General features: G+C 35.4%; 1 protein-coding gene and 1 long non-coding RNA gene across 3 annotated transcripts; one reads left to right on the forward strand and one right to left on the reverse strand.

The window, feature by feature from the left end:
- Positions 1-11,145: 11,145 nt before the first annotated feature.
- Positions 11,146-185,702, forward strand: CDH10 (cadherin 10). Of its 2 annotated transcripts, none has more exons than XM_026005718.2 (12): positions 11,146-11,569; positions 74,637-74,992; positions 131,361-131,655; positions 133,169-133,288; positions 133,720-133,887; positions 157,563-157,750; positions 159,316-159,569; positions 164,048-164,184; positions 169,804-169,925; positions 175,942-176,050; positions 181,921-182,172; positions 184,623-185,702. In XM_026005718.2, the coding sequence occupies exons 2-12, from the start codon at positions 74,762-74,764 to the stop codon at positions 185,111-185,113; spliced, it is 2,367 nt and encodes a 788-aa protein (XP_025861503.1). In that variant the 5' UTR covers positions 11,146-11,569; positions 74,637-74,761; the 3' UTR covers positions 185,114-185,702. The 2 variants fall into 2 exon arrangements, with proteins under 2 accessions (XP_025861503.1, XP_025861505.1); XM_026005720.2 differs by having other exon boundaries at positions 184,629-185,702.
- Positions 185,703-246,056: 60,354 nt separating this feature from the next.
- On the reverse strand, positions 246,057-249,180 carry LOC140598476 (uncharacterized). Its single transcript, XR_012000901.1, has 3 exons — positions 249,015-249,180; positions 248,313-248,363; positions 246,057-246,323 (listed from the first exon to the last, which is right to left on the reverse strand). It is a non-coding gene; the product is annotated as an uncharacterized lncRNA (long non-coding RNA).
- Between the last annotated feature and the right edge of the window lie 39,178 nt (positions 249,181-288,358).

Consider the following 288,358-nt stretch of genomic DNA (forward strand, 5'->3'; position numbering starts at 1 on the left):
AAGAATCATTAACTAGAAATTACAAGTGAAAAATGGATAGTTTTCAGGCTGGTGAGGAAGACAGGTAAGAAAATGCTGAAGATAGGTACTTCTAGGTGAGCAGCACAGAATGTGGCTTCAAGCATGAAAATGGTCTCTTCTAAACTACGGTTCTGAAATTTTTCAATCAATGAAAACATGAATAGTCACAAATGATGGGGAAGGCAGGGTAAAAGAGAGATAAGTTCAACATATGTGAAGTGTGGAAATGTAAGAAATGCTTAAAAATCACAAATGGAATCCATTCCTTTGTATCTTTTACAGACTAACTGCATCCTCAGCGCATCAATCCTCAAAGTCAGTAACAGTGGGTTGGGACCTTCTCATGCCACCATCTCACTGTTTCTTTTCTGTTTCTATCTCTTTTTGAGGTGAAAAGTGTCCTCTAGTTTTAAAGACTCATATGATTATATTGAGTTTGCCAGAATAGTGAAGGATGAACTCTTCATCTCAAGATCTTTAACTTAAATGCATTTGCAAAATCCCTCTTATTATATTCACAAGTTTCAAGGACTGGGGTGTGGCTCTCTTTGGGGGCCATTCCTCTACCTACAACATATATCTCCTGCCCTGTTTTATTTTATCATATAGCACTTACCACCATCTGTGGTATTATATGTTTCTTTCTTTATTTTTTTTCTCTTGGCTGGGCTCAGCTTCTTGAGAACAAAGACTTTGTAGATTTTCTTTATTGATGTATCCCCAAGGCCTGCAGCACTCCTTGGGATGTGAGAGGCATTAAAGAAATATTGTTAAATAAATTAATAAGTCAGAAGTATTTAAGAACTAGAATAAATATTTATGACCAGGAATAGTAGAGTTAAGGTTGAAATTAAGAAATATTGCTAAAGGGGCACCTGGGTGGCTCAGTTGGATAAGTGGCAGACTCTTGATTTCGGCTCAGGTCACGATCTCAGGATTGTGAGATTGAATCCTGTGTCAGGCTCCATGCTGAGCGTGGACCCTGATTAAGACTCTTTCTCAGTCTCCTTTGGGCCCTCCCTCCCTCTCTCTCTCTAACAAAAAAGAAAGAAAATAAATATTGCTCAAGAAATTTGTGACTTCGGTTAAACATAAGAATAGAATTTGCACATGTAATGAAATATGTCATATGTTTTTATTATAGCAATCTGCGGCAAACTAACACATCCCCCATGCCCAACCAAGGAATTGTAGGTTAAGTAAATAAAAATGAACAAATCCTAGGTTGAAAGTTTATAACCAGATGACACTTTTATTCTTTAAGAAATACAAAGCACACAATAGTACATTGGCTATTAAGCTAGATCACCTCCCAAAACTTAAAAGTATATGTGACAAAGAGGGTGGCTGGAGAAAACAAATGAAGTCCAAATATTTGATACTGAGTATTGCACATCAATGTCCTTTAATGAAAAGTGTTAAAACTCATTGATATAATTGTTGTCTGAATTTAATTCCCTTAGGCTATGGTCACAAATCTATGCTGAGTGTTTATCATTTAATTTTTAAGTATACTTTATTTTTGAGAGGTTGCATATAAACATTATATTTTTGTTTGCAAACAAAGATCTACATATTCATTTTTATTGGCTTCAAAAGTGGGCACATGCAATGTCGCCTGCATTATGGACTATAATCTACCAAAGAGAACGGAAAGGCTAAAAGATCATAATATCATAATAAGGATTTTCAAGGTTCTGATAATTAATATCTGCAGTGTACTTCCTTTGATAATATCACATAAGCTATTTGTGTGTGATTGTATATTATGCTAAATTTAAATACATCCACCTATTGTATACGGTTCACACAACTGTGTCAATACTGCTAATACACTAAAGATTTGTATTTTCTCATCTGTACCTACTTATCAGTTTTCATAAATTTTTCGGTGACTTCTATTTGTATATAACTTTTAAATATATTTAATTTAACTTAATTATATTTAATTATTATACATTTTAATTAAGTGACAGATTATACTGATCAGAAAGACAGAGACTCTTATAACCCTGAGATCACAATATGAGCCAAAATCGAGAGTCAGAAGCTTGTGCGACTGAGCCACCTAGGTGCCCAAATTTAATATTTTAAACTAGGCAAAATTGAACTGTTAAAAATTTTAACAAATCAAAATTTGCACTTGATTGTGTATTTTTTACAAAAACTTTTGGTCCATTTGGATTAAATGAGTTAGGATAAGAAATTCACAATGTTAAGCATTATACTCCACTTTCTCTGAGATCTTGTATGTTGTTGAATATTTACTGTATCAAACAAATGATGAAGTTTATAAAATGTAAATCTTTATCTAAAAATAAGTCTCCTTTAATCAAAGTGATTTTATTTTAGCTCTTGGTTTAACCAAAGGCAGAATGAGATTGTGTTAAAGAAAACCTAAATATTAAAAAAAAAATCTAAATATTTGATAAATCTCACTAATTTTTCTGCAAAGGGTATGTTGATGCAGAGACCACAGTATAATAAATATAATAAATCTTTACATATGAATTAAATAATGTCATAGTTTACTATGTAAATGAATTGTTCCAGAACAGATTATTTTTTTTTTACCCCATGATTTCTCTAAAATATGGTCTGATACCAAAGAATTTACAAATGAATTGATAGATGTTATTGTTATGCTTTCCCTGGTGCTGAAATGTGACTGAAAAGTTGGCAAAGTACTTTTCCAGGGTCTAGATAGATGTGACTTTTGGAACATTGTAGTAGCTGAAGTATGTTTTGCTCTATCCCAATGACAGCATGAGCAAGATGATGTTCTTAGGGCAACACAAGAGATACATAAATGCATAACATGTCTGATAAATCAGGAGTCTATTGTGGCAGGGGTTTTGGTAATAGAACTGCTTGGCCAATTAAGTGCTAGGAGGACATGATTTAAGTGCAACCAGACAAAACAGGAAATGATTCCTTCTCAAAGACACTGGAATAAAGGACATTCCATCATGTTTCTAATTTCATCTCAAGCCTCATTTCATCTAGGAAATTTCTGTGACCCCCTTACCAGCCTCTCATCCTATTTGCTCCCCAAGTTAGGTCAAGGCCTTTATAAGCTGCAGTAGACTCAAGTGCCATCCTTCAGAGCACTTACCACAGTGAATAATAATATAATAACTTGTGAGATTACATAATTATTCCTTTCTCCTGCTAGAGAGTGAGCTCTATGCAGTTAAGAGCTTTTCGAGTTATTAATTGCCATAACATCCTCAGTGCCAAACAAAATGTATGCATATTGTAGCGGCTCAATCAGTAGCTGGTGAATGCATAGCTGAATATATGAATGAATGGAATTTTACCTACTGGTTTCATTGAGGCCTTATGCCAACGCCTTGACACTGGAGATCAAATGTTATAGAGTCAAGCCCAGCTCAACATGAGTCAAGTATACTTTATTGTCCTTGTTTACTAATGACCGATTTATCGATGTGTTGGTCTGTTAAATGTCAACATTGATTACTGTTCAAACATTCATCTATGACAGGACCTTTTTAGTCCACAGGTGACATCATTCTGCATCAGCACTGTCAGCTGGTTACAAACCAGATCAGCTACAAAATCGTTTGCATTGTGCCCCAATGGAGCACAATGTTCAGAAATTGTTAAGAAATTCAAGAATGTCCCTGCAATGCATTAATCCGAGAGGGGCCCCTTCTTAAGCACAGAACTGTGTGTGACTATGCGGGTTGTGCACTCATAAAGGGAGTCCTGCCCATAAGAAAAAAAAAAAAAAATATATATATATATATATATATATATTTGGGTTTTTTTGGTTTTCCTTATTTTTGGAATCTGATTTTATGAAACTCTCCCCTTCCTGTTTCTTCTCATTATTTCATTCCCACTTCCTCATCACTTCCAAGAATGCCATCCCATGAAGGATTACACAGGAGTTAATGTAATCACAAGAGGGGTAAGGACAGACATTTGTATGCAAAGCAAGCTACCAACACCACTAGAGATTACAAGAAAAGAGTTCAGAACTCCTCCTTCTGGTCTGTTCTCCTGGCAACTGTGGCAAGACTTTGTTTAATCAACATGCTGCTAGGACGAAGCATCACGGCCCCGGAGTTTTCACTGCCATTCTTCTCCTAGGTTGTTGACTGCCGGCATGAGAACCAAAACTGACATTCATCAGAGTTATAATATTGTATTTGGGAATCTTGAGAGTAACTGCTTCTACATTCGTGACACACTTGGCGAAATTCCCTTTCTTCCCCTTCATTTACTTTCGTGTATCACTTGTCTTCATTTCTGTCTCTCATTAGATGGTTAAATCCTTATTTAGCCAGGACCATGGTTATAGCTCTCCCCCATAATTTCATAAACAGCATATGTTTTGCGGTGATTCTGGATATATATCCATATATATCTGTATGTGTGTGTGTGTGTTAAAAATAATAAGTGATTGCATAAACAAATCTCTTATTTGTAAACCATGAGTTTTAAGTCAGGGTTTCTTTCTTTTCTAGATTGCTTTAAAAGCGACTGCAGCCCAGGGGCTTCTCAAATTTTACCTCTCAGATTCACCATGAAGACATCTGAAAACCCAGAATGCTGACCACTCCCATAGTTTAGAACGGATCTTCTGATTCAGTAGGTCTGAGAATCTTCATTTGGAACAAAGTCCCAGGTGATGCTATCATTGGTCCACAGACTGCACTTTGATAACTACTGTCCCAGACATTAAAGAAAAAATTATTCAGGGGCACTGCCTAGTAAGGAAGGCTTTGTTGAGGGAATTCATTGTGATTGGTGTAGGGACCACTGCCATGGGGTCTCACAGTGGGAAGGCGAGATTCAACTGTGAACACAGCATGGAGAATGGGAATTCATAGCCGAGGAGCATGACGGGGGTCAGTGGATGCAAAACTAAGAGGTAACATCAGGCATGAGGAGGGCGCTAGAGGGGATTTCTGGCTAAAAGGACCTAAGAGGATTCTTGCTGAAGGCAGAACACAGTAATTGGACATCATTTCAGTGGGGGGTGGAACCTGAACATCATTTGGACATCATTTGGTGGTGGATCAAAAATTGATGGGTGATCAGGATATTGTTCACAGCCCATGTAAAAAAAGTGGGGTTCCCTAAGCTTGGTGTCCTTTAGTTACAATGCAGAGTCACCACATGTGCAGCATTCACCTGAGCCCACATCAGCCGTCGTTCAAATGAAACGCGAGAGACAAAGGAAATAGACACAAATAGGACAGCCATGCTGCTTCCCATGCCTTCTGTCTCTGACTTAGAATCCCATATGTTTTGCGGAGTATCCATGAAGCTGGCAAGCTAATCTGATAGCTTCTAAGGAGGTTGAAATACCTCCAACTTAAGTTATTGACAAATAATATGGGAAAGAAAGCAGGAGGAGGAATGAAACGATATTTTAGGGAAAAAAATAAATAAAACAATAGTGATGACTTGTCTAATCTTTTCATAATAACTTATTTGAAATATTGCCTTTTCTTAAAAAGATTCTAAGAGTTATTGGAATTTTTTCAGGGATCTTATTAATTTAAATGATGCTTGTACCACTCAAACCTATTCTTAGCATTAACAATACAATTCAAATATAAAATTAAAGGTTATATTTTTAGGGGCACATGGGTGGCTGTCACTTATGCATCCAATGATTTTTGGCTCAGGTCATGATCGCAGGGTTGTGAGATCAGGTTCTGCACTGGGCACGCTCTCTCCCTCTCTTGTCTGCCCCACCCCCTGCTCAGACTCTTTCTCACTTTTTGTCAAAAAAAAATTTATATTATTGTTCATTAAATGCAACTGAAGACATATTACCCTTAAGATTTATTGTTTGACACTATTTTTTTTATTTGAAGGATTTTTTTCTTTCATTCACTTTTTTAGGCATAAAGTGAAATCATAACCAGACAATGGAAAATTCATTCCTGATTAGTTTTAGTTCACCAATATTTCAAAATTTAAAATAGGCCACTAACCTTATTCTAGGATGGATGCAAGCAATCAGATTGAGTAAGAATTTACTTTTCAATCAACATGAGAAATATCCAATCTATTTTTTTCTGTCTTGGTAAGAAGATGGGATTCAATTTACTTGTAAATCTTTTCATATGCAGCCAAAAATTTTTACATTAAAAATAGAAGGGAAAAAAAATCAAGCAGTGTGATTCAGGTGTGAGCTAAGAAAATTAGGAGAAAACCAGCTCTGACTTTTATCCCTAAAGTACACGGAACACATGGCGTATGTGGGGGGGAGAGTGGGAGGACCATAAAACATTTAGGATCAAATGTCCTTTCATTACCTCTTGATTGTTTTTACAAAATAATTATAGTTTAGAAAACATAACTGGCTAATTGATACTTTAATGTTTCCCTGGCTCAACCCTCCCTCTTCCCACTTCCAAGTAACATGATCTAAGAAATGTTGAAATATGGTTAAATAGTGACAGTAACAGAAGTTACTGTTAGAAACAGGGGTTTCAGTAACAGTTTACTTGCAGAGAACAGAAACCACTCCAGGCACTTTAGGTGAGAATAAAAATTGTGATAATAATAATAATCGCATTTTTTTAATGTGGATGGTCATTTACAACATGACCAGCAAGAGAAGGACTAGATGGTTAGCAAGTGTACTTCCAGCCCCAGAATCACACATCCCTTCCCGTGATGCAAGCAGCTGCCCAGCAGTGCCTCAGGTAAGGGTGGCTGCAAAACCATGCTTCCTCCGTGCTGTCCAAATCAATGCCTTCCACCTTCTCTTTCTCCTTATTTGACTCAATTTCTAATTTAAGGATCATGAGGACATCTGAAAAACAGCATATGAATCACTCCCCACCCCCACCCTGAACACTCACTGCCAGGGGAATGTAATTTTTAGTTTTCCAGACTCTACAGTCCATAAGGCAGACTGGAAGGAAATTAGAAAAAAAAAAGTGTCAAAAAGCTACGCAAAATTATTTTTCCTCCAATGTATTTGTGGAGAAGGAAGCAGTGTAGACATTCTTTACATTCATCTCATAGCCATACAGAGACAACTAGGTTGGGTTAATTTCCTGTTATAGTGGAAATTGATATTATCTCTAATACCATTAGAAGGAACCCAGGAAAGGGTGGCTGAGAAGTTATTGATTTTAACAGGAACGTAGCTCTTTAGTAAGCGACCCCTTAAGGACTGGCATTTATTGTTTAACGACAACGTGACAACTTTTAGGCAGATAATTCCACATGAAATACAAGGTTGTTTTATTTAATTGGTTTTAACAAAATTGAGTATTTTCCGTTTGCTGAAGGGGGTCAGCCTTCAGAGAGTCCTATTATTATAATGACAGGACGCTCTTCAACTTCTTGAGTGTTTTATGATTACAGTCAGGCATCTTCTGTGCAATTTCTCATTTAGTTTTAATAGTATAGAAATGCGGGCACCTGGGTGGCTCGGTTGGTTAAGCATCCGACTCTTGATTTCGGCTCAGGTCATGATCCCAGGGCCGTGAGATTGGGCCCCACATGGAGCTCTGCACCGGGCGTGGAGCCTAAGATTCTCTCTCTCTCTCCCCCCCTTTGCCCTCCCACCCCAGGAAAATCCTTAAAAAAAAAAAAAGTATAGAAATACATTTTTTCAAGTTTTCAACAGCTTTTATTTTCCTATAATGGACATGTGACCTCTCCTTACAATGAGGGACACTTATGAGCCACTGAGTCATTCATCTCATTCATGCAGACCTTACTGTCTGTCTTTATGACTCTTCATGGGCCACTATTTCTTTTTTTTTTCTTTTTTTTTTTTTTTTGAAAATTTTCTTTTTTTTTTTTTTTTAATTAATTTTTATTGGTGTTCAATTTACCAACATACAAAAAAACACCCAGTGCTCATCCCGTCAAGTGTCCACCTCAGGTGTTGGAGGGGAATGGGTGACGAGCACTGAGATGGGCCACTATTTCTTAACAGTGGTGACTACGGAGAAGTTTTCTCTAATTCACAGGACTAGTTTACATAATATTTCTGGAGATAACTCAAAAGAAATAGAGAAGTAGCAGAATCCCAAGTGAACCCATTTACAGAGTGAAAACAAAGAAAGAAGGAACTGAATAAATGATATTGGTTTAATAAAACAGAACTCATCAGAGGTTTAATTTTAAGGTGACATTCTATTTGTTCTGTATTTTAATTTTTGTTACTAAAGCTTATATTCGACAATATAGCATATGAGTCTCCCTTTTAGAAGGAGGGCATTGAGGGAAACAGGATACGTTTTAATAGAATTCCTGATTTGAATGCTCTCTCTTTCTCGTATCTATCGCTCCTGAACTTGGAATACATGGATGTTTTGTTTATCATTTACTGAATATATTAGCTGATCATAAACCAAAAATGCAGTAACAGGCAAAACCACTGTTTCACATTTTAAAGTTTAAAAACATTATTATAGTCATTTTGTATGGATATCATTCTTCAACATCATGACAAATTTGAATTTTAGACAAAAACAACATTTTTTTTTCCTAAACAGCCGGAAAATATACTACTCTATGATACACTGTTATGACAGCACGACTACTATTTGTATGCAATTCTGTTATCTGTTTCTCTAATAGTATCGATGACCTTACTTGGGCGAATAGCTTTCCAGAATAAATACTACATTACCAAGTCTCTTACAACTAATTTGTGGCCAAGTATCTCATTTCCGGCCAATGAAATCAAATGTAAGGGAACATCCTTTGCTTCTTCACTTTATTTCTCTTTCTAGAAAGCAGAGGTAGGGGTGACCTCTCTTGGATCACACATATGAGTTCAACTCTTTCAGAATATTTGAGCACGAAGACGGAAGAAGCCTGAGTTTCTGGTAACTACACAGACCCCACCGCAATGATACCAACTCAGAAATCTCTATAAGAGAAAAAACTTCTATCTTGTTAGGATGCTGTTGTTTAGGAACACATCATCACATCATGCATTTTTGGGAATAAAACAGCATTTCACATCTGATCTCAGCCTTTGGTTATTTTTTAAATCGGACCCATTTAAATGAAATCCAAACAAGTCCTCACATCATGCAGCCTTTCAGTCTGAAACTAGCAACAATGTGCAAAATATTCAATCTAATAAGAGGCCATCATGTGTGTGCACACCAGCCTTCCTGCACTTAATTAAACACTGTGTAGCATATAGAGGGTATGAGATTCTATACGTTCTCTTGACAACCAACCTTAATATGTCAATGGCAGTAGTATATTGAACACACAAGCATATTAATGTATATTAACAAGTGTGTTGCAGGAAAAAAACTGGAATGTTTGCTTGTTTATGTATTTTACTGACTCTAAAGGCACTCTGTTAAAAGACCAAACAAACAAACAAACAAAGAACAACAAAAAAACCCCAAAAAACCTACGGGTAAGCAATCCGGAAATGAGTTTAAGAATTCTAGCTCTAGTATCACATACATTACAATTTTCCAGATTTTCAAGCCCTCATCTGTGAAGTCAAGAGTTTCAAAAAGTCTCTTTCCACTCTATCATTTTGTTGAGCCAAAATATTTGGCATTGTGAAATATAAAAGTAGTTAGGAACATGGGTCATATAATAACATTTGGTATGGTAAAACTGTTTTGAAATCTAATTTAACATCTCCCTCCCCCGCCTTCCTCCCCGTACTGAGTTTCTTTCCTTCCTCCTTCTGCTGACTGTAGAAAGGAGCTACTGGTGTTGCAATGATCAACTCTGTACCTAGGAGGTGGCACGACATCTAGAAACAGGAGGAAAGTGGAATTCTAAAGATGCGTAAATACATGTTCTCTGTTGATATAAACATGTTTTTATCAATATGAAATATCAACTCACTGTCGTTTTAACCCTATCACTGGTTAGCCCTGTCGCCTTAGGCAAGTCATTTAACATTTCTGAGCAGTATTATCCATCCTTAGAAAAGTCATTGCTAGACAAGATCACCTTCATCCTCCCTCCTCCGGGTTTAAAACTATTTTGTAGTATCTTGCTATTTCAGAGCACATATTAAAATTTTATTTACTTTAAAGATGATCCTACACGTAGCCAGAGAAATATAAAGGTGTGCATTATTTTGTGGAGCTTTACTGACATCCTTTGGTAAGGTCTTGATCGAATAGAACTCCATGCAGAGATAGATAAATAGAGAGATGGACAGTTAGATGGTTGAGAAAGAAACAGAAGCACCCAGATGGATCTACCTCTGCCCCCACACCCACTGGGCATGAGACTCAAATTTCTGAGAAACAAACCAACCCAAAAAGATAAAAGAAAGAAAAAAAAAGAAAAAAAAAAAAAAAGAAGGAGATGGTGGCCAGTCCGAAGTCTGACTACCTTAACAGCACTAATTAATCGCATAGTTAAATCAGGAATAAAATACTCGATCTATAGACTATCAGAAGGCACAGCACGTAAGATTGAGGAGCAAGACTGGCTCAGGGGCATTGCAGAAACCATCCGGAGGGTATGTCCCCCCTAGGACAAGAAGTCAGAAAACTAAGCTATTCGGACAACCGAAGGGGGAAAAAAAAAAAAAAGGAAGTTCACGGAAAGCAAAAAAAATTAAAAAAAAAAAAAATCATGAACGTCCCAGTGACATCGCTGTGGCAAGGCATCGTCAGCTCGGGTGGCAAGGCGACCTGGCCCTGGGGGGGGGGGGGGGGGGGACGGGGGTAGGGCTTGGGTTCAGCAGCCTGGGCGGGGGGAGGGGGGAGAGGGGAGGTAGACGCTGCAGAAGCCTGGACGGTCAGAAGAGGTGCATCGGGCGAGAAGGGCCAGCAGCAGGCGGGCGCCGGGCTTGCGTTAGGGACCGGCTGGGCACCTGAGCCCGGGGCACCGAGCCTGCCACCTGGGCGGGGAGGCCCGTCGGCGGCGCGGGGCTGCCGGGCTGCGGGGCGCCCCCGGGGCTGCAGGGCGCCCCCGCTGCTCCCCGGCCCCGCCCCCTGCGCCTCGGCCCCGCCCCCCGCGCTCCGGCCACGCCCCCGCTGCCCCTGGCCACGCCCCCTGCGCCCGCGACCCCGGCCCCGCTGCTTCCACGGCCCCGCCCCCTGCGGCCCGGCCCCGCCCCCTGCGGCCCGGCCCCGCCCCCGCTGCTCGCCCCGCCCCGCCCCCTGCCCCTCCCCCGCCCCCCGCCCGCGCTCTCCGGGTCTCTAACCTCCCGGGCGAGTGCGGCCGCCGGGCTCCCGCCGCAGAACCTCTCTCCGCGGGAGGAAGGGCTCCTTCCCCTCCCCTCCCCTCCCCCTCCTCTCCTCTCCTCTCCTCTCTCCTCTCCTCTCCTCTCTCCTCTCCTCTCCTCTCTCTTTTTTCCTCCCCTTATCAGAAAGCCCTGAATGAAAGCCAATCAGCGAGAGCTCGCCCCCGTTCTCCTCGGCTCCCTGCCGTCCAGAGTTGAAAGTGATGCTGAGCGAGAGCTGGAGTTAGATTGAAGTAGCCTCGGCGACAGGGAAATAGCAGCAGAAAACAAACAAAAAAAGGGGACACGGTGACAATCTCTCCGGGGTGATTTTGGCTGCAGCCAACTTCCGTCATCCAGAAGCTGATAAAAAAGGTAGGAAGACTCATGCTCTCCTCCTCCTCCTCCTCCTCTTTTTTTTTTTTTTTTTTTTTTTTTTACCCCCCAAGCCCCCTTAAGGCTTTCATTTTCTTTCCCTGGGGAGATGGGAGGGGAGGGAATGTTTGTTGTTAAGTTGCATTGAGCAATTATTTCCAAATAATTATCTTTAACACCTGAGATTAATAAGCATGAAACTCCGCACATCAGATTCTAGAAACCACCTCTTCGAATTTCTATAGGAGAAAATGGAAAACTAGATCAGTTATGTACTAGGCTCAACAGCGGGTCGTGATAGGAGAGTTTGCAAATCCGTGCACCCTGGACAAATGCTAAAAATATGTCGTGGAGTGCGGTCTGTCATGCTCCTACTTGTTCGTCTGTGTCTTAAAAATCAGTTGCGGAGATAACCTTGTTGCTGTGAACTCTAACATCATCTAACATTACTTTGCATTCCGTGTGAATGGATCCACTCTGCACTTGTTCCCAGTCATAGTTCATTGTACGTCCAATATAAAGAGAAATGACAAGCAGACGACAGGTTCCTTGAAACTGTCAATGGTCACTAAGCATCTACATAAATAAAACAGATTGACATTCATCCGAAATAGAAGAGGCATCCTTCCTGCCTTCACATTTCGTATCTGAGCCAGAAGTGAGGGGAGAGAGGAAGAAGGGAGACTAAATGCATGTAGTCAGCAGTTGCAGCATTTATTGTCTCTGCTGCAATAAAATCCATATTTTATGTGGTGTTAAATTAATGCAGCACATTGCAAGTCTAAATGCATGCCCCCAACAAGTAACTACTGATAGCACCGTAAGTGTGGGCAAAAGCAGTAGTCCGAAAGTGTTTTTATGTCACCACAATAGAAACCTACCATCTCCTTATCATTTAAAAAAAAGGGGAGGGGGGGGTCTACAGGTGCAATCAAAGACAAACATCATTTTAAAACTGCCCTATCATCTTTTGCTTAAAAAAAAAGAAAAGAAAAAAACAAGCACAGAAATCTCTTTCCTATAATATGGTTCTTCATTCCAGCAAAAGCTTCTCTTATCCAAAACTGCACATCCATTACTCTCAGCTGTTCGGGGATGCATGATTTCTCCTTTTCTCTTAAAGGATCTATATTAAAAATCTTCTGTCCCTCCGATGCTGACAACTGTTCTACTTCAATGCATATGTTAGTAGACTTTCTCCCTCCACACCATCCCCCTCCCTCTATCCTTCTTTAAAATGTAGCTACAAGAGCTTCTCTGTGGTGAATAACACTTGGCAAGAGTGTGCTCATTTTTTAGGTCTGGTATGGTGAGGATTTTTAATTAGTAGAACTTTCATGAAAACATTATGTCATTGACAAGAGCTCGAGGTTCAGTTTTAGTTAAAGTGAGGGAGAAGAAAGGCAGAGGCTGTGTCATAGAGAAATTGGGAGATAAGTTGCAGAGACCATCTACCTTGTCCCCATTCCCTGCGGTGTAGGGAAGGTGGCACGTATGTGTTCAGTGTGTAATGCATAAGGAAAGACTAGTTAATGGGGTGTGTGGGGGGGTGGGAGTACACAAATATAAGCACAATATATCTGTGTCTTAGGGACCCGTCAGATACAAATCCATTCTGACGATAAAAATATAAAGAAATGCTTCTTTCATTTGCCTTCACTTTTTTTTCAGCTGTTATGAAAGTAGGAGTCAATGTCTGTTTTCATGAAATCAGATACTTTCTTGGTTTCAGATACTTGCTGCTTAACAAACTGACTTCCCCGGTGAATGCATATACCTTCCCTGACTCCAATCAAATAATAGAATTCCATACACTTATATGGCTTGGGTTGGGGTGGGGGGAGCCAGGGAAACAGGAAAGCAGCGTATAATGTGTGTGGCATCCACATACATATGCATGTATGTGAGGTGACTGGCTAAATTCCTGGTACCTGTTCAGTGCTTCAGGTGATATTCCTAGATGTTGATAAACACTAGCTATTTGGTGATACCAGTACGAGACAGGTATGCAATTTAACATCACAGTGTCAGATTTTTACTACACTGAGATTTTCTTTTAAAAGGAAAAAAAAAGAAAAGAGGGGTAGAAAATTGATTTTCTATCTGGGGTGATATACATTTCTGGCACGTTATTAAGAAAGTAGTGTAATCTAAAAGAGGTGTGATTTTATTTTATTTTTTTTTCTGGTTGAAAAGAGTATATTTGAAATGGAAAGGTTAATTCCAAAATATGTGAACCCTGTTTCGACTCGAGGATTCATATCACGATCTTCACTTAATTTCCCATATCAACAAATAACTGAGACACAACACACATTATCTAAGGGATTTCTGGACATATGACTTATTTCCTATGTTTCTTAACCTACTTTGCAGTGAGTGTTAACACTGTGTCCTCCTGGAATATGTCATTTTTATACCAAATCATTCCGCTAGGCTGCAGCACAGCCTAATGTGCTCCAATGCTGCTGATTCAGCAGCAAAGTGAACCATATTTTTGTTAAGTGTTATTATCAGGAAGAGTGTTGCATAGTAAGCAATTAATACAAATCATGGGTATAAACCCAACTGTCTCTGGTCTAGCCCTTGGGTTTTAAAAAAGTATGAGCCATAATATATTGTTATTTCTACTACGCAAAATGCATTCTAATGCTGTTGCCACATTAGAAGTGCTTGTAAAATAGTGAAATAAAGTGACAAAATATAAGCAGAGAAATAGAAACATATTTTATGCCAACCATAAGTAGTTCCATGCAGGTATTTGACCTCCAAATTTCAAGGCTATGCTTGAAAACTCTACTTTTGATTAACCTGAAGGGTCTCAGAAAAGTCACTTTATTAAGCATATTAAATTTAGCAGTCTTGTCTCAAATAGGCTGAAGTTAAAAACCAAGTGGCAGGAATAGTGCCCTCATTCTTGTTAGGCTTATACTGAGCAATGGTGAGACCGATGAAGCATTATGCTAAGTATATATGGTCCCTATTATGAATATTTTGAAGAAAAAAAAAAAGCAGAGCCCAAGGAATGTCATCATGAACACATATTTGAGGAATGAAAGCAAACATAGGAAAAATATATTTTCCCTTTCTTGCCACTTCATTCAGACCAGTGAGTTCACTGAGAAAATTGTATTTTGTCATAATTAAACTAATTCGGAATATGCAGGTAGAAAGAAATGTCCTAAAAATAAACATTTTAGAATCTGCCTTCTTTTTCTTTTCTTTTTTTCTTTTCCCTAGCTAAAGCATTTGGATTATGTCCACAGAGCCCTAGTATAGCATTCCCTGCTTTTATCTCTAATAAGTTCAACACTCAAAATTACAGATTTTTTCCACGCAGAAGAACGAGAGAAAATTTCAATCAACAAGGAGTGCCTGTTTTCTAAGATAACAATATCAGCTCAGGGTCACCTCTCTTCTTCCTTTCTTGCTCTACAGCAGCCTCACTTCACTTGACATTTTAGTATGAGACTTGGAGCCCTTTCAGACACAGTTGTGTTGTCTTTCGCAAGGAGAGCTAAAACATGAGGCCATTTTTGCCTTTGCTGTATCTCCTTTGTCACTGCTCAGTTCAACTAACTCAAGAGGCAAACGTTGTAAGAAAGCATCCATCCCATTAAAGTTGTAGGTTGCTGGGAATGCATTATCCTTAATGTCATGCTAACATTGATCAGTTAAATAATCTGGCAGTTTCCTAAAAATTGTTTCAACATAACTTTCACTTAACTCTTTATTACCAGTGCAACTTCTTGCCCCCCCCCCCCAAAAAGTAACTTGATTTTTTTTTTTTTTTTAAGGAATAAAGGGGCTTTGTTTTCACAAATATCTTTACAGTTTTATCCAGATTCTCTCTTTGGCAGTGTATGTGATGGTCTCTCCTCTCTATTATGAAGAGGCATTTGTTAAACATCACCACGCTGGTGGGGGATTTAAAGAAAGGGAAAACTGGAAATTGAATAAGAATGAATACAGTGAAATTTCCTTTTACCTCATTTTAAGGAATCAAATGTAGCATTCCTTGGAAATAATGACTGCCTCTGGGAGTTGAAATGCCTTCATATAACAATCCCTTGTAGTAGAGGGTTGTCGTAGAGAGTTTGACAGTGACATTATAAAGCACTTTATCAAACCATGTGATCTCTATATGCTCCCACCTCCTTTTAGAAAGCAGCCTTGATTCTCCATACTCTACACGATGCACAAATAAATAAAGTTAAGTAACACTTTGATTTCAGGACAGAATTAGGCAATAGGCTGTAAGGTGTAGCCTTGCTTCACCACAAGGAATTCAGCATTAAATGACAGGTCTAAACACTTCAGAGCCCTGCTGATACTCAGAAATTTTGCAGTGCACATTCTCTCTCTCTCATCCTCCCTCCTCCCTTTGTTCCCCTCGCTGTCCCTCTCCCCCCTTCCCTCATCCCCTCCTTCATTTATGGCAATTACAAAGGTCCTTGGTTGAGCATTCCATGTGCCTTTTAAAAATATTACTCTAGGTGAAATAATATTTCTGTAAATCCTGTGAATCTTATAGCCAGTGTTCTACCATCTGCCACATTATACATTTGACTTATCACATTATTCTTTGCATCATAGCATAAGGTGTATGACAGTTCAGTTGGCTGGTTCACGTCCTTTAAAATGAAAGCAATTCTTTTAGGTAGTGTAACACCTAGGCTTTTAAGGAATTGGAATTGGCACCAATGTAGTTTACTGCACTAGCAAGCAAAGTATGGGAAACGCTGCATTTATTAATGAAATGACTTCTCCAAAGTATCAGAATGTAGAATGCATAGACATGAGTTATTATCCTCAGTACATCGGTTTATTGATTGGGAATCTTTGTTGATTTACTGTAACAGAGGATATTGAAGTAGTTTGACAGTCCTGGTTTTAAAAATAAATTAAACATAAATTGCACTTTCCAGGAAGCAGCCTTTCATTAGACATGTTGATTCTTCTTTGTTGCATGATACAGATATTACCAGTTTCTGAGATAAGAATGTAAACTGACAAATCATGAGCAAACGTCCATTGTAGCCACTGTGAAGAACTATCGTTGCTCCTTCTCATTTTCAGTGGAGAATTTGGGAAACATAAACTGTCACCATAATCAAGTTAAGCAGAATGTATGGGAAATTAATCAATAAATTGAATAAAGTAAATGTTTAACTTGGGTTATTCTGATAATTCTCTGCAATGTTCACGCAGGACTTACAAGAATCAAAGCTGAAAATTGGCATAATTATATGAGTAGAGGAAAGGCAATCAATTTATTTGCCTAGGTTATTGAGTACTTTTTTTGCATAATGCTAATATAAATTTTAAAAATGTGACGGATTTTTCCTTTTGTATGTAACTCTACTCCCAATAAAATCAAGTTAAATCAACTCCACTTGAAAACCATGGCAACTTCTGGGATATCTAAAAGTAATGAATGTTTCCATAATTCTTGAATCAGACTTCAAATTTAGATGAAGCACATAATATTTCTAGATAATTTGACTTACAAGCATTGATTTTAAATAATAGTCTTTTATTTAGGTTGACTTGAGAAAATTTGTACTTTCTGAGGGGCTGATTTTGGTGTTTAACATGCACATCTTCTAAATGTAGACTCTATTATTTTATTTAAAAACTTTGCTTTAAAGAAACCAAACTATTAAAAATTTGCTACCTCTAACTCATTGGTTTAAATCTATTGCTGATAAAATAGATGATATGGATTACATAAACTTTTATCTATACCAACAGTACAGTATTTATTTGCTTTAGCAATTACATAAAGCAAAGACACCATTGGAGTAAAATGACAAAGGTCGACTCCTTTAATCAAATAAGCAAAAACTGGGCACACAGTGATTACTAATTAGCCTCGTCAAGTATAACATTTTCTTCTTTTCTTTCTTTCTTTGTTTCTTTTGGGGCTTCTTCCCAAATCATGGTAAGTGCTCAGTCATCCTAAGCAGTCACAAGAGTGACTTTTTGATGGTTAGTCTCTAGAGAGTGAAAACCACCAAGATGCTTTCCGCAGCTTCAGTTACCCAGAGTCAACTGTCATCTGAGGGCAGAAGAACCTGCTTCTGACGTATCCTCACAAGGTCAATAGCAGCCTAATGCTATGTCGCAGTGTCCGCATCCTTCACTTCATTTCATCGCATCACATAGGCATTTTATCACCTCACAGTATCCTAAGAAGAAGGTATGAGTACAGATATTTTGAGAGTGAGAGAGAGATCACATTCTTGCAGCTTTTGTTATAGTCTATTGTTATAATTGTCCTATTTAATTATTTAGTGTTAATCTCTTAAAGTGCCTATATAAATTGAACCAATCACAAATATGTATGTGTTGGGGGAAACGCTTAGTGTTATATCGGGTTTGGTACTGTCTGTAGTTTCAGGCATCCACTAGGGGTCTTAGATAAAGGGTGAGTGCTCCAAAAGCCTTTGCCTATAAGTAAAAACCTATGGAGAAAATCTTTATTTCCTGATCAATTCCTTCACCAAGTTTCAGCTATTCTTTTGGAGATGTGTTCAACATTGCATCCTACACACAGGCATGTACCTAGAGGCACTCTTCCCTCTTTCTCCTCAACTTTTTCTTCCTGTGTGTATGTAATATATATATATATATATATATATATATATATATATATATATATATATTTTTTTTTTTTAATGGTTTTGATGTTCCTGAATCTTGGCATCCCCAGGCCAGTAAGACCACAGCTTTTTCCACAATTTTATTAGAAGAGAGAATAAGCTTTCCTTTTGTTTAAGTTAGCTCAAGATGGATTTCTGTCATTTATAACCCAAAATCCCTGATCTATACAAGGGACACAAGACTTCATACATACCAAGAATAAAGAATGTTACCCATTCCCCTAGACAGCTCTGGGAAGCCTCAGAATGAAGGGCACTCCTCCTCGGGTATATGGCTGTCACCGCACAGATTGGCGCTTCTACCTGACTGTGGCCACCAGTGGAATGGGCCGTGAGGCTGTGTCACCCAGCAAGACTGCTCCAGTGGATGCCTGCAGGCTGACCCAACCATTCTCCGTTTTAGAGCATTTGAGCCCAAGAGCTGCAGAGAGGAGGTGTCAGTAGACAGTGGCTGGGAGAGTGGCAACAGAGACATAATCCCAATAACATGAGGGTACTGGTGTTGAGGAGAAGACATATATTCCTGCTGAAGTGAAGAAGTGAAGAGTGGAGATTTTATATAGAATTTATCTGTGAAACAAAAGTGGATATATATATATATATATATATATACACATATATATATATATATAATTTTTTTTTTACTGATACAGGAAATCTCCATCCACCTTTTTGGATGGATGAAAGTAAGAAAATGAGAATTCTCCACACTAAGAATCTCTTCTGTCCTAGCTATTATGTCTTTTTAAATATATGTCATATATGCCCAAATTTTCCACATTTATCACCTAGGTAATTCTACATTTTGAAAATTAATTTGTAAAACTTCACTATCTTGTGAATAGACACAAATATTCTTTTCAATACAAAAAAAAATAAATGCTGGAAATGAAGTGGTCCTCAAATCTAAGTTACAATAAATCATTTCTTCATTAAACTCCTTTTTCTTAGAATTGGATTAGTGTCCAACATAATATGACATCTGAACTATATGGGGGGGGGACGAAAACGTTTTCTTTTTTAGGACAAAGCCATGTGATTGTTAGGTGTACAACTTCTACTGGGCATCCAGCCCAGTGGAGATGTGAAGTTAGAGAAATAACAACTATTATCTTGATTTCAGAGCAAAGACTATGCACTTCATTTTATAGGTGAGGTTTGGATCAAACCCATTTTGGGTTAGACCAAGGTTAAAAAAAAAAAAAAAAAAAAAAAACAGTGGATGAGAAGAGCCTTGTCCTTTGTAGCAGCAAACTAAGATGTTCCATATAAACCATTGTCCTTAAAAAAATCCTTATGGACATCATTAATTTTTCATAGTGGCATCAGGTTAAGAACTATGATGATGTGAAATTCACAATCATTAATTTAACTGTCTTGGGTTATAGGCTATCATGTTCTTGGGATGTTATATTTTAATTTACTTTATACATTTAAATAATTTCTTGGAATCTAAACAATAAGAATTTTCCCTCAGCTTCTAATTGATTTTATTCATTTTGGAGGAAGTTTCTATGAGCCAATCCCTTAATGCCACATTTAGAGAAATAAAGATGAATCAATCCAATGTAAATTTTGGTTTTAATGTAAGATATTCACAATAAATATGTTTGCAGTAAATCTTACATGAATGATAATAGAAAGTTAGGCAGTTATGTTTTAAATGTTTCAATTTTCATAGAATAGCGGTAAGCTAGGTACCAGAATGTCATTTAGACAGCCACCCGTTTCTCCACCTAACACAAAATCTTCAGTTTTGATTTTCTATTTTTTTTAAAGGACACAATAATCCTCTCAGTATCTTGTTTTAATTCATTCATTCTTTCATTGCTCATTCTTATGTGCCTACCATACACCAGACACTGAAAAAGCATATATACATGTAACCAAACCTCTGGAACAGTGAGGCATGAAATGAGTAATGACACGATTTATTATTCTTCCCCAGTTTTAATAAGAAGGTCGAATACTGCATACTTATAAAATGAATGATATGGGGCTCTGATTCACCTCTTTTTTAACAATTGTATTCAAAACCGCATGACATCTTCCAAGAAAATGTCAGAATGCATTAGATTAGTTCCAGATACATTTTTGTGTGCCCTCAGATTCATTCCGTGGACTCCTGCAAGTGGATCCTGAATCAGTGCTTCAATTAGGAGCCACCATCTTGATTGGTTGTCTGCATGTCACGTTTCTAGTAGCCAATTGTCCTCTTGCGGCAAGGATTCAAATTTGAGACTAATATGCCCATTCCAGACAAGAAGCCTAAACAAAACGTATGTTTCTGAAGACCAAGTAGATCCCCAAACTCTATTGCTAAAAATTGTTAACAGAAGCTCTCACATTCCTACAAGTAATTAAAATACTCACTGACATAGAAGCTGTTGAGTTTGAAACTTGGCCACTCTTTGAACAAGTTGATATGATAATGATACCCTGTTTTTATGAGGATACCTGATGAAGGTCATATTTAATAGGAAGACTACACACTGATAAGGCTATATGCCAGAAGCACTGAGATTGCCTTTCTTGGAATGGTAAGATTGGCAAGAATGCCTGTCCTAGAATTTCTTTGATGGATAAAAGCATGGACCATGGCACCAAGCTGTCTGGCTTCAAATCCTATGTCACTTACTCTATATTTAATATTTAATATTCCTGATAGTTTTTCATCTGTAGAATGAGATGAATAATTGTCCTTACACAATAGTAGAATTTTTAATGAGTTCTTAAAATCATAAATGTAAAATACAATACCTGACAATAGGTGTTCTAGTGTTACATATTATTGTTACCTATTTTTTTGGTATTATTATTACTATATATAAATCCATGTGATCTATGCCTTTTTTGGAGAAAAAATATTTATTTATTTATTTATTTATTTGAGAGAGAGGAGGGAGAGAGAGAGAGCACAATTTGGGAAGAGGAGGGGCAGAAGGAGAGGGAGAAGCAGACACCTCCACTGAGCAGGGAGCCCAACTCAGAGCTCAATCCCAGGACCCTGGGATCATGACCTGAGCTGAAAGCAGACGCTTCTCTACCTGATTGAACCACCCAAGCTCCCCTGATCTATGCGTTTTAAAATTAATATTGGATGTACTTTATTTTAAAGCGCTCAGGCTGCCACTTTTTCAAAATTTTTGAAAATTTTAACTTCCATAATAATAATTTTGTGCTTGAGTTGAAATGAAAATCCTTGGTGTTTTAAGTCAGATTCTATCACTAATTCTACTGATAGCATCATAAATTCTTTATTCCAATTTTTTTTTTTGTTTGTGAAATGGAAGTTTAAATCATATAGTTTCCAAAGACACAGCTTACCTATTGTTATAATTAGAAAGGGCCCATGCGATCTATCTACTATGGTAACTGGCAAGGGCTCAGTATATAACTGCTATGTTCATTCCCTAATGATTGTGAAAATGTCTGTTGCCTAAAGAGAGAATGTAGCCTGAAAACTTAAATTGCATTCTCAGAATCACATTTGGTAATTGCATGAACTAGGGAATTAATGGATATGAATTTTGAAAACGACGTAAAGGACCCAGAAAGGGGACAGAGGAGGGAGGAAGCATTAGAAAGATAGAGACTTACAGTTGTGAGTTCCATAAGCCACATAAACTCATTCAGGTGAAACATGAACCATTTCTGAATACACTGCAGTAATGGTTCTTTTCACAGATTCTCCTTCTTGAGGTCAGAGTAATGAGAATTAGAACAAGAATGATGAACAGAGGCAGTGCATTACAGAAATAATCCCATTAAAGTTTGGATACCCATAAATCTCAAGAATAATTCTGCAGTCTATATTACATGCTGAAAGGTCAGTGGACTACTGCTTTCTTAGACTAGTTTCCAGAAACTGTCTGATGAAGACTGATTCTGCTACAAAACGTGAAAATTTTAACAGATTTTATTTAGATAATTCTTTCTTTTCATCCTTCGCATTTAAGGTGATATGAAGATCAATTTAAAATCACATCTCTTCTTCCTGCCTTGGGGCTCAATATGGTGATTTTAAAAGCACCTGAAATGAATTCCGTGGGTGACAAAAACAAATCAGAACATTAGGGTCATAAAATATACATTTTCGTGAGTCCATAAATATCTTTCACTTCAAAATTTCGTTTTTAAAATCCAGAATTATATCACAGTTTTCATTTTCTTTTAGTTTTATTTATAACCTGGGACTAATTAATATACTTATTTTAGAAGTTCACATATTGAAAGAATATACTTAGTACCTTATTATCCATCCACATATGAAGGAGAGGTGAGTCATCATAGACACTACTAAAACCTAGCCAACAGATGTAATTTTTTGAACATAATAAAGATAATCTTCATTTTTTTCTCATAGCTATATATTTATATTTATTATATATATTTTATTATTCATTTCATCAAATTCGCTGTCTTCTTATGCCCTCTTTATTAAATATTGCGATTATTTTATAACACTCATTTTTTCCCCTGACTTCATTATAATATTTGGCCAAGTGATTTAATTTTATGGCTGATTGGGGTGTCTAATTTAAAGTATGTTAATACTATATATTTTAGTTTACCAGATTTTCTCAAAGTATGTGCTTTTAGAATTAACCCTTCCAAAGATTAAAAATTAGACAAGCTTTCTCTTGAGTTTTAAAGTTTATGCGAGAGAAAAAGTTCATTAAGTTGCAGTTATTTTCATTTTTTTGGTAATCAAGGGAGAATCAAATTGTGCAAAATTAGAAGAGAAATTAATGATAAAAAACCTAAACAAAGGAGATGTTGGTGAATAATTAATTATGCAAGCTAAATAATCATTTCCCTTCAAAATCCTTCAAATTCTTCAAAGTTTTCAATCATTTGATATGTTGTCTTGAATAATTGCATTTTTAAAAATACTATAAATTACACCTCAAAACTTAATTAGAAGGTTGAAATGACTTTATATTTCTGAAGTATTGTCCCATTTATAGGGTAAATTATCGCTAGTATTTCTGGTAAAAAATCTATTCCCCTCTTAAGAAGTAAAATAATATATTTAGGTCTTTGGAGCCACCTTGTGGCCATATCATAGTATATTAGAGAATGTTCTGGTTTCAGATTCTTTCCCAACTAAACCTTGCACTTGGAAGCATTGAAACTAATGTGAACTGAAGGGTTATATAATAGCATTGAACAGGAACCATTTTTAGATTAATTGTGTTTAATTTTTGCATGTCCATGTGAGGTTATAAAACATTGTTTTTCAAGAATCTAAGCAAAATATCTTAAACATCACTTTTGAAGCAAGATACCATTTTTAACCTAAAATATATTTTGTGGTATAGTTGCAAGTCAACTCGAATTTCTCCTTAAATATTTAACTTTCTCAAGCAAAATTTCTTCCAACATCTTCTGGTGTGCAGCACGAAGAGAGCAGGGGCTGCGTTATGGTAGACGTCAGGTGTAAACACATAGCCTGCCTGAGAAGCACACGAATACTGTTGCTGAATGTGCTTTTCAGTTGAGCTCATTGGAAGTTTAGGAAGATAAATTTGTTTGCTCTCATTTTTCCATAAATACTAGAATAATTTGTACTGTGGGTGGCCTAACATAGCCTCCAAATAGCCACCTTTTTACGGTTTCTCTTTCTAATAACCTAATAAAACACTTGCATGAGAACAGGACCCATAATTACTAATCTTCATATTTACAAGGAAAAACAAAACCACAGAGTTATTTTCCAGAGACTAGAAATAAGCACTACTAGATTTTAAACTCTGGAGCAGTCATTGCTTATATGGTCTTACTCCTCATTGTTTATACACTACAGATAAAAATAAGGAAATTTGATCAGATAAGTTTTCTTCACACATTGCCTATAGGAAGCAAAAGATAAGAAAAACTTTTTCCTGTTTTCCTTTGATTTATTTCCATATCTAGAGCTATATCTAGAGCTATCTCTGTCTATTTGTCTGTCTCTCTGGGCACATTTATGTTACCATCCTACATCCTAAAGTAACACTGTTGTTGTTGTTGTTGTTGTTGTTGTTGTTGTTCTTCTTCTTCTTCTTCTTCATCATCATCATCATCATCACCACCACCATCAACACCTGACTAAGATTTCAGTTCCAATATTGGACCTTGGATAGCTTAGTCACAAGTACAGCCCACAATGTGAACAGCTCCAGAATCTCTTTGGGTCACTGGGGTGCTTAACTTTAATTAAGTGAATAGAGCTCAATGGGAACTGAAGACAAACTCACAAAATTACACACAAAGAAAATCTTATGAAGGTTATCTCTGTGTTACATGTTAAAGCCATAAGGTGTCTGTCTTTATAAAGCAAATAATTTTCTGTCTCTATTTTGAACATGCCAGGTTGCCTTTTAATGTAAAACAAGTGGTCAGAGCATGGCATTTCTCATGCACAGCCCAATAGTCTGATTGAAAACAAAGATTACTCTGCTTCCCATTAAGCTATGTTCCCTCTGTCAACAAAAGTGCTTCTATTCTAAGAGATATTACTATTGATTTGTTTTTATTCTCAAAAGACTGCTAGGGTTTTTTTTTTTTCCTGTGCAATGCTGCACACTGTATTATTTCAAGTAAACATATAAAGTGTTTATTCGAACTCCAAAAGGGAACATAAATTGAAATGTTGCTTTAAGAGTTTAGAAATGTTTGAAATTTAGATGAAATCCTATGATGATGTCATATTCACATTTAGTGCTATTGCTTTGGGCAAAGTTTTTTTTTGCAGAGTGGCTAGCAAACGAAAATCGTAAGTATGGAGAGAAACTTATAAAAAACACCTGTCCTGGTGAGTAGACACCAAGAAACAGCCCCAAACACTTTTAGTTTAAAAGTTCTAGTTTTGGGGCACCTGAGTGGCTCAGCAGTTGAGTGTCTGCCTTTGGCTCAGGTTGTGATCCCGGGGTCCTGAGATCGAGTCCTGCGTCAGGCTCCCTGCGCCTGCTTCTCCCTCTGCCTGTGTCTTTGCCAGTTTCTGTGTGTCTTTCATGAATAAATAAAATCTTTATTTATTTTTTTTAATTCTAGTTCCTGGTCAATTTTAGTCTAGACCATAACATACCTACATACTCCCGATAATGTAGCCTCAAGTGATAAGAGAGATGGTCCATCATTAACTATCACTCCAAAGACCATTCTTGAACAATTTATCATTTTTACTTAGGACTAAAATTCATTGTCAATCTTAACCCTCCCCCTTATAAGATTATTTGATGAACCATTTTAAACTCTAATTTATAAAAATTGTAAAATTAGCTCTTTTTCTGATTCCAATTCAATACTACAGAAGAGGTTCAGATTACATCTTTCCTTCTCAACCATTTCCTTTTTAGAGTTTTTAATATGTTTTATGGAGTTTGCCAGGAACCTGGGAAAGTTATAATTTCGTCCTTTCCTCAATGAGATGAAAATATAGTAGGAAAAAACAACTTTTAAAGGTAAATACAGGGGTGCCTGGGTGGCATGGCTGGTTAAGCATCTGACTCTTGGTTTCAGCTCAGGTTATAATTTCAGGGTCATGAGATTCAGCTCGGTGTTGGGCTCCTCACTCAACACAAAGTCGGCTTAAGATTCTCTCTCTGTCCAGCTCCCTCCCCTCCTCTCTAAAATAAATAAATAAATAAATAAATAAATAAATAAATAAATAAATAAATCTTTAAAAATTAAGGTAAATACAATTGTAATTATTTAGTAATTTGCTTGTAAGATAAATGAGGTTTTAGGGGAATGAAGATGAGGGGACATGGCAATTTAATTATAGAGGAGATGAAGGGAAATTTGAAAGGTGTTATTTCATTATACTTTTCATTATTTAATTGGTTATTAAAGGTGAAACTAATGAAACAAGAGACATGAGTATGTGCAAAGCCGAAGCCTCCTAGGAGATTTCTCACTCCCTGCTGTAATCATTCCTAAAATATATTTTCCTTAATTCATTTTCATATAATTACTCAGTTACTATTACTTATTTATTTTTCTTTATGAACAAGTCAATATATTAAGTACCAAAGTATGATGGAAAATATGCAATATTCAAGCTTTCTAACCTCAAATGCCTTCCGATATTTTCCTGGATGCAATCAAAATAGAAATTACCATATAGTCTGATAATTGCAAGGATCGGTACAAGCACAGGGTACCATGAAGTTAAAGAGGAGGGCATATGCTAACCTAAGATTCTTTTTTCTTTTCTTTTTAAAGATTTTATTTATTTACTCTTGAGAGATACAGAGAGAGAGGAAGAGGGAAAAGCAGGCTCCATGCAGGGAGCCCTATGTGGGACTCGATCCCAGGACCCCAGGATCACGCCCTGGGCCGAAGGCAGGCACCCAACTGCTGAGCCACCCAGGCGTCCCACCAACATGAGAGTCTAAGAAAGGCTCCTTCAGAGAGGAGATTAAAGCTAACCCTGTTGCTTTAGTTGCAACACAGTTGCATTAGTTCAAAAATTTTCCTGCACGTCCCCTTTTTGACAGATACCCCTACAGAGTGGTAAGTTATTCTCACTCCAGAGTTGAAGGATATCACTCCATAGTTTGACCTCTGCCCTCAAGGACATGGGAATGTTTGCCAAGCTAGTTATTTATTTATTTATTTATTTATTTATTTATTTACTTACTTATTTATTTATTATTTCTTATAACTGTATTTTTTATTGGTGTTCAATTTGCCAACATATAGAAAACCACCCAGGGCTCATCCCATCAAGTGCCCCCCTCAGTGCCCGTCACTCATTCACCCCCAACCCCCGCCCTCCTCCCCTTCCACCACCCCTAGTTTCTTTCCGAGTTAGGAGTCTTTATGTTCTGTCTCCCTCTCTGATTTTTCCACTCATTTTCTCTCCTTTCCCATTTATTCCCTTTCACTATTTTTAATATTCCCCAAAAGAATGAGAGCATGTAATGTTTGTCCTTCCCCGATTGACTTACTTCACTCAGCATCATACCCTCCAGTTCCAGCCACGTCGAAGCAAATGGCGGGTATTTGTCGTTTCTAATGGCTGAGGAATATTCCATTGTATACACAGACCACATCTTCTTTATCCATCATCTTTCGATGGACACCGAGGCTCCTTCCACAGTTTGGCTATTGTGGACATTGCTGCTGTGAACATCGGGGTGCAGGTGTCTCAGCGTTTCACTGCATCTGCATCTTTGGGGTAAATCCCCAGCAGTGCAATTGCTGGGTCGTAGGGCAGGTCTATTTTTAACTCTTTGAGGAACCTCCACACAGTTTTCCAGAGTGGCTGCACCAGGTCACATTCCCACCAACAGTGCAAGAGGGTTCCCCTGCCTTTAAGCTCTTTAATCCAGATACAGCTCAGTTTCCTTGTCTGGAAGATGGGGTAATGGTGGCTACTTCTTCGGCCTACTGAAGGGATTACATGACGCTGTACGTGTAAAGCCCTGAGAGTTTCATTTGACAATTATGAATGTCTAATAAATATTACAGCATTATTAATGCTCGCAGGGTAAAATCAAATTTTTTTAACCTAATCTGATCTATTTCTTTCTTCTTCTTTTAAATCTTTGTAGGTCCTTCTGCATGCCCTCACCTAAAAATTTGTCCCATTAATACAGACAAATCAACCAGCTCTCAGTTCTAGAATTCTCCTTATCCTGTATGTTATTTAGTTATTATTTTTCATCACTCTAGCTTTGTTTGTATTGGTCACTCTCCCCCAAGATTCTGCTTACTTAAACTCTTACCATTCAGATAGGCTTCAAATGTTACTTTTTCCTTGAGATGCTCCTTGAGTTCTCCTGCTAGAAAGGCTCTAGGTTTAGAAAAGTTTTAACTCTTCATTTACACTTCTCTTTTACCCATGAGTCATCTGCCTTGATTTATTTTTTTTTTTTGTATATACCTTCTTTCTTTCTTTCTTTTTTTTAATCTAATTACTTTCTTAAAACCAGGATCATTTTGATTTTGACATATAACACCAGCACTTAACTCAATAACTCCCACAGAGTAGCAAATGTATGGTAAGGAAATTCATGCATCAGATAAGTAGGACATATAGTATGTATCATAATTTAAACATAAATATGCTACCATAGAGTACCTAAAACACTAACTCATTGAAGACACAAAAGACGTTTTCTTTTCCAGTGGGCAGTATTTATTATATTCACTTTTTAAACCAAAGGCAATTTTCGCTTTAGAAGCACAAACTATAAAGCAGTTTTCTCAAACTGATTAATTATTCACTTACTATGCACAATTGACCCCATCCTAGACCTACAGCATCAGAATTTTTGGACTTATGGTATGACCTTTCATATTTTAAAATTCTTACCGGATGATTTGAATGTGCATACCAGATAAATAATTGCAGCTAGAAGATACGGTGATGTTTTTATGTCTGAGCCCATAAGCTGATTACAAAATCAGTTTTAAAATGGAAAGTTTCATAAATATGTTGAAAATAACACGTATTTTTTCTTGAAAGCAACTCCATTGAAGGAGACATTACTCATTTAGAAATATACAAAATTTTATTTGATTCTTTTTTAATTGATTCTTTATAGCCATTTCTTGTTTTAAGCACCCATTATGTACAGAGCCTTGTGTTGTACACTGAGATAAATATAACAGGAAAAATAAGAGACATGGTATATTATTAAGAAACAAAGTGGCACGGTCACTTACCACCTGGGTAGCTCCGTTGGTTAGGCCTCTGCCTTTGGCTCAGGTCATGATGTCAGGGTCCTGGGATCAAGTCCCATGTCCCAAGTCCTGAGCAGGGAGCCTGCTTCTCTCTTTCTACTTCTCTTCTCTCTCTCTTCTGCCCCTCCTCCTGCTCGCTCTCTCTCTTTCTCAAATAAATAAGTAAAATCTATTAAAAAAAAAAATCAAAGTGGCACAGGCAATACTTGGTGGTATATAATTATACGCTAAAATGACTCTAAACCACAAAGTATTAGGAACATTAGTATAATTTTGAAAGATGAAGTAATGAGGGAGATGGACTTGTTATTTGACCTTTGCCTGGAGGATGTATAGAATGTATGCAAAGGGCAGTCATTTCACGGTTTTTATCACTAGGAGCAAAAACAGGAATGAATATGGAAGATTGGTTGGTTGCTAAGGAACAAAGCTGGGTTTATGCTGAGAATACTGTATGTATGAAGAAACTTGCAAACAAGTTCAGAAATGATTTTAAAAGTTCACGAAAGATGCCCTATTTTCAATCTCTTTTTTTAAAAGGGTGTTATTTTATCCTGAATTATTAAGACAAATAAGGTTTAAAAAATAATCAAGTATTATTCTTGGCTTTTTGAATGCCTCCATTGGTAGCGTTAATAGAAATCAAGTGCTTCAGAGTCACCCAGAAAGTGTTTCCCTGAGGTAAGCCAACCAGAGAGCGCCAATGGGATCACGCTAGTAAATAGGATGTCTGAATCCACTGCCCATTCTCCACCGCGAGCAATTTTCTTGCAGGTGCTCCCAAGCACATGCATACCCTGAGTTACCACACGATGTCTGCAATTTTCCTCTACTCCGAACATAGCTCTTATGGCTTGATCACTGTTTAGCATCTTCTATTGCTAATGGAAGTCCAAGTTTCTCTAGTCTGGGTTTGCTGATGGGATCTGGAGTTCCAGAGCTATTAAAACCACTGATGGTGACGGTAATGAGTTAGCATCTTTGAGGTGTCAGGTGGCTTTTTAAAAACCATCAGTTGAGGCCCATTTGTGTGTTACGGGTACCTGCTTTTCTTAAGAAAACTTCTTCTTAATCTCATAGCCAAATACAAAATGGCAAAATACAAGGTAGAGCTTACGTCTTAAAATCCCCATCCCTGTGTGCTTTCTGCCATGCTATAAAAGTATATAAGGATTTCCCTCACTATAAAATGGAAACTCAGACACTAAAAATATCACATGCTTATTTATTTTTTATGGTTAACTGAGGTAATCCATGTAATATGCTAGAATTACGTGGCACACACTAATATTCTTTATGGAATAATTAAAGCTATCATTGTGCTTTCACTAACACTGATTATTTGTAGTAATGTTTAGTAACATTAGATCTGTTATTAAAAAGTTTTAAAGTGAAGGACTGAATCTGTATAATAATAACAGTCCTTTATTTGAACATTTTCTAAGTGCCAGACATTGTTCACAGTGATTTACATCTAGGATGTTTCTTAATCATCATTAAAGAGGTGAACAATATTTCATTTTTCAAATTAGAAAACCAAGGCATAGAGAGGTTAGATGACTTTCACAAATCCCAAAGCTAGTATGTGAGAGCCAGAATGCAGACTCTAGGATGGTCTTTGGCCCTCTATTCATACCATCTACCCCATGTTCACATGTATGCATTGCTGAGAAAGAAAATATATAATTCTTTTCTGCTCCTATCTTCTTTTTTGTAAAATTTCTATTTGTCCATGACCGTTTTTACTTACTTACTTACTTGCTTGCTTATTTATTTATTTATTTATTTATTTATTTATTTATTTATTTTCAGTGAGAGAAAATTGGCCTAAAGATAAGTGGAGTTTGGGATGTCTGGGTGGCTCAGTGGTTGGGCATCTGCCTTCGACTCAGGGTGTGATCCCAGGGTCAGGGATCGAGTCCCACCTCAGGCTCCTTGCAGGGATCCTGCTTCTCCCTCTGCCTGTGTCTTTGTATCTCTCTGTGTGTCTCTCATGAATAAATAAATAAGATCTTTAAAATATTAAAGAAATAGTGGGGTTTAGCATGTAAAAGGACAACAAATGTGCCATATTTTCAGTGCTGCTTTATTAGTATATACAACTGAATGATCAAAATTTATAAATGATGAAGAGAAGGAAAAGTAGATAAGGAAAGTTTTGCTAAAACATCTAACCTAAAAGTAGCTATAAATTCCTCATGGATGTCATGTCACTCTCTTAATATACTATCATGGTTGATTCTTTTTAGTGCCTCCAACTGTAGAAATAAGGTCTATGCTAATGTTTTTTAACATACGTAAAATATTTTTGAAGTAGAAAAATCGCCACAATGATTACCTCTAGATATGGGGTAAGGGATCCATGTGTCTACAGTTAGAGAACCATCTTCATTGTACACTAATTAATACCTGGTACTTCATTTTATTAGAAAGTGTTATGAGGGGCGCCTGGGTGGCTCCGCAGTTGAGTGTCTGCCTTGGCTCAAGTCATGATCCTGGGGTCTGGGATCAAGTCCTGCATCAGGTTCCCTGCAGGGAGCCTGCTTCTCCCTCTGCCTGTGTCTCTGCCTCTCTCTCTGTATCTCTCAGGAATAAATAAATAAAATCTTAAAAAAAGGAAAGTGTTATGAATATAAGTTAATTTTTCAAAACAATATTTAAAAAGCCTGTCAATCATCATGAAGCTTTCTGAGTTTAAGTGAATTGAAAGATTCCATCCATACTCTGAAACTCATCTTTATAACATAAATTGACTCACTGTCTATTTATATAAGGAAAACAGAACCTAATAAGCGAATGTACATACAAACACTACTTACTGTGCTTTTAGTAAACTGAATAGTTGTCACCAGGAAAATACTCAATAACATTGTGTTTTCCCATGTGGCTCTTACCATAAGAGGAATTTTATATTTTTAGTGAAATTAATCATTAGAAAACCATCTTGAGATTGTGACATAAACCAGTGTTTGTTTCTCAAGCCTGATTCAGGTTATGTGAATTTTGAAAACTATGATTTTTCGTGTGATAGTGTGGATTTATTTAAGTTAATCATATTTAAGGTGAATAACTATCTTTTAACAAATTACCCTTAGGTTATTCCAGGACCCACTACTCCACTGTGATCATTGTCATTTTCATACTTCTTTTAAGTTTCTCAAAATAATAAAAAAACTGGAAGTATTATATATGTTATGGGTGTCACCAAGTGAGCTTTATATGCTATTGTGATGAATAACATGAATTATTTGAAAGTTTTGCAACGCAGAGAAAAGTGAACCAAGAGTTTGCTTGTCCCATATGTATTACTCTCTAAACAATTTCCATTTTAATTCTCAGTGCCATACTCATACTCAACCAATTAGTTTTTGTGAACCGAAATAATTTGTAACGTAAAATTAGTATTAATTTGAATGCTATTAATTTTGTCATTTTGGCTTGCAATTGCTGCTTTTTGTGTTGTATTATAAGTACAAGTGTTTGTCATTTCACACACACACAAAAAAACAGCTCTTATGCTTAGATTATACATGTTTCAGTAACATTATTCTACAAGTCATTCACATCAATGTAGCAGCAGGAATTATGAATTATGATAAGAGAACACAGTTCAACGTAAAAGCCCATGATAAATCCAGATTTATCTCTCCATATTTAGTAGTTGTAAATCATAATTGCTGAGAGTAATGCATAATGGTGATTTTTTTTTTATTCTGCAGCTAAGATTAACATTTTAAAATGGGATAGACCTCATGACACTAGAGAAATGTATAGATGTCTAACACCAAGGGACTAAGATGTTTCAAAATAGAGCTTCCTGTGTACCAAAATCTAGAGTGCATTTTGGTAGAAAGATAGCCTTTGATACGTGTTAATGTTTGTGAATTTGTGAATATATGTGTATATATATTCCAGACCAGGGAGATCTTCCTCCCACATGTAGAGATTTAATTCAAACGTTCAGAGAGAATGCACCCTCAGAGAGAGTTCAGGATATCTAATCACGTTTTTATAACGGTCATTTGGAAACTTTATCTTGACCACAGGAAATTAATTCAGTCAACAGTTAGCTATTGAGTCGTTACGTGTAGAGCACCGCACCACACCGACTCTTGCTATCTAGCCCTGGTTACCAAGACACCTGATTCCTTAATTTCAGTGTGAAAATGTTCAAGCTTGATCACTTCCAATATAACTAAAGAGCAAGAAGAGCCCTGTACTTTGACGAAGATAAAAGCGGTTTTAATGGTATATTGGGCCACTTCCCTTAAATAGTCTACGATTGATTTATTGTATGTTTTTAATCTAAACCTTTTATGAACCTATTATATTTTCAGCCTGTGTTACTTCCATAAGCACTCTATCTAATAAATAAAGTAGTATGGCACTTCCCATTATTTGCCCTAAATTTATCTCTTTTAAACTTCAAAGGATGCCCTTAGACCTTGTATAATTGAAGTTTGTGGATAGCTTGGCTTTCACACTATCAACCTCTTCCATGATTTAATAGATGTCAGAGTATCCAGATTGAAGATTCTAATCTTTAAGCTCTTCCTATACAAAGCTGCTCCGTTTCTTTAATAATAGCTTAGTTGTCTTTCTGTGAGAATCTTCTGGCTTGACTATATTTCTTGGAGGCAATGCAGTCAGTATTGCGTGAGAATATTCAGGCAAGTGGGCCGTAGAAGTTCGTAAAAAAAGACTGAGCATTTCAGAATATGAGTTCCTATCTTGCCCTTTCCACCGACTAAGAGATTTTTAACACATGCCTTTATACCTGTTGGGTTTAGTTTGCTTTCACCCAAAATTGGGCATTGAGAAGAGTTGACCTCTAATTTCTTTTCTGAATTTAGAATCTCAGAAATGAAATTACAAAATTAGTTTTAAAAAAGAAAAAAAAATAATCTTGGATGTGGTTAATGAGGCAAGGAATACCAGGAAAGGATTTAGATTTCACCTTTGTGTGGTGATTAATATGGAATTAGCCACATCGTTGTATATACTTACGTAGAAACTTTCTCATTCCGCCAAAACCACCATTCCTGGTCTCATGTCACCTCGTTATAGCTTTCTTTAAATGTCTCAGAAAGAATGTTTTCCTCCCTCTTTGCTTACATTATTTCCCCACAATTTGATTAAATAATTTTCAGTACTATTTGGTAACTTTGTATTGATTCATTTATATATTGGTTGAAGCAGTGGGACAAAAGTCGACATATACAAATCTATGACCTCGTGGAATTTACATTCCAGGATGGAGATCAAACCTTAAAAACCTAAAATCAAAAAATAATTAATATGCGACCGTAGTAAGTGTGGAGGAAACTGTGCAGAGGAGGGGGTGTTTTGGGTCTAAAAGTGGTTCCTTCCTCACTCCAGGATACTGCTGCATTGATGGCTGGATTTTTGTCACTACCGTACCTTGGAGCACCTAGCGAGCTCTCTGAAAAACAGTTGCTGTCTGGGTATCTGGCTATGTCCTGTTTTCCTCTTCAACCTGCTGTTACACTGTGATCGTGAAGAAATGTTATAGAACTGTATTTCACAGGGAAAAAAAAAAAAGAGAACTTTCATTTCTCACTAGATAAGGTACAGTTCCGAAAATGCAAAAAGTAGTTTTGAGTGATACATTTTTCATTTTCATCACTGATATAGTTGACAGTTATGTGAAGGGAAACACACACACACACACATGCTGTGAGACAAATCCCTAAAAACATATATGCGGTTGCTTAAAAGTACAGCTCACCCTGCAATTGCATTTGGAATTCAGCATTGCCTTCTGCTTGCCTTGTTCTTGATGGTTTCCCTTTTCTGCAAGGTAAGAGATACTCTGGCCGGAGGGTTGTTTGATTTCATAAATATTTTTGTTCACATGATGCTTAAATGCTATTGAAAAACTCCTGCTGGACCTGCAAATCTCTCTGTTTGGGGTTTTCTTATTTCCCTATTGCTATCTTTGCATCATTTTCCTTTCACGTCGCCTCCAGGTATTTGAAAGGAGAAATTCTCTGATTGTTTAAATTATTTCTGATTTGAAAGAAATACTCTACCATAAGAATGCACACTGCAGTGACATTCTCTTTTAAAATTTGTTATGCGATCTACATGTTGTGGGCTGTCACTGCACGTTTGTTCTCTTATATATTGTTATTACCTTTTATCCTCATCACATGTCACATTTTATATGCAGTCATCAGACACTTTCATGCTCAAGTGGTCATTAGCTGTGTGCTCTCCAGCTGTTCAAGACTGTTAAATAAAACTAGTCCCCCCATCAGGAGGGTGCCTGACTGGCTTCCCTGCATCTGCAGGAACCGCTGGCGTGGCATTGGCTGTGAATGAACACAACGGGGCTGCCCTGATCCAGTGGCTTCATTTCCCCCAATCCTGTATCTTCTTCCTGGGTGACACAAAGGAAAAGTGAAATAGTTCTCGTTTCTGGCAGAGCCATCCCATTTTTCTTCTTTTCCACATACTTGACGTTATAAGCACAGCACTCTTTGAAGCTGCCTCATATTTTTATTTGTACTAGAAAGTGCCAGAACTAAGGTCAAATATGCAAGTTGCAAAGCTTGGTTTGGTCTCCTCAGAATCCTGAAATGAAAGAATTGAATTAGATGATTTCTATCTTTTTAAATTTTGAGTTTTATAAGATGGAAGGATTCTTTTAAAAATATATTATTTATTTATTTACTCAAGAGAGACACACACAGAGAGGGAGGCGGAGACCTAGGAAGAGGGAGAAGCAGGCTCCCCGTGGGGAGCCTGATGCAGGCCTCAATCCCTGGACTCTGGGGTCACGCCCTGAGCCGAAGGCACTCAACCATTGAGTCACCCATGCATCCCCAAAGGGAATGATTCTAAATAAAGATTTTTAAAAATATGTGGATGTGGGTAAAATATGAATGTGACATTAGAAGATTTCCCCCCTCTTGCTCCCTGTATTTTTCCTTGTAATTAAAATACATGAAGTAATGGTTGGTGTCTCATAAATACCGAGACCCACCATACTACCACCACCCATAAATGCCTCCTCTATCCTAGAAATTGTAAGTACTGGGGACCTGAAGAAGAGTAAGGCACCCTGTGTACCCGAAAGTTTGTATTAACAGACCTCAAATGCATCATGATCATCACTGTCACAACTACAGGGATTAAGAATGGGGATCCATTTTCTCAGTAGAAGTAAGAGTGATTTGGCTAAAACCCAGGATCTGACTCTGCGCGTTGCCTCCCATCCTAATGCATTCCACATTTTGCAGCCTACCAGAACAGAGCTTTCCATATCAGCAGAGCTCGTGAACCTGAGAGGGCTGGCTAGGAGATGCCCCTTCTTCCCTCGTGCTCTCCTCCTCTTCCCCCTTGCAAATTCCCACAGCCCACGTGTGAGGAATAAATTCTTTCTCCACCGTGTGCATTCTTGCCCACAACTTTCAAGAGCTGAAAAAGATTTTGCCACATTAAATGAATATGTTTTGTCAAGAGTCAGCTGTTTCTTGTGAATTTGTTTATACTGACATTTTTCTGGAATCTTCACTCTAACTGAAGTGAGTAGCCTTCAGAAGGGTCTCCTTGGTTCCAGGCTTGCCCCATCTCCAACCTATTCTCAGCCCCAGGGGGCGAGTTCATGTCCCTCCTCTGTGCCAATGCCTCATTTGGCCTAAAAGCCAAAGACTTTGCAGGAACTGGAGAGGCACCTCTAGTGGTCTAGTCCCCAATCTCTTTCCAAGCACCTCTCCTGCTTCCCCAGGGCTGATGACCACCTCTGCCATTTGGGTTTCTGGCTGAGCATGTAACGTTCTATTATGCCCAGGCATTGAGTGGAGCTTTTGTATTTTTATGGCCCTTCTGCATGGAAAGATTTTCATATATATGTACATATGCACACACAACCTCTCTATTTACACGTATATTTTTTACACATTTATATATATTATATGTATGTATGTATCTGTGCATATACCAAGCCAGGCTCACTCGCCCTCCTTTCCTTCCTTTGGGTCTTTACTCAAACATGACCCCTTCGGAAAGGCTTTCCCTGATATCCCTACTTTAAGTAGAAATCCTTCAACACTGCCTATGCCCTTTATCCAATTTCAGAGTTTCCTAAGCATTTCTTATACCTAACATCCTATATATTTACTTATTCCGTTTGTTTTTTGTTGGTATCCTCCCAATGAAATCAAGCTTCTTTGATGACAGTGAATTCACTTGTTTTGTTTCTGCTGTATTATTTATTGTGGGGTTTGCTTGTTTGTTTGTTTGAATCCTTCCCATAAAAATGTAAGCTCACTGCTGGCTGAGGATGTTGTTTGATTTGTTCAGCTCTGTGTCTTCTCAGTTCACATGCATGGGTGAATGTTGAAATAATGAATGGATCTGGGGAATCTGTAGGGTCTCTGGGTGGTGACTAATCCTGGAGATTGCAAGGATTCTGGATCACTTCTCTGGTTTTCGTTCTCTGCTCTCCGCACTGATGCTGTGACATCCCTCAGGATTGTGGGCAAGGAGTGAGAGGCAAAGGCACTTCTAGCCTCCCCTGACCCTGTAGTTCTGACTGCCCTTGGGGGGACAGCTGATGGAGGAGGTTCCTTCTGGATTAAACCACATCAGAGCTACCAGTACTTGCTCATGTTAGCAGATATATACCGGCTTCAGCTTCAAAATATGAAGTCAGATGCTGATAGGCCCAAATGTCTGGTATATTATGCTGACAGCTAGACCTTGACAATAAGATGAAACTAAAAAGAATTTTCCATAAACCTTCAAAAGTTAAAACAAACTGTCCAGAACTCGTCAGTCAGCTAAATTGATTGCTGTTTTCTGGAATTTGTATATTTTGTCTGCGCCTCTTCTGTCAACATTCTTTATGTCTAATATGAATACTGACTGGTACATGCACCACTTACAAAACTGGCAATGAGAGGGGAAAAAAACCGCTTTGTCCCGAAACTGTGGTCATATATAACTGGCATATCCAGAGTTGACTGCCTAGGGTAATTCTAAACAATATATAAAGGTCAGAAAAGTACAACTTTGACAGGTATATGTCCTGTCCTCACCACCCGCCTAGAAAAATAGTTGGATTTATATGATTTTAAATCAAATGCAGTATTAATGTGCTGCTTCATTTTTAGAGGCCTTCCTTTATTCACAGGCCAGATTCTTGAGAACAAAGAGCACTCAATCACACTGTATATGTCTTATACAAGCTTTTTTTTTTTTCTTATCTTATTGATTCCTGATGAAAGTTTGTTAATTCTACACAAAATGAAGAACTTTGCTTCTAATACTACTCTTTCTTAGTGTATTTGGAGGCCTAAATACGGGAGGAAGGTTATGTACATCTTAAAGACAACATGGAATCTTAATGTATATAATTTTGTCAAAATGTAGTGAATGTAAATAAATTGACTATTTTTGAGCCGTCCGACAAAAGGACAATAGGGTGACATCTAAGTTCAGGAATATTTAAAAAACTATTGTTATGGTCGCTGTGATAAGAAAAATCGAATGTGTTAACATCTGTGGGACATTATAGCTTTATGTCTGAGTTCAGTAAGGTAAATTGGAAAAGGAAAGAACTTATAGGTTTTTCAGAGAAGTGTCTAGGCCAATATATGCGAATATACCACATTCATTTTAGTTATTTTTGGATACATAAATTTTGGCAAAAGTAGAAAAAATATGCCTCAAAAGATACACACTAATTTATATGACAGTGTTACATTTGTAGAGCCAGGATGATACTTATTCTTATTTTATTTTATTTATTTATTTTTTAAAGATTTTATTTATTTTTTCATGAGAGATACACAGAGAGAGAGAGGCAGAGACACAAGCAGAGGGAGAAGCAGGCTCCATGCACGGAGGCCGGTGTGGGACTTGATCCCGGGAGCCTGGGATCATGACCTGAGCCAAAGGCAGACGTTCAACCACCTGAGCGACCCAGGCCTCTCTTATTTTCATTTTTAAAAGAGAGACATCTGAAGCATTTGTTGATCCTTATTGGCATGTCCAGAATCTGATGTTTTGTTATTTGAATTTCTCTTGCAATAAGTGTTACATTTTAAAATACAGTCATTAATGAAAACATATTAAAATGCATGGAGATAATAGTATCAAATTGCATTTGTAGAACTTATTTAAAATTTTTGAACTATTTTCAAACATTTTGGCTTGCACTTAATTTTCTCTTCATGCATACTATTGAGAAGAAAAAAAATGATAACTTCACCTCTTCCCAAAGTACTTATGGTTCCATATTAAATATAAAATTTTTATCAACATGAAACGTGATATAATTTTCTTTCTAGATACCAATGCAAATCCCATATTTCAATATACATTTTTATCAGTATGTACATCGATATTCTGATACTTTATAATAATATCACTTTTTTTCCTATTAAAGACATAAAGGGAGAAATATTTCCAATTTTTAACGCTCTAGAAAATTTTTGTTTAGGAAGAATTACTGATCCTTAGAACTATCAATCATTTTGGTGAATACTTTTTTGGGGGGGTTAAGGGTTAAAATGATTGATAATGGAAGATTATACCCTTTGTATTTAGTGAAATTTAAAATGCTCAGTGTTTTCTCTTTGGATGTGGGAGGAAGTAAAAACATCATTTGCTGTGAGTATGTGTGAAAACTTCTCCAAGATGCTGTATACTACACTCTTTTTTGTTTTTGTTTCCTTCGTTAGTTGTGGTGAGGAGTAGGATGGAGGTGGATAAAAAGATAAATAAGAAACTACAATGAATTTATAAATAAGAGAAATATTTAAAAACATATGCATATAAAATTATCTATAAAAGTGTAATTGATTGGGTACCAAAGTGTAACTCAGACCACAGGTAGACTCTGGACTTTTTGAGGAGATACATTAGGACATGACATTATTTCATCACCATCAATATACCTACAAAACTAATTAGTCATCTTTAGATGGATTTTTGGTCATAGATCCATACAGTTTTAGAATTATAGGGATCTGCTATAGGACACCTGGATGGCTCAGTTGGTTAAGCATCTGCCTTTGGCTCAGGTCATGATCTAGGGTCTTGGGATCTAGCCTTGGTTCTTGCTCCCAGCTCAGTGGGGAGCCTGCTTCTCCTCTCTCCCACTCCCCCTGTTTGTGTTCTCTCTCTCTCTGTCAAGTAAAGAAATAAAATTTTAAGTAAATAAATAAGAGATCTGCTATAGACTGAGGTTTGTATCCTATCAGAATTTTTGATGAAACCTAATCCTCAACATGAGGGTATTTGCAGGTGGGCCTTTGAGAGGTGATTAGAAGAGGAAGGCATAGCCCTATGAATGGGATTTGTGACCTTATGAGAGAGACCCCAGAGACCTCCCTTACCCCTCCCACCATGTGAGAACACAGCAAGAAAATGGTGGCCTATGGAACAGGAGGTGGATTCCAGCAGACATGGAATCTCCTGGCACCTTGGTCTTGGACTTCCCAGTGTCCACAACTATGAAAAATAAATGTTTGCTATTTAAGTCATCAAGTCAATGGTATTTTTATGCCATAGCAGTCCAAAGAGACTAAGACAGGATCTTAGCAATCAATCTGTCTCCAGCCCCATTTTATAATACCATTGTCAAACATGTTCTGTGCTTCTTCTGTGTCTCCTGCAACTCCTAAAAGTGTAGATTACACCCTCCAATTACCTGGGTCCAACCCCAATGTGTGTTGGTAAGAGGGCATGCCCCTCCTCATCCATTTATATGTAGACGACGAGGTGATTTATCATCTGTTCATTCAGGAGCCCATCTCAGAGAAAATGAACTCTTAGTAAAAGCATACATCTGGATGATATTGGATTACAATATTTTGACGCGGGCATGATGGCTGTAATCTTTTGGTCTGTGGAGATGACATGCTTTGGAATATTCCTGAAGGCTGATTAGTTATGAAGCATAAGTCCAAACCAGTTAAGGAGACAACTGTGGTTGAACATGCAGATTCTGTAAAGTTGGTAACTGGGTGCATTATTACCAATTATGTTTTACGTATTTTCATTTAACATAATATTTACTTAATTTAAATGTCACTATTAAGATTCATACAATCATACTACTTTTATGCACAAACATTAAGTGGGCAAGCATGAAGCCCTTTTTTCTTTTTTGAACTTTATATTTTTATTAAAGTTCTAAATTTGAACTAGCTACATCTTTTAAGCTCTGGCCTTCATTTTATTCTGACGTAGTGTTTCAAGGAAGTGCTGGTTCTATCTGAGAATCATTTAACTGTTTAAATAGGTGGTCCATTAATTGATGTTGACCACTTTACAGAATGATAGACGGAAAGAAAGTTATATTGTATAATTATCTAAGTAATGATTGAATATTATAACAGTTTAATCAAATGTTTATTCATGATCATGAAATTCAGTATCTACAGGAACATCTTATTTTCTTTAATTAGACTTCTCTTTCCTTTGTAGAGGTTATCTTATACTGAAATTAAATGTTATATTAAGCATCCAGAGACGTTGTATAGTGTCGCTAATAAATTTCCTATGTTCTTAATCATCCTCAATATGTATTTAAAACTTTTTCTTGATTTTTAAATTTTCAATTATTTGCAAGTTTCAAGAGCCTCTGTCAAATTTTTAACTCTTATAAGTGTTTTTCTTTATTGTTTTAGTGTGTTCTGTAGAATTGTTCAGTAATCTACTAAAACAGTCAAGCTTAAAAATAAGTCAAAATATGAGTTTATTTTTGAATCGGTAAGAGTATATATGCAATAGTGATGTGAATCTCCTAATCCTTATTAATTTATACAAGTGTCAACTTTTATCTGTAAATTGAGAGGGCAAGAACACCAAAAGAGTGACTCTAAGCACCCATCTACACGTTTCCAGAAGATGTAAATTAGATTTTTTTCTATAGAATTGAACATAAATGATATGTGAGCATCTCAATTTTAGGAAGAAAATGTAGGCATAAATTATTTAACTTAAAACACCTGACATGGTATACTAGATTTATGAATTATATTAATGAAGTTATAGGTTTTAAACTATTCACTGGTTAAATTTGTGGTTTAGACTTAAGATTCAAGTATTCAAAGTTTGAAATGCTTACCTATGTCTTTTTAAAAACTATTTTTAAAACCTCATAATAACATAAAATCTATGATACGATATTAATAAGTAAGTTCACTGATAAATTTTAAATCCCTTATGAAATGTCTTAGTGGCTCTAATGACTAAGATGTTACCTGTAACAAAACACACCCTTAGGGAGTCAAATGGCAGATTCTCAGGAAGTATAAATTCTCCTGAAGTGATCATTAAACGTCTTAACTGGAAATTTATCTAGAAATAGCTCACATTTGCCAAGTGAGTAATGGTATCATGATTTTTTTTCACATTTAATGTTAACAATGGCTATAATTCTTCTTGTTCAAGAAAAAATTGCTTTCTCATCAAGAAAAATTAAACACCTGGGCTAGAAAAAAATTTCATAAATAGTGTAACTATAATATGTTGTCCTGTATATAGAGTCAAAACAACAAATACCATTTTATTTCCAGTTATGCATCCACAACTGGTCTCAGGAAGTTAGGATGATTTTGTTTGCAAATTTTAGTGAACTTCCAGTTAGTGAATCTAGTTCCATCTCTAAAATAATTTATTGGTTCAGTTAACTAGAAGGCCACAGATGGATCAACCTTGCAGTTGTCCAGTATGGGGAGTCTATGCTGTTTGAGAACCAGGTTTCTTCCGGCTGTATTCTCTTTCATTCACAGTTTTGAATTATTCCAGTGATAAGGCCCCTATGGTTGTAAAAAGTCGCCAATGGCAACCTAGGTTACCTGCTTTCTTCTTAATGACTAGCAGGCAGGAAAAAGAGAAAGAGAATGAGACAGATCTAGCATAAGAATAACTGAAGAAATCCTCTCAGAATTCTCTCCTTGAAGCAGTCTAGAACAAGGGGCCTGGGATTGCTGGAATTATAAAATTGGATGTGGTTAGATCTTTCCTTTAGGAATATGAGCTGACGAACTATGAGTAGAGTATAAACATCTGAATATGAAATTAAATATTTAAGAAAGAGGAAAAAGGAATGGATGCTAGTTAGCTATTGGGGATTCTCTTCCAGTTTCTGAGCATGTTCATTTCAATAATATGCCTAGAAGCTGTACATTGATATTGAATGGGTTTGAGGCTTCACTGAGCTGATCATGAGATGAAACTAGATCTAAAATCCGTTTTAACACTCATTTGTCCTCGTTCTGGGTAGTGGATCAGAAAATCTTTTAGGTCCCTAAGTATTTTCATAAGCTTGAGAATTTTATCAAAGTTCTCAAGATGTCTAGCTACTTTTGTGCTCCTAGTTCACAGTTAACCCAGAAAACCTCATCTGGAAAAGCTAGGTAGATGATATTCCTGCTGTAATCGTAGTTATTACCCGGGTAAGGTCAAATACTTAATCATTCACTGGTCTCCGAGTCTCTTAAGTGAGGCAGTTCTGGAGTTTGGCTGAAGAGACAAATCTCTGTTGTAGTTGGAGCATCATTTTTCCACCTGACCAATCTAAAGGATTTTCAGTTATATAATTCTTGCAGACCTTAGAGTGCTATACATCTGTTTAAGTCTTAGAGACTATATCAGTTAGTCACTGAAAAATGTTCTTTTGAACCACTGTTAATTACAGAAATTTCATCTTGCATCTGATGGTCCACTGGTATTGTTTGCTATCAAATACTCTCAAATTTGCTCTCAAATACCAATGGTCAAGGGTTTCATCGTGCCCATGGAAATAGGGAGGCGTTTTTGACTGCATAATCTCCTAGCAGCATAGCATCCTAGCTAAAAGGGAAAATCCTATTCAATACTTTTTGAAGGGGATCCCTGGGTGGCGCAGCAGTTTGGCGCCTGCCTTTGGCCCAGGGCGCGATCCTGGAGACCCGGGATCGAATCCCACGTCGGGCTCCCGGTGCATGGAGCCTGCTTCTCCCTCTGCCTGTGTCTCTGCTTCTCTCTCTCTCTCTCTCTCTCTCTGTGTGACTATCATAAATAAATAAAAATTAAAAAAAATACTTTTTGAAGATGCTGATATGCCATCATATATGCATTTCTTTTTTAAGATTTTTAAAATTTATTTGATAGAGAAAGTGCAAGCAAGGGGAGTGGCAGGCAGAAGGAGAGGGAGAAGTAGGCTCCCTGTGGAGCAGGGAGCCTGATGTGGGACTCGACACCAGGACCCTGGGATTAGGACCCCAGCTGAAGGCAGACATTTAACCCACTGAGCCACCCAGGCACCCTATGCATTTCTTAATATGCAGCTTATAAGTCATTTTTATCCTGTTTTAAGATATATAAGGAATAAATTGAGTGAATTACATATGATGAAACTAATCTGCATTCTCATTTCTTTAATTAAATGAATCCTTTTTATACACAAAATAGCAAAGAGTATTGGGCATCTCAGAGTCTTCATTAAGTCCATATTTCAATTAGCTAATAAAGCAACAAAGCAAACCTTATTATCATGTGCTGAGGTTAGCACAATAATTCTAAAGTTTACAGGAAGGACAACCATATTAATACATGCTGCATTATAAAATTATGTTCTGCATTCGTGGATTTATTACTTTCAAAATGTAATACTATATGTATTTTCTAGATTTTTGCTGATACAGATCCAAAACATCTCGCAGTGTTTTTATGCTTAATCATGTCTTCTGGAATCTGAATTTGTAATTGTTTCCCTTGAGCACATTGGTTTCTGATTCTAATTTAGATCAGGAGGTAATTAGAAATGGTGGAAGATGGACATAATAAGAATAGTTTTCCCTTGTCATGTAACTCTCTCAAATGAGATCCTTATGGGATTCTAAGCGAAAGCAAAAAGGGCCTTATTGCACTTGGAAGGAAGGGTTACTTTTGCTAACAGTGAAGAATCAGAGATATTTGGGATTTGGGGGGACACTGAGCCATCTGGTTCCTACCATATTTCCCTACTCCGATATTCAGAATCTTACTTGTTCTAAAATAGCTCACTAGTTTTCATGCTGTGGTAGTAATGAGACTGTGTATGCAACCAACTTAACATTTCATAATTGGCAGGATCAGATTCTTGAGTTTAGTGCTCTGACTTAGGTTTACAGTTGTAGATGATACAAGATTATTTTATTAGTCACAAAATTCCTATGGTTTCTCTCTGTACCCGGAGCCAAGATTTAGGCTTTGAGCTTGTTATTCTTCTTTAAGCTGTCAGTACAATTTGAAACAACCAACTCTTTCACATTTCACACATTCCTCACGCCTTTTACATTGTTCTCTCGGAACAGCCACCTGATTCCTCAAAGCCCTCTGCTCAGTGAGCATTTTACTCTAGGTGACCATAGGTCATAATTTAATTAGCTCTTTTGCTACTGCAGACCATGAGATGATAACATTTCATTTTTAATTTCAGCTGGCTTTTTTTTTTGAGCCATCGGCTATACCAGGCCTGATAATAAAGCCAACATGTCTTTTATAGCCCTGAGGTTCTGTTGCCTGCAAACACTTTTACCAATTTATGTATCATTCCAATTTGTCATGCATCAAGTTTGTGCAGCCAAATTCTCATGTGATTTTCCTAATTGCAAAGGAGGCTGAGAAATCTATTCTTTGTAATTCTTTCTTGGGATTCAGGAATTAAAAGGCAGGTCTTTTAATCAATACTGAAAAAGTATTTGAAATGGACTTGTCAGCAAAAATAATGACACATATATAGTATAATGAAAAAATTCTTATATTTTTTAAGGCATTGCCTATTCATCTTTTTACTCATTTTTTTATTGTGGTTCTCATTTTTTATTAACTCATTCAAGTACTTTGTACCTTAGAGGTATTGAATCTTCTTTCATACATGTTGCATATTTTTTCCAATTATGAATGCTGTCCTTAAAAATGAGTACGTTTGTATTATTACAGCTTTTACATTGACTGTATTTCTACCTTATAGAAAGATATAATGTATTCTATTTTTTTCCTTAAAAGGTCATATCTATAATGGTGGTATTATGGTTTTATAATTAACTTTCTATTCATTTTGATTTAGATTCCATCAGAATCCTAAATTGTGGGTTTTTCCCCTCCAATTGTTTCTCAAAAAGTATTCAAATTATCTTTTTCCTAAGGATATGAAATTAATGCATATTTAGAAATATTGTCAAAGGTTATATTTGTCAGCTATTTCTTTGATGTTCTTGTGTAAACAACAACAACAAAAAAAGTCTTAGTAGTCCTCTTGCTCCTGGGGCTTCTAGTCATTAGCCTAACCAAGTTACATGGCCAACATGAAAGGGAGTGGAGTAGGGATACAGGGGTCATTAACTCAACAAGGAGACTCTTCTCTTTGGAGATAAGTGGCAAAATGTACAGATATATAAACCTAACAGAAAGAGCAAGTGAAGACTTAGAAGTGGTTGTTTAATTATTCCTTTGCAGCATCTTCTGTTAATTTGTGGCCGGATATTTCTCTAGTCTTCTGCTTTTCCCTCTGATCTGAAAAATATTAAATGATAACTTTACTTTTACATTTCCTCTGTAAGTCAATTTGAGTTTACGTTGACATGCCTAGGCTATGAGAATTCAGTTGTATTTCAAATAATCAATACTTTCATCAGTAAATTATGGCTGAATATGTTTTTTTTCCCCTATATTTTAAGTTAGTGCAACTGTAAACATCTGCCCAATGCTTTACCTCTTTTCAGGACTTTAATCCTGAAGCCTCTAACTTCAGCCCTTAGTCTTCCCTTCTCTCTAAACTTCCCTTCCCTTTCCTTTAATCTTACACAATTTATTTAGGGTTTGCTAATAATAATAGTGCTTAATTAAGTTATCCATCTAAATGTGAATATTATAGGTGATGTTTCAAATGTGTGGTTCTTAGTTGGGGACAGTCTTGCTTCTACTTCCCCAGAGAACATTTGGGAATATCTGGAAACATTTTTCTCTGTCACAGTTGAGCAGGGTGTCACCGCTCCTGGTAGGGGGTGAATAAAGGCCAGGGATGCTGCTAAACACCCTACCTTGCACAAGATAGTCTATCGCCACCACAATGAAGACTTTTCTCATCCAAAATATCAATAGTGCCACTGTCAGAAAACTGACATAAATTCACTAGGAATGCAACTTGCTGCATTCGCAAGAGGCTGGATTTGCCATTCCTTTGCAGTGATAACCATGCAAAGATTTTTGAACAAAAGGATACATGTGTTAAAATGATGAGATATTAAAACCAATGGAATCAAAATAATGAGAAATTTGTATTTTTCTAAAATAACTATCTTGCTTAGATCTTCTTGAAAAAGAAGGCGACACATTTATAAAATAGGTACTAGAGGAAAAATAACACATGCACTCTGAAGACCAGTGTAATCTATGGTCATGCCACAGAGCGGATTTAGTGGACATGCAAATTGATAAACACAAGACTTCGGCCTTAGTGCAGTGGTTTAAGAGATATGCATTTGATACTCCTGCTTTTCTAGAATCAATGAAAACATCTGAATGCCTACTAAACCCTATTGGGGAATAAATGTCATTTTGTTCCTCATCTAAATTTTCTCAAAACGGGAACAATTGATTCCATAATACTTTTTTACATATAGAGAGAATTAGTTATGTTCATTAGTTATGTTCAGGGTTTCCAAAATAATTGCAATCTAGTAATAGCTCCTACTTTGTACTAACTCGATTCACATTTATCAATGTCATCATTTTTTTTACACCTATCTATTTTCTGCTCTCTTCTCTTTTTCTGTCTTTTGGCTTTAAGAAATCCCCAAGTATAGAATCCTTGTCATTGTTCTTCCCTAAAAATGCAAGAAAACTTGAAAACCGTAATGCTAATTACAATCTGAATTTATTGTTTAAAAAAATTCCTAATTCTCATTAGCTTTCAGAAACACACACACAAAAATCATTCTCTCTTCATGACTAACGTAGTGAACATTTAAATATCACACGGTTTTTGCAGCTGAAAAACAAAGTAACTGAAGTCTGTTGCTGTTATTTTCTTAACAAATCTGGATACCTCTAGAAAATTATTACATGTAGGCCCTCTTCTTTTTAACCTGCCTAAAAGAACTAAACCCATGCAATGTGATAAAATATATATATTTTCTTTCAAAAATGCATAAGATAAAATAATTATAGGTAACATTGCATGCATAGAGTAATTTAAAGTAACAGAAGGCATGCTGGCTTGACAATGTGGAAAGATAAATTACAAATGCCAGAGTCAAAATCATAACCTCTAATTGCCAAGAGATTTGGATAATGAACATCTGCTATGGCTAATCACAGTAAGGACCACTTCATACCTCAAGGCACAATTTCCAACAGACATGCCTTGATCACTTTGTGGAATCACATATATGAATTAATTTATGGCATCATCAGTATAATAAAAGCCAGTCTGATGGATAGGCTTGAAGATGAGAACCTAAATTGTACCTGGAAGTAAAGTGAAAGTTAGAGAGGTATGTCTATATTATTTGGAGCTTTATATTCACCAGAAGAAGCACAATCCATCATAGATAATAGGCTTTAGAGAAGTTCCCTAGTCTTAGAAAGGACTTAAGTTATTCATTCTTTGTTTCGTTTGATTTGTTACCAACAGAATATTGTTCTACAATGTGCTCAGCACTGTTCTGTGTTTGTGGATGCAACAAAAAACTATAAATATTAGGTCCCTGTATTCATGTAGAATGTATTTTAAGAATAGATGACTATTAAGCAATAGATTAAAATAGCACTAATTGGGTCACCTGGGTGGCTCAGTCGGTTGAGCATATACCTTCGGCTCAGGTTATGATTCCAGGAGTCCTGTGTTCGACTCCCTGCTCAGCAGGGAGTCTGCTTCTCCCTCTGCTGCTCCCCTTGCCTGTGTGCTCTCTCTCTCTCATAAATAAATAAATAAATAAATAAATAAATAAATAAATAAATAAATAAATATTTAAGAAAAATAGCACTAATATCAGTGTGTGATACAATCTACAAAAGAAATGAATGTGGTGAAGTGAGCAAGAATGTCTTTGAGGCCTACCTTCAAGTAAGATAGTCAGAAATTTCTGAGGAGGTGATATTTGAGTTGAGCCTTGAAAAATATGAACTATGCAAATGTGAGCAAAGAGCTCCTGTGTGGACAGGAGGAGCGGCAGGTGTAAAGATGCTGATGCAGAAATATTCTTGATGTATTGGTGAATATAAATGGAGATAGATGAAAACCAACCGAGAGAAAAGATGAGAGATGGCATTAGAAAAGCAGACAGAGACAGGGTATGATGCATTATGAGTTACTTGGACGATTGAGAAGATGTGGGAAACAGGGAATGGGGAGTTGGCATTCAATGGATAGGAGGTTGCAGTTACAGGAGATGAATAAGTTCTGTACAACTTGGAACCTATAGTTAAGAACACCATGCTGTGCATTTAAAAATTTAAAAGGATAGATCTCATGCTCAGTGTTTTTAACACACACACACACACACGCACGCACACACAAAGGCAAGGGATGCACAAAACCTTTTGGAGGTGATGGACATGTTTATTACCTTGTTTGTGTTGTTGATGTCACAGGTGTATGCATATATCCGAACTCATCAAATTGCATAGATCACATAGGTGATTTTTGTATATAAAGTATACCTAAATTTAATTTAAAAAGAAGCAAAAGCATAGTTAAGAATGTATGTAAATGGACTGGGGTGGTGGCCACACTCGCTGGAGACATCAGAATGTGTGAGCGCCTCCAGGTGCCAAACTCCTGCAGTGGAAGATGGCATTTTGGTTGAAGCCAAAGCCTGCACATCTTCATCACCTACTATTCTAGGCAAAAGAAAAGCACCGGGGTGGGGGGGTGGGGACTATATTTAAAAATAAGTCCTGTTCTCTTGGATGCAGCTGGTAAACAATGAGCAAGCAGGTGGCAGAACGGAGAATGAAAGCCGAGATAAATATGGATCTTGTGCTCTGCCTCAATTTAAAAAGTGCCCGGGTTCATTCTCAAATATCAGTCTGGTTGGCAGAGAGAGAATTACTGCAGGCCTCAGTAGCCCCCTAAATTGTGCCTGGACCTCCACTTACCTTGTCTGAAAAAACACAACAAAACTGGCTTCAGCAGATGGTGGCCCCAGCAACGAGAAGGTTGTCAAAGGCAATGACAGAAAAAACCTCCTGTGACTGAATCCTCACCCATTTCACTGGCTTCTGCGATGCCATGCTGGCTCCTCTGCCAAATACTTACCAGCCCTCTGTTATTTCGAGTTTTAAAAATTAGTGTGCCCCTCCTTGATTACAGTGAGGTCAGCAAATACAGTTCCATGATTCTTACTCTTTCTGTTCCACGTTTATATTGTCTAAGTTCTCTGTCTTCCCATCAGGAGGAAGGGTGGCTGTCGTTGGAGGGAGCAAGCTTGCATTAATTTCATGACAGTAAAAGATATTTTTCTATTTCTTTCTGGTTTTGGAAAGGGAATACATTGCATGTTGTGTTGTGCCAGGCCTCAGTATTCGAACATGCCTTCCTCCATACTTTACATTTTCCTACTTCATGAGTTATCAGGGCAATGATATGGTGTGTCCTTAGATCTCACAGTATTTGCCCTATCAAGAGTGAGTACTTTTTCTTTTTTTCAACACTTTCAGATCCACTGTGTTTGTACTAGAGCCATATACTAACATCAATCATACAAAGAACCAGAAAACACCCTATCAAAATAGCAAGACTATGTTCTTTAGCTGTCTGATCTGACTTTAGTCATACTCTTCTAGAACGCGTTTTGTTTTCTTTTGTTTTTTTTTTCTCAAGACTATCTGTTAGTTTTGGTGTTTAGGGATTTCTACAAATAGATAATTCCTCAAATTTCAGGTTGCATTTATAATTTTTTCATTAAATACTTCATTCAACATACCTCTACTTATCTAATCATTGAGTCAAGGTGTTTTCAGTAGGGATGGGAGAGCAGGAGAAGCCCAGCTCAAAAAGGCCTTTCTGTTAAAAGTCTTTCTACTCAAACAATAATGAAAAAATTTCATCTGTACTATGTATTGTATCTTTGCAAGAGACCAGTTCTTTAATGACCAATAAATTATGTCCCCCCAGATTAGTTCATGTATAGCTGCAGACAATTGCCAGAATGTTCTGTGTTGCAACACGGTCCCAATTCCTCCTTACTGAGAATGTCTTCACAAGCTGCCTCATATACTTCCAAGGACTTCTTTTCATTTTTATAATAAATGAAAGCTATATTTCTTTTTTTTTTCCAGTAAGAAGAGGCTTGCAAGCCAAAGAATAGGGCAAAGAATGCAATGAAAACAATGAACAAAATTTTGAAAACTGCTATACAGGAAAGTAAGAGGATATGTAGAAAATAAAGATGATTTAATCTCTTTTTTGGCTAGGAAGACTATAAAAGTGAATCATACTGCTGTAAAAATGAGTCTTATCAACCAGCCAGTTATTTGTACTTGCTCATAGATATATTTACAGCAGAAAGCATGAATGCATTGTTTTTCCAGAGTTTTTATTTTTAAGGTACTTTTGCTCACCAGAGCTATAGTCATATATGAAATAATAACAGTTCAATGCTGATATCTAGGCCACTTTTCACACATTGCTTACTGCTGATGTGCTTCTCAATTATCCATTTTTGATTTTAAGAAGCAGACACCTCTAGTAAAGGTAGAATGAAAACTATTGCATTGCACTCTTTTACTTTTTTTTCCATATGAAAGTGTGCAAGGATCATCCTAGATGACATTGCTATTCCTGAAGTTTGTCTCAAAAACAGGAGATGGGACTTATATCTCTGAGATTGTGTCTTCATGCTATACAAATAAGGTGCTGCACAATCCAGATTCAAAAATTCAGTCATCCTTTTAAAAAAGACTAAAAAATATAATAGTAATAGTCAATCAGAGGCTGTCATAACCACGTACACTTTGATGAGTTAAAAAAAACACCCTGCATTTCCAAAGTTCAATTAATGTCATACCAATTTCACTATACCAATTAAAAGGAACCACAGCAAAAAAATGTAAACAAATGAAAAAAATTACTCTTTAAACTACCATAAGAAATATGTGTATAAATTTGAGGGCTGTGTATTTTTTTAGGTGACCTCTGGATTTCTAGAACCTTGATTTTTATTCCAATATTACAGAACAAACAAAAAAAAGAATATCAAAGTTTTATATCATTAACACATTTATAGATTATTGTGGTTTATCAGTTGTATGAGCATTATTGTTTTATGTCAATAAGAGAACAAACTACTTTTAATTCAACTATGCCATTAATTGAATGATGTTTTCTACATTCTACATATGTGGTAAAATATGAAAAAAAAAAAAAAACAATGTATCTTTGAATTGATGAGTTCAGGCCATAAAGGAATGGGGTACATCCAAAACATTTTTTAGCTTTTAAAAAATTTTATTTTTGATGTACCTTATTGTGGTTGGAATCACATAAAGTGTGGCATTTTTTGTAGTTCAAGTAACTGTTCTTAACTTCCAATGGGCCTTTAGGATACTTTGTCCTTTTACTACCTATATTGCATGGTTATAAGCAACTGATGCTTTTTTCTAGAATATACGATCCTTTTAAAAAATTAATTTCTTAAAATGTTATCATATTAGTGTTGTATTAATATGTAACAAATTATCAGAAAATGTAGCTGCTTAAAACAACTTACTTATATTCTATTACAGCGGCAGTGGGTCATGAATATGGGCGTAACTTGGCTGGGTCTGCTGCTTTAGGATCTCTTTCACATGTTGTAGTCAAAGGGGCCAAGAGAGGGACTGAATAGATGGTTGTTGGCCGAATTCAATTCCTCACAGGGTGTTGGACAGAGGGCCTCAGTTCTTTGATGGCTCTTGGCCTCAGGCCAGTCATCCCTTGTCACATGATCCTCTCTAACACGGCAGCTTGTCAGGCAAGCATGAACCAAAGACAACAATAGAGAGAGTCTGCTAGCAAGATTTAAGTCACAATTTTTGGAGTTAATATCTCTTCACATTTCCAGAATTCTGTTGGTTAGAAGCAAGTCGCTAGGCCAGCCCAACATTCAAGAGGAAGGCATTACACATGATTGTGAACACCAGGAGGAAGGGATCACTGGGGACCATGTTAGAAATATACCTATCAGAATTAATAAAAAATCTATGCTGAAAAATAGGAGACAGGAATTTTTAAACATTTTTAGTGATCCTGTTTATTGCTGTTTTACATGTTATGAACGTCTATAGGTAGAAGATGATATAATAAAGACAAATGAAAGGGACTGTTGTAAAATCTTAGTTTAGCCACTTACTAGCTATGTCCATGAACCATGTTACACAATTCCTCAGACTTGCATGATTTATCAAGTAAGTGGTATTAATATTTTCTGTGATCTAGTTGTGGGTATCCTGTCAAGGAAAAATTATATGTTACTTTCCAATAATTTATTGAGTGACTATATATACCAGGATCTATACTAGGTCCTAGGGACAAAAAAACAAAGTAATAAATAGTCCTATCCCAAGGCACCTGGTGGCTCAGTTGGTCGAGCGACCAACTCTTGATTTCAGCTCAGGTCACGACCTCTGGGTTGTGAGATCAAGCCTCCAGGCTGGGCTCCACACTCCGCGGGGAGTCAGCTGGAGATACTCTCCTTCTCCCACTGCTCCTCATCCTGCACACACACACACACACACACACACACACACACAATCTCTCTCTCTCTCAAATAAATAAAATTTAAAAAATTCTTTCCCAGAGCAATAAATAATCTAAAAAGGGAAACAGTATTTATACTATATAGAAATATGTTTAGCTTATGTTACTGAACCAATGTTAACCCTTCAGAGGCTTTTTGTTCTTTTTTTTTGTTCTTTTTTTTAATTGTCTTTTAATAGGTATTGATTGTTGATCCTTCAGGAACAGCCAAGGGAGAAGTTATCCTCTTAAGGGGCTCAGTAAAAGGGACAACATCCCTATTTTGTTCAGCACTTTCACCTGTTTACGCTTTTTTACCCCTTTATCATGTCCCATATTTTTTGTGCCCCCAAATGCACATAAGTACAAACACTTAAAATGCTTTGAGAATTTGGACTAAGGAAAATAAAATTAAGGATGAGAATGTGGCTAGGAAGTATTTATTGATGTTAGTATGAAGATTTCACCAGAAATAAATTAAATCAATATAGAATCTCTATATTCAGGGATCATAATTCCATTTGGTAGAGGTATTTAGCATTGCCATTCAGAGAAAATTTAATGTTTTATTCATAAGTGTTTTTTTTAAATGGAGGCCAAACATTCATATTTATAACATGAAAAAATATTAATATTTAAATATCTGTCTTTAAATTTAATCAACTACAATTAGCATAGTGGAAATAAAAAAAAATATATGACCTTAGTCAATGCAACTTTTAAATGGACTATAAAACTACTGCTATTGAAATTAAGATTAAAGAATTCAATTTATATTTAAGAAGTTATTTAATATGATGTTATTTTCTATATCCCAACACATGCATCTGAAGTATTTTTGCCTTATTTTTCTCAATTATTTAATTAGAGATCCAATTCACAGTATTTTGAGAATTAACAGCATTTGAAAGAGTACTTTGTTCAGTGGTTGGAATATAATAATTGGACATATATAAAAGATGATTTTCTAGAACTGTTTCAAGCTAGACTTAGACTCTACAAAAAAAAAAAAAAAAAAGGATCAGCTAGCTAAAAATGTCCGGTATATATGTACCAATGTGGAATATTTCCAAGTCCAGGACCCCCTTAAAATATGCCAGTAACTTTTAATAGATTTTCGCTTCTGCTGTACATCACTGTGTCGCCTTACAGTGCTTATCAGGGTTATCGCCTGAATTCTGGACTGGCAGGGGAAGAGATGGACGGACATCTGACAGCTGGCAGCATGATTGGTAACTCTGATGGGTGTCTGATTATGGAGGCAAAGCCAGATGACCAGGGGAATTAGGGGATGGCCAGCAGAGGTGACGACGACTCCAGCCAGGCTGAGAAATGTGTATGTGAGGAGAAGCCTAATAGGGAAGAGCGGAAAGCAGAGCATTGCAGGGAAGCTCTCATAGTCTTGTGCTGGTGGTAGTGCCTGTCTCTTGGATATCTGTTGGTCTCTCTTGCCAAGTAGCTCGCCCTTGAAAACTACACTGTAATCATTTCAGGGGTGATCTTTTGGGTAGATAACCCCAGAGTCGTACAGGCCTCTGATGTGGTACGGTTGGCTTCATGTTTTCTGGTAGTGTCCTGCTGTGTGGCCTGAAGTCTGTGGTCTCACCTCCTTGTCTATTCCTCTCTCCCTTCTTATGTTGGCTCTGGTTCACGAGTTGATTCTTCAGAACACGAGTGATTGTATGGCCTCTGTCAGGCTGCCCTCCCAGTCACCACCTGGACACATTCATCAGCCATTTCTATCTACTCCCCAGGTTGTGCTTCTAACTCTTCCTTCCCACCCACCCCCCCACCCCCCGCAGCCAAGCCTTGAGGAAGCTGACTGGAGGCCCAGAAGACGAAGACTTTGTCAGGAGCCAGGAGATTCACCCTCTTTGACCACTTGCCATTCCGTTTGTTTTCCTGAAAGCCCTTCTTTCAGAATTGAAAGTGGTTTCCTCCTTTCCAGTGGAATGAGAATTCTTTGGTTTTTTTCCTTAATTGTTTCCATACTGAGGTTTTTTTTTTTCTTTAAAGATTTTATTTATTTATTCATGAGAGACACCGAGAGAGAGGGAGAGAGAGAGAGACAGGCAGAGGGAGAAGCAGGCTCCATGCAGGGAGCCCCATGTGGGACTCGATCCCAGGTCTCCAGGATCACACCCTGGGCCAAAGGCAGGCACTAAACCACTGAGCCACCCAGGGATCCCAATACTGAGGTTCTTAGGAAAGCTTTACAAAATCAACAATTACTGCCTTTCTACAGATATACTTAAAGAAAATACAATTTGAAACTCAGTGCTAAATAATCACCATTTCCGTCTATCCAAACCCTTGGAGCCAAACCCCCAAAATCTCCAGCCCGAAGAATGGTGTTAAATTAATCAGGGTATAGCAATTAGCAACATGTGTCATGAGAAGTTTTTTTAAATGTACAAATCTAATGCTGTTCATTCAGTTTATACTGTTAATACCTCTTTTTCCCTGTTGAATACTAACTTTGTTTAAAAGAGTCTTGTTGTACTTTTAAATCTGGTACCTGGTTCATACAAAGTATTGAATAATTGTTCATTGAATGGATTGATCAAGTGACGGGATAATAAAACTTTTAATTTTTTTCATAAATATTGAAACACTGCAATTTGTGTTAATGCTCTATGTTTTGAAAGCTTTTGGTAAAATATTCAGAACACAAGTAAGTCAGACCATTCAAGAACAACACATATTGTGTTGATAGGTAAGTAAAGTAAGAGAAGTCAAGAAAAATGGCTCATTTTGCTAACAGAATCCATTACTATTCCATATCTTTTTTCATCGTTGCTGGGTTAAAATGGGATATTTCTATTTGCAATATCTTTATTTTGTAAGAATATGTCTATGTTATTACTAAAAATACAAAATACTGTGTCACATACACTGTTCAGTGTACTTCTTCCTAATACTAACATTTCTTGTCAAGAATATTTCAGTAGCAAACTAAGGATTCAGTTTGTCAGACAGCTAAGATGTCCAGGTTGATGTTATCAAATTAAAAAAGCAGAGGGGGGAGGGCTTGCTTTATATGAAATTACCTTTACAATAACACTGAGTCGATAATTTTTTATCACAAGATAATCTTTAATACTTAGGCCAGACTAAGAGATAAAATATTTAAAGTATTAAATAAAACACTTTTATGAAAATCATCACGAGATATTTGCTTCTGCTTCAATATTAACAAAACTTCCATTTGTATGATCTCAGATGAAAAATCCTTCCTAGCTCTGTGAATGATACATTATTCAACTCCTTTTGAGAAATCATTAATTTGACTTTTTCAGAAACAATTTGAGAGGTATAGCTAATAGGCATCCCCAGACAGTAAGGTGTAAAATACAACATATGGAATTCTAACTCACGGATCTCCAATTTCTCTGGGATTTACAAAAGATTGTTAGAAATTTTAGCATGTAAGTCATAAAAATATTATTCCTTATTTATAATTCATGTTAGAAATTTGTGTGTGAATAAAGTGGGAATAGGGGAAGCTTGGCGGTGTCTTTCATAACTTTTGTTCTCATTTATAATGCATTTCTGTTGAGTCTGTTTCCCTAGCTGGCTTTCCCTAAAGGGTGCCCTTCCCTATTTTTGTTCTGTTCCATCAGATACTTGTAAATCTAAACCCCTTTGGGAATAACTTTCCCACCTTTTGCATCTGATTCCAAGGGAAAATGTAATCTTAACTTCAGTCATCTAATTAGCAGCAGGAGTCTCTGTGCTGTAGGCTTGACATCAACACAAGTGTGATGAGCCAGTGCGCTGACATCAGTGAACACTTTATTAAATTACACACTCCCAGAAGCAGGCATGGGCGTTCAGAACCCTGATATTTTATGCACTATTGCACTGACTCCCCTGTTTTTCGGAAACGCTGAGTGTCAGGCCAAACTCAGGTTATAAAGTCTTGATGAGATTATGGAGATTTTAAAAAAAGATACTTGGCACACCGTTGGGTGTTAGGTTTAGTCTGTTGTTTTGACAACCAATAACTAGCTAGAATGAAAGAATAACAGGAAGCGAGATGGAGCACATAGTTTAGGGCATCTTTTTCTTTGGACCACCAGTATCTCAGAGTAGAATAAAGGATCCACTGATCTGAATAAAATTTCAAAATAATGGACCTTTCCTGGATACTGCCTATTTAGATTTATAAACAGTATGTAGTGGTTCATTCTCTGGGTAATTTATAGAAGTACACCTTATTAAATGCTTTTAAAACTATAGTATTTGATAAAGGTAAGTACAGCCAAGCTATATATCCTTTTTGAAAAAATGGTATTTATCATTATTCTTCTAAAGAATAACCATCCTGACAGGTGTGAGGTGAGATTTAACTGTTGTTTTGATTTACATTTCCTTGAAGGTTAGTGATTTTGGGCATCTCTTCTTTACCTATTAGCCATCTGTATGAAGGTTTAATTTACATAGAGTAAATTCATCTTTTTTTAGTGTAAATTTTTATGAATTTTGACAGATGTATACAGTTTCATAATCATCCCCACAGAAAAGGTAGAGAGCATTTCCGTGTCCCCCAAAAGTTCCCTCATGTCACTTTGTGGTACTTAGGTGCCTTGCAACTACTCATCTTTTATGATTTGGTTTATATTTTCAAGAATGCATATAAATGGAGTTAAATACACTGTATATGGTATTTAAGTCTGGTTTCTTTAATGCCTTTGATATTCATCCGTGTTGCTGTATCAGTAGTTCACATGCTGGTACTGACAGGAACATGTCAGGGTACAGTTGTACCACAGCTCCTGTGCCCATCACCCATTGGAGGACATTCGGGTGGCTTCCAGTTTTTTTTTTTTTAATTTTATTTATTTATTCATGAGAGACACAGAGAGAGAGAGAGAGAGGCAGAGACACAGGCAGAGGGAGAAGCAGGCTCCATGAAGGGAGCCCGTTGTGGGACTGGATCCTGGGTCTCCAGGATCATGCCCTGGGCCAAAGGCAGGAGCTAAACCGCTGAGTCACCCAGGTGTCCCCACGCTTCCAGTTTTTGATGGTAATGAAGAGAGAATAATGTGGGTATAATCATTGACATGTACTGTGGTTTCATGGGAACAAATGGTTTTATTTTTCCTGGACAAATACCTCGAGTGAGAAAGTTGTAGCCAATGGTAAGTGCATGTGTAACATTTTAAGAAACCTCAATTTGTTTTCTAAAGTAGCTATAATAAAAAAATAAAAAAAAATAAAGTAGCTATAATATTTTGCTTTTCCACTTACAAAGTATAGGAGTTTCATTTGCTTTGCATCCTTCTCACACTTGTTAATGTCTTTTTAAATTTTATTTTAGCTATTAAATGTACGATAGTGGTAAACATTGTGGTTTTACTTTTCAAGTTTTTATGAATGGTGAATGATGTCGAGCATCTCTTTATGAGATTATTTGGCATATTTTATTATGTATTTTGTTGTTATTGTTGAGATGTCTGTTCAAGCCTGTGCTCATTTTTAATTGGGTTGTTTAATTATTGACTTTGATGTTTTTAATGTAACATGGATAAATGCGTGTTTGCAATTATTTTCCCCAGGTTTATGACTTATTTTTTCATTTTACTATGTTTCTTTTTTTTACTATGTTTCTTATAAAAGAAATAATATGTAATATACCATTTTCTGTATTAAATATACATATTTATTATGTATATACATATGCCTTTGTCTCCTCGATTTAAGGTTAATTCTTCTTTTAATAGTCTATTTAACAAAGCTTCGATAATTGATTTGACATATTTCTCTTTACTGAAATTGGTATTTGATGCTATAAATTTCCCTCTAAGCATCTCTTTAACTATAACCCTACAAATTTTGAAATACATCATTTTTAAAAATTTTGTTCAATTTAAAATCAACAACACAGAAAACAACAGTTCTTGGTGAGGATGTGGGTAAAGGGGAACCCTGTTGCACTCTTGGTGGAATGCAAAGTGGTATAGCCACTCCAGAAAACGGTATGGACGTTTTTTAAAAAAAAATTAAAAATAGAACTACTCTATGATTCAGCAATTATACTACTGGTATTTACCAAAAGAATACAAAAATACTAATTCAGAGAGATACATGTACCCCAATATTTATACCACCATTATCTACAATAGCCAACTGATGGAAATAGTCCAAGTGTCCATCAACTGATGAATGGATAAAGAATAATGAAATATATCTCAACTATAAAAAAGAATGAAATCTTACCATTTGTAATAATGTGGATGTACACACTAAAACTGCTTTTGATTAGCCCCCAAATTAATTTTTTCCAGTTGCACAATTTCTTTTCAACTGTGTTCAACTGTGATTTTATGAACACACTTTGTGATTGCAAACTTAGGATGCACCTTTTGCACTACACATCAGACATATCCAGTATTCGGGGGGATGGAACCGGGAAGGACCATTACAAGCTTCATGATTTTTTTAAGCTTTATGATCTTAAATGATATATTGTTTTTTGTGTGTCTTGTCATATCATTTTATTAGCCATTTCCCAATGCTATAGATTCTCATTCTTTAAAGCTTTAAAGTAAATTCAGTGATAGATGTATGAGTCCACTGTTTGTGTGTGTGTGTGTGTGTGTGTGTGTGTGTGTATCCTGCTTGGTTTGCCTTAGACTCCATAGACCAAGGGTACAAGTTGAACTGAATGGTCTTTATAGCTAAATCTTAGGAGGGCAGAAACTGATCCCTCTACTCATGCAAAATTCTATGCTTCCTACCACTGTTCTCTCTTTCTAGTTCCCACAGTGATTGTGACTGAATATGGGTCAAGTGTATAATTGTTTCGGGGACTGGTTGTTTCCTTTAATATATGAAAGCTTATAAATTTCGTTGTCTTCAGAAGTGTAGAGTTTTGTTATAGTGACTTTGTATTACACTGGATTTAGGCACTAAATGAGGTAGTAAAGCAGACTTACAACTGTAATACTTTTGAATGGTTAAAAATAATGACAGCCAGGTGATGATTCCCCCCCCCCATTGGTCTTTGCCCTAAAAAAAAAAAAAAGTCAAATACACATAAATGGAAACCAAACTTTTTAGAAGAAGTGGTCATACAACATATCACATGAAAGACTGAGAGCTGTATTTCAGGTGGAATTCCAAGAGGCAAAGCTAGGAATTGACTGATGCTGATGAGGCCAGGATCAGGGTTGTAAGGGACAGACACTACTGCATGTAGCCATGCTTCTTAAAGAAAAATTTTAATGCTTTTTTTTTAACTAAATTGCGATCTTAATTCCAGCTTTTCTTCTAAAGACACAGTTCTTGGGATCCCTGGGTGGCGCAGCGGTTTGGCGCCTGCCTTTGGCCCAGGGCGCGATCCTGGAGCCCCGGGATCGAATCCCACGTCGGGCTCCCGGTGCATGGAGCCTGCTTCTCCCTCCGCCTGTGTCTCTGCCTCTCTCTCTCTCTCTCTCTGTGACTATCATAAATAAATAAAAAATTAAAAAAAAAATAAATAAAGACACAGTTCTTTGAAAAGAAAGATTGCTACTGAACTGCTGTTCTCAGAGGGACTTGGAATAGCAGATTTATACTTAGAATTCAACATGTCAAACATATGCATTTTTTTGTTTGTTTTTACGATTTCATTTGTTTACCTTGGCAGGGGGTAGGTATAAATAAAATAAAATAAAAAATAAAACTAATATAATCTGCATAATTACATGCCCAAACACATTTTCATTAACATTTTTAATAGATATTCTTTATCCAGAATCTGACTATATGTGTCCAAATCCTATCAGGGTCTATAGTTCAACACTTCTGGGGGGTTAGATCTCCCACTTCCATGGGTTTATATTTTCTGTGCCCAGCAAACTGGAAGCCAGCCAGGATGTCTTCTCGATAACAGTATTTAAGTGTAAGTTTTAATCATGATCACATCTACTCATTATTAAATTATGTAAGACATTTCAGAACCGTACGAGGGAAATCTGGTGACCTGAGTCATATTTCTGGTTATGACACTAACTCTTTGAGACTGAGCACATCATAAAGCATTACTCTTGAAACTATTTCCATATCTGTCAGATTAAATTGGGGGAGGTGGAGTTTATTTCTGAAGCTCAGTTCAAAAGTACATGATCATATATATGTTTGCTGCTAAGATCAGAGCCAGTTTCTCCATTAGGCAAAATAGGCACAGAGCTTAGGGCCCCCTGTACTTTTGGGGAGGAGGGGCTATGAAAGTGGTTTCATTTCTTTTAAAATCAGAGGTAAAAATTGAACTCTTAGGTCAAAGATAGTGCTTTAATATGTCATATTAATATATATGTCTTTATATGAATGTAGTTGTAAAATATTTTTCCAAAAATATATTTTTGCTATTATTATCTTACTGAGGAAAGGGCCCACAAAGGTAGACTGTGAAGGGTCCATACAAGACATCATAAAGCGGGAAAGCGAGGTTCTTGACAAGAAAAAGCTCCCCGGAGTGAGAGGGCTCCCTACCGGGTTGCCAACCTGTGTCTCCACCAACAGTCTTTTATTTAAGGAGCTCATGGTCTCAACAAACTTAGATCATCTTGGTTTGAGTTAAGACTGCTGATAACATCTTTGATGGCTTGCTTCTTTTTTTGGAGTTGGGCACAAGTGACTTATAACAAGACCCCAGCCCTGACGCGGGGGCAGGGTGGCCTGGTTTGTTCCCTCATCTCTGATTTCCTTACACCTCCACATTTTGGGGATTTCTGGGAGCCTGATCCCTTAGACCCTTACCAATCTCTCCCTATCTAGCCCTGCCTATCCCTCACTCAAGGAGACCCTTCAGATATATATCGATGGGTCATACACTTTGGGGGAAGATTGTCAACATGTATCTTGAGATGAGGGGGTAGAGAGAAAGAAGTTTCCAAAAGAACTTTCATATGTTAAAGTAGACTTACAGGATCCTAGGGGTCAGGCTAAGGTTGACTTCTGCCTTTAGAGAAGTGTCAACATCCAGGCAGTTAAGGCCCTAGGGGAATGCCACTCTGCCTACTTCAAGGACTCGTCAGTGGGCTATAGGGTTATAAGAAAATTTTATTTTATTTACCATTCCCTTCTACCTTTGTTTCCTACATCCCTATGGATGGGTGGGTGATGTTAGGGCTCCAGGAAATTGAGTCTGTTGGTCTTTGGAAGTTAGGCTATTGGTAAGATTTTTTTTTTTTTTTTTTTTTTTTTTTTTTTTTTTGCTTACTTGTAAATCACTGAGACAGTTGTAAACTGAGGGAGACTCCTGTCCTGCAGGACTGTGATCTCTGTAAATTAACCATTTGTTTTTCCTTCCCTAAGCTTTAGCTCAGGCAGGAGCGCCTGAGGAATATCACACATATTTTACCTGGGATTGGGCGGGGAGGGGGGGGAGGGGGGGGCGTGGTGTCAGCTTGCGCTTTGTCCTCAGCCTGCCTTCTGCTTCCTCCTCAATAACACAGGCCTGACTGAGATAGAGAAAACTGTGGCTGAAGAATCAAATCACTTGGACTCTGCATTATAACAGGCCTCGACCTGAATTGAGGTTTGAGCTTAGGTAGGCATCATAGGAATTGTGTCCTACAATCAAAGTGAAGTGATTCCATTTTGTCAATGCATACCCTCCTTTTTTTGCCCTGAGCTTTGCACATCCTTTTCCCTGTTTGTGATCCATTACATATTCATGACTCATTATTCCAATTCACAGAGCACAATGCCATCCCACTGGGTTGCCAGAACTCAGTTTAACTACTACACTTGTTTGCATACAACAGGCTCACAAGTACAAACCCTGACACTCTCTCCTCTTCCCTGGGTGTCATTTAGGATATGATCTCCTGCGGAAAGATTTCTCAGACCATCCATGTTTGGATTGGGTGCTCTTTTCACCCATCAACACTGCGAGTTCTTAGCCGGTGAGAATTGTTTCAGCTTTGTTCACAGTTGACAGCTTCCATATAGCAAAATGTGTGGCACCCAGAATATGCTCCATAAACATTGCTGAGAGAACAATTCTGAACGTCAGGGACCCCATCTACATAGAGAAAATTCTGAACACACTCCACTGAGATTGTGAAAAAGAAAAAAAAAAATACCACATCCACATACAACTATTGATACAGCTAGTACCTTGGGGTGCTCGTGGTAATATAGCCTAATACTTCAAGTATCTACAAAACCCAGACTATGTTTTAAAGTCTAGAGTCTATACTTAAGCATTGATATCTTTAAGACTTAAAAACAGGAATGATTATTAGGAAAGAAAGATACAAACCTCGTATTGTCTTTTTTAGTTCAGTTGAAAACCACAATGAAAATGCCATTTAACATTGAGCCAGGCATTATGAAAAATAGAAAATAAATTGCAATCTAGTGCTTTCTGCCCTCAAGACGATGAAATTTAACGCAATGCTATTCCAATTTTATACTTCAGCTACAGATGCATTATTTCGGAGTTAATCCTTTTTTATGTAATGGGCCTCCACATAGAGATAAGATAGGCTATCTGCAAATGGGCTTTTTAGTATTGTCCAAATATTTAAGCATAATTAGAATTAAAAATTAGTGCTGATAAAATTGTCTGCTTCTTTTATTTAAGCCCGACCGTCTCAGAAATGCAGGCCGAAAAGATTTGTCTTACGATTACTCTGCTTATCCACGTGTAATAACTATATTTATAAGTTAAGTAGAGTTTTTATGACCGATAGTATATCTCCACGTTTGTAGCTTTGACTAACTTCACAAATTAATGTCACGTCTTCTTGCACTTTTAGGTTTAACAGCAAGAATGCAGTTCGCTCTATGGTTAATCCCAACTTGGTGCCTATGCTACACATTCACATAGTAGGACACGCTGAAATGTGTAGTGATCGTTTAAATACTAGTTACTAGTACATGCACGGGTCTTCACATAAGTAACTTTGGGAGGAAATTATCTTTAAGGGTTTTTTTTTTCTTCTAGCTATGGAAATTTTTTCTTGATGTTCTACTGAGAATGCACAAAATGAGGAATGCTATCCTATCTTGGAAAGGAATCCCTAATAAAACTCTCAAGCTTTCTCTCCCTATCTCTTCATTCATTGCTTTTCAGAAGCAGTTCAAGTCCTGAATCAAAGAAAATTGGGTACCAGATGGCTTTTATCCTAACATCTTTAAGTTACCCTGAGAGCATTCTTGCTACCAATTTCCACAAAGTGAAATAAATCCTAGCTACAGTAGAATGAGACTTCCAGGAAGCAGCAGGTGCAATGTCACAGCTGTATTAGCACTGCTAACTTGATCGAGGATCACATTACATCTGGGACTGTCACTTGCTACTGAAGCTAAAAAGGCTGCTGAGAGCGAAGCAAGAACTCTTGGGTGCTGTTCTTTAGCTTGTTAGTGGGAACCTTCGAGAAAATAGCCACACCAGCTTAGGTGTCTCACTCACCAATGCTTTCTGTTTACTCCCGCCACATGCTTCAACCACCCACTGCCCCAAATTTATATGCGTTATATCTGGTTTTGCTAATTGTCATTTTAAAATGCTAGCACATAGCGTAGCTGGCGAAGTGCCTTACTGGTTTGTGTGCGGGTCACATTCCTGGAGAATAAAATTAATTTCAAATGGTTTTGCTTGAAGGGGAATTTTAAGCTGAGAAGAATAGCAAGGATCAGAGCTTCTTGGAATTCTGTATGCGTTGGTAACAATCCTTGCGTTGTTTGAGAACTTATCTGATACTAGCAGACCTCTGTGTTACGCATTTCATTCAAAGATAATATACTAAAAAAAAATAAGATAATATACTGATTTCCTATTTGACTAATGTTTTGTATGAGTTCTGTGATGTAATACAGAAATAGGATAGGAGCATAAAATGCTATAAATGGCCCTTGACACGTTGTTGTGCTTTGTTTAGAAAAAGTTTCCCTCTCATCGAAACATTTTTGAAAGAATAATAATATTCGATCCAATTCCAAAACCATGCAATACTTTATGCGATCTCTTTATTTTAACGTTTGATTCAAGATACAAGACCCTGCTTCACATTTACAGGCTAAACAGAGATACATATGCAGATGCATACTTAAGATAGAATGATAAATATTCAACTTAGAATTATATATATCCTATGACATTCAAGCACAGTAGGTAATATGTAATGAACTCTTGGAAAATATGATGAAGCATATGGACTCATATTATTTGAGTCCTTAGTGTAGTGCTTTGATTCAATTATCTCACGTAGTGCTTTGTACTAGACGCATAAAATGGTATCAGCTGCATAAAAAGGAAGTATTTAGTATGCACCGGCTCATTTAAATTGTATAAACACACCTGAAAAATGTTCCTTTATTTCTCAATGTTGAAATTTCATTAGGCTGTATTGGTGCTATGAAACTCTAAAAGGATTAAAATTGTTCATCCATAGAGGCTTGGATTTGGTCTTAATAATCTTTAGGATTTTCTATTGTGATTATAAATGGTAAAATTAAAGAAAGTTTTAAAAGCTGGTACATTAAGATCTTAATCAACATAATCAACTGACTGAAGAATGACTAATTCCTTTTATTAGCCAAGGATGGATTACAGCTTAATTGATCATCTGTGATGTGTGGAGACCTAATTAATAATTGAGATGTGTCAAAATGTCTACTACAGTATAGCCTATGACCTGCGATTCTTGGCTTACATATCTGTAAAAAAATTAACATGTTTTAGAGAAAATAATGGTTTTGATAAATATTTCAGAATAATGAAAACTCTGGTTGTAAAAATGAAATAAACTTCAGATAAACATTTGAAAATGTGCATATAAAGGGAAATACAGTTTATAGTATGAGCAGATGAACTGCTGTAGTGTGCTGACTTGAATCAAACAGGTTCTTCTGAAGAAAAAGAAAATCTGGAAAAAATGATTATTTGGAAATAATAATGGTCTTCCTGCAGTAGTCACCTTCTATTTTACTTTCCCATCAGTGTAATAGGCCACATACCTGGGCTGTGAATCATTAAACAGGGAAAAATCATAAACACATTCTGAAGATGATTTAGGTTTAGAGAGGTCTTCGATTTTTCTATTTTCAAAGTATGTGGTCCAGCCTCATCGGCCTTAAAGGGGAGCTTGTTAGAAATGCAAAATCTTGGGCCCCACCCAGACTTGCTAAAGGAGGATACTGACATCTAACAAGAGCCCCAGGAGATGTGAATTTACATTAAATTCTGCCAAACGCTGATCTAAAGGAATTATAGGGCTGCAGGATGTTACAGGATGGCTCAATAATTTTTAAACTTCATGTGATACTCATATTAAGTTATTTTTGAGATTAAAATAAGGTACTGTGGTTTTGAAAGGATTTCTTGAAAATAAATTTATGAACTGGAAATGACACTATAGAATTTCATTAATTTTTAGCATTTTCATATCAGGAAGTAGTTTAATTGTGGTCTCAATCCACTTAATTCCTTCTAATTATAATTCCGTCTGCAACTTCAAACAAGTGTAGCTCCCTTATATTTTCATATTCTAAAATTTAGGGTTTTTTTTGTCACTGTAAATAATCCAACCTGAATTATTCAAAAGGACTTTTTTATAATATATTTATTACTTAGTTCAAAAAATATTTACTTATGCACCTATATATCCATAACAATTCACTAATGAGGGAAGGTCAATAAAGTGTAAACACCTACACGTGATTTGAAATCATATATCAGTGAGGGAATGGTTTATATATGTAAAAAAAGTTACACGCCAGGCTTGAAATTAAATAAACAATGGGAAATCATGTAATGTATATAATATATTTTTAATTTTATTATTTATTTATTTATTTTTGTATACATTTTTAAAAAGATCACCTGGCTCCAGACATTGCAATGAACTGTAAGGTTCAGGTGTTATCTTCCTGGTAGTCAGATATGTTTAAAATTTTTAATTGAAAAATAAAATAAAATAAAATAAAATTTTTAATTGATTTGGGTCTTGGTGAAGTGGGTTTTGGAAAATTAATTTAGCTAACACCCTGTAGGATATATTTTAAAGTAAAAAAGATGAAGTTTAAAGAAATTTGTTAATTAGATAGTGGACACTTGTTGCATGAAATGATGATTTAAATAGTATATTGGCACATAGTATACAGTGTGTGGTGGGGGCAGGAAGTGGGGGGGGGGCCACGGGGGGGGCTGAGAGCCATGAAGAAAAAGTCAAAAGCAAGGGTATATATGGACAGACCATGTTGGAGATGTACTTGATTTAATGGAAGTGTCAAAGATGTTCTGTATTTTGAGTCAGGCTAGTGGAAGAGTAATTATTTGTGGTATTTGTAATAAAGGGGCAATATTTTGAAAAGGCTAATAACGGCTTCTCGCAACCTAATACATACCTCGGGAACATTAACATAGGGCAAATTAACTGTTGGTTTGTTTCATATACTTTCCTTTTTTTTTTTTTTTATTTTGTGTGTGTGTTTATGAATTGTTCATTTTTTTTTTTACAGCATTTTTAGGTTTCTAAGAAATTTAAGAGGAGGGTACAGAGATTTTGCATATTCCCACCACCCCTGCACGTTCATAGTTCTTCCCACTATCAACATCCTTTACCAGAACGGTATATTTTTTACCAAGGAGCAACCTACACTGACAATCATTATTGCTCCATGTCCATAGTTTACCTTAGAGTTCACTCTCGGTGTTACCCACTCTATGGGTTTGGACAAATATGCAAGGATGAATGTGTAAAGTTCATGGGGATTCTCCTGCTATATCCTCTTGATCAGAGATTCTTTTCTTAGCCACGTCCAATCTACTAGTGAGCATATCAAAAGCCTTTTTCATTTATGTTACAGTGTTTTTTTAATCTCTCACATTTCTTTTTAGTTCTTTCTTAGAAGTTCCATCTCTGCTTTTGTTGCCCATCTATTCTTGTATGCTATCTACTTTATTTATCAGAACACTTAACATATTAATCATAGTTCCTTTAAATTCCAACTCTGATAATTACAACATTCCTGCCATGTCTGAATCTGATGCTTGCTGTGTCTCTTCAGTTTGTGCTCCTTTGCCTTTTGGTATGCCTTGTAATTTTTTTTTTCTTTTTTCTTTTTTTTTTTCATTTTTTTAAATATCCATATAAAAACAGAGGGATGAAACTGCTGTAAATCGCCCTATAGTCATATGATGGGTTAAGAGTAGAGCCAGGGGAAGCATTCTATAGCCTATGATGAATACTCTAATTTAGTGAGCCAGTGCCCTTGGATTGTGAACTTCACAAACTTTTCTCAGTTTTTCTCCTTCTGTGGGTGGAATATGATGGCTAGATGAAAATGAGTCATATATTTCCCTTAGCCCAGGCCAATTAGGCTTTGATAAAACTCCAGTAAAGTTAGGCTCTGGTTAACTGGTTTCCCCTGAGGGCAGACCTTGTTAGGAACAGAGTGATCTGGGAATTTCAAAATGTTTTCTACTCCCCCTGCTGGAAGCAGAGGGGGTTTTTCTTAGATTTTACAATAGAAACCTGGTCAAGCTCCAGTAGGTAAATCTCACAATATCAAGGACCCCGCCTCCCCCACCATCATGGGATGCCCCTGGGGTTTTTAATTTTCAGAGTGGTGTGCACTAAGCCTCCAGTAATTTGTCAGTTATGGTTCATGTTTCCTACACACTATTGGTTCCAAAATGGTTTCTGCTTTTTTTTTTTTTAATAATTTTTTAAATTTATGATAGTCACAGAGAAAGAAAGAGAGAGAGAGGCAGAGGGAGAAGCAGGCCCCATGCACCAGGAGCCCGATGTGGGACTCGATCCTGGGTCTCCAGGATCGCGCCCTGGGCCAAAGGCAGGCGCCAAATTGCTGCGCCACCCAGGGATCCCCTGGTTTCTGCTTTTGAATCTCTGCTTGTAAGTCTGGTTTCCTTCATCTCTATCCCTCCAATCTCAGGAGCACTGGTTTGCCCAGAATGCTTCTTGCAGAACTTTTGGATCTAGAAGAGTTGCTAATTTTTTCAGTCTGTTCAGCTTTGTGTTGTTAGATTGTAGTGGTAACTTCAAGCTCCTTACCTGTGGAACACACACACAAAAAAATGATCATTCTTTTTTATTGATTAGTAATATTCTGTTGTACAGGTATACTATAATTTGTTTCTCCACTTACTAGTAATATTTGGTTTGTTTCCAGGTTTTTTGCTATTATCCACAAATTTCTATAAAAATTCATATCCAAGGTTTTAAAATTTAATTTATGTATTTATTTGGCAGGGAGGGGCAGAGGGAGAGAATCTTCAAGGAGACTCCCCCATGAATTTGGAGCCCAACCTGGGGAGAGGGAGCCTCGATCTCACAACTCATGAGATCATGACCTCAGCCAAACCTAAAGTCTGAAACTCAAATGACTTGAGCCCCATCTCCCCCAGGTTTTAGATGCTTTCATTTCTATTTTTCTGTTTTTCTATTTTCTATTTTTTCTATTTCATTTCTTTTTTTTTCTATTTATATGCTTTCATTTCTATTTTTTAAATACCTGGGAGCAGGGACACCTGGGTGGCTCAGCAGTTGAGCATCTGCCTTTGGCTCAGGGCTCCCAGGATCCAGTCCCACATTGGGCTCCCTGCATGGATTGCTTCTTCCTCTGCCTATGCCTCTGTGTCTCTCATGAATAAATAAATCAAATCTTAAAAAAAAAAAAATACCTGGGAGCAGAAGACTAGATTATACTGTAGATGTATATTTACCATTTTAAGCATCTGCCAGTCTCTTTGCTGCTTTAACAATTTACCACAAACTGAGTGGCTTAATTCAACATAGATTTCTCTATTGCATATCTAGATCTCAAAAGTCTAAAATTAGTTTGTCCACGGGGCTGTATTCCATCCAGTGGGTCTAGAGAAGAATCCACTGCCTTCCTTTTTTAGTTCTAGGCTTCCTGTGTTTCCGCTGCTGCCCTCTTCCTGAGGGCACTTTGACCTCTTCTTTTATCTTATCTTGTACTGTTGACTCTGATCCTCCTGCCTTCCTCTTAAAAGGATCCTTGTGATGACAATGATCCCACCTGAATAATCCAGGGCACTCTCTTGAATCTCTGCGATCTTGCAAATAATAACCTCTGCAAAGTCCCTTTTAGGTTATAAAGTAATATATTCATAGGTTACAGATTCCAGGGATTAGAATCTTTGAGGGGCCATTATACAACCTACCAAGGAAATTATACATTGTCTTCCAAGGAAAGCATACATTTTATATTCCCTTCAGTAGTGTAAAATGGTTCTACTTCCTGCACATCTTCACTAACAGTCATAGTTAATAGTCATTTTAATTTACATTTTTCAAATAATGATAGATGTTGAATGCTTTTATGTACTTTTTTATTTTCTATATTTTTAGGTAAAGTGTCAGTTCAACTGTTTTCCCCATTCATTTGTTGGGCTTTGGACTTTTTTTATTTTTGGATTTTGAGCATTCTTTGTGTATTCTAGATATAAGTCTATTATCAAATATGATTTGTAATCTGTTATTAAATATTTCTAGCTTGTCTCTTTTTTCTTAAAATATATTTTAAACATATTTTAATGATCTTAAATGAGCACTAAATGATGTATTTTACAATGTTCAAATTCATCAAGTTGTATACGTTAAACATGTACAACTTTTTGTATCTCAATCATACCTCAATAAAGTGGTTTAAACATGAACATAATATAACAACAGAAACATGATTGTATTAGGGTTATATTTCACAAAAAGCGAACAATATCTGCATATCAAAGTCTATAAAACATTACTGATATGAACTCATTAAGACAGAGATATACAGAGTGTACAGGTCAGAAGAATCAATGTTGCTATGATACCCTTTTTCCCCAGTTCTTCTAAAGAATCAATGTAATTGTAATCAAAATCCTCATAGCCTTTTAAACATGAAATTTTAGGGTAATTATAATTTTTTAAAAGATTTTATTTATTTTATTTATTTGAGAGAAATGAGGAGAGGGAGTGAAAAAGAGAGCACAAGTTGGGGCAATGGCAAAAGGAGAAAGAAGGAGACTCCCAGTGACCAGAGAGCCCTATGCAGGGCTCAATCCTAAGACCTCAAGATCATGACCTGAAGCAAAGGCAGGCATTTAACCATCTGAGCCACCCATGCACCCTGAGGTAATTATAAAAATTTTTATATATTTAAATATAAAAAATGAAACACCCAAAATAACCCAAAAAATTAAAAACACAAAAAATAAAAAAAATAAAAGAAGAGCAGAGCTGAAGGACTAACAATACCTGATTTCAAGACATAAATTTCAGTAATGGGGGTGCCTGTGAGGTCATGATAATGGGGTCCTGGGATCAAGCCCCACATTGAATTCCTTGCTCAGTGGGGAACCTGTTTATCCTCTCTCCCTCTCAAATAAGTAAATAAAATTTTTTAAAATATAATAAATCAAGACAATGGGCTTATTGGTAGAAAGATGAACAAATAGATGAATGTAATAAACTAAAGAGCCTAAAAATAGACCCACAGATACGTAGACAAATGGATTTTTGACAAAAGCACAAAGGCGATTCACTAGAAAGAATGAACTTTTCAACAAATGGCATTTGGACAACTGGATATTCATAAGCAAAGAAAGAACTTCAACTCATATTTCACACCATATACAAAACTTGATTCAAGTTGGATTATAGACCTAAGTGTAACAACTAAGACTATAAAACTTTGAAAAGAAAACATAAGAGAGAAGTATTTTTGACCGTAGGTTAGGGAAAGATTTTTAGGTATGGTACCCAAACCTCAATCAATAAAGAAAGAAAAAATCATAAATCAAAATAATAAAATATTAAAGCTTTTGCTTTTAAATGTTTACTTAATCTTGTCATTTTTTGAAATGGTTTTATCCAACAAACCATTATTATCCAATAATATTTATATAAAATATATTTTAAATATATTAAATACTGATATTAAATCAGTATTAAGTAATATATTTTATTATAGACCCTTCAGGAAACTTATTATTAAATAATAGATTTTAGAGTGATTATGGAAAAAAAGATTCCATGCCTATGTGAAGCTCCAGTTATTTGCTAACAACTTTTATAGGTACAACTTCACCTACTTCTTCCCCCAAATATTGGTGCTTAGGCTTTTGAAATTATAGATAATGTTATAATTGCATTAAAATAATCACCAATATATCATATAGTTGTTGAAATATATTTTTAAAATGAAAAAATAGATGAGAATGACTGTTGTTTCAATAAGTTTTAAAGCTTTTACAGAAAAGAGCAGATACTCTGAATTACACACTTTCCTCTCTTAGAACTGTGTATGTTTATGTAGAATATCATCTATCATGCCCTGTTATGTAAGAAGACAAACATTGTTTTGGTAAATGTTCCTATTACTTAGGATCCAATCAATTTAAGTTTCTGTAAAGTCAGTGCTTTGTAATGTAAAATCATTTTATGTATCAGATAATTTCTCGACTCAGTATAGCATTACATGATGTTTTCTTAATACAGTTTACATCTGTCATGTTGAATGCTTCACATGCTGTAGAGAGCTCCACTGTCATTTAATACACTCAAGGGAAATTCTGCTTCAACATTAATCTTATTTGTAAAGCATGTTTGCATTAACCTTTAAATCTTCTTAATAAAATAAAACCAAGAAAAAAAAAAAAACAGTAAGCAGATTGCTTACAGATCACTGTAGATGGAAGCACAAATGTCAGTGTCAGTGCTGGAGTGCTTCGAATGCATTGCTATCTTAGAGAAGAGGAACTCAATCCTTTTGGTCCCCAAACCAGTTTTTGGATAACAAACATTCTATCCTATTTTGGAATTAAATTCATACCTAGCGGAAAACAAACAGGCAAAAAACAATCTGCAAAGAAAATTTTAAAATAAAAATGATATTGTTAGGATTAACAATAACATAAATGAAGAATAAAAGAATTATGATTTCAAAATATGTATTTCCACACATAATGTTGAGGCATAACTATATAGAAACGGGGATGGTGGGATCCCTGGGTGGCGCAGTGGTTTGGCGCCTGCCTTTTTCCCAGGGCGCGATCCTGGAGATCCCGGATCGAATCCCACGTCGGGCTCCCGGTGCATGGAGCCTGCTTCTCCCTCTGCCTGTGTCTCTGCCTCTCTCTCTCTCTCTCTCTCTCTCTGACCATCATAAATAAATAAAAATTAAAAAAAAAAAGAAAGAAACGGGGATGGTATTCAGATTTTCAAATCAATTTACCGTGTATTCATTCACTCAATTAAAATGTTTATTGATCATCTACTGTGTGTGTCTGTTGTAGACACTGTGAATACAGCAGTGAAATAATCCATGGGATTATAGCAAGGGGACAGAATATAACCCCCCAATAAATAAACGAAGTATTCGTAGTAATTTGGTGTATATGGAATACGAAGAAAGATTTTGAGACAGACCTGAAGGAGACAGGAAACCGAGAAACACAGTAGCAAAAAAAAAAAAAAAAAAAAAAAAAAACAGATATAAGCACAAGCCCCAGCCCCACCTCTTCCACTCCCTCCCACCACCCCTTGTCTGAATAAATTAATTAATTACTTAATTAATAATAAATAAACATTTAAATGTCATTGCTTTGCTAACAGATGTGTTTTCTATAGTGTGTTTGAATCACTATTTTGTTTTCAATGTTTCAATTTATGTTAAATTACTCTGAAAAACTTGACATGCAGAATTAGCTACATTTTCATTTTATATAGGGATAATAATTCTTGAAACCTGTTGTAATGACAAAAGAAAAAAATAGATAAAAGCATAATATGCCCCTTCCTTAGAACTATTTGAAAGAAATTATTTCCCATGGTCTTTTCATAAATTTAGACATGTTACTAGACAGGTATGTTTCCCAAGGCTAATCATTATTTTATATAAAAGAGAGAAAGTAAATATTTTAGTTGCTATTAGTTAATTTCTATCACTTTAAGTTTAAAGTGACAGGTAACATTCATAATGTTGTCCACTGACTTTTTTTATTTGTTTGTTTGTTTGTTTGAAGTTTTTGGAGACATGTCCAAGGCGTTGATGAGATGTTGGAAACCAGTTGAGACACAGTAAAATTCACCCCAATAAAATAAGACTGCTTTTTCTTCATCCACGTTGGAAATTTTCAAGAAGTGAACTATGACAATATATCAATTTTTGGTACTATTTCTACTCTGGGTATGCCTGCCACATTTCTGTTCTCCAGAGATAATGTTCAGAAGGACTCCTGTGCCCCAGAAGAGAACTTTAGGTACACGTGTACCTAGGAGTGATGGCAAAATTCTGCATCGTCAAAAACGTGGGTGGATGTGGAATCAATTTTTCTTACTGGAGGAATATACAGGATCTGATTATCAATACGTGGGCAAGGTAAGTCTGCACTGAAATGTCAAATATTTACATTCTTTCTTTACATGTCTTAGTAAGGAAAAATTGAAGGTTTCTAATAAATTTGATTCTCTAAATATCCCTAAAGCAATTATTGTTTATGGAATACACATTGTAATTTGAAAAGCTATGGAATATGTAAATACAGCATGATAAAGGTAGAAGTTCATTTGCTAGAATTAACTCTGTCCATTTCCTTATGGATTAAATAAGTACTAAAAATTGCAATTTTAGGATTCATAGTGATAGTGAGAAAACTATGTCAAGATAGCTGCTTAAAATGACATATTGCTCTTGATTTCAGTAGGAAGAAAAACATTTAAAAGTTGTTTAATATTCTACAGAATGAGAAGGCAAATGTCATTTAAAATATGACCTAAGGACAAAAATCAGCTTTTTGATAAGAAAATGTATTCCAGATATGAGTCTTATTTGTTTTTCTTTTATCTCATGCTATGGACACATTTGTATAAAGGAAAAATAAATAGAAGAGAAGCAGGTAGAAGTAGTTTACTTGTGATATGTGCACAGAAACAAGTTTTCATTCTATTCAATAATAAAAGTTAGTGAGGAAAAATAGTTATGGTTGAGAATGAAATGAAAAGTAATGATGAATGTTTTTATATACAACATTGTATTCATTTTCAGTGTTCTTTTTTGGCACTATCTGTACGTACTAAAAGTTAGATACTGTCTTAAGAAAGTTCATTTTAATAGCCTTGGTTATTTTTATGGACAGCATAAAAATATATCAAAGAAAACTGAGAAATAAACTAGTAAAATAAAACCAAATATAATCACATGTTAATCCATCATTTGTTAACACTGTAAAATTAGGTCACATACTCCTATACAAATTATGATACCATGATGGAGAATTTTGTATTAACCTAAACTTTAATAGCTTTGTTCAAATAATTAAAATTGTACTAGAAGCTTTTATCCTCTAAGAAAAACTATTTTTAAACTATTTTTTAAAAACTATTTTTGAAAGAATTTTTTAATTGATTTTAAAACACTTGGCTATGTTTGTTCATGTTCCAATTATTTCAGTCCTTTTTAAATGTCTGGCAACATGACAAAGATGAAATTAAAGGTTAAATGTTGTATTGACTAGAAGAAGGAGGAAAAGCAACAGCAATCAGAGTAATTTTACCAGAAAGCACAGAGTAGCAGACATCGCAGGTCGCACCTGATTGGATGCCTAAGATCAGAGGGTTGAGGTAAATGTTATGGTTGTTGTGATAGACAATTTTTAGTTCATGAAAGCAATCACATGAAAATGTAATAAAAGAAATCTAGACCCAAGAAACTATAAAGTAAGTAGTTCCCCTTTGGTTCTTCCTAAACATAGCACTTATTTGGTTTATTTGCAAGTGTTTTCCATCATCTAGTACATTTTAATGAGGATTTAATAAGTGTTGAAAAATTACTATTACATTATATACTCTCTTATGATAGTCCAGTGACTTGAGTACTTTTATTTGTTGTCTCTCAGGAGAAGGTCAGCACTTTGAGATCAAGACCTTTACTGTAGAGTTCACTTGGTCTCTGTCACTTTGAGTAGAGCTTAAGATTTAGTTGATTGAATTAGTTGCAGTGAACTGAATTCCCAGAATCATCTGATACTACTTGGCTCTTTGGTGGGGAAAACAAGTCGAGAATTTACATTCTTAAGGGCAATTGAAACTGGCAAATACTTACAATGTACACATCTTGATATATACAACCCAAATATTATTCTTCCTTTTCTGCGTGATAGAAGCAAATTAGAAACCTATTTCAGTTGTAAATGTACACATCTGCATATGTCAAAAAGGCAATGTGCAATATAGAATATTTTAATAAACATTAATTAAAATGAATATAAAAAAATTCAAATCCCCTAAGTATTCTTTCCAACAGTACTTACGGTAAATGCATTATATATTCATCCTTTCTTTCAGAAACTTCACTTCCAGTTTTTACTACCCATAACATAAGAGTGTAATTTGATGCTAAGTGATTCAATGCCTCTAGGTTAGCTTAGAGGTGGTGGTAGTGTTCTACTTATTGCCATATGGGAAGACGATAGACACTCCATTGGAATGGGAAATATTTGGGGAACTGAGAATAAGAACAATAGAGAGAATTATACTGATGGAGTGAGGACAAGCCTGAACCACATATGCAAAGAAGGAGAACAATTTTTTTTAAATCACAATCTGCCAACCACATTCTATAAAGAATGGACGACATGTAATTTCTACATAAAAAAACCCATTACTACTTAGGGAGTTAAAACAGAGGGAAAAACCAATTGCTTCTCATTGGGTAAGAGCTTAGGAAAAGACTGTAACCAACCATCAGTGGAACTAGGATGTAACCTTGTTTCTACCACTATTTTTCTCACAGTTATTAAAAAAAAAAAAAAAAAAAAAAAAAAAAAAAAAAAAAAAAAAAAAAAAAAAAAACAAGCCAACCGAAAATGAACTCAAAGCATTTCTTTGTTCAGCTCTCAATGATCAAAAAATTCCTCTATGTCATGCAATCAAATACATTCTAAACCAAAATGTTTGTTTTAAGTTTTTTTTTCTTTTCAGTGAGATAATCACAAAATTGACTTTACCTTCCATTCCAAGGGGTGTAAAACTTGAACTCCAAGTGATCCATTTCTGTACTACGTTGCTTTCATTTTGCAACCTTCTACAGCTGTATTATAGTTTTCTAATTTGAAAAACATTGTGATTATAAACTACTTTTGTTGCTTTAAGCATAACTCTTAATCACAGTTTCTCACTGCCTGATTCAGTTGCCCTGGACAAATAATTTTGAATCTCTAGTTTCCAAATATTCAATAGAATAAATAATGACATTGAACTAGATACTCTTGAATTTACTTTTGGTATAATAGATACAGAGTTCTAAGAGAAATGCTCATTTTATTTACTGCAAATTTTTGTCTGCATTTTATATAATTATTCTCAAGTGGAGAAGAGTATGTTAAAATTAGATTTTTAATCAAAACCAGATACTGAGAAGAATCCCCAAACACCAAAAATTTAATAACGTACTTGGGTAACAATAAGACTGATTCTGAGTCAGCATAGTATGACAATTCACCCCAGGCAGTGAAAACACAATAATACTTTATTTTTTTAAATTTTTTTTAATTTTTATTTATTTATGATAGTCACAGAGAGAGAGAGAGAGAGAGAGAGAGGCAGAGACAGAAGCAGGCTCCATGCACCGGGAGCCTGATGTGGGATTCGATCCCGGGTCTCCAGGATCGCGCCCTGGGCCAAAGGCAAGCGCCAAACCACTGCGCCACCCAGGGATCCCCACAATAATACTTTAAAAATAATTAGGGTAACTATCTACATTTCTCGATATAATGAAAACAACCAGGTCATGGTAGGTGAGGGGGTTGCTACTGGCGTCTAGTTGCCAGAACCCAAGGATATTGCTAAAAATCCTACGATGCACAGGACAGACCTCCATAGAATTTTCTAGTTCAAAGCATAAGTAGTGCCAAGACAGAGAAACCCTGTCCTAGTTTGCCCGTCGTTTACATTTTCCTAAACAGCTCAATCTTTATTTTAGTTCTTTCTGGGTTCTTACTTCCGAAACTGCTCTCAGTTATAATTTTATTTCTTCCTTCCAAGTTGCCATGAGTATTTGGTTTTTGAAACTTAGATTTCTTTCAAGGTCTCCTCTCCTCCATGTCCTATCTAATCCTTAGGGTATGCATTTGGCTCCAGCCTCTTGATCATCCTTCTCTGTAGACTTGTGGGCTCCGCAAGCCTACTAGGAATGAAGTATGCAGCATTCCTTCTTTCAATAAATATCTACATGTACCAATCAGGTACTACTACTGCATTAAGTGTACATTGGCAAAAATATAATTTCTCTGCTCACAAAATATCTGCTTTTAAGAGAAGGAGAAAATAATGAATAGAGCTAACAGCAGGTTAATCTCTGATAGAGCACAGAACCCAAAAGCCAAGAAAAGAAAAATAAATGCCAAATAATCCCCATGTTCTATCTCTGCAGTACTGTAAATAAAGTGGAAATATTCCTCAGCCATTAGAAATGACAAATACCCACCATTTGCTTCGACATGGATGGAACTGGAGGGTATTATGCTGAGTGAAATGAGTCAATCAGAGAAGGACAAACATTATATGTTCTCATTCATTTGGGGAATATAAATAATAGTGAAAGGGAATAGAAGGGAAGGGAGAAGAAATGGGTAAGAAATATCAGAAAGGGAGACAGAACATGAAGCCTCCTAACTCTGGGAAACGAACCAGGGGTGGTGGAAGGGGAGGAGGGCGGGGGGTGGGGGTGAATAGGTGACGGACACTGAGGGGGGCACTTGACGGGATGAGCACTGGGTGTTATTCTGTATGTTGGCAAATTGAACACCAATAAAAAATAAATTTATTATTAAAAAATAAAAAAATAAAATGGTTTTGGGATTGGCATTGCATAGATCAATAACATTGAAAGTTAGAATGGACAGTCGAGGTATATCTTTTTATTTTTTATTTATCTGTTGATATTTCTTTGGAGGTATTTGGATATACAAAGCTTCATAAAAGAAGATTGTTGAAAATTTCTAGAAGGGTTTTCCAAAAATTGAATAAAACATGATCCGTGAAAGAATGACCCAGTTTTAACAGGATACCAGAAATACCAACTGTGCCCATCTTATTAGACCATGTTCCTTTTCCCATTAAAAATATGAGTGCAGGGGCAGCCCGGGTGGCTCAGTGGTTTAGCGCTGCCTTCAGCCCAGGGCCTGATCCTGGAGACCCGGGATCGAGTCCCACGTCAGGCTCCCTGCATGGAGCCTGCTTCTCCCTCTGCCTGTGTCTCTGCCTCTCTCTCTCTCTCTCTCTCTCTCTGTCTCTCATGAATAAATAAATAAAATCTTTAAAAAAAAAGTGAGTGCAATCCAGTCAAACCTGGTTACAGTGGAGCAGTGGAGAAAGAATAGTTGGAACTTGGATAGAGATAAGAAACTGCCCCAACCTCCCCATTACCATCTTCCTGGGGTGAACAGATCTGAATTGAATACGTGGAGAAACTTATGCTACATATGAGTTCAGAGAATTGCAAACATTTTAATGGACACTGAATATTCTCTTCAGAGAATTGGATAGTTTAATAACTATCATGATATTGTTCTTGAAGCTAAAAATCCGGGTGACTTTTTTTTTAGTCCAAATATGACCAAAAAGACCTACATTAAAAAACACGTAATAACAGCAGGAAACTCCTCAGCTGCTCAATATATATCAGCCTGATCTTAGTGGTGGGATGGGGCCGGGCAGAGTGTCGGTATGCAGTTCTTTTCTATTTGGACCTTATTAATCGCAGCCATTAAAACAATGAGGCATGAAACAACACAGTAGGTAATTTTAAATAGAAGAAGTCCTGGGAAAAAAATAAATCAGGATGATTTGATAGATGTTGGTAGAAACTCCTTTAGATTAGATGGTTATAGACCTTCCTGATGAGGGGACATTTGGACTTTTTGGATGAATAAAGACATTCTTCCCTGATATATAAAGAGCACAAAATAAAGTGAGTATGAATTAGAGTTTTTAAGACCTTTTTACACTAATCCTCAAGCAAGAGGAAATTAAAGCATTTTTAAAAAGAGGCATGCCCTGCAGAACATTGATAATGTTTTCCAGGCAGACCACCTCTTGGTTTTTAATTCTCAAAGTGCATACAATATTTATATCTCTCAATACAATGATATTTCGGCCGGCAGTTATATAGGGAAAATATGCTTACATTCTCAAAGCTCACTATGATAATTTAACAAAGCAATCTTTAGAAATGTATTGAATTGCATTGCAGATACACTTCCATTGAAAATAAAACCTTAAAACCACACATAGATGGTTTGAAGACAACAAACACTGTCAGAAAGCATGTGTGAGCAAGGTTTATAAACACACAGAGAAGCCATGTCAATTCATATTAACCTTCAGGTAACATGGGTTTAGGCATTTTACATATTAACATTATAGCACGTTATTCATAGTATATAGGTTTTACTGTACTTTGGTTGCTTTTGAGGACATTGGTTTTGAGTTTAGGTACAACGTGCGAGCATTATATATTTTTTTCCCATGTAAGATAATAGGAGATAGTCTCCCTTTTAGCTTTTTCAAAATACAGAAAAATAGCAAACTGTCAAATATTGAATGTTAAAAAAAAGTAAATGAGATAAATAGAGTTAAGTATGGGGTGCTCCTATGTGAACAACCACCACAATCATTCTTTTATAAGTCCTTCTAAGTAGTAGCGATAACATACGTTTACTACAGCCTTCCTTGAAGTTATTGACATGACATGTTACCAAAATCAAGATGACTCATGTATACGTGTGATGACTCTATTTTACAAACTCATGAAACAACACACACAGACACACACAAAACCCAACCCAAAAGACATTTGTCACACTCCCCTGCCCATTCTGTCCTCTAGGGATTTACAGGAAGTTTTTTTTTCACCCATTCTTTATTTTTCCCCCTTGAGTTCCTAACCCAGAAATGCCACTAATGTGATCGTTTCTTTCCCACCACAGCCTTCCTTCTGTATATTCCTGTCTCATCTTCCCCATTTTACTAACCCCTATCCACAGAAGCTTCTTCTTCTCTTTCCCTGTTTCTTCAGTTAGTCACATAGCATCTTTTAAAATCTACCTCCCTATATTATAACCCTTGAACTTATTTTTATTAGAACATATTTTAGATAGAATACAATTATGGATTTACTTTCTAAAGAATTTTGCTCTGTGATGTTAGGACAGTGAATTCACAAAGGCTAGTAATAGTTGGAAGTAGATAGAAGAGCTTTCATATAATAATAGACTGATAATACAGGATGACTCAAAAATTTTTCTGTGCCAAATACATTTTGAAAAACTTTACCTGTTATGTAAAAGTAGTTCAATTTAAATGTATAATTTAACCCATAATTTTTCAAATATAAACTTTTAGGAAACATAATTATTTTATAATGGAGATGATGTGAAAATTAAGTCAATTACCCTTAGCAAAAACTTGAGAGAAATCTCTGTGGATGAAAAATGTATTAAATCTCATGTAAATTTGCTCAGCAGAAAGTGTCTCAAGGTAATATATCAGTAACAGGTGCATGTGTAATGGTCATGAAGCATGGGAAATTATTATTATGGTATTATGAATTTCTACCAAAGCCCTCTCATTTTCATTTTTGGAGACAATCCATAATTATATATCCAATTAAATGTTGTCCCCATTGTACTAAAGAATAATACTCTCTTTAGTAAAGAAAATGAAAAAGTGGGAGGGTATGTTATTGTGTTTGCTCACCAATGTCTCTTACTCTGTATATGTCCATATATTCAAATTCTCAGTTGCTTCTTATGAAAGCATGAAAAGGAGGGAATTCTATAACAAATTCTCTGAAGTGAGCTCTTAAATTTTTACATAATATAGTTAAATTTTTACATTCGCTTTATTAAAGAATTTTATTTAACCTCAATATTTTATTTTATTATCATTGCTATTACTATTGTTTTTATGATTATTGTGATGTTGAGTAACTGTTCTATGGCTTCTCATAATTGTAACTAAAAGCTGAAATAAAGAACAGTATGAACGTGTAAGTTTCCATGTAGAGGAACTAAATTTAGAAAAGGGAGGAGGGACACCTGGGGGGCTCAGTTGGTAGGGGATCTGACTGGATTTCAACTCAGGTTATGAACTTGAGGTCTTGGGATTGAATGCAGAGATGGGACTCCTGCTCAGCTGGGGTGGCTTCTCTCCCCTGCCCTTTGCCCCACCCGCTCGTCTCTTGCCCTCTCTGACTCTCATAAATAAATAAGTCTTAAAAAAAAAGAGCAGTAATTTTGCTGGGATATAATATACACACCTTTGGTTCTCTCCTTAGAACTCTAATCTGCAATAAGCAAAGGGTATTTTATGTAAATTTCAGATTTCCTCTTTAGGTAAAAATTTTTCACTAACTTCACATTTTAAACCATACTTCATGTGTTTATGGATTATATAAAACTATTAAATTTAGAATTTTAAATTAAGATGCCAACTCTCAGCCCAGTACTAAAATTATTTTACCAAGTAGGAAATTTTACCAAGTAAGAGCATGTACTATTATAGACATTTTTCTAAAGGAACATTTCCTATTTTGGCTGTTGTTTAGCTTAAATTCCATCAGTGAACTTTTCAGTTCTGTGTTGTGTCTTCCAAATATCCCCCCCCCAAAAAAAAACACTCTGAAACCACTGAGTTTTTCAATTTTCCTTGACACCAATTTTGTCACAAACCTGCCTCAAATCTAGCACCAAATTTAGTTTGTACGTATGTGTTTGACTATTCTAAGTCTAGCAGAGCAGACGGAGAGAGTTGTGAATCATGAACGGACCAGGCTTCTGGATCTGTGATGGCTGAGTTTCTGAAGGAAACAATTAAGAGATAAAGCAAAGATCAAGGACATGACTTTGGATTAAAAGTCAAATAACATAGAAGTAGAGGCACAGAAGGAGAAGTGGGGTGGTGGGGAAGAGGGACAAGACTAGGATTATTATAGAGGTCAAAAGAGAGAGAGAAAAAAAAATGCCCAAGGAATAGGTAACTAAGCTTGTGTAATGCAAACGCAACCCAAAGACAAGTGTAGCCACTTACAAATCAGTGTGGACAAAGGAGAGAGTTACTCTAATAAACTGTGGCGAATGGCAGTCAGACAGCTTTGGTTTAGACAGAAGGCAACACACCAGAAGGTTCTCACAGGCATATTACCAATGAGACAAAATAAGTGAAGAGTGAGAGGTATTTTGAAATGATGAAGAGCTAGACATAGGATAGTATGATGTGGACAGAAAGAGAGGCTGTGCATGTGCACAACAAATGTGTTCACTTTCCTTATTAAAAATTAGAATTGAAAATATCTTTATTCAACCGACAGCCAACATCACACATGATCATAATCACCAAACAAAAAGAGTATTCTCATTTAAATTACTGACAGAAGTAAAACAATAAAAAAAAAAAAAGGACACCTTTCTTGGCAATACTATTTAACACACTTCTGGAAACTACCCCCCCAAACAATAGTGTAAATATCATTATATACAGTATAATGTGAGAAATAAGATATAATTTATAATAATCTGAAACATTACAATATATCCTGATAATGATAACTCTAAAATGTATTTAATTTATTATTAATATTCCAATAATCACATAAGGTAGTTTTTTTTAATTATCTCTCATTTGCAAGTGAGAAAAATATGTCCTTATTGTCTAAATAAGTTGTCTAAGGCCACCAGTCATGTAACTTGTAGAGCTGGGGTTCTAACCCAGAAAATACAACTCCAGACTATATACTAACCCACAGTACACCTCATTACACCATTTTTAATAATATTCTTCTTATTATTAATATTATGTGTGTTACTTCACCAAAATACTATATTCTTATGTAAGCAGTACAATGATGAGTCTTGTTAGCCAAGTTTTCTGAACGACATCAACAGAAAACTAAAATTGTATAAGTAACAGGGATATTTCTGCTACATCACAGAGATGTCAAATATATTTTGTTACGTGTTTATTATTTAATTTATATCTGGAATTGCATAAAATTCGAAGGACAAAATAGAGTATTCATCTAAAACTAAGATTCCCGCCATGATCCTCAGAAATCCATAGTTCTCTTCCTAGGAAACAATTGCATCGACCAGGGGTTTTGGGGCAGCGGGTATATATTTCAAGAGACGGTATAGAACCATGTGAACACACATGTATAATTTGTTTTTACCTAACTTGGTATATACTTTATGCAATCTTATATAATCTGTTTTTTTAACTTAAAATATGATTTAAGAAGTCTCAGTTTCAGTTCATAAAGCTATATTTCATTTTTTTTCAAAAAGTAGTCGTTGCATAGTATTCTTTCCTGTGGATGTATCATAATTTGTTTTATTGTTTTCCATTTGACAAGCATTTGGCATTTTTAAAAAATCATTTAGAAATACTATGAACTGTTATTTCACACATTCCTGATACATCTCTAGGAATATGGCAAGAAGTGGAGACACTAAAGCAAAGTCTTGAGAAATTTTAAACTTTCATAATTATTGCAGAATTACTCTCCAGTGATGTTTCAACTTATCATGCCAACAGCAATGGTTGAAGTTAACTATTTCTCCACAATTGTATCAAATCTATTATCATAATTTTGAAATTTTTCCAGTCTCTTATGAATGAAAACATTTCTCTTACTTTAAATAGGATGAGTATTTCTTCCTATGTTTAAAGCATTTTCCATTTATTTAAATGAGTGCTTATATCTTGTACCAATTTTTCTACTGACTAGATAGGATTTTTTATACATAAATTCTTTTTATTAGTGGACTTTTAAAAAAATTTCCAATGTAATCTATACAGAGGTTGAATAACACATGTATCTACACTTTAATGAATAAATATAAATCAATGGAAGCGGAAAATTGCTTATGAAACCCTCTCTATGGATCTATTAACAACATCATTTCTCCTTTAAGGAGGTATCAGTAAGCTTCATTTTGTATTAATAATGCCTTGCTTTTCTTTACAATTTGAACTTTTATGTAGCCCTTCCTACACAAAATAACAGTTTTAAATATTTCTGAAATTGGGTATAATCATCATTCATATATTCTTTTGTGTCTTTCTTCTTTTGCTCAAATAGGTTTATGAAATTAACCCATATTGCTACGCAGAGGGTCTCTTTAAATTTATATTTATATTATGTTTGGATTTAGTGATACACTATTACTAATGGATCTATGGGGACGACTGGGTGGCTCAGTGGTTGAGCATCTGCCTTGAGCTCAGGGTGTAATCCTGCGATCAAGTCCCACATGGGGCTCCCCTCAGGGAGCCTGCTTCTCCCTCTGCCTGTACCTCTGCTTCTATGTGTGTCTTTCATTAATAAATAAATAAAATCCTAAAAACAAAAAATGGATCTATAATGCTGCTCCTCTCCCTAGCTTTGCCTATTCCTAGCAATGCTGCTTTGAACATCTGAACAAGCATCCTGACATGTATGTATATTGAATGAATTTAAGGTATATAATTAGGAATAAAACTACTGACCTATATAGTGTGTGTCTAGCTTCAGTTTTTCCAGATAGTGTCATATTAATTTCTTAAATTTTAACCCATACATATTCCCAGTGGCAGAGTATGAGAGTTTCCGTTACTCTAGATAGACAAGCTTATTTTAAAAATTTCGAGAGCCTCTCAGGAGTCATCCACATATAGGAGATATTTAAAAGCATGGGATGTATGATATCAAGAAATTGAGTGTAATGAGAGAAGAGAACATTGGGCTGTGTTCATGGCAAACCCACATTGAGATACATGTGAGATAGAGGAGGACACGTGGGGAGAGAAGAAAAACCAACAAATGCAATGGACAGTGAACGTCCGTTGAACTGCTGGGAGCACTAGGAGCCTGGGGTGTCCTAGAATACAGGCGAAGAAAATGTGTGGAGAAGAGAATGTATTAACTATGTCAAAGGCTACTAGAAAGTCAAGTGTGTTGAGAGTTTCGAATTGAACACTAACTCTGGAGATGATAGATGAACTTGTGTTATGGTTTCGATGATATGATCATCCACAATTCTTATCGCAGTGGATTTAAAAAGGAATGAAGAGAGAAAAATTGGAGTAAGTATATGCCAGCATCTTTAGAGAGTCTTGCTACAGAGAAGAGCAGTGTATGCAGCAGGAGCTAGAAAGAGACAACGTTAGTGGGGTCAAGAAATAAACACCTTTTTTTTTTTTCTGCACTGAAGAAAACTCGAATGCAGTACTGAATAAATGATAGGATGGAGGCATCTTTATTTTGTTCATGATTTTATTAAAGTGTTCAGCATTTTACTATTAATTGTGAGGTTTCATGGTGTTGCTTTTAAAAATATGTTTATTATACTAAAGTTTGCTTTTGAATCCTAGCATGCTATGTTTTTAAGTCACAAATGAATATGAAATGTTATCAGTTATATTTGTGGATCTATTTAATTGTTTATTTCTCGATTAATATGTTAATCTGAGAGATTAACTTAAATGATTTTTCTTATTTGAACTAGTAGATTTGAAAAAAATCACATTTGGTAATGATATAATAGCTTTCCATTATTGTATTCCATTTGCTTTTATTTTGTTTAAAATTTGTTATAAAATCATGTATTTTTATATAAGATCCCACCCTGTGAAATTCCTTTAGGTCTATTCCTACCATATTTAGATATCAAAGTTATGATAATCACATAAAATGAAATAGGAAATGCTACCACTTTTTCTGTTACCTTAAATAATTTGTGTGTGATTGAATTAATGTTTCATGAATGCTAACTAGGATTCACTAAAAATGCCCTATGATAAGTATTGTAAAGAAACCCGGACTCTTATTTTCCTTACCCCTCACAGAGATACTCAGTTTCTCTCTCCTTCCCAGTTTCTGTAAATTGCATTTTTGTCATCTGTTAAATGTTTTTTTTTTTTAAAGGAACAGTACAACAATGCAGAAAAGAGTCCCAAAATGACTTTTAAAAATATGCTGTTTTATTTAAAAATTATTTAAGTTTTACAGAAGAGCTGCAAAAGTGTAGAGTTTCTATTAATGCACACACAGATTCCCCTGTTATTAAGATTTTATATAGCTGTAGTACGTTTGTCACAGGTAAGGAACAATATGTCTACATTATTATTAACGACACTCCGTATTTCACTAGGATTTCATTCTATCTTTCCTGATGACCATTTTCTCTTCCAGAACCCTAATAGGAGACCATCTTGCATTTAGCTATCGTGTATTCTTATGCTCCTCTGGACTGTGGAAGTTTCTCATGTTTCTTTTGCTTTTATGACCTTGACATTTTTGAGGTGTACTAATCAGGTATTTTGTAGAATGTCAATCAGCTGGGTTCTCTTGATATTTTCCTCAAGAGTAGACTGTGGTTATGAGCTTTGCGGATCCTGAAGACCACAGAGGTTAAATGTCATCAGCATCATATCATGACCTGGGCACATGCTTTTGATATTATTTATCCCTGATCATGTTAATGTTGATTTGACACCTGACTAAAGTCTCCATTATAACATCACTTCCCATATTGTACTCTGGAAACTGGTCACTAAAGCATAGTCCATAGTCAAGGGGCAGACACTTACCGTTCCAAAGAGTTGAGAAGTAAAATCTACAAAATCATCCAAAATTCATCTGTGTGAGACATGTGCCTCTTCTTTCCTGTTCATTTATTTAATAGTTCATCTATATTCATACAGACATTTGGGTACTATTTTTGTATGTTGGATTATGAGCTAGTGTCACTTTAATTTGTTGCTCAAACTGATCCACATTTGGCCGTTAGGAGCTCTTTCTGTCTGGCTCCTATATCCCTTTGAACAGAGCCCATCATTTTGCTTTTTGAGCACTTTTTTATTTTCTAGCACCATAAGATGTCCGAGGTTAATCTGGTATATTTCCTGCCTCGGTGCTAAAACAAGATACTGTTCAAAGGGGACTTTTTTTTTTAGTAGAAAACCAATGAAGAGATTTACTCTTCCAGAGTTTGTCACATAATGTCATCATCCTACAAAGCACATGGTTCTGACGACAACAACAACAAATCAATGAATTAAAAGACATGTTCTAAAAGGTGAGAGAAACCTTTCCATGAAAATTACATGTAATACACATCATTAGCAACTCGGTAATAGAAAAATCATCCTCTCTGTAATTGCTGTTGGAGCTCCTGGATAACAATACAGGGAATTTAAATTCAATTACAGCTGATATAATTGAAGACAAAGAAAAGTGCAAACTGTCATTAGAAAGACAGGAGAAATAACATCTTCAAAATAAAGTTGAAACAGTAAGTGCAAATGACGTTGGCAGGTAAATAAGGAACAGGTACTTATGAACGGTAGCTCAGTTATTTGCTTCAAATAACCAGGAATCAATATTTTAGACAATATGTAAGAAACTATAAGTTTTCATATCTTCAACCCAACAATTCCAGTTTGTACAATTTAGGAAATATTAATTCCAAAAAGAAACAAAAATGTTTACAGAAATACTATTTATAAAACAACAGATGGGAGCCTATCTAAACTACCAACAACAGGATAATGACGAAGCAATTAAGATGTGTTAACACAATGTAAAACTTGCACGAGTCTTAACAAATATACAGACTGTGAAAGCGCATGGAAATGTGGCTGGGAAACTATTTCCATTATGCGAGATAATGATATGAAATAGAAGGTACGCGTTATTTACAATTAGGTGAATGTAAGTGTCTGTTGCTCGTAACGTTTATTCAGTCATTTAACAAACAGGTATTTTGAGGCACTGGGTGGCTCAGTTGGTTGAGCATCTGCCTTTGGCTCAGGTCATGATTCCAGGGTCCTGGTATCGAGTCCCACGTAGGGCTCCCTGCTCAGTGGGGAGTCTGCTTCTCCCTCTGCGCTCTCTGCGTGTGCGCTCTCTCTCTCCCAAATAAATAAATACTTAAAAAAACCCCGCATATTTCTTTGAGCACCTACAGCACACTAGAAGCTAAGGATCTAGCATAATCAGATGTAGTTCTGACCTTCCTAAAGTTTACATTTTGACACAACACAAAACATTTCCCCCCCAGCTTTATTGAGGTATAATTAGCATATAACTGAGTTATTTCTTGAAAGTCACATTGCCCCTGAGGGCTATTGCTTTACCTATTTTACATTTAGATATTTTTTCTTTTTTTTCTTTTTTTATTGGAGTTCAATTTACCGACATACAGCATAATACGAAGGGCTCATCCCACCAAGTGCCCCCCTAACACAAAACATTTTAAAAGAATGCAAATAGAGCCAAATGATTGTCAATTTTTAGACAAGCTAAATTAATTTTTAGAAAGATGAAGCATAGACCACTCTAAAATTTCAGACTGAGGATGTGGGATACAGTAGGGCAAAGTTTACCTTTTTGTCTCAGATCAGTGTGAATAACTATTAGAAGTTTGCTTGAAAACAGTGTTGTTGTTTTTTTTTCCAATTCCTCTTCATTCTAACGGAGAGACTTTCCCAGTAAAAGTTAAAAGTGATTAATTTCATTCCTAAGCTATATATTGATGTATTCAGATGATTTACATTGAATATGATTATTGATATATTTAGGTTTGTGCCTTTCATCCTATTTGTTTTCTATTTGTACCATCTGGTTTTGTTACTGTTTTTCTCTTTTTATACGTCTTTTTGAATAAATTGATTTTTTAATAATCCTGTATTATTGCTTTTTGTTGCTCCTTATCAGCTGTAACTCTTCATTTTGTTATCTTAGTATCTTGGTAAGGTAAGATTGGTGGCCTAATTCCAGATAGTAGTCTTTTAGCTCATGACTTAAGTAAATATAATTTGTACATTTTTTTTAAGGTTGGCTGAAAAAAAAAAAAAAAGAGGAAGATTATGGTGTAGAGACTATATGTGGTTTTCTAAGTTGAAAATATTTATTATCTGCTCCTTAGCATGTACACAAAATGTACATTGACCCTGTGTTCATGGTTTGTTTAGGATAATAATACAGGAAGTCATGTTTTTGCATGGTAGTGTGGAACCATAAAAACGTCTATGCAAGCCAAAACCATGTAGCATGTTCTTAATATCATTGAGTGAAATTACAACTGTTCTGTTACTTTATAATTGCTTTATTTTTATCAAAACTTTAAAAAAGAAACCCTTCTAATATTTGCTATAAATTTATAGGATGTGAAAAAATATAAAACTAATATTACTAAGTCTGCTATAATTTAAAGATCAGAAATATGAGGAATGAAAGCGTTTTACTTATCTTAAGAAAGCTCGACTAGTTTGAACAGGGCTTACGTTCTTATCATCATATACGTGCTACTGAGCGAGCATCTTTTTATGCGTTGTCAAGCTCTCACACTCATTTGGTTTTCTTTGTAAAATATCTTTTAGAGTTTCTTTAATCTGTAAAGTGAGCTAGAGGCTGGATTGCACGAGTATCACAGAATACGCCAGTGCTTCGTCTCCAGCCTGAATTATACTATCATTGTCTTTTATGTTCTTTCTTTGAGTTAGATTTACATATTTGAATTCTCTTCACTGTTTCTTCTTAGAGCTCAGACATTCATTTAGGAATTAGTTGCCCTAATATTTATTTTTTTTCCTAATATTTATTAATACGTATACTGATGACAATATCTTCAGCTCTGTTTATCTGATCACCCTTCTGGCCTTGTGCTAACAAGTTAATTTTTGTGGGTATAGAATTTGGGAATGGCAACCACTTCAGGTGGCATTTTCTGTCTCCTGCATTATTCATGAATTGTTGCTACCGGGAAATCATCTGACAGCTTCCCCTTTGAAGATAACTAGACTTTTTTTGTGTGACTGCTTTTCAAGATTTTATCTCAGAGTTCTCTGGTTTTACTTGCCCCTCTTTATTTGATTTTTTTAAAAAAAATTATTTATTTATGCATGAGAGACACAGAGAAAGGCATGGACATAAGCAAAGGGAGAAGCAGGCTGCCTGTGGGGAGCCTGATGTGTGACTCGATCCCAGGACCCCGGGATCATGACCTAAGCCAAAGGCAGATGCTCAACCACTGAGCCACCCAGATGCCCTTACTTGCCACTTCTTAATCTGGCCCAAGATATTGGTGAGAGCCTGTGGTCAGAGCTTCTTATGGTCAGTTGTTTTTTCTTCACCTTTATTATTTATGCAGGAGCTTCCTTTATTCTGCAAGCTTCAGTTAAGGTAATTTTTTTTCCAGTTCCATAGCATGAGCAGCTGTTTGTAGCTGTTTAATTTTGCATGTTGAAACTATATTTTTGACCGTGAATGGGGTACCTGCTACCCAAGGGGGCCCACAAAATAGAAATGTGAGTTTTCCTATATAAACATATTCTCACAGAAAATTCAGCTTTGTGATCTGCTGTTCTACTAACTGGTCTAGGTTTTGACTTTCCATTGGGTTTTGTTGCTGCATCTTGTCTTTCCTACTTTTATGGAACTATTGTGTACATTCTCTCTAGCATTTTTTTTTAAGATTTTATTTATTTATTCATGAGAGACAGAGAGAGAGAGAGAGAGACAGAGACAGAGACATAGGCAGAGGGAGAAGCAGGCTCCATGCAGGAAGCCTGACATGGGATTCGATACTGGGACTCCAGGATCACGTGCTTAGCGGAAGGCAGACACTTAACCACTGAGCCACCCAGGCATCCCCTCTGTCTAGCATTTTAAATTGTTTCCAACATAGGTTTTTGTAACAAAATCTCTACTGTGCTTGAAAACATAAGTCTGTAAGAGTTCTATTATGAGTTTCAAATATATTTTTACCAGTGTATATTGTATTTAGCCATTTGAGTATGTATTCCTACACAGGCAATTTGGTTATTTTTATGAAGTTATTTATTTGTTTTTTTTATCTGGATTTTTCTCCCTGATTCTCTTCTTGGAAACAATTTCTTCTTTCGTTCTTCTTCTTTTTTCTATTCTTTCTTTTTTTACTCTCTCAAAATCTTTCCATTCCACATACAAAAAGGTTAGCAGTTATTTTCTTCAAATAGAGGCATTCTCTTACACAATTTGGGATTAACACTAATGCATTATAAACATCTATTTCAGGCTCATTCAGGTTTTGTCAGTTGTCCAAGGAACATCCTTTATAATGAAATGGTGCATCTCGATTATACATTGCATTTAGTTGTCATGTTTCTTTGGTTTCCTTCTGTCTTCTGAGATAGCTCTCAATCTTTCTTGGACCTCATGACCTTGACACCTTTGAAGAATAAAGGCCAATTACTTTGTAAAGTGTCCTCCAACGTGGGTTTCCCTGGTATTTTCTCCTGGTTAGATTTAGATTAGGCATCTTTGGCAGGAGATCACAGAAGTGATGCTGCTCTCACTGTATCCTGTCAGGTGGTACAAGATTTCAATTTCAACCAGTCCCATTACTGGTGATAACTGATAACTATGATGACTGGATTTAAAATGCCATCTCCTCTCTAAAGTTATTCTTGTTATTTATTCCCTTACACATTTCAATTTATTTTTTAAGACTTCATTTTTAAGAGCAATTTTAGGTTCACAGCAAAATTGAGAAGTACAGTCCTTTCTCATAAACACATGCAGAATCAGAATGGTATGTTTGTTACAATTGATGAACCTATATCAACACATCATAATAATTCAAAGTTCATAGTTTACCTTATAGTTTACTCTTTATATTGTACATTCTGTGGGTTCAAACAATGTATAATGACATGTATCCACCATTATGGAATCATAGGTGCTATGTCACTGCCCTAAAACCCTGGTGGTCCAATCTGTTTATCTCTCCCCATCCCCTAACACTAGTAACCAATGATCTTTATTTTTTGCCATTGTTTTACCTATTCCAAAATGCTATATGGGTGGAATTAAATAATATATAGTCTTTTCAGATTCACTTATTTTATTTTGTAATATGCATTTGTTAAGGTTTCACCATGTCTTTTCATAGCTTTATAGTTCATTTCTTTTCAGCACTGAATGTTATGTCATTGTCTGAGTGCACCACAGTTTATTTACCCATTCATCTATGGAAGGGCATCTTGGTTGATTCCAAGCTTTGGCAATTATAAACAAAGCTGCTTTAAACATCTGTTTAGTGGGTGGACATAGGTTTTCAACTCCTTTGGGTGAATACCAAAGAACACAATTGCTAGATGATCACATTAAGAATCTGTTGTAAAAAAACCACTAGGGGGACTTGGTGGCTTAGTGGTTGTCTGCTTTTGGCTCAGGTTGTGATCCTGAGTCCTGAGATCAAGTCCTGTATGGGGCTGCCCACAGGGAGCCTCCTTCTCCCTCAGCCTATGTCTCTGTCTCTTTCTGTCTGTGTCTCTCATGAATGAATAAATAAATAAAATATGAAAAAAAACATAAAACACCAAATTGTCTTCCAAATGGTATAAATTTTGCATTCCCACCAACATGTATGAGAGTTCCTGCTGCTTCACATTCTCAGCAAAATTGGATGTTGTCAGGTTCTGATTTTGGCCATTCTAATGGATGTGTGGTGGTACCTCATTGCTGTTTTAATTTGCACTTCCCTGATGACATATGATGTAGAAAATACTTTCAAATGCTTCTTTGCCATCTGTATCTTTTAAGGTCTTTGGCATATTTTTTTATTTAGGTTGTTTGCTTTCTTATTGTTGAGTGGTCAGAGTTCTTTGCGTATTTTGGATATCCCACCTTTATTTGATGAGTTTATTTGATCTTTCTAATTCATTTTGTTTGCTTTTGTCTAGACTTCCCTTTTGTTAACTGTTTATAGGAAGTTCTACTGCCTCTTTTGTTTCCACCGTTACCTTCCCTTTTTTTCATTTATTTTTCTCATTTTTTTTTCCTAAACTCTGTTTATATTTTAACCCTATTCTGTGTTTTTGGAATATCTTCTATCAGCTCTTATGTAAATACTTTGCACTTTTTTATAGAGAAACACATTTTCTCATTACAATTTTTAACAATTCATGCTTGTTATCATGCATGTTGTGTTTATCATCATTATATGGCTTAAAGAAGCACACTTACTACGTTAGTACCTGTATGATATTTTGTAATTCCATATAAGTTGTGTTATACTATAAAAAAATCATGCCTGTTTCATCAAAGTTTTCTTATGATCTTTTTTTTTTTTGCTCCTTTTCTTTTGTCTTATTCTAATATAATTATATAGATTCTGAGCTGATCTTCTTTAACTCATCACTAAATAAAATGTTTTTTTCTCGTCTGGTTATTGATATAAAATGAATGAAGCAGAGGCAAGAGTGCAAGGAATTCTCTGATTTTATAGATATGATGGGAGCTAGACATGAATGTGGTATGAATAAGATGCAAGATTTTTGTTAGATTTTACTTCTTTGAAGCCATCAAGTTGGTAGTTCTAGAACTGTTCAAACTGCAGATTTCTCTTATCTTTTAGTCTCATACTATCATAACTTCCTGGAAATATGACTCTTCTGTTTGATTCATTTTACCTTGCCATGCATGTGTCAAAACAGAGCGTCTTTACTCTTGCCATCAACCTACATAACCATTCCTTTTTTTTCTATATAAGAAGGTGCTGATTTTTTTTTCTTGTCGTGTAATATCAAATATTTTGTCAAATAGAAATCTACTAATGTTCTTTAGCTCCTCAGCTCCAGTCATCCTCTCTTGGTGTTTTTTTTCTCCTGCCATTTACAATCCATTGCATTTGGCTAGCCTCGGTGTATCACTTAGTTTCTTCAAAGATGGAGCTGGTATTTTTCCATCTAGATCTCCTTAATTCCTTTAGGTGTTTTGAATAAGAGGAAAAGAAAATTTTTCTATAAATTATTATTTTTTAACTGGAGTTGTAAAACAAGTTTCCAGAACTCCATTCTGGATGTGCAGAGAAGATTGACTTCATTCCTCTCGCTCCCCCACTTGGGTGCTCTTAAGCTTCAAATTAATTTTAAGTTCTGGCCCAGCCAGGGCTCTGGAATAGTACTGATTCCTCCATAGGGGAGAAACAAGATTTCTTGTTTTTCCTTAAGTCGAGTTTCGTAAAAATATCATGACTTTTTGAACCAGAAAAGTTTATATAAATTTGAGTCTACCCTCTGCCGGATTTATTATTTGTATTAGTGTCTTTGTTTTTAGATTCTTCATAACAGCAGTGGTGTGATAGAGCCAGCTCATGACATGCCTGCTTGCAAGAGCCCCTTGTTAATTTTTCAGGATGTTTACATGTCAGTTGATACCACAGTGATAGTTTTTTTTTTTTTAAAGATTGTATTTATTTATTTATTCATGAGAGACAGAGAGAGAGAGGCAGAGACAGGCAGAGGGAGAAGCAGGCTCCATGCAGGGAGCTGGATGTGGGACTCGATCCCTGGTCTCCAGGATCAGGCCCTGAGTAGTAGGTGGCGCTAAACTGCTGAGCCAACTGGGCTGCCCAAAATTAAGTATAATGTAGTATTTACACAACAAAAATTGGCAGACACTACAAATCTGGCCTCCAGCCACTGGAGAGCTAGTTTTTAAAGATTTGCCAATTCACCACTATATAGCAGCATTTTTTTCCCCCAGGAAGATATCACTAGAACTGAATGTAATAATTTATGGAATAATTAAGTATGTTTTCTAGTATATTGTAAATACTCAGTAGATGTTAGTAATCTCTTCCCCTTCTTGCCTTCCTGCTGCTTTACTCGAACCAGTTATCTTTAGTTCTCATGGAATTTCTTAATTGGTTTTTTATTCTTATACTAATCTCAACTCAAAACTGAATGATAATGCTTTCCTGGCCTCTGACTTAAATTAATTTGTTTTCCCATCACATAATTCCCTACTTATTCCTTTCTCTTAGGCGTTTTCTTTCTGCTGACCCCTGAAGCTTTTAGCATTAATAAATCTTTCTTAGATTGTTTATTCTTTTAGTTGAATTGAAGGTGTTCTTATTATTTCTTACTTCTTGGGTTTTTTTTGTTTGGTTGGTTTTGTTTTGTTTTTTTTTTTTTTTTTGTAATTTAACATCTTTCCCGTTGTCTCTATAATCTTCAAGGCTCATCATGAATTTCACTATTAATATGCACCAAAGAATATATATCATTAATACATTTACCTTCTATTTAATATCCACGACTGACTAACTGCCAAAAATGCTGATTATGGTGGATGCCAATAAAGTGAGAGAGAACTTGTTCTCCCTAAAAACTCTTAAATTGGATTTTTACTGATGCAAAATTCCATTCTGAGTAACACTCAATGACCAAAGGAAGGAATGAGTTAATGGACACCGTTTCTTTTCTTTCTTCACATTAAGTTTTGAGAAAAGCCATAAGGAACAAATATTTATTAAAATAGTTAATAAGCCAGCAGCTACTAACACACTCCTCATCTCATGTGGCCATGAGCCTAGCCAGGACACAACTTTGTTTGGAAAAACTAAAATGATCTCAAAGCATTCACAAAAGTAAGCTTGTAAAATTGGTAACAATTTAAATGGTTCAAAGCAAATTAAGTAAAAAAATGTGAAGCATAAATGTAGTATAAGCAGAATGTTCTAGATTTCTTTAAAGACAGTTTTAAATCTTGAGGTCTGATGAGATAGAAATGCAGAGCGTTTTCCTACCATAAATTCTTTGAAGGAGCAGATACCAAGCGACCAGCATGATTTGTTTGGTTTGATTTGGTTTTGTTGTTTTGATTCAGGTCAGGATAGCTCTATAGCTTTTGTATGTTTGTTTCAAGTTTTTATTTAATTCTAGTTAATTAACATATAGTGTAATGTTGGTTTCGGGAAAAGAATTTAGTGATTCTTCATTTACATATAACACCCAGCGCTCATCACAAGTGTCAAGTAGGATGCATTTTGAGTGATGTGTGATGGAGCCTTTCAGAATATGTATTAGCGAGTACCTTGGCTTAACCATCTGTGAAGGGAATGGTTCAGAATTAAAGCTGAACAAAGAGTTTGTTAGTGACGCAGGCCTTACAGCCTCTGCTCACCTCCTTGGTGTCTGGAGCTTAAATATCCTATCAGAATCTTCTTCATTGAATGGAAATGATCATATCCTTATATTTTTACCTCTATCAGATTCTGGATGTGGGTCTCCCTCAGAAATGGGGACCTAGGTTGGGTCACCCCCTGAAGTTGAGACTATCCACGAAGGAGATTCCACACAACTGAAAGCACATTCTGTCCTTCAAAGCAGAACAGGGCATGGCAACTCCACACACGGACCACAAAGAAAAGTATTACTCTTACTATTTTCAGTTAAAATAATAATTGAATAGAAATATTTTAGCACTGCTAAAGTCATATGTAGAAGTTTCTCCACATTAATATCTCTAAGAAAATAGCACTTCCTCATAATAACAGAATATTGGAACATTTTCAGAAAAATTTCTCAGGAAAGCACAAACTTGCTCGTACAAACACACACAGGGATGACATTATTTTCCCAATGCAGGATAAAGATTTGAAAGAAGCAACTGTATATATTTGAAATAAATTTGCTAGACCTACCAAAGTTTTCTAAAAACACCAAATGGTGTAAACTAGGAGAAAGTATAGAGTCGTTTTAAATATAAATTGTGCACAAATTACTTGAGAAATTACATTAATGGTCCTCAGGAACACCTATTTTTTGACAATAGAAATTATTTTGAACATTCTTAGTGAGTCTTCAGAGGCATGGATCTACTGCATTTCTTTTAGCATATGTATAAAAATCATTACACATCATGTATATTCAAATTAGTATGCTGATAAATTTCCTAAAATTATTTATATTATACATTCCCCCCAGCAATGCAAAAATGTTAGTTTTTTCCACATCTTTGCCAAAACTTTACTTTTATTTCTGTTTTTTAACAGGCGTCCTAAATGGGATCTCATTGTGGTTTTGATTTGTATGTCTCTGAAGACGAGTGATAGTGAACATCTTTTCTTGGGCTTATTGTCCATCTGTATATCTTTAATAAAGAAATGTCTATCAAGTGCTTTTCTCGTTTATTAATTCGGATGTTTATTTAAAATTCTTTCATTTTAAATGATTTTTAAACTGTGAATTAAGAATACATTCTCTGTACCTGATATTCCTTTACAGAGGTAATATGTTCTATACATTAATGTTTTTCCCTTGATTTCTATTCTACATATATTTCTTTTTATAACAAGCTCATACAAAAACTGTTTGAAATTCCTTTTACTTAAATCTAAAGCTAAAAATACATAGTTAAGGCAAATACGCTTATAGATATTTTTCCTGGAGAGTGGATCACAGCCTATGTATTGAATACCATGCTCTGCCTCTAATTCTGTTTATGACTACGGGCAAACATCTACTACTTCGGGTTTCTGATTTGACTATTACTAAAAGTGGAGTATTTGGGTGAGATCGACTTTGAGATACCATCACATTGTATAATTCTATATTAACATAGCTGATAAAATAAAAAGCAAAGAAAAATACATAGTTACAGAATTAGAGAAAGAGGAGATATTATTTGTTGGCATATTTAAACTTTCTCAATAAGTCTCTTCAAGAAAAACATTTTTGAATTTTTGTACTTTAATTTACTTGTAGCAAAACATAATGATCTTAGGTAGAGTCTAATGTGTTTTGAAAAAATGCATATGCCTCTGCAATCACATAAAGCATAGAACATTTCCATCACCCTAGAACGTTCCTGTGTCCCTTCTCAGTCGACCCGTTATCCCCAAAAGCAACCACTGTTCTCATTTCTTCCAACAGCGATTAGTTTCCCCCACTTAGAATGTCATACAAATGAACTTATAGCAGTTACTCTTTTTTGTGTGGTTTCTTTTTCTCAGAATATTTTTTTGAGGATTTTATGTGCTCTTGTATTCATCAGTGGATCATTCTTAGTTATTGGTGAGTCGTGTTTTGTTGGATTAGTATACCACAATCTGTTTATCCAGTTTCCTATTGATGAGTATTTGGGACCTTTTGTGTACTTATATTTTTTTCTCTTTTTTCTTTCTTTCTTTCTTTCTTTCTTTCTTTCTTTCTTTCTTTCTTTCTTCTTCTTTCTTTCTTTTTTCTTTCTTTTTCTTTCTTCTTTTTTCCTTCCTTCCTTCCTTCCTTCCTTCCTTCCTCTTCCTCTTCCTCTTCCTCTTTCTCTTTCTCTTTCTCTTTCCCTTTCTCTTTCTCTTTCTCTTTCACTATAAATGCACAGACGTGAAATTTCTGGGTCATGAGCTAGGTACATAATTTAATTTAATGAAGAAATTCTACTTTTCTGAAGTAGTTACATATACCGTTTCATACTTAGTACTAATATATGAGAGCCCCTGGTTGGTAGTTCACCATCGTGAATAACATTGGTGGCTAGTGTTTTAAAAACTGAGCCATTCTGTAGAGTGCATGCTAGTATCACAATGTATTTGTATTTCCCTGATGACTAATGGCATTGAGTATATTTAATATGACTTAATTAAATGACTAATGGCCATTTGTAGATATATCTTATGCAGTGCCTTTTTGAGATTTGCCTAATATTTTATTGGGTTTTGGGGCTTCTATAATTAAGCCATAGGAGTTTTTTTATATATTTTGGATAGAAATTCTTTATCCAGATATATAGTTACTATGAATTATTTTTTCCTCAATCTCCGGTTGACTTATTTATTTTCTTTATGTTGAAGAAAAAGTTTTAATTTTAATAAAGTCATATGTATATGGTCTTATTTTTTCCTTTCATAGTGCTTACAAAGTCTTGTCTAACAAATTTTTCTATTTGGATTTGCGTACATTTTTGTGTATAGTGTAATATAAGAATAGAGGTTTCATTGTTGTCATTGCTGCTCTTGTTCTTCCATATAGAGAATCAGTTGATCTATTTCAATTTGTGAAAGAATTTTCTTGTTTTCATTGAAATGCTATCATTCCTTAGTCAAACATCAATTGACCCTGTCTGTCATTATAGTCTAATTATGAATGATCAATTTGTTCCATTGATCTTCTTGTATATTATTATGCCATTTTGATGTTATCTTGCTTACTATAGCTTTGAAGTAGGTTTTGAAATCAAGTAAGTGCATCAGCTTTGATTTTATTTCAAGTATTTTTTTTCTGAGTGGGGGGCAGAGGGGGAGAGGGAGGGAGAGAGATTCTCAAGCAGACTCTACACCCAGCAAAGAGCCAACTCAGGGCTGGATCTCATGACCCTGAGAGCATGATTTGAGCCAAAACTAAGAGGCAGAAGCTTAATGGCCACCCACACACTCCTATTTCAAGTATGTTTGATAATTGCATGGCACTTGCATTTTCATAAGCACTTTAACTTCACCAAACATATATTTAATATATACTGAATATTATTTGGATTTGGATTTATAAATTAAGTTGTATAGAATTAACACCTTACATTAATCTACTTGGGCTGCCATAACAAAATAGCATAGATTGTTAGCTTAGACAACAGAAATTTATTTTCTCACCATTCTGGAGGGTAATATTCCCAAATCAAGGTTCAGCAGATTTGGTTTCTGTTGAAAGCTCTCTCTTCCTGGCTTGCAGGTAAATGCTTTCTCACTATGTCCCCACATGGCCATTTTTCAGGGTGTGTGCTCAAATGGGGCAAAAAGAGAGTTAGTTCTTTATGTCTCTTCTTATAAAGACACTAATTTTATAGGATCAGAGACCCACACTTATGACTTTATTTAAGCTTAATTACTCCTTAGAGGCCCCATTGCCAAGTATAGCCAAACTGGAGAATAGAGCTTCAACATACGAATTTGAGGTAGACATAAATATTCAGTCCATTACACATCTTAACATCGAGTCTTCCACTCTATTAGCATGTTAAATTTTTCCATCTATTTAGGACTTTTAAAATTATATCAATAATGTTTTACATATTTAAGTGTAGAGATCTTACATATATCTGTTACACTTTTCTCTAAGTGTTTTATGTTTAAGAACATGCTATTTTAAAAGATATTTTAGAGCCAATTTTCCAGGATATTTTTTCTTAGTATGTAGAAATACAATATTTTGTATTTGACCCTTTGTACTCTGGCCTTGATTAATCGATTTAACAGATCTGGCATTTTGAAAAATGCTTAGGACTTCCTACACAGTTAGGTCATCTGAGTAAAGTTCATTTTATACACCATTACTTTTCTCTTTCTCTTTCTCTTCCCTTCCATTCCCTTTCTGGACAATTTATTTATATCTGTTTGGGACAGAACAAACTAGACATTCACTTCCAGGACTGAAAAGGCATTAGTTGTACAGAATGAGGTTTCAGAACCAAATTAGGGTAAGCAAGCATTCTTAGAGATGGCAGCCAAAGTAGAGACTGAAAGATAGGAGGACTTGTATAGGGAATTGATCTGATTTTGGCAGTGAGAGTCAGAGAAGGATGAAGTGAGCATATACACAGAGTGGCCCAGGGTACAAACCAGAGTATAAGCAGCGTGAGGAGGTGTTCTGTGTATAGAAGGGACCAGTATGAGGTATGGGAGCCTGGACAAGGAGATGCGTTCTCCTGAGAGAGGTGATGGTGGCAGATATAGGAGATTTATTATAAATAGGTTTTATAACATAAGAATAAATATTAAAGATTGCAGTGAGTCTATATATCAAGCTGGGAGGAATTAACATATTAACAATATTAAATTCTCCTGCCTATGAACATGGACAGATCTTACATATTTTATACTAGATTTATGCCTAATTATTGTTTTTTGGGAGGTGCCAATGTAAATGGTATTATGTTTTTAATTACTAATTCCACTTATTTATTGTTGTTACATAGGAAAGTGATCGACTTTTATATATTAGCCTTATATCCTGTTAATTTACTATTATTAGTTCCAATTTTTAGTTGATTCTTTCAGATTTTTCTATGTAGATAATCACGTTGTCTGTGAATAAAGACAGTTCTTTCCTTTCTAATCTGTATACACTTTATTTCTTTTTCCATTTCTTGTGTATTGAATTAGCTAGAGATTCCAGTATGGTGTTGAAAAGCAATGATGAATGAGGATATCCTTTCTAGTAGGGGAGCTTGGGCAGCCCAGGTGGCTCAGCAGTTTAGCGCCACCTTCAGCCCAGGGCCTGATCCTGGGGCCCCGGGATGGAGTCCCACATCAGGCTCCCTGCATGGAGCCTGCTTCTCCTTCCGCCTGTGTCTCTGCCTCTCTGCCTCTCTGTTTCTCATGAGTAAATAAATAAAATTAAAAAAAAAAAGGGGGGGGGGAGCTTTGAGTTTCATATGATAAATAAAGTGTGTGATTAGCTGTAGTTCTTTGTAGATATTATTTATTGAGAGGAAAAGATTTCCTCTACTTGTTTATTGAGTTCTTTTTAACAGATGTTGGGTTTGTCAAATGCTTTTTGTCTGTTCATATAATTATGTGACTTTTTTAGCCTGTCGATGAGGTTTATTTTTAATTAAATTTTTGAATGTTGGACCAGCCCTGCAAACCTACATAAATAAATCCCGGTTGGATGTGGTGTCTAATTCTTTTTATTCATTGATTTGGTTCATGATATTTTGTTGAGAGATCTTACATCTATGTTTTTCAGATATTGATTTGCAGTTTTTTATGATGCCTTTGTCTAGTTTGAGTATTAAGGTGATGCTGGCTTCATAAATGAGTTACAGAGTATCCCCTCTTCTTCTATATTCTGAAAGAGATTATAGAGAATTGGTGAAATATCTACTTTAAATGTTTGGTAGAATTTACCAGTGATGGCAACAGTGATGCTTTCTGCTTATAAGGTGGTTAATTATTCAATTTCAAATATGTGTGTGTGTGTGTGTGTGTGCGTGTGTGTGTGTGTGCTTATGCCTACTGGTATATATATGCCACATATATATGCCTACTGAGATTGTCTTCTGCTTGTACAAGGTTTGAGAGATAGTGTCTCTCAAGGAATTGATCCATTACATCTAGCTTATCAAACTTTTAAGCATAGAATTATTCACAGTATTCTCTATCACATGGAATCTGTATGATGTCCCCTCTTTTTTATGATATTAGTTATATTATTATGATATTAGTAATTTGTATCCTCTGTTTTTCTCTTCCTTTAGTTAGCCTAACTAGGAGCTTATCAATTTTATTGATTTTTTTCATAAAACCAACTTTTTGCATTGATTTCTCTATTGACTTCCTGTTTTCAATATCCTTGACTTCTGTTCTTTTTACTCTTCTTCTGCTTACCTCAAAAATAGTTTGCTTGCTCTTCTTTTTTTAAGTTCCTAATGTAGAAAGTTAGACAATTGATTTTACATATATATATCTTTTACTATATTTCAATGCTGTAAATTTCCAAGCATTACTTTCACTGCATCCCACTCATTTCTATAAATTGTGTTTTCATCTTTAGTTAAAATACTTTTTAAATTTATCATAATATTCTTATATACGTGTGTTATTTAGAAATAGGTTGTTTAAACTCCACTTATTAGGGAATATTCCAGTAACATTTCTGTTACTGTTTGCTAGTTTAAAATCTTTAAAAAAATAAATAAATAAATAAAAAATAAAATAAAATCTTAAAAAAATAATTTCAGTGTGTTCTGAGAGCAGACATTGTGATTCTATTCTATTAAAAATGTTAAATGGTTTTTTTATGGCCCAGATTGTGGTTTATTTTGATGACTATTCCATGTTAGTCTATGGAGAAAGTGTATTCTGCTGTTGTTGGATCAAGTAGTCCATAAATATCAGTTATATCCAGTGGATTGATTGTGTTGTTGAGTTCACTACATCTTTATTGATTTTTCTGCCTGCTGATCCTGTCTATTTCTGATAGAGGGTTTTGAAGTCTCTCTGACAGTGGATTCATCAATTTCTCCTTGTAACTCTATCAGTTTTTGCCTTTTCTAGGCTGATGCTTGTTGTTCGGTATATTCACATTATGAATTGTTCTGTCCTCGGGGAGAACTACCCCTTTTATCGTGTAATGTCCTATTTTATCCCTGATAACTTCTCTTGCTTTGAAGTCCACTTTGTCTGAAATTAATATAGCTACCCCTTTCTAAAAAATTAAAACTAAAAAACAAAACTAAACTAAAACTTCTTTCATTTGATTACTCTTAGCATAGTATTTTTTTCTACATTTTTACTTGTAATCTATATGTGTCTTTACATTTAAAATAAGTTTCTTGTAGACAACATATACCTAGGTTTTGTTTTTTTGATATACTCTGGCAGTCTCTATCTTTTAAGTGGTGTATTTAGACCATTTATGTTCAGAGTGATTATTGATATATATGGATTAATATCTACCATAATAGTTACTGTTTTCTATATGCTGCCATTGTTTTTTGTCCATATTTTATTAATCTTTCACTCTTATTTTGCTTTTTCTGGTTTTAACTGAGCATTTTATATGATTGCATTTTCTCTCTTTTCCTAACATTCTTATACTTTTTTTAAATTTTGATTTTTTTTTCTTAGTGGTTACCCTAAAGTTTGCAATATACATTTACAACTAACCTAAATTAAATTTCAAATTACACTCTATTACTTTCCAAATAGTACGAGAATCTTATAATGACAAAATAATTCTCATTTCTCCCATGCTTCTTTTGTATAATTGCTGTCATCATTTTATTTCTATATAAGTACACATTAGCATTTGTATGATACATGTATAACCATACACAATCAAATATATTGTTGGTATTATTATTTTGGAAAAAAAAGGTTATCTATCAGATTAAGAATAATAAAAACAAAAAGTTTTTATTTTACCATCATTTATTCCTTCTCCAATGCTATTTACTTTATATAGATCTGAGTTTCTCACTTATAGTATTTTCCTTCTTTCTAAAGACAGTCTCTTAAAATTTCTTACAAGGCAAGTCTACTGATGACCAATTCCCTCAATTTTCATTTGAGAATGTCTTTATTTCTCCTTCACTTTTCAAGGATAATTTCACAGAATACAGAACTAGGTTAGTGGGGTTTTTATTCTGTCAACATATTAAATGTTTCCTTCCACTACCTTCTTCCTTGCATAATTTCTTTCTTTCTTTTTAATTTTTCTTTCTTTTCTTTCTTTTCTTTTCTTTTCTTTTCTTTTCTGTTCTTGCTTTTCTTTTCTTTTCTTTTCTTTCTTTTCTCTTTTCTTTTCTTTTCTTTTCTTTTTTTCTTTTCTTTTCTTTCTTTTTTTTTTTTTTTTTTAAGTTATCTCCATACCCAGCATGGAGTCCAATACAGGGCTCAATACATGACCCTGAGATCAAACCTGAGCTGAAATCAAGAGTCAAATGCTTAACTGACTGAGCCGCCCAAACACTCCTTCCTTGCATAGTTTCTGAGGAGAAGCCAATATAAGACTTATCTTTATTCCTCTATAGGTCAGACTCTTTTTTTTTTTTTTCAGTTTTCTAATTAGCATATGCTACACATTTTGTAGTTGCCTCACAGTCCTTGAATATTTTATTCTGTTCATTCCAATCTTTCTGTCTTTGCTTTCTAGTTTTTGAGGATTCTGTTCATATGTAATCCGTCTCAGAGATTTTCTCCTCAGCCATGTGCAGTCTACTAATCAGCCTAGCAAAGATATTCTTCAGTTTTGTGACCATTTTTGGTTATTCTTATCTCTAATATTTCTTTTTGTTTTTTTTTCCCTTGGGATTTCCATCTGTCTGCTTACATTTCACATCTGTTCTTGCATGCTGTCTACTTTCTCCATTGAAACCCTTAGTTTATTAATCATAGCTGTTCTAAATCCCCATTTTAATGAGTCTAACATCTCTAATATGTCTGGTTCTGATGCCTGCTCTGTCTCTTCAAATTGTGGTTTTGTTCATTTTTTGTTGTTGTTCGTTTGTTTTTGTTTTTGTTTTTGCCTTTTAGTATGCCTTGTATTTTTTTTTTTTTTCCCTTGATAGCTGGACCTGACTTACTGGGTAAAAAATCCTTTGTTAATGTGATTATGAGGTGTGAGGAGAAGAAAAGTGTTCTATAAGTGATCCTGTACCTCTGGACTGTGACCCTTACAAATGTTTCTCAGTTTTTTTCTCCTCCACATAGTTGAGTCAGAATGACTGGAGGATCCTGAAGTTGAGTGATATTAAACTCTGCCAAGTGGAAGGTTAGAGTGGCCTGGAGTCGGGTATTTCCCTTTCCTAAAACAGTTAGGTTCTGTTAATATGCCAGCAGATTAGGCGCTTGTTAACTAGATTCCCCTGAGGGGAGGTCTGGTTAAGAAGAATACAGTTCTCTGACATATTTCAAAATGATTACTTTTCCTCTCCTCTGCTGGGAGCCAGAGGGAATTTTTCTCAGATACTTACTGTGGAATCCTTTTTAAACTCCTAGAGGTAAATCTCACAATAGTGTGAGAAACACTCTATAACTGAGTTCTCTTGGTGTTTTTAACTCAGCGGTTTTCAATGAATTCCATCAATTCATAATAACAGTTTAGGTGTCCCACCCTGGCACTGATTCCTGTGTTGGTTTCAAATCATGAGTCTGATTTGCTAAGCTGGTACCCTGTGATTGCTTTTCTGCCTCTAATTTTGATGGCAGTAGTTTGCCCTGTGTCTTTCCCTCTCTTAGGCACCCAAGAAGAACTGTTGATCCTTCAATCTGTACATGTTTTTACTTCTAGTTAAGATGGAGGGAACTTCTAAGATTTTCATAGGCTGAACTGGAAACCAGAGTCTTATTTATTTATTTATGTTAAAAATATTTTTGATTATGAAATAAATGTAAATTTATACCAAACACGTATTTATGAAATAAATAACAGATAGTATGAAATTTATGTTAAACTCCCTGACCTTTTCACTCTCAAATTCCATACATATTCTGTTGCATTCATATATTTTACTTTATACAAGTTTATACATTAAATAAAAGTAATGCTAATTACTATGTACTGGCGACATTGTGTGTGCTAGTTATTGCTGGGCACTTTAAATGCTATAATTTACACAACGCTTTGCAACACAAGGAATACTATTTCTACTTTACCAAGCAGAAACTGAAGCTTAGAGAAGGTAAGTATTAAAGCTACTTATTTAGCTAGTAAATTATATAGCAAGGATTCAAATGTAGTACTATATTACCAGGAAATGGATTATTTAACTATAGTGTATTAGCATATTAGTAAATTATGTAAAACATCACAGAAGAAACATTATTTTATTTTTGTGGATAGGGCTTTTATTGAAAATATAAGTTTATAAGCATTAAATTTTCCACTTAAAACTGCTTTATGCTGAAAATATATTTATAGACAAAAAACTCTGAGTTTTAACTTCAGTGCACATTAGCCTCCAAGAGTCCCTGAAAACATGATCTAATCTCCTACAGTGTAGTTTTCATATTTTTAAAGAAAATAATAACATCTGTTTGCGCAAATTGTAATTTTGAAAATCAAAATTAGGTAGTGAATATGCAAACTTCTTAAAATCTATCAAGCCCCATCCAAATGTCCAGCATTATTACAATTTAGGGCACACATTACTGAATAAAAACACAAGAGCTTACTTAATTCGATGCAAGTTTATATAAATGAAAAGACGAATCTAAAGGAATATTGAGAAATGGAATGGCAATGTAAGTAAATTACATGTTGGCCATGTGCTATGTTGGTGGCAGGGCTTCTTTCCCAACATATTTGACAACTGGCCTATTTAATATGCCAGAAACATGTAAGCCAAAGGAACTATGGAGAACACTGCACATAGATACACACACATAAACACACAGAAGTGGAAATGTTTCCAAAGGAAACCTCATTACCTTATTTTAATTTAATCACCAAAGTAAAGAAAATCTTGCTCTTCTTTGATTTTTTTTCGAAGATTTTATTTTTAGGTAATCTCAACACCCAATGTGGGGATCAACCTCACACCAATATCGAGTTGCATGCTCCACTGACTGTGCTAGCCAAGCATTCTTCAGAAATCTTGCTTTTAGCTGAGCAGCTGGAATCATGGATTGCTAAAGTAAAATCATCAAAATATGTTAAATTAAAGAAACAAATAGTTAGATGTTCACAATTTGGAGATTTATTAATGAAAACTAGTAAGTCATTTAAGAGCAATTATATGAAAGTAGCAAAATATATAAAAATCATACTTTATCATGGGACGTATAACCACTCATTTATTCTCTGACCAGAAATAATATTACAACTGAAATCTTGTCTATTAAATAAACATATTTTTTCCCATTTTAATCAGTTAAATAGTTCCAAAGGAAAATTTTCAGTCTTTGTTTGTTGAATAGTGTTGTTAAGCTGGATTGCAACATTTTTCTCTTAGGAAATTGGACTTTGTTCACAAAGGGTCATTCTGCAACTAGTATTTTTCTTCTTCTTTAAAACCTATCAATTACTGTTGGAACTTGTTTCATTGTCAGATATCCATTTTTAGTCATATTTTCACCACAGATTTTCCTGCATTAGAACAGACTGTTTTTCTCTACCTTACCCATGATATGTTTTCAGACGACTAGAAATTTTGAATTTTCTCTTCCAATAAATATATCTCAAGATAGAACACTGCAGTGTAAATCTGTCCAACAGTGAAATGCCTAAAGGAAGTGTTGTTGATTGGATATTGACCTAGGTTAAGTTTATTCATATTGTAACTATGCATTCGTTGGTTAGAAAAATAATAATTCCTTAAGAATGGCTCTTTTATGTGTCTAGGTATACATTTGTATACACATATTCATAGCTAAAAAGTGTCAAAACCAAATAACAAATTTCAACAGTGTCTGTTCATTACTAAAATTGGCTCTGATATGCGACTTGGCTAAAATGATTTTGTAGGATGATCTGCTCAAAGAGTAGAGTAACCACAGCCTATTTTCTTTATCTGTTTATTTCTACTAAACAGGGGCAGAATAATTGAATAATTCCTTTGATAGCTATTTCCTAACACTATGGTTATTTGTGTACACTGATAAAACAAAATAAGAAATCAAATGATTGTTTTAATGGGAATAACTCTCCTACAAAAGAGATCAGTTAAAACAAATAATTCAAAAAAATAAAAATAAAATAAAAATAAAAAAATAAAATAAATAAAATAAATAATTCATACTATGCGGAACTCCCTTCCCCCCTTGCCCATCCCACTTGGCCACCCTAAGCAAAATGCTTATTTTAGCGGATAAGATACCCACCCCCCAAAATAATAAATAAATAAGTAAATAAATAAATAAATAAAATTCCAAAAATTTAAAAATAAGTAAGTAAATAAATAAATAAATAGAACCTGGACAGTGAGTGAGGTAGGATTAGGTACATGCAAAAGGACAGCAGATCTTAAAACACATTAATGTAAAATACTTCAATAACAAATATGATGTATTACATTTCATATACAGGTCACAGCAGGTTAAAAACAAACACTTCTCCAATATTGAACCCCAGATTCTAATATAGTGTGCATACTTACAAGTGTATATTGATCCAAACTGACCTAAATTATAATAATCTGGATACCCCTTCTTACAATATTTCTTTGATATTTTTCTTCTCTGTTCCTTTTTCTCTTTGTATTTCTATGCTGACATCTTCATTTCTTGACTTCGACTATTTTCTTTGTTAAATCTCAAAAGCACACTTTGAGAAGGGTCATGAATTTTAATATCTCTTAAAATATATACTTACTCCATTTGAGGACTGAATACATTTTCAACATAAAGTGTGGTTATCTAAAATAAAAATGTAGCTTTATAAATTAGTTCTCCAGACTAATTAGGATTTTTAGAATTCATCCCAATAGATTTTATTACTTATTTTCTTCTTCTTATTTTGTCATAGTGACCTTGCTTGCTAAACATACGTAATAGTTTGGAGAAATATTTGAAACTATGTACATTTCAGAAAATTCAGAATCCTAATTATAGCTTATAATGAGCGGCTAAATAATTATAGTTATCTAAATTCTATATGTAATTTCTGGATAACCAAATGTTCTGAGATGATGAAATATACTACCATTGTATTAAGTAAGCAAGTTCAGTTACAGGAAATTTGCTCAAAAGCATAGTAATTCTCAACATTACTTACTGAAAGTCTTAGAGATTTTCAAGATATAAGTAGTTTTTGTTTTAAAATTATTTTATTACTATCAATTTAAAGAATACACTTTGCCTTTTTGTCCTATGCTTGTTTAATATTACATAAAGTCATAAAAGGCACAAAAGTGTTCTTATACTTTGAATCTTATTTCAAAAAACTTGAATTTGGGGGGTGATAAATATTTTAAGCAAAATATAAAATTTCTGTCGTGATTTCTCAAAGAAGTTAAAAACAATTAAATTCTGTTCTTGCGCTTGAGAAAACTGATATGCATCATTAGTTATATCTTCAATCCATTCCATTCACCTTATTTTGTTTCATGACTATGCCAATTTTGAAGTAATTGTTAGATCCAGGAGACAGTTTTGTTGGAACATCATCAGTTGCTACAGAAGCCAAAGTAGTTATGTTCCCGTGGCCAGAGATACCTATTGGCAACCTCAGGCCTTCTTCGTCTTTTTTTGTTTGTTTGTTTGTTTGACTGACTGGAAGTTTATTTCATTTTCTTTGTCCTTGACTAATGACTAAAGGATACAAGGAAATAACTTAGTTTTAAAAAAGGAATTAAGCTATGAAATAATAATAGTGTGTTATCTTTATTTTTATGTGGAGAGGATCACAATTGAAATTAAGCATGAAATTATATGGAATATATTGAACACTTTATTTCCAACCAGCAACGGTTCTATTTTACTAAAAAAATAAGAGATACAAATAAAACACACACACACAGTGGGGAATAAGAATGATTTTCGAGGGTATTAAAATAGTAGAAAAAGTATCAAGATTTTCAGTTGGCAATAAAATCAAAATATAAGTAATGCAAAAAAAGCAGAAAATTTCAACCTAAAAAAAATTGTCAAGAAGCTATGAGGACTAAATACAGGGCATATACACTGAAATGTAGAGAAATGGTCTAAGCAAAATTGAAAATGAGAATAACTTAATATATAATTTATAGCTTTCGTTTATATAAAATATGAAAAAATTAAGATTAAAACTTAATTTGGTTTTCAGTCATTTCAAATATGTGAGAATATATGTAAAAATATTTTTGTGAACAACTCTAGAACACAAGAGGATGTGTCAAGGTCATCAATGTGTAATAGTAATAAGAATAAATTATGCTTAATATATTTCCACTATTATAGGCTATCATGTATACATTAGTCTCTATTATAGACTGGGTTGCTTTTTAATAGAGATGTATTAAATATTTTATTAAATTTTATTAATATTTTAAATATTTTTTTAGTTTTCTAGTCATTAAATGTAAAAAGTCATCCAAGAGATTACTATTTAATGGTAGTTCAATCAAAACTTTTGTGTAAATTATTAGAAATAAAAGAACCTTGAATAGATTTTTCATTAAGGATACAGTTTAGACTTAGTGATTTTAATTAAACTTATGAAGAAGTCCTGCTGAGCTAACTAATCCTAGAAAATAACTATATTTTATAGACTTTATTTTTTAAAGCTTTTATTTTAATATGGTTAGTTAACTTATGGTGTTATATCAGTTTCAAGCATACAATATAGAAATTCAATACTTCCAAACATCACCCTGTGCTCATTAAGGTGCACTCCTTAATCCCCATCCCCTATTTAACCCATCCCTACACCCACTTTCCCTCTGGTAATCATAAGTTTGTTCTCTATAATTAATAATTTATTTATTGGTTCGCTACTCCCTTACACTACCAGATATTTACCCAAAGAATACAAATACTAAGTTAGAGGGATATATGTACCCCAGTATTTGTAGCAATGCTATCTACAATAGCCAAACTATAGAAACAGCCCAATTGTCCATCAACTGATGAAAGATCAAGAAACGGTATATACACAAGGAACTATAACTCGGGCATGAAAAAGAATGAAATCTTGCCATTTGCAATAACATAGATAGAGCTAGAGAGTATTATGCTAAGTGAAATAAGTCAAAGAAAGACAAATACTATATGATTTAATTCATATGTGGAATTTAGGAAACAAAACAAATGAGTAAAGGGATACATTTTATAGATTTTAAATATACTAGAAATCTAGATATTCTAAAGCAAAAAATTAAAATTTAAACAACCTTCCCAACCTACTATATTTTATTTATTATATTGTATATTGTATTATATTATTTTAATAAATTTATTATATTTTATTGAATAATGCAATTTAAACAGTACTTATTTATAGAGCAATGAGAGCCTACAGTTTCAATTTGACCCAATACAATTGCATGGTATCTATTTTTTTAATAGTTCAACATGATATCATTTGGAGAAATAGGGGTTTTTTTGATAGTTCAACATGGTATCATTTGATATTGTAACCTACTCACTCTTGGTTATTTCCTTTCCCACCTAAAAAAGAAGAAAATGAAAAGATATGTACAGATTAGAAACAGAGGGTATGGATGAGACTTTAGGTGAACAAAATCATGAAGGCTTTATGGGCAACTTAAAGTACAATGGGTCATGCTGATAGCTACACCAATCACCAGAGTAGAAGTAAACATTAAATGAGAGTGGTAGAAAAAGAAGGTGAGATGGAAGTATTATTTTCAACTTTATTTTGGACTCATTGGTTATTTAGTTTGGACTCATTGGTTATTTAGTTTAATTCCTCAACAGTGATACACACACACACACACACACACACACACACATACACATATATATGTATATATATTATAAAATTTTGTTTATTTATTCATAAGAGACACAGAGAGAGAGGCAGAGACATAGGTGGAGAGAGAAGCAGGCTCCCTGCATGAGGAGCCAGATGCAGGACTCAATCCCAGGACCCCAGGATCATGACCTCAGCCAAAGGCAGATGCTCAACCACGGAGCCACCCAGATGCCCCAATAGTGAGATATATTAATTGGCTTTTACTTCCTACTGCCCCTCCTCCTACTTCTATTAACATCATAAGCAAAACATTCAATCAGATATCTTCCTAGAAGTGATTATGGCTTTCAAAGTGGGTATTACTAACTTTGAAATGTTCAAAGTGTGCATGGTAGTGGAGGTGGGAGCTTCACTTCATGTTTCCATATGCACAGTTTATTTCAAAGTTTTCAATCCTGATAGACATATTTTATTGTTCTTGGAAGACAATTTTTCATAAATCTCTTACATTTCTTCTACTTCTAGGTATTAACAGTCAATTTGTTTAGATTGATTTACATTACAGAATAGTACAAATAGAGAAAAATCTCAATCCTCAGGGGTATTTGAGAATAGTAGATAAAAAAATATCTTTCTGCCTTCCCAGTAAAGATTTGCTGGAATATTCCAGAGAAATAATGGGAAAGCTAGAAATTCTTTGGGGATTTCCTGGGCTTGGTGTCTTTCTGCTATGATACAGACCCACTGTGTGATACTGCATCACCCCTTTAGGAATTAAGGAGCAAGGGAAATGAGTACAGACATGAAGTTTAGGCAGCCTGCTCCACTTAGAGTAATAAATTGTCTAAATCTGTTGGGCTCAGTTTCTTTTGCGGCAAAATCTGTGGAAGCATGGCAAGCCAACCCAGCAGCTGCTACCAAGCACTGCTTAGGAACTGCTTGGCTGCTTGATGATCTTATTTGGACAGCATGTTGTCCTCATGATCATTTAATGGTCAGGCTTGTAAGAAAAGTCACTTAAGTCTGTAATGAACCTTTGACACAAATGTAAAAGAATAACAAAATGTCACACTTCAGGAAATCCTGTAGCACAAAAAAAGAAGTACTTCATTTAATAAATAGAGCATCACTCTCTTGGGAGCAAGAAATAAGTCAGAAAACAGTTAAGAACTTTAGAATACTTAAATTATATTTTCTAAGAGAATGGAAACAATGTGGGACATTTTTATAAAAATAATCGTTTGAAACTAATTTTATTTCAAATATAAAGCAAATGTTAAAAGGAGGTGATATGGATAAAACTGTCAAGGATAAATCCAGAAAATCTAATAAGCTATCACAAACCTAGAGAAACAGGAAGAAACAAGGAAAGAAAGAGAGAGAAAAAAAGAAAGAAAAAAAGTGTAAGAGAGAGTGAATGAAAATAAAGATGAGAAAATGCAGAGATAATCAAATATTAAACAGCATATTTTTCCCCCAAAGCTGAGGTCAGACATCAATGATTAAATGGAAAGGACTCCATAAAGGATTAAAATGAAGGTACTTAATTTCCAGAACTATTATTATGAGGCTTTAAAACCATAACGACAAGAACTTTGGATTAAATATACCCAGAATATATTTTTTTCTCATTCTAATCAAATAAAATCAGATTCTTTTTTTTTTTTTTTTTATAAAATCAGATTCTGATGATAGACTTTCCAACAGCTAACATGGGTGTTAGATTAAAATGGCACAATTTCTAAAATTTTCTGAGGAAAAAAATTATTTGGAACATAAAATTATATATCTATCAATCAAGACATTTAAAGAAAGCTGTTCTTATAAATCATAATGAAAAAATACAAAAAGGAACTTGAAGGAATTAGAGAATATATACAGAAAAACTCATAAAAACAACTTCTATGGGGATATAAGAGTAACACATCTTAATATATAATATACACATCATGCAATGTTAATGCGTATAAGTGCACATGTGTTACACTCAAAAACTGAAAGATTACTGTCTGGTTGCCGCCTAGCACCACAAAATGTCATGATGTGTCTTAGTAATAATCTTATTATTTGCCTTGGTTCCCCTCTCTATCCATTCATCTGTCTGTTTGTCTCTGTCTGTGTCTATCCTCCCTGTGGTTTCTCCAGGTGTAGTTGGGATTCCTTAGAGCCTATTAATAGCTTCAAAAAGACTGGATTGTTTACACCATGGCTCAAGGTCATAGTCCAAGTGTTGTATCTCAGAGGGCAGTAGGTTTTTTCACATTTTTCCCCCTATGTTTTCTGACCATAGCCTAGAAGATCATGCTCCATTACCTTAGCTACATCTTGTTCATGACAGGAGATTCAAGGGGAAAGGAATTAGACTCTCCCTCCTGGGCGTGGGGGGGGTCCCAAAGAGGAGTATGGAGCTATTGTTCTTGACTAGGCAGGGGCAAGTTATCAGAAGAGGACGTAGGGTAGAAATATTGCAACCAGGGGTCGAAAATGTTTTGTGTTACATGTATATAATTTTTAAAAGTCAATTCATGTAGAAAAAAGTTGTCTTTGGATTATAAAGATATCGTATCAAATATAAAAATCTCGGTAGATGGCGTGGAGAATGACAGTAGGAACATAACCTAGGAAGTGAAGCACAAGACCTTGAGTTGGAAAATCAGAGCTAAATGACAATAAAATGAAAAGGAAAAACAATGCAGACTGCTATCTGAAGAATGGGAGTTCCAGAACAGGGAAATGGAGGAGGGGAGATATCAGTGGAAAATGAATTAGAAAGTCCCAGAACAGAGATACCAGAATGAAAGAATTCAGTGAGAAATCCTACAATTTGGATAGAAATACACAAACACCAAAGAATGGTACCGAACATTTTCAGAAATCTAGACAAACAAAAGATAAGTTTCCAGAGAAAAAGAAACCCCTAGGCCTTATACAAAGATCAGACATCAGGAAGACTTCAGATTTCTTAACAGCAATACTACCATTACAAAGATGATGGAATTTCATAGTCTCAAGAAAAATAATCTATAGCTTTGACTTCTCTGCCCAACAAGAAAATACATGTACATCCGGTACTTGGCTGTCATCTCAAAATCAAATAGCAAGAACAACCCAAAAGAGGGAAACATCCTGGAGATTGGAGAGGCAAAGGATTCTGGTGAAGAAAGAGCAGAGGGTAACAGCTGGAAAGAAAGTGAATCTCAAATGGCCCCTTATGGGGCATGGCAGGGGATCTGGGAGATTGTCGTCAGGAAGATGAAAACTGTTCTAGCCTCATAGGCTTGAGAGGAAATTCACACAGTTGGGGAAGAGTGTGGTTGAGTTGAAGGAAAACATACACACACAGAAAACAAAGGATTTAATTGTCTTCTCTATTTGTGAGGAAAGGGAAAGTGTGAGTAGTAACAAACATAATTGTTGGAAAGTAAAATTAATCATCGTGGGGCTGGAGGAAACAACCCTAAATCAACTCTGTGTTTTAAGAGTTGACCTTAATTATATCAACAAAGAAAGGTTGAAACTAATGCTTGGAAAAATACTAACAAGAGATAAGAATGGTTGGCAAAATGATAATAGACAAAAAGATTTGCTAAAGAGACAGATGATGCAATCAGATTCTAGGAAAAACAAGAAAATTATGAAATAGGGTTTAGTGGAAAACTTATTGTATTGATTATAGTTGATGTTGACCTGTGTATATAATGAATTTCTTCAAATTACTGTAATTCAAAATAACGGTTTTGCACAGAAGAGATCACATGAATTTAAAAAGTACTTGAAATGATCCCACTTGATAGAACAGTCTCTGGAAACCAAGTAAGTCTCATGAATTCAGATCATAAATATGAAGTAAGTGTCAACACAAAATGGAAAATTATACCAAAGGGCATTAAGATATGGAGGTAAAAACAATATTTGAGAATAGGAAGTGTTCGTATGTTTAAGATTATATTCTCCCCAATTTAACCTACAAATTGCAATTCCAATAGAATGTTTAGCAGTAGGGACACCTGGGTGACTCAGTGATTGAGCCTCTGCCTTCAGCTCAGGGCCTGATCCTGCAGTTCTGGGATCGAGTCCCACATCGGGCTCCCCATGGGAGCCTGCTTCTCCCTCTGCCTGTGTCTCTGCCTCTCTCTGTGTCTCTCATGAATAAATAAATAAATTCTTTAAAAACAAAACAAAACAAAAACACAAAACTGCTAAATATTATTTTTGTTATTATTTTAAAAATATTTTATTTATTTATTCATGAGATACAAAGAGAGAAAGAGGCAGAGACATAGGAAGAGGGAGAAGTAGGCTCATCCCCAAAGCCTGCTGCAGGACTCGATCCCAGGACCCTGGGATCACCCACTCAACCACAGTGCCACCCAGGTTCCCTTTTGTTTTGTATTTTTAATAGAAAGGAATGTGCTAATGTAAAAATGTAAAAAAAAAATACATGCAATGAAGACCAAGAATCCCAAGACAATTTTTAAAAAAGTGGATAATAAAGGGTCCTAACTTAAACAGATTTCAATTATTATAAAGCTTTGGAAATCGAGTGTGTTAAGTACTCATGCCATAGTGGTGGCAAGAGACAAATGCAACAAAATACCTATGATTATTTAGAAACAAGACATCTTTTGAAAAAAACATTAGCTTTATTGGTCATTTGTGCTTAGTAAACTGTGGACTTGGAAATCTGAGGAAGGTGCTGAGGCCCTTCCCAGTCACTACTGGTGGAGGGCCCCAAACAAGCCAGCCAGCTCCCCTTCATGATGTTCAAGAGCAGAGGTGAGGCACCAACTAGCAACCACAGTAGGGGACACTCCCCAGCTCTGCCTCTTGGGCCTCGCACCATGGTCTAAGAGAAGAGGAAGCCAAGGACTCCATTAGGCCCCGCACTGGCCAGGGTGGCCTGTGTCCAGCTGGGCCTGTTCAATGGATTGTTGTGGTTGTACTTCTCCATAAAGGTGAGCAACAGACTCCTGGCCAGGAGCTGGAGAAGACCGCCCACGGGTGAAGTGGAAGCCGAGACTTTCTGCTGGAAGGCGGTGGCCCTCACAGCAGCTTGATGTCCACCAAGCCCTCGGTGGTGCTCTTCTTGTTGGAGCAATGCTAAAAATAAATACATAAATAACAAAACATACGTGTTCCATAGAATGACCTATAGGTGATAGAGTTGAAATTAAAATCAATGGTTTAATGATATCTACCATAAATCCTTATTAGAGAAAAATAGGTCTGTTGCTGACACTTGGCATGCATGCACCCACACCCCCCACACACACACCATCACCACCGCCACTCCACACACACAGCATTCCAATGGTAAAAGTGAGCTAAATGTCCAAAGAAAAGCTTTAAAAATATTAAAAGGGAAGAGACTTATGAGGCCATATATATGACTTTAGGTTAGGAAAATATTTGGGGGGTAAGATACAAGAAGAAATTACCATAGAAGGAATGACTGAGAAATTTGCTTACATTAAAATTATGCATTTTCCAAGACTGAAGGCCCTATTACCAATGTTAAAAGAAACAGACTAGAAGACATTTGTGATGCCTTAAGAACGAATTACGAATGTTCACCTAAGTAAAGAATTTCATACAAATTGAGAAGAATATGATTCACAGAGCAAGAGACACAAGGGAAAAAAAAAAAAAGAATGGACAAGAGATAAACTGAATGGCCTATAAAACTTAAGTGATGAAGTGTGTCCCATTCAAAGCAAACAGCAAGTGCAAAAGCCTGAGGTAGAAATAAACTTCACACGTTCAAGAAACAGGAAGGTCAATATGACTTCAGGTGGTTAAAGGGAAATAAAAAGAGATGAGATCAACCTGACAGGTGTGGGCATCATTAGGAATGTGTAAATGAGGGTGAGGTGTTTAGAGTCCTAATGGGGAGGGAAGCCATTGCTGAATTCTGAGTGGAGTAATGTGCACGTCAATGTGCATTTTCCAATAATCACTGGGTAGTGTGTGGAGAGGGGTAACTCTTCACCAAAGGATGGAACTAGAGGTGGGAGACTGTATGGAAGCATCGTGACAGATTAAGGTGATTTTTTTTTTAAATAAAATGGCAGCTGTGAAGTCAGTAAGAAGCAATAGGAGATAGAATTTGAAGTCTAAAGGATTTGCTTATGGAATAAATGAGTAGAGTTGGGTGGAAAATGAAGGACCCCTAGGTTCTCAGTTTGAACAACTGGCTTGATAATTATGCAGTTCAGGAAAATGAGAAGAGTTGATTTGTGGGGAGGTGGAAATGAAGCATTCTGTTTAGGACAAGTGCTATTACTCAAATTGTAAACATAAAATATGGAAGAAAAAGATTTTTCAAGGTGGTGGCTTGTGTGAGAATATGAAGTAAGGAGCAAAGGACAGAGAAGGCTTCAATTATTCGAATTACAGTTTAATATATTTTTTTTTGCTTAAAGCATAAAGGAGCTTACATAAATTTGGCAAAATATTGACATTTATGGAATCTTAGCACTCATTTGTTTGGTTTATTATTCTCTATGCTCTTCTTTATATCCCATTATGGTGGCATCCATTTTCTTTGGGAATTAGAGCCAGATTTACAAGCCTGGAGTCAATGGTGCATGAAGGGGTCAGATGGAAGGTGGAAAGACATCAAAATAAGCTATGCTAACTTTTTACTGATGTATAATAATCATACAGAAAAATGTGCATATCAAAGCTCCATAATTTAATATATTGTCACGAACCAGTTTAAATTTAGAATTTCTAAACTTCGACCCCGTCTACTTTATTTCTATTATGTTATCGTCATGTACTTCATTTATACATCCAAAGACATTACTATTATTACTCTGTAAATTCGATAATCATTATATTTACCACATAATTACAGTTCTGGTGTTTTCATTCCTTTTAGAAATTTTATTTGAGGTCATTTTCTTCCATCTTGAAAACTTTGGTTTCATATTCCTTTCGCTGAATGCCCATAGGGATAAATACCCTTAGTTTTTTTTTTTTTTTTTTTTTTTATCTGAAAACATACTTATTTTACGTTCCTTTGTGAAGCCTGTTTTTGCACAGTGCAGAATTTTGGGTTGCTAGGTATTTTGTTACTGCTTTAAGATGTCATTCCATTGTGTTTCGGCTTCCATCATTTCTATTGAGAAACCAGCAATCAGGATTAAAACTTGCTACTTTGAAGTTAATGCATTTTTTTCCTGAATACTTTTGCAGTTTCTCTATATGTTTTCATTTAAAAATGTGACTCTAATGGGATTAATTTGCTTTTACTTTTATTTGTGTCTTTAGAGTTTCTCAGATCTCATTGTACTTGTTGGTCTTACACCAGTTTTAATTTTTCCCCCATTTTCCCTTCAAATACAATTTGTGCTCCACTCTCTCTCCTCTCTCTCTTTCTGGGAATCCAATTTCATGTGTGTTGCAACTTTTGATTTGATTTCACAAGCATCCAATGATCTTATCTATTTTTTTCATATATTTTGTCTCTGCAATTCAGTTCCTATATACCGAACTCCAGATTGTCCACCCCATTTTACCCTTTAAAAGACTGATCTTGTGTTGTATGATACCCAATCTGTTGTAAAAAAAAAAAAAAAAAAAAAAAAAAAAAAAAAAAAAAAACTCTCTATTGGTTTATGAAAGCCAGATATTGTATTTTTCCATTTAGAATGCTCTTTTGATTCTTTTTCATTTACATTTTTCACTAGTTTTTCAATCTTTTTCTTTCATTTTCGAATGTACATAATTATCTTTCAATTTTGTCTGCTAAATATAATATGTTAATTATTTGTAGTTTCTTCCTATTCTGTTTTTGGTCTTGCTTAAGTCCTATGATCTTGCCTTTTTGCATGTAATTTTTTATTCTTATTACATGTTATGTATAAAGAACTTAAAGCCTCCAGAATGGGTTATTTTTCACTGGAAAATCTTCTAAATTTATTGGATTATTTGGTTATCAGCTATGATCATTAATTTTATATATCAACTTAACTAAAACATGAGGCTCAGTTGTTTGGTCAAACATTAGTCTAGACATTTCTAGGAAAGCAATTTTTTAATGTGATTAACCCTTATAATCAACAAACTATAATTAAATCAAATTATTCTCCATAACACAGGCAGGGCTCATTCAATCAGCTGAAGGCCTTAAAAGTGAAAATTGAAGCTTTTAAAAGAAACTTAAAACTATAACATAGAAAACTTGCCTGAGTTTCTAGCCTACTGAAGATTAGAACATCAACTCTTACTTAAATTTTGAGACTTCTATCCTTCCCTACCGATTTTAGACTTTCTAGCTTTGACATTCCCATGAGCCAATTCCTTATCATTCTCGCCCTGGATAGACAGATGTAAAGAAAGATATTTATAGATACACATCTCCTATTGGTTCTGTTTTTTGGAGAACCCTAACTAATACTAATACATTACCATAATTCACTCAGGGACTGAGGAAGGTCAAGCTAGAAGAGCCATTTGGTAAGACTATGACTTCTACGGTTTATTCCTTTTCTGAGAGAGTGAACCCATGAAGTAAGAGTGGTTTCTATCTCCTCCTCGACCACAAAAGTCCACAGTTCTACCCTTGAAAAATTAATCATTTGCTTGAAGCTGCTTCAACAATTGACAGAAATCTCTAGGAAAGTAAGCTATGTTTGTCACTTAAGCTCTGCATGAAAAACAATACATGTCCTGCTTTGTTTTCTCCCTGTTTGTCAGGGAATCAAGACTGTACTTGTAGCCCGCAGAGGCACTGAGAATTACTGTGTGCCCCTAAATAAAAAATCCCTGCATTTCCTCGGGTTCAATCTGACATTCCCTGGGAGACTTTCAAATTTCATCTATTCACTATTGTTTTTCCTTTTGAGTCTAAGAACCTCAAGTCTCTAGGAATGTGGACAATTATATTCTGGCTTTCAGAGGCTTTCAGCCTGGATCTTTAGCCATCTACTGATTCATAATTCAACAAATGTCTTATAGGAAGCCATTTAGGGACCTTCATTTTGCCAATATTTTTACTCCATTACCACATAAACTCTTAAGAACTTTTCTGTTTTCTTCTTACCCCAGAGATATCTATCCTCTTTGGACAATCACAAATTTTGACTTCCAAATCCAGCTCAGAATGGTCAAATTCCCAACAGAGAGAGAGAGAAAAAAAAAAAAAAGCAGATGCCAGTCCCCAGTTGATTTTTTTTAGCATCCTCCCTTCACAAGTTTTAGTCCACTTAGGTCTTGTTGTTAACAGCAGTTTGGCCTTGACAATCTGTTTTCTTTGTAATTTATCTGGTTGTTCTATATATGTTGTCAGTGGGAATGTTGTCCTGCTATTATTATTACCTAACTACCTTACCCTACTTCTAAGATAAATTACACATGTTTACAATGATGTACCATACAGTTTCAGAGACAAATTTGGTTTTGCATTTCTATCCCTGGCTCTTCATCGAAAATATTAACTTTGTCCTGTGGTCATCCATATATATGCGGATGTGTTTGGTACTGATGTTCATTTACTTTCACAAATAAATCATTATGTATTACGTTCTGTGAAATGTTGAGAGTCCAAAAGAATAGAAACTTGGTTCTTATCCTCAAAGCAAATATATCTATAGTATATTTAGCTCCATAAAGACCTATAAAAATAATAGTTCTATATTTCTACAGATATTATGAAATTTTACACACACACATAAAATACATATATACACATATATACATATATATGTAATACATATATTTACACATTCATATAAATACACACAAATTATAACTGGAGCACAAAGGAATAAGAGATTAATGTAGCCTTACAAAGGAATTTGAAATAGCTATGAATTTTCAGGGTGGATAAATCAAAGAAGCAGAGGAGACAAATTTTAGAGGCATGATATTGTCTGGGAACCAGGTTTCCTCATTTGATGAAGATATAATGGCCTCTGCGCCAAATGAGCATTCCCCTTTCCTGAAGATAATGTCTATCCTGATTTCTCAATTCCTTTTTCTGTGTGTAGAAAAACATAGAAAGTTGACCTAGATTAGGAATTTTTAACTTAGTGGCCTGTGGGCATATTTCAGAGGATATTTGTACTCTTTGATACCACACATAACATTGTTTTCTATTTTACACACACACACACACACACACACATTTATGTAATTTCCTTTATAAGATAGCATTCATAGCCCTTTTTGGATTCCATTTAAGCCAGTGCTTCAAAAAAATCCAATGCATGTAAAGATCCAAACCCCTTTTCATTTTTCTTGACCGTAGCCCCTAGAGACAGCAGGCAGCTGCCTGGTCCTTCTCCTTTGGGCATCCGATCATGTACTTGTTACTCTATAGCTTTCAAGATGAAAGCACCTTTACAAGTCTTAGAAACCCAACAGCTTCAAATACTGCCTCCGTAGCAAAATCTCCAAAACTTCTAAGTCGTAAAATATCACACTTCGAATTCTTATCACATCCTTCAATTTACATTAGTTCAATCCAGTTCAAGAAACACTTATTTAAATGTCTTCAATGCATAGCTATCCCGAGCCCTATCCTTCCTTTTACAGCTCCTATTTTCAGCCCTTTGTTGGTGAAAAGAAAGAAGGGTTCTCAGCTGCACGTGGCCCACAGAAAAGAAGTGATTGTCCTTTATTAATTCTTCTCAAATTTCTTTTGACCCTATTGATTGAAAATGAAAATCTCTTAGTGTTAATTATTTTGCACTTCCTTCACAACTATTTAGACATGTATTTACATATATTTCTATATTACAAATCCAAGATGCTTAAGAAGACTTTTCCAAGTTTTGGGGAGAAATGAGGTGTAAAATATTTATGTCATTTTTCACACCACAGGGGGATACTTTGCATAATTTAGTGATTTTCAAAATTATAAGAAGGCAGATGCTAAGCTCCTAAAAGAATATGAACCTCCTTTAAAACATTTCCCCCATAACTCTCTTCAGAAAGAATAAACTAATACATCAGAAAGAATGTGACTCCTGTGTATTATATATATCATTTAAAGTCTTGAAGCAGATAATGCCCCGTAAAACTATGTCTATGGAAAACTTAAATAAATCCCTTCAGTGTAATCTTGGTATCTTTGCAGGACTAGCAAAGCGATGCATTCAAGTTGAGACAGTTCGAGATGTGAGTTAGCAGTTCTCACTGATGTCTTCTTGAATTTTACAACACTCTCTGTAAAGAAACCTGATCTGTTGCAGGGTCTCGAGGAATTTCTAATGGCTTCAGAGAGTGCCCCAACACTCTAGGACTGATCCCAGATTACACTCACCAGTTAGGGTGGTGCATAAGCAAAAACAACAAAACAACAACAAAAACAGGCTGTACTCTTGGAAGACCAAATGAGGAAAGAAATCCCTAGTTATTGAAGCTAGACCCCAATGGGGATTTTCCTCTTGGCAGACATTCTCTGGAGAACCATCTCAAATGTGGAAAATAAACCATTATATATATATATATATGTGTGTGTGTGTGTATATATATATATATATACACATTATGTATATATATATATTATGTATATATGTATATTATGTATATATATTATAATATTTACATAATAGAAAATATAATTTTTATTTATTATAATATAGATATTTTATAATTATCTTGAAATTATCTATAATTTATAGATTTATATCTATCTATATATTTCTCTTTTTTAATATTTTATTTATTTATTGAGACACAGAGAGAGAGAGAGAGAGGCAGAGACACAGGCAGAAGGAGAAGCAGGCACCATGCAGAGAGCCTGACGTGGGACTCGATCCAGGGTCTCCAGGATCTCGCCCTGGGTTGCAGGCGGCACTAAACCGCTGTGCCACGGGGGCTGCCCTCTATCTATATATTTCTATATCTATAATAATTATAATAACATATAATTATATTATATATTTATAATAATTATTTAAATTATCTAAAACTTAGAGATTTATATATCTATATAAATTATTATTTAAAATAATCTTAAATTATATTATAAATTTATAATTTATATTTATTATAATATAAAATACAATTTATATTTATTATAATTTATATATATGATAAATAATAAATGGATGAATAAATATATATATATATTTTTTTTTTACCAGACTCTAAGCTAAGCAGATATCATTATCCATCTATCATTTACTCCTCTATTCTTGCCTCTGGTCCCAGAATAAGATTATACAGAAAAGCATTTACAATCTTTTTTTTTTTTAACATTTACAATCTAAATCATATATTTGGGGTATTTTTAAGTTATCGTAATTGGTTTTACAATCCATTTCATTGATTAGCTTTAATTTCTCCTGTCCATTTCTATTTTTGAAGGAAAAATGGTTTCATTGGGATTCATACAAATTGGCTAGATTTTCCACATCCTTAATATTAAAATAAGGTCCAGTTTTACTTTGTAAGCTTCACATACTCCAATTCAAGGTTTGCCACTCCTCTTCCCTTTTCTTACCCATTCTCACATAATAAGTAACTACGTATTTATTTCTGACCAGACTGTGTTTACTTGTTTTAACATGCTCTCAGCTGCTTTCTGATGCTAGCCCATCTTTACTACTATTTTTTTTATTGGATGCAAATTTGAAGTATTTGATTCGATGTCTTATTTTCTATTTGATATTATATTACCCACAAGAGCAATTAGAGCAAAATGCTAATGATGATGGTACCAGAATAGCACAGCATATTTGCCACAGTCTGCATCTTTTTAAAACAAATATAGAGTATATTGGCTGCTTGAAAGAGCAACAGGCATTAAGTTATCACTGTACATTAGAAAATCTACTGAACAATTTCTGATATTTTTACGTTTAATGCACACACATGAAAAGTTATTAAACTCAGCGAATGTTATAGTATTTGTGATTTAATGTTTATCAAAATTTACCCTTCAAAGAACTAGTCTAAGGGCGCCAGTGGGGTTCAGTTGGTTAAGCTTTGGCTCAGGCCATGATCCTGGGGTCCTGGGATGGAGCTGCTCAGCGGGGAGTGTGGGTCTCCTGCTGCCTCTGTCCCTCTCCCTGCTAATGCTCTTTCTCTCTCTCAAATGAATAAATAAAATCTTAAAAAAAAGACCTGGTCTAACTGTTATGAATATCATTCTAATATAATTTTATAAACATAATTCAAATTTTCTCTACTGTCTCCTTCCAGTTTTTGGAATGGAACTAAATATGAACAATTATCAATATCCAAAAACGCATCAATATTCTGAAGGAGACAGAATCTCACACAGAAATATAGATTCCTCTGAGGTGATAGTAATCATAGAGTTTTCCTGGCAGTATTGACAGTATGGTTTTCCACTTCCTAAAACTTGGTCTTCATTTTCTTCCAGCCAAGCATGAAAATATAAGGCAAAATCTCTTATCAATCATTCTTTGATAACAAATTATTTAAATTCCCTGTAACTCTATAGATAGATACTTTGATTAATTTTGATTATTTTTTAATAATATTTCTTTACTTAATGTGAGGAACTGAAAAATAAAGATGAACTGATATATAGAAATAAAGCTTTCACCAACATAGCAGCTTTCCTGAAGTGTGCTTTTGATGTAACTTCTATCATGAAAAAGAACCCAACAACTGATCACATGTCAGTTTCTTCCTCTTTAAAAAAAAAAAAAAGTGGCCTTAAATTAGATAAGCTACAAGACCCCTTTTAACTTACAAACTTTGTTTTGGAAACAAATACCCTAAGATGACACTTACAGACTTTAATTAAATAATTTGTAGTTAAAGTATTTCTTTAAAATCAATGGATTGTTTAGTCTTAATTATTAAGCTACTCAATACAAGCAAATGTGTTATATAATTAACCACATCCAAATAGAAAAGTTAAACAATAGGAAAATGACTTTTAAATGTGCAGCACAGTACCAGTTGTTCTATTTTCATTAATTGTCATGTATCTTGCCATGTCCTTTATCTGCTTGTGAATTTACAAGGAACACAGCAGGTTGTGAATTTTTAATAGGCTTTCCTCAAGGAAAGAAAAGGTCAGTATTAACATAAAATTCTTCTTAAAGATTTGTGGCACAAATGTTTCACACAGGAGAACAGGTGTTACTGAGGAACTAAAGCCACAATAATCTGACATTTTTTTCTATGTTTAAAGAAAACTTAATGTCTCACATAATAAAATAGCACAAGGTCAAATCAATACAAAAGTTATTTCACAGTGGATGCTGTAAGTTACTTGGCACGTGATCCGTAACGGTACTTTTCAGTAACATAAACTAACTGATTTTGTTCAATTAAATATTTAATAAATCCAAGTATTGATACCTAACATCCTAATAAAAAAGAGAGGAGTAACGAGAAAGCTATCGTTGTAAGGACTAACTAACCCTGGTCTGATCTTTACTTAGTAAATGAGTTGGGATGTGAATTACATTTTATCACACACATGAGGAATGAGGACCAGAGACATGATATCAGGGTAACGGTGGGAAAAATATGCAGAAGAAGAGAAACTTGAAGAGAGGACACTTTAGGGGGGAGATTATAATTCAAAAATGCTGTCCATTGGTCTCTTTCTGAAACTGTTAAGAAATCCATAATCTGGGATCCCTGGGTGGCTCAGTGGTTTAGTGCCTGCCCAGGGTGTGATCCTGGAGTCCCAGGATCGAGTCCCATATCAGGCTCCCTGCATGGATCCTGCTTCTCCCTCTGCCTCTGTCTCTACCAATCTCTCTCTCTCTCTCTCTCTCTCTCTCTCTCTGTGTGTGTGTGTGTGTGTGTGTGTCTTGTGTCTCTTATGAATAAATAAATAAAATCTTAAAAAAAATCAGTAATCTCAGACCTGCTAGAAATTAGCTCTTGTAAGAGTTTCAACCATGGTTTCAACTCCCCAGGTCTCAAGGAGTCTAGGAACGCATCTGTCTGCCTCATAGTAAATATCTGGTCTAGTTTCCTTACTTGTCCGGTTCCCAAACATGTTTATTTAAATCATAGTTTGATAAACACAGGCCAGTGGTAAGCCCCCAAATGTGGTCATTTGGGCCCTTTATTCTAATATTGGTATTTTGTAAGAAAAGGAGATACTTTCTAAAAAAAACTTTTATGCAAGCTCTAATGGTTTAATAAAAATGTATTATGTCTGGTTTCTTAAGAACAAAACTTATAAATGCATAGATCGAATTTGTTTCTGTTAATTATGAGGAAGTAGAAATCTACTCATTTCTGATTCCCCAAATCACAGTCCAGCTTCTCACCCTCATCTCTCTGATTTCATTCTACCGTGTTCAATTTTCTAATCCAACGGAAACTTCCACAGTATGGGGTCCAATTACAAGACGTAATGTTCTCTTTCTGTAGTATAAATGAAGGTAAAAATCCTGCTGCGATTCATATTCCAAAACTGAACCTTATAATAATTAGGATCTTCCCATTCTTGCAATTTTTGTGCATGTCTGATTAAAACAGCAGAACTGGTCTTAATGTTTCCCATCTTGCTGTACCTCCTATCCCCACTCCAAATCTGTATTCTGTTCTGTATTCGTCTAGTGTTCTTTACAATTTGTAAAATGCAAAAAATGTCCCGAGTTTAAAACTCTACTCATTCTTTATCGGGTAGTTTAAGTGTTATATGCTGTAGGAGAGCCTCACATACTGCTGTGGGCTAGTTTTAGAGATGTCCTGTGAATTTCTATTACACACAGCATTTGAATTTTTCATAGCACTAGAGTGAAATTGTTGATTTACTTTTAGAAGTACTTGATTCTTATGAGAGTCAACACATATTTCTCAATTAAAATTCTTGAATGAATAGACAATAAAAGTCATAACTGTTTACTACCCACCACAGTTATCTGATCAAATGATTGATAATACCAATAATCTTTTCTTGAATTATTTTGATTCCTAGACAGAATAAGAAATATGCAATACTTACATCTGCCATTTGGAAAATTGCCACTATTTCACATTCATGTAATTGGAAAGTTTCCTGGCAACTATGTGTATTTTCAAATACTAAAAAGCATCAATCTTGTGAACTTTTTGAGAGTGGTTCCCTGGACAACACAGTCATATGTTACTTCTGAGAGCTTTTTAGCTAAAAGCAGATAGTTCCCAAGTTTCTCAAACTTACCATGTTGTTTACGAATAGCTAAAAATGCAGTCAAAAGCTATTTGTTACCTGACTTCTCTTTTTCTTTAAAGTACATATCCATTTGTTTTTTTTTTCACTATATCTGTGATAATGAGTTTTGTCCAGAAATCGGAAAAACTGAGTTTGATCCAATTTTGATGGCTTAATGCTAATTACTAAAAACTATTAACTGGAGTAGACTGCTTTTATAGATCCAGCAATAACTAATAATACAATATATTAGCCATATGTGTATTCTTAATACATGTTTATTTTAAACATTCATGTTCATGTAAGTTTGTCTTTGCAGCCAAGTTCATTGACATAAGTTCCAAAACAGAAAAGAAAAAAACCCACAAACTTCCAAATAAAGAAATAAAATTCTACTTTAAATAGAAAGTAATCAGTTTACTATTTCTATATGCAATGAGATGAAAATATTTGTTGATGTAAATAATCTAAAGTAAAATATCAAACCTTATTTAAATATCCAACTTTCTAAATTTTTGCATAATTGAGGGATATTGTCTCTAATTTTTAACTTTCTGCGTTATACATCAGTGTGCCTATTCTGATTTATGACTACATTTTACATGAATTTGTAAATAAAAAAACATGTTTGTGAGGATGTCTAAGTTATAAGATATACTTATGGAAGTTTAGAAAATCTACATATTGTGTTCATGATATGATAAAAACAAAATTAAAAATTTTAAAAATAATCTTATTGTAAATAATCAAACTATGATCCCAGCCTAGAAAATGTTTATTGGTTGGGTAGTACAATTAAAGAAAAACTTGTAATCCTTGTATTTTACAAAGCCATGCTGTGTCCCTCCTACACGTAAGCCCCACCACTCAGGGTAAGAACTCTATGGAGAGCAGGGGCTATTCATATCTGGAACCTACACATCAATTTCCAGAACATACTCAAGGTGCTTGGACCCATTATTCCCTGCCTAAACATCCCTGGGCTTGCTTCTAAGTCCAGGGAGATTCTTTACTTCAAGTCAACACCCAAAGGCCAGACTTCTCCACCGTTATATACATCCTTAACTCTGGGGGCAGTCCTAGTGGGCATCTGTTAAAATACAGCATTGATGAAATTTACCCATGAAACCATGGAATCCTGGATAGCATTTGCACTGGGATGCGTGGCACACTGGCCTGAGAAGTCCTCATGAATTCCTGCAAAGCTCTTTGACGTGATTAGTGAATTCTAAAAGATGAATGTTGTGGGCATAGGCAAAGGGCAAGAAACAGACTTGCTTTGCATTGTCTTCTTCCTGCACAAAACTTGTTTGAGGTTATGAAGAAACTAGATTTGACAAGGTAGGAGCCTACAGAGAAGCATATTTTATTGTAGAATTTATTAACTTGATTTATAATTTTAAAACATAGACATCGATCTGTACTCTTTCCCTGAGTTCCAAACCTACCTGTGGGGCAGTTGTTTGTGTGTGTGTGAACCAAAAAATAATCCATAGTGTTTCTAACATAGGAGCTATATTTCATACATCTTTGCCTGTCTTACAGAATATCACTAATTCTCCAATGGAAATGCAATAACAAATAACAAGTTTGTAAGCATTTCCTCAATAATATGAGAGTAAAAGAATTCTCCACTCACAGAAAGAGATGAGAGAAGTAATGTTTACACAGCATGTCAAGACTGATGACATCTGTCTTTGTCAGGAGTTAATTGCCTATGAAAATGGTTATTTGCCAAGCAAAGCAAAGAGGGGAACTGTGTTTGGTTTATTTTTATTACTTTTATCCACTTAGAGTAAAAATCACACAGATATGTGAAAAGCTAGTCTTATTGTTTAAGATATATAGATGAGTGTGTTCATACTTATTCAACTCTCATTTCAAGAACTAAGATAACTGACCCCATTATTCAGTGATGGGACGTGAGAGACTTTGAATTCTTTCAGCATTATGTACCTTTAGACATTATCATGGATATGCTCTTTTTTATTTCCCCTAGCTTCATTCAGACCAAGATAAAGGAGATGGATCACTCAAATATATTTTATCTGGAGATGGAGCAGGTACTCTTTTTATTATTGATGAAAAAACAGGTGACATTCATGCCACAAGAAGAATTGATAGGGAAGAAAAGGCCTTTTATACTCTGCGTGCACAAGCTATTAACAGAAGAACTTTGAGACCAGTAGAACCAGAGTCTGAGTTTGTGATCAAAATCCATGATATCAATGACAATGAGCCAACGTTCCCAGAAGAAATTTATACAGCTAGTGTTCCAGAAATGTCCGTCGTAGGTAAGTTCATTTATAAGAATTATCGTGGTATGCGGAAAGTATAAAAAATTATTATCAAGAAATTTTTAAAATACTGTGATCGGTTAACTGACATCTTCTTTGATTCCCTCCTAAGAGTACTTATTTAATTTCCTCAAGTAGAAAATGAGTGAGAAAAAAAAAAGATTAATCATTGTTTTACATGCTATGGATTTGTAAATCTTTACAAATAAGGAGATACATCCCTCAAAAACCCAAGAAAATACCACTGAACTTCAGTAGAAAACTGTAAAAATATAGCATCTTTGTCACATAGCTTTGTATAACAGCTGTGTAAAATTCTGACCTCAAATATATTATAAGCACATTCAGAACATTGTAGATGTAGAGTCTTTGCATACATACTCTAGTTATAATTTGTCTAAAGAATTTGTCTGGGTTATCTAGATAATACAAAAGGTGGCATTGATTACATTACCTGATTCTTTCATATTATTTCAAAACATCTTTTAATTATAATGATTAAATATAAAACTCTGCTGTTATAAATCTGTTATTCAAATAAACCAGTTGAAATTCCATAATCACATACTGATACAGAATTTAAAATTTAGGCTGTAGGATCTATAAGACAGAGCACATGAAAAAGCTGTAAGTATAACATTCAAGATAACAGCATTTTTCTTTTTCACTGGAAATAAATGAAAATTGTATTTGTAAGCAGAGAAGTTAAGACTGCTTTCTTTTTTGTTAAATGGAGAATGACAAGAATACATATTAGGAAACAATGATAACATTTTTTCGAGATATATGTTTAGACTTAATAGAATAGATTTATTTCTCAAATGTGGGAGAAGTCATATAAGCCGATGAAATAATTCTGATACTTTTAACAGTTATAACAGCACATTTTTAACTCTGCATTTCTCAAAAGCATTGTTCTAGGATTCTTATTTAATATTTACTTCACTAAATCCCAAGGACTTTGGCAATTGCTTTATTATAAAGCCCCTTTATATTTCTTGAACTTTATTAAATTGCTTTTAATAGTTCATGGAACTTGGGATCATCTTGGATTGTTTCTAAATCTGGAATTTAATCTATTCATAAAACTGTATTCTAGAGCAGATGTTAATTATTTTTATAGTTAATTAGTGGAGAGGAGGAAAGAGAAGAACACCTACTCCTTTGTGATCAGATATGCCCTTTACACGCAACAAATCTATTATGTGAAAATGAATTTAAATATCAAACCTGAGCATTTGTAAAGTAACTGCATTTATTATCATCTGACACATTGTGGTCTTCTCTGTGCATGCATAAAGATATACCTGTTGGCTAAATAAATACACAGCTGAATTCACAATTTTCCTGTAATAACACTGTGTGTATGATTTTCATGTCAGTTATACATGAATATTTCTTTAAGAGGTCATTATAAAAGCCAAAAATCATTCAAGTCTTCCATGAAAACCAGTGCTTTTGCTCCTCCTTCTGGTACTGTGCAGAACTAAGCTGAATTTGGATACTTCAGGTACTTCTGTGGTGCAAGTCACAGCTACAGATGCCGATGACCCTTCCTACGGGAACAGCGCCAGAGTTATTTACAGCATACTCCAAGGGCAGCCGTATTTCTCTGTGGAGCCTGAAACAGGTCAGGAATCATGAATCAGTGTTTATTAATTTAAGTCTTTATGGTCTTTATAAGTAGAAGAAAGGTGGGAAACGAAGAACAAAACATTAACAGTCATACTTACAGGAGAGTGATGATGCCACACTTGACAATTTAAGAGTTCAACGTTGAATGATTGAGTGAACTGTTGGAAATAAACCTGTTTTTATGGTTTTTCCATACGGGTTTGGGTCTCTATATGGCTCATATGGCCTTCTGTGGGTAATAGGAACACCACACAAATTGTAAAATATTTACATTGATTCACTGTTACAGTTTCTGGACAATAACAATTAATAGCAAAAACATGCTTGGTCTTTCAAAAATCTCTAGATATATCATTTGTGTTCTTAGTTGACTAACAGTGGAGATTTTTAACAAGGGTTAACAAAAGTTTTTATACTTTCTTCAAGGTATCATCAGGACTGCTTTACCAAACATGAACAGAGAAAACAGGGAGCAATATCAAGTGGTAATCCAGGCCAAAGATATGGGCGGCCAGATGGGAGGCTTATCTGGGACCACCACGGTGAACATCACGCTGACAGATGTAAATGACAATCCACCTCGCTTCCCCCAGAGTAAGCTGCCTTTCATGGTCTTCCACAGGGCAAAAGCTTTAGACTAAAAAGAGAAAAGTAAAGGAAAAAGCAATTGTCAATCATTTAATTTCAAAAATATTGACAATGTGCTGCAACAGTGAAAACAAGGTGCGGATGCTGATGAATTCACTGTTACTAAAATATAAAAGTTAAATATTTCAGTCTTATTTCATGGGGATCTATGATCGCAAAACCTGCATCTACCACTGTAATCCAAGAACTGTTTCTTTTAGTTAGCGAAAGGAAATAATGTTTTATTGGAAAACAAAGTCATACTTCTACAATGAATGTGTTTATTTTCACTTAGAATTTAATAAGGTGGATCCTCACTGGAGGGTAACATTTTTCAGTAAAATATTTAATTTGTCGTATTACGAGGACTTAGCGAGAAAGGGCTACATAGGCCAGAAAGAACCTAACAAACTAATCGCACTTTAATATCACTGTGTCAGACTTGCAGGTATTATATCTGTTTAGAATGGTAATCATACTAAAACAGTTTTTTAAACTAAAACATTTTGTATTCTTGACCTATTTAGTTATAAAACACTAAATCTATTCAGTGTTACTGTTATCTAATTAGATCTGTTTTTTTTTGGTTATTAAATTAATCCTTCAAAGTCTCAAAAAAGATGAAGAATAGGTTAAGAACCATTAGCTTCTGATCATATAATACATGATTTTCCCCTTTTTTATACAAATTTGGAGGACATGCAATTAGAGAGGGTGATGTTAGATCTCTATGGACACTCCTAAGAATCAGACAATTTCCCACTAATCTGAAAGATCCTATACTTCAAGATGGAATTTTCTGTTATTAGAAATGCAGCCTAATATACAGGCTATCGTATGATGTATGTCTTTGAATTTTAGCATTTGCGTTGTATTAGCTTCTAAATTGATCCTCAATTTTAGTTTGGTTTTTGGCTTAAATACTTTTGTGATACTGTACTAAAATGTAGCTTTTTGTGATATATATATTTTTACATAAAAGACTATGATGCAGAAGGAATCGAGGTCTCAGAATTCATTGTATTATTGTGACAGTTTAAAAGCATTTTACTTCTTTTCTGTGCTTTATCTAACTTTGATCATTAATAATAGTGCGTGATTTGAATTGAATTATTTAAAATCATATGTGTAGAAAATTATAAAATTCACACAGAATTTTTTTGAGCAGACTATTCAGTTTCTTATTACTTGTGATGGTTCTTTTGTTAGATACTAAGTTATATGCCCATTAGGTCTGCTATTGTGGTGTTTGGCCAAAACACAGAGAAAAAAGTATTTGTTTATGCTCTTTTCAAATAATCAGATTGCAGCTCCAGATTACCTGTAGCATGGGCAGGAAAAAGAAGACCAGTAATAATCCCTAATATTTATTTTAGAATATATATAAAGACATGCCTCACTGCGTTAAAATTTAAATTTCACATTAAGTTTGTATTTCTTACTACCTCTTATCATGAACTTGTTACCAGGAGAATGAACACATAAATCTAGTAGGATAAACCATAACTAATTAATTTCATTATCCACAATAAGGAAAAGTATTCCTCAAAAAAGTATTTTGTCAATAATAAATGACCATTAGGAGGAGTATTATATTTTAAATGCTCAGGAACATATGTACACAAGTGTCAAAATGCAATTCATCTAAAAATGATGCTTCCAATTAAGCAAATTAATATATTCTAATTAAAGGCAAGTATTAGATATTTGAAAAATAATAATGTTCAATGAAATTCACTGTATTATTTTTCATCTACTATAACACCTTTATTAATTCATTCGATAATTTTTACCTTTCCGTTTGTGAAGTCAGAATTTATGATTGGTATTTGATAGGCACATTACACAAGCCCTGACATAATTATAAAAGCCATAGCCCTGGTAATACTACTACTACTACTACTACTACTACTACTACTACTACTAAAATATAATAATAATAATAATAGTAATAATAGTAAAAATTACAATGATGAAAATAAAAAGGAACAGCAACATACCCTATTTTCCAAACCCTATTTTTGGGGGGACCCTGTACCAAGTTATTTATTGGTCTACTCCATTTAGTCGCAATAACTCATTCAGTTCAGTGTCATGACCTCCATTTTACAAATGAGAAAAGGAAGATCGTAGATGTTAAGGCCAAACTACAAGTAATGACAGAACAGAGGTGGGTTGAAATCCATGTCCAATGCCTGATGTACAACACAATGGCTTTAGAGGAATTTTTAGAACACCTTGTCTCTTATCTCATTATTTTTTAGTTATAGATAGAAACAAAATTTGTGGATTTTTATTTTCTCAATTACATTTTCTGCTCTGAATATTTGCAACTATATCTTACTATTGGGAACACTCAGTCATGGCAATTAAAATGTTACTTGATCTCCTAAGTCATCTAACACACAGAAAACTAGTTTTTATATCCAATATCATTTCATTAAATAGCCAAGTTTTGGAGAGAGTTCCACAGTTTATGAAGACCATACGCAATATAACATTGAGAATTCAGAACTAACCTATACAGAGCCCTTGTTATCATTATTGTAATACCCAGTGTGTGGAAAAAGTTTCTGAGTGGAAATAATAAAGAGAACAAACCAATGCTGCCCAGTAGAAGTATAATTCAAATCAAACATGTGCGCAACATATGGAATTATAATTTTTTTATTAGCCATATTAAAAAGTTCAAAGGAGATACATATTTAACTATATATTTTCTTTAGTCCAATATTGTCCTTCATGCATATCAATAGGAAACTTACTCAGATATTTTATATTCTTTCCCCATAATTCTTTGAGATAACCACTGGCTTCAAGTATTTTCCAGTTGTCAAGTCTCAATTCAGACTCACCTCATTTCCAGTCAATAGCTGCTTGAAGGTGAGTGGCTTAGCTAGTGGCTGCCACATGGGACGGCTCAGGAGTAGACTGTGGAGTCATTCTGCACAAGTCCCAATGCGGTCTTCCTCATTTAGTAGCTTTTTAAACTGACCCCTGTATTTTTCAGTACAATTCGGTAAAACTGGGCAGAAGTGCATACTCCATGAAATAATGTGAGACTAAATAATTTGATGTCTCTGAAGCACTTGGCTCAGTGGCTGCCACTATCCTATTTACGTGTTCGGTAATGTTGATTTGTGCAAGTGCTGCTCTATTACTATTATTAGTCAATGTTATAAAACTAGCCTCAGAACTTAAACTTCCACGTAGATTAGCTGATCCAACTTCAACATTTCCCAGTACACTACATCGGTGGATGATAAAAATCTCAGTCATTCGGAAGGGACAGGGAGAGGTGAAGACTCAGATGTCCTGCTTCATTTTTTACCCTATTTTATTGTGTGAATCTGTAACAGTCATTCTCAGTCAGGAACAGTTTTGCCACCCAGAGAACATTTAACAATGTCTGAGACACTTTTGTTCTTCCTCAACTGGTGGCTACTTCTGGCATCTACTGAGTAGAAGACAGGAACGCTGCTAAATATGCCTAAAATTCACATGACAAAGAATAACTTGGCCCAAAATGTCAACAGTAACAGTGCTGTGGTTAGGAAACTTTGATATGTTATATGAGGATCTGTTCAAGTGAAATCATAAATTCCTTTACCTAAAAATATTATTGAAAACATGATTGGACCAAACACTATTATTATAGAAATGAGATATATGAATTTTGTCAAAAAAAAAAAGTCATGGTTTTTGTCACTATGACCTTTCATTACAGTAAAGGAAGCAGGTCAGACATAAGTAAAACCATGATATCCCTCCAGAGTATTGGCTCAGTCGTAGATAAAAGGAGGAATTTGTGTGTGCCAAGGGGAAGGTATAAGGGGGAGATTTCATTCAAGAGGTGATATTTTATTCAAACATGGCAAGATGAAATAGACCCAGCCATACAGAGAAGTGGGGGAATCCACCAAGCAGAGGTAGTTGCATGTGAGAGGAGGTTGGTGGAAGATTAGATCAAAAGCTCTACACTCACAAGAACACGGACATCCCGCCCCCCCCCCCAAAAAAAGAACACCAAACCCATAATAGTAAATTTTTATTGGTATTAACAAAAATCATGGTCTTGTGCCTTTAGGGGTGTATGGGTAGGTGAACATTAATATAACATGGGTGCCTACCTCTAGTATGATTCTAAGAGTGAGGCAATGGGTTACAGTGTTACAGGGCACCTGAAAACTGAGTTCCAAAAGTATTTTCTGCTATTTTGCTCTAGATACTAACTTGTATTTTTCATTCTCAAAAAAGATACCTCTGCTTTGTTGAAGCTTTTCATAGTCCTGGGTTAGTTCAAGTGACGTAAGTTAATTTTTAGAACAAGTAAGAACAAAAATCTACTGCTTACCTTTCACTGCCAAGGGCTGTGTTTGCACCTAAACACATGAAGATTAATGTCTTGATTCCTGATTCCGAGTGGCTTATTGTCTAGCAGATGAGAGAATATTTCAATAGGAAATCATGTGTGATAAAGGAAGTATGTACAGAATGCAACGGGCAACCAGAAAAGCACATTTATCCAAATAGGGGGCCAAGGATATGAGTATATCACTTACAGGGGAAGCTTTTGGAAAACTTGTTTCTTTCTTTTTTTTTTTTTTTAAGTTTATTTCAGAGAGAGAGAGAGAGAGAGAGAGAGCATGAATGGGGGGAGGGGCAGAGGGAGAGAAAGAACCTCAAGCAGACTCCACACTGAGTGTGGAGCCTGACATGGGGCTTGATCCCAGGACCCCAAGATCATGACCTGAGCCAAAACCAGGAGTGAGATGCTTATCCAACTGTGCCACATTGGAGCCCTTGGAGAACTTATGTCTTGATCTGAGTTATCTTAACACTACTCCTTGACACTACTATATACCATAAAGATAGAAAAAGAAGGGTTCGGCAAGTTGGAAATTGGCAAAGTTTCTAATTTATGCAAACGCATATTCTGTGCAGGAAAGATGATAAAGGACATGCTTCAAAGTGGTGGTGAAGATTCTTTGGTGAGGAGATAGTAGATGCTTTTAATATTTGCTTTTCTGTGTTTTCCGTTTTTATACATTTCTGTAGCTTGATCATGTTAAACAAAAACACAGAATAATAGAATGGAAAGGACAAAAGTGACAATTGTTTCCAATTAAGTGAGCACTGCATAGCAGCCATTGGAATTTACATAATGGCAGTAATTGTGGACGATCTTTCCCAGTTTTGGTTGCAGTCGTTTCGGAAGAAGCTAGAGGATGTTAAGTTGAGGAATAAAAGAAAAGCAGGAGGAGGGTTGAAGAAATAATGCCTGTATTTTAAGATGCTACGATGAACAAGAAAATAAAAGAGAAAAAGAATCTGTGATGGTAGAGAGAAATCTTGAATTAAGGGTGGTTTAGATCATTTCTGAAAGCCTCCTAGAGCGCAGGCACTCCATGGGAGTTAGGCTACAGAAGCCAACAAAGGATCTGAGCTCCTGGTGGAAGGCGTAGACAATAGAGTGATAACAGCATGGACAAGGTGTGAGGTCTGGTGGTGTGGTAAGTGCCGTGAAGCTCATGAAGCCTGTAGGGCCTGGAGAATGGCAGCGGGCTACTTTAGGGAGAATGAATGGGGGAGGCTTGTCTAAGAAGGCCTGAGGAATTTAAGAAACTGAAAACATATAATATTAGGCAATTTAGTCTTCTCTTTACCTTCAGTCCTACACACACAATACTGAGCATGTTACAGTTAAGAAATGAGGTCACTTTTGTAAAATATCTTCAGTAGTAACTGCAGTATCACGATAAGTTCTTGATAAAAAAAAAGTGGATTTCCTCTCTGTCCCTTTTCCTTCTCCAGGCATAAATCTAATGTTTCTGATCTTACTGTTTGCCTGTCTCTGATGCTTGGGCTTCTTTTCTTTTGTGGCCAACTAACGATTAAATAAAAATACTTGAAGCCTGGAGACACTTAACAACCTCAGAGGCCCCAACAAAATGGATGTGCTTACCTCACGTGAAGGAGGGAATGTTTGCAGGAATGAGGACTGCAGAACACATTTCCTTGCTCTCCAACCAGTCAAATGTTCAGTGCTCCTTGAATGTTGCAGTTTCATTGTAGTAACACACAAAATATCACACTTTATCTGAAATCTAAGCACCTGGTATCTTGTTTGAACATTTTAGCCTCTTTCATCCCATTTCCTCTCTCCTTTCCCTAAAATCAGAAAAACATCATAGGCTCCATGGAAGAGGTCTATGAAAATATTAAATTACTGAAACTTGACACTGTAGGGCTTGGCAAAACCAACTGGGGCAAGATGTGTGTCCAATGACTTTTTTTTTTTTTTTTAGATTTATTTATTTATTTATTTGAGATACAGAGAGACGGAGAGAGAAAGAGCAGGGGGGAGGGGCAGAAGGAGTCAGAGAAGGAATCTCAAGTAGACCCCCCACTGAAAATGGAGCCTGACCTGGGGAGAGGCAGGATTTCATGACTCTAAGATCATGACCCCATCATGACCTGAGCCAAAACCAAGAGTTAGACAGTTAACCGACTGAGCCACCCAGGTGCCTGGTGTGTGTGTGTGTGTGTGTGTGTGTGTGTGTGTGTGTGTGTGTGTGTTTAAAGCATCTATTGGGGCAGCTCAGCAGTTTAACACTGCCTTTGGCCTAGGGTGTGATCCTGAAGACCCGGGATCGAGTCCCACGTTGGGCTCCCTGCATGGAGCCTGCTTCTCCCTCTGCCTGTGTCTCTGCCTTTCTCTCTGTGTGTCTCTCATGAATAAAATTAATAATAATAATAATAATAATAATAATAATGCATCTATTGGAAATGTTATGATAACTGATTTTCATCCACACCAGAGTAAGTCACTGAGGAATATCTGATCTTCAGAGGCCGGACTAGTCCCACTATCTTTGCCATAATACAGCACAGAATGCTGTATGATGAGACTCTCAAGTCCATTAAAAACAACAAAATAGACATCAAAAAGGAAGGTCCGGCTTAGAGAAAAAGTATTTATAAAAGCACTAATGCAGATGGTCAGGTCCTAGCCAGCCAGCTGGTGCCTGGGTCTTGACTCTAGTTTTTGGATGGGACAATATTTCACCAGGACTCAAGAAGGAAGAAGGAAACCAAACATCTGAGACCCAGGCAGAAAGCTCCAAACCACGAAGGAGACAACTTGAGGGCATAGTTCAAGACGACAGCTCTTTATTCACATTTAGATGCTTTCCCACACATCCTATCGCAGAAACAAAAGACAGAATAGATTGTTTTCGCATCATCTTATCTGGGAGTATGTGCTCCTGAGAAAATGAAGTCTCATACAACCATGCCCCTCATCTACTTAGTATTGAGTCCCAGGCATGTTCACACCAAGCTTAGCTGGACACGCCTGAGTCAGGGACTAGTAACTAGTACATTTATGTAATGTCAGCCAAGCTGGGAGTTTATGAGGGTGGAATATTTATTAAATACAAACAAATTGAGTGCTAGTTTTATTTGTATTCATCTATCATTGACTCTCTTAAGATAAATTTTAGGACATTATGTATGTAGGTAATCATCAGATATATGAGAATGTGACATAATGTTTATTATGTAAGTTTCCAGATCTATCCCAAGTAAACTCAAAAGAGTAAATTTATGGCCATCTACAATATTTTTTTTTGGCACTAATTATTAAGAATAGTAACAAATATCAATTCATCATTGGGTTGTTAGTTCTGAAAATTAACACAATATTTCCCCTTCATAGGGAAGTTTTTATTAGGATAAATTAGAGTTGGGGTTCCTAGGTGGCTCAGTCAGTTAAGCATCTGCTTTCAGCTCAAGTCATAATCTCGGGGTCATGGGATCTAAACCCACATCCGGCTCCCTGCTCAGCAGGGGATCTGCTTCTCCCTCCCTCTTTCCCTCTGCCTCTGCCCACTGCTCATGTGAGCTCTCTCTCTTTCTCTCTCTCTCTCAAATAAATAAATAAAATCTTTAAGAAGAAAGATAAATTATAGGTAATGGGACACTTTGGGTGTACAAATGAACTTATTGAGACTCTAATTTTATGAATATTTTAATGCCATCTCTTTATATTCACGTTAAAGCATATCTAAAGATTATACAAAGCTAGAGCAAAATCAGAAGCAACAGAAAGCAATTCCAGAACCACTCAGAGTCTAAAAAAATGATTTCACATGTATATTTATGTGTTTTATCTGAACGATCTAGATTGTCCATTGACTTTATTGAGCCCATTAAATTACATAAATATGGGTTATCTGGCTTGCCTAAAATTAAATAAAATAAAGCAGCAGTGTAAGGATAATAGTAATAGGCACAGTGTTGCAGCATTTACTGAACACTATATACTATCATACAAATATTAACTCATTAAATCTTCACATGCCTATAATTATAACAATATAATACAATACAATTGCTTACTCCTTTTTATTAGTTAAAAAAATAGAAACATGTAAACTTAAGTTACTTGTTCAAAGTTTTACAACTGGGAAATAAATAAAAGTCAGATTGGGGATCCAGGTTCTGTGGCTCAAAAATCTATGCTTCTAACCACCACACCAAGGAAGAAGTTGGTACATCAAAGACTCTCTTTATCTTCCCTGAAGCATTTCACTTTTCATTAATTCCATGATTCACTATTTGTGTATAGATTATACAGACAGCTTTAGACAGGGTTTACTAAATTCTTAAAATATCTATGCATTTTATACGAGCAGGGAAATGAAACCTTTACGGGTTGGTGCTGTTGTAATACCCAGGGACCAGACACGACTGAGTTTTTTGGCTAGGGTCCCTCGACTCCTTGGACAGATAAATAATCAAGTTTGCATGAGACAAGGTCTTTCAAGGAAATGTCTATATGATATACGTAGGGATTTAAGCCCCGTACATGCAGTGAGCTGTGAGACTACCATAATCCCTGCCTGGTACAAGAGAGATTTGATTTAATAAGTGCTGATTTTCGCTTTGTAAATAGAGTCAACCTCTCCTCTACTGGGGATTCCAAGGTAATGTAGGCCTCAGGCTGATTTGCATATTTTAAAATTATCAAGCACATTTCAACTAGAGCAACAGTCAGGTATGTCCCAAGGAAGATGCTTTAGCATGAGAAAGAAGGAACAAAATTTAAAATGTCTCTTTTCCTCTTTTTTATTGTCTAGAACAAAATGAATATCTTTATATTCAAAAGCAGCCTTCTGTAATTTATATTGGTTAAATATAGCTGTGATGTTTACTGTGACCCCCCAAAATATTTGTAGGAGTCTTCGCCATGGTCCTACCATCTAAAGTTTATAAGAATTACAAAGAAAATTGGGATGCCTGGGTGACTCTGTGGTTAAGCGTCTGCCTTTGGCTCAGGTCGTGACCCCGGGGTCCTGGGATCTAGCCCCACACAGGGCTCCCTGCATGGAGCCTGCTTCTCCCTCTGCCTGTGTCTCTGCCTCTCTCTCTCCCTCTCTGTGTCTCTCATGAATAAATAAATAAAATCTATTAAAAAATAAAAAAAAATTGCAAAGAGATGGTATTATAAAAGCATTCCTTGATTTATAAAAACACTGACTGAAGCCCAACAGCGTGGGCAGGAACTGTGCTAGGAAATAATAATTAATAAAGAGAGCTACGAGATACAGGATACATCCATAAATGGTTTGTATTTGGAAAGGTTGCACAGACCCAAGTTCTCTCTCTCCCTCTCTGTCTCTCTCTCCCTCTCTCTCACACACACACATATATACCCTTGTGTGTTCTATTGTCATTTCTCTCACACCCATTGCCTTCCTCACTTCTTTTCTTGCTTGCTTTTGTCTGTAGACAGAGATTCCACATCTATCCATATGCATGCATATCAGTATATCCACACATATATGTACACGTACCCACGTCGGTGCTTATAGGGATACGTTATGTGCAGACGCATAATTGGGGAATGATGCAATAGGACTCATGCTGCAATTGCTAGTTAATGTCTAAAATCATAAAACGATAAACTCTTCCGATGCAAGTGGATAAGGAGAGAGAACATTATTTAAGAGTGTTCTAGGCAGGAAAACAAGGGACATTGAGGGGGGAGCCCAGTTTCCTTAGGAAGGCACAGGAAGGAAACTGGGGTATGAGAGACATGAGGACAATTTGGTGTGGCTGCACCCCAGGGCTGCCAGGGACCATGAGATGAGACGGGAAATACATAGGCAGTGTCAGCATCAGGAAGAGGGATGGATATAAAAATAAAATGCTATTCGTATTATCTAAAGGAACATTTTTTTTTTTTAAGAGAGCACCAGGCACAGTTCTTCATTTTGGCTAATTATTCGGGCAGCAATGAAGCACACTGCGTGGATCACAAGGGCAGGAGTTGAGAGTCTGAAGCAACGCTGAGCAGAGGAGGGATTTAAGATACATTTAAGTGGGTGATCCACAGGACTTTGTAATTAGGTCGATAAAAGGTTTGAGGGAGAGAGGAGAGCAAGAGAAAAAGCTATTTTCTAGCTTCCTACCAGAAGAACTTGTTTGAAGAGAAAGATGGGGATTTCAGTTTGATTTGAACCTTTTGAATTGAGATGCCTGTGGAAAGACAGTAGGTTTTAAGTATCTGAGAGTAGGTGTGTTGATCTGAAGTAGACACATGACACATAAGTAAAAACAGACAGGTTTGACCTCAGCTCCACTGTTTAGAGTCACGTAGCTGGGGAAATGCACAGTATTGCCAAGTGTGATGAGATACATAAATCCGTCCAAGAAATAACACGCATGGAAATTATACAAAAAATCCACTTGCAACTCTCTGGTTATTCCATGGAAAGTTGCCTTAAATTAAACCATTAGGTATTTTGCAAAGTGAGATCCAGAGTTCCTCTGAATTCTCCAGAGGAAAGATGAAAAAGACCCCTGGGTAGGTATAGATATAAATGTACAAACCAGCTGTGCAAATAAGTTTAGCTGTGCCCGAGTTTTTTGTAAGCCTTCTGGGAAACACACTGCAAACAGAGGGAGTATCTGAGGCGATGTAATCTGTTTCCGAATCACTAATTTAAGATTACCGTAAACTCCCGGAGTCCTATATACATTTTCGTTTCTATACATCGCAATTGTGTGCAGCTCTGGGTGCCAATTGCCTCTGAGACAAGCTCCAAGATATGTTATTGGGATGGATTTCCTACCCTCCGGGGATCAATGGCAGCTTCTCTAAAAGCTTCGTCCTGTTGCTTTCCTCACTGAACAGAAAACTAAGCCATCACACAGCATCTCCTCTTGCTCTAATTCAACTTCAATGCCCAAAGCTAAGTTGGCAATCACGTCTCCAGTGCTCACAAATTTAGGTTTCCGTCTTTCCTCTGGTGAGACTCTTGAGTTGCAAAGCCTCATTCCTTTGTCAATCTCTGGTGTGACTTTCAGCTCTCCTCTCCTTTCTCCTAAATGCCCATTTAGCATTGCATAATTTCCTTAACTACTGTGCAGTTTCCTCCAAGGAGCTTTAGCTTGTTTTTAATTTCTTCCTGTTCAGCTCATTAAAAAACATCTTTTAAGCATTATACAATGGAATGGTTTATAAACGTGCATAATTGTGTCGTTTTTCTTAAAGCAAGTATTGTTTGAGATGATTATGCGGCACAGAGATGTTACAATAAGATTACACACAAAGCAAATAAAAAAATTAATGCTAAATTATTTTGTTGATTCATATATGTGGTGGTTGTTTTTTTTTTTTTTTTTTAACCACAATGCTGGAAATGTAGAGAGGTCTTATGTAAATGTGAAGAGAAACAAGGGCAGGGAACAAAGGAAAAAGACAAATTATATCTCTTTGAACCTTCTTGTTTTTTATCAACAAAACAAAACAAAACAGCAGTATTTGTTGCGGGCTCAAAACCTGAGTTTGCCCTTGTTGCCCTCCCAGTTGTTTTCTGGCATCTCCTTTGTGGTTTCAGAGGATGTCACCTTGTCACATCTCTTACTTTGCCTGTCTCATGTCTTTCCTCCAAAGCTTCTTATGTTGAGCCGTCAGTTATTTCTAGTTCTAGCACACACAGATCTGTAGTGTTTTTAATATTCAAGTGCAAAGGTCCCATTGATCAAATCTTTGGTAAAATAAGTGACCTGAAATGTTTAGTCTTGAATCCTAGAAAACCAGAAACACATCACGATTGTTTGAAATCTTCAATAATGAAATTTCAGATGTTGCGTGAGGCTCTCCATAATGGTCTCAAGGTGCGCTTACCATTTATTTTGCCCAGTTCTTGGGAAGTCTGTGCAGCAATCACCTTTTAGGTTTCTACTGCTAAATACAACTTTCCATACGTGATACAGAAATGGCAATTCCTCCTTGCATTCATGCCTTTGTGCTCAAGTCGATAACCAAACTAAGAACATACTCACCAGGAAGAAACATTTATCTGCTCTAAACATTAAAAGAGAAGCAAATGATTCAATCTGACACCTGGGAATGAGTTTAAAACAACTATAAATTGGAATTGATAGGAAAGCGTACCACATAATTAAAGCTCCATCAACTGTAAGATAAAAAATAAGGAACATGCAAATAGATGTCTTTAAGGAAAAATGAAGCTTAAGATGGGTGACAGGAGCTACTTTGCTTTTGTCAGCATATGCATAACAATCTGTCTCCTTTCTAATGCCCCTCCTGCTGCTCTTCTCTACATGGTAAACACCCTTGCAGGCTCTTAGTGAAAGTAATTTCTGTTTGTTTGACAAAGCAGGAGACTTGTGTTCAACAGACTACTCTTGGAAATGAATTAGGAAATATGAATGAATAGCCCTTCCATATATTTAAAATGTAGAAATGCAGTCTGGTAACTTTGAAATAAACAAAAAAAAAATCTCCCTTAATAGGTTGACGAACGTGAACATAATTCCAGAGAAAACATTATTAAATTATATATGTTGGGCACCGAATAAATCGTTGAACAAATGAATTACTGAAGTTGTCATGTAATTAAAACCATCACGAATGTGTGTGTATTTTATGTGGGTATGCAGCATACGTATCTGGATAATTTAGCTCTCTGAATCACTTAACATAGAATTACATTTATGCCATCTTGATGAATGCGCTCAATCTTAATCATGGAAAGAGTGAAACTTTTCTGGAAAGTAGGAGACACCTTGAAAATACTCTTATTAATGTCTCAGGGATAAATAAATGTATGTATGCATATGTATGTAGACACATATTCACAGCTCACCTACTATATGTGGTGTGTGTGTGTGTGTGTGTGTGTGTGTGTCCCTTCCAATAAATCACTATGGAAGACAACTGAGATACAGATATCTTAAGTTTAGGCTTATTATAATATGAACCAGTGAAACATGATTACTTTCCTGTTTAAGTCTCAGAAGGTACTGAAAATTAACATATATAATGCCTACTCCCCCCAAAAGAAAATGAACTTTGCAGTGGAGAAAGAGCCTGCACCAACCAAGAAATAAAATGAAATGATAAATAATGTTGGATCCTTGACCAGAACTATAATGACAAGTTGAAAGCAGACGGATTTTCAGAAGCTAAGCATGTGCCTAAAAATACAAGTAATCTCAAAAATGTCCAAGCTAAAAATAATAAGTGGGAGAACAAACTCCCGGAAACAATACTCAGTGGAATCTATGTGACAATGAAATTAATGAAACAATAAAATGTTTTGTTCTTTTGTTCTCTCTCGGTCTGTTAAAAGAAGGTCCATGATGTGTTAATCTTTCACCAGAACCTGATAATCTCTAAAATCGTCAGGAATGTTTTCTAGTGAAATATTTAAAAATATTTTGCATCAAAGTATTAAGTTTATAGATTTTTTTTTTAAAAGTAAAGAAACAGAAGCCACCTCTTTCATCCTTCCTCACCTGTAGCTCTAATTGTCACAGACAATTTTAAACAACTTTAAACTGTTATTTTTAGTTCATCTAGGTTAAGCTACAATTCTGTAAGCAATGTCTTCTTATTATTTGTTGAAATATTTTTATATATCACCTTTTGACTTCCTTTCACAATCAATGAAAATAGAGCTCAAGGAACATTCCAACCAGTTATCCCCCAGATGTAATCATATCCGTGTTTTTTCCCATTTCTCTACTGCTTATCTTAGCAAATTTAAACAGTATGTGATTATATTTTTTATATCCACCATTCTGTCTCTCTCTTTCTGTCCCAATAGCATTTTCAATAGAAGCACGATATATATATAGATAGATTTTAATTGTTTAAAAAACCCTGCAATTTTCAAAATGAGCTTATCAAAATACTATGCTTTAACTATGTAAAATGTTTATCTTTTGTGCCAAAATATTTAATAGAGAATACTTTGGCTCTCAAGCGACTCGGAGACAAAGCCAGACATTTTATTCCCCATGCAATAATTTCAACTATTGAATATTAGAGATCCTCTTTAGCAAAGTTGTATTTTTTCCAAGATATTACAGCTTTGTGCTTTTAATATGGGTACAGCTGCTCAGAGTTTGTCAGTGAGCAGCCCTATAGCATTTAGCTTCCTGTTGGCAGCTGTAGGGTTACACACCTAGAGTCCTCAGCATTCCCATTCCAATATAGGCTGGCGATCTTTATAGCTCAGGAAATCCTGCCATCTCAGACTTTCCTTTTTTACTTTCGTAATTTAGATACAAAACTGTCTAGATCTCATGTATTCCCATATCTCGTTTTAGCCCCTAATTTTCCTGAATGCATTCTTCATTAGGATCTTTTAAAAGGCCCAAAGGGAGGGAAGTTTCCTGAGTCTAAAACTACCTTTATCCGGTTATCACGCTTGATGAATATGCCGATGAGGGCCACAATAATTTTATCAACAGCTATTGATGACATTGCTCAGTGTTTCTCTAGCATCAGGGGTTACCTTGAAAGGTCCATTGACATTTTAATCCATGTCGTTTTTTTTTTTCCAACTCACAGTTACCTATTAATTTTCAATGATGTGTACTTCCTTCCATTTATCCTCTAGTTCACAAGTTCCTTCCTTAGATGATCATAATCTTCAGTAAGAAATTTAGAATTCATTTGTTTATTTTGTTGAGAGAGGGACAGAGATAGTGAGAGAGAACACAGGCAGGGAGAAGAGGGAGAGCAGGAGCCTGGTGTGGGGCTCGATCCCAGGTCACCTGAGCTGAAGACCCACCCTTAACTGACAGAGCCACCCAGGCACTGTAACAAGTTTATTTACCTATTCTCAGGCCGAATTTGAGTTCTCTTATTTTTCTTTCTTTCCTCCTATCTTACAAATAGTAATTCCATGTGGCATTTCTGCAACTATTCCCACATACGTTGCTGGATTTTGTTTATGCTACTATTTAACTTCACATTGTATAGTCCCATATTGTTTCCTGTTATGAACGGTTCATTTGTGTCCCCTAAAAAATATACATATTTTTTTCTTTTTTTAATAAGATGTATTCATTTATTTTGCAAAGAGAGAGGAAGAGAGAGTGATCACGAGTGGAGGAGAGGCAGAAGGAGAGGGGGCGAGAGACTCTCAAGTAGACTCTACACTGAGCGTGGAGCCTGACACAGGGCAGGATCTTACAACCCTGAGACCATGACCTGAGGTGAAACCAAGAATTGGATGCTCAATCAACTGATCCACCCAGGTGCCCCTAAAAAGCATATTTTTAAATGTGTTACACAGCAATATGTCAGAATGTGACCCTATATAAAAATGGGGTCTTTAGAGAAGTAATCAATCTAAAAGGAGGTCTTTAGGGTTTGGGCTTTAATCCAACATGACCAGAGACCTTATAAAAAGGGGCAGTTTGGACATAGAAGCATTCTCGAAGGGAAGACAATGTGAACACACAGGAAGAAGGTGGCCATGTAACTGGAATGATGTTTTACAAGTCAACGAACACCAAGGATTTTCGGCAAACCCAGAAGCTAGAAGAGAGAGGATTCTCTCTATAGAGAAAGATAGCCAAGACGGAAAGCATGGCCCTGGCATAGGCAGATCTCAGACTTCCAGGCTCCAGGACTGAAGACAAATCCCCATTGTTTTAAGCCACCTAGTTTTCTGCACGTTGTTAAAACAGCCCTAGCTAATTAATACATCTCCCAAAGTCATTGTGCCAGATTTAATACCCATCAGCTCCGCATAATAGTTCTCATTATACCACATACTTTTAATACTTGGTTTTGTCGCATTTAATTTTTGCCAGTTTAGTAGGTATAAAATAGTATCACATCATGGCCTTAATTTGCATTCACTTGATTAAAATGCAGTATATTTTTGTTTGTCTTTCTTGTTTCCCCTACTATGAACTGTTCGCCGTTCACTCCTTGACTAATTTTTCTGATGGCTTGTCTGCCTTTTCTATGGATCTTCAGAGATACTATGTTTGTGAATATGAAATAATTTTCTTCTCTTTATTTGTGACATGTTTCACTTTCTCTATATTGTCTTGTATTTATAGAAGTGGTTAATTAGAGCATAGATTGATTTATCAAACTTCTATTTTATGTTTTGTTAATCATTTGTCTCATTTTAGAAATCCTTCCCTTACTAAGGATTGCTAAATTATTGGCCTACTTTTACTTGTAAATTAAAGTTCTAGAAGCAATTTGTGTGTGTGTGTGTGTGTGTGTGTGTGTGTGTGAGTGAGCTGAGCAAAACCAAAAAGATACTGGCTTAGAATTTTTAACTAAATTTTTTGCATATGTAAGGAAATTAAAGAGGGACCTTTGCAGAATAAAGCTGGGAATTAACACATCTCTGTGTCATCACCCTCCTGTGTAGGTTAAAGCTGTCTTTAGGGATGTCTGGGTGGCTCAGTGTTGAGTGTCCGCCTTTGGCTCAGGTCACAATCCCAGGGTCCTGGGATCCAGCAGGCAGCCTGCTTCTCCCTCTGCCTATGTCTCTGCCACTCTCTGGGTCTCTCATGAATAAATAAATAAAATCTTTTTTTAAAAAGATTGTCTTTAGCAATAAAATAATAAGATTATTGTACAGATATGACTTACTCAATATTTTGTAGTTTAAGGATTATTCTGAAACACGAAGGAAAACGAGAGGACACATGATGTTAATCCGAAGAAGTGATCTTGTCATAATCAAGGCAAAGAAACCTGTAACCGTCTGGTGGGGCAGCATTAATCTTCATTAGGAAATTTCAAAAGCTTAATTGTAAAGATAGTTGATGAAATATTCCATTAAAATATTAAAGAACCATTTGCGTGCTAAGAATATATAGATCCATATGAATGTACAAGTATATATATACACATGTATGTGTGTGTGTCCATATGTATTTATGTGTGCATGTGTGTGTGCATCACAGCAGGCACTGAAGGCATTTGATATGTTGTTCCAGATCTTATGGCATCTAACTCCATCATTTTCCTTCCTTTGTGTCTTTTTGAGGCAAATATTTACAACTCTGTTTTCACGGAGCTATAATATTTCTTTTGTCTTAATGTCTCCCTTTTGTAAAAAGCACTTGAAAAAGAAAAGTATGGCAAGGGGCAGTGAAGACAGGTCCTCCCAGGTAGCATAATTTCAGTGGTTTTCTCATCCTGACACGGATTCTCCCTAAAGTAACTGTGGGCTGCCTTAGGATCCTGTGTTGATGGATGCCACCGTGACGTCTTTCACTCTTAGCGGTTGAAATTCTTATGTCTGTAAAATTATAGTTCTTTAGGGTCATTTGAACCCATAATATGGACATAAAATGTTATGAAGGGTGGTTTGTGTCTAGATCATTCTCCGTGCAAAACACTAGTCCTGGTTTATCAAGGAGACTATTTGTGTCATGAACCAGTTTTTAGATTACTTGGAGGTAGATGTATGGACACCTTGCTTCAAAAGGGCATAAAAAGCACGGTCAATTTTATAGAAATAACAAATATCCTCAGGCCAAAATGTGACTTCAGTTTTCTGTTTGCTTCTGTAGGGTCTCATTTTCTGTCAATTCGGGGCTTGTACTTCTTTAATACCTTCAAATATCTTCAAACGTATATTTCTACCTTATTATATGATCCACAGTTGTTTTTCAGCTGAACTGAATTATCTAGCTGGCAATGCCAGAAGCCTGATTTAATGTTTTTTTTTTTTTAAATCAACTAAATTATTATACTATTGATGGTAAAATTTTCAAAATTATGAACAATAGAAAGAAGTTGATTTTTGTGTTTTTCTATGATCCCGTTAATCTGACATTTCAATTTCTGTCTGAAGAAATCCTGATCTTACTTTCTTTTCCATTCCTCCAATTTAGAACAGAAAATCTCCAAGAAAATTTACTATATGTTATAGAGAACACTGGTGGCCAGTGTTTGGGCATTAGGGTTGTGTTTTATGCTAGTGGAATAAAATTTGAGACCTTTCCAGAAACAACAATTAAAATAAAGATGTACAGCTAGTTATAAGAATGAATTTATAACATCAATTTTAATATTATAATACTTTAAAATATTTTTATTCTATTATAGTATAGGATTTTCCCTGATGCTGTAGAAACTTAAACATTAACATTATAAACCAAACACTCTAGATTCCTTTTGAAGGATACAGATATTTTATTTTAAAAACCAAGATCAATTAACGAGTTAAAAGGCGATCCGTTACTGTTATTTCTATTTTTATATCAAAAATATAATTAGATTTCTTATTTCAAATACAAATCATTACCTTCCTTCTGGCTTTTTGACACATTTGTGCATTATGAAGCAAAAGTTATTCCATTTATTGTAAGTTTTGAATACCACATTGTTTTCAAAATTATGGCTCTATCTCCACCAAAAGACTTGAGATATAGCTGATTATAGGGCTTGGTCAGACAAAATATAAGATGAACTCATAACATTTTGTCATGCCAGGTATTAAGGAAGTACTCAAAAATAAAGTGATGGGTCACCTGTCTGACTAAGTTGGTAGAGCATTTGACTCCTGATCTGTGGGTCATGAGTTCCAGCCCCATGCTAAGTGTAGAAATTAATTTTAAAAAATGATGGAAGCATATTGAAAAGACATCATAAACAACCTAAAAGGTCACCCATTGATAAACCTATAAGAATTTGCAGAAAATGATATATAGGATATTTTTGGATTAGGATACATAGTATAAAACAAAACATCATTGAGTCTGTACTGGTAAAAATATGTGAAAGAATCAACAAAATGGAAAATCATCATTAAAAAAAATCACAGTAGGGGTGCCTGGGTGGCTCAGTGGCTGAATGTGTCTGCCTTCAGCTCAGGTCATGATCCTGGGGTCCTGGGATCGAGTCCCGCATCGGGCTCCCTGCCTGGAGCCTGCTTCTCCCTCTGCCTGTGTCTCTTCCTTTCTCTCTGTGTCTCTCATGAATAAATAAATAAATCACAGTATTAATTATTGCAGATAAGATCTCAGATCAATATTATAATCCATGGGCAGATTTTCAAGGAAAATCAGAATATTTGCATATCTTAAAGTATATCTCCCAAGATATGCATTAATGATTTTAAAAAATACTTATTAGTCATGGAGGAAACTGACAGAAATACCGTCTTAACCATGTGATCAAGACATATTAACATCTTATGCTCCATGATATATATATATATATATGATACACTGAGAAGAGATCACTTCTGTGTACTGTCAACAAAAATGCAAAACCTCAATCTAATCATGAGAAAATATAATATAGACCCAGACTGAAAGACATTTTACAGAGGAACTGATCAGTATTCCTTAAAAGTGTCAAGGTCATAGGTGTCAAGGTCATAGAAGACAAGGAAAGACTAAAAAATTCTCAGATTGGAGAGAGTAAGAAAACATGACAACCGAATGCAAATTAGGATCTCTGCAAAGACTTTAATGAGAAAGCTGGTGAAATCCAAACAAGGTCTAGAACTAGTTAATAGTGAAGTGATTAAAATAGCATTTCCCTAAAACTAAACTTAATGTAAATGATGGTAAATCAAAAATTAAAAATGAACTTGCTGAATGTTATACAATTCGATGTGATGGATCTTGAATTTTAGTGCACACTATATAACCCCTGGGCTCTTGTCTGGTGTTGGTGTCAGGATTATACTGATCTCATGATGAGGTGGGGAAGAGGCCTCATTTACTTTACTCCAAAAGACTTTACATAAGAACAGAAAGCAGGGGGCACCTGGGTGGCTCAGTAGTGGAATGTCTGCCTTGGCCCAGGGTTTCATCCTAGGGTCCTGGGATCGAGTCCCACATTGGGCTCCCTGCAGGGAGCCTGCTTCTCCCTCTGCCTGTGTCTCTGGCTCGCTCTGTGTGTCTCTCATGAATACATTAATAAAATTTTTAAAAAAGAAAAAAAGAACAGAAAATAAGGAATCTTTTGTTTTATAATTGTTCCTTCAAAATATTTGAGGTGCTAATATTTAGGAGGGTGGATCATTTAAATCATATAATATATTACATATTATATTATGTGTTAAATCATATTTTAAATCATGCTTTATTTCCTCTTTAGTAGCTTTGATATATTTTTTAATTATCTTTAGGAATTTACCACTCTAGCTAACTAGCTAATTTTATTGACTTACTAGTGTTCATAATAGGCTCTAATCGCTTAAGTCACTACATTTTCTCTAGTAGCATTTTTAAAAATAATTCTTAATATGTTTTGCTCTTTCTTTTTCATGAATCATTTCATCATATCTATTTATTTTGTGAGTCCTTTTAAAAAACTAACTTTTGACATTTTTATTCTCTTGTTCTTATATTTGTTTTCAACTTGATTACTTTCTGTTTTTATCGTAATTATTTACTTTTTTTTTCTTTCATGGTTATTATGTCTTTCTTTCCTAGTTCTTATGTTTAATGCTTAGCTCATTAATTTCAGCTTGTCTTTTCTTTGTATAAAAACACATAAAGTTATAAATATTCTTCTCTAAGTAGAATTTTTTTCTATGCCTCATGTTTTAATTTCTTTTCATTGATTTTTCAATTATTTTTAGATCTCTATATTTGTATCATACTTGAACCATCAGTTACATAGAAATTACTTTTTTTCTTTTAACTTTTCATGGATATGAGTATTTGGGAGTGATCTTTTTCATATTAACCTCTGACTTAATTGTAGCATGATCAGAGAATTTAGTTGATACCGATTTGTTAAAATGCATTCAAACATATCTAATAATTTAATTATTTATCAAATGGGATTCAAAGTTTCATGTCCACTTTAAAAAATCTGTATTCTCTAGAGTTTTGTGCAGATTTCATATACATATCAATCAAATAATTCATATTATTTGCATTTATTTTGTTAAATATTCCATATATTCCATGTTCTTGGGCTGGTTAATCATTACCTGAAAAAAAGTATTATTGGGGCTATATTTCACATATACTCTCAATCTGAGAATAAATAATCATGGTTGAAGATTTTAACAGAAAGTAACTTCTAGAGACATTGCAAACTAAATGATGAAATTAAAAAAAATATCCTAACATCAATAATATGTGGCTTCAGTAGAGCAATGATATTCTTATTATATTTTATAAAGCTACCTCTACTACAGTGTAATAAATCAATTTATCCATTTATTTTGCTGCTATAAAATTTAATTTTTTAAAGAAAGTTCTTGTAGTAAATAGGTTGAGTTGGTGATGTCCTATGATGAAATAGTGTTTTCAAAGGAAGAGTCAGAGGTTGCCAGGCAAAGAGTTATGTGGAAAATCAAAATAAGAAAAACATATTGGAAAAACCTAAACCTAAAAAGAGACAGTATTGTGGAGAATATTAGTTAAGAGAAAGGATAATAAGACAGAGAAGCCAATTTATGGAATGCCAGCTTATGTATGTTTTATTTTAAGAATAATGGGACCAATCAAAGAAGTTTGAAGCTCTGAATAATTATCCATAAGATCAATGTTCTGAAAAGGTAATAAAGAATATGATGAGTAGCTGTTGTGAGTAATATGTAGAATGAGTAGGAGTAGTTTTTCAATAAGCCTATATTCATCAAGGTTATTGATGAAGCCTCTGAGGCAGTCATGTGAAGGAGGTGAGTGAGAGCCATCTGAACATGCAGGTAGAGAGCCAATAGGACAGTAGCCAAGCAATGAGTTGAGAGTTGCTTTCAATAATCTGTTACCAAAAATAGATGGAGAGGAAAATGTAAAAACAAACAAACAAAAAACAGTCTGAAACCAACTGGGGGTTACTGGAAGCCAAGTCTTATTGCTGTCTCCTGATGAAACGACATCCCAAAGGAAACAGATAGAGGTGCCTGGGTTAGGTGGTTAGGGCTGCCATAACAGCCCTATTGAGTGGCTTAAACTACAGAAATTTGTTTTCTCACAGATTTTGAAGCTAAAAGTCCAAGATTGAGGCCCAAGATCAGCAGGGTTGGTTTCTTCTGAGGCCACTGGTTGGCTTCCAGATGGCTGTCTTCTCCCTGTGTCTTCACATGTGCTCTGTGCCTGTGTCCAGAACTCCTCTTCTTGTAAGGACACTGGCCATATTGGATTAGAGCCCACCCTAATGATCCCCTTTAACCTTAATTATCTCCTTATAGACCCTCTCTCCTAATGCAGCCACATTCTGTGGTACTGAATGGGGGATCGAGCATCAATATGTGCATTTTGAGGAGCACAGCCTCCAAACACTTACTGTAATACTGTAACAGCACCATTTTCTCGAATCTGGTAAATTCCATTGTGATTATAAGAGGGTAGTGGGAGAAGACTTTTACGTGAGGGAAATACCACATGGAAAACAGAGAGAGATTTAGGAAATTGAGATTTAGACAGGAAAACTTTGAAAAGTCCAGTTTGGTGAAAATCTTTCATAGAAGTGACTAAAGGAAAATACACTGAGAAAGATACACTCAAGAAAGAGCATAACTGGATAAGAGGTCTGGGCTTTCTTGTGTCTATTCAGGAGAATTCTGTGAGGTTTAGGAGCATGAAGGTGCTCCAATCAGAAGTGTGCTTCAGGTAGATTAATCTGTCAGTAATATGTAGTTTATGGTCAGATGCTAGAACATAAATCTCACTAGGAGAAGAGGTTGGTTCCCACTGGAAGCACAAGTAGGTGAGCTGGAGGCTTAGATAAAATCCTGTTTTGCACTGGAATAGAGGGGAGTTTGTCAGAATTGACACTGTGAACGGCCTCTTTGTATTTCTCCCACAGACCATCCTTTGTTTCTCCTGCCACAAAGAGAAAGAGGATTCCTCCGTACTAACAGCTGATTTCACAGAATTTTGTGACATTCGGTCCTTTAGCAGAAATAACCTAACAATAGTCAATAACTAAATACAACAGAGGGAAAAACAATTAAATATAAATTTTCACTGTATATGCTGGGATTCATGGTGATTGTATAAACACGAGTACCTCTCTGCAGTCAAAGCTGATCTCTAGTAGTTATTTGTGCAAAAAAAAAAAAAAAAAAAAAAAGACAATGTGCTCATTTTCAAGCCAGAATTGTTAACACTCTTAGAGGCTGGTATTCACTATTTGTAATATGCACAGGCCCAAGCCCTCAAATTCCACTTTTTACATTTCTAGACCTTAATTTAGTCTTATCTGAATCATGTGTATTCAACTCATTAATCAGTCAACATTGGTGTAGAGTTCAAGATTTATAATATTTTCTCATACATAATTCACTTTGAATATTCTATTGAGAAATCTCTATCTCTCTCTATCTCTCTTTCTCCCTTTTCTATATTTTTTGCAGACACCATCCACCTTCGTGTTCTTGAGTCTTCCCCAGTTGGCACAGCCATTGGGAGCGTAAAAGCAACTGACGCTGACACTGGGAAAAATGCAGAAGTTGAATATCGAATTATTGATGGTGATGGGACTGATATGTTTGACATCATAACTGAGAAGGACACACAGGAAGGCATCATAACTGTGAAAAAGGTGCGCGGCATCGGTATAAATTCAGCAAATAAAAATTTCCTTACGTGCTATCCGCTCATGCATTAACCATTGAGAGACATCACTGTCAGTCCAAATGTGATTTATATTGTGCACAAGTATGAGAAACATCAGGCCAAAGATCTCCTCGGACATTTCGACCAAATGCTTTTGTTGATTGAAACATGAAACCCGAGGTCTTAGAAAATTCAAAAGGCGAATTAATATACGTGTGACTCTATTTCGGAACCAGGTTATTAACCCTCCCCCAAAATAACATTGTTTTCTTAAGAAAAAGCAGTTAATAGCTAATAATGGCAATATATCATCACAGTTGGAGGCATAAAAAGTAGCATGGCATCTATCCAGATGTATGAAGCAATAATTAAAGTTGCTAATGAAAAGAGCATATTTTGGAAGATAATTTAATTGTTCACATTTTCCCTTCTGCTACGTAAATTAAACTTTTCTGCTAACATATGCTCAGTGATACAGTTTAAAGGTAACTCATTTTTTTTCTTGTAGTCAGTACCACCATTATAATAAAAAAAAAATCAAGGCTCAATAAAACTTAGATCCTAATGACATGTCCTAAAAACATGAAGTAACCACTGAAGCACTGAGTAATCACAAAACTATCCAGAGATGCTGTTGCAAAGGCCAAGGTACACAACAAATGTTTTTAAATGGACAGTGACCAGCAAAGGAGGGAGCACCTTCTTTGTTGTTTTTCATGACTGGAAAGTAATAGTAATGCAAATGGAATCTACACCTTATCAGATGAAAAAGGAAGGTGGAAGGAATCTGACTCAGCAATGTCTTTTTTTTCCCTGTTAACAAAACATAGCTTGGAGGCGTGAGAAGGGAGGAGCTTGACTTTACACTTGTTGATGGTCAAACTACATCGATGTTTACGATGTTTACCTTCTCCTTTTTTCTTTCATAATGTAACCCAATGACTAATTTGCTATCAGAGTTTTTCTCTGTGCTCTTTACTCAGTCTTTCTTATCTTTTTATTTTTATTTATTTTTATTTTTTATTATTTTTTTTAAAGTCTTTCTTATCTTGCGTGTTTCATACAACTGTCAAAAGTTCTCTTAGTCTTCGAAATGTTGTAAAGTTGAGTTAGGCCCACACCACTAAACTGAATGGACAGGACCACAGCATAAATGTAAAAATATGACCAGATTTGTTGCTTACAAACATGAAGCAGTTGCCAGCACTTCCGCACACACCCAGGCACACATAAGCACACAATCTCTCAGCCCATTTTTTTTAATGAGTCACCACATTATAAGCTAGGTTTTAAGACCCTTTCTAATTTGTCCAAGATGTAAAAATCTAATCTTCCTGGGTTCTGAAGTATTACACATTGAGAACCTGAAAGGTAAAAATTGAACCCTGATAGGTACAGGTTATCTTATTATTTTTGATTCCTTTTAATTGTTTACACTTAATGAACAACTTAATAGAACTCAAAGGGGCTTTAAAAATCCCACTGTAACTTGAAAGGGACTTATAATCCAATTTCCCTCACTCTAATTTGATGATTTATTTACTTATACAGCCACTTGACTATGAGAGCCGAAGACTTTATACTCTGAAGGTTGAAGCAGAAAACACCCATGTGGATCCACGTTTTTATTACCTGGGACCATTTAAAGACACGACGATCGTAAAAATCTCTGTAGAAGATGTGGATGAACCACCTGTTTTTAGCAGATCCTCCTACCTGTTTGAAGTTCACGAAGATATTGAAGTGGGCACGATCATTGGTACTGTGATGGCAAGGGACCCAGATTCTACTTCTAGCCCCATTAGGTAATTATGCCTATGTTTGAGATGAAAGAAAGGGAATTAGAATAAATAGAGAGATCATGAACATCTATTTATAGCATTTAATGCATTGAGATGTAGGAGTCTCTCTGTAAGGGGTACATAAACCTGATGAACGCAAGTGTTTAGATTGTCTCTGAATGTTTGGGGGCCGGGGCCTCTTAGCCTAAAACCTAGCTTGTATCATCTGTCTCTTCACCATATTTGTTGTTCTGACCTGGGTGCAGATGAAGGGCACTGTGGCACCTGTGCGACAATGGAACCAAGTCTCGTTATTTGGGCTTTCAGTTGTCAAACACTATGTGAAGTTGAGAGCTGTAGTAGAAAGAATATAATTACAACAATGTTACAATGCAGTTATGTCACATTTTGGAAACTCCTTTAGACTACCACCAAAGAAAGGGAGGTTTTTTTTTTTTTTTTTTTTTGGCTTTATCCAAAAATACTTTTTTAAAAAACTAAAGCATTGTAGAAAGATCAGAGTAATTTCAATTTTTTTTTGCTTCACTTTGCTCTCTTAGGGCAGCCTAAAAACATAGGAGATGTAATAAATGCATACAAATGAGAAAGATTCAAAAGTTGTTTTTTTTTTTCAAAAGTTTTTTATTGGCATTTGTTCTGTCCTTTTTAAAGTAATACAGATATTTATATTATACAGATATATAATATTGATTATCAAACTGACTATTCATTTTAAACCGTTAGTACATCATGAGTTTTGGATTTCATTCGCTTCCCTATTCTCAACAGGTTCATTTTCTCCCCCTTGCTCCCCATGGACAAGTCAAGTAAGCGTTTAAGGGATAGTCAACAATTTCCAAGCACACTCTTCTCTGATTCCGAAGTATACAACAGCAAAATGTCGAGAATCTCTAATTTTATATGCCATGTGACTCTGACTCGTTAAAGTTAAAAATTCTACAGGATCTGCCACATTTTCAAGTGAAGTCATATTTTATATATGAAAATTAGTATTTGATGTATATAATTTTATCTAAACATTTCTTTTTTGTTTTGTTTTTATGCTTTTTTTTTTTTTTATAAATTCCAGTGTAGTTAGCACACAATGTTACGTGTTTCAGGTGAACAGAACAGTGATTCGACACGTCCAATATCCCTCAGTGCTCACCAAGAAAAGCATGCTCGTAATCCCCTTCACTTCTTTCACTCATTTCCTGACCACCTCCCCTCTGGGAACCCTCTGTTTTCTGTAGTTTAGAGTCTGTGTTTTGTTTTTTTTTTTTTTTTTTTGGTTTATCTGTCTGTCTCTCTTTATTCTTTTTCTTTGTCCATTTGTTTTGTTCCTTAAATTTGACATATGAGTGAAATCATATGGTATTTGTCTTTCTCTGACTGGCTTATTTCACTTACCATTATACGCTCTGGGTCCATCTATGTCCTTTCAGATTACCTTTTCTTATTTTCACAGAGAGCATCACAGGTTACATACATGGTAATCATGTGGAGTTCCCAGCTGCCAGTGTGACTTCCCCATAATTGCCTCTTCCTCAGTCCATTTGTCTTCATTGAAATTGCTGTATTGCTTGGGTATTTTTTTCCTTTCAAGCTTTTATATAACCAATATACATGTTTAATTTTACCTATTCAGTACTTTCCAAGCATTTTCTTGGCATAGCTCTCCTAAGTGACCTCAACAGGCTATGTTCTGTGTTACCGGTTTTAAAGTGGCTTTTTTAAAATGAAATATAATATTTTTAAAAAGAGTTCCATTTAAATCCAGTGTTTTTTAAAGTGGCAGTATAAAGATATTCTCCACACAATGTAATAGATTTTGCATCCTCTTATACACTGATGGTTATTATAGGTCAAAATATGCCTGTAGAATTTTTAAGCAAAAAAAAAAAAATTAATCAAGCCTAAGGAAAGAATCCATTTATGTATACTATATGGTAACATAATTAATGATGTTATTGCTTATTAATAGCAAAATCTATGCTGTAAGAGTTTCATAGGATTGAATTTACGCTAACTTGATGTAGAAAATGCAATTGAATGTTTTTGGATGTTAATATTGATAGGTCATACAGGTTTTATACATATATGTTTATATATATGCTTATATATATAAAATCAGAAATAAAATACCTTTACTATTTATGAAATAGATAATACTGGACATATTATAAATTGTTTAGGTCATATTATGGTTGATAATGCAATAATCAAAGGGATTTACTTAAATGTTCTGAAAATGATTTTAAAAAGGAGAATGAAAATTAGCAAAAATTATTTGCCAATAGAAAATTGGAAAACATAATTATATAATGTTTGAAAGAGAACCAGGATCTCTCTATCTTTGAGATAATTTTACATAATCCTCTAAATTTTGTCATTAGCTTTTAAACCAATGAAATAAATTTCTTTTATAAGAAATTTATAAATTTTATTCTTATATAAAAATTTTATAAATTTTTATTTCTTTTATAAGAAATAAAACAAGAGACACATAAAATGATTTGACAAGCCCAATAGTGATTTATATTGATTTGCATATTGCAATTTCATGTCATATTTCTATAAAAATAAGGAAACTTATTTGCCAAAATGCCAAAGAATTTAATTATTCTTTTTTCCATTTAACAAATATTTGTGGATCCCCTATCAGATAGTAATGTATTTCTCAAGGAGTTCTCAGTCTATAAAGGAAGAAGATTCAGTATGAGACAAGTGCCTATCACATTTCAAGAATGATGCTTGGGTCTTTTCGGGTTTGATTTCCTTTTTGAGATGTTTCCTTTTTGATGTTGAAATGAATTCGTAATACAATGTGGTAAATGATACCTTTCAATATTGTATTTAGTGATGAATGGTACAAGTACCTTAGGATGGAAGGGGATAAATAAGCTTCTACTTTAGTTAATCATGGAACACGCGGGTGGAGGAGGTAAAATTTACATTGAGTCTTTCAGTAGTAAAGGAATTTTGTCAACTTGAGACAGAATTTGTGAATTATTCCAGATACAGAGATTCAATGTTTTGCAAATGTATGTGTGAATGGTAAGATATGTGGTTTGAATGCAAACCTGCATTCATATTGTGTTAATAGAGAGGGCTAGAGCTTATTAAGGAGATTTGTTAATTACTGATCTGTTCCATTAACAACTGATTTAAAATGAAAATCTAAAATAAGCAGTCCTCCAAAGTAAAATCACATTAGCTGTACTGACAGCTTAAGTTGTTCTTTTAATGAAATTTATTCAAAACCCATCATAAGGATTGTTGGTTTCAACTGATTTTTGGAAATATCATACAGATTTGGAACATTAAAAGAGAGAAGAGTTTTAGGGCTCCTTAAAATTTATTTTGTATTATTACTTACAAAACACAATTTAAAAATAATGTTTCATAGAATTTTCCTTCAAATAAATGAAGGTTGTGGCTTAGGAAAAGATAAGCCATTACTGCATGTTACTCCTGGACCTGTCATCTTTGTTTTGCTTTGTTTATTCTTTTCAATATGGAGCATTTAATATAACTTGAGGATTATGCTTGCTTACTCAGGAACTATAAAGCATTTGTAAGCCACCAGGTCTGTGAAATGGCAGGTAGTGATGAGGGGCATAACTATCTTAAACCTTGCTTGACAATTCCCCCAAATAATCCAAATAATGAGATTTATTCCAACTAGAGCAACCTGATGGATCAACCCAGTGTTAGGCTTTAGAGTGATCCCCCAACAAATGCCTTTAATCAATTTGCAGCATAATTTGTTGTCTATACATATGTTAAGACTTTTCTTTTTTCCCCCTGAGACTTTATTTGGTACAAATGTATAAAAATTCCTATCCTAAACTTTTCTGTTTTAAAACATCTCTAGTTAATATGTATACATTTTTTAATGGTACGTGTGTTTAACAAACTGAAGCTCCATGGGTATATGCCATGGAGTCACTAAACATCATCATACATTGATCATCTACTACTATGATGAACTAATGTCTCCAATTTCAGCACTAAGAAAACGACTCTGCTTCAGGGAATGCTTTTTTGCATTCAATCCTTACAGTAACTCCTTAACAGTATTTTCAACTACTAGGTCAAGTTGTTGGTAATGTAACCACCTGTAATGCCAACTATTTTGTGGAAAACAAAACCAAAAAAAAAAAAAAAACCCAAAAAACAACAGCTTCCCAGCAGCTAGTCAAATATGACAATAGTTAGTGATTTAATAAAATGACTATTCAGAAGGTCAGCATTTTGAATGCTGAACAAAGTGCTAGCTCATGCCTTGGGAAGAGGAGGAAGGTAAAGATGTCAGGGGTGGGGGTTCTGTATGTGTGCATGTGTGTGTGATAAATCAATGAAACAATCCTCATTCTACATCAGTACTATGTGCTTTTATGAAATTATTATATGGTTACTGTGCGTGTGTTTGCATCACACCATTTTCTCCTACAAACCAGTAATATTGCCATGTTTTTCTCCTTGCTTTCAATGTTCAGATTTTCCTTGGATCGCCACACCGACCTTGACAGGATCTTTAACATACATTCTGGAAACGGATCCCTTTATACATCAAAGCCACTTGACCGTGAACTATCTCAATGGCACAATCTTACTGTTATAGCTGCTGAAATCAGTAAGATGAATTTCATGTTTATAATACTTAACATAAAATTATTATTAAAAATAATTTCTTCTCATTATACACATGACCTGTAATTTTAATTTAAGTTTTTAAAAGGCTTCAGACTAATGCTACTCTATATATTAACTAACGGGAATTTAAAAAGGAGGGCGGGGGGTGGGGGTGAATGGGTGACGGGCACTGGGGGGCACTTGACAGGATGAGCACTGGGTGTTATTCTGTATGTTGGTAAATTGAACACCAATAAAAAATAAATTTATTTAATAAATAAATAAATAAATAAATAAATAAAAAATAAAATAAAATAAAATCTTGAACAAAAAAAAGAATAAAATATTGATTTCAAGCAAAAAAAATGTTCTCAACACCTATACTTCAGTAGTTTCTATATATATTGAAGGATAGTTATAGGTATCCCAAATCAATATTTAATATTGACTAATAAAAATCGTCTAGAATTGGGCAGTAAAGATATCCTCTTTGGGGGAAACTACATACACTAGATTGATTACATGGGCACTATAAATTAACATCAATGCTAAATGCTGGGTCTGTACCATTTAACAACAGACACGTAGGTAGTATTATTCCTTTTTTCAGATTAGGAAACCAAGGTATTGGTGACAATAGCTAGTATTAAGCACTCTTATTAATGTGCCAGGGATTAGTCTAAGAATTTCATATTAATTTTCTTACTAATATTTCTATTGACTTTATTTAACAGAGAAGGAATTAAGGCTCCAAAGGGTTTTGGTAACTTGCCCAAAGTCACAATGCCGGAAGTAGTAAAACTGAGATTTAAAGCTAGTCGTTCTATTTCTAGATCCAGTACTTAATTCAACACTTAATTTATAAAATCCCATCCAAGGAATAACAGGCAGAACCAGGCTTCAAATCAAATCTGTCTCTAATTGCAAAGGTTACTGCCCAGTCGCAGGACTTGCCACATAATTTGTGGAGCCCATTATGAAATAGAAATGTCAGACCTCTTGGTAGAAAATGACTCAGACATTTAACATGGCAACCACAGAGCCTTCAAATAAGCATGAGGCCCTCCTCACGGTGAGGCTTTTTACAATTGCACATGCCTCTGAAGCCCCTTTGTCCACGCATGCAAACCTGTCCGTGGTTTCTAATTCCTGTTCTGTGATTTACTGGTGTAAAGCAACTCTTGAACTATTTTTTAAAAGAAGCATTAATAGGGACTGAATCATGGTGCAGAACTAAGCCCATACACTCCAGACCTGAGGTGCTAGGCTGAATCGACCAACGCACATCAAGGTCAACTTATTTGAAGCCACCATTCCAGCATTGGGAAAGCAGGACGATGAGGCCAAGTCACCAAAAGTCTCAGAAGGATGGAACTAAGCTGAGCAGATCATTAACAACGAATTCAAAGATTTCGCTTTCTCCTTAAATCTGGCTCTAAAATACAGATTACCTCCACCACCCATATGACCCACTTTTTTCCGTCGTGAGTTATAAATGGCTGTGCCTTTTAAGGCCAACCGAAGAGTTGTGTTTTGTTTTTTGTTTTTTTTTCGTTTTTCTTTTAAGAAAAGCTTTTATTTCTATTATCTATCTCCAGATCACCACAGTTAGATATGCCCGACAGGGTCCAATCTGATCATTCCAGAATCATGGTTGTTTGTGCTCTCTGCGTGATTCAAGATCCTAATTCAAGCCTAATGAGTTAGGAATTGCATTTTCCATTTCAGAGACTTTGAGAAATTTAAGTTCTAAAGCTAGTTGAAGTAATTACAATTCTGTAAAAAGCTAAGCCAATTACGTTCTTCTTTTTAAGAACTAAACCTATTTTTTGCCCTTAAGTGAAATCAATTTATGGAGTAACTGCTGGAAATGCCTACCTGCCAAGCCACAAGCAGTCAGAGGCCCATTATGTTGTTCTGGGTATTAAATGGATAAGGGAGAGAGGGAAACAGCATATAGGAAATTGTTTTTACTAGATTTTAAGCACTGGGTTTGTGGTGAGCATGCATTACGCCAAGCCCTAAGCGGGGCAGAAGGATGTTTAAATGGACTTCTTACCAATGCGTTTTCAAGCCCTGCCTCTAACAGTTTAATTCTACATTCCACAGCAGTATATCACATCATACGGCAAGTGCCACCTCAGGTAATTATTTAGTGCATTATACCATGAAATAACTTCTCTTTTTCTTCTTCAAAAATATTTTTTAAATGCCATTTGAAGAATACAAAATCTAAAATTAAGGTCACAATTGGATTGTAGAAATCCGTTGTAGAAACTAATGAGTTCCTCTCACCACATCTGAAAACTTTACTATGATCATTGCATTACATCCTGGGAACGGGAGAGCAAAGTTTATGGCCAAAGAGCTCCATTACCTACACATAGTTCCTTGATAGTGGAAATTCTTGGCCTTCGCAGGTAGAAGAGATGCATCTTCCTAAAAGGCTTGGATTTCTAGATAGTGATTGAAGCTCTCCATTTCTTGGATATGGGAAGGCCTGTGAGGATGTAGGAACGCTTTCACATGATAAGATCCCTTATTGCTGATACATTCTTGCTATTAGTAGAGTGTGCTTGCATGGCTCTGAGAGAATCAGGTGGTGAATATGCCGCCTACCGTGATGCCTCTTGCCATGCCTTATGGTTTCACTTGTGCATAAGCTGCAGCATCTACCAGTAAAAAGATTCGTGTAAGCGCTGTTGTTTGAATAGGTGACGCTAGGCCCGGTGTTTTGCAAACCCATTTATCCTTGTGGATTTAGCTTTTGATTTGAAGAGGCTTGAGTTATCTGTAAAGAAGCTGAGGAATCTTCCTCTTGTGTCAGGGAAAGGCCTGACTGCAGTTTTTTAGATCCGAAATTGTTCCGCCTCTCCCGGCTTCTGTGGCATAGTTAGAAAGTGAAGTGCTACCAACGAGAGTTATTTTTATGTCCAGACTCTACATTGAGAGAAAATATTTTGCTTAGGCCCACTAACTATATAAGGAGATGCAAAGAGCTGATTCTAGGAAATATGGAAGGATCTTACCGTTCTGGAGAATCTTCCTCTTGTGTCAAGGAAAGGACTGACTGTAGTTTTTTTAAATCTGAAATTGTTCTGCTTCCCTTGGCCTCTGTGGCATACTTAGAAAGTGAAGTGCTACCAACGAGAGTTATTTTTATGTCCAGACTCTACATTGAGAGAAAATATTTTGCTTATGTCTGCTAACTATATAAGGAGATGAAAAGCACATCCTAGGAAATATGCAAGAATCATACCATTCACACCCATAGCAACTGTGCAGCTCTAGGTAGGTTGTGGGTTCATTTGTAGGTGAACCCCATGTCGGTGAACTCTGGCTATTTGTAAATGGTTTTAGGACTAGGGGAGGTAGGAAAAGACTGGGATATAATTTTTTCTTCCTTTTTTTTTTCCTTTCTCCACTTCTCCCCAAATATAGTTCTCTTCAGATCTGTATGAATGGTATGGAAACTAAATAATGTATTTTTATTGTGCAGTAAAAGGGCATAAGCTCTCAAGTAATGTAAGAAAATGCAAAAGGTGTCAGTGACAATAAAGATACCTCAGTAATAATAGGTGACATGTATTACGTGCTAATACACGCTAATAATTTGATAATAGTTTTTGATAGTTTTATACATTAACTTACCTAATTTTTCAAATAACGCCATAGGTTAGAAGTTCTAGTTTGATTTATATTGAGTAAATTAAGCCATTAGAGAGGTGGAGTAAATTGGCCGAGGGGCGCACAAGGAGTGAGTGGTGAATCTGGGAATCCAAGCATCTCTGTTCTGCTCCAGGGTCTGAACTCTTCAACCCATACTAAGAAATGAACAAGGCCACAATCCATTAGCAAATGTGAAATCAGAACCTGGGAAAGGAACGCATATGGGTGAAAAAGACTAAGAATGGAAAGGGGTGTTAAATAAAGGGTGTCTTTTAAAGTTTCTCTTGAAAAAAGGAAGGCAGAAAGTACACTTCACATGGATTTAGAATTATGTCTGCCTCCCTTCGTAGGACTTCAACCTTGTAAGCCCATTTATCCTTGTGGATTTAGTTTTTACCCTGATGAGTAATCAGTTCTTACACAGTATTTTTAAAAGTGCTGATTTCATTATTTTAGTAACATTATAATTACATGGAGAGAAAAGAGGAGAAATAAATTCTTTTGAATAGTAATATACTCCCTATCTGTGTATAACAATACTTTTTACCCTTGTATTTGAAAATTACATGGGTAAAATTAGAAAGTCGTTAAATTTGGGTAACGATAACTATCCATACTGATACTATCCATAACCCATGTTAGTAAAGGCCATTTAGTAAGATTGCTATTGTCCCTCACCTCATCTGTTATTTTGTTTTGTTCTGTTTTGCTTTGTTTTTAGCTAATTACCTCCTTTCTCTTTTGCTGTTGATCTTCAGTTTGATTTTGCTGAAGTCGACACAAAAATTGAACTATATCCAAAGACTCAGATTTTGATATCACAAAGGCTGATAAATATAACCTGAATTTAAGATGTCAAAACACTGGGATCCCTGGGTGGCGCAACGGTTTGGTGCCTGCCTTTGGCCCAGGGCGCGATCCTGGAGACCCGGGATCGAATCCCACATCGGGCTCCTGGTGCATGGAGCCTGCTTCTCCCTCTGCCTGTGTCTCTGCCTCTCTCTCTCTGTCTGTGACTATCATAAATAAAAATAAAAAAAATTAAAAAAAAAGATTAAAAAAAAAAAAGATGTCAAAACACTCTCAGATATCAATAATAGTGTGTAGAAAAGCCCATTGTGGAGATACTGTAATTACGATTAATACAAGGTTGTTACCCAAGACTAAGCTAAATAGACATTTATATTTTAAATTTCCATTTACAAATCAAAACAATTCTTAATGCATATTTTATGTGAAAACTTTGATACTCTTGATTTAAGTATTTGTAGCAAACAAAAAATCCTGATCATTATACTATATGTTGCTATTGAGCTACTTTTGTTATACAAAATTGAGCCTGGATTGTTGACAAGGTACCAATAACAATTACTGAAACATTCAAAGCCTTATATTTTACTGTAAATTTCCACCCAACTTGTAAAATTAGTAGCTATATACTAAAATTTCCATAAAGAGAGTTCAGAGTAGCTGTTGGAATATTTTTCGTGATTAAGGTAGTCAGAAGGATAAGTTGTAATATAACAACTACCACTTAGGAGCTAATGACCGTGGGCAAGTTAGTAGTTTATTTAAAATTATTTCTTCATCCACAAACTTAATAAAAAAAAATATAACACTGTTTGACAAAGATTTAATAAATATTTGTTCATTTTCTCATGTTTAGACGGTAAGGACACAAATACAATATGAACTCAATTACACTGGATTGTGCTTTTATAAAGATTTTCCAAAATAATAGTAGTTCTCTTGAGGCCAATAATAACTGAATTTATGACTACTTAATTAGGCTCTGTAGTAATTTTCTTTATTGTATTTGCTCATTATGTTGGTAGAATGAACACGATGCTTATTTTTATGTGAGCACTTAATATCCACAAGATGCTTACATAAATTAACTCTGGTACACAAATGTGTCTTCCTAAACGAATTTTTCCTTTCCCTTTTCTAGACAATCCCAAAGAGATGACTCGCGTGGCTGTTTTTGTGAGGATTTTGGATGTTAATGACAACGCCCCACAATTTGCTGTGTTCTATGACACTTTTGTATGTGAAAATGCCAGACCAGGGCAGGTGAGCACCCACAGGACTTAAAAGCTTCGGAAGATTCTAACGGCTTATTCAATGTTTTCTTTTCCCAGGCTTAAGAAGGATGAGTAAACAGAGATAAAAAATACTCCTAAAAAAATACTCCTTTAAGTCCCAGTAATATAATTAAAAAAAAAAAAAACTGATTTTTTTTAGGGTTGGAAAATGTTCTAAGTGACACTATAGCAAGTTTCACATTTCTTTTGTGAAGCTCTGAAGAAAATATAAGATGTTATTGTTGCCACCAAAGTTAAGGAGTAAGAAGAAAAAGCTTTCACTGTTTACATTTTCGCAAACAAAAAGGGGGAAAAAACAAACCCTCTGCTGTTTCTTCAGGTAAATATTGAGAACCCCTAGAAGAGATGGGAGATGGAATTTAGGAGAAACACAGACACAGATACATGAGATCAGCGAAACGTGGCATCAATATTCCAATGTATGCAAATGATTGCAAAGCAGGGCCTGCAAGATTCACTCGTAGATTTACACTTATATTTATCATCATAGCGACACTTAGAGTGCTTAATGACTTCGTTTTCGTCCTTTGAAACCTTCCTCCTACATGAGCTTTGTTTATAACTCTTTAAGTCTTTTCCTCAGTGGACTCATTTTGTTGTTTGAAAAGCTCCAGTGTATATGGCTGAAAGAAATGCTCTTAATTGGTTTGAGTGCTATCTTCACAGAAGGAAGCTGCATGTTATAAATAATAATTGGGAATCAAATGTGTTTTATTAAAGAAAGAGGAGCCATCACAAGACTGTATTGTGTTTTGACATCACTTGATGCTCTTTATAAACATCAATGTCACTGTTACATTTTTATGCAAATTACATTGTGGGATAACACAAATTCTTCCTTCTGAAGATTCTAACAGGAATTCAATAGCCTGTCTATTGTTTGAAATGGTGAAATTGCTGCAATTGGATTCATTTTTTTTATTCGAAAATGTTATAGAAATGTTTCATTTGGAATATTTAAATGACAATGCTACTTCCGACCTACTTCTTAATGAAACAGTGTTTGCCCTGAAAATACCGTTCCAAATAGTCCTCTGCTTGGCAGGCTCAGCATGATATAAGTTGAAGGCTTTTCTCTAAGAGATAAATTACCCACTTTACAACTGCCGCATGCATTGCGTCCTCTATAGTTATTCTATTTGATTTTCAAGAGATATCTTTTCAAAGCATTTGAGTCATTTTAAATACTGACTTCTGAATGTATTCAAAATATACAAAACAAGGTATTTTTTTCTTATGCCTCTTTAAAAAAAAAGAATCTGGTTCAGTAACTATATTTTTTGGACTTAAAAAACAGTTGGCATATTGAAGAAAAATGACAAAATCAAAGACAATTCTAATCTAAAAAGTAACCTATTTTGACAAATTGATCGGAATAACATGATTAATAATTTTCATCTAATTGGCTGAATGCGCAATAGTTTCCAATAGAAGTTATTTTTAATAAGATCAGTTTGTTCAATGTCATTTGGTCTCAGAGGCCGATAAATGGTTGCTTAAACTAAACTGTTCTGCAGGGGTGGAGTTCTAGGTTACAATAGCCTAGCAGATGGTTATGTGCAAAACCAAGGTGGTCATGCGGGAAAAGACCTTCCCTTTAACTTCCTTGACATTACTGTTAACTCTGTCTCCCCTCCTTCTAAGGCAATAAGAGCTTGTTAGGACTTCTGGTGGTACTTTGGTTATTTATAGAGTATTTCAACCCACTCAATTGTCCTCTGAATTAAGTACTGTTTAAAAGTAGCACTTTGAACAACAACATAGGAAATAATTCCATTTATTTTGTGTGTGGACAAAATGAGAAGACAGATAAAGTTAATTGCCATCTTCTCTTTCTTTTCTGCCTATTTCATGCTCTAAGGATAGGAGACTTTCCCCCTTGGAAAAGATGCAACTTAAAATTGATGTAAATTAACAGTCCCCTCTTGTGCCTGAACTAGGCTACTTGACTCTCCATCCTTTCCATCTCAGAAAGAGTCCCTTGGGAAAGGAGAGGAGAGAAGACTGGCCGTTAAACATTTTTCTTTCGTTTTCCCTCATGCATACCACATTCCTTCAGTCAACAAAATATATTTTAATAATTTTTAATCTTTATGGAAGGAAGTAGCATTTCAGTCTCACACATTTCCCAGAGAGTCTCCCCAGGGAGGAGTGCTGCTTGTTATTTGCCCACAGGTAGTATCTAAGCTCTAGGCCTTTGTCAAACCTCAAATATCCTATTACATATTTCCACAGAACACTGTTTAGTTACTTACCTAACTACACTTTTTCCTACTGAAAAAGTGAAAACATTACAACTTAGTGACCGGTGTTCTTATTTAAATATCTTAAAATCCATGTGTCACACATTCCCCACAAAATCCCACATTCTATTATGGCATGATCACTGAAAAAGCCCTCAAGTTGATTTGATGTTATTTTAGAATAGCCTAGTAAAAATACAAACCGATTATATAATCTCTAAGGAGATGAAATATAAATGACTTATCTGTGTCTATTCTTCATATGCTCAAAATGAATACCGGACATTCTTCATATGCTCAAATTGAATATGGGACATCAAAATGAATACTGGACATCAAAAAGTGTTTTTTTTCCCCATAATTGTGGTAACCTGTTTTATTGGAAATGGGTCAAAATGAACTTGTCTCCAGTAGAAATAAAATAGCTAGTGTTCATATGTAGAGACAGGGGAGATGTTTTTACCTCCTTCTTGTTGCCAACTTCTGATTTCTATTTTAACACGTACTTCCATGTATAGGGTACATATACATATGGATATGGATACATCCATATATGGATATATAAACTGTAATAACTTCTTACAGATATAGGTAATGATGTAGCCATTACATTCTCTGAAATTGTTCTGGTTTATAAAAATAAACTGAAATTGAAATCTATAATCTCAATTGAAAATGCATGTTTATTATGAGATAATTACATCTCCTATTTTATTTATTATTTTATTTTATTTTATTTTATTTTATTTTATTTTATTTTATTTTATTTTATTTTTAAAGATTTTATGTATTTATTTATGAGAGACACACACACACACACACAGAGGCAGAGACATAGACAGAGGGAGAAGCAGGCTCCATGCAGGGAGCCCGACCTGGGACTGGATCCTGGATCCCAGGATCACTCCCTCAACCACTGAGCCACCCAGTCATCGCTCATTTCCTGTTTTCAAAAACTATTACCTCTACATTTAAATTTCTACAATTTTGTGTCTATATGTGTGCTAACATATAAATCTTAATGGTAAAAATATATAAACATAGAAGTCTTATTAAGTCTAATATCTTTCTTGATGTTTCATTTATGTCATTTTTAACCTTCAACTTATAAATCATTATTTAAAAATAAAATCTTTTAGACTTCTCAAAAACAAGTCAGTTGAGAAATGATTTTATAACTTCATTGGTACCTCTTAAGGGTATTAGTTAATACTTTTTATACAATTTTCTATTTTGTATAATTTTTGGTTTTGTATTGGCTAAATAAGCCATTAGCAATAAATCTTTGCTTTCTATATGATCTTAAATTACCACTAAAATTTCATTAGTAACAGTTTAAATAATTTTTTCAGTTGCTTGTTCCTAGATGATAAACACTTAACCTTTGTATGATCCAATATTATTTCTTGTATCATTTTGAAATAAGTGGTTAGGGTTATAATTAAATTGAGAGTAGCTAAAATTTGCCACACTCTTATTTTATAAGGTTATTTAAAAGATAACTAAATATAGAAAAGTTTAAATAATTTCTTAATTTTTTATAATTATATAATATTTTAAATTTGAAATCTCTTTTTATATCAACAAAATATAGAAAAAAAATATTTTCATTGAATATTGACACCAGGGGTGCCTTAGTGGCGCAGTCAGTTAAGTGCCTGGCTTCAGCTCAGGTTATGATCCCAGGGTCCTGGGATGGAGTTCCTGCATTGGGTTGCCTACTCAGTAGAGAGTCTGCTTTTCCCTCTATTCCCTCCCCTCTGCTTGTGATCTCTCTCTTTCTCATGTTCTCTTTCTCTCAAATATATAAACAAAATCTTAAAAAAAACAAATATTGACACCATGTTAAATAAGCCAATGCAGTTAAGCACATTCCTTTTAGTTAAGCATAAATTTGACCATTTATATAGGTATTAATACATAAATTTAAAAACTTCTGAAGCTCTCTTGCAAAATTAAGATATGCAAAACATTATGTAAAATGTTATACATATAAGTTAAGGACAAAATGGATATATATGCAAATAAGTACACAACTCTATGATACATATAAATTTGTATAGTATTAATCATTATGCTCAAAGAAGTGATCTGCTTATAGTAAAAGATGTTACATTTTCTGCCTTGTTACCAGATAACTTCTTATATTGTCTCTTATCCTAAAATAAATCAGAGATGATCTTTATAAAATAACCTTTTCCCATACATATATTGCATTTAAAAACTGTAGTTTTATGGACAATGCAAATAAGGTGAACCATTATTATTAAAGGAGATCATAATGTTTAAGTCTTCCCTTTAAAAAGTTGTGCTTATCTCTAAAATCTCTCCATTCTTTGATAGTTTTCACTTTTGATAAGAGGAAAGCCATAATCACAGTAATTTTCTAAATTTTCCCTCCATTACATAAACTTTTCCAGATAAATGTTTAGATATATATGAAATAATCTAGTCTTTTCAAATGTTATATCTAAATTAATAAAACTGTAAAAATATAATATTGTTACTTATGATGTTGAAGAAACGGATAATATATAGGAGATATTGAGAAGAAAGGAGAGCAAGAAACAGAGACAGAAAGAAACAGAGGGAGGGAGAGAGGTAGGGACATTGTTAAAGTCAAAGTATTTTGTTTGTTTATTGAGCAGTCTAAAAGATTTTATTTTTAAATAATGATTTATAAGTTGAAGGTTAAAAATGACATAAATGAAACAACATCAAGAAAGATATTAGACTTAATAAGACTTCTATGTTTATATATTTTTACCATTAAGGTTTATATGTTAGCACACATATAGACACAAAATTGTAGAAATTTAAATGTAGAGGTAATAGTTTTTGAAAACAGGAAATGAGGGATGACTGGGTGGCTCAGCGGTTGAGGGAGTGATCCTGGGATCCGGGATCCAATCCCACGTCGGACTCCCTGCATGGAGCCTGCTTCTCCCTCTGTCTATGTCTCTGCCTCTGTGTGTGTCTCTCATAAATAAATAAATAAAATCGTTAAAAATAAAGTAAAATAAATGTAATTATCTCATAATCAATATGCATTTTCAATTGTGATTACAAATTATAATTTCAATTTATTTTTATAAACCAGAACAATTTCAGAGAACATAATGGCCACATCATTACCTATATCTGTAAGAAGTTATTACAGTTTATATATCCATATATGGATGTATCCATATCCATATGTATATGTACCCTATACATGGAAGTATGTGTTAAAATAGAAATCAGAAGTTGGCAACAAGAAGGAGGTAAAAACATCTCCCCTGTCTCTACATATGAACACTAGCTATTTTATTTCTACTGGAGACAAGTTCATTTTGACTCATTTCCCATAAAACAGGTTACCACAATTATGGGGGAAAAAATGTATCAATTCAGGAGCACCTGAGTGGCTTAGTCAATTGGGAGTCTTCCTTGTGCTCAGGTCATGATCCTGGAATCCTGGGATAGAGCCTAGGTCAGGCTCCCTGCTCAGAGGGACGTCTGCTTCTGCTTTGCCCCCATCCTGCTTCTGCTCTGTCACATTCTCTTTCTCTCTTAAATAAATAAATCTTTTTAAAAATAAAAAAAATAATAAAAGAGGTGGAACAACTCAAAGATACATGCACAAGGAGGAAAATCAACTGCTTTAAATTTAGGCAAAATTGAATCTTAAAAAATTACATATTGTAAAGCCGATTATACTCATGGAAGCCTGATACACACGCTCTTTTCTCTCTTCTGCAGCTAATACAGACTATAAGTGCAGTAGACAAGGATGACCCTTTAGGTGGACAGAAATTTTTCTTCAGTTTAGCTGCTGTCAATCCAAACTTCACAGTCCAGGATAATGAAGGTAAATTTTAGAACATCATCATTATGATTTAAGGTGACGTTAACAAGAGCTTTTCCCCCAAGCAACAATTACCATTTGTATGGTGCATTAATGTATTGATCTGTGTCACAAAATGTTGTTTTCATCAGATATTAATGAGATATTAATTTCTTGCTTGGCAGTGTTCATTCTCTTAAATTTCAAAATAATAGATACTTGAGAGACGTTTCAAATGTGAATACTAATGAAAAGATTGAATCGTGAAAACATTGGAAAGGCTGGAAATAATCAGACAACGGGGTAGAGAAATGAATAATTCAGTGAGCCCTTGTGCAAATTTCAGTGAGATTTAGCAGCAACAGATTCACCAAAACCAAAAATGCATGGGATATGGGTTAGAAGAAATAGAAGTATTAGCCTGTGACAGGTTTAAGTGCAGAAGCAGTTGCAAGGGCAAGATACACTATCTTCCGGGCAATATGTGAATTTTATAATGTCTCTGTGATAAACAACAACAACAACAACAACATTGTATATGTCTTGCATTCCCAAAAAGGACAAAAAAATTTAGAGGAAATAATATGAAAACGGTTACTATTCTAAAAAAAATTGAACAACTTAATTCTTAAAAAAATATGGTCATTATTGTAGGCTAAACAAAAGTGTGTAGTTAGAGCTCATTTCCGCTTCATAAATTTATGTTAAATTAATTATATCAGCTGATCTTCCTTAAAAAGACATACTTGTCTTAGAGTCAGTGTAGATATAGTTATTCTTAAATGTAATAGCTACACTGGCATGTTTAAAATACTTTCATAACAATATGTATATGCTGGCAGAGCCAGATTGCTCTATGGCCTCTAAGTCGCCTTCAAAATATCAGAAAGAAGGTTCAGATGATGGATAGTTTTACATTAACCCAATTGTTATTTGAAGTATTTGATATCTCAGAAACTGCACAAAACAGTGGAAGAGAGGGCATCCACTGGTAACATCTGTTTACCAAATTGTACTGTCTGAAATATCTGTTTTCCATCCCTCTGAACATCTAAGATAATTGTGATGGGAGAAATTAGCATAGAATTGGCAGATAGAAAAAAAATTAAAAAAAAAAAAAAAGAATTGGCAGATAGGATACAAGATGTCCAGTTTCACAAGAATATCAGCAAAACAACACCCATCATTTTATTTGCTGAATCTGGGATCCTAAATACAGAACTTAGATTGGACATCCCAAGTTCTGAATGGTCGATATTACACCTCTTTCTAAGTGTATTTTAATTTGTTTTATGTTTCTATTAAACCGAGCTGTGGATCCCAACAAACCGCCTCACAATTTTGAAAGGTAATAGAGACTTGAAGTAGTCTTATCACAGCATTTCCCATTTAGGTAAACACCTCAAAGCTAATCTTATTTAATTTTTGACAAGTGGTGCCATCTTCCTATATTCAGAAAAGTTCTTGATCTTCTATGAGTTACTCAAAGCAAGAGTTGAAGCCATATGAATATTAATCTGAACATGTCGCCATATAGAATACCATTCAAGTCAGATGGCATATATGACCCACTCCTGCATAAACTCACTATTTTGTTATTGGGTGCATTTGGAAAGAAATCCCAATGATCTAGACATCACCTTATTGCTCTTCTTGAGTAAATACCCTTGTATTTATCTATATATTCATCTTAGCAAACTTCAATTTTATGGTAACAATTTAAAAAATAATAATTTTCTGCTTCTGTAATACCACACTTGGAGCTTGTAATTCTTAAGATTCCCACACTTTTCCCTAACTTATAGATCAAAAGCATAATTATACGATGACTTTCTGGAATATTTAATAAAATGATTGGAATTTCTTTCATTCCTGAAGTTTAGGGTAAAACTTCATTTTATTCTTCAATATATTAAAAGCGTTGTAGGCAAAATTAAGACTTAGAACCTTTTGAAAAGTTAAGAAAGAATAATGCAAGAAGATTCTAAATGAAAAAAAAAAAAGATTCTAAATATACCCATATGCCAACACCTGTTGTTGATTTTAGTCATTCTGACAGGTGTGAGGTGATATCTCATTTAGATTTATATTTCCCTGATGATCAGTGAGCTTGAGCACCTTTTCACGTGTCTGTTGGCCATATGTATGTTTTTTTTTTTTTTTGGAAAAATGTCTATTCTTATCTTCTGCCCATTTTTTATCAGATTATTTGTGGTATTGTTTTGTTTTTGGGGGGAGGTTATCTGTTTCTTTGGTGTGGAGTTTTATAAGTTCTTTACATATTTTTGATATTAACCCTTTATCAGATATGTCATTCGCAAATATCTTTCCCCATTCCATAGATTGCTTTTTAGTTTTGTTGACTGTTTCCCCTCACTATACAGAAGGTTTTAACTTTGACAAAGTCCTAATAGTTTATCTTTCCTTTTGTTTCCCTGGCCTCAGGAGACATATCTAGAAAGAGTTACTATGACCAGTGTCAAAGAGGTTACTATCTGTGTTCACTTCTAGGATTTTGATGGTTTTAAGGTCTTACATTTAGGTCATTTAGGTCTTAAATCCACTTTGAATTTATTTTTGTGCTTGGTGTAAGAAAGCAGTCCAGTTTCTTTCTTTTGAATGTTGCTGTCCAGTTGTCCCAACACCGCTTGTTGACAAGACTTGTCTTTTTCCTGTTGGATACTTTTTACTGCTCTGTTGAACAAATATTTGTCAACCATATAGTTGTGGGTTCAATCCTGGGTTCTCTGTTCTGTTCTATTGATCTATGTGTCTATTTTGTGCCAGTACCATACTATTTTGATGAACTACAGTTTTGTAATATAAGTTGAAGTCCAGAATTGTGATCACTCCAGCTTTGCTTTGCTCTTTCAAGGTTGCTTTATTTGTTAGAGTCTGTTGTGGTTCCATACCAATTTTAGGATTTTTCTAGTTGTGGAAAAAAAAAATGTTGGTGGTATTTTGATAGGTATTGTATTAAATGTGCAGATTGTTGTGGGTGCTAGATTTAACAACGTTGTTCTTCCAATCCAAGAGCATGGAGTACCTTTCCATTTCTTTGTGTCATCTTCAATTTCTTTCATTCAATATTTTATACTTTTCAGAATACAGGTCTTTCATCTCTTTGATTAGGTTTATTCCTAGGTATCTTATGATTTTGGAGGATTGATTCCTTAATTTCTCTTTCATTATTGGTATATAGAAATGCAACAGATGTCTGGACATTGATTTTGTGTCCTGCAACTTCACTAAATTCCTTTATCAGCTCTAACCAGTTTTTGGTAGTCTTGAGATTTCCAAAGAGTATCGTGTCATCTGCAAATAGTGAAAATTTTACTTCTTCCTTGCCGATTTAGATGTCTTTTATTTCTTTTTGTTGTCTGATTACTGTGGCTAAGACTTCTGGTACTATGTTAAATAACAGTGGTGACTGAGGACACACCTGTCTTGTTCCTGATCATAGAGGAAAAGCTGTCAGTTTTCCCCCATTGAAGATGATATTAGTTGTGGGTTTTTCAGATACGGTCTCTATGAAGTTGAGGTATGTTTCCTATAAACCTACTTTGTGGAGGGTTTTTATCATGAATAAGTATTGACGAAGATGTGGAGAAATGGGAACTCTCCTGCACTGTTGGTGGGAATGCAAACTGGTGCAGCCACTCTGGAAAACAGTATGAAGGCTCTTCAAAGTGTTAAAGAATAGAAGTATCCTATGATTTAGAAATTGCACTACTAGGTATCTACCCAAAGAATACAGAAATACTAATTCAAAGTGATGCTCCCTGATATTTATAGCAGCATTCTCTACAATAGCCAAATTATGGAAACAGCCCTAGTGTCCATCAACTGATGAATGAATAAAAAAGAAGTGATATATATCTATGTATATCTATCTATATCTATATCTATATCTGTATATATATATATATATATATATATATATATATATATATATATATAAAGTGGAATATTACTCAGCTACCAAAAAAGAAATGAAATTTTGCCATTTGCAATGACATGGGTAGAGCTTATGCTAAGCTAAATAAGTCAGTCAGAGAAAGACAAATACCATGTGATTTCACTCATATGTGAAATTTAAAAACAAACAAACAAACAAAGGAGCAAAGGGAAAAAGAGAGAGAGAGAGGCAAACCCAGGAATAAACTCTTACCGATAGAGAACAAACTGATGGTTATCAGAGGGGAGGTAGATGAGTGGGTGGGTGAAATAGGCGATGAGGATTAAAAAAGATACTTGTGATGCACACCAGGTGTTGTAAGGAAGTGATGAATTACTAAATTCCAGACCTGAAATTAATATTATAGTCTATGTTAATGAACTAAAATTTAAATAAAAACTTAAAAAAATAAAAAGTATATGCCTATATGCATATAAATATTTATTTTAGTGTAGATTTGAAAATGGAAGAATTATTGTAATACTTTTTGAAAGAGAAGTCAAATCTGCAAAATTATCAGGATTAGTTTATTTTTTAAATTTGCTTATGTACATCCTCTTTTTTGCTAATCTTCTTTCCTAGCTTAATTAGGCTAATCCTAGCATAATTAACCGATGTAGTAGAAATAACATCTTACCAATAATTTAGGAAATGACTGCTTTATATTCAACTACTATATCTGCAAGGAATTGTCACCCTTTATTTTCTCCTGCCCCATTTGATGTAGCCATTACCCGATTCACTCCCTTTCCTACATTAGCATTTTAAATAGGCTTACGGGATTGGCATAAGAAGACTAAGTGCATTGGAAAACAGCATAGGAATTTATCATCCAAGTACATATTGATTTTTTTTAAAAATATTGATTATAGAGCACTAGATGAAATCTTTTTTTTTTTTTTTTATTAACTACACAACCTCCATTTAAGGATACTGGGTGAGTTATCAGAGAAAGAAAATATCTATAGTGATATACTAGGTAGTAGGATGCTTATGTTTATTAAATCCTTATATCTGTGCATTTATGAGGTACTCTACATCAGTTTCTTCTCCTAATACTTTGAGCTATTTATTGTATTCATTCTAATGGATGGAAATCAAAGTTCAGAAATATTAACTAACTTGCTGGGGGCACCTGGGTGTCTTGTTTTCACATCCCACTTTTGATTTCAGCTCAAGGTCATGATCTCAGAGTCATGGGATCGAGCGCTGCATCGAGCTCTGTGCTCAATGTGGAGTCTGCTTGGGATTCTCTCTCTCTCCCTTTCCCTGTGCTCCTCCCCCTGCTCACACTCTCTTTGAAATAAATAAATAAAATCTTTTAAATAAATAAATAAATAAATAAATAAATAAATAAATAAATAATAATTTGTTCACCATTGTTCATATATTGCGATTCTTGATGGGTTTTGAGTGCATTATTGATTTTAAATTTGAAACTATACATAAAATTTATTCCTTCATATTTTTCTTCATGAATATTGGACTAATGTGTCTTTTTATGTGTATGTGGCATGCATAAACATATATGCAAAAAATTAAAAAAATAAACATATATGCATATATAAACAAAAACATTTACTAGAATTTTTTTCTTGGTATGCATATTTATGGTTTCTGAAAACTCTGAGAATATGCTACTATCCTTGTGGTCTTCAGAAAGTGTTCACTTATAAAAATCCACCATTTCAAAAGCTTTATCTGAGAACAAGTTGGAAATCTAGTAAATAAGCAGTGACAGTCTTAGACTCCTCAAACTATTTCATTTATCTTATTTCAGTGGATTCTTATCTTACTGTATGCATCCTATAGGAAAATCGGTATTAATTTTGTATTTTACATAAATAATTTTTTACTTGTATGTCAAAGCGTGGAGATCAGGATGAGAGAACTTTCTTGTCCCAAGCCATCGGTAATATTTTAAAATTTGTTTTAGATAATACTGCCAGAATTTTAACCAGAAAAAATGGATTCAATAGACATGAAATAAGTACCTATCTCTTGCCTGTGGTGATATCAGACAATGATTACCCAATTCAGAGCAGCACAGGCACGCTGACCATCCGAGTGTGTGCTTGTGACAGCCAAGGCAACATGCAGTCCTGCAGCGCGGAAGCCCTGCTGCTCCCTGCTGGCCTCAGCACGGGGGCCCTCATCGCCATTCTCCTCTGCATCATCATTCTGCTGGGTAAGAAACTTTAAGGGAAATGTGATTATTTCCTAGATTCCTTATGTCAGTGTATTTTTAAATAAGAAATTCTATTTTTCAAATACCTTCTCTCAAGTTCACTTCAACATTTAAGATAGATGTAAGTTAGTGATGAGATATTGTTTATATTAAAATATTTTATGTGATCACACAGTTATACCTTTTTTTTTTTAATAATAAGACTGAAAGTTAGAGATAGCCAAAATGTTTTCCACGGTTGCACAATTGCTTAGTGGCTCATCCAAGGCAAAGTATTTTGCTATTAGTTATAGTTTTTCAGTAAATCTAAAGTTTATTTCTAGGTTTTTCATCTTATGGTGGCTGGATAAAGCACTCAGTATCTTACCCTCCCAATGAAATAATGTTAAAATGGCCCTTTACCTGGTTTACTTTTCCCTACAACAATAACACTTGATTTTATAACCTAGAGCAAATTGCTTTTTAACTGCTTTTGAATGAAAACTGAGATTAAGTTTACTCCCCTGTTGCATTATCTTAAAACTATTGTGCATATTCCTATGACCCTAATCAAAAAACATTGTATCTGACATTTTAAGAAGCAGTAAAATGAACTTGGATTTTGGAGTCAATCACAGTAGGTTTCATTATCCTCATTATTAGAACATTTTTTACTGGGTAAGAACACTTAGCTGACAATAAACAATCTAAGGTTTAGAATCTTTACATCACAAGTTTATGTGTGTGCATGGAAATACAAACTTAAGCAAAATAAAATGTCATATTTTCTCAAAGGCTTGAAGAATAAGCTTTTTTTTTTTCCTCTCTTAGTGGTAGCCTATTTATTTTTTAGCCACTTTGAAGGTCAAGAATACTTACCAATGGATTAAAATCTTATTTTTTGTTGAATTAAAAGAAAGTCTCTTGTTTGCCCTTTTACACAAGCTTGAAGGCAGATAGCCTGACTGTCCTGTTAGTAAAAGGGAAAACAAAAGTTAAGAGCCCTTCACATACTAACATAATTCTCCTAGTTCACGCTGCTGTAACTATGCCATAGACTGGATGGCTTAAGCCACAGAAATGTATTTCTCATAATTTTGGAAGCTGGAAAGTCTAAAATCAAGGCACTGACAGATTCCAAATTTGGTGAGGACATATTCCTAGTTTCAGGATGGCTGCCTATGTTGTATCCCCACATGGACGACCCCAATCCTCTTCCTGGTTTCTTTTCATAAAAACACTAATCCAATTCATGAGGGCTCCACCGTATGACTTAATTATGCCCTAAAGACCCCACTTCCAAATACCATCACTTTGGGGATTTAGGCTTTAACCTGAATTTTAAGAGGACACTTTCAGTTCATAATGATAATAAATTGCATATCCTTTAAATGTTTCCTCTAAAAAAAAGCTAAATAAATATAGGCATTTCATCATATATATACCTGGTGTAAAATATTTTCTGTCTTTTTCCTTGGTTAATCAAATGCATGTCTGTTTCCCCAAATCATAATTTTCAAGGATCATGTCCAAAATGTTTGGGGATAGTGAATGAGGACTGGGAAACTAATACAGCCAAGGGGAATTTGATATTAACATTCTCTTATCTTTTATGCTATCACTATCATGATTAGTAAAATCATTATATTATTATTAATATTGATACCTTCTCAGGGAAGTTGGGAAATGTCCTTTCTGGATGATACACATTTCTATTCGTGGATCTACAGTTGTTTGAGATAGATCGAGCTAAGTTCATTCATTCTTTCTCTAGGTAATTCAATGTGGAAATTGAAATTCACTCTTTGCCACCATGCGATCTGACAACTTTCTTTTTGGTCTCATTGTGATATATATTTCCATGTAAAACCTCAAAGATTGCTAAACTAAGAGTGTGTAATCAGAAAGTCACCTGCCCCTCCCTTCCTTTAACAATACAAGAAAACAAAAACAACTATGTGAATCCATCAGCGAGGCCATTTAATCCAAACCAACAGTGTATCCTGTCAAGAATGCCACCTTTTAAATAGCGTGTTGAAGATGTACAAAATACGGGCCTATTTTTGTCCTCCCGAATTGTTTTACTTGAAGCCGAATTCAATTTGCGTCTATTTTCCATGCAACACCTTATGTCCCCCTTCAATGCAAAGTATAAATAATGTCTGCACGACTGGGAGCTAAGTTTAAACAGTTCTTAGAGAAAAAAAAAAAAAAAAGAAAGAAAAATAGACAAAATGTCTCACTGTATTTGAGAAATACCCCCAGATGGTCATAGACATAAATCAGAAACCCTTGCATTCCTCTCCTGCACTTCCACTCCTCATCTCTCTGGTGTTGTAGGTGCACAGCTAATGAATCTCCTTTTTTTTTTTTTTTCTTTTCTTTTCTTTTCTTTTCTTTTCTTTTCTTTCTTTCTTTCTTTCTTTCTTTCTTTCTTTCTTTTTTTTCTTTTTTTTTCTTTTTTTTTCAAGTTATAGTCGTACTGTTTGCAGCCCTGAAAAGACAGCGGAAGAAAGAACCGCTGATCTTGTCCAAAGAGGACATCAGGGACAACATCGTGAGCTACAACGACGAGGGCGGCGGGGAGGAGGACACCCAGGCCTTCGACATCGGCACCCTGCGCAACCCCGCGGCCGTGGAGGAGAAGAAGCTCCGGCGGGATATTATTCCCGAGACGTTGTTTATCCCTCGGAGGACTCCCACGGCCCCCGACAACACGGACGTGCGGGATTTCATCCACGAGAGGCTCAAGGAGCACGACCTGGACCCCACGGCGCCGCCCTACGACTCTCTGGCCACCTACGCCTACGAGGGCACCGACTCGCTGGCCGACTCGCTGAGCTCGCTGGAGTCCGCCACCTCGGACAGCGACCAGAACTACGACTACCTGCGCGAGTGGGGCCCGCGCTTCCACAAGCTGGCGGAGATGTACGGCGGCGGGGACAGCGACCGGGACTCCTGACCTGGGCGCGGCCCGTCCACGAGCTCACAGTCCCGAGAAGCTTCCTGCCACTCAGCACACGATTTTTTTTTTTTTTTTTTTTTTTTGTCCCATGGACTTCTTCATCAGTTCATTCATGACCTTGATCTTTTTCTTTATTTTTTTTCCCCCTCCTTGTAGGATGTCTCCACGGAATTGTCTACGAAATTTTCTTTAATCACTTCCAAGAGCCAAAGCTATGGAAATTCAGTGTTGTCCATCTTAGAAATAAAAGATGATCTCAGAAACACGAACAGGATAGTTCTCCCCTGAGCCACCTCACACACAAGCCGCTTCTGTTTAGATACACATCCTGCCCCCTGCCAATGAAGCTTTTTAAAAAGGTGAAGAAGAAAAAAAAAAAAAAGAATTTTAAGGCATATCCTGTTCTGTACATTAAGTTAAAAAGAAAACAAAAACAAAACGTATATGTGGTGTCAGTAGGTGTGATTTGCAACCTGGTATATACAAACGTTTGTGCAATTTCATTTCATCAAATTCTATCTGCTAATGTTTTATATTTATATTTTTGTATTTATTTTTAAAAAAAATAAACAAGTTTTTACAACTACCTTGTCTCCAGCTTCATTTTTTTTTCCCTAGGAAGAAACAGTTTCTCCCTGCACTATCTTGGTACAAAATGATGTTGAATGCAGGTAAGGGCACAAGATCATTATGGCGATTTAGGAAAGAATTTTTTTTTTCAGTGAGTTTTTGTTTTTTGATATGTGAAAAACCTGTCATATTAAATGTAATGGTCATATAGAGAGCACTTAAAAATTATCAATTAAGCCAATTTAAAACATGGCCATCCTTATGCTAATTATCCCAACATATCAGCAATATGGTAATTTTGTTTTGTTCATATTCACTTAAGTAGTATCTGAAAGAATATAACATTTTCTTATTTTTGTATGACATTTGTGCTACTGAGAGTTATAGGTAATAATAATTCAGACAGATTTCAGACTGAAATAATCCTTTAATGGAAAATATACTTACCTCTCATGATGACTTCGAAAATGCCTAGTAATGACAGTAATAATGCTGAATATTCCATTAAGGCACAGCATTGTGATTATGTCAAGTTTTCAAAAGTGCATTACATATTTACTTGTAATTAAGTCTGGTTTTCTGTCAGTGAATGATTCAGTAGAAAAGGGGGAAAAAAAAAGTACTGGCAGTTAATTATCAGGAGTTCCTGAGATTCACAGAGGCCAACTGCACCAACTGATCTCTTGTTTCTCAAGCTCCAAATATGATTTATTTATAAATGGAATGCTCTGTAGGGCCTACACTAGGAAGTTGCATTCCCTGCTGAGTATATCGTAAACAATACCAAAGATTTGTGTGCTTTCAAATTAATGAAACTGCTATGCTTTTGGAGTGAGAGTACAATATTGACATATCTTTAATACAGATTTATTTATTTCAGTCTTCTTGAATGAATCCCCCCACCTCCAAGTTCCAGGGTGAAAAGGCACACATTTTTCTGACTACAGACATTTTAGTTTGCATGGTAATATAATTATAAAAGAAAAACAACCCATGTGGTCCAGTTAAAATTAGTCACATTAAAAGGCTGACACATCAAATCATAGTAAAACTTAACTTGTTTGACTCATATTCTAGGAACCCATTTGTATAACCAGAAGGCAGACTGTTAAAAGGACAGAGTTTAAGGTGGAAAAAAAAATTGAACTGAAGGAAGAGAAAACCCTCAATAGTCTGGGATTATTCATTCAAATAAAATCAACAAAAAATGGAAAGGTTAAAAGAAGGTGTAGCTTATGAACATTTCACATTAATTATGATTCAAAATATAATATTCATTTGATTGAAAATTAGTTTAAAAATTTCCTGCATTAGTTATTTTTATTAATATTGCATATCAGTAATTGGAATTCTTATTTGAATGTTTTTAATTATCCTCAGAGTATTTCAAGCTGATATTAACTTGCTCTGTCACTTATTTTATCACTGGCTTTTAATAAACTTAAGAATTGTAGCAGTCATCTCTAATCATCCAATCAGGTTTCCAAAAAATTATCCTAAAGGAGATTGATTAACAGGTTTCTTCAGCAATAGAGGAACTATGTTGTTCAGAAATCATTTTTTCAGAGTTCTGAAACAGTCCTTAGTTACAGATAACCTATTATTTTTTGATAATGAAAGTGATATGTTAAATTTCTTGGAGATCCTAAAATGACAAAGGGTCCCTCTACTGACCTGCTCAAACTCTCTTAAGAGTCCCGGTATGATGCTTTCCCAAAGAATGCCCAATATACAGATTATTCTATGTCTAATTTTTTTTTTATATTGGAAATGAGGAAAATGACTCTAATTATCCTGTCGTTGATGACATCAGATAACTGTGGGTCTTTCATCTATTCATCCATTTACTCCCTCATTCATCAGACATTTTGAACACCTATTATAAAAATCAAAGGGTGTTCTAGACACTAGAGATGTAATAATAAATTCTATGCAAGTTTTATATGTTAATACTTCCTCTATGAGTAAAAATGAAAAAAATATAACAGTTATAAAAACACTCCAAATTTGTTACTAAATATTTAGTAGTATTTTACTGTTCATGATTTTTTTAAACACAGAGAAAAATTATTGTCATCCTTTTTCATGTTTTATTTTTTATAAGACTTTATTCATTTGACAGACAGAGAGCAGAAGCAGGGGAGCAGCAGGCAGAGGGAGAGGGAGAAACAGGCTCCTCGCTGGGCAAGGAGCCCAATGTGGGGCTGGATCCCAGGGTCCTGGGATCATGGCCTGAGCTGAAGGCAGACACTTACCAGACTGAACCACCCAGGCACCCCACTTTTTCATGCTTTAAATATTCAGATGAGTGAAATAAAATGATTTATAACCTTTGGTCGTTAGAAATGGTGATTAAGTCAATCAATTCTCATTGGTTTTAGCCTCAACAAAATATCAAGGAAAAGTTTATGGAGAGATACATTAATGCTCTTAGGCTGAGATATCTCTCTATATGTCAAATAGATACTGTCGCACAAGTGCAAGAGTTCCAGAGGCTTATTGGTAGACTCAGTAAACATAGGTGCTCCGTAAACATAGAAATTATGAGTAATTAGATGCCTAAAATAGTCTAGAATAAAAATTTTGGAAGCCCCTAACACTTAGGATTGAGAATTAGGAGTATCTGGGTTCAGTGATCAATGCATCCACCTAAGTATCTATATATAATACCCTTATGATGCCTCTCCTCTACTGTCTGTTGCCTGACACCTGCTGACCACAGGCTGCAGCTCTGTAGTCCCCAGAGGCACCCCTGGGCAGCACTGCAGGAATGCCTGGGCAAGCTCCTGGTAGCAGTAAATGAGTCTCCCTGGCTCAGATCTGCTGAAAGTGAAGCCTTGTTCTCCATGGATCATCTGGCCAGCTGCTGGGACTCTTCCATTGCTTTGAAAGAGTTCAGAATTGGCTTATGGAGAGGGGTTCAGGGCGTCCACTTAGTCACCAAGTCATCCTGCAGGTCGTAAATAGTGTAAAACAGTGGCATCTGGTCACAAAGGCTGTGTTTCCCCTTTTACTCCAAAGTTATGTCCCAGTTCAAGACTTTATGGTCATTCTGGACCTTATTATTATTTTTTTTTTTAAGATTTTATCCTTAAGGCCTCTGCCAAGCCCTTTGACCTATTCACCCATTTATTTGCTGTGCTCCAATTACTGATGGTTGTTTCTTCTCCTCACCTTCATGAGTTTACACTGACCATTTCTCTTCCCCAGCTTGTATCTCTTCCTTGTTCAAAATCTTTATCAAATGCAAAACAAAACAAAACAAAACAAAACAAAACAACCCTCTATTAAATGTTATTTTTAAATTAAGGTCTTAACCCTGTCCACACGACTTGAAAATTACAGATTTGCCTATTGCTCTTCTACTGCATGTTTTCTCCCTGACACTACCACCCTTTTAGCATGCCATATGACTTACCTGTTTACTCTGATTACTTTCTGTCTCTCTCAAATAGAATGTAAAAATCAAGGGAGCATGGATTTTGTGTTTTCTTCCTTGTGATGCCCAATAAACAGAAGTATGTCTGCTTAGGTGCTCAATAAACATTTTTGGGGAGCATTGATAAATATTGGACTATTGGATTTATCACGTATCATACTTAATTTTACATGCATGTGCATAGATATGCATATTATTTGCATATGAATATGATATTTCTGCTTCCTTCAGATAACAAATTACCCAAAGTTATGGAAAGAATCTCAGTAACTTTTACGATCATTTACAAGAAAACTTTTTCCTTCCAGACTGCTTCTGTACCGGGCCATCATTTTAAAGATAAATGCTAATTAGCCAATGATTATTTTGGCTAATTGCTTTAGGAAAGCAGAGATAAATCTTAAAGGACACACGAATCTTAGAAAGTCAAAACATTGTTTCCAATGAAGGTACATTGCAAATGTGTTTGGAACATTTGTGAAGTGCCCCAAAATGATGAAAGAGGGAATTGACATAAAAAAGTAAGTGATAGAAACATAGAAGACTACTTTTTCAGGTTTGGTTCTGATGTGTTTGGAATCTGGGTCACAATTTGGGGACCTCGATAGTGCTATGGAAAGGTCATATAAAAGGACTGTTGGTCAGGGAAGGTTTTGAGGAAGATTAAGATGAAAAAGAATGTTGAAGTGGAACCAAAGACCTTATATTTCCTTGATTATTTTTAGGAAATTTCTCTCGTTGCAATTGCCAAAAACATACCAAGTTACCAATGTGCAATGAGGACAGCCTTCAGAGTTACCTAAGTAGGGACTCTAGGACAACCTTGAATCAGGAACCCACAACAAAAACAAACAAACAAAAAAATTAAAAACAAAAAAAGTAACCCACGACAAAACCAAAGAAATGAGCCAAGAGAACTGACGTGAATAAGCAAAGATGCTTGGAGCCAAGGTCGCATTGCTGGTTAAGGAAGTTTTTTTTAAGTATATGTATATATATATATATATATATATATATATATATATATATATATTTAATATAATATCCACAACCAATACCAACAAAACAATGCATGTAATATATAATTGTTATATATATGACATATATATGTATATATAATTTATTTAAGTCCACTCATTTATTATACATATTATAATTTGCACCCAATCTCTCTGATAATCTATTTCTTTAAGGCTACAAATGTAGTATTTACCTCAGTGCTGAACTAGCCATTTCTTTTTCAGACATGGAGATCAACTAAGTCAAAGAAGAGAAAAATAAAAGGCACTTTTCACAATTCTAATTAGCAGGAGCAAAAACAAACCAAAAAAGACAAATAAAGATGATTTGCTCAACCTCATTTTCTTCTATTATTACAAACAGGATTATTTTAAAGTGTGCATGAAGTAACACAATGAGCAGTCTTTATTAAATTAAGGGATTTATATAAGAAAGGATCAACAATTAATGAGAGCATAACAGAAAACTGGTAGACAGTTTGTGAAAACTCTTTTCCAGCTGTGGAATTATCCTGAATTTGGAACATGACATTTACAACTCCACAGGAAGGATCGCACAGCAACTTCATTCCCAAATTTATCTGAATAAACCTCCTACACAACGTGAAATATTTAGAAGCACTCCTAAGACTCTTACCATGATCTTTGCTTCTCTCCTGTCACAATCAAGAGGATTTTAAAAGACTTTGTTAAATCAATGTGTAAAATCCATGTCTTTATATTACCATTTATATTAATTTAACCCCACTGCTAATATAGCCTAAAAGAAGCCTTTTCTGAATAGTTTTGCTTATGTCAATACATTTTTGTAAAAAAAACAGCCAAACTTGGTGATTGATTCAACTTCTGGCATATTCTACTTTTCTTTTAGAAGAGCAAGACTTTAGTACGGCAAGTCATTTGTTTGAAAGTATTATCTATTTTTTTCCAGCTTTCTTGGAATATAATTGACCTACAATATTGTGTAAGTTTAAGGTGTACATTGTACTGATTTGAGTCTATAAATATACACACACACATACACATCTTAACTGCATAAATTTCATACTTCTAGTTCTTCAAAGAGTGAAATTTTATTATAGGTAGAATTTTATTCTGCATTTGTAATAATTTTGAGCATAGAAAATATTCGTTCAAAAGTGTGTAGGTACTTCAGTAGTTCCAACATATGGAATATTCTCTTGGCATTTGTATATAATTTAGATTAAAGCAGTTCCTTTATTTGTAGGTTTTATTTGATTAAAAACCTACACCTGATAAAATGCTAGTCCTGAGCAGTGCCGGGGACACCTAAGTAGGTACTACACAAATACTTGTTGAGTGATTGATTAATCTTGGCATTCTAATACTTTGTTTTCTAATTTTGGCACTATGGAAAATGTCAGGTTCCATGCCTTCCCTACCTTCAACCAAAAAGGCAACATGTTTCATTCATATTTGAAAAAGCATATTCTAGAAATGTCACAGTAACCTTTTCAGATGACAGTCTCTGCCGAGGAATTCTTGACAGCAGCTATGCACAATTATGCCAACTATATATTGAAACGTTCTCACATCATCTTCCCAAAAGTGATAGCTTGAGCAGACAGCATTTAGATAACTGGATAGAAGGAAACCCAAACTCGATGCCCTCTTTTATAAACTTTATTTTTGAGACAGGAATGGAAAAAAAGTGGAATTCAATTTTTAGTTTATTTATTGGCAACGTGAATTACTTATCTAGAGATATTCACACTACGCCTCAGTTTCCCTATCTATGAAGCTAAAATCTCAGTGCATTACTAATATGGAATATTGAACACAATTAATTTTGTATCTTGACTCATTCATTAGTATACACTTTAAAATTTTGTTGAAAAGTAGAGAAAATAAGGACTAACACCACAGTTGTTCTCCAAATCACTTAAAATGTAATGATATTTTTTTTTAAATGGTCAATTAAGTATATAAAATGTCAATGATTAACAATATCTGTAATGTGTGTGCTTGGAAAACTTACACATAGAATCGAACAATGAAGATGACAGAGGATGATGATGATGATGATAGTAACTAACATTTATGTGCTTATTAATATGTCAAGAACTATTCAAAGTGTCTAACATATACTAACACATTTAATTGTCACAATGACTCTGTGAGGTAACTACTATCTCAATTTTACATGTCAGAAAAATACAAGTGAGAATTACATAAAATTGCCCACAGTCCCATTCTTTTTTACGTAGTGGAGCTGGGGGACACATGTGACTCAATTCTAAGGTAGTCCTCTTAAACCCAAGCCTACTATTGGTGAAGATAAAATAATCAATCCTGATATCTTGGGGGAGTGGTGATAGTGGGATTTCTTTCAGTAGTGTTATGGAGACTGAACTTTAATTAAAAAAAAAAATAGTGGTTTTTGACCACACATATTTGGCCTGAGCTTCACCACTGATATTGGGCCATTTCTGGGCCAATAAAATCTGTATAATCATACTCTCTAAGCAATTTGGTAGGGCTTTGTCCCCTTGGGCTCTCTGATATAAGACAGTCCTATTGTACAATGCACTTTTGACTGTGTGGCCAGTGTATGGAAAAATCAAAATGGTGAAGGGAACGTTTATTTGGTGAGTGGCTGTGAATGATGTTCTATTTAAAGTCCAAAAGTGTTAAGATTCATTGTAAGTACCTACAAGGGAGTCCTTGGAGGAGACTGGTAGTTGGTGTGTGTGTGTGGGGGGGGGTAGAAAATCTGAGGACCAGGAAGTAAGCTTATTAGAGCTTGGGGTAAAATACCTGTCCACTTGGGGGACTACTTATCATCTAAAAGCTAAAGGAGCATGTCTTCAGGAACACTGTTATGCCTCTCTGTAAATCCAGCTGCTTGGGGCGAGTAACCTAGATGGAAATTCCATGAGATTCCATGTTCTGCAGCCCACAACAGAACAGCTTGGGAGGTGAAATGAGAACCTTAAAATGAATCTAGAACACCTGGTGGCCCAAAAGAGATGAGCACATTTCTGATTAAGAAGCAGTTTACATGATGGGAAGCAGGATTTCTGGAGGAAGTAGTCCCAGAAATCCCATAAAAGTATCAATGAGGGTAACTGTGTACCTACCAGCTCCATTGGAAGATGCAGTGGCCCAATAAAATCAGTTTGCCTTCTCGAATAGGGTCCCTTGCCCAGGAGCACATGTCTCCATTTGAGAGCCTTCTAGAGTTTTATTTGGGCCCCAAAAGGGCAATTATTTACCACTACTTGGGCTAGAGCCAGGGTGGGTGAGTGGAGATACGCACCTGTAAACCCAATCACTGAGGGCTGTTAGTCCCACACCGCCTGACACAATGTGGGTCCACTCTGCTAATAGATACATGACATATCTTGGGGGAATAGCTGTATCTGGAGTTGTGACTGAGACTCTAGGAGGTGGCTTGTGTGGGACCTTGGAACAGGCATGCCATTTGGATAAGGAGTGTGCAACGTTATTATAGTGTGCTTCTGGCGTTTGTCGGCATGTGTGCCCTAACACGACTGATGATAATCAGCAGAGCTGAGTTGGCTATCTCTTTGCAAATGGAGCCCCCCCCCCCCCCGCCCCCAGACTCTTTCCCTGAATCGTGTCATTATTAGTTTGTCATCGTCTGGACAAAACGGTGAGCCCATTGGCTACCACCCAGGAATCAGTAAAAAGGCCTGCACATTGGGGCTTTATTCTTATGGCCTGTTACGGAGCTGAGCACGCAGCCACCAATCCTATCAGATGGACCAAGCCAGGAGAGGCCTCCTCGACTGGGGATATGCCGCTAGCAGGATGAAGTGATACAGCCCTTCCAGCAGGGGAGGCGCTGAATCTCTTACCATGTCAGGCAGCTGGTCCTCAGGAGTTGTCTTGACTGCCAGTGGGGCCATTAATGGGGGTCACCAGTAGCTGCCCCTCCGGACCCTGTGAATTAAACTTCTTTATTTCACTTTCCCTTGTTTCCCCCTACCATGACTCACCACTGGACACTCCAAGACTTGACTTAACAATGCTGGCAGTCACCACAATTGGCTTCACCAATGGAACCGGACAGATTGCACTACACGTAGCTGCAAGTGGCTTTTTGATGGGCTCTCTTCTGAGAGGGGCCACCGCTTGCTGGCCTTCAGTTGTGTTATTTTCTCTATTCTGCATTGTACCAGCTGTGTAGGGTTTTGCCTCGGCCTCTCATCCCGAAGTTCAGGCTCTGAAAGAAGGAACCAGAATGCTCCTGAACCTCAGAGTATTGTTCATTGGAGATGCCTAGGGGTGTCATGGATGTGTTTTCCACTTATTTCCACTTATTACCACCTCATGGGGTAAAATCCCCAAGTGGGTGTCAGGCTTTGGGTACATTTCCTGACCTAAGCACAAACCCAGCTGCTGAGTGTTATGAGATTTGAGTAGATTTTTTGCAGAGTCCTGTTGCATAGTTAATGGCCGGGATGTGGGGATCTGGAGCTGCGGGATCTGAAGTGGGCAAGAGGCTGAGCATGGGGGATGCTCCATTCTCCTGCTATCTAGAAAGGCCTTTGACACCATATTTAGCCCTTTCCTGAGGGTACCCCATCCCCTTGTAACAGTGGGGGGATGGTTGTATAGTATAGTTGTATAGTGTCACTGTCTCTAAAAGGGTCCAGGAGGTTGTCAAACTTCGGTGCTTGACTGGGATGTACCTACCCGGCTGCAGTGTGGGACAGGCATTTGATCCAGAACCCCAAGGACAGTGAGATAAATCATGCTTATCTCCAGGAGATGTCCCCTGTGACTCAGCTCAGATGTCTGAGCCCCAAGGGAAGGGAATAAAGGCAGGGCCTGCTGTATGGCTTGCTGGGCCAGCTGCAAGGCAGTTTGTTGAAGTTGTCTCCGATGGAAAGACACTGATTGGCATGAAAGAGCATAAGGTGACTGAAGTCGAATGGGCAAGTGCGGAATGTGTGGCCTCCGAGAAGTGAAGAGACCCAACACGTGCTGTGCCTACTGCACAGCTTGATTGGGAGTTGATGTTTTATGGGGAGAGGAATTGTGAGGTCCTCCCCTGAATGACAGTCCCTGGAAGTCAGCTGACCTCAGTGGCCGGTCCTTTGATCTTCTGCAGGGCAATGGCCCACCCTCTCTGCGGTAAATATTGCATTACTGGCCTAAGTCTGGGAGAGCATCCGCAGAGAGCCCACAGAGTGGAATGTCTCAAGAAACTGGTGTGACTCGTATGAGGCTGATTTCCTCTCCAGAGTGTCCCAATTGACCTCATGGAGATTGGGGTCCTAGTGTAATGGTGGCAGGATCTTTAGGACTGACCCCTAGACCCCTAGAACCAGAGCCTTGGTACATTGTCCTACTGTGGCAGTGAGGAGTGCCAGGCCTTCCGTGGGCATTTTAGATTTTGTAAGAAGCTTTTGAACTTCCTTGAGAGCTTTAGGGGGAGCTGGGACTAGGTGTTTCATCCATTTGTATTCAGCCATTAGATCTTGTGATACCATGTGCCAGGGAAGGGGCCTGTGATACCCAAGGGGTCAGGAGATAAGGTATGACAGGAGCAACGTACGTACTGATGGAGGGACCACAGCCCCAATTGTTCTTGCCTAGCTAGACCCATGGCTTCCTGAATGAGGGTGCCCCACGCGTACTGGTTAGGACGTGGAGTCTGATGCTGCTCCCAAACACAGCAGTCAGGGAAGGAGAATCTCCCTCTCCTCCTTCTAAGGGTACTTCTGAGGATACCTTCATACAGTAGCCCATATTTGGGCTGGGGTTGCCACTCTCACATCCCGGCCATTAACTATGCAACAGGACTCTGCAAAAAATCTACTCAAATCTCATAACACTCAGCAGCTGGGTTTGTGCTTAGGTCGGGAAATGTACCCAAAGCCTGACACCCACTTGGGGATTTTACCCCATGAGGTGGTAATAAGTGGAAATAAGTGGAAAACATCCATGGCACCCCTAAGCATCTCCAACGAACAATACTCTGAGGGTCAGGAGCATTCTGGTTCCTTCTTTCAGAGCCTGAACTTCGGGATGAGAGGCCGAGGCAAAACCCTACAGTTGGTACAATGCAGAATAGAGAAAATAGCACAACTGAAGGCCAGCAAGCGGTGGCCCCTCTAAGATAGAATTACCCACCTAGGAGAGCCCGTCAGAAAGCCACTTACAGCTACGTGTAGTGCAATCTATCTGGTTCCATTGGTGAAGCCAATTGTGGTGACTGCCAGCATTGTTAAGTCAAGTCTTGGAGTGTCCAGTGGTGAGTCAGGGTAGGGTGAAGCAAGGGAAAGTGAAATAAAAAAGTTTAATTCGCAGGATCTGGAGGAGGTACAGAGTATGCTTTTAGGGGCCATGAAAGGTCAAGACAGGTACAGGCAGAAGGAGTGGGGCAGGGTCTGGGACATGTGCTTTTATTAGGGTCCGCATGGGAAGGGTTTGGTGGCTCCTGTTTCAAGGCCAGATTGATTGGTCAAGTCAGATCAAAGGACTCTCAGGTCTTGGTAAGCTTCTTGGGGATCCTATTGGGGGGTCACAGAAGGGGACGACCCTGCGAGACAGGAAAAGGTGCTATCAGGAGGTAGTTATGGGAATCCTGTGAGGAACTTGCATAGGCTTGTGGCTCACGGGTGGGGCTCATGTCAGTTCAAGGCTCCTGCAGGCAGCTTCTATGCTGGCCTGTCATGCCAACTGGTCGCCAAGGCAGCATGTTAGGGAGCAGTTCAGTCAAACCCTCAACAATGGGCAGTCCTCGAGTTTTTGTCTTTTCAAAATGTTGCTTCTGAATCCATTTGGGATGGGGTAGAAAATCCTTGGCTTCTGCTTCCTGAGTCTCTTGAAGATCTATTACCCCGTTGCCCAGTTTTAGATGTAGCATTTAAGGACTCTAATGCCAGTGGAATTTTCACTGACTTCTAAGTCATTTTGTATTTTTGCTTAGAGTTTCTAAGATAGTTTTCCTTTGTCTTAAGGTCTAAAATTTTAACTAAAATATATCTCAGGATTGATTTTTTACAGCCCAATTTTTCCAAGGTCTATGGTGGACAATTTCAACAGATTTATTTAAGGTTTCAAAAATCATTTCCACAAAAATCATTTCACAATCATTTCCACAAAAATGGTTTGCATTTTGTTTTACGTATCCCTTGTTTGTCTTGTTTTCTTTGTCAAGACCTTTGGCTATATGGGTAGTGGACTTTTTTTGCCTGTACTCTGTTTTAATCCCTTTTATTTCTGACACTTCCACTCTTTTATTTCATGTTCATTTCTTTTTGTTTTGTTTCCTTTCATAAATGTGTTTTATTAGACAGTGTCCTCGTTTATCTTAATTTGACAACTGTGTGCTATTTTTTTTAATTTTATTTCTGACACACAGTTTTCCTTTTTCATGACTTACCTGAATCCAATCAATTCTCTTTGCATTTATCCCTCCTTTCGGGTATTCTTGATTTTCGATATCTGATTCTGGGGGATTTTTGTTACTTTTCAAAAACTCAGAATGCTTATTTGGGATATTTATTTGGATGCTTTATTTGGATGTTAGTTTTAATAAAATCTACTTCTCCTTTGTGTGTGTGTGTTGGGTATGTACAGAGTATCCTATAACCTCAAATAATTTCTCATCATCACCGTTTTAGGCAATCTTTAGCCTGCAATTGTCTGTTGCATTAGACAAGCATTCCAAATATGATGCATACTGGGTGATAGATTTGGAAAAGCAGAAGGAACTCACTGATACCCTTTGCTTTACACATTACTAGTACCTAATTATCCATAGGAGCTCCAGGGCTCTCCCATTCTTACTTTGCTGTATAGCATTGGCTCTACTGGCTCGTCTTAGTGAACCAAGCAAGTACAACACTTGCTTGTCTTAGTACAACCAGCAAGCGTACTTACTTATCTTAGTAGGACAAGATATTTCTCAGTCATTTTGCAAAGGAACAACAGCACAGGTAATATAACATCCCCAGCCTGTCCTATCCTGTGTGTCTTCTGGTCTCCTCCCACACCAAGGCTGTGGTTTCTCCAATATTGGGTTCCATTCCTCCAATCCTCCTACAATAGGCTCCTCCTGTATTCCCACCAAGTTTTCAGCATTTGGTGTTATTACTAAGGCCAGTTCCATCAATCTCATGCCTTCTCATGGGTTCAAGGTGGAGTCTGGGAGCTAATGAGTGTTTTGCCCTGGGTCAAACGCTAGGTTGTTGGCTCAAGTCTTTCTTAACATTTTAGAACTTTATATCTTGGCTTATATCCTCTCAATTACTTGAGAAAAGTGGTTTTGAAATTATAGGAAAAGAAGGGAATTAAAGGAAATATTAGTACTTTCTTTCTTTTTTTTTTTTGCCAAAGGAGAGAAAAAAGAAGCAGACTTATATTTACTTACCAAAGTTTTAAGTATGTTTATGATTAAGACTGTAATTATGAAGAGTATTTTAAGATCATCTCATAAAGAAGGAAAAAAAAAAACCTTACATTATTCTGTTACAATAAAAAGCGAAAAGATCTCTGTTTTTAAAATAATAATAATATGTTAAGTATACAAACAAAATTTATCTCCTTAAAATGATCTATATGAATCACCAACACTAAAAGCTAAAAATAAGCTTTACCTAGGTGCAGAGGAATAATGAATATAATATTTAAATATGTAAACATGCTTTTAAGAATGTAGTTAAATATACTAATATTCAAATGAACTTTTCAACATGTAGTTCAATAACTGAAGAAGATCAGGCTTAAAAATGTACTTGAATATATATTGAATTTTCTTGTTTATTCTTAACCATCTTTTTAATATTTACTGGCTTAGCCTGGGAGACATATCACATATGTTACATACATCCACACCCTTGCATATATGTATACCCATTCATACAAAGATACATATATATGCATATCCCCTTATAATGCCATTACATGTATATATATACAATTTTTCTATTTGTAATGATATATTTATATAGTTGTAGAGATATTATTATGTGATTTTATATATAATACCTCCTGGTAGCTGTTTTTCTTTTTTTTTAATAGATCAGTAGTTATAGATTAAATCATTTTGCATTCGGGTAAACTATTGTTTTTTTTTTTTAATGTGTTTTAACTATGGAATTTGGGGGTTTTGCTAAATATGTGCCATATGTGATCCCCATCCCAAATAACCTTAGAACATTTTCATCACTACTGTGTGTTTCTCAGGTCCTATGTCAGTAAATCCTCACTCCAAGTCCTCTAGTGCAAAGCAAATTTCTGGCTTCTATCACCATTACTTAGTTTTTCCTGTCTAGAAATTAATATAAATGGAGTCATGCAATATGTGCTATCTCTTGGCTTCTTTCACTTACCACAACGCTTTAAAATCCATCCATGTCACTGTGTGCATCAATTGTCCACTTTATTACTGTATATGAATTGTTTGAATGCTTCAATTTCTATATCCATTAATGGATATGAGTGTCATTTTCCCCTTTTGATTACTATGCATGAAGTTTTTGTGAATATTCTCTTGAGAGTAATTGATGAGTCATATGGTTAGTGGATTGGAATTCATGGGTCGTATTATAGGTCTTGTTTATAAGAAACTGCCCAACTATTTTCTGAAGTGATTGTAATAACTTATCCACTCAGCAGAAATGGGTACGGGATTCGGTAGCACTTATACTCACTAACGTGATAGCATCAACTTATTGATGTGACATAAATTTTAGTCATTAAAGCTAATATGAAGGACTTTTTAATTTGCATCCCCAATGACTACTGTTTTGAGCAACCTTTCATAGGATTCAGAAGTCTTTTGCACACTTTATACATTCGTGTTCTTATTATTGAATTATAGGTAGGCACACACATGCTAACACAGACATAGACGTAGATAATTCTGGATACGAGTCTTTTGACAGCTTCACATCTATAAGGTGTTTCCTGCTAATTTGTGGATTGCCCTTTCATTTTATCAAGATGTGTTTTGAGGAGTAGAAATGTATAATTTTGACAAAGTGAACTTATGCCCCTTTTTCTTCCATATTTAATGATTTTTGTATTTTTATAAGAAATCTTTACCTACTTAGAGGTTGCAAAGGTATCATCCTAAGTTTGCTTCTGAAGTTTTAGAATTTGAATTTCTATATTTGGTTCAATTATCCATTTCAATTTAATTTTTATGAATCATTTGAGGTAGGGATATTGATTCATTTTCCCTCATATGTATTTTCAGTTGTTTCAGGACATTTAAAGAGAAAAACTTTTCCCCAGTTAATTACCTTAGTACTTGGATTAAAATTTAATTGATTATATCTATTTATGTCTATTTCTGGACTCTCTGTTCTGTTCTATTGATCTATTTGCACACCACTGCATTCTCCTAACTATTTATACTAACTATGGTATTAAAATTAAGTAGTGCAAGTCTTCTCTTTGGTCCTTTGCATTTGTGTGTCCATTTGAGAATCAATATGTCAATTTCTAAAAGAAAGTATCTTGAATTATTTACAGGGATGGACCTTAAATTTGCATATTATTTTTGAAAAGACTTATCTATTAATAGTATTTAAACCCTCTAAATTTCTGACATAAACTCTCTCTCCATTTATTTAGATCTTTTAAAATTTCTCTCTGCTTTATTTTATAATTTTCAGTATAGGGGGCTTATCATATTTATTACAAATATATACGTATATATTTGAATTTACAATTTAAATTAAACTTAAATTGTTGTGAATGGTGTTGTTTTTATAATTTCCAGTAGTTTACTAGGATACTAAAATATACTTCTTTCTTTCATATTGATTTGAAACCTATGATCTTGATAAATTTGTTGACTAGTAATCTTAGTTTTCTTTCCCTCTGATTAACTAGAATTTTATATAAATGCAATCATGTTTTCTTCCAAATACTTTTTTTTTAATTCTTCTGTTCTTATAAGAACAAATTTTTCTTTCCTTTTTGCATTGGCTAGGAACTCCAGCATAATATTAAACTGAAGTGAACACAGACATCCTTGCATTCATTGTTCTCAATCAGCTTAGGGAAGTTTTAGTCTGTTTACTAAGTATTATGCTAGTTATTGAGTTTTCATGGAATATTTTATCATGTTTAATATGTTTTTGTCATAGCTATGTCACTGAGGTGTTTATTATGACTGGGTTTGAATTTTGTTAAATGCTTTTTCTACATCTGTTAAGATGATCATATTGATTTTATTCTTTATTCTGTTAATGCAGTAAATTACACTGATTAATTTTAAATGTTAAGCACATTTACAGGTGTCAACTTATTCAATCCCCATACCATCTCAGTGAAAAGGGTACTGTTCATTTACCCAACCAAGGTCACTGAGATAATAATAATTTGACAAAATAAAATTTGACACTAAGTTTAACACCTGAACTTATGATCTTAACCACTACTATATTTAGCCATATTTTCTAATCAGTCAAATGCAAACCATCATTTATCACTTTCACAGAAAAAAAATACAATTCAAATCTATATTACGAATATATTTGTATAAGCATTTTGGAACTTTCAAATGATGCAACAACTTTTTCTTCTAGAATCTCCTTTAAATTTGAGTATTTGATGAATTAAAGTGTCTAATTCCTATTACCTCCTTGAACAAGGAATAACAAGTGTTTCTTCTTGGCAGATATCCTTGTTTCTGTCAATGTCATTTGGTTTAAGGATGAGAAAAACAATAATATTTAAAGACTCACTGTTGGTTTGGCAAGCATTTAAACATGCAAATACATTTTTAAAACTTTTTGTTGATCGTTTTTTTTTCAATATGAAAACTTAAACATAACAGGTTAGCCCTCCTGAGGACTTGCATTGAATCTTTTAGTTCCTGGGGCCAGTTAGCTACTGAATTATGTGAACTCATTTTTTCTTTGATAATATTAATGTCAAAAATGCCAGAAGATCATAAAAAATACAAAACTGAAACAATTATATTCGTATTTTCATACTAAATGAAGTAATTTTTGAACCTTTTCCCTATGTTAATCTTACTCATTAAAGGATATTAACTGTAGTCATTTTAATTGTTTTTAAAGTACAATTAAAATAAATTTCTTTCTCTTTTTTAAAAAAGATTTTATCAAAAAAAAGATTTTATTCATTTATTTATTTAAGAGAGAGCGAGAGTGAGAGAAACAGGGGGAGTGGCAGGGGGAGAGGGAGAAGTAGGCTCCCAACCAACCAGGGAGTCAGACTTGGGGCTCTGTCCCAGGACTCCCAGGATCATGACCTGGACTGAAGCAGACACTTAACTTACTGAGCCACTCAGGTGCCCCCAAATATATTTACTTTTATAATAAATAATGCTTTACCTTGTATAGAATGTTATTTCGAAGTACAATAATACACATTATTTCATTTGATCTCTAATCATTCCTATACCTAGTATATTCTTTTTCATGCTTATTTTATTAGCCATATTTTAAAGGCACCTGCCTTCTGCTGATTTTGAGGTTTTATTCCCCCTACTGATACCCTTTCTTGAGTAATTTTTTATCAATCCTTAACCCTTAAGGGTGAGTTACAAATCAACCGGTGTCTGGACATCACTAAGTGCTGGTTTCGATTTCTTTAAGAACTGTACTTAAAGGTCATGATCTCAAAGACAGAATAAAACTGTGACCAGGCCATCCTTTTTCCAGTCAAGTTCCCCTGCCAAATTCTGGCATCCTGCATCTCTTCCCAATAGGAAACACCCTGTGTGAGGGCACTGTAGCTGCTCCCAATTTTCCAAGTGCTACTTCAATGTTAGGATAGAAAGTCTCTCTTCCTGTGTGATGCTCAGACAGGAACTTCATGCCAAAACAGATCAGGGCTCCTGCATGAGAGGCTGTAAGCAACCTGTAATTTAATTCATTTTATTTTTCCCCCGTAAACATATCTTCTTCAGTTACTCAGATCTGATATCTGACATAACTTCCCATCCTATATCATAACCTTTTTCAAGTGAGGTAACCCTTCCAAAGACACTTGTTCTCCTTTCCTAGATTTGGCTTCATTCTGGGTCTAATTAACACATATTTTTTTAAAAAGTTAAGATTTCTGGTGGAATAGAGAACAAAATGCCCAGTTTTACCTGGAGAGTGTGAGAGTTTAATTTAAAAAAAATGAGAACTGGGATCCCCATAAATAGTATATGAGAGTCCTCTTAGCTAACAAAAGTGGTAAAGCCTGATGAGAATTCAAAATGGCATCACTACTTTAGAAGACAGTTTGGTCTTTTCTTATAAAACTAAATATACTCTTAGCATCCTGCAATCATGCCCTTGGTATTTATCCAAGCAAGCTGAAACACATGTCCATACAAAAACCTGCACATGGATGTTTATTGAAGCTTTATTCAAAATTGCCAAAACTTGTGAACAACTAAGATGTCTTTTCAGTAGATGAATGTATAAATAATTGTGGTTCAGTACTAAAAAGAAATGAGTCATGAAAAACATAGACATGTTTTAAATGGATCCTACTAACTGAAAGAAGCCAATCTGAAAAAGCTGCATACTATATGATTCCAACCATATGATATTCTGGAAAAAGCAAGACCATGGGGATGTAAAAAGATCCGTGGATGCCAAGAATTAGTATAAGGAAGGGAAGGACCAATAGGTGGAGCATAGAGGACATTTTGGGTGGTGAAACTACTCTGTATGACACTATAATGGTGAACACATGCCATTATGCATTTGTCATAACCCATAGAATGTACAAGACCAACTTAACGTGAACTAAGGATGTGGGGCAAATATGATGTGCCAGTGTAGCATTACTGATTGCATTAAATATCCCACTCTAGTGGGATAGTCAGAGGATATTGATGGTGGAGGAGGCTGTCCTGTGTGGGACAGAGGGGTAATGGAAACCCTGTACTTTCCATTCAGTTTCGTTGTGAACTTAAAACTGCTCTAAAAAATAAAGCCTATTTTTTAAAAGATTCTACTTATCCATGAGAGACACAGAGGGAGAAGCAGAGACACAGGCAGAGGGAGAAGCAGGTTCCATGCAGGGAGACTGACGTGGGACTCGATCCCGGGACCCTAGGATCATGTCCTGAGCCAAAGGCAGATGCTCAACCACTGAGCCACCCAGGCCTCCCCAAAAAAGTCTATTTTTAAGAAACTCCTAGAATAATTTCAGCCAGAGAGAATATCTTACCTGAATTAAATACACATTAAGAGGTATATGAAGTGTCTGATAGACCAAACTCTGGGCAGTACCATATCATCACTGAAAATGTAACAAGGCAGAGACAATAACTTTTACTAGTATTTTGTAGGATATAATACTGTACATACTAGGTTAAATCACATAACATTGGCAAAATCTGACATTTTTGACCAAGAAAAGATGGTTAATTTTATATCGCTCAATCTGATATTGGAAGGTCAACTAGAATTTGTATTTTCTATAGGAGGGTGAGGCGCCGATGCAATTTCTTAGGTTTGGGATCAATATAATGAGTCAAAAAATGGTAAGTCCAGTGGATTATTCATGCTTTTCTGAGAGAGTTTTTGTTGTTGTTTTTCTTGTTTTTTATTTTCTTTGGTTACTGAGAAGTGTACGGGAAACTGAAGCCAGAGGTGAAATACTTAGAGAATAAGAGAGGGAGAGTTTTAATCATGGCACCAAGAATCCATCTGCTCAAACTCTAGTATCTGTAATCAATAGGTATTCAAGAAATATTAAGAGACTATTTTTCTGAAAAGGTATCCATTTGTACACTGGTGTGACTGGGTGTCTCACTTGGGATCTATGCACAATCAAGGATACTAGAAAGAGCCTGGGGAATCAGAGAAAAGAACCCCAACTTTAATGGATGCCAGGAATCAGTCAGAGAGATATGAGCTGAAAATCATGAAGGATTTTGTGCTCCATTTAGGATGATAGGTAATTCTCCAGAGGCATTGGAGATTCATGGGGAAATGAGATCTGATTTACACCTTGGGAATAATTTGATCTGCTGTGAAATAAATCAATTAGTTGGGCACACTGAAGAAGGCAATGGCCACTGAGGTGAATCAATAGGCCAGTCAAGAAAAAGCAGATGTGGAACCGAACAGTGGTAGTGAAAAATGGACAGTGAAGGAAACTTTGAAAGCATTTAATATAAGGTATTTGAGGAAAAAGAAAAAAAAAAAAACAGTTACAACTAACATTAAGAAAACCTCACTGGATAGTTTAAATGGAGGGGATAGGATTAAAAAGGAAATAAAGAAGACTTTAAAGTTTTTTGGAGGGACAGTGAGGGGATATGTTGGATATGTTGTCATTCCCTGAGGAAAGGAAACAGAATCAAAGAAAGAAGCCCGTTTTCAAATAACAACCTCTTTATTAAAGCAACAAATTGTGTGACAAAGTACAGTGTTCAGGGTATTGACAGATAAATGTGAATTTGCAACATGGAACAAAATAATGAGGTAAGAAATATATACACTCTCTCACTCAAGATTCTGTGAAATGAACCAAAGAAGCATTTCACAAATAAGAGTAAACACATAGATGTCTAAGAAAACAACAAAAAGTGATGTCACTTTACAGAAATACTGAGGGGAACCCTAACATGTAGAAAGTAGACATGTTCACATCTCAAACCTAAAGAAACCCCTTCCCAGAACAGGCAGAGCAGGTAACTACTGCAAAAGTAAGAGCAGCCCCCGAGATGCCAGAGTGACTCCACGCATGCAGGATGCACCAACGAACTTAGACACATCTGTTCTCAAGGTGAATAGTGGGAGAAATAGATTTGGAATGGGTAGACCATTTCAGTTCTCCCCATTTTGCTCAGAACTCACAGTGGTCCCACTCGATCTTGAGCTGGAACAGTGAGAATGAGAGAATGAAGAGATAGAGAAATGTTCTTGGAAGCTAATTGTACCCCAAAGAGAGGTAACAGCTCATATTCGAAGGAAATGACCCTGGTACACACCTCTCGTACAAGCCATACATTCCGTCCATCTGCTGCAACATCTAGGAAAAGGTCACAGCAAATTAAAACTGGAATAGAATTTCCAAATAATAATAATATTGTTAATTATATAACATGAAAAACCATATAATATGAGATATTAATAATTATATTATTATTAAATAAATAAGAGTTGGCCCCTATTAGGAAAAAAAAACTTTTACAATGAGACTAAAGCAATGAATTAAAACAGTAGAATTAAACATTAACATAGAAAACAGAAGATTTTAGAATAGTTATAATGAAAACTTCAGGTCTTTGGATATTGCATAATATATATTAAAAAAAAATCAACTGAGGTGTCTAAGTAGCTCAGATGGTTGACACTCCAGGTCTTGATTTCGCTCAGGTCATGATCTCAGGGTGATGAGAGGGAGCCCCAGAGATGGCACCTAGCTCAGTGAGGAGTCTGCTTGGGATTCTGACTTTCCCCCCCACCCCTTCCCTCCCCTTTCATCTGTGTGTGGGCGATTGTGCTCTCTCCCTCTAACAAACAGATAAATGTTAAAAAAACAAAAACAAAAACAAGAACAAAACATCAAGAATCAACCAATGAACTTGTAGATTATATTTGTATTTCAAAATAATGTAAATCACCATTATGTATAGCCTATTGCACCAGTTTAAAAAAAACTATCTTCTTTTAATATAGAGATTTGTGAATCCCTTTATAAACTGGACTCCTTTATTTTATGGTTTCTCGATGTCTCTTTTCAGTTAGGAGCATGCCTAAGTATTTTCAAAATAATGTTCATTGCATAAGAAAAAGAAAGGGTCTCCTTTGCAATACGATAGTATCAAGACACGCAATGAGTATTTTTTTTAATTTGAACTTTTCTTTTAAGACTGTATATCTTTATAAAAAAAAGAAAAAAAAGACTGTATATCTTTAGTTAAAATGAACAAAATTTTATATATAGTTCATGCCATAGATTTTTTTAGTGTGAAAATCGCCCAGAGGTATAAGAATGGAATTAAGTTTTAAATTAGCACCTAAATTCCATGTTGATTGAGCATGTAAAGTTCACATTCCGACTGACATTTCTGAATATGATTATATTAATTTCTCTCTTGCAAGGTGTTTCTTGTGACTAGGCATCATTTTTTATTGATGTTTTCTTCACAGAAATTGCGAATAGGATAGACATTCCAACAATGTTTTGTGAATAAATGAAAAAAATATATTATTTACAAACTTCTGTAAAATATTTTCTGTATGGAGACACCTGGGTGGCACAGTGGTTGAGCGTCTGCCTTTGGCTCAGGGTGTGATCCCAGGGTCCTGGGATTGAGTTCTGCATCAGGTTCCCTGCAGGAAGCCTGCTTCTCCTCCTGCCTATGTCTGTGCCTCTCCCTCTGTGTCTTTCAAGGATAAATAAATAAAATCTTAGGAAATATATGTACAAACTTTTTTCAATATGAACAATGCTCCATGACAAATAAGTCTTTAGGACAGTAATTACGTTATTGTGCTAATTTGCTACACAGAACCATTTTTTAAAGAAATAGTGTTATAATCCAGTCAATTATAAAACCAGCGCCAGTTGGAAAATGTTCAGGAAGCAGGCTACTTCAGCATTTTCAAAGACAAAATAGCAAAAAATTACTTCTTTCTCACACTGTGCTTTCTTTGTCTCATTTTTTCTGCATATGTGAAGATATCAAGAAAGTTTTCTTTCTTTCATTCTTTTTTTTTTTTTTTTTTTTTTAATTACTAGGAGATTGTCTGACACCTAGTGGGCACTCACTAAATGTTTGTTGAATTATTACAAGAAAGAAACTTGGAAATACAAGAGAGAAAGAAAGAGGGCAATGTCATTATGTAAGGCATCTTAAATGCCTTAAACCACAGGTGAGACAGGGAGATGGGGTTGGCATCCTAGAAGCTTCCTGGGGGCATTCTTTGAGAATGTTCTAGAGGCTAATACAATTCTCCTGAATTTTTGAAACTAAGATGAGATTCAGAAGAAGACATTGCTAATCCAAATATGCACATTCATTTTAAGAATAGGATATATGCATAGAAGAAACATGTATTTAGGATTGAGTAAATAACTTAATTACAATTTGTAATTTAGCCACATAATTTAATGATTTAAAGGTTTTAATGGCTTAAATGTAAAGTTTTTATCTGAATAGAATATAGTTTGTATTTCACAGACTATTGTTGAGTACGCAACTCTATGTTTATTTAGAGACTTAAAATTAAGAATACTCAACACTACACAAGCAGTTAAAGAAGAGGAGAAGAGAGAAATAAGCATTTCTCCTAGAACAGACGAGGTTAGGTGTAACTAGGTCAATGAATGTTCTAACATTCAGAATATGCTGCATACTAAAAGCATCCTTTTTTCTAAAAAAGTATATTTTCTATGCTTCTTTAAAGTTGACGGCTATAAATAAACTTCTTTGTGGATCTCCATTATTTACAATGGAATTTTTCTTTAATGAAAGTTAGTGAGCGTTCTGTTTCTCTTTCTGGAATTTTATATATCAGTATTATTCAAATTTAAGGCTTTTATAGAAGATAATCCCATTTATTTACCCAATGTGCTGCTCAAAGTCGCTGCTAATCCGTTCATTTTTGGCCTAAAACCATATACAGATGCAGAAGTGAATCAGAAAGTGGCTCCAACTGAGAGGGGAGATCTCGTGTTCAGTTATTGATGTGTGCACCGGGTACGCAAGCTGCCAAGCACAATTCCACTGGACACCTACGTGCCCCTGAAAGACTCTGACCCGCTTGGGGTGTGCTCCGATGCTGCAAAGACAGACAGAATTTCAGGACCTTGGAAGTGAATATATAAATCAGAATATAAATCAGAATACGAACGACAACGGATAAATCCACACTTGCTCTTCCTTCCCAATTAATTAATACGCATTATGGTTTGCGCAGAATATGTACTTCTAAATTAGATGTTATTAACTAGATTTTAGACATTGGAATCAATTATTTGATTATACAATCCTAAGTTGTAGTACAATGTCATGTAACTATATCAAAATATTAGAGAGCCACCTTATTTTCCTGAATGAAAAAAAAATAAAAAAAGAAATACCTGGGTTAGATGCCAAAAAAAGGGAAAACACAAAATACTATTTTTCCCCATTTCATTATGAAAGGAAATAAAACCTTTTTAAGGCTGAATTTATTCAGTAACACAATATATACTAATTCCTTCCCCCCCCTTTCATTATTTGTTTTTAGATTCAGTTCAAGTTACACAATAATAAGCAGTGACATGTGTCAACGGTATTTTTTCTAGTGCACCTAATCACATGAATTTATAAGAATAAGAATGATATATAATTTTCGGTCCACATTGAGACAAACCAAACTCAGAGGGATATGAATGAGTTCAGGGACAACATTTTACTTTATGGTTATAGTTCCACTTTATAGGGCAGTCAACCTATTATTTCATACTTAAGCCAGATATTTAAAAGGATCCATAAATCTGTCATCATATTTTATAATCCTGACCAACCATATGCATACTTATATTAATAAAATGAGGAGATTAATCTTTATTCGTTCAGGAGTGGCTTGGGGCCCAGTGGTGGGGGGGGGGGGGGCAAGCGCTCTGTGAGCTGCTGAGTCTACAAAGCTGGGTCAGACGTGGGTCCCGACCTGCGGGAGGTGGCTGTGGGGTGCGAGCATTGACAAAGCTGTGCCTTTGGAAAGATGACTAAGAGCCTGGAAACTCACAGGAGACTTCACAAGGAAGACACTAATCTATCTAAAACTTGAAGGAGGAGTTGGGTGCTGTGTGTGGATAAATGTGGAAAGACATTTCACGCAGCAGGAATGATATTTGGAAAGGAAGGAGGCAAGGAACAATGATTTTTTTTTTTTTTATATCCAAGTTATTTATTTATTTATTTTTACTCAGGGAGGTAACAGGTTGGTCTTTGCAGGACTCAAACTTACGTGATTCAAGACACACCAGCTCTTCATCCTCCACAATCACCCCTTTTCAGAATCTTTTACCAGGCACCTAAATCATTAAAAATAAGCTATACAGAATGGTTTTTTGCTCCCTCTGCTCTCCCATTTCCCTCGTAGAAGCATAGCTGTCACGTGGCTCCCCTCTTCTCCCAATCTACCTGTAGATGGGGTGGCAGATGGGACACAGTCTGAGTATGAGGGCAGGTAGCCCAGGGCTCCGAGACCAGCTCCACCTTCCAGCACCTCCCAGACATCCCACATGTCCTCAGTAAGACCTACTAAACCTTGTTTCATCAGCCCGATTGTGTTGGTAAATCTTACAGGTCAACTTGGCTGGACTATGCTGCCCAGTTGTTTGGTCAAACACCAACCTAGATGCTGTGGAGAAGTTATAGGTGCATTTCTTGGATGTGATTAACATTTACAATCAGGAGACTTGAGTAAAGCAGATTATCCTCCCCGACGGGAAGGCCAACCAGTTAAGGCTGCAAGAGAAATCACTGAGGTTTCTGAAAGGAGAAGAAATTCTGCCAAAGACTGTAACATAGAAATTCTGTCTGCATTTCTAGCCTGCCACCTACCCTGCAGATCTGAGTTTCTAGCCCCCACAGTCACGGGAGCCAATTCCTTAAAATAAATCTCTCTCTACCTCTTTGCCTCCCTGTCTCTGCTTCTGTCTTCTGTTCGTCTCTTCTCATCTATCTGCCTTTCTGTAACTGTGTGTGTGTGTGTGTGTGTGTGTGTGTGTGTGTGTGTGTGTAAAATATTGGTTCTGGGGCCTCTGGGTGGCTCAGCAGTTGAGCGTCACCTTGGGCCCAGGGCGTGACCCTGGGTCCTGGGATCGAGTCCCACATCAGGCTCCCTGCATGGAGCCTGCTTCTCCCTCTGCCTGTGTCTCTGCCTCTCTCTCTGTATCTCTCATGAATAAATAAATAAAACCTTAAAAAAAAAATTGGTTCTGTTTCCCTGGTACAAGGTGCTAAGTGATTTTGTATAATGTTTTTGTTGTTACTATCAATATTATTATTCTGCTTTGTTCTGTAGACAGGGGTGTTGTAACACTCTGTAAAGAGATTCCCCAGCCTGCAGTGTTTTCCTCGCAGCTGCTGGAATGACCTTCCTATAGAATAAAGCCCTAATAATAGTAGGAGCAGTAAGAATAGGAACCACATTGATGAAATCTGAATAGAGGGGATCCCTGGGTGATCCAGCAGTTTAGCGCCATCTCTAGCCCAGGGCCTGATCCTGGAGACCCGGGATCGAGTCCCACGTCAGGATCCCTGCATGGAGCCTGCTTCTCCGTCTGCCTGTGTCTCTGCCTCTCTCTCTCTGTGTGTCTCTCATGAATAAATAAATAAAATCTTTAAAAAAAAGAGAGTCCAGCATTATGTTCACCACATAAATTTTATTATTTTATTTAAATCCCCCAAACCCACAAACAGTACATATGCATGTGTATATATCTATATCTATCTATCTATCTATCTATCCATCCATATATTTCAAATATCAAAACCTCACATAGCTGTCAAGTAATTTGTCCCTTGACAAGTGTAGATGATGTAGAAGGAGGACCCGAGCCACGTTCTTCCCACAATTCAACCAGACTTCAATGTCCCTTTCAAATTTAACATTTAAAAGTTATTTTCCAACTAAGCCATTTGCCCCATGCCCTTCATCTTCCTTTTCCTCAAAGAGTGTTTTGCTCACTCTGCTTGAAAAATCCATGCAGTTTAAGATTCCTGTTTTTTTTTTTTCACGCATGTGCCGTTCTCTGTATCCTTCCCAGTGTACCTGGCAAAGTGTTCCAAATACTGCATGATTCTGATTAAAAGCAGCCTTCTCTGGGGAAGCTCCCTGACAACCAATCTACCTGAAGACGAAGTGTGTCTTCCTCTTCCTCTGAGTTACCAAAGTAACACATACACACCTCTGTTACCGTATTTATTACATTCTACTTTGGCTATTTTTGCCTACTCCTTTAGAATATGTCATTTATAAAGTCAAAACAAGAACATGACCTATTTATTCCTCTATTCAATTACCTACCTGAGTATCTGACACTCAGAATGCATAGTTGATAAGTGAATGCACAAATGAAATGAGTTTGGGAACACAATGGTGTCAAAAAAAAAAAAGTCTTGCATTTTTAAATACCTGCAATGGAGTGATTAAAATACAATTTTATTTATTTTTCAGGATATAGGCTTAGAATGTTGATAATAAGAACTAGGCGAGGCAAAGTGAAATAAAATGTGATTTCTCAATTACATCTGAAGGGCTTTATATTGTCCTGAACTCAGATTTTCAAAAAAAAAAAAAAAAAAGAGAGAGAGAGAGAGAGAGAGAAAACTATTTAATCACTTAAATTGGTTAGGCATTCTAGAACTTTTGAAATCCACAGGATAATTATACAAATTTCTACTTAGCTTTATATCTCTGACCCAAGAGTCAAAAAGGAAGAAAAATGAAAATTTCTAACTTCAGGCAAAAATAAGCATCCTACTAATTACTGTGAGTCAGTTATATTACATAAGCACGAAGTTCTGATAGTAATGAACTACATTATGTATGCCTAATGATTCCAAAAATGGAGATGGGTTTGCGCAAATACAAGGACTCCACAGCAGTTATAAAAGAAAGTGCAAAAGGAGGTTGTTATCAAACCGAACATCAGCATGTGAAGTCTGACAACTTCAGTTACTTCTTCATGTGATACGAATTAAAGACCTCTTGCATGCGAAGAAACACAAGGAATTTTTAGTGTGAATGTACGTAGTGATTTGAGATCATTCAGGCAAATAAAGTTCTAATTTCCTTTTAACTCCAAATGATTAGTCAAAACATAGATGCATGGAACAACTTGCAATAAAGGAAAACTCTGTGAGGTGGTGTCAAGAATATGCTTTTTAATTTTTTTTAAGTTTTAATCTAAAAAAAAATCTCAGTTTCAGTCTCTGACCTTTAACCTTTTGTATTGCTCGGCTTAAGCACGCACCATGTCCTTAATATGCCTCAGTTTCTTCATCTGTAATATAAAGACAAGAATTATTTTCAGATCTCACAGAGCTGACATAAAAGTCAACGTATTGATTCTCATGAAAGTATTTTGACAATAGTATAACATTCATATTGTCATTATCAATGCTATTCCTGTTTCTATGATTTTTGACCAAAAGAAATGTGATTTGATCCCAGAGCATAAAGCAAAGTATAAGGGATAAGAAAATCAGGGTAAAAAGAACATTTCATGAATGTTCCTGGAGCATATGTTTTTAAACTTAGAAGTATAATCCACGCTAAGTTTTTATCTTTTTAAACATTTTATTTATTTATTCATGAGAGACACACAGAGAGAGGCAGAGACACAGGCAGAAGGGGAAGCAGGCTCCCTGCGGGGAGGCCGATGTGGGACTCGATCCTGGGACTCTGGATTCACGCCCTGAGCCAAAGTCAGAGGCTCAGCTGCTGAACCACCCCATCGCCCCCATGCTAAATTTGTGAATGGTATTGTGAAAAGTATACTTAGAGGGAAAAAAATTATAAAAGGAGAAGAAGTCATAAATTTCTCAGATTGGCTAATGTAGTCCAACCATCACTAAATGACTCTGCAGAAAGTTGAAGCAGAAGAGGTGGGTACATTTCCAAGGCATCTGATGAGGGAGTAAGACTTAGAGATGGAGTGCAAACTATTTGGTTAGAGAAAGTCAAGATCTGAATTTAAGCCTTTTTACTGACTTCAGGGACAAGAGACAAGATGGAGTTCTGTGTCCCAGAAGATTCTCGAATACAGCTGAAGAATGAAGGCAGTACGGAACAGCTTTCCCTGGCATTTTCATTCTTAAAGGACAGACCTGTTTATTGAAGGTGAAGAAATAAAGAAAGAAGCATCTCCTTCAAGTAATCTGTCCAATTCCCCACCCTTTTCCGTGAGCAAGTGATTCTTAAAAATAGTCCAGTGACCTTTGGGATACATGTGATTGGTAGTATGTGTTGATAGTGGCTTCTCCTGTACCATGTATGACTGCCATTGTGCCACGTGCCCTCCCAGATGCCCGGGGAAGACTTGACTTTCAGCTGGATGATCTGAAGAAGCAGGATTCTATGGACTAAGCGGTGTCCCCCAACCCAAGTGCATACATACGGTAAAGTCCAAACCCCGCAGTGTGATGGTATTTGGAGTTGGGCCCTTTGGGAGGTAATCAGGTTTAGGTGAGGTCATGAGGGTCAAGAGTCCTCATGATGGGATTAGTGTCCTTAAAGAAGAGACCAGAGAGCTGGTTCTCCTGATCTTTCAGCCAGGTGTGCGCACAGCAAGAAGGTGGGCATCTGTAAGTCCAGAAGAGGGCTGTCCCCTGGTCTTGTCATCTCTGATCTCTTTTCCTTAAGGTCATTGTAGGTGGCAGTGTCGCTCTTAACTGGCTTATTCAACTACAAGTCTTCCTCATTACAAACAAGATTCTTTGTATTGGCTTAAATATTTGGTTACATCAGCAAAATAGGAACAAAAGTAGAATGTTTAAAATGGATGCTTGGGTGAAGCATAAGAATCACATTTTTGGGGAAATCCCTGGGTGGCTCAGCAGTTTAGCACCTGCCTTTGGTCCAGGGAGTGATCCTGGAGTCCCGGGATCTAGTCCCACGTCAGGCTCCCTGCATGGAACCTGCTTCTCCCTCTGCCTCTCTCTCTCTCTTTCTCATGAATAAATAAGTAAAATCTTTTGTAAAAAAAGAATCACATTTTTGCCTTTATTTCATTCAGAAGTTTATGGAATATATTATAATGCACTGAAAGAAAGTTTCAGGTAAAGATACAGTCATTGTGGTAATATTTCTAAAAGAGAACATTATAAAGAATAATATGTGGATAAAATAAAATTGCTAGATTTATAAAAAAATTCAAGTGCTATAATATACAACTATTCAGTTGTTTTAGGGAAAACTGCACAAGAAAAGGACACTTAAATGTATGGACACACACACATGTGGACACATATGCATTATACATTAAGGACAACTGTAAAACCTCAAGCTGTTGTCTCTAGATATTTTGGGGAGGATAATTTTGTGTGACTTTTTAAAGAATTCCCTCTGGGGCAGCCCGGGGGTTCAGTGGTTTAGCCCCTGCCTTCGGCCCAGGGTATGATCCTGGAGTCCCGGGATCGAGTCCAATGTGAGTCTCCCTGCAGGGAGCCTGCCTCTCCCTCTGCCTCTGTCTCTGCCTCTGTCTCTCGGTCTCTCTGTCTCTCTCTCGCTCTCTCTTTCCCCTCTCTGAGTCTCTCATGAATAAATAAATAAAATCTTAAAAAATAATTATTTTTATAAATAAAGTTATGTGTGGAGAAGCATTCCATGAGTATGACATAAATCAAAAGAAAGCCAGTTTCATTTGATGTTTATGGAAAAGATTCCCATAGCATGTAAATATTGGAACACTATCACTTGTAGTTAAATACCATTAGGATACATGTAGCTAAATGTTTGCTGTATCCTCCTTAATAAATGCTATGATAGAGAAATTTAGATTTTTTTCATCTATTACTATCATAAAACTAATGAGAATTTAAGAATTGCCAGAGCGCCTGGCTGTCTCAGTCAGTTAAGTGTCTGACTTTGGCTCAGATTGTGATGTCAAGGTCCTGGGAGCAAGCCCCATGGCAGGCTCCCTACTTAATGGGGATCTGTTTGTCCCTTTGCCCTTCCTCTTTCTTATAGTCTCACACACTTTCAGACAATAAAATCTAATTAAAAAAAGAAGAGGAAGAAACAATAAAGAATTTAAGAAACGTCTAATTTTTCTTAGTTTTGGTGATTATAAAACAGGACAGGAATAGATATATTTAAGCAAAATTTAAAATAATGGTAAGCTCTCAATTGCACTTTAGAGACCCAAATGTGCACATCACATTAATGACAGTAAATATTAAGAGAATTATACGGTGATTGAGAAGAGAGAGGAGATGAGGGAGAAAGTGATTTTTCCAAGCTCAGGACAGCCTAGACTCCCTTCCCTAATCTTCTACAAACAGGTACTTGCTCGTATAGGACCCCAGCACATCTCAGTGCATTTAATTGTTTTATTATTGCCTGTTTCTCTATAATAGTGTGAGCTTTAAAAAGAAAAGTTTCTGTCTATTGTCTAGATTGTATGCTCACTATGTAGCACATTGTCTGACACATTGGAAGTAATGAATCAATGTTTGGAAGTTAATTACTAAGAAAAAATAAAGTTAAGTAGAAATTAAGGGAAATAGGAATATGAAAAGGAATATGAAAAGAAACCCACCCAAGACTGTTGACATTAATTATAAATTGAAATATTGAATAATGACTTTGGCTGCTTTATTTCTCCATTTTGTCTTGACTTACATAAAGCAGTGTCTTTGTCTCCTGTAGATGTAGATATTTGAGATAACTAAAAAAAGTTTTGGGGGTTGGTTACCAAAATCTCTCAAAATCGTTTTGAAAGAGCAGAAAGCAAAAGACGATCTAATATTTTGTAAATTCACTATTGAGCAATATAGAAGTCAATCCACCCAAAATTACATTAATGTTCATTTTCAGAAATACACAAAATACTATTGTATTCAACTCTCTTGCTAAGAGTCAAGACAGCAAAGAGCAATACAACATAGAGGTGAGTTGACTACTGATAGAAAAAAAAAAAAACAAGCACACTCAGAGTAACAAGAGTGGTGAATGGGACTTAACATGATAGATAACTTTTTAAGAGCAAAAATGGGATTATTCTTTTTTTGAGTGTTGGGTTTCATAAGTACTTTATATATTTCGGGTCCTCATCCTTAATCAGATATGTCATGTGCAAATGCCTTCTCCTATTCCGTAGGATGCCTTTTAGTTTTGTTGAAGTTGCCTTTGATGTGCAGAAACTTTTTATTTTGATGAAGTCCCAATAGTTTATCTTTATTTTTTGTCCCTTGTCTCAGAAAACATATGTAGTAAGAAGTTGCTCTGTTATTGCCTGAACTCTCCTCTAGGAATTTATAGTTTCCTGTCTCACACTTAGATCTTTCATCCATTTTTAATTTATTGTTGTGTATGGTGTCAGAAAGTGGTCCAGTCTCATTCTTTTGCATGTGGCTGCCCTGTTTGCCCAATACCATTTGTTGAAGAGACTGTCTTCATCCTATTTGGATATTCTTTCCTGTTTTGAAGATTAAGTGCCTATAGAGCTGTGGGTTCTTTTCTGGGTTTTCTATTCTGTTCTATTGGTCTATGTGTCGATTTTTGTGCCAGTACCATACTGTTTTGATCACAGCTTTGTAATATAAAATGAAATCCAGAATTGTGATGCTACAGCTTTGCTTTTCATTTTCTTTTTTAAAGAATTTTATTTATTTATTCCTGAGAGACACAGAGAGAAGCAGAGACATAGAGGGAGAAGCAGGTTCCTCGCAGGGAGCCCGATGTGGGACTCCATGCCTGGACCAGGATCACGCCCTGAGTCAAAGGCAGACGCTCATCCGCTGAGTCACCCAGCTGTCCCTGCTTTTCATTTTCAGGTTTGCTTTGGCTATTTGGGATCTTTTTGGTCCCGTAGAAATTTTAGGATTGTTTTTTCTAGCTCTGTGAAAAATGCTTGTGGCATTTTGATAGGGGTTGTATAAAATGTATAGATTGTTTTGGGTAGTAGAGACATTTTACCATATTTGTTCTTCCAATCCATGAGTAAGGAATGTTTCCATTTTTGTGTGTCCTCCTTAATTTCTTTCATCAGTGTTTCACAGTTTTCAGAGTACAGGTCTTTCAACTCTTTGGTTAGGTTTATTCCTAGGTATCTTACTATTTTTGGTGTAATTGTTACTGGGATTGATTCCTCAGCTTGTCTTTTTGCTGCTTCATTATTGCTGTATAAAAATGCAACGGGTCTCCACATTGATTATGTGTTCTGCAACTTTACTGGATTTATCAGTTCTACAGAGTTTTGGTGGAGAGTCTTTTGGATTTCCTATACAGAGTGTCATGTCATCTGCAAATAGTGAAAGTTGGACGTCTTCCTTGCTGATTGGGATGCCTTTTATTTATTTTTGTTGTGCTGTGTGATTGACAGTACTATGTAAAATAACAGTGTTGAGAGTGGACACCCCTGTCTTGTCCCCGATCTTAAAGGAAAAGCTCTCAGTTTTTCCCCACTGAGGATGATATTAGCTGTGGGTCTATCTTGTATGGTCTCTGTGATGCTGAGGTATGTTTCCTCTAACCTATTTTTTTTTAGTGTATTTATCAAGAATGTATTTTTTAAAAAGTGGATGCTGTAGTTTGTCCAATGCTTTTTCTGCATCAATTAAGAAAATCATATGATTCTTATCCTTTCTTTTATTAATGTGGTGTATCAGGTTGATTGAATTGCAAATATTGAACCATCCTTACAACCCAGCAATAAACACTATTTGATCTTGGTGAATGATTCTCTTAATGTATTTTTGGATTGTATTTGCTAGTATTTTACTAAGAATTTTGTATCTATATTGATCAGGCTTAGTGTCCTATAGTTATCTTTTCTAGTGGAGTCTTTATCTAGTTTTAATATCAGGGTAATAGTGGCCGCATGGAATGAATTTGGAAGTTTTCTTTCCTTTGCAATTTTTCGGAAGAGTTTGAGAAAAGTAAGTATTAACCCTTCTTTAAATGTTTGGTAGAATTTGCCTTGAAGCTATCTGGCCCTGGACTTTTGTTCGTTGGGAGTTTTTTGTTGTTGTTGTTGTTGTTGTTGTTGTTTTAATATTGATTCAATTTCTTTTCTGGTTATTGGTCTGTTAGAGTTTTTTTTTTTTATTTCTTCTTATTTAAGTTTTGGTAGTCGATATGTTTCTAAGAATTTATCCATTTCTTCCAAGTCATCCAATTTGTTGGCATATAGTTTTTCATAATATTCTCTTATAATTGTCTTCTGTGGTCTTGGTTGTTACTCTCGTCTCATTTGTGACTTTATTTGAGAACGTTCTCCTTTTTTTCTTTTTCTTATCTTCTTTTTTTTTTTTTATAAGTCTGGTTAGATGTTTATTAATTTAAAAAATGGGCAGAAGATATGAATAGACATTTTTCCAAAGAAATGCATATGGCCAATAGACACATGAGAAGATCCTCAAACTCACTTATGATCAGAGAAATACAAGTCAAAACTACCACAATCTATCTCACTCCTGTCAAAATGGCTAAAATCAACAACACAACAAAAAAGCGTTGCCAAGCATGTAGAGGAATGGGAACCATCCTGCACTGTTGATGGGAATGCATCCACCAATAGATTGGTGGTACATCCACTCTGGAATACAGTATGGATGTTCCTCAAAAAGTTAAAAATAGAAATACCCTATGATCCAACAATTACACTGTTAGGTATTTGTCCAAAGATTACAAAACTAATAATTCAAAGGGATAGATGCACTCCAATGTTTATAGCAGTATTTATTTACAATAGCTAAATTATGGAAACAACCCAAATATCCATAGACCAATGAATGGATAAAGAAAAAGCGATATGTGTATACAAATGAATATAGGGAACAAAAAGAGAGAGAGGCCAACCAGGAAATGAATTCTGATGTATAGAAAACAAACTCATGGTTACCAAAGGGGAGGTGGGCGGGGTGATGGGTGAAATAGGTGATGGAGATTAAGCAGTGCATTTGTGATGAGCATCGGGTATTGTATGGAAGCGTTGAATCACTAAATTGTACACCTGAAACTAATGTTACACTGTATGTCAACTAATTGGAATTTAAACAAATATTTTAAAAGTAAGGTCAAAAAATACATGTACTAAATGTTAAAATAAATGAAGGACTATAAGTTGTTCATAAGAACCTATTAAGAAATACAAAGCAAATATTTTCTTTTTCTAATTGTATAGTCAATTAAAAAAAAAACAAAAACAAGTGAGGAGAATATCATTAACGAAATGTTACCCATGGTGCTACGAAACTTGAAATCAGAGGAACTTTCATTTCAATTAGTCATGAGCTGCCTGAGAAGTCTTGCTTTATTGGAACAATGGATTTGTCTCACTTTAGGTCTGTACTGTTAGGTAATAGGAATTACTGTTTGAGATATTGTACACTGTGCCAATTCCAATACACCAAGAGCAGAGTGGCTGTAAATTTCAGGAAATCTATTCTCTGGCACCACGGGGAAAAGTTACAATAAGGCTGATGAAGGTTAAACAGACCATATATTTTAGTTGAGGCTACAAATCTATAGTAAGATTCATCCAATAAAAACAGGTAATGTCTCCAGTTGAAAAGAAAAAAAAATACAAAAGCCTGGTTAGTGTTATTGTAAAAGATAAAATCTTTTTTTTAAAGTGATGAAATCTTGACATAATAAGAACTTATTTTCTTTTGCATTTATTCTATTTGAGTCCTTTTTATTCTGTGTAAATTCTTTAATGTTTATCTTATCTACCTGTAACTGTGTTTTATTATTTTAAGAAAAATAAAGACCCTTTGAAAAATGACTCAGTTTAGTGTTTCCTTGGTTTATAACATCAATCTATGCCAGTAATTTGCATGTAGCGGTCACAAAATATCTCAATGGTGATAAGTGGCATTGACTGAAAAAATATGATTATTAAATTAAATTAAAGGTCAACAGTGCAGAAGAAGCCTCCATTGAATATCCCAGCAATGTAGAAGAAGCAAGAGCACTTATAATAAAATAAAGGCTTATGATAGAAAGAAACCACAAAGGAGATACTGATTATCATTGTTAATTAATTTCTGCATGTGATGTTAAAGAGGGATTAACCTTCCTATTCTATTTGATTCATATTTTTATTCAGGATGTCACTTCAACTTTCGCTTTCTTTTAGTTGATTCTAAAATATTTTGATTTATGTTTGTTTTTGAAGGTCACCTTCCAAGGTATTTTTACATGTTTTGTGATCGCTTTTGTGGTCAACCCTAGTTTCAAGGATGTTTGTGTTAGCAAAAACCCTTGGATAATAAAAGCCATGTCTCCCTTTGAGGGCAGAGGGCAGTACATTTCCTGATGAGTCTGACAACAATGATGTCTCCATCTGGGAAAAAGTTTGGTCAGATTTGCTAACAACCCCTTCATAAGACAGGGTTTTTCATAAGCTTGGGGTTCCTCAGCTGTTGCAAAAATGCACTACCTGTTCTTTGTACAATTGGGCCCATTTCCGGATTATCTCAGTGGATCCCTGAGGGGGCAAGTGGAATCTCACACAAATATAAAATCATGCTGCCTAGTGTTCAATGAATAACACAGTACTTTATTTGTGGCCCAAGATTCTTATGTCCTCTGCCAGAACGTGTGGAACTGTGGGAGATTAACTTCCTACTTCTCTACACTTGTAATGGTATATTCCCTTTGTGAGGAATGAAAAGAGAGCACATACACGGTGTATTTATGACCTGCAAGCCCAATGATAGAAAGCAGAAGTAATATCTTCTAGAATGTGACAGAAAAAAATATGTTTACTTCAAATATTTCAAAAATCTATGAGTAAGAAGAATTGTTCTTAAATACATAGTTTTTTGGGGGTAAAATTGCTAATCAAAATATCTACTTTTGATGAGGCAATGTTTGTCAATGGCCAAAGGCAAAAAGACCTTGACTTTTGTGATAAGGTAAGTAATATTCTTTATGATAGTAGATCTACACTAAAAGTAAATCGTGATCATTTGGAAAGATTGCTCCAAAGCCTGATGTTGCAGATAACATCTTAAAAATCAAACTTACCCACTTATTTCCCCTTTTTAAGCCACTGGGGAAAACTTCCCGGCGTTCGTCAAAACTCCTATTAAGTATGAGTCATTAACGTCTCCTCTGTGCCTAGCCACATGCATCGTGAAGGTGAATGTCGGGATCATAAAAGCCTTTTGCTTTTAGTTGGATGTTCGTTCACTTAGTCGGATGTTAGCTTTAATTCCTTCTTTAGGTGCTGTGCACAGTAAACAATTCCAGCCCCTTTAGTTTTTTCAGAACCTGGTGTCGACTGATCATCTCTTTTGGCATGTGTTGGGCATTGGGGAAAGCTCCTCAAGATGATTCTGTATCTAATAAGACAAACTACAATATTGCATTAATGTTTATGACTCTTTTTTCCTGTTTCTTTGGCCTCTTTTTTCTCTTTTTTTATCTATTAAAAAATACTGGGGACACTTTATACTGAAAGGGTCGATGTATAATTAAAAATATAGAAATTCTCTTTCAAAGTCTAAATTCACAGTAGTTTACAATGAACAGCAGCTTATGTTTTGTTGTGTATTGTAGTCTGTAGGACTCAGTGATTTTAATTCTTTTTACGTGTCACCTTGTCCTGTCTACTCAATGTATAGTGTGATTTATATTGAATGGACCTAGAACACTATGTATATTTCTTTATGATAATGGTTCCCCTTCTTGATTGTCTCTAATTAAACAATAAAATGATTGCCCAATAATTTACTTTCACACATTAATCTCATTGCAACCCACAATCGAAGAAGTCTTCTATTAACCTAAATACGAATATATGAGGCAGTCGACAACTCATTTTTATACAGTGAAGCTAAGTAAAGATTCTGTGACAGAATTTCTAACTTTTTTTTTAACTCATCTTGAGTATTTAAATTTGTTTCTCAACCTTAAATATATTTCTTTCCTCTCCAACCAAAATGAGATAAATGTCAGACTTTGGATTTGATTTAAATTTACACCAACCTCTTTCATCTCAAATGCACACACACACATCTCATCTGTGACTGCTTATCATTGAGATGACTGGAAGCAATTGCTTTAAGTGCCTAACTCAATATATCTACATCCATCTGTAGAACTTCGGTGCCACACTCACATATATCACCATGCTCCATGCTTCTGTGATTCTCTCTATGGAGAGTATAAGTCTCGTGAGACGTGCACTTGGCACTTGTCTTGAATCACTATATTAACCTAACCCTACTGTTTTTCCCTTACAAGACTGCATCATTTGGGGAATATAAATAATAGTGAAAGGGAATATAAAGGAAGGGAAAAGAAATGTTGGGAAATATCAGGAAGGGAGACAGAACATAAAGACTCCTAACTCGGGGAAACGAACTAGGGGTGGTAGAAGGGGAGGAGGGGGGGGGTTGGAGGGGAATGGGTGACGGGCACTGAGGTGGACACTTGATGGGATGAGCACTGGGTGTTTTTCTGTATGTTGGTAAATTGAACACCAATAAAAATTAATTAAAAAAAAAAAGACTGCATCAAGAAATTGTAGTCAAGTGCCAAAATTGAAGACTTAGGAAAAGCATAATAAAATATTGACTATTTGTTATAGGAATGAAAGCTAATATGCACTTTCAAAGAAAAAGTAACATTTGAGCAGTTTATTCCCTTAACTATTAAAATATTTATTTTCTTGTCCACTAATCACCTTTCTTGTTCTTCAACTACAGGAGGCCCAGTATAATTTACACACTTAATTTTTATCTATGAAAACACGAGAATTCACAAAATAAGTAATGACCCAAATCGTCTTGGAATAACATCAGTTTTAATAAGTCAACTTGTGTATGAATGTTAAAAATAGTTTTCATCTTAACAATATTATGAATTAGTGTTGCCACAGTAACCTGAGAGTGTTTTTGTCTAATGTAACCATATCAAATTTAACCTTGTCAAATGTTTCCTGATACTCAGAAACTTCATAATACTTTGAGTGACCTGCAAGAAAATTGTAGACTTTGATTCCAACTAAAAATAAAATGTGTTCTTTAAAAACTTGTTTACTCTTTACCTCCATGAATTCCAGACTCTTCTATGAAAAGATCGCCTAATAGCCTACAAGGACTACACAAAATAATGTTGTACTTACGGAATTATTTGTTGTTTTAACAAGAATGTATTAGCTTACTATCCATCACAGCAAACCAAATACCAGTTAATTTCAGAGTCAGAGCGTTCTCTCATAAGTGTCATTCTTTGAAATTATTTTTGTATGACTGAATTGAGTGTAAACGTATGTCACTAAATCTTCCAAGTAAGATCCATTTACTGTTATGTTGAACAATTTCCAAACATCACCTATTACCAAACTGTCATTAAGCCATATCCTGGTGCATGTCTTAGTTAAATATAACAATATCATCTATCCTCGAGGTGGTAGGTCCGGGACACACCGGCAGTGGCATGAGGGAAGGAGGGAAATCTAGTGACTCTATGTCTGTGCAAGCCTAGGAGCAGTTCTGTCTTGTGCTCTCTGGGAGGGTTGAGAACCCCCCGCTGCCACCACCCTCCAACATGCCACTCGTTGAGGTCAGGACAAGCCAATGCACAAGCCTTGATAGTCCTAAATTGGGGATTAGGGCAGATTTGCAAGGGCCCGCTAGAGTTGGTTAGGGAGCTTCATTCAATTCGCAAGCAGTGAACTCACTTCTCTACTCCTTTCTTCCTAGCCATGCATTGTTTTCATCAGTAAAATTCACAGAGGTTATTCTCAGGTCACCTGTTCTATTAAGACTCCGTTTCTTAATCTTCAATTTAGTTGACCTGCACCAGCCCTAAAGGAAATGGAAATTCATTTTCCTTGTTACTTGGTAGATGTTCAGTCATTTATAAAGTATTTCACTTTTAAGTGCCTCTATGCATGGCATATTCTGGGATGTGGTGCTATAAAAGTTACCTATTTTTGTAAAATGTCATATGATATATGACACCCATTACATTATATAGAATAGTATATTTTATATGCACACACATACATATATACACATTCCCTTAAGAAAGAAAATACTATTAAGAGTGAAAGATAGGCCCGAATAACCATTATACAAAGCAATGTGCAATCAAAATTGTTAGTTACAAAGGAGATGCAAATAAAAGTTTCAGGTGTCCTTCGAGCATTTAACAGGGACTGGATTTTGACCAGGGATAGGGTCAAGCTGGCATTTTAAGGAGAGGAAACAGTAAAAACAAATACTTGGACAGGAAAACAAATAGGGTTTTGTAGTATTAAAAAGAAATCTGGTTTTAATGAAGCACAACTTAAATGTGTAATAGCACCCAAAAGTGGAAGCTCTTGAATTTCCTGCGTGGAAATCAAGATGTCATCCTATGGGAGGAAGGGGACCATTGACGCGATTCTGTGCAGAATCATGATTTAAGCAGAACTATACCTTAGGGAGTAGCATTTGTGATGGACTAAAGGCAATAAGAAAGACTAGAGGAGTAAGAGTCCAGGCGAGGAGGGAAGAGGCATCTGAACACAAAGTCAATAGAAAATGGATAAATTGTAGTATGTTTATATTATTGAAAATCGTCCACAAATGAGAATAAATAACCTATAACTATGCACAACAAATTGGATAGATTTCACTGATATAATGTTGAGCAAACAACCCAACACAAAGGTATGCATTACGTGTTATTTATTCATCTGAAGTTGAAATGCTATGCAAAACTAAACTTTATTGTTTAAGGACAAAGAGTGGTAAACATCATTGGGTTAGAGATTGACCCCAAGGAGGAAGTAAAAAGGGGAATCTTTAGAAGACCAGTAATGTTTTTATGTCTGAGTGCTGGTTATGAAACTTAGACAAAAATAACACGTGCACTTTTCCATAGACATTTTATACATTAATACATTTACTAAAAAATATAAATCAATCACATTTAGTGTAGTACTTGTATATGCACTCCACTGTGGGCCTTACGGCATTCATATTCAGTTCAAACCCATAGTATTAAATTTTCTGAATATGTTTGTTTATTTCTCTTTTGAAGCTGGAGATATTGCCTCCAGAATAAAAGTAAGCACATTTAAAAGTGGCATAATATGAAGATCCTACTGTGATAAGCATAACACTTTTGTGCTAAAACAAACCCAAGTATGGGGACACTTGGGGGGCTCAGTAGTTGGGTGTCTGCCTTTGGTTCAGGTCATGATCCCGGGACCCTGGGATGGAGTCCTGCATCCAGCTCCTTGTGGGGAGCCTGCTTCTCCCTCTGCCTGTCTCTCTCTCTCTCTCTCTCTCTCTCTCTCTGTGCCTCTCATGAATAAATAAATAAAATCTTTAAAAAACAAGCAAACAAAGCCAAGTATGAAAGGTAATTTGGTGTAAATAAAATATTGGGCAAAGAAAAATTAGAGAAAAGACTAACGCTTTTAAAATGGTTTACTTCAAAAAGGCAGTCCTTTTATGTTTGAAATCTTTATTCATCTCATAGTGCTGAAATGGACATGTACCTTCAAATAATGTTTGTTAAATAATTTTAGCACTGCTGGATTTAACATGCTAAAATTAATTTAGTAAAATATTATTTGAGGATATATATTTATGCCATCACTGTGAGATAAATGCAAACTCCAAAAACAAAAATAGTACTTTTTTAAAACAAGAGAGGCCAACACATGGCTATGGACATGGAACTATTCCTTACAAGTCCAGCCAGCCAGAAAAAAAAAAAGAGAGAGAGAGAAAAGAAAAGCCCACAGAATCATGAAATTGCTACTCCCTGAACTTGTATGGAGAAGTAAGCAGTATGGACAGTGGAAGCCACGCAAATGTGTTGTTCAACTGTCATGGTAGAGGATCCTCAGTGACTGCTGACCCTCTGTTTCCACGACTGTGTTTGAGCCTTGGCCACATTTCCTATAGATCATCATGGCCAAGAATGGCAAGATGATGAAGGTCAGTCCATTAGAAAGAGAAGCAGAGTGATTTTAATGGGCAACCTTGGCACGGGGATAATGGTCCATCTGTGTTTGCCAATCAGTCTTACCCAAAAGAAAAGTAAACTTTTTCCAAACCTTATGACAGTAGATACTTTTACAAGTTGAAGCAAGGTGTCTATGGAGCTTAGGCTTCTATTCTCCTTCAGACTGAGGGGCAGCATCTTCCTTCATGATTACATTTCAAAGTGAGAGCCCCCAGGTCCTTGAGAAAGACACGGCTAGGGTGGTGAAACAGGCAAGAGGCTATTAAAAAGATTTACATCTCCAATTTTAGTATATGTGCTGCCGAAGTGAGCACGGAAAGATTTACATCTCAAACGAGCAAACAAAGAAATTACAAAGACATGTTTTCTAAAGTGAGTGCTCTAAGGAAAGGGAGGGAAGGGACTTCTGATTTTAGGCCATTTGGGTTCTGTAAGAGGACCATGGCAGTCTACAGGAAAGGGAGCCATGACTGGAACATAATGATGACACTGGGTGGGGTGGGGGTCAGAGACCTAGAGGCCAGCCTAAAGTTTAGTCCAGCTGTGGGGGTGGGGGTGGAACACGCATGTCAAGGGCACCTTGCTTACCTCCCAGGACTCCTCTCCATCCCTCCCGCCCCCCCCCATTATTTGTGTATGTACATCCAATCTTGAATTCTTCTTGTCAGTGGACCCAAACCAACATGGCACAGTGTCCCATGCATCTCTGTCTTGAAATGAACTATGTAGCTTACCTGAAACACCTGCCATGTGCAATATGAGAGTATCAGAGAGCTTGCTGACACGCAATAGTTCGTTTGAATAAAAAAATAAATAAATAAATAAAACAACAACAACAAAAAAAACAATGTGCTCCAGACTGACACAGCTAAAACTCCAAGGCTTAAGCTCTTTGAACACAGGGCATTAGATTTCAATTCTCCTATAGGGTCCCCTGAGCAGGAAACCTGTGGTTAGAACAAAAGTCGTTATCTTTGGCTGTTAGGGTTTATCTGTGTTGTCACTGGTCCACACCACTACCTTATCTCATCAATTGCAAGGGTCTTCTTATCTTTGGACTTCATTCTCCTTATCTTCTCAATACACACACACACACACACACACACACTTTGCATGGGCACAAACATCCTCTCTTTTAAAAAGGCCCTGCAGAGATGCCTGGGTGACCAAGGTGGTTAAGGATCTGCCTTCGGCTCCGATCATGATCCCAGGGTCCTGGGATCCAGCCCTGCTCTCCCTCAACCTCTACCTGCTGCTCCCCTGTTTGTTCTCTCTCTTTCTCTCTCTCAAATAAATAAATACAATCTTAAAAAAAAAAAAGTCTCTGTATGTACTCCCTTAAAGTTTTGTTGGGATTTAAACTCAGGTGATTCTAAAGATAAGTATTATATTTATCACAAAGGGTAGATGTTACACAACACTGGATCCAACTTTATCGACTATATATTACCACGTGAGTCATATAGGCATGAAAAATTATAACTTGTCTCAATATTTGTAACATTGTGTAGATTTTATTTTTAAGAACTTCATTTAACCTACTCTGATACTAATAATGACTTAACTGCTAAACCTTGAGTTAATCACTAGTCTGCTTTCAATTATTTGAATGTATTGGGCATGAATAATTACTTTTTTCTGTTCCCATCTTAATGTTTTTCATTATTGAACCTGCAGAAGGTTCCCACCGTCACCTACAATGCACCATATACACACCCACACAAACACACACACACAAACACACAGGAGTAAAGCCATTTCTCTCACACTTTCTTTCCCCTCTCATTGTTTTTTGTAGTATTGGGGGGAACTTGAAGGAACTCATTTTCTTTGGGACCTAGGAGATGCCAGTAACTAGCCTAGAAACCTCACAGATGTCATCTCATATTACGTACATCATCTCAGTTATTTTTTCTAACGATATCAACACCTACTGTGTGGTCGGCATTACCATTCCTACTTGTAAAGACACTAACAGCTAAATCTGGGAAGAAAGAACTTGCTCAGGTTTTCCATTCGAAAATTGTAGAGCCAGGAACTGAGTCGAGGCCTGCCTGACTGCAAAGGGCCTGGCTTTCCGCTCTATGACCCAGCTCCTTTTTCATTATGGTATTAAAGTCTCCAACCAATGAACACATATAAACTTAGCAGCATATAGTAGAGTGACATGTTTATATATTTTATTAGCATTAAAATAAGCTAATGGGTATTGCCATATTACGGAGATATATGCTGCACGGTCTTAATGGTTATTGCAATATTAATAAGATATGAAAGGGAGTTTTTGTAGTGGTGATTGCAATTTTAAGAAGATATATGAGGAAGTTTATAGGCTACCAAAAAAATAAATATGCTGAAGGAAAACACTGTCATAATGCATATTCCAAGAGCGGCACTGCTTGGCTGGTTATGGATTACGAAAGTAATTTCACGGGAAAGTTTGAATGTCTGTAAAACGTGAGGTTAAAATGATCCAGAGGCGATACGCACAAGTGATCTTCCTGTCTCCAATCTCTCCCTGCTTGAGTCCATCTACCCGAGTCGGCCTTCTTCCTGAGAAGCAGGTTTGATCTTATTAAATCAGTTTTCCCAGTTATATCAGCTTCATGGTCATCAGCAGTGACAGGAGAATGAAGCCACTTCTGTAAGCGGAGATAGTAAGCGGTTCCTGACCTGACTCCCCCAAATTTCTCCTGCTCAACCTTTCTCTTTTTCTTTCTTTCTTTCTTTCTTTCTTTCTTTCTTTCTTTCTTTCTTTCTTTCTTTCTTTCTTTCTTTCTTTCTTTCTTCTTTCTTTCTTTCTTTCTTTCTTTCTTTCTTTCTTTTCTTTCTTTCTCTTTCTTTCTTCTTTCCTTTCTTTCTTTCTTTCTTTCTTTTCTTTCTTTCTCTCTTTCTTTTTCTTTCTTTCTTTCTTTCTTTCTTTCTTTCTTTCTTTTCTTTTCTTTTTTTTCATTCTTCTTTCTCTTTCTTTTCTTTTTCTTTCTTTCCTTCTTTTTTTTCTTTCTCTCAAGATTTTATCTATTTATTTGTTTATTTATTTATTTATTTATTTAGAGAGTGAAAGAGAGAGTACAAGCATGAGAGAAAGCATGAATGGGAGGAGAAGCAGAGGGAGAAGGAGACTCTTTGCTGAGCAGGGAACCCCACGTGGGGCTCAACCTCAGCACCCTGGGATCATGACCTGACCTGAAGGCAGACACGTCACCGACTGAGTGCCCCAGGAACCCCACATTGTTTCTTTCTTGAACAAATTTTATTTACTCACCGTGCCTAAACCCTCCTTACATAGCTCCTCTGCCAAGCTGTCCATGGTAAGGTCCTTCTATGTGCTTTTAACCTGTTCAAATTGTATGACTTGTTAATATCCTATTCCTGGCTTATCTGTCCGGCAAGTGTACATTAGGGTTATTTTCTAAGTATTGTTGGAAGTAGTATTTTTCCCAGTACATGATTTAATTGTGTATTTATTGGGTATAGAAACATTGGTTTTTCTACAATAATTATACATGGAAGTCTTTCATTCTATCTTATGGTTTGCAGATTGTGTCCAACGTACTGATGACATAATCTGTCAAGAAGTCAGCTTTGCCCATTTCTTTTTAATCCTCGGGTGCATCATTAGGGAACACGGGCAGACCTCACTGTATTGTGCTTTAAGATGTTGCATTCTTTACAAATTGAAGGTGTGTGGCGACTCTGCACAGCAGGTCTACGGCACTCCACGTCTCTGTGTCACATTTTGGTAACTCTTGGAACCATCCAAGCTTTTTCATTATTATTTAATTGGTTATGGTGGTCTGGGTTCAGTGACAGCCACTCCTTGAAAGCTCAGATGATGGTTAGCATTTTTTAGCAATGAAGTATTTTTAAATTAAGGTCTGGGCATTTTTCTTTTTTAAGACATAGTGCTGTTGTACTCTTAGCAGATTACAGTGTAGTGTAAATGTAACTTTTCAATCCACTGGGAAACCAAAACAACAACAACAACAACAAATCATCTGACTCACTTTATTGTGATCTTCACACTACTTGCTGCAGGGATCTGGAACCGAGCCACCTTATTTCTTATGTCCATGAACATGGGGGGCAGGGCTTCTAAGAGACGCTGCCCAGGTGATGGCGGGGGGCTACCTGTCTGCACCCCCTGGATGCTCGGCCCACTGGCAAACAGAAGCGATGAGAGAGGGCCCCTGAACATGGTGTGCATCACTTGAAAAAGTGAAACACAAACATTCACCATTAACTGTGGCTGCTGCAAAGTGGTATATTCTCTCTTTCTCTCTCTTTTTTTTTTTTTTTTTTGGTATATTCTTCTTATTAAGGTAATTAATTTCCCTCCTTCTCCTAGTTAATAAGATATTTTCATTTAAATCCTGATTGACTATCTTTAATGACATCTCTACATATTTTGAAATGATCTCATATTTTCTGGTGTCTGTTACTGTGGCAGTTGGCATTACTAGCTTGTTGAGTGTCGAACTGTTCCTGCATTCGGCAAACACATGCAGTAAGATCATGTTTGCTTTTTAACTATTGCTAATTTACTTAAGACTTCTGTATCAAAATTCATAAGTGAGAGTAAATCATTATTTCTCTTTCCCATTCCTGTTCTAGCCCGTCTATCGATGGAATAAAAATACTCTCGATGCCTAATAAGGCATTTAAGGGAATTAAACAAGGAGACCATTAGACTGAAGAGACTCTGAAGCCTTGCTTGCCTGCATAAGCAAATGAAACCTAAGCCAGAGTCAATACAGTCAAATATGAGAAAACAAAACTCAAGGACAACTAATCACAGGGGTGGCTGGGTGCTCAGTTGGTTAATCTCAGGTCATGATCTCAGGGTCCTGGGATTGAGTCCCACATGGAGCCTCCAGGGCAGCACTGGGCTCAGTAGGGAGTCTGTTGCTCCCTCTCCCTCCCCCCTCTACCCATCCTCTTGCTTGTGCTCTCTCTCTCTCTCAAATAAATAAAATCTTTAATAAAAAAATAAATCTGTATGTTGGTAAATTGAACACCAATAAAAATTAATTAAAAATAAATAAATAAATAAATAAATAAAAAAGAACAACTAATCATAAACAGCCAAAGGGCTTTCCCAAATAAGGCATTTGCTTAAGGAATAGACTAGCAAATTGTATATACATGTAATTATATGTAGCATATATTATATACATCATAAGTTATATATATTATAAATTACATACATAATCACATAAACATATAACAAAAACATATAATAAATGATATATAATTATATATACATCTATATACATACAATTCTTTGCTTCCTTCCACGTCATCTCCATCAAAGCCTTTCTACTACCTTCTATCCGTCGACTGCTCCTAACTAATTTTGGTTTGGCTCAGTCACATTGAAATTTATGTTTGTTCAAATAAATTCTTGTAAATGCCTCAGTTTATGCCTTAACAGACTTTTGCTTAAGGTTATTCTTTTCAAATGATATTATAACAATGCTATTTTTCCTTTATTTAGAATTTTCCTGCTATCATATTTTTAAAACACATCTACCTTGTATGTGGCAATTTAGGCCATTTTCTCGATTGTAATTTTCAATATGTGAAGACTCATTTCCACCATTATAATTTGTGTGTTCCTTTTTATGCTTTTTTCCCCCCAATAACTTTGGGTTTTGGATGTTTATTTTCTTACCTCTGTATACTGAATAAAAATTTATAGTATACATTGTTATTATTTTCCTCAAAAGGATACTTTTGAAATTTTATCACGTATCGTAGAGTTAACAAATTTTATTTTTTTTTCAGACTTAACAAGTTTTAAAAATAAGTATGATCTTAAAATAACCTGCTCTGGAGACCTGGATGTGATACAATTGGTGACTAATTTCTTTCCTCAGCAATCCCTAAGATAATGTATTAATGTTTCAATAACTTACTCTGCATATTGATCTAATTGTGTTAAAAACTTCTCATCACATTTAGTTCTCTGAAGTTTTGCTGAGATATGCTGATATGCAGATTCATCCTACTTAAAACTGCCTTTGAATCTGAGTCTTTTCACTCATAAAATTAGTCCTTTGCCTTCTCTCCATTCCATCTATTTCCTCCCAGGATAATTCCTACGAGGCATGCTAACCAGCCTCCTGGTTCATTATACTCCCTTTTATATTTTTCCTTCTTTCTGTCTATACTATAACGTAGATCACAATTTCAGGTCTTTCTATTTTTACAGATGAGTTGAATCTGCTGGTTAAAATTCAGTAAGTTTCTGTGATTCAAACTCAATAACACTCTGAGAGATCGCATTTAAATAATTTTAAAATTATCTTGTCTCTTTGGATTTTTATATGTTTCAGTTTCCCATATGTTTCATTATTTTCTTTATTTTAAATCAATTAAGTGTTCTTACTTAAGTCTATTAAATATTTCTATAATCTTTAGTTCTTGGGAGAACTTTTAATCTTTTTACTAATATATTACTCATGATATATTTTCTTTTTTCCCTTGGCCTAGATATTAATACTTTGTCAATATTATATATGGTACAAATTATTTCTTTAAAAATGTTATTTTTAAATAATTATCTATGCAAGTTCTTTGTTTTATACTATTATTTTTAATATTGATATAGTCAACTTTTAGATGTTCTTTATAAAAGCTCTCAGTTATAAACACATTTTTCTGATATTTTTTGAGTTTTTCTATTAGTTATTAGTTCTTTAATTTCCATTAATTTTTGTGTATGCAAACTATAAACCTAAATTTAATTTCCTATATGCAGAAGCCATTACCCAACATCAAGTTTTGAATACCTAATATTTACCTCACAGATTTGAATTGTCACTTATAGGATATAATACATTTCCTTATGGGGAAAAAAAAGGGATAGCTAGCATAAGCAGCTGGCTTTCTCCCAAAAATAGGGATGCTTCTTCAGAAGTGATAAGAAAGAAAGAAGTATGTGTATTTGGAAAACTGACATAAAAATCTGTGTGAAAATCCTTTAGAAATAGAAGACATTTAAGAAAAAATGTCATCAGGATACAGCATGTGTCTTTGGGGGATTATCAGAAAAGGATAATAGTCAATGGAAAATCTTTCTACACACTGCAATGCTTTGTTTAAATCTTGGGCTGTTTTATTGCCACTGTCTCATTTATAATCTACTTTGAATTTTGTTATATTAAAGAAATTATATTATTACATTATTATATATATTATATATAATACTTTATATTATTACATTATATGACAGTGATAATATCAATAGATTCAGAAAAATACTTTGATAAATGCATTTTATATACGTGATTTTAAAAAAAATACATACTCTATATGAAGGGATAAAAGGGAACGTTTTGACCTGATGATGCCTATATTATGTGCACTTAACACAATCATTAGAATATGTGGAATAACTAAAATGCATTTCTTTTAAACTTGGAGAAAGAATTTGTAAAAGCAAGTCTGCTATTACTGCTATTGTTCAGGTTGAACCTTGCAAAACTTTTTAAACGAGAAATAATGCTGTGAAAAAAAATTATGATATCTGTTAAGGTGAGAAAAGATTAATCTTTAATTATTTGTAGATTTTATCAGGCACATTAAAAAATCATCATCCCCACTAAGCTATTTTATGGATATTGACAAACTAATTCTACAGTTTATATGAAAAAGCAAAAGACCCGGAATAACCAATATAATGTTGAAGGAGAAGAACAAAATAGGAGGACAGATGCTACTCAACTTTAAGACTCACTATAAAGTTATAATAATCAAGACAATGTTGCATGGGTGAAAGAATAGACAAATAGATCAATGTTAGGGAGTCCAGAGTTCAGAAATAGACCTCTACAAATACAGTCAATTGATTTTTTGACAATGTAGCCAAAGTAATACAATAGAACAAAGATATTCTCTTAAATAAATGGTGCTAGAATGCATCTACATGCAAAGAAATGCATCTAGACAGAGCTTACATCCTCCACAAATTAACTCAAGATGGATCACAGGTCTAAATGTAAACAGAAATCTATAAAACCCTTAGGAGATAATAACATAGTAGAAAACCAGTATAACTTCGATATGATGGCTTTTCAGACAAAAATATCAAAGGCATCATCCATGAAAGAAATGACTGATAAGGTGGACTTTATTCAAATTGAAAACTTCTGCTCTATGAAAGACAGAATCAAGAAAAGAAGACAAGTCACAGAGTGCGAGAAATTATTTGCAAAAAACGCATCTGATAAAGGATTGTAATCTGAAATATACAAAGAATTCCTTAAAATCAACAATATGAAAAAACCAAGTCGTTCAAAAATAGGCTAAAGATTTCAACAGAAATCTCATCAAAAACATACAGGTGGCAAGCAACTACAGGCAAAGGTACTCCACGTTATATATCAACAGGGAAATGCAAACTAAAACAATAAGAAGTCACTGCACACCTCTTAGTCTAAATACAGAGCACGGACAACACCAAGACTGGTGAAGACGGAAGCAACAGGAACTCTCATGTTTTGCTGGTGGGAATGCAACATGGCACAGCCACTTTGGAAGACAGTTTGGTGGCTCCTTGCAAAATTAAACAAACTTGTCAGAGTTGAGCATTCATGCTCCTTGATATGTCACCCAAAGGAAATGAAAATTTATGTGCATACAAAACCCTACACATGGATGTTATAACACCTTTATTCATAATTGCCCAAACTCAGAAGCAACCAATATGTCCTTCAGTAGGTGGATGAATAAGTAAATTGTAGTACATCAAGACAGTGGAACATTATTTAGCACAAAAAAGAAATGGACTATCAATCAAGTCATGGAAAGACGAGGAGGGACTTTATGTATATTACTAAGTGAAAGAAGTCAATCTGAAAAGCCTATATATTTATTGTACGCCTCCAACTGTAGGACATTCTGGGAAAGGCAAAACTATGAAGATAATAAAATAATCACTCGTTGCCAGAGTTGGAGGCAAGGGGGAATGTTTAAGCAGAACACAGGGGACATTTAGGGCAGTGAAAATACTCTGCATGGTTTTATAATAATGGGTAAGTGCCTTTATACATTTATCTAAGCCCATAGAATGTACGACACCAGCATTGAACCCTAATGTTCTTTGGGTGATGATGACGTATCAGTGCAGGTTTACTGGATCATTGAGTAGTTTCATTTTCAACTTTCTGAGGAAACTCCGTATTGTTTTTCTCACTGGCTGAACCAGTTTGCATCCCCATCAACAGATTCTCTACAGTCTTGCCAACACTTGTTGTTTCTTTTGTTTTTGGTGTTAGCCATTCTGACAGGTGTGATGTGATATCTCCTTCTAGTTTTGATTTGCATTTCCCTGATGATAAGTGATGATGAGCATCTTTTCATGTGTCTGTTGACCATCTGTTTGTCTTCTTTGGAGAAATGTCTGTTTATGTCTTCTGTGCACTTTTTAATTGTATTATTAGTGGTATTTTTTGTTGTTGAGTTGTGTCAGTTTTTTACATATTTTGGATACTAACCCTTTCTCGGGTATGTTATTTGAAAATATATTTTCCCATTTAGTTGGATGTCTTGTAGATTTGTTGGTTGCTTTGCTGTGCAGAGGATTTTCATTTTGATGTAGTCCCAATAGTTTATTTTTGATTTTATTTCCCTTGCCTCAGGGAAATAGAATAGGTAGCAGGACAGTAGGATCCTAGTACAGATTGAGTAGTTTCCTCTCATCCAGGGTGCAAAGTAATTTTATAATTTTAAGAGCGTAAAAGTACATTGCTAATTAATTTCTTAAGAGCAAAAAAGTAGAAATTGACATAGCAGGTGTAAAACTATATTACAAACCATATTTTTAAAACATTCTGTTCTGCCAAAAAAATCAGAAAAATAAAAAGACTAATGAAACACACTAGAAGGCTCAGAAATACAGTGCATTGGTAGATATACAATGATGGTAACTCACATACATAGGAAGGGGTGGGATATTTAGTGGTTGCTTTAAAGGAATTTGACACACGACATGCAAAAAAATGAATGGCCTATACGGTTAGTCACTATAGTGTATTTTGGGGTATGAAAGAGAATTTGGAAACGATGTAAGTTTTTACTACAGGTAATATCAGACAAACACTATGGAATATAGTGAACAAGACACTAAATGTCTACTCAGCAGTGTCATTTTTTTTTAAAGATTTTATTTATTTATTTATGAGACACAAAGAGAGAGGTAGAGACACAGTCAGAGGGAGAAGCAGGATCCATGCAGGGAGCCCAATGCGGGACTTGATCCTGGGACTCAAGGATCATGCCCTGAGTCAGAGGCAGGCACTGAACCGCTGAGCCACCCAGGGATCTCAGCAATGTAGATTGAACTAATGCACGTGATGCATGAGAAAGATCAAGAAGTTAAAAATGTATATGACAAAATATTCAAGTAAATTAAGCACTACCTCCCCAGGATAAAAACCACAACTAAAGGTATGTGCTCAAAGACATTTAACATTTTTGAGTAGGACGTGTACTGGAGTTAGGGAAATAACAGAGGGAATTAAGAATAAAATAGAAAAAAGAAATAAGTTGTCCATTTTTGACTCATTGATAAAAATATGCTATGAACGAGGACACAGATCTGGCATTTTATGTTGGTTTGGGGTTCTAGATTCTGTTTCATCTATGTTTGGTTTATTTCTACATTAATAGCATATTCTTGAACTACTTTTATTCATTTTAAATGTTACCTTCCAGAGTTCTTACTTCCTCAGCTTATTCATCATTTTCAAATCTTCTTGTTGGAAGAGGTCATCAAGAGGAAGTGGGGCACCTGGGTAGCTCAGTGCTTGAGCATCTGCCTTTGGTTCAGGGTGTGATTCTGGGATCTGAGATCAGGTCCCACATCAGGCTCCCTTCATGGAACCTGCTTCTCCCTCTGCTTGTGTCTCTGCTTCTCTCTCTCTCTGTGTCTCAGAAATAAAAAATAAAAAAAAATCTAAAAAAAAAAAAAAGAATTAAAGAGGAAGTTAATGCCTTAGCTCAGGTATGAGCCCTAACAACTGACCCCTTAGTAAATACAGCAGATTGGGTGCATAGAAAAAGTGGTCACCGCGGTGCTTGGGTGGGGTGAGTATTGCCAAGGATGCCAGGTTATGCTTGAAATACAGTGACTTGCTACTGAGGATTTACCTCAAAGATACAGATGCAGTGAAAATCTGAGACTCCTGCACCCCAATGTTTATAGCAGCCATGTCCACAATAGCCAAACTGTGGAAGGAGCCTCGGTGTCCATTGAAAGATGATGGATAAAGAAGCTGTGGTCTATGTATACAATGGAATATTCCTCAGCCATTAGAAATGACAAATACCCACCTTTTGCTTCAATGTGGATGGAACTGGAGGGTATTATGCTGAGTGAAGTATGTCAATCAGAGAAGGACAAACATTATATGTTTTCACTCATACGGGGAATATAAAAAAATAGTGAAAGGGTTTATAGGGGAAAGGAGGAGAAATGAGTGGGAAATATCAGACACGGAGACAGCAGATGAGATACTCCTAACTCTGGGAAGTGAACAAGGTGTAGTGGAAGGGGAGGTTGGCAGGGGGTTGGGGTGACTGGGTGATGGGCACTGAGGGGGACACTTGACGGGATGAGGACTGGGTGTTATACTATATGTTGGCAAATTGAACTCCAATTAAAATATATATATATATATATATATGTAAAGGAAGAAATATAGTGACTTGTTAATACGGTAACAGCATTTCTTGGGTGTTGTAAACAATGTCCAAGGCAATTGCCAAAGAAGCCTTGGGTCAGCCACTGGAGTTCACAAATCGTGAGGAATTATCAAATTGGTTACATGGGCCCCTCACTCCAAATGAAGTTTCTAAATACAATTTCCTTTGTGTGGACACTGACCTCTTCTAACCCAAGTTTACCCTGTTGCTGCCCAAACCAGGATGCCACCATTAGGGGATTAGAAAAGCTGTGCATCATGTACAGATAGATACCCTCATTGAATAGACAGTGACGGGGCATCATGTTTCAAAGGTCGTGATGTACTAGTTTGGGCAAAAGATTACAACACTGAATAGATCTCTCATATAATCCACAAGCAGAAAGGTTGTCAGAAATAAAGGATGGAGTATTTAGGTGGCAGACTGAATTACTGACAATAAAATCACATTGGCTGTGTGGACTAAAGTGCTATACCATGCTTTAATAAGTTTGAATAATCAACCAGCGGGGTCTGTTGCTTTATACGTCAGACTGTAGAACCCTGCTGAAACACCCGGGGAGTACGAAAGTCTCAGGAAACAGCCATTGCCCCAACTCTCACTGTGGATCAATGCACTCTGTTGTTGGAAAACCAAGTTCCACAACTCTTAGAAGAGGCATGATCTTGGGGGGCTTGGGTGGTTCAGTCAGTTAAGCATCCGACTCTTGATGTTGGCTCAGGTCACGATCTCAGGGATCTCAGTGCAGAGTCTACATGAAATTCTCTCTCTTCCTCTCCCTCTGCCCATCCCCCACTCGCGTTCTCTCTCTCTCTCTCTCTCTCTCTCTCTCTCTGAAAAAAGTAAATAAATAAAATCTTTTAAAAAATAGAAAAGGCAAAAAAAAAAAAAAGAAAAAAAAATAGAAAAGACATTATCCAGATTAGAAGGGACTCATGCACTCCAATGTTTATAGCAGCATTGTCAACAATTGCCAAATTATAGAAAGAGCCCCAGAGTCCATCGACTGATGAATGGAAAAAGAAGATGTGGTATATAGTTAATGGAATGTTACTCAACCATAGAAAAATGATGAAATCTTGCCATTATCAATGACATGAAAAGAGCTAGAGAGTATTGTGCTAAGCTAAATAAGTCAGTGTGAGAAAAACAAATATCATATGCACTCACTCATATGTAGAATTCAAGAAACAAAACAAATGAACATGGGGGGAAAAAAGGAGAGGTAAACCATAATACTGACTATTAGCTATAGAAAACAAACTGAGGGGTGCTGGAGGGGACATGGGTGGGGAAATAGGTTAAACAAGTGAGGGGTGCTAAGGAGGATACTTGTTGGGATGAGCACTGGGTGTTGGATGTAAGTGTTGAATTACTAAATTCTACACCCGGAACTAATATTACACTGTATGTTAACTAACTGGAACTTAAATAAAAATATTAAACTACAAAAAAAGAAAAAAAAATTAATGACAAGAAAACAGAAAGAAAAAAAGAAGAGAAAGAAAAGGAAAAGACAAGAAAAGAAAAAAAGAAAAAGAAGGGAAAAGGAAAGAAAAGAAAAGAAAAGAAGAAAAGAAAAGAGAAAAGAAAGAAAATTAAAAAAGAAAAGAAAAGAAAAAAAAAAGAAGAGAAAAGAAAAGAAGAAAAGAAAAGAAAAGAAAAGAAAGAAAAGAAGAGAAAAGAAAAGAAAAGAAAGAAAAGAAAAGAAAAGAAAGGAAAAGAAAAGAAAAGAAAGAAAAGAAAAGAAAAGAAAAGAAAAGAAAAGAAAAGAAAAGAAAAGAAAAGAAAAGAAAAGAAGAAAAGAAAAAAAGAGAAAAGGCGTCATCTCCTGGACTCTCCCACCAGGATATTTGCACCCTGGAGGAGGGGAGAGACTACTCAATCTCCACTAAGGTCCTGTTGTCCTGCCACAAGCCAGGCTGTGGAAATATGCTATGGTTGAAATGAAACATACCTTGAAAGAAGGGAGGAAAGAAGGGGCCTGGTCCAGCATATCTTGCTCCCAGTCCTCACCCCTGACAGCACCCCCATTCCTGCCCTCATTGGCAGCCAACCTGTATGGGATGTACAACCTGGTCAAGTTCTAAAGCTGTGGGACACCTGAGTGGCTCAGAGGTTGAGTGTCTGTCTTTGGCTCAGGGCATGATCCTGGGGTCCTGGGATCGAGTCCCACATCGGGCTCCCTGGGTGGAGCCTGCTTCTCCCTCTGCCTGTGTCTCTGCGCCCCCCCCCCTTTGTCTCTCATGAATAAATAAATAAAATATTTTTTTAAAAAAAGTTATAAAGCTGTCAATCTCCTCAAGACCCAGGGTCCTGTTCTGTTTTCCATCGCTGTGATCATTTGATTGCCATCTTCTCCCCTCCATTTGTCTGGAGGCCATTGTAGGACACAGAGCAGCCCTCACCAAGCTCACCCAATAAGCCTTAAGTGATGTTCAACAGAGCCTGTCCTTAGCAACCACTGAAATATCTCTAATGAAAAAAAAAATATATATAAAAGCTGTCCTCAACAGCAGGAATGCCCTGGACATCAGCTCTGCCTTCCGAGGGGGCACCTCTGCCCTTATCCAAACATGGAAGAGTCGTCTGATTGATGTACCATCTGTAGTAAATCACAGTTTATGTCATTGAACTCTGAGTGGTTCAACCCCCAGTCTAGGGGCTTGATTGAATTCAGTCTTTCTGATCCTAGGGCTCTTGGTAGGAAAAAAATATAGATATTATTTATCATGGGGATCATTATCTGGACCTGTGGTTTCTCTTGCAGACACCTGTTGTCGCTGAGGTAGCTGCCTCCACAGCAGCCAGACAGCTGGGAAATGAGCCATCCCTGAGCTAACGAGACCACCTGTGACCACTCAGAGGACACCGCAAAAGAAGGGGACTTACAAGATCGTGGAGGCAGGTCATGGTGGGGAGAATTTCAGACGAGGTAACCACAGGAGGATGTGACCACCAGCGCACCCGATGGCTGGATCCAAGCCCAAGCTCCCCACCCTTTCCCGTCCTTGCAAGGTAGACTTCATCTGACCCTCCCAAACTGAGAGCCCACCATGGTTTTGGCCTTGAGAGAGTAAGGTATTGTTAAACCCAACAGCACCAACATTTCTAGGATAACACATATTAGAATATGCATGTCGAGATTCATACAAATATAATTGGCCTGTGATTGATACTACGTTGCATTTATAGGTCCCTGTGGAGACTGGTGGATTTGCATGGTCACATACCCCTATGCATGAATAGCCTGTATTACGTTATGGAGGGTTTTTCTTTTTTCACAGAAAGAGCCTATAAAGGTCTTGCATGGTTTGTTGTTAGTCCTATGTAATATTTGCTGCTGTCTTGCTCCAGCCATCATTGAAATATTTCCTGGTACATTTTCCAATTTGTCCCCAGAGTTGTGTAAGAAAACTGTTCTGTATGGTGATCTTTTTGCTGACAAACTTGCTGACATTTCTTGCTGGTTTTAATAATTTTCCAGGTAATCTCCTCATACTGTTTTTGGTATTATTTCAGGGAAACTATATTATTCAATGAAAAATTGTCTTTTTTCCTGTTCTTTTCCAAAATTGACATTTTTTTCCTAATAGGCTGTCGAATTTCTGTCTTTTTAAGAAACAGAATCTGTTGATCAATCGTCTTGCTGTTGCTGTCGTCTAATGGTTTGATGTATTTGATGTATATTTTCTGCTGCTCTCCACACTTCGTCGTCAGGAAGTAATCTCTATTGGATCATTTCAAGTATCAACTCGGTTTATCCTATTTATAAATCGACTTGTCTCCTTTTTAATTTTTTTGAGCTGTCATTTTCCGCATTTCACGTTAGAGTTTCATAAAATAAAATATTTCAAAAAGTTGTTAATTTTGTTATTCGAAGAAATGATAAAATTAGTTTCTAATAATCTAAATCTACCCTGGCCAGATTCTTTAGCATGGAGTCATCTTTGTCTAGTTTCACATTTATTTTATGTTTTTTTGTGATACATATATTTTGCATTTCTGAAAGAAATGTAGCAACTAATTTTTGGGGGGATTGTTATGCCTCATTTTAATATTTGCAGGCAGGGACGCCTGGGCTCCCCACAGGGAGCCTGCTTCTCCCTCTACCTGTGTCTCTGCCTCTCTCGGTGTTTCTCATGAATAAATAAATAACATCTTTAAAAAAAAGATTTGCTGGCAGAAGTATATTATTATTAAGCTAGTTACAGTCTTGTATGCCTGTTTTATTTATTTATTTTAAAATTTGCTTATTTATTTGGATATATTCTTTTTATAAAAGTGTGTCAGTGCTTTCACTTTCATCTTATTATCATAAGAAGATATATTTATACCTTAAAATTATTTTCGTTATCCTCTGTTGACGTCTGATGTTATTGCCTGGTCTTTGGGGAGAAGGGTCTACAAGAAAGTGGATTTTGAAATTTGTTGGCTTTCCTTTGTGATCTAGGGCACTGTCAAATTTTCTGTGTGGTTTCTGTATCTTGAAGAGAAAATCAGGTATAGGTTTGTTGAGTACAAATTTATTTATATGAGTATTATACTAAGTTTACTCAAACCCTTTACATTCTGCTTATTTTGACTCCGTGGTCTCTTGGTTTCAAAACCCAGCCTTTCTGTGACACCTGTATTATATTTTCTCAGATGCATCTCACATAGAGAATTTTTGAAATTTTAAGACTTCATATAAAGGCTTTCACTTTTTAGAAAATATATTTTTTTTATTTATTCATGAGAGACACAGGCAGAGGGAGAAGCAAGATCCACGCAGGCAGCCTGATGGGATACTCGATCCCAGGATCCAGGATCACATCCAGAGCTGAAGGCAGAAGCTCAACTGCTGACCCACCCATGTGTCCCGAGGCTTTCACTTTTAAAAGTGATTTGATTAATTCATAATAATGATAAATTGATAAATATTCTATTTGGATTTGCCCTGAAATCTTTTTTTTTTAATTTTAGTCTTGCTTTTCTTTTCATGTATTCACCTGCTTTTACTTTTTAAAGTTTAAATTTTTGATATCTTGAAAATGTATTTTGATGAATGCTTATGTTCATATTCAGACTATTTTTTCTCTAAATTGTTGGCCATGTGATTAAAACTTTTTCTGCATTGCTTTTAAGTTTGTTCTTTTTTTATATACTAAATTCCCATCATATTTGTATCTAGTACTCTCCATTTGATTTTATTAACCTGCATTATTCATAGATGAGTATCAAACATTTCTAATTATTATCCTTTTAATCATCTTGTTGTTTATTTTTTTCAGAATTCCCTCAAACATCCAATTATATTCATTATTTGTATAATAGTGATAATTTTTTCTAATTCAATTATCACTCTATAGATGTTTTAGTTGAGCTTAAATTTATAGACACATTTAATAAATAAAGATACATATCTTTATTTATGATATCTTAGACATTGAGTATTTCTAGCCAAGAAAAAAATGTTTTTGCGTTCTTTAAGTTTTTTTTTAATTCAGTTTATTTTTATTATTTAACATAAATCTAGTACATCCCTAGCTTGTCACTTCCTTTATTATTGTTATGAATGTAATTTTTTTCTACATTACATTATTTGCAAAAAAGTTGTTGGTATTGAGTGCTGTTTAGAGTATTTTTTAAAATTACTATATTCCTTCAGTTTAGTTGTGTAACTTATTGTGGAAACTTCATAAAGTTTATGTGTAAGCTTGGATTATAAAAAGATCCAAGGCTGCTAATTTGTCAAACAAGTATGTTAGACAGGAAAAAGCAGTAGAGAATATTCAAAAGAGGCACCTGGATGGCACAGTTGGTTAAGTGTCAGACTGTTGATTTTGGGTCAGGTCGTGATCTCAGGGTTATGAGACTGAGAAGCACGGGGGGCTCAGTGCTCAGCATGGAATCTACTTCAGATTCTCCTTCCCTCTCCCTCTGTCTCTTCTGCTTTTGCACTCTTTCGCTCTCTAAAATATAGGTAAATCTTTAAGAAAAAAAGAAAATATTAAAAAGTGATAGGTTTTATTGTGAACAACAAGATTAAGTTTATACAGAGATGGAGGAAGCCAGAGCATGAAGGTGGATTGGGGATCAAAAGAGAAAAAAACATTTCTGTGAATATACTTGACCTTGAATAAAAAGAGGGAGTTAACAACTTTCTGGGGAGAGTTTGGAGTATAACATTAGGAGAGGGTAAGAAGGTTGAATGAAGGTCAGTAATCAGATTGGGATATTGGTTGGAGAGTGTGATTGATTCGTCTCTGTGGACAATAAAGTTACCAAGCCTGATGGAAAAGTTTGGGGGAAAGAAGTCGATCTCATGAAGTTTCTACTTGTTTTGCTGTATTATTTTCATGGGTTCTACTGACATTAAATGTAATCTTGTGGGAAAAAAATAATGTTTTTTGCATCTTCTCATTTTCATTACTTGTACATTTCTCTGGACTAATTTTTAAAAACCATCATCATCATCATCATCATCATCATCTTCATCATTTTATCCTTGATATTCTTAATAGAAACACTTCTACTCTAATGTTATCATAAGGTCTGAGTACTTCAATTCCATTTCATTATATCCTTTTATTATTTTTAATAAGGAGAAATATTTATATAGACTTATCTATATAGATTTGTTTCATAATATGTTATGATGTCTAGGAAATGAATATTTAGTAAAGACTCATAATGGGATAATTAAGGACTTAATTTTTCTAAATGATGCTAATATATATAAAATTCTTCACATAAAATTACATATACAAATTTTTAAATTTATATACACTTGTATATGTGACCTATGCATTACGTCTTCCTCCTCTACCCCAAAGTTGTCAACTATGTGCAACAATTATATTTCTATATGTGAAACAATAGCATAGCATACATGTGCATATATATATATATATATATATATATATACCCATAGAGACTTGTAAATGGACATAAACATGCATATGTGTGTATATATGCATCATTAATATAAAACCCACATTTTTTACTCTGTTTTGGCAACCGATGTTAATCCTCAAGATACGTAAAATGGCAGGTTGACTATGAAACAGTCTAACATAGGAACATGATTCACCAAATTGCTGGTCAATTAAAAAAGCCATCACTTTAAGTAGTTTGTTTCACTAAATTATCACTAAATTGCCCAATGTGTTTATTTCAATTTGTTCTTTTGAACATCATTAAGTAGATGTTTTCTAAGATTCAGGAAAATTGGAAACCAAGGTCTAAATTACCATTGTGACAAAATAAAAAAAAAAAAACAACATTAGTTTTATAATTAACAAAACATTTTTTGCACTATACTAAAACAAAGCTCCATGTTACAGACTGTGAATTATGCCATTTGAAAATTACTGAAAAATAAAACAAACATCAATAAGCCATATGCAAGAATGCCAAATCATAACAAGCAAGTATTGTATAGATGTAAGTGAAATATTTTAGAGTGATGGTAATATATTTAATTTAAAATATTTCTGGTTCAGCTACATAATAATGAAAGTAAAAATATCTCCAGTATCTAAATATAGACTGTATCTTTGATAATTCACACGGAAATTCTTTCCATATTTTTCCTTTAAAAGAATAACGAACTGAAGATAAAGCATCATTGAGAACTGACTGAGGATGCACAACATTTTCCTTCTCCCCTACACTGCATCTGTGTATCCCACACCACTCTCAAATAAGAGATTCAGAAATTCAAGAACTGTCCCCTGATTTTGGCTCAGAAACAGGCTGTCAGGATGAAAGAGGATTCAGGTTTTAGCAAAACAGGCACTGTACTTGAAGATTAGCCATTAGCTTCAGATACATGCCAACAGTAGCAGCTGGCCTTTTAAAGTCTCACATGCTCATTTCATTTCTGTTCATTGATTTATCTAAAAGGAGAGAGGAAGAATAGACAATAAGGAAAGGAGTTCACAAGTATCTTTATGCTGTTTTCACCGAATTGGAGTCAACACTTGTAATTGTTTTTGTTATTCGAGGATCGGTAAATCTAAATATGATAGTGAACGTTTTGGACCACATCCCAGCACTGTTGTCAGGCAACAAACTGCATAGATCACATACTACATGAGTGTATGTATGCTTGTGTGTATTTTTGTGTGTGAGTATGTATATGCATATATGTGTACATACGAACTAGGGGTGGTGGAAGGGAAGGAGGGCGGGGGGTGGGGGTGAATGCGTGACAGGAACTGAGGGGGGCACTTGATGGGATGAGCACTCGGTGTTATTCTGTATGTTGGCAAATTGAACACCAATAAAAAATAAATTTATTATAAAAAAAGTGAACATCAAAAAAAATTAAAAAAAAAAAGTGAACATCATGAGGAGTTACAGGGATTTGGAGAAGTAGAGATAATGTATTAAATGCATAATTCCTCTTCAATATACATCAAGACTATATATAGCTTAATTATATGCACAGATACTGATAAGCAATTATAATTGGCTGCTATATATATTATATATATTTGTACATATATAATATAATGTATATTTAAATATATTTAAATATATTTGTAGTTATATAAATATATATAGCAATGTATATATTATATGTAAATATAACAAATATAAAATAGTATATATATATATATATTTACATATATATTTTTAAAGCACTGAGAAATCAGATACATCCACTAAGGTTATCTTTCCATACCCCTTTGCCTTATTCATCATAAAATTCTTCATCATTCACTCAGATGGTGAGCAGTAATGGTTTATAGTGGGTAAAGATCCATTTATTTTATGAAATATGATAGTCAATATATTAAAATAAAAGTGATGTGTCTTAGAGTACCATTGGGATGTTAAAGACATTAAAAAATATTGAAGATATTTTTAAAATTCTCTTTTTTTTTAGGAGTGGCAAAATGATTAGAAATTTCTAGTGTGAGAAGTAATACTTATGTTCATATTGTAATGGACTGGGAGGTGAAGCAGGATTTTCTTTGAGGTTTATCATCCAAGGATTCAATATTTTGATATAAAAAATGGGAATTTGGAAGAAGCTTTTGACGCACTATTAAGAAATGTCATCCTAGCAATGATAACTATCCAAAGTAGATAGAAGTGCTTGGGATGTAGAGCTCGACTGGTCTTAAAGAATATGGCTGAGGATGGAGCTGGAGCTTCAAGGGGCACCCAGGTAGCTTAAGGTGTGTCGAGGACAGCTTTAAAAATACATAGCATGTCATTGCTAAAGATGAGAAGATTTATAAAATTGAGAGTTCACCCAATTTCTCTTAATTATCCAAACTCATTTTTTCCATCTCCCTTTTTCTTAGTGATGTTTGATATTATACTTCCAAATGATATAGTTTAATTTGCCATAAAAATGACTTCAAATGGTAATATGTTGTCTTAAGAAGCAGAAGATATGGAAATTCAAGAAGATATCTGCAGTGTTTTTAACAAATCTGTGAGTTGAATAAATTTTGAAATCATTAAAAATAAAGTGAGAAAAATTCCTCCTCTCACAGGATTTATCATTATGGGAACATCTGGCATTTGGAATACAGATATTAAAATAAAATTGTTGAAATTTTACAATATTATTCACAATGTATAATTGATCTTTTTAGCAGATTTTTCAAATTAGCCATTCTCGTTTTGTTCTCCAAACATGTATTTTATATGACCAAAACATTTTATACTACATTAAAAATACACTAATAAGTGAATTCTATTATATACTTTTAAGGAAAACTAAAAGTAGCTTCATGGCATAAGGAAATTATTTAGGGAAATCCAAAATATGCATCGTATTCAAAGGAGCAAATTTAATAAAATTCAAAATATGTATCATATTCTAAGGAGAGAAATACAATATACAAAATATCTCCATCTGATAAAACCTTAATTCTTCTTTCTGGGATCAGCAGCTGCACGGTTGTCATATACCTGTGCTGTTTAAAAAACAGAATGCATAGTTAGTGGTCATTAGGACACTAAGGTTATTTTCTGCACATGCCAGTCTTCTCCATGCCCCATGCAAGGGAATTCTTGACAAATAGCAAGAACAGAAATGTTATATTTTGAGGGCCATGAAAGACTACGTCCAATCATAATTTAGAGTCGACTTAACTTCAAAGAGCTTAATTACAGGTCACTTCCATGGCGTGACAGATGGTGGAACGGTAAAGTGGGTAACATGACACAAAGACAGGTGGCAGAGATGCTGAGGGAATTTCTTCTAAGATAATGTCAGTCTGGGCATTTTGGTGACATTGAGACTCCAGGGGCAAGATCATGGGCGGAGTCAGTGCTAATCTTAAACCATTTAAGAATTGATAATTGCCTTAAGTGCTACAACCAACTCTGTTACTTTTCACCTTGAATGAACATGCTGAAAGGACATTGAGCTGTCTTTTGAAAACAAAAGAATCCTCCTCGTGGCCTTTAAACGTTTATTTAGGAATGAACCATTCAAATTATGTCTGGTGAACCAAAAATTAACACATAAAAAATATTTGGGGGAATCAATTTGTATTGGGCAGGGGTTTTTTAAACACATCAACAAATACCAACATATTGTTAAAATTTATGTAGAAAAATACCTTGTGATTTCTTTTAAATCCACCTCTGTGGGTAGGACTGTCCTTGGAGATGGAAGAAGGAGGATGCAGGCTAGATGTCCTGCTAACCTTGCACAGAAAGACTCAACTCCCCTCTGTGACTGGCTGCAGTGCATTTTAAAGGGCAAGTACTGGGTGAAAAGCTTCCTGGAAAAAAAAATAACAGCAACAAGTGCAAAAACACAACAAAACACTCCTGTTGGGCTTATTCAACAAATATTTATTCTATTATATATATAGAATATAAATATTCCATAATATCTAGAATAATAAATATCATTCTACAATAATATTCTAGAAATATTTATGTAAATCTCACAATTTTTCTTACCTGCTGCAGTGAATTAAATAGGATGACAGGTGCTAATCATGTCTAAGACTTTGAAAACAAACCATTGTCTGGTATGATTCAGGAATTTTGTAATGCTCCAAATTCCACTAAACACTTCAGCACAGCAGTACTGCATAAATGCAAACTTAGACAATATATAGTGATTTCGTGTTTTAGAAATAAGGATCTATGGCTCAGTTGGTTGTGTGTCTGCCTTTGGTTCAGATCATGGTCATCTGGGGTCCTTGGATCCAGCCCCACGTTTGGCTCCCTCCTCGGAGGGGAGCCTGCTTCTCCCTCTCCCACTCCCCCTGCTTGTGATCTCTCTCTACCAAATAAATAAATACAATATTAAAAAAAAAAAAAGAAAAGAAAAAAGGATCTATATTCATTGGCATTTCCACTTTTATTTAAAACTGTGATTCTCCTTTCAAAGCAAGGGGAAATATTACTTTTTAACAAAAACAACAATAACAAAATGTGTTTGTAGGTTCATAATAAAAACACTCAAAATTATTTGGTTATTATATGACTAAAGGTGGTGTGGTTAGGCACAGAGAGGCAAGCAAATTAGATGCATCGAATAACTTTACAAGGACATGAAAAAAATCCCCATTTTCTACTCTAGACATATATTAAATTAATTTTGAAACAAATAATGGCATTTTCATTTTTGAGTAATAATCCCTTGAGAAAAACACTGATAACAGGATGGGGAAAACCTTTTACTTTATTTATTTGGGAAGAAATGCTGTCTATCCTTCGTAGTTTATTACTAACACCTTCTATGCAGAATATTTGAAGGACTTAGTAAGGACCAATCACAGGAAAAGAAAAAAAAAAAAAAACTACCTTGGCAAACTACCGTGCAATTGATCTCTTAAAATAAAATATAATAATAATTTCTTTAACATTCAAATTTATTTTTTTTTTTATTTATTTATGATAGGCACACAGTGAGAGAGAGAGAGAGAGGCAGAGACACAGGCAGAGGGAGAAGCAGGCTCCATGCACGGGGAGCCTGATGTGGGATTCCATCCCGGGTCTCCAGGATCGCGCCCTGGGCCAAAGGCAGGCGCTAAACCGCTGCGCCACCCAGGGATCCCCAACATTCAAATTTAAAATCATGTCATTGCATGTGTTAGAATATGGCTAACTTGAAACAGTATCCTAACATTATTTGATTGGAAAAGCTCAAGAAAGAGATTCATATATTGATTTTGCATGTATCTCACACTTTTCTATTTTATTAAGATATTACAAAACTTCTAATAAATTAGAAGTATTCATATAAATGCATAACTTTTGAAAGAGAATCACTAATCACTTCTCAAAATTAAAATTTTAATGGATCATATTTTTATTGGTTTATTAATCTCCCTAGAAAATCTCTGTTACAGAAAAATGTCATATAAAGCCATACAAATAATAATCCAAATATAGTTGTTATCGTAGCCTTGGGGAGACATTCAACTGGTCTGTAATGATTAAGACGTATTGTTTACTTCATGGTACTGTCGATTCTGATTGGCCTGTGCTTCCTGGTTGGTTGATAAATATTATGAATATCTCTGCTGTATTTGGATGTTACCATGAAATGGTAGAGACGTTTCCATCTGTATTTTATGTTGAATTCCAATGTGGGAGTTTCCATCTCCTGTTAGTACAAGAAGATAGTTACTAGGACTGTGAATGGCCTTAATTGTGATTATCTAAGGGCACAATTCTCCTTCTCACTTAAGATGAATGTGAGAATATACTTAAGCTAAGACAAATTTATTCATAAAGGCATTCCATGCTTTTTGTGATAGAAACCACTGACTTATCCCAGGTCTGTTAGAAGGCATGAGTAAGCATATTGTATTTTCGAGCTAGAACAAGAAAGCAGCACTTTCTTCTACTTGGAGAGTTTTCTCTCCATTCCCCAGAGTAAAGGTCCAGGGCCGATAAAGCTCAACTAGGGTTTTCTCCAAGAAGTAGCTTGCACATCCTCCAAAACCTGGGGAAATATTTGGTTGAGATATTGTGAAGGTAAATCATCACCTATGGCCAGACAATTTCATTTGCATAATTTTCAGAGTTTTCATCCTCTTTACCCTTATTACAATTCACTAATATCCCTGCGTGGCACACATGGTTGGTTGATTTCCCAACAAAAATGTTTGTAGGGAAATATACCCACATTTTTTTTTTGATAAATTGAGTTAGTTTATGTTGACTTTTTAAATAATATAGACTATCAGGTATTATAGGCTTAAGTGTATTCCCTCCCAAAAGATGTTGAAGTCCTAACCCAAGTTCCTTTCAGTACGTGATTTTATTTTGACATATGGTCAAGGCAGGCGTAGTTAGCTAAAATGAGGTTATACTGGAATAAGATTGGCCCTAAATCCAATGTGGTTTAGTGTCTTATAAGAAGATGGCCATGTGAAGACAGAGAAACACTGGGAATATGTCCTGTGATGACAAATTCAGAGATGAAGTTATGCAGCTACAAAGTCAAGGAATGACAAAGATTGCTGGGAAAGTACCAGAAGCTAGAAGAGTCAAAGAGTGAGTCCCTACAGATTTCGGAGGGAGTATAGCCCTTCCAATACCAGAGTTTCAGGCTTCTAGCCTCCAAAACTGTGAGATCAGACATTTATGTTTTTAAAGTCACTTTAGTTTGCATTACATTGTTATAGCAGCCCTAGGAAACTAATATTTCTTTTTTTATTTATTTATTTTTTATGATAGTCACAGAGAGAGAGAGAGAGGCAGAGACACAGGCAGAGGGAGAAGCAAGCTCCATGCACCGGGAGCCCGACGTGGGATTCGATCCCGGGTCTCCAGGATCGCGCCCTGGGCCAAAGGCAGGCGCCAAACCGCTGCACCACCCAGGGATCCCGGAAACTAATATTTCTAAATAAAATGTTCACTTAATTAAAACCAATGCTAAGGTTATATTTTATGCTACTTATATTAGGGAAATTGCTTTCTGTATTGATCCCTTTTCCATAATAATAAAAGCACATAAGTGGAATACAGGACACATGTCTTCCTTTTCCTATGATGTTTGTATGTTATTCTTTAAAATGCCTACATTCATATTCTTACATGCAAAGATTGTAGAATGAAAAATAAAACACCCCTTCATTAAAATACTTCAAATTGTGACATACTTTGTCAAGCAGCCATTTCTCTAATTCCTAGATTGATGTGAAGAGCAGATTAATTAAACCGTTATATCTGAAGTGGTCTGCTTAAAACGTATTTCTGTTAACAAAAACCAATAATAGTTCAATGCAGTTATTCCTTGATTTTTCTATAAAAATGCCTATTTCGTATTAGGCCCTTATTAAATGTTTGTTGAATATATAATCGAACTAAAATATGACTGCAAGTAAAACGAGGAATAACAAGTACTAATGGAATTGTGTTCAATATCTGCTTGCTTTTATAAAATACAGAAAGAAAATATTCAGATGGAGGCATTATCTGTTTTTTTAGGTAATAGAATAGAGCTTGAAATGTAAGGGAGACCTTACTCTATTAATTCTGTTTTTCCTCTAATTTTATCATTGTAGTTAGAGGCTTGAGAAGGAAACCATCATCTTCAAATTACTTTAGGAACGCCTGGTGGCTTAGTTGGTAGAACATGCAACTCTTGATCTTAGTGTTGTAAGTTCAAGGTCCACGTTGGGTGTTATTTAAAAGTAAAATTGGGGATCCCCGGGTGGCTCAGCTGTTTAGCACCTGCCTTTGGCCCAGGGTGTGTGATCCTGGAGACCAGGGATCAAATCCCACATCGGGCTCCCTGCATGGAGCCTGCTTCTCCCTCTGCCTGTGTCTCTGCCTCTCTCTCTGTGTTTCTCGTGAATAAATAAATAAAACCTTAAAAAAAGTAAAATCATAAAAAAATAAAAATAAACAACAATCTCTAAACACAAATTGTTCTGGTATCTTTACGTTAAGAATGCTCACGGTTAGAAGATAGCAAATACTAAGTCATCAATAGCATCATCTTTTCTTTGGAAATAAAGGAAATTAACCTCTAGGTTTGACTCACAAGTCTGATCACAAAATACTTCTTCCAGGAAGTTCGAAAGAAGTGCTTCGTAGTGGAAGGATTCTGTTAATTTGGGTTATATATGAACGGAGCTCTGCAAAATCTATGTGACTTTTAGGTTCTTTTGCTGACATATCAGTTGTTGGGTGTATAGACTCTATAGGCACTGAAAGATTTCCAGTTTAAAGTTAGGCAACTAAAATGATTTCAGGCAAGTCTGGAGGGAACTACGATGGCTAGAACTCATTGCTCTCTATTTCATTAGGAAGTTCATCCAAAACTTTGAGAAACAAGCTTGCCTATTTTATGAGCATTTTCGGAGATCATTTCTCTGGCATTCAAGGAAATTGATATGATTTATCTCTTTTACTTCAGCCAACACCATTTTTAGACCTAATAGGAGAGAAAAGAAGCTAAAACACTGGAGAGGATATATATGTGTACAGTAACTGAAACTTTTAGTAATTGAAACTCTTTACTACGATAGGCCAAGAAACAATTAATTTTTATCATATCTTTAAGTCCAGGAAATCCAATAAAATGAAAAGATATAGATATTTATTATTTTTCTTTACTTTCAGTTACACTAACCTGTCACCCTTGATGGAATGCTGTCACTGAGGTAGGTGAATCTCTTCCATTGCCTGGCAAAGAGTGTGAGAAGACTAAGACACACTCTTGCATGTCTCTCAAACTACAGTTTTGATCTTTATTCTGTTTCTTATGATATTTAAACTTTAAGATATTTTTTCACAGTTTCTAACCAACCAAATTTTCTTTCTTACTTTTGAGTGTAAGTATATATTTTACACATTTATTATTTCTTAATATCATTTCGTAAGTGCATTGGGTTTGATACACAATGAAGAGATGATATGTACTCAGCTCACTATTTGACACCAGTAATCTTTTCAAAGGTTTAATCTAGCATTTGATAAATGCCAGAAACTTTGACTGCCTGGACTGGAATCAATACGTATGTATTAAAACCAATTTTAAGCTACTCCCTGACCCTATCATTCCAGAGGCATCATGTCTCTAGCTCTGCCTCTTGGCATTTCAAAACACACTCCAAGTTGACCCAGCAAAGGTGGTTTCGAAGTACAAAATGATGTGCTTGAATTTCATTTAGCACTTCACGTCCATAGATTTAATTTGGGGCCACAAGAGAGAAGTTACAGATTATGAAGAGTTTATTCTTTTCATAGCGAATTGACTTAATTATTGACATAAATCGTTTTTGGAGAATCATGACCTTTTATGCTCAATTGAAAGCAAATATATTTTGTACTTTTGAACCAACAGGACAAAGTAATTTCTGCAGCTAACGAAATAAGATCATCGCCCTAATATACACCTAAGGCAGAGGATGTGCGACTGACCGAGTTTTAAGAAGGTGATTTGCTATCATGTCAGAATACATTTGTAGGTCAACTTGAACAATAACTTATCCCCTCGGGTTACTAGAATCTTACATTTTTACTCGTGAAAGCTCTTGACAAATTGGGAAGCAGAGAAGCACCTTGTGCTTAAAACACTTTTCACATCTATTATCTTTCCTTCTGTGTGAGACTAGTCAAGTTGTCAGGCACAGATATAAACAGACTTTCTTTTATATAATGATTTCTATGGTCCTAAAAATAGCAAACCTCCCTGCTTGCCAGTACATGAGGAGGCAACTACAGTTTTCTTTTAGAATCACGGTGTCAAAGTTAATGTTAACTGGACTTTAGTTTCTTTTAGAGACGTCCAGCAAGGAGCTACTGATAGGTTTTGGGGAAATTGAGACAAACATTCTGGATGTGTAATTTATAAATCAGAAACTAAGCTGCTTCAAAAGGTTTCCATATCTGAATTGATACTGAGCTTTGTAGAGCATCATGATGCACTTGGGTCATTAGTAAGTAGTGTGGTCATGTAATTTGTCATCTAAACCTGTACATTGCGGAATGACTGGGAACATTATTACGTGTGCCAGAAAACAAGCATAACAGAAATGTCTTAGGCAAGGTACAATGTATGGAAATTTTTTGACTTCCTGAATGCTGCCAGTAGCAAGAGGGCTCTGATGAGTTTTGTGTTCCAACACACAGAGCCATAGAATATTGAAATACACCTCAGCTCAAGAGTTTCAGGTCAAAGTTATTTTTCAGAATTTGATCTTCTACATGTACAGTTGCAGAAGCTTTTCAATACAGATGAATTTGGACAACGTTGGCTTCAGAATACACATGACCAAATGCTATTCCTTAATTTCTTGTTGGATCTATTTGATCTGATCCAATAGTATAAAAAATGTGTGTGTGTGTGTGTGTGCATGTTCCCACACATGTATGTCAGTTAGTAGATACACAGATGATAATCCACAGAAATTATCTTGTTTTGAAGCTACTTGACTAATAAGAAAATAAAACCCCAACCCTGGCTCTTGCTAACTCTATGGTCCACTAACTTAAGTAATGGACCTATATGGTAAACACACTTAAAAATTATTCATAGATACTTTGTTACGGTGCCATTTGGGATGTTTTGATATAAACTTAATATTGTTATAAATATGTTATTAAATGATAGAAAAATGAGTATCAATTTGCTAAATTTGATTATATCATACTATTTATATTTAAGCAAGTGACAAAAATATATGATGATTATTCTTCCCAGATGTTACACAGATGTATGGATTCTAGTACAAACTAAACATAAATTATAGATGAAACTATCTTTTATCATCTATTGCAAAAGTTTTTTTTTTTCAAGTATCACCTGAGAAGTTGGTTAAAATTCTATGACATTTTATATAGACTAATCCTGAATTATGAGGCCAGGAGGCTCACTCTTTGAGATAAAATTGAAATTTAACGTTGCTTTTAGTCCAAAGCAATTATAATTTAATAGGCTGGCTGCCTGGAAAAGAACTCACTAAACTATCTTTACCTCCTTTTTTAGTGCAATAATTATAATTTCTGTTCAGAACATGTTTAATAATTATTTAACAAATAATAATTAAATAATATTATTTAATAAATGATAATAATTAATAATAGTAATGTGCCAATCTAAAAGTTGCAGATTATTTCATGATTGTATGTGTGCATAACAATACATAATAATACATGTGATATTATACATATGCTATCCATATTATGTATATTATAAGTTTAAAAACTATATGTGGAACATATTTGTATTTTATGGCCATCAGAGTTCATAGTTTTCTCAGTTTTCTCAATCTGTAACTGTGTAACAAAACTGCTTGAGATGAAATTGATTATTATCAGATGCAGATCAATCAACCCTCAAAGTAAAATGTATTTACTTTGCAAATTAAATGTGGGAATTTTGATGTGCAAATTGGCATTAAAGTTACTTAACCAAATTTTTAATTTTTTGTCTTTGTTATTTTAACAAGAAGCTCAGCTTATGTATAATGCCTTAACAGCTTAGGTATTTTAACATTTAATTATGTATTTTCCCTTTTTACAACCTGTATTATGGTCTAATTAAGTTTGTTTAGAAAAGCTATAATCATTTAATAAATGCCAATGTTTTTTTGCATACGTAGGTTAATTAAAGAAATGATCATTTTTTTTCTTTTTGTTTTCTTTTCTACAATGTGAAAAATGCATCCTGATACAAGGTGCAAAATTAGAATAAGATAGATTACAGGCTGAAATGGATTGTAAATCAACTTCTGTACTGTGAATATTTTATAGCAGACATTTGCAAACTAAAAAATCTGACATTTATATAGCAATGCATGCATAATTTTCCTCTTATATGTCATTTCCCTGAGATGAAAGTAATTTTAAAATGCAAGGTCAAAGAAATGATTACCCCTAACAAATAATAATAGAAGTTAAGGACAAATATCAGGGAGCAATTTGGCATTTTCCTATGCTATGGAGCATTTAATATCTAATGTACACTTTCAGATAAGAGTAGGAATAGTGAGGTAGGAAATCCTTGCTGTAATATGGAGATAACTTCAAAGTAGATAAATAGTTCCATTGATTTAATGGTTGTTATTGTTCCCTGGCCAAAACAGAGTTGGAGCTGTTCTTGTGGGACCAGAGTATCTCCTATATCTGATAAATGGTATGACCAGGACAACCTCAGTCTCAGCAGGAAAGACGCTGAACAAATTGTCAGCATGATTTACATACAAGTTGTCAACAGCATCTGGGTTGCTCTGTGAAAGAATGATGGGTAACAGATGTTCTGGGAAATGCTACCATCTGCCCTTTCTCAAAATACATCCCCTGTGAAACAATGCGTTTGAATGGATGCCACAGAGATACCTTTTCTTTTGAAGAACTTAACCATCCTCAATATTTCAATGTTACTTGTGGCCGTCACAAAAGCAAATGGTCTTAAGAGTGTAAATGCAATCAGGGTAAGTAGGCAGACAGGTCCTTGAAAAGGTCTTTAAGTTTAGTCACATCGTTTGGAAAAATGAGGGTCATTGACTGTCTAGTGAATGTACCAGAAAATTTCCATCAAGAGGTCAGGAGCTCTTTTTGTGCATATCTATTAAGTGAAGTCAAGGTAGCAAATTATTTAGTTAGTAGTTTGTTTAAATCCTGCAGTAATTTCATAATATTTTCAAATGATTTGTTCTACAATTATGAGAATATAAATATAAAAACAGAAATATATAATTCAATAATTTAATGCCTGCACTCGCCTATTCTAGAGATAGAAACACACTCAGCAACGTATCAATCGATGTGCTGAATCAGGGTTAGGTGTGCAATGGTTGATCAGTATTAGCAATAGTAACAGGTCAAAGCTCTCAAGAGTGAAAAATATTTAGCCACTTTATTTTTGCTTTTCTCCCCAGTATGAATTATTTATTTAAGCAAAGAGTTCCTTCCCTCTGTTGAGCTGGTGATAAGATTTGTGCTTGCTGGAGCTGGAATCTTATATACAGTGGAAAACTCAGAATTTAACCATATTTAAAAGATCTACCAAACAATTTTACGTACTGAATTATTAATACAATGTTATTCTTAAGCATACAATTACTTCAAAAAAAAGCATTCATAAAATTTTCTTCCCTTTGTGGATTTAATCCATATTTCAAATTTTAATGTATAAATGCCTTATTCATGTGATGAGAATACATTTCTTAGAGATAAGATAATAGAGATTAATCTTAACAGGCGTTTAACAACATATATGACTATAGTGATATAGACTGTGCTTACTTTATTATACCTAATTAATGTAGAATTATTAAAATGATAATCTTGAGGAATTTTAAGAACCAAATACCTTTCAAATGAAAACTGATAATTTATGTGTGTTGTACATTTTATCACATTTAAATATATCAAATTTCTCCTATAAGTTTGTTAAAGATGACAATTTTATGGTAACCAGAACATAAAATTAATGGAAGTGATTTAATCTTAATAGTCATTCAGAATAAGAAGGAATATTAGGTATTTTGGGATTGAATATGATTTGTGAGAAGGCTTGGGCTAGACTAAGAATGAAATCATCTACCCTCAGACTATACAGGACCTTCACATGGCAGTCAAAGTTTTGATTTTAAAAAGAATTAAACAAACACACACACATCCACGCACTCTCAGAAGAGCAATAGCCAGCCTGTTTGTGGGAACATATGTTTAAACCCCTGAAATCTAGCCCTAGCTAATTCCCTTTCATGTTGGAAATCCAAAAAGAATATTTTATTTTCTTAGTGTTTATCTTTTAATCTCCCTGTATCTTCTTGTTGCAGTCACCTTTGACAAAATCAGAGAAGGAATTACCAAATTGAATCATGGCAGATTAAAAGGAAGGGGTGACGTATGTGGTCCTCTTCCTTTAGCTAAGACTTTAGAAAAATATAAAGCGCCAGAGAATCACTGATTAACCTAAGTTGTAATTTCATCCAATTCAGTTCAGCAACCACTTATTGAGGAAGTAATAAGTAGTGTTGTGTGTTGTGGAGGACACAAGTACGAAGATGCAATTGTTCACAGTTGGTGGGGTAGTAAGACAAATGTTATACAGAAATCCATCGTGGATGCCCTAAAAATTAGAGATCAGGTCATGACCTCTGGGTCCTGGGATCCAGCCCCATGTCTGGCTCTTGGCTCAGCAGGGAGTCCGCTTCTCCCTCTCCCTCTGCCTGTCCCCACTATTCATGCTCCCTCTCTCTCTCTCTTTGTCTCAAATGAATAAATAAAATACTTTTTAAAAAGAGTCATTATACATAGAATAAGTTCATAAATAAACGGACCAGATTCCATTATAACTCGTATTTTAATGATCCTTAAAAATTGATCAACACCACCTTCTGTGGTGTTAATAGCTTTTCAAGTGGGCTTGATTACACAGACTAACCATATAAATGATATAAATGATTCTTCATGGTGCACAATTATAGCCTATAGTAGAGGTCAAGGATGGATGCTTTTTTATTAGAGATAACACACAGGTATAGGAGATTGGCTGCACTAATGGCCCCCAGCCTCCATCCTTTCCCCTTAGATCCATGTTTTTTGCCATATGGATTCACAATTCCTCTTGCTAAAGAAGTTGAATCTGTTTCCCTAGCCCCGAATTCTCAGTTCACTTATATATCTCACTCAGGCCAGTGGGACATTAGGATATGTGATCCATGGGAGGCTTAGAAAAGTGTATGTTTCCATTTTCTCTCTTATTTCCTTGGAATGACAGAAGGATATACTCACATTTGTCTACTTGAAACCAGGCTATTTTATATCATCTGAAACCTAGCTAATCCACAGGCATGGGAGTAAGCCCTAGAAGAGTAGACCAAAGACGTATGAGCCAGCCTAATTGAGATCAATGGAATACCCTAGATGTGAGAGTTAAAAACTGAACGTTTGACAATACAGGCCATGAAGGTTTTGTGATTGCTTTTTACACAGCATGACTGTGGTAGTAAATAAGTGATATGTATGTGCATAGGTTATTTTTGTTTGTTTTGCTTTTGACCAGCATAATTTTTAAAAATGTGATTTGAAGGGATGTCCTTAGAAAGGCATGCAATTTTCAATTAACTGAAGAGTCAATCATATATTATTCTTGTGAACCTGGCACAAACCACACATTTATGTTGTTGGCTCGAATTTTGTGAGGTTTTACTTTTTAAATAGCTCTTGATCTTTGAGGGTATTTATAAAACGTTTATTCCTTTGAAATAGCAAAGCGCTGACACAGACTTTGATTTTACAAACGTATTTATCTATTGAGCTAAAAAGTCTCTGGGTTTCCTGCCAAATAAAATATTTCAAGAAGAGGTATTCAAATGTGGTTCAGCCTGTAGAGATGGACATTGTTGACCTTTTTTGTAGGATTTCCTAATTGTCAGGACCAATGTCGTAGAGGAAACTCAGAGAAAGCACGATGTAGCATTTTAAATGGTGAAGACAAAAAGGAAACAAAAGCAAAGAACTGCATTTGGTTGTAAGAGCATTGAACCACGTTTTATAATTAGATTTTGTTTTCAGTAATCAAAAATCTTGTTCTGAAATTAACGTATCATAATTTACAAATAATAATGAAAGAGTTAAGGTAATTTTATTGATTTGTATTTAGAGGTAGTTAAAATCTTTTTCTTTCCCATCATTCATATTTTGAATAGTTTCTTCTTCTAAAATGTTATGTTAAATGAAAATATACCATACTAACAGATAGCCATAAACATGCCATACAGTGTAATTACTTCCGTATTATGAAGCATACTACAAATAGTTCCTTTTCTAAGAGTCTCTTTCTGAATGACTCTCAGCTTCATTGTTTTTTTTTTTTTTTTTCTCTTCGTTTTCTTCCCCCCTATCCATTCATTTGGAATATGTATCTATATACTGAGTATATGCTTGGGCTTTACAATACCAAGTTTTATATATTCTCTGCCCACAGGGAGGTGATGGTCTTTTAGGAGGTGGACTTTTAAAGAAATTAACTCCTATAAGTCTTATCTAGGTCACTCATTTTATATTAAGACTGAACAATCTCACGTTGCTATTATTGATTACAAATTCATTGACGTTAGTGACTGGTCTTTAGGTGCCTGTAGTTTTATATGCTGCAATGGGGTTGTTCAATTAATTCCAAAGTCCTAGGTCTGTACATGACCTGCAGTAGCTCCCTTGCACACAGGTCTGGGGAGTCCCGAGTGTGCAGTGGTCCAGCCCTCTGGCTTCCCCTGCAGTTGTGCTGTATGCCAGTCTGTCTGCTGTCTGGCCTGGGGCCTTCTCCAAACCAGCAGGAACTCATTCAGCCTGGAACTGTCCTCTGGATTATGCAAGAGTTAGCGTCTAAGGGGACAACTCTAAAATAGTTGGGAAAGGGAGCTAGTGGATAAATGTGACAGGTAAGCACCCCCCGGAGGCATTCTGCATGCTTCTCAGAAAGCCCGGAGGACCCAAACGTGTGCTTCCAACAGCAAGGACCCAGTGAACACTCTGCGAGGTTGCCTTCCACCCCCACCCCCCCCCCCGCCACTCTCCAGGGCTGGTCACTCCAGATTGCTGGGCCCACCTCTATCTCCTTATGCCCCATTTGGCTCTATTCCCAGGGGAAATCAACTATGACATCCTTTTATAAATACTCATTGATAAATATATGGGTTCCCATTGCTTAGGAACATATTTTACAAAGGAGCTAAATGAAAGTTCTCAAATAATAATGATGCTTGTCATATTTGAAAACTGGATTCCAGAAGTCCACGATGGGTGAGTTAAGTTGCTAGGTGATGAATTTAATACGAAGCATGAAACTGGGTGGACTCCATCGTCTTTGATTGTTGAACTATTATGAATTCCATTTTCTTATGATGTAAAGTAAACATTTTTAGGTATTGCCAGATAATTAACAAAAACTGTGTGCGGAACCGAGTTGAGGAGCTGAAATGGAAAAATACATTTCACATCAAAGACTTAACAATTAATGACTCCTAATCCTTGCCAGGTGAGAAATAGCTTGGTGGGCCTACTTCTTTTTCTTATTATGAATTTCTAAAGTAATTTTTTTTTCAAATCCTGTAACAGTAAAGAGAATAAATTATATATAGTTCCTTAAAATTCAAGCGACTGTACTGACAACATGCTGAGTTATGATATGTTGCTATTTACAGGAAATATGGCTTTGGGTAAAAGTTACCTTCATTTATCTCTTGCTGAGTAATGAGAGTTACTGCTTTTATTACTTAAAAACGATGAAAATAACTTCAATGGATATTTCTAATAATTGTCTTAAAATAAGTTATAAAAAATTCTAGTTATATGTGATTTTTAAGTTAGTTTCAGTGTATATTTTTGCATTTCCTCTTTCCTCATGTCACTATAGATACAATCTTCTATCTTGCAGAAAATGTATTTTTAAAGACTCACTTTTATAGTATTTGAGAGTTTTCATCAATGTCTGTTTCGTTGCATGAAGTATAATTAAATGCAATATTCACATAAATTATTTTTAAGTATTCCCCTTTATAAAACTCATATGTATAAATATATATTAACTGTGTTAATATTTATTTTTACTTTTTAAACACTATTATATTCACTTCTCAATGTGCTTTCATCACTGGTATATTTCTGGAGGGTCACAGTATTTTTACTAATATTTTTTCTTAACATCCTTGTTCTTTGCTTATACATAAATTGTATACAGTGCTTATTAAAATGTTTGAATGTCATTATTTTAGGTATAAATTCATAAAAATATTACTCCTTAAGTTACCAAGAGAAATTATGACAATTTATAAATATCATCATGATGTAGATGAGTTTTTTATTTACACTAAAAAAGTAGTGTGAGATGGGAAGCCGACTTGGCTTCAGCTCAGGTCATGATCTCAGGGTGAGATTTAGCCCTGCATTGGGCTTCACACTCAGTGTGGAGTCAGCTTGAGATTCTCTCTCTCCCTCTCCCTCTGCCCCTACACGCATTCATGCTCACCACCTCTTTCTCTCTTTTCCTCTCAAATAAAATAAATAAATAAAATCTTTAAAAAAATACTGTGATATTTCTTAAGGAAAACAAAAATTGTCAAAACTTTATTTCATGTTTAAATAATGTAAAACGATTTTTACACTATCAAGAGATACCATTTTATATTTTGTATTCTTATAACATACATTTTTCTCATACCTCTAAAGTACATTTATTATTGCCATTTGACATGACTATATATCATTACTTCCAGTTGAGGCATTAAAATATAACCAGCTACATATTTTGAATATTCAGGCCTATTTAAAATTTTTGTTAGTATCTAGCATTGCATGTATTTTTCATCTGTGAAATAAATTTACAAAGATGCATTTATAAAAATAAGCTTAATATGTAGCATGTGTATTTCATGACACATTGGTGACCAAAGTATTATGGAAGTTAAAAAATCTCATCAGTCTATGAATTTATTAGTTTTACTATGAATGCTCCAATATGTGTTTTACATCTTTTTTTTCTAAATATTGTCTTCTCTAATTTTATCATCTCAAGTTTGTTTAATTTACTACAAGTTTGAAATATTGTTTATAACTTTAAATTAATAGTAAGCCTTTAATGTCTCCTTTTTCAAATTGAAATGTAATTTATACACAATGTTACATTAGTTTCAGCTGTACAACACGGTAATTTGAAACTCTATACATTATACTACGCCCACCACAGGTTAGCTACTGTCTGTGACCATACAATGGTGTTATAATATCATTGACTCTATGCCCTCTGCTGTACCTTTGCTCTCTGGAACTTAATCATTCCGGAACCAGAATCTTGTATCTCTCACTCTCCTGCACCCATTTTGCCCATCCCTCCATTTTCCACCCCTCTGGCAACCATCAGTTTGTTCTCCTACCATGGGTCTGTTTCTGCTTTTTGCTAATTTCTTGTGTTTTTCAGATTTTATGTAGAAATGAAATCATGTGGTATTTGTCGTCCTCTACTTGTCTCATTTCATGGAGCATAATACTCTCTGGATCCATCCATGTTGTCTCAGATGGCAAGAGCTCATCCTTTTTTTATGGCCGAGTTACATTCCATTATATGTATATATGCCACTTCTTATCCATTCATCTATCAAAGGATCATCGGGTTACTTCCATATCTAAGCTATTGTAAATGATGCTGCAATAAACATAGGGGTGCATATATCTTTTCAAATTAGTGTTTTCATTTTCATTGGGTATATATCCGATAATGAAATTACTGGATCATATGATATTTCTATTTTTACTTTTTTTTTTTGATTAACCACCATACTGTTTTCCACAGTGGCTGGACCAGTTTACATTCCCACCAACAGTGCATGAAGATGAATTTTCAATTTCTTAAATAGTCCATCTGTGTCTTTGAACACTAATACATATTTGTGTTATAACCTAACATTTAACCAATTAAATCATTTTATACCATCCACAGCATAAACACTATGTATTCTGCTTGAAATCGAGTATGTTTATGTCATACATAGAAGTCTAGTTTTGGAAAAGTAGTTAAAAAGTTATGATGAACATTTTACTTTGGGAAATATAGATTTGAAAAGTAAGATTTCCAAAGAATTAAAGTGTTTAATATTTAATAGACAACACAATTAGGATCATAACAAAATGAAAATTTGTAATGATGCCTCTTCATTTATAGTGTTAAAGTAGTATGTAATTGGAATAAAGATGGTAAATTTTTATGAATGTGTTTTATAAGAAATTAATCACAAAAAAATGGTAGGTCAATTGTAAGGTAAGCCATATAGGAAGTAAAATTCTTAAAGGATAAAGCTATCCAATCTCACTTTGAGACAGAAAAGTAGCATGGGCATAGCAGACAGTTTTCTTTATTCTTGACATTTATTCACTTATATAAAAATATTTGTCTGTTCTCTGTTTAAAAAATAATGTTTTCTCGGGATGCCTGGGTGGCTCAGTCTGTTAAATACTTTGACTCTTGATTTTAGGTCAGGTCATGATCTCAGGTTCAGGAGATCAAGCCCCACACTGGGCTGCTTAAGATTCTCTCCCTCACCCTCTGCCCCTGCCCACCATGCTCTCCCTCTCTCTCTATCTCTAAAAAAAGAAAAAAAAAAAAAAAAGAAAGAAAGAAAAGAAAAAGATTTTCTCTGCTACTTTTTATAGAAAGGACATTTATTCTACTATTGTTAAGATTTTAAAATACATGTTTTCCCATTTTACAAATGTCAAGAAAATAATCATAGCTTTATTTTAACCCCATTCCCCCACTGCATAAGATGTAGAATTTTAAAAATAGACTAATTAATACATGCAATATATATATATATTTATTTATTTCAGTATTTTTATATTGATATGGATGTACTTATAAATACTTTAAATTTTAGCTTCTATTTTAAATAGATTTTTCATTTATTTTGGCACCTGCCAATTCGCTGAAAGGAGAGTGCATTTCTTAGTCAGTATTTCATACAGTGTACATATATGGAATAGTTTTTATGCTCTCCAACCTCTAAAAATTTAGTTTCTCGGGGATCCCTGGGTGGCGCAGTGGTTTGGCGCCTGCCTTTGGCCCAGGGCGCGATCCTGGAGACCCAGGATCGAATCCTACGTTGGGCTCCCAGTGCATGGAGCCTGCTTCTCCCTCTGCCTGTGTCTCTGCCTCTCCCTCTCTCTCTCTGTGTGACTATCATAAATTAAAAAAAAAAATTAAAAAAAAATAAAAAATAAAAATTTAGTTTCTCTTTTTTTGTTGTTGATATGAAAATATTTAGTAGAGTCATGTGGTTGTTTTGATTTTATATAAATGCAGTATCTCTACAAATGCTTTTCCTTTTTTTTTTTAAGAGATTTTATTTATTTATTTATGAGAGACACAGAGAGAGAGAGGCTGAGACAGGCAGAGGGAGAAGCAGGCTCCATGCAGGGAGCCGGATGCAGGCTGGATCCCAGGACCCTGGGATCACAACCTGAGCCGAAGGCAGATGTTCAACCACTGAGCCACCCAGGAGTCCCTCCAAACACTTTTTCAATTCATTTTTTCATCTTAAAGATATTCTATGTCAGTACTGATAAGTCTAAATACTGGTATCTCCCTCAAATGATACATTGAAGCTTAATCCCCGTTGTGATGGTATTTGGAAGGAAGATTTTGGGAGGTGCTTACCTCATGCACACAGAGCTCTCATGAATGGCATTAGTGTCTCATAAAAGGGGGCCCAGGGAACCCCTGTGCCACATGAGAACACATTGAAAATACTGGACTATCATCCGGGAGGTCAGTCTTCACTAGACACTGAATATATCAGCAATACCTTGATCTTGAACTTTCCAGTCTCTAGAACGGTCTGAAATAAATCCTGTTGTTTATAAGCCAGCCTGTCTATGTGTTTTATTACAGCACCTCAGACAGACTCAGACAAAGTAGATTTAAGTTTTCTTTTTACTTCTGCATAATATTTACAAATATAAATTGACCTAAGTTTAGTTAGTACTTCTTCATTGAGGTACACTTAAGAATTTTTTACTCTAATTGTAATTATTATAAAAAATTCACTGATTTATACTTTTGAACATTCTTAGTTCTGGTCCTACTGGCTGTTTTTTCTTTTTTTTTTTTTTTTTTTTTTTTGAGATTACTGTAAAATTGCCTTCAAATTAGCCACAGCATTATACTCCTACCAGTAGTAAATGATTGCTTGTTTTCTAATTCTTTGGACGAATGATCTGCTAAAAATGTTAAAATGTTGACCATTTAATGGTTGGTAAAATGATTTATTTTTCTAAATTGTTATTCATGTATTATTTTCATGAAAAATATAATTTCTCATGTTCATTAATCAGTTGTGTTCTTTTCCTATTGTGAATGACTTTCAGCTTTTTAAAATTTTTTTAAGTTTTTTTTTTTTAAGATTTTATTTATTTAGTCATGAGAGACACAGAGAGAGGCAGAGACACAGGCACACAGGGAGAAGCAGGCTCCATGCAGGGAGCCTGATGTGGGACTCAATCCCGGGACACCAGGATCACACCCTGGGCCGAAGGCAGGTGCTAAACTGCTGAGCCACCCAGGCTGCCCAACTTTCAGCTTTTATCCTTAGTTTTGATCCAGATAAATATACCATATTTTTCTTTATATATTTTTCACCTTGGGAGACACTCACTTTCCTTTAAACTTAGATATAAACATATTATTCTTATTGTTCATTTTACTTAGGGTATGTTTAGCTTTAACTAGTTTTTATTTATAAAATATTTGTTTTTGAGTAATACTCATTTTTCACAGAATTTAATCTACCTCACTTAAAATATCAAGATTATTGTAGTAACAACTCTATTGCACTCATTTTAAAATTATTCTTTGTACATATCATCTTCTGGATTGTCTGTGCCTTCTCTAATTTTTGTTATTTAAAAAAATATTTTTTTTGTGCTTTAGTGTGATTAATTCCTTAAGATGAATTAGTCGAGGCAGCTACTATTGAGTTTAGATGGTATGTATATTACAAATGTTGACACATCACAGATAGTGGCTGTTTTCAGAATTATCTGTCTAGTACAATCGGAAATAGGTAGGACTTATTCATTCATAAAAGCTTTAATTCCCTGTGATAGGTAAGGCATTTGGGCCCACGTGAAAGTCATGCAATTTTAAGTCATGCACTCCGGCTGGGCTGGGCAAAGCAAGACAGGTATGGAGCTGAGATAAACAAGTGTTAATCTCAGCAAATGTCTGCAGGGTCTGACAGAGAAGGAATCGAGTCACATTCTATCACATAATAGTTGTGTGATCTTAAGAAAGTCATTACTGCCTTTGACCATCAGCTTCCTCATAGCTCAATGGGAATGTGGAGGAGAGTTAACAAATCTTTTTTTCCTAGTTTGAGTTTCTATCTCTGTTTCTCCTATAGATGTGGGATGCCAGCCGTGTAACTGTGCAGCATTGACTGCAGCAAATATGACCTCAAATAGGCAAATGACATCTGGACAGAAGATCGATGGATAAACTATAAATATTTAGTGAGAAGTAATGGCTTCGAGGCTGACTTGAGAGCAGTGAGTCTTAGAACTGGGCATTGCCCTGCTGAGATCCTGGAAGCCCTGCCTCTGGGACTGTCACAAGAGGAATTTTTGCCTCCTACTTGAAACTTGGGCCTCTAAGCCAGGGAAGCACCACCCTCTGTGTCTCCTTGTCTTGCATCTGGGCTATCCCGTGGGCATGCCAGAGGCTGCTCGGTGGCCTGCTCTATTTCCTGTCCCAGATCCTTGGTAAAGCCAGTGTCACAGACTGCCTATGAGAGTCTTGTAAGTTTAATTGATAGGTTGAACCTAAGAAAACCCAGACAGGGAATAGGAGAAAATAACAATAACCACCTCAAGATGTGAAGAATAAATGAAATAATGTGAACAGGGATCTGGCAAAGGGTCAAATGCCTTCTTTGTATTTGGGAAAGAACACGTGTGATTGAATGTTTTTGTCACTTCTTTTCCTTGGAGAAAGCCTGCCTGTGAGCTTCCAGTGTGAATAGTCAAGCCATGTATTTTTCCTTCTTTGCTTGCCCCCCTCCCCATTTCTTTCTCCCTTGTAGAGGTTCCCTAGGGGTACTTCAGCCACCTCCTGCTTGTGATGAGGACTTTGGTCAAAGGTACCATTTCCTGTCAGAGCAGTGTCCTGGACCCTATAATTGACATTTCAACTCTGCTGGTCTGTAGCAACTGCTTCTCATACATGACACTTCACTAGGAATTTGAAGACTGTTCCTTGAAATAAAGCCCCAAATATAAATGAAAACAGAAGTCCACTAAAGTGCTCTATGCCAAACATTTATTTGCACACAATATAGAGATTTATTTAAATGAAAGGGAGATCCAGTGAACACGTGGGTGAATACTATAGTTACACCAAGCTATTGTTACTTCCTAAAAAAGTAAGATTTGGGCGTTCCATAGAGATTTAGCAGAATTCTTCTGTATGAACCCCACCATTAGACTGATCCTCTGAAAGGAATTAAAATGTTTCTCAGTTCGGTAAGCAAAATTCTGCACAGTCACTGATGTTCAGCTTTACCAGCACAGAAAGTAGATGGTTCCAGCTTTGGCATCCAATCTTACACTATCCAAAGTCATACATAGATATATAGATAAATGGAAGTTAAGAATGGATGGGGGAAAACAAAAAAAAGAATGGATGGGTGAGGGGATCCCTATCCCTGGGTGGCTCAGTGGTTTGGCACCTGCCTTTGCCTCAGGGCGTGATCCTGGAGACCTGGAATCAAGTCCCACATCGGGCTCCCTGCATGGAGCCCCTCCCTCTCCCTCTGCCTGTGTCTCTGCCTCTCTCTCTCTCTCTCTCTCTCTCTCTCTCTCTCTCCTTCTCTCTGTGTCTCTCATGAATAAATAAATAAAATCTTTAAAAAAGAATGGATGGGTGGAAATAGAATGATCTACTATGATAGATGCAGTGAGGATGGACAGATTGATGTGAGATACAGATAGAAATGAGAGTGAATAGATGATGGTGGAGTCAAAGGACCTATTTAAAAGCATGAGCTGTTTATTTGTTAACACTGATGATGTGACTGCCAAACAGTTCACATGTTTTCTTTAGCCGCTTAGTGCCTTTGCTTCCTTAAGGTAGGTTAGACTGGAAGCCAAACTCAACTTACAAAGACTCTTTGTGAATATTGGAGTCATGGGAGGAGAGACTATGCTCATTCACATCTTCATAGATAAGTGTTCGGTGTAATCACACTGATGGTTAAGCACACCCATTGGGTTTGGGGTTTCCTACTTGACTCCCAGACGGCAACCTAAGTCCAATGCTGATAGGAGATGAGTTTCTTTGGCAGCCCTTTGTAATAATAGCACTAGGGTGTTGGGTGCATCATTTACTAAATTTATCAGACACTCAATGCAAAAACTAAAGATTACCTTGATCCAATCAGGTTTCTATTTTAAGGGAAACAAGCATGTTTTCATCATCATTGTAAAAGAACTGTGATAATGTTACCATGAAGTGATTGAAGACCAATTAAGACTTAATTTCACTTTTTACATGAGTATTGTGCTTTTGCATAGTTTTCTCTTATCTCTCTTCTTTCACATCTGTTAACACTTAAAAGACAAGAGCATTTAGCTAAATTGAAATATTTTGTAAATTTTCTTTAATGCTTTAATGTCTAAAAGCTTAGAAACTCAATGTTTATTTTCCTACAAGATTAGGTTATTTTTTGTTTTTCTCTATCTATCTAATCTATTCTTTAGAGATATTTGTTCTGTAGCTTTCTGTATCATTATGAGATAATTTCCCTAATGGCAAAATTACCCATAGTATTTAATTTTCAATATAAACTAAATAGAAAAATTGTTAATTCTCATATCTTTCTATTTCTTGATTTCCTTATATATAATTTGTTTTTTAATTTATATTTTCCTCATGTAAAATTGCTGAGCTAGATCATATTCAATAACAGTATTCAATTTCCTCTGTAAAATGTCAGTATAGCAAAGTCATAATATGCAAAATAATATTAGTAACTATATCTTAAGGTTTTTTTAAGTTTTTTTTTTTATTTGTTCATAAGAGACACAGAGATAGAGAGGCAGAGACACGGGCAGAGGGAGAAGCAGGCTCCATGCAGAAGCCCGATGTGGGACTCGATCCTGGGATCAGGACCTGAGCCAAAGACAGACGCCCAAACACAGAGCCACTCAGGTGCCCCAGTATTTATATTTTTAATGTTAGATTTCTGGCATTGTGCTAAATTATCTCTCTATATAAATATACTATTAGTATATGATTCATATAAATATTATATATTTTATATATTTAATATTTATAAAAAGCAGTGAGATAGATGAGATTATAACCAATTTATGAAATGGAAATCCAGAGTAGGAAAGAGTAAGTACTTGTCTCAAATTACAAAACCAATATATTGTAGAAATTGGTCTCGGTGACATGTAGACAGAATTCTTAATCATTATGGTATTAGCATGAATTCCATTCAATTCCATTCATAATATCTTAGTGACTGCAGTGAATAGCCTTCTTAAAAAATGCATTGATATAAGAATATATAGATAGTAACTTGAAATCCTTTATTTGGAAACAATAAAAAGAGCTAATTTTATTTTAGCATCATATAAGCCAATGTTATGTTGCTGAATATGCTTCTCTATCCAAAAGAAATACAATATTCTTTTAACTTTCCACTATTTTTCATCATTTTATTCTTTTTTCTATGTTAGGACAAAAAAGGAAGGACAAACTTATTTTTTGGTGACATGAATAGAATCATATATCAATTTTTCACATTTGTGGTGCACAGAGAACAAAAGATAATGAGTTTTATTTAGAATGTAAGCCATCAGAGAGACACAGAATTGATAGCTGGCCTTCTGAGTATGCATATCAACTATGCCAAGTAGACCTGCTATTTAAAACTTTCTGAGGAATTTGCAGACAAAGGAAACTACTCTGAATGCTCTTTCTTTTTTAAAATTTTATTTATTTTAGATTGAGGGAGAGACAGCACGGGCATGCATGTGCTCATGTGGGGAGGAGAGACAGAGGGAGAGAGAGAGACCCTCAAGCAGACTCCCTGCTGAGCAGGGAGCCCAAAGTGGTTTAAACTTGACCCTGAGAACAACATGACCTGAGCCAAAATCAAGAGTCAACTCCAGTCATCATCAACCTTAACCACCTACCCACCCAGACACCCCTACTCTGAATATTATGAAAGTGAACTCAGATCATCTAGAAATAGAGCTTACTTTATGGCAACAGTAGAGTGAGTTAATATTGTGTAGCCTTTAGAAATGTACACTGGGAGATCTCAATTGCCTGTCTTATTTGTAGAAATAATTACCAAATGCATGGTGATATATTTAGTCTCTTTCTGTTGCATTTCACTCCCTGTTTTCTAATTGGAAAAGTAAGAAATCTTTACTAGTGACTGGAGTTATGGAAGCTATAGGAGGAAAAAAAAATGAACACAGGAAATGGAGGAAAGGGCAAGTTCTGGGAAAAAGAAAACAAAATAAATGAATATAAAAGAAGCATAGAGGAATGTACACATAGGAAAATTATGTTAGACATCACATGTGTCAGTGCTGTCATTCTTATTGCTACTCATTTTTTTTAAAAGAGATATCTGTCCCGATACATTGTGTGTATTCATACTAATGATATACTAATGTTTTATATATATATATATATATATATATATATATATATATATATATATAGTATTTAGCATGATGCCAGGAACTAATTAGCATTAAAAATGTAGGTATTGCTCTTAATATTATTTTTCATATTATGGCTTTGCTAAACTAAAATTTTATAGAATAAATTAAATACTATTGTTGAGTATGGCCTAACTTACCAATTTTACATGAACAGAATGTAAATTAAAAAGAAAAATTTTATATGAGGAAGTCAAGAAATAGGAAGATATGAGAATTAAGGATTTTTCTAAGATCTCTGGAGTATACAGAAATACATTTACTAAATCCTTTCCAGGAGAGCAACCTGCCAAATGAAGAGGGTTTGACAATTCTTAAATTAGTTTATGAGATAGCCCAACACAGTCAATAATATCACGTTCTCAGAAGGACTCCTTTCCTCTTGGAGCCTCTTCTGGGAGAGATAGCCTTCTAAAATTACTTTCCTGTAAGTCTAAGGAAGTCTTTGGAGATCATCATTTGTTTTTGTTTGTTTGTTTTTGTTTCATTTCTTTGTTCAGTTACATCACTAACAGATTTTAAGAATTCCTTTACAATTCCTTCTCCAAAATATTGGGCCACAAATGTTTCAGAATACAGATTGTTTTTGGATTTTAACATAATAATAAGTGGCATAAATATCATAAGCACATCATGATCCAAGGCTACACTCTATAATCAAATATTCTTTTATTGTTGATAACATATGAATAATCACTGAATGCGGACTAAATAATTACTATAAATAGCTTCATGCCGATGCAAGGCTAGTTTTGCTGCCAATGAACTGGTACAAAACCTCTGCAACAATAACAGCAACAAGAACAAAACCCTTTCAGTTTTCAAAGCTTTTAGGGTCTTGGAATTGCTAACGGGCATTGAGAAAAGTATTATTAAAAAGGAGATTTAAACTTTATTAAATTCCTTCTTTTCTGCTTATTAAAAATGGTGTTTGATCATTCAAACTTAAAGTAAACATTTTCTGTAATCCAAATATATAGGCAATTTAAATTCCTTTATGACTTGTACTTTACACATTTTTAATTTTTTTTTTTTTAATTTGGAATCTAGACAAAGGTGTCAGGTTATTTTTCTCATCTGCACTGAATGTAATGGGTCAAAGTTTACTGCTGTTTATTTTTTTTCCCCCCTCTAGGGTAGTGATTCTGAAATAGTTTTTTGATTAAATTTTAGTAGAGGAATTCAAGTCAACAAGACCATTTGAGTATTCTGTGATATGCTGAATTATAATCTGCTTGCTTTTTTAAAAACAAAAATTCAACAAATAAGTGCATTGCCAAGAATAAAGGTGATATTGAACTGAGGAACCAATGTTTTGGCAAAGCATCATTACCCATAGGAGTCTCATTAATGCTTTGGCACAAAAAATTGGGTAAACAACATGTGGTTTAGTAAATCTATTTAGCCCCTGGGGAGGACTTTAGCATAGGGAAAACAATATGGAACATCAGTTTTTACTGAGTTTCCCAAATGGTCATTGCTATTTTATGGAGATGAGGACACAGGTAGGATTACAAAGTTTCCCAAGTAATAGAATCTCAACTGTGCAGGTTGTGGATATTGGACACTTTAATATCACTGCCATTAATGTCCCCATTTCCACTCCTCTCCTCCACAGGAGCACACACATGCAAAATAGTACATTATAATGAGTTTTTCACATTTAAAAATGTGTGTTTTTATATTTTCTTTTCACAAATTTACTCTAAAATACAACTTCCTACTTAAGATGTATGGGGGTTTTGTCTTTTCATTTTGTTTTATTTTGTTTTCTGATGGCGTTGCAGTGGGCTGATGTGCAGAGACACTGCTAGCATAAACTTGGGTAAAGGCCACGCCCTAGAATGCTGAAATCAAAGGAGACCATGCCAGAGCACAAAAAAATGTTTTAAGACATCACTTGCTGCCTTGGCTAAAGAATGCTGTGGATGCAGATGCAAAAGAGATTCTTCTAAGGTAAAATAAATAACCAAATAAGCGCTCAGGTATCGTGTGTACAAATAATGCATGAGTCAATGGAGGCAACGTTGCTCATGACGATTTCTCAAACCACTAACTCCACATTGTTTTAAAGTAGGTTGAAAATGTCATCACTGCAGTGCTTTGTTATGTTTCTTTTAATCTATAGTTTTTGTCTTTTTCTCCTACACCAGCACACCTTAATGCTGAAATAAGTGGAGACTACCCTAATGAGAGCAAATAGAGGCAATTTACTGAGGACTTGCTATAGGAAAGGTCAGCCGCCATCGCTGTGCTTGGTAGACATCCAAAGGCAGGCAGGGGAATGGGAAAGCTTTAAAGAGAGAGAGAAAGAGAGAGAAAAAAGAGTCCAATTGTCCTCTGAGTAAAAGACATTGTCACAAGGAAGTTTAAGAGGGTTAAGTAGAAGTGGGGTGACCTCTGTGTCAGGTTTGGGAGGCATATTTGACTTTCTTTTATTGGCTCTGAGTTGAAAGTGGGATAAACATGAATAGGCAGGGAGGGGAGCTGTCACTGACCAGGGCCTGACAGCTGTGGAATTCTGGACAGACTGCATCAGTGTAGCTTGGCTTCCTGGGCTGGGCGCTGCAGAGGTTGTGGGTCAGATCTCTATTGTCATATATGGTCTGGTCATCGTCCACTTGTATATTCATTCTCCCATTAGGCATTTAATACACAACAGTGGCTGCCTATAGCAAAAATCCTCAAAGGAATATAGTGTTAGGAGTACAGCCTCCCCTCCAAAGAAGACACACACATGGCCAACAAGCATGTGAAAAAATGTTCCACATCACTCGGTATCAGGGAACTACAAACCAAAACCACAATGAGATCCCACCTCACACCAGTGAGAATGGGGAAAATTAACAAGGCAGGAAACAACAAATGTTGGAGAGGATGCGGAGAAAGGGGAACCCTCTTGCACTGTTGGTGGAAATGTGAACTGGGGCAGCCACTCTGGAAAACTGTGTGGAGGTTCCTCAAAGAGTTAAAAATAGACCTGCCCGACAACCCAGCAATTGCACTGCTGGGGATTTACCCCAAAGATACTGATGTAGGGAAACACTGGGACACCTACACCTCAATGTCTTCCATGTCCTGTTGAAGGAGCTTCGATGTCCTTCAACAGATGAATGGATAAAGAAGATGTGGTCTCTATACACAATGGAATACGAGTCAGCCATGAGAACTGATGAACACCCACCATTTGCTCTGACATGGATGGAGTTGGAGGGTATGATGCTGAGTGAAGTAAGTCAATCGGAAAAGGACAATCATCATATGGTTTCACTCATATAGTGAAAGGGACCATAGGGAAAGGAGGGAAACTGAGTGGGGAAAAATTAGAGAGGAAGACAAATGCTGAGAGACTCCTAACTCCAGTAAACAAACAGAGGGTTGTGGAAGGGGAGGAGGTTGGAGGGATGGGGTAACTGGGTGACGGGCATTAAGGAGGGCATGTGATGGGATGAGCCCTGGATGTTATACTATATGGTGGCAAGTTGAATTTAAATAAAATAAAACTTTAAGAAAAGGAGTACAGCCTCTCATCCTCCCATCTTCATCCCAATCAGTTTGGAAAATCACTTTCAATTTTTTTTTGCCTGTTTTATATCCTAGGAAAGAATAGATTGATTTTTTTAACTGTTTGATGTAGAAAGCTTTTAGTATTCTAGATTAGGGTGTTTTTCTCTAAGATCCCAGGGATGACGCTAGGCCTTTTCTCTAATTCTCAATGTTTTTTTGAAAAGAGATAACTTTATCTAAGCAGAGGGACTCTACTGCTTGAACTAAAAAGTTTAAAACTCCACTGAAAAATCCACTCATCTGCAAGTTTTTCTCCATTGAAATGATCATTTTATAGACCAAGAATCTAAAGAGGAGAGAATGTATGTAGTTTGCTTAAAGCCACACAATTTGAAATTTGAAAATTTAACTATTTCAAAATCTTTAACAATGTATCATTCAATCGGTTATGCCATAGCTATGGTAGGTACCCACAGCAAGAAGAGATGCTGAAATCCTTGAGGATTATTCACACAAACCCATGTTAGCTAAAGCATCACAGTGTTATGCTGTCACCAGCAATGACATTTGTATTTTTTTTTGATTTGTAATTTCTCTTAGATGTTACTTGCTTAATGAAATACATTGAACAATACCGTAAATGAAGCTTTATGAAATTCAGGATGGGCCTGTACCTTTTCTATTCATTTACCACATAGAATATTTTGCATTGTAAATACTCAATAAATACACGTTGAGGGAGTGAATATTTGAAAAATACTATTTCATTGACATTCAACAATTCTTAATTAACACCTCCTTACTCGCAGCATAAATTGTCCACGATTTGATTTTGGTAAGAGAAAGCACATAGATTCTGGGTTAAAAAAATACTGATTTTGGGGAAAACTTTAATTATCTTGCTTTTCTGGATTTCATTCCTTCAGAAAATTTTATACTTTTTTAATTTTATTTTTCTTGGTTATTTGTTGTCTCTATTTAAGCTGCAAGGTAATAAGTAAATCCTTAATGTGTTCAGTTTATCATTTCTGTATCAGAGTTTTGTTTCATATATTGTGTTTTTTTTTTCTCTAATTTTGTGTTCTCTTTTTCATTCAACATTTCAGCAACATATCATGAATCAGACCATTATGTTAGATGATAGAAGTACAAAGAATGACTGCAGTCCTTCACCTCATGGATAGCTTCCATTTCTATACTACAATTTCCATTTAAAACAATTTAAAAGGGCAGCCCTAGTGGCTCAGCGGTTTAGCACCGTCTTCAGGCCAGGGCCTGGTCCTGGGGTCCCAGGATCGAGTCCCACGTCGGGCTCCCTGCATGGAGCCTGCTCCTCCCTCTGCCTGTGTCTCTGCCTCCCTCTCTCTGTGTCTCTCATGAATTTATAAATGGTGTCTTTAAAAAAATTAAATAAATAAAATAAAACAATTTAAAAAATACTTCTCGTATACCCACAGAATTCCATGTTTCCTCATGTGCTTTTGGAGTAAACTGTGTCCTAATTAGAGCGCTTATACTTGTGATTCTTCTAGTTATCATTGTTATTTTTGTCTATTTATTAGCATTACAAACTTGAAGGTACAAAAGTATCTTCAACGATTACAATCATCACTTGCCTTCAGAAATTTTGGGCTACCAGGAGTTCAGCCACTCATATATTTTGAGATGAAGAGTACATATAGTACAAATAAAGAATCTTCTAAAATATCTTATCGAAATACTTTTTTAAATTATTGTGGTGGTTTTAACACATACTCACAAATCTTTGTGATTCTTCACCCACAGGAGGGCTTTTAATTTTCCCTCTCTTTGAGCGTAGGTTGGACTTAGTAAATCTCCTTTAATAAACAGTACAAGCATAAGGAAAAAAAAATACTTTTACTGTAGAAAAACCTAGCAGACATCTTAACTAAGAGATCAAAGTTATTATCACAGGTAATGAATAATCAGTTATTGTTCAAGGCAAATATCATCTGCCTCCTAATAGGATGCAATGAGAAGTGCACTTCACTTCTCTGGCATTGTCTCCAGTATTCATAACATCATCTAATCATGAGAAAATATAAGATTTACCCAAATTGAAAGACATTATGGAACACAGCTCAGTAATACCTTCAAAAGTTTAAAAGCGCGAAAAACAAAGATACACTGTGAAATGTCACAGATATGAGGTTTCTAAGGAGATATAATGACTGAATGCAACATGATATTCTGGGATACATCCTTGCACAGAATTTTTTAAAAAAAGGATATTAGTGTAAAACTGGTGAAATATGAATAACATCCATTAGTTAATCCTATTGTATCAAAGTTAATTCCTTAGTTCCTGCCTACGCCCCATGGTGAGTTAAGATGTTAACCCTGGGGAAAGCAGAGTGAGGGATGCATGGAAATTCTGCAAAAATTTTATAACTCTTCCATGAATCTAAATTTATTTCATTTTTTTTATTTATTTATGATAGTCACAGAGAGATAGAGAGGCAGAGACACAGGCAGAGGGAGAAGCAGGCTCCATGCACCGGGAGCCCGACGTGGGATTCGATCCCGGGTCTCCAGGATCGCGCCCTGGGCCAAAGGCAGGCGCCAAACCGCTGCGCCACCCAGGGATCCCCCTAAATTTATTTCAAAATAAGAGAGTTAATATAGAGTCTCTATCACTTAACTGAATACTGACCAATTCTGTACAGGCCTTTTTTCTTTTAAGTCAACTTGTCTTCAACTGCCTTTTGCTCCTATGCCAATGCTAAGTTGTGGTTTTAAATTCTTTTATTTCTGTTTTAGTTGAGATATGAACATTAGGGGATATACAGAGCACTCTACCATCTGACAAAAGCAAGGATCTTTGGAGTTTGTGATGGGCTCATATTTTCTGTCTTGACATCCTATGGATGAAAGTGCACCTGTATGTCTGAAGATTGATTGGGAGTGGACCCAGCTAGATGACTAATAAGCAAGTTATGATATAACAATTTAACTTTTAAGAATTCTAATTCCTTATCTGATAACGGAGTAATGCTTATTTAAATTTAAGAGATAGCAATTCTGCCAAAAAACAATTTTAGAAATTAACTATATCACTAAACAAAATTGAATTAGTAAGAGTTTATCAAGGATGCTGAATATAAATGAATATCGAAATCAGATTACATATTATACAGCAGCATAAAAGAATTAGAAAATACAATTTTATAATATTTAAAATAGCAACAAGAAGGAGTGCATAAAAGCAAAAATAAAATTTCCAAGAATGGGGTGCTAAATGTCACACAAAGCCTCAATCACTCAATCATTCAATCAAACAAACAGCATTTTTCTTGGAACTTGACAATCTGATTCTAAAAGTCACATAAAGAGAAAGAGCAAAGACTTCCTCAAAGGTTTGGGAGTAATAACAATTAGTTGAGTGAACTTTCTCTACTAGGTATCCAGAATTATTATATAATTATAGTAATTAAGAAGTTTGGGGAAAAAAAAGAAAAAAAAAAGAAGTTTGGGTAACAGAGGAAATAATAAGTAAACCAAGTGTACAGTGTAAAGACCTGAGAAAGATATCTCTTTTTATAAAAACATGACATATGATAGATATTGCATTTAGGATAAATATGGAATGGTGAATTCTATAGTGATAAGAAAAAAACTGATTATCAATGTATAAAAATATAATTGATTACCACAGATCATGGAAAAAGTTTAAATCAAAAAATAAAGACATAATATGAAACGCAAAACATTAAAAACTTAGAAGAACATATAGGACAATATTTTCATGACTTGAATAAGTAAGTATTTTTGAACATTAAGATAAAAAAGCACTAAACCTACTGGAAAATGCTAAAATAGTCAAACATTCTATATTTAAGATTTTTTAAATCAAAAATACAATAAATGAAAAAACATATGCACAAAATAGAAGACACTTGCTGAACATGTAGTTGAGAAAGGACTGGCATTAAAATATAAGAATATCACAAATCAGTAAGAAAAATAAATCCATTAGAAAAATGAGCAAATTACCTAAGTGAGAATTTCACAGAAGTGTCATATTTGTCCAATTAAACATTTGTTTGGACATATGAAAACATACTCGACCTCAATGAAGAAGAAAACAAAAACTAAAAGCATAATAGGGTAGTATTTTACATCCACTTCATGAAAACATCTAGCGATCTCATTACTGGTGAGTATTTGGAACAGAGGGAGTGATGCACAAATGGTGTGGAGATGAATTACTTTAATCCTTTTAGGAAAACATCCCGGTACTATGTTGTAGTGTTGAACAATTCATACCCTACCGTCCAACTCATCATTCCCAGATGTACATGAGCACCAGCAGATATGATAAAACTATTTACATCAGCATTGTTCAAGATAACAGCATAATGTCATGCAGGGAAAAGAATGAAATTTTAGCTAAACGTCCCTGTGGATGGAGAGTAGAAACTAATGCTGCAGAGAAAAAAAAAAGATCACAGAAAATCACATTTAGCATGATACTTCCACAACTGAGGAGAAGCCATGACAATGAATTTACCCTGAAATAACAATCAAGTAACAAAACAAAGCTTTATTTGTTCACAAAGTCTTATGTGAGTCCAGCGATGCAAACAGATCATCTCTTCTGCTTGTAAAGACTCAGAAATCCCAGCTGTTTCTGATGTATGAATTTACCACTCAAAATGCAGTCTTCATTATTACCAAAAAGGGGTAAATACACACAGATAACTTATGCTCTGGTATGGTAGGGATGCATATCCTACGAGCCACTAATCAGAAATAGTCAGGAGGGATGGATAAATGAGCCTATTTTAGAAAAAATAAATGGGCCTATCTCAACAACGTTTTAACAAGATCATCATCAACAATAATCTATTGTTTAGGGATAACTAAATAAGTGATAAAATTTTAAATATCAAAGAAAGTGTAAAAACAAGAACAGTGTGTGTAATAGGCAAGAAACAGAACAGTGGGGATCAGGAAAGAAAAGACAGAGAGGTTCAGTAATGTTTCATATTAGAATTCATGTTATTGGGTCAGGATATTTATTTTGCTATAAATAATTCTAATATAATTTACATTTAGATTTCACAGTTTCTCTTTTATGGATAAAAAGTCTTATAATAAAAATAAGGAATAGCCATAATGTGGATAATTTTAATTTTTTGAGAAATGGACTTTTCTTCATTAGAAGAAATATACAAGGACGGCACTTATGCCACATTAAGGCATGAAATGACTCTTTAGTGGAAACCTATAAATTTCTTCTGTGTTGTAAATTTTTAATATCTTTTTCTTGACTCTGTCTCTCCCTTCTTCTCCTGAGTTATTAAACATATTAAATAGCATAAAATTAAACTTTATGTTACCCCTAAGTAATGGTGAATCAGTTCTAAGATTGATTTTGATAATCTACAAAAGTTGAGATTTGAAATATTTTATTCATGCCCTAAAAATTAGCTGGACTAAAGCTACATACATAAAAATGTCCAGAAATTCAAAGCTGCAGCCATATCTGGCCTTCGGGAGAATCCAAAGAAAATTGCATTCTCAGAGTTTTGCCCATCTAAACCTTTATTTCAGAGCCCTTGAGCACAAAACCTGGCCTCATGACTTATCAATAACTTTTTTCTAAGCAATTTACTTCCTTTCTTCTTATCCTGTAAGCTATTTACAGCTAATACTTTGGTGTAGTCAATCCCTCGTGACCTCCTGTCCCTCAGGGGAGACAGGCGTTAGTCTGCTGTGGTATATTAAGGTTAGATTTTGCACAAGTATAATCTTAGGGTTTTTCCTGAGGTTTTGGAATTCTCTAGAAGCTGACTTGCATAATAACCAGCCTGCAAAATGGAGGGAGTGACAAGAATGTACTTCATATTGAAGACTCTTGTCAGAACCAAAAGCATAGGACATGAGCAGAGAGGAGGTTTTTGTAAGGTTGCAATCTGACATAGAGTTTTCTTAGTCTTTGACACTAACCCTGTGGTCTCAAGTGACACCACCTGTGTGAGGGACGGAGATACTTGTTTCAGGGAAAGCAGAGATGTGCCTCTGAAAGGAATTTATTTTCTGTCTTATGAAACTCAGGATCTGCAGTGTTTTGAATAGGTCAAATAGAAATTCCTACAGTTGAATGGGGCATCATCCTTCTTGGTATCTAAGAAACCATTGAAACATTTTGCCACAGCAAAAAACAAAGAATTAATTCTGGATATTAATTCTGGATATATATATATATATATATATATATGAATTATTGGGGAATATATATTATATATTTAGATTTGGAATATATATATATATATGTATATATATATATACATATATATATATATATATATGGGAATTAGTTTTAAGAAAGACATAATCATTAAAAAAAAAGTATCCCTGAGACTAATTAAATAAATACCCTTACATTATCTAGTTTCGTACAGATAAGCATATCACATGAATATAGCCTTTGATGACATTAAAAAAGTGACTATGCAGGCATTTGTTAAAACTACAATGGTTTAGGAATGCCTGACTGGCTCAGTTGGTTAAGCGTCTGATGCTTGTTTTCAGTTCGAGTCTTGACCTTAGGGCCATGACTTCAAGACGTGTGTTGGGATCCCTCCTGTGTGGAGCGTACTCAAAAACTAACTAACTAACTAACTAACTAACTAACTAACTAACTAGTTTAAAATCATTAAAACATATAGATAGATAAAATAGAAAATATTCTGTTTCCAGTGAAAAGGTTTGTTTCACTGAGAAATTAATAGAACCATCAAAATTAATAGAAAAACTTCTGGTTTTGAGCAAGTCACATTTTTCTTGGAGTATTACCACAAATTCATTTATTTGTTGTTGGTGCATCTGACATATTTTAAGGCCTCTGGCTATTGGACTTCCAATCAACACTTCTTTAATGCAGTAAGTACTAAAAAAAAAAAAAAAAAAAATTCATCAATCCATTTGTAAATAAAAAAAAAGAGTCCATGTCAGAAGAAAAGAATTAACTAGAGATAAGTAATTCAATGCCCTGATTAGATTTTATTTTGTTATATGTTATTATATTTTTCTTCATTTTTAGGAAAGAAGAATTAAAAAATATATATTTATTTATTTATTCATGAGAGACACCGACTGAGAGAGAGAGAGAGAGAGACAGAGACATTGGCCGAGGAAGAAGCAGGCTCTTCCCAGGCAGCCCGATGCCGGACTTGATCCCAGACCCCAGGATCATGACCTGAGACAAAGGCAGGTGCACAACCTCTGAGCTACCCAGGCATCCCTAGGAAAGAAGAAATTTGAATAAAGTTTTATTTTACTTTTAATAATAAAACACAGAAAGGGAGTACATTTTGAAGTGACATAATTATAGTTCATCTTTTTGTTAATAAGAATTGTATGAAATAATTTTATTTCTTTTTTCTAACCAATTTTATGTATTTATTTGAGAGAGAGAGAGCATGAGTGGGCAAAGGGGTAGAGGGAGAAGGACAAGCAGACTCCCCACCAATCAGGGAGCCAGACATAGGGCTCCATCCCAGGACCCTAAGATCATTACCTGAGCCAAAACCAAGAGTGTGACACTTAACCAGCTGAGCCACCCAAGTGCCCCTGAAATAAATTTATTTCTATTACACAATAATTGCTTACTTTTGACAAACTAACCATATATTATTTATTATTTCTAGTATCCATTCATTAACTTTATTATCCAGAGAGTATCCATAATATTAAGAATAACTGCTATTAATGATACATATGTATACTTGAGTTCAAGAAAAAAATTTTTTTTACAATAAAGAAAAAAAAATTAATAAGAAACGAGAAGTAATTTCTAACTTCTGTACCCATGAATACTTGATTTTGACTTGAAATTACAAACAATAAAATTTATCTCAAATGGCATAATGCCAGGTTGTTAGTCAATAATCTGGGGTTGAGTAAAACAGCACATTCTCAAGAATAATTAGAGTTCTAATACTGGAGGCCTTCCATTAGTGATTTTTGTTCTCTAGCATCATCACAATATATACACAAAACCACACAAACACATATAATTCTGAAAGTATATCTTCACAGGAGTTACTGTACAGGAGCCTGGCTACTTTCTGATCATGTGATAAATGCCTCTGGGAAGACACAGATTTATACTAATTATAAATTTAATCATTGATTTGGGCTTGTTAGTTGGAATGCTTCCAAAAGTCATGTTTGATTTTTTTAATCCAATTTATAACTCTTGTGCATGGTTACCATTATTAAACTACACATTCATTATCAAATTTAGAATTTATTTTTCCTTTAAATCACAAAATAATTAACATGTCTATAATTTTATTAGATTCAAACTACATATTATTTTAGTCTTTGGATTTTGGTAACTGTATCATCTTGAACTAAAGCTATAGGGTACTCTGTACTCTGTTCAATGATATTTCACTAAAGAGTGGATCTGGAAATTTTCTGTAAGGAATCAGTCACTCTTTTATTCTTTGAAGTCCACATGTAGTCTCTGTAGTAACTACTTAACTGCCCTTCTGGACAAGGCAGCCATAGATAATATGCAAATGATGAGGGCTAACTGGCTGTCTTAGACAGTACAGCATGCAACTCTGCATTTCAGGGTCCGAGGATCTTGAATTCAAGCTGCACATTGGGGGTAGAGTTTACTTTAAAAATATATATGCAAAGGTGAGCATAACTGCATTCCAATAAACATTTATTTATAAAAATAAGTAGCTTGCTAGGTTTGGCCCAGAGGCTATAATTTCCTAACTTCACTAAATTTCCACATAGATAAAGATCTTGATGCTTCATTATGCTTTAAAAAATGACCTTTGAAGTAAATATTTGCTTACAATCACTCTTATATCTTCCTCATGCATTTAATACTACTGTATTTATTAATTTAGTCCCTCAGTTATAATTTTTCTCTTGTCATACAAAAATTGAGAAGATAGTGATACCTTCATTCTGAGGTATTATGAACAAGTTTTGTTTTGTGCATCCATAATTTGGCCACTCAAGAAAATTATTATTGATGTTATATTTTAACTATCTTGAAGTAACAGATTGATAAGGAACATTATAATATGATGAAATACGTACCAGAATTATCTTGATTATTTAATATCATTGGTGCATGGAAGAGGCAACTACCTACTCCATACTTTGGGAAAAGACTGGAATCTCATTCTCTGTTGGGTGAAGAGATCCATGAGCTAAAATATTGGAACCAGAGGAATTAAATGTCTTTTGCAAACTAGGTACTGAGTCCAATCATTTGATGATTTTTAGAAAATTCTGCTTTAAAAATTTTAGGGTCACCTGGGTAACCCAGCAGGTTGAGCCTGGGAGACCTGAGATCGATTCCCGCATCGGGGTCCCTGCATGGAGCCTTCTTCTCCCTCTGCCTGTGTCTCTGCCTCTCTCTCTCTATGTCTCTCATGAATAAATAAATAAAATCTTTAAAAAAACAAAAATAAAAATAAATAAAAAATTTAACCAAGAAGAGGATGAACACAAAAATCATGCCTTTAAGCATTTTCTAATTAATGGTCTCATACAGATTCTCCTCTACTATGAAATTCAAAATCAACAAGTCACATCGATGTACTGAAAGTTTTTGAACAAAATTTCATCTCTATAGAGATTAAATAGGAAAATGAAACCAATGATAAGCTGAAATTTTAGGAAATAATAAATGTAAACGAAATTTAAACAGAGAAAAAATCTGGGAAATAGCAAAGTCAATACAAAAAGAAGAAAATTAGGAACAGTAATATCTTATCTATGTAAAAGTATATAACCATTGACCCCTCACACCGCAATGTAGCTCTTTCTGCCGAACAAGTCCTGTCTCTGTGCTTTAATAAAACCACCTTTTTGCACCAAAAATGTCTCAAGAATTCTTTCTTGACTGATCACACTCAGACCCCCATCACAACAGTAATGCAGGAAAGGAAAATAAATTTGAGGAAAGAAAAGCAAAAATAAAAGTAGGTGGAGAATAACAAACAACGTTCAAGAAAATTAGAATTCTTGCACAAAATTTCAAACATTTGAGAAATTAAGGTTCCAGAAATAAAACAGAAAATGTTGCAAAAAGAAATTTTTGATGGAAACAAAACAATAAATAAGACATGGTTTTCATGCTTAATGAAAACTTAATTGAAATTAAGACAAATGAATGAGGTTAATGAGTAAACTTACAAAACAAAGGTCAGCAGAGTCATGTGCACAGTCCTCCGTTCACTTATACAAAAAGAAAAAAAAGAAAGAAAGAAAAGAAAGAAAGAAAAAGAATATAAAGAAATTTAAAAAGAAGAAAGAAGAGAAAAGAAAACAAGAATGCAAAAGAAAAAGATCAGGCCAGGGGTATCCAAAAATAACATAGTATATTTGTGTTAAAGACAGGGGCACTATTCCTGTATTGCTTTTTAAGTGTTTTTTTTTTTTTAATCAAAGTCATATTATTTTGAAATTTTATAACTGTGGACAAGGAGAAAACTCTACAAGTTTCTAGATCAGTTGGACCATATTGAAAGGATTAAAGATCCAGAATTAGGGTTGCTCCAGACTTTTTATGATAACATTCAAATCTAGAAGTCAGTTCAACAATGCCTTTAATATCATGAAAATTATTTTCAATCTCTTATTCCATATCCAGTCAAACCATCTAGCAAGTGTTCGGGCAGAAAAAAGACATTTTTCCCCCCAGTGCAGTAGGTCGGAAAACCCACTCACTAAAAATGATGAAATTAGAAATTTGAGGCAGGACATAGAACATCCATAAGAGAAGACAAGAAAAGGAATCTCAGGATTATAAGGAAGGGATATCTCACTCTTAGCGATGTGCCAGTCCACACTGAACAAAAATTAATGGAATATCGGTAGTTTTTAAATGTCTTGAGAGAATAAATGGACGTGTGGCATCTGTGAGGTTGGAAGAGTGCTAAATACTGAGAAAGCTAAGTAAATAAATATAGGGAAAACAACACTATGTACAGAAAGGAAAATAAATTATGAAAAAAACAAAAAAATAAATTATGAATGAAAACATGATAGAATTACACTTAGTCATAAAATTATACTTAGTCACAAAATATTAAACAAAGAACATTGATTTAAAATGATGATAAAACTATTGAGAGCATGAAAGAATGGCAAGAGTTGACATATGTGCTGTATGAAAAGAAAAGGGAGCCCAATATTTATTCCCATATTGGGACGTCAATACATAATGCCTCAATTTGAAAAATGCGAAAGTTGTCATTTGGAGTTGGTACTCAGAGATGTGTTGATAAATATGCAATGATTAGATGAATGTGTTTGAAATAATTATCACTCTATAGGAGTAGGTATGGGATTGCAAAGAAAAGCTATTTTTTTTCCTAAAATAATTTGATTAAAAAATATAAAGCAATTTATAAAGTTATAAGAAAGAAATGGTGATGGACAGATAAATAGGAAATTCATGTTAACGAGCCTTTCATTGGATTTTTAGTCTAAGGCAATATGGAATAAATCTTCAGGTGGGAGAGTGGAGATAATGTTTTTTTTTTTTTTTTTGGAGATAATTTTTTAGTGAATTTTTCTCAGATTGTCATTAAAAATACCAAAGAAAAAATATTCAATCTTTTTCTGACTTTTATATTATGGCATGCTTCTGTTTACATTACATTAAAAATTCTTGAATTTGGAGTGCCTGGATAGTGCAGTTGGTTAGTGGCCAACTCTTGATTTCAGCTCAGGTCAGGATCTCGGGTTTGTAAAACCAAGTTCCTTGGGCTCTGTGTTGGGCATGGAGCCTGCTTAAGAATCTCTTTAGCCTTATCCCTCTGCCCTCGCCCACCCCCCTCCACCATATGCATGTGTGCTCTCTCTCTCTTTCTCAAATAAAGAAATATTTTTGAAAAGGTTCTTGATTTTCATGCATGCTTTTGTTAAACTATAGACATATATTTGTCTGTGCTTACATTTCACAAAAAGAGAACAGAAAACCTGGCGTATATAAATTTAGTATAAATACAATTGTGTAGACGAGTAGTTCCTACAGTTTTTGGCTTCATAACTTCACATTCTTAAAAGTTATTGAAGAACTAAAAGGTTCATTTATGTAGTAAAGTCTATCAATATTTACCATTTAGAAATTGAATCTGAGCAACTGTTAGAATATTTATACCATAGTTTGAGAAAACAATAATAAATCATTACATGTTAATATACGTATTTTATGAAACTATTT

Source organism: Vulpes vulpes, chromosome 4 (genome assembly GCF_048418805.1).
Source record: "Vulpes vulpes isolate BD-2025 chromosome 4, VulVul3, whole genome shotgun sequence".
In the NCBI taxonomy this organism is placed as follows: domain Eukaryota; kingdom Metazoa; phylum Chordata; class Mammalia; order Carnivora; family Canidae; genus Vulpes; species Vulpes vulpes.

Bases quoted from the DNA above. Each gene is read 5' to 3' on its own strand.
- CDH10 (XM_026005718.2), top strand. From the start codon at position 74,762: ATGACAATATATCAATTTTTGGTACTATTTCTACTCTGGGTATGCCTG. The intron at 159,570-164,047 runs GTAATTATGCCT...TTCAATGTTCAG, and splicing joins TCTACTTCTAGCCCCATTAG to ATTTTCCTTGGATCGCCACA. The intron at 169,926-175,941 runs GTGAGCACCCAC...TCTCTTCTGCAG, and splicing joins AAAATGCCAGACCAGGGCAG to CTAATACAGACTATAAGTGC.